The sequence below is a fragment of the Pagrus major genome, chromosome 16 (assembly GCF_040436345.1).
Source record: "Pagrus major chromosome 16, Pma_NU_1.0".
Lineage (NCBI taxonomy): Eukaryota > Metazoa > Chordata > Actinopteri > Spariformes > Sparidae > Pagrus > Pagrus major.
In genome coordinates this window covers 16,533,245-16,818,350 of record NC_133230.1, presented here as the reverse complement: position 1 = coordinate 16,818,350, position 285,106 = coordinate 16,533,245, and the positions used below count along the sequence as shown (strand labels likewise).

At 39.9% G+C, this 285,106-nt stretch overlaps 19 protein-coding genes across 27 annotated transcripts; 8 read left to right on the top strand and 11 right to left on the bottom strand.

Moving 5' to 3' along the window:
- Positions 1–1,683: 1,683 nt before the first annotated feature.
- LOC141011109 (transcriptional repressor scratch 1-like) lies at positions 1,684–8,834 on the bottom strand. Its single transcript, XM_073484339.1, has 2 exons — positions 8,711–8,834; positions 1,684–2,471 (listed from the first exon to the last, which is right to left on the bottom strand). The coding sequence occupies exons 1-2, from the start codon at positions 8,832–8,834 to the stop codon at positions 1,684–1,686; spliced, it is 912 nt and encodes a 303-aa protein (XP_073340440.1).
- A 37,961-nt stretch (positions 8,835–46,795) lies between these two features.
- Positions 46,796–48,703, bottom strand: LOC141010375 (CD59 glycoprotein-like). Of its 2 annotated transcripts, none has more exons than XM_073483304.1 (4): positions 48,685–48,703; positions 48,331–48,407; positions 47,456–47,563; positions 46,796–47,051 (listed from the first exon to the last, which is right to left on the bottom strand). In XM_073483304.1, the coding sequence occupies exons 2-4, from the start codon at positions 48,386–48,388 to the stop codon at positions 46,891–46,893; spliced, it is 327 nt and encodes a 108-aa protein (XP_073339405.1). In that variant the 5' UTR covers positions 48,389–48,407; positions 48,685–48,703; the 3' UTR covers positions 46,796–46,890. The 2 variants fall into 2 exon arrangements, with proteins under 2 accessions (XP_073339405.1, XP_073339406.1); XM_073483305.1 differs by having other exon boundaries at positions 48,621–48,692.
- An 11,157-nt stretch (positions 48,704–59,860) lies between these two features.
- slc39a4 (solute carrier family 39 member 4) lies at positions 59,861–69,682 on the top strand. The gene is made up of 12 exons (XM_073483938.1): positions 59,861–60,127; positions 63,397–63,753; positions 64,794–65,007; positions 65,258–65,469; positions 65,663–65,840; positions 66,075–66,247; positions 66,424–66,612; positions 66,924–67,022; positions 67,376–67,427; positions 67,526–67,678; positions 67,781–67,968; positions 68,635–69,682. Exons 1-12 carry the CDS (start codon positions 59,927–59,929, stop codon positions 68,761–68,763), a joined length of 2,145 nt encoding a protein of 714 aa, XP_073340039.1. The 5' UTR covers positions 59,861–59,926; the 3' UTR covers positions 68,764–69,682.
- Positions 69,683–73,250: 3,568 nt separating this feature from the next.
- On the bottom strand, positions 73,251–85,442 carry recql4 (RecQ helicase-like 4). 2 transcript variants are annotated; one of them, XM_073482743.1, is made up of 28 exons: positions 85,024–85,442; positions 84,801–84,834; positions 84,612–84,709; positions 84,361–84,507; positions 84,056–84,207; positions 82,704–83,835; positions 82,540–82,622; positions 82,343–82,442; positions 81,903–82,083; positions 81,444–81,554; positions 80,868–81,035; positions 80,681–80,773; positions 80,449–80,585; positions 80,047–80,130; positions 79,630–79,818; positions 79,348–79,530; positions 79,026–79,221; positions 78,676–78,869; positions 78,407–78,490; positions 77,763–77,900; positions 77,565–77,669; positions 77,117–77,366; positions 76,595–76,724; positions 76,250–76,410; positions 75,751–75,928; positions 75,419–75,572; positions 75,215–75,323; positions 73,251–73,506 (listed from the first exon to the last, which is right to left on the bottom strand). In XM_073482743.1, exons 1-28 carry the CDS (start codon positions 85,105–85,107, stop codon positions 73,385–73,387), a joined length of 4,797 nt encoding a protein of 1,598 aa, XP_073338844.1. In that variant the 5' UTR covers positions 85,108–85,442; the 3' UTR covers positions 73,251–73,384. The 2 variants fall into 2 exon arrangements, with proteins under 2 accessions (XP_073338844.1, XP_073338845.1); XM_073482744.1 differs by having other exon boundaries at positions 77,117–77,363.
- A 1,619-nt stretch (positions 85,443–87,061) lies between these two features.
- cndp2 (carnosine dipeptidase 2) lies at positions 87,062–95,820 on the bottom strand. Its single transcript, XM_073483994.1, has 12 exons — positions 95,603–95,820; positions 94,181–94,258; positions 93,452–93,595; positions 93,162–93,324; positions 91,601–91,689; positions 90,051–90,251; positions 89,846–89,930; positions 89,544–89,704; positions 89,272–89,436; positions 88,455–88,596; positions 87,631–87,778; positions 87,062–87,275 (listed from the first exon to the last, which is right to left on the bottom strand). The coding sequence occupies exons 2-12, from the start codon at positions 94,238–94,240 to the stop codon at positions 87,209–87,211; spliced, it is 1,425 nt and encodes a 474-aa protein (XP_073340095.1). The 5' UTR covers positions 94,241–94,258; positions 95,603–95,820; the 3' UTR covers positions 87,062–87,208.
- Positions 95,821–96,836: 1,016 nt separating this feature from the next.
- LOC141010899 (zona pellucida sperm-binding protein 4-like) lies at positions 96,837–101,268 on the bottom strand. Its single transcript, XM_073484053.1, has 12 exons — positions 101,106–101,268; positions 99,642–99,953; positions 99,442–99,566; positions 99,171–99,327; positions 98,950–99,072; positions 98,684–98,856; positions 98,094–98,191; positions 97,796–97,944; positions 97,519–97,696; positions 97,301–97,436; positions 97,000–97,074; positions 96,837–96,912 (listed from the first exon to the last, which is right to left on the bottom strand). The coding sequence occupies exons 1-12, from the start codon at positions 101,242–101,244 to the stop codon at positions 96,904–96,906; spliced, it is 1,674 nt and encodes a 557-aa protein (XP_073340154.1). The 5' UTR covers positions 101,245–101,268; the 3' UTR covers positions 96,837–96,903.
- A 1,544-nt stretch (positions 101,269–102,812) lies between these two features.
- Positions 102,813–108,645, bottom strand: dus3l (dihydrouridine synthase 3-like (S. cerevisiae)). Of its 3 annotated transcripts, none has more exons than XM_073484465.1 (16): positions 108,580–108,645; positions 108,017–108,125; positions 106,616–106,886; positions 106,177–106,528; positions 105,834–105,913; positions 105,627–105,722; positions 105,365–105,406; positions 105,075–105,227; positions 104,817–104,933; positions 104,410–104,475; positions 104,112–104,222; positions 103,810–103,906; positions 103,586–103,661; positions 103,253–103,441; positions 103,018–103,146; positions 102,813–102,907 (listed from the first exon to the last, which is right to left on the bottom strand). In XM_073484465.1, exons 1-16 carry the CDS (start codon positions 108,584–108,586, stop codon positions 102,835–102,837), a joined length of 1,968 nt encoding a protein of 655 aa, XP_073340566.1. In that variant the 5' UTR covers positions 108,587–108,645; the 3' UTR covers positions 102,813–102,834. The 3 variants fall into 3 exon arrangements, with proteins under 3 accessions (XP_073340566.1, XP_073340568.1, XP_073340567.1); XM_073484467.1 differs by having other exon boundaries at positions 108,525–108,597; XM_073484466.1 differs by lacking the exon at positions 108,580–108,645 and adding an exon at positions 108,355–108,573.
- Positions 108,646–110,137: 1,492 nt separating this feature from the next.
- LOC141010689 (transcription termination factor 1, mitochondrial) lies at positions 110,138–112,020 on the bottom strand. The gene is made up of 2 exons (XM_073483754.1): positions 111,940–112,020; positions 110,138–111,568 (listed from the first exon to the last, which is right to left on the bottom strand). The coding sequence occupies exons 1-2, from the start codon at positions 111,972–111,974 to the stop codon at positions 110,356–110,358; spliced, it is 1,248 nt and encodes a 415-aa protein (XP_073339855.1). The 5' UTR covers positions 111,975–112,020; the 3' UTR covers positions 110,138–110,355.
- A 4,554-nt stretch (positions 112,021–116,574) lies between these two features.
- akap9 (A kinase (PRKA) anchor protein 9) lies at positions 116,575–185,920 on the top strand. 3 transcript variants are annotated; one of them, XM_073482916.1, is made up of 55 exons: positions 116,575–116,772; positions 126,544–126,816; positions 130,531–130,575; positions 131,508–131,579; positions 133,383–133,532; positions 134,011–134,166; positions 134,262–134,459; positions 134,557–137,463; positions 138,722–138,802; positions 141,558–141,705; positions 141,921–141,991; positions 142,078–142,198; positions 142,350–142,447; positions 142,647–142,752; positions 143,450–143,684; positions 145,482–145,536; positions 146,469–146,798; positions 147,318–147,587; positions 150,685–150,821; positions 151,034–151,236; positions 153,244–153,464; positions 159,658–159,820; positions 162,858–162,952; positions 163,351–163,468; positions 164,402–164,440; positions 165,316–165,548; positions 166,682–166,801; positions 170,863–171,039; positions 171,547–171,651; positions 172,929–173,081; positions 173,616–173,702; positions 174,113–175,111; positions 175,505–175,642; positions 175,753–175,797; positions 175,885–176,025; positions 176,342–176,386; positions 176,774–177,610; positions 178,544–178,601; positions 179,027–179,148; positions 179,369–179,557; positions 179,659–179,814; positions 180,447–180,552; positions 180,675–180,870; positions 181,465–181,615; positions 181,736–182,074; positions 182,170–182,469; positions 182,558–182,769; positions 182,887–182,992; positions 183,180–183,374; positions 183,499–183,699; positions 183,795–184,027; positions 184,118–184,212; positions 184,294–184,453; positions 184,581–184,711; positions 185,385–185,920. In XM_073482916.1, the coding sequence occupies exons 1-55, from the start codon at positions 116,725–116,727 to the stop codon at positions 185,426–185,428; spliced, it is 12,414 nt and encodes a 4,137-aa protein (XP_073339017.1). In that variant the 5' UTR covers positions 116,575–116,724; the 3' UTR covers positions 185,429–185,920. The 3 variants fall into 3 exon arrangements, with proteins under 3 accessions (XP_073339017.1, XP_073339018.1, XP_073339019.1); XM_073482917.1 differs by lacking the exon at positions 131,508–131,579; XM_073482918.1 differs by lacking the exon at positions 173,616–173,702.
- A 273-nt stretch (positions 185,921–186,193) lies between these two features.
- Positions 186,194–191,003, bottom strand: cyp51 (cytochrome P450, family 51). The gene is made up of 10 exons (XM_073483688.1): positions 190,682–191,003; positions 190,490–190,588; positions 189,812–189,988; positions 189,591–189,717; positions 189,302–189,476; positions 189,087–189,206; positions 188,386–188,581; positions 188,137–188,232; positions 187,856–188,024; positions 186,194–187,644 (listed from the first exon to the last, which is right to left on the bottom strand). The coding sequence occupies exons 1-10, from the start codon at positions 190,841–190,843 to the stop codon at positions 187,466–187,468; spliced, it is 1,500 nt and encodes a 499-aa protein (XP_073339789.1). The 5' UTR covers positions 190,844–191,003; the 3' UTR covers positions 186,194–187,465.
- Positions 191,004–195,267: 4,264 nt separating this feature from the next.
- On the bottom strand, positions 195,268–202,874 carry krit1 (KRIT1 ankyrin repeat containing). The gene is made up of 17 exons (XM_073484416.1): positions 202,677–202,874; positions 201,092–201,261; positions 200,836–200,992; positions 200,631–200,723; positions 200,427–200,556; positions 200,107–200,350; positions 199,875–199,990; positions 198,899–199,042; positions 198,650–198,806; positions 198,007–198,114; positions 197,089–197,245; positions 196,806–196,957; positions 196,527–196,693; positions 196,301–196,388; positions 195,997–196,203; positions 195,771–195,887; positions 195,268–195,605 (listed from the first exon to the last, which is right to left on the bottom strand). The coding sequence occupies exons 2-17, from the start codon at positions 201,191–201,193 to the stop codon at positions 195,516–195,518; spliced, it is 2,229 nt and encodes a 742-aa protein (XP_073340517.1). The 5' UTR covers positions 201,194–201,261; positions 202,677–202,874; the 3' UTR covers positions 195,268–195,515.
- Positions 202,875–204,341: 1,467 nt separating this feature from the next.
- rpz2 (rapunzel 2) lies at positions 204,342–207,516 on the bottom strand. Its single transcript, XM_073483131.1, has 2 exons — positions 207,433–207,516; positions 204,342–205,732 (listed from the first exon to the last, which is right to left on the bottom strand). Exon 2 carries the CDS (start codon positions 205,677–205,679, stop codon positions 204,993–204,995), a length of 687 nt encoding a protein of 228 aa, XP_073339232.1. The 5' UTR covers positions 205,680–205,732; positions 207,433–207,516; the 3' UTR covers positions 204,342–204,992.
- A 4,967-nt stretch (positions 207,517–212,483) lies between these two features.
- On the top strand, positions 212,484–215,542 carry LOC141010255 (1-phosphatidylinositol phosphodiesterase). 2 transcript variants are annotated; one of them, XM_073483129.1, is made up of 4 exons: positions 212,484–212,629; positions 213,536–213,607; positions 214,291–214,861; positions 214,997–215,542. In XM_073483129.1, the coding sequence occupies exons 2-4, from the start codon at positions 213,561–213,563 to the stop codon at positions 215,363–215,365; spliced, it is 987 nt and encodes a 328-aa protein (XP_073339230.1). In that variant the 5' UTR covers positions 212,484–212,629; positions 213,536–213,560; the 3' UTR covers positions 215,366–215,542. The 2 variants fall into 2 exon arrangements, with proteins under 2 accessions (XP_073339230.1, XP_073339231.1); XM_073483130.1 differs by having other exon boundaries at positions 212,606–212,674.
- A 1,163-nt stretch (positions 215,543–216,705) lies between these two features.
- On the top strand, positions 216,706–219,583 carry LOC141010257 (transmembrane protein 272-like). 2 transcript variants are annotated; one of them, XM_073483133.1, is made up of 5 exons: positions 216,706–216,815; positions 216,902–216,964; positions 217,047–217,097; positions 217,212–217,403; positions 218,595–219,583. In XM_073483133.1, the coding sequence occupies exons 2-5, from the start codon at positions 216,904–216,906 to the stop codon at positions 218,846–218,848; spliced, it is 558 nt and encodes a 185-aa protein (XP_073339234.1). In that variant the 5' UTR covers positions 216,706–216,815; positions 216,902–216,903; the 3' UTR covers positions 218,849–219,583. The 2 variants fall into 2 exon arrangements, with proteins under 2 accessions (XP_073339234.1, XP_073339233.1); XM_073483132.1 differs by lacking the exon at positions 216,706–216,815 and having other exon boundaries at positions 216,840–216,964; positions 218,595–219,085.
- Positions 219,584–219,787: 204 nt separating this feature from the next.
- mrpl9 (mitochondrial ribosomal protein L9) lies at positions 219,788–222,799 on the top strand. Its single transcript, XM_073483018.1, has 7 exons — positions 219,788–220,047; positions 220,974–221,133; positions 221,271–221,395; positions 221,491–221,544; positions 221,689–221,790; positions 221,908–221,991; positions 222,297–222,799. The coding sequence occupies exons 1-7, from the start codon at positions 219,967–219,969 to the stop codon at positions 222,687–222,689; spliced, it is 999 nt and encodes a 332-aa protein (XP_073339119.1). The 5' UTR covers positions 219,788–219,966; the 3' UTR covers positions 222,690–222,799.
- Positions 222,800–223,080: 281 nt separating this feature from the next.
- prcc (proline rich mitotic checkpoint control factor) lies at positions 223,081–228,412 on the bottom strand. The gene is made up of 7 exons (XM_073483017.1): positions 227,622–228,412; positions 227,479–227,523; positions 226,607–227,095; positions 226,132–226,224; positions 225,833–225,979; positions 225,669–225,734; positions 223,081–224,752 (listed from the first exon to the last, which is right to left on the bottom strand). Exons 1-7 carry the CDS (start codon positions 227,931–227,933, stop codon positions 224,666–224,668), a joined length of 1,239 nt encoding a protein of 412 aa, XP_073339118.1. The 5' UTR covers positions 227,934–228,412; the 3' UTR covers positions 223,081–224,665.
- A 2,038-nt stretch (positions 228,413–230,450) lies between these two features.
- On the top strand, positions 230,451–236,214 carry LOC141010151 (hepatoma-derived growth factor-like). The gene is made up of 6 exons (XM_073483016.1): positions 230,451–230,893; positions 233,092–233,168; positions 233,582–233,720; positions 233,964–234,122; positions 234,210–234,398; positions 234,527–236,214. Exons 1-6 carry the CDS (start codon positions 230,807–230,809, stop codon positions 234,545–234,547), a joined length of 672 nt encoding a protein of 223 aa, XP_073339117.1. The 5' UTR covers positions 230,451–230,806; the 3' UTR covers positions 234,548–236,214.
- A 1,278-nt stretch (positions 236,215–237,492) lies between these two features.
- Positions 237,493–241,907, top strand: mrpl24 (mitochondrial ribosomal protein L24). Its single transcript, XM_073484511.1, has 6 exons — positions 237,493–237,580; positions 237,842–238,028; positions 239,488–239,583; positions 239,984–240,087; positions 240,271–240,401; positions 241,450–241,907. Exons 2-6 carry the CDS (start codon positions 237,846–237,848, stop codon positions 241,584–241,586), a joined length of 651 nt encoding a protein of 216 aa, XP_073340612.1. The 5' UTR covers positions 237,493–237,580; positions 237,842–237,845; the 3' UTR covers positions 241,587–241,907.
- A 4,738-nt stretch (positions 241,908–246,645) lies between these two features.
- On the top strand, positions 246,646–284,878 carry LOC141010278 (brevican core protein-like). The gene is made up of 16 exons (XM_073483155.1): positions 246,646–246,685; positions 257,389–257,766; positions 258,180–258,354; positions 258,543–258,670; positions 258,808–259,101; positions 259,368–260,219; positions 262,280–262,636; positions 266,689–266,862; positions 266,997–267,155; positions 267,241–267,323; positions 268,156–268,300; positions 268,435–268,617; positions 268,695–268,809; positions 279,951–280,055; positions 280,614–280,716; positions 284,585–284,878. Exons 1-16 carry the CDS (start codon positions 246,646–246,648, stop codon positions 284,876–284,878), a joined length of 3,585 nt encoding a protein of 1,194 aa, XP_073339256.1.
- The last annotated feature ends 228 nt before the right edge of the window (positions 284,879–285,106 follow it).

Below are 285,106 nucleotides of genomic sequence, written 5' to 3'. Positions count from 1 at the left end.
TTGGAAAACTGATTCCCTGCTCTTGCTAATTTGATCTGTTCAAACACTTAACAGTCACTAGAGAAAGCCTCAAAACCTCCCAACAGTGTCACAGCTCCTCTAAATACAGAGCTCTAAACCCAACCCTCCGTATTTAACACTAACTTGGTTTGCTAACTCCCTGAAATTTCATTTCTCATAACTACATAGAATAGTGGTACTTGAAAAAAATCAAGATGTTACAAGCAGTTATGACTCACGTCTCTTCAAAAAATATCATGCATTATTGCTCTATTGGATATGAATGAAATATTGCCCCAAGACAGAAATTTGCTTAATTTGCCAGTTATCTAAGAGGTTTGGCAAAGTATCCCAAAGATTCATAAAATTGGCATAGATTCCATTATTATTAGGCTATTGTTATTTTTTGCATGCAGTACGTTTTCATAATTAAAGTGGCGGACAAAAGTAAAAAGGTATTCGGTAATTAGAAAGTGTCAAATGCTTTGGCATATTTGTAACAAAGGCAAAATATAACAAATTAAAGTGCAAAATCAATACATCTACAAAAATAAATAAATAGATAAATAAATAAATAAATAAATAAATTAGGCAATAAATAGACACATAAAAAAAGACCTCAAAGCTGAACACTGTGTGGCCCACTGGCAACAAAAACACTAGCTTACAACACTTGAGAAAGGTTTGACCTTTTGAGGAAAATGGGGACATTTTCAATGTCTGCATCCTCAACAAGTAAAAATAAATAACATCAGATTTAGGTTGTAGGAAAACACTGTTTGTTAAGGAATACCCTGGTGGTGGCTCAGTGGGAGTTTTCAGCCATGGAAGTCCAGTTTGTCTCCCTAATTTCCTCTCACTTTCCACTGTTTACTGCCAAGAAAAGCACAAATGCTTGAAATAACTTGAAAAAGAAAACAGCTTGAAGACATTGGTTAAAAAAATTGATTATATCCCAACTAAAATGGTACACTTTGCCACGGCTACCATGTTATGGCAGGTTTCTACATCATATCTACTTCACAGTTCAGTGTGGGTGTGTCAGCCGGCAAAGAATGTCTGCCTTCTTTGTTTGATGCTTTATCTCCTATTTTCAATCCAATGTCAGTTTCACTAAAAGCAGGGAGCCAGCTGTATCCTCAGATTAATGAATGTTTGTTTTTCAGAAAAATATGAAAGTTCGTTGAATCTCTTTGCAAGAAAACTGAAGATGTGATTCATGCGTTAAACTCCTGAAAGACGGGAGAGGAATTGTGCTTCAGTGTTGTTTCGCCATGTGTTGGAACCAAAAAAAGAGGAATGAGGATAGATATGGACATAAATAGATCTAGGTATCTTCAAAAATGATGAGCTAGATGTGCTGTGCTTTATTTATCTTCACAGATACGCAAAACAGTCTCAGTAGGGGACTTATCGAAGCAGGTGGCAATCTAAATCAAGCATCAAGAACTTCTCACACCACTTCCAGATGAGGGAAGAGGAGACAAAGGAGGGATTGATAAATATCACCTCAATCTATTTTTGTCATTTGCCTCATGACCCTTGCAGAGGAAACACTCCTCCCTTGCAGTGCTCAGGCATACTGGGCTTCTTCTTGGGGAAAGCAGGATTTGCAGGGAGTGAGGCTGTTAAAATGTGATTAAAATAAACTAAAGAAAACTCCAGTCAACCTTTCCGAATCCATCATTCATCCAGTGAGCTCATCGGGGAGAAAGCCCCCTTGAAGCACGCCGACTCGTAGTGCTTGTTCAGGTAACTCTTGAGTGCAAACGTCTTGTCACAGCGTTTACACTTGTAGTGCTTGAAGGCTGAGTGTGTCTGCATGTGAGCACGCAGGTTTGACCGATCAGCGAACGCTTTGCCGCAGTGCGCACACCCGAACGGCTTCTCACCCGTGTGCGACCTCATGTGGCCCTGCAGCAGCCATGGCCGGCTGAAAGCTTTGCCGCACACGTCGCACTTATGCTTGAGGTCGTGGGTCAGCAGGTGCATGGCCATCGCAGGCATGGAAACGTAGACTTTCCCACATGTGGGACACTTCTTGGCCATCTTGCTGTCTATGCTCCTGTGCGTCTGCTTGTGCCGGCTTAGGTTGGAGGACGTGGCGTAGGTTTTGCCGCACTCACTGCAGGTGTGCCTCTGGGCGGTTCCTCTGGGGTTGGCTGCAGCTTTCCTACGTGACCGTCCGTCCATGATGAAAAATGCATCCACTGTGTACCCCTCGCTCACAGCCGCGTCCCCGTTGATGTATCCACCTGCCGATGACGATACCTCAGACCGCGGGCTGTCCGGCTGGTCCGAATCGCCATGGATATCGGCATGGATATCACCATGGATATCAGAATAGGTGTCATTGATGTGGCCATAGATGATTGACGAAGGGCTATGGGAGGGTACTTTAGAGATGACAGATGAGTCACTTCCCACCACATCATCATAGGGAGATGGACTCAGATAATCGCTGACGTAGCCTGAAAAGAGAGACAGGAAGAGGTTAATCATTTGACCAAGACAAGGGGGATTGATTGGAAATTGAAAACTGATTGGTTCAAAAATCTTTACAGGGTAGCTGCATTACTGTTACAAAAATGATACAGAAACAAAGCTGCTGTTTTCAAAGCGTGACTATTTCAGTATCCTCTGAAGTCGAAAAAAGTCCTGAAAAAATACACTTTCCATCTCTCACACTGCACAAGATAGTACTTTTTTCTGCTGCCTCTGTATATCCAGGTCCAAGTTTAGGTGCCTTTTGGTTTTTTGCATGTGTTTTGTTTTTTGTTTTTTGTTTTTAACAATTTTTGTTTCCTGTTTTGGGGGGTTATCAAGTATAAACCTATGTGCACCTTCCAGGCCACAAGAGCACTGGGTAATAGATACTGATAATGTATCACAACAGTAAAAGAAATAAAAAACATTTCTTTTACATAATTACTAAAACTGAATTGCACAACAAGTAATATTAATATAACTATCAACTAAACTGCTGCAGTGAGTCATAGGGACTCAACCTTTTTGAAAATCTTTACAAAGCAGCTATATGAGTGCTACAAACTTATTCTACTATCGTTCTCATCAGGAACCCCGGGGGCTCTGAGTATCCACTGCTACAATTAAAAGATTTCATATAATTGTAAAAATACAGGCCACAAATCAAACTCATTCAAGTTCATTCATTATTCAGAGCACTGCTTCACATGTTGTCTCCAGATAATATTACTGATTACAGCCTGGCGTCTCTGCTTTTCTAAATATCAAATGGACCTCCCAGGATCACATTAACAACATGAGCATTACGCTTAAAGATCAACTTTCGTCTGCGAGAGGAGACACAAGTCCACTCTTAAGATACACTAACACACTGAGAGGTTTGTCTAGGACATAACCATTTTTGGAGATGGTGTAAAGCAGCAGCAGAAGAAGGAGAAGGAGTAGAGAGTTGTGGTATTTATAGTGGCAGTAAAGTGCTTTTATGTCTTTGCCAGCAAGGAGGAGACACTTTCCCCTCAGTGGGAAATCTTTATTTTTCATAAGAGGGTTCAGTGAGCACACTCTCTCCTCAACAACTGCACCTGACAGGTTGCTGCAGCTGCACACAGTCGCACCTCTGAGCTGTCAAAACGTCAACTGTTGTACACAGAGCATCTCTATTACCGCAGCTGGGAGTCTGGTGCTTTGCTCAAGGGCACACTGAAACTGATTGCTTTTACAGTAACTGAGTATTGGCTGTAAACTTCCAGCTTTTCCTGAGACTCACACATTCCTATTTTTGCAGAGCTCCTGACAAATCTGATGAATTATTTGTTGCCATGTTATGATGTCTGGTACTTCATTATTTCTATTATTGGCTTCTACACTCAACAGGCTGAACTCCAGCAGACACAAGGAGAGACTGGTAGCTAATACCCCACAGCCATGACTCCTGTGGATCTATGCCGATCAATAGCTCTCCATTTCAATTAGCACTCTGCGAGCATTTAGACACAGGCAGCAGAGGAGATACTATTGCTGGTAATATAATTTCATGATGCAGTTCTGAGAAAAGCTCAGAAGTTGATCGATAATACGATGAGAACAAGAGACAGAGATCGACGGGAGGGGGGGGGGAGAAGCACAGTGAGATGAGAGACGGCAAGAAAGAACCGGTGAAGGAAGAAAAAAGTTGTGGCAGAGTGAAAGAGGTGGCGTTTGTGGTTAGGTGGTTTGGCGATGGTGTTTAATGCTCTCATGCTGATTTAACGTTCTGAATTGAATTGAGATGGAGCAAAAGTGGAAAACAGAAAATAGAGGGGGGAGGCCAGAGAGTCTGAAAGAGGTGGAGAGAGAAAAAAATCATGAATCATGAATATTCAATCATTGCACTCTGGAACAAAGTACTGTGTGTGTGTGTGTGTGTGTGTGTGTGTGTGTGTGTGTGTGTGTGTGTGTGTGTGTGTGTGCCCTGTGCCCACATATATGTGTGTGTCTTGTTTTATAGAGCATGAGTAAACGCTTTGAAACATGACCAAGTGTTCATTTTTAACCCTTATTAAGTCGACTAAGGACAGCTCCAGTCTTAGTTGTTGCAGAGCTTTATTATCACTCAGACTAGCAGCTTCCCAGTAGAACTGCACACTTGTACTGGTGGACACTGAACAGCTGGAGGAGTCACTGCCTTGCTCAAGGGACATTGCTTACTTTCCCTTCAAGGAACCTTCCAATGGAAAAAAAAGTGTCTTTTTATTTCTCTGTGCTAAAGCCATGCAGTGCTGAGAGATCATTTACTTAATGGCGTACATACTTTACTTGGGGCAACAGTAGCTCAGTCCATGGGGACTGGAAGGTGGCCAATTCAAGACCTGCATGGACAAGTCAGTATGTGTGGACTGGCAGCTGGAGAGGTGCCAGGTCACCTCCCTGGCGATGCCAAGGTGCTGAGGGATTAATAAAGTATGTCCTCTTCTTCTAAAATAGTCCTACATTCAAAATGTAACTCAAGAAAATGTACTTAAAGTATCAAAAGTATTCATGCAGAAAGACTCCTTTCAGAGTGTGTTATTAATAATACCTGCATGAATGTAATTTGTCAGTGTGAAGCCAAATTTAGATCCTTTATACATGACTGTTGGTTTAATATTGACGTTGACAATGCCTCTAATATTTTCCCAGATCATAAACTTGTTAAGAAACTGTTTGCTGAGGTAATAAATGAATACACATACAAGCAGTATCCTTTTTGCAACCAGTGGAGTCGCAACCTGCTGGCCATTAAAAGAATGTAGATTTAAGGCAACATCCACTATTTACTCTTGATTGTCACAGCGTAATGCTCACACCAGTGCGTTTGACAGGCTCACTCAGGACTGACTTAGTGACCTGAGTTCAGCTCCTGATGAGAACGTCTTGTGCAGCCAGATAAAAAACTCATCCACTTTTATTCCCTTCGAGTATTCATTGCTCATCAAGTCACCTCTTCTGTCGCTGTTTTTGTATATTCTGCTGTAAAGCTACTAAGGATCAGAATGAGTTATGCATATGTGACTGACAGGCAGTAACACAGAAATAAAACTAGCCCTGGTTTTAGGATGCAAGATTTTAAGGTATAAACACAGTTTTTCTCTCACAGAAGCTTACTCCATGATCCCTGCCAATTAAACATGACCGTTCCTCTGTATCCTCTCTTTAAAAAACTGTTTTGTGACTCGTAATTGCTGTACGTCTCAACATCTGCGTACTGTCTCTGTTTGTTTGTCTTTGTCTCTCCTCCAACCGTCTCCGTCTGTGTCTCGCTGTGTCAACTCTGTATTCATTTCAAAGCACTTTAGCGGCATTAGAGCTGATAGCTGTTCTAAATGCTTATTAAAGATTAAAATACTCTGCCAAACCAAAGCCATCCCTCTTTTCTGTATCTTTGAAATACAGCAAATTAGAAAGAGAAAGAGCGACAGGGAGAGGCAGTGAGAGACAGACAGAGGAAGAGAGAAAAGCTGCAAGCTACAATTTAATTTTTGATCCAAACCAGCAGTAACTGACACACACTTGTGTGCTTTGGACACTTGTAGGTCACTGACTGCTTCATCTCCCTCTGTGTGTGTGTGTGTGTGTGTGTGTGTGTGCGTGTGTGTGTGTGTGTGTGTGTGTGTGTGTGTGTGTGTGTGTGTGTGTGTGTGTGTGTGTGTGTGTGTGTCTAATGCTGTGCACTCAGCTGTGCAGGCTGCCTGGGAAATGTGCCGAGTTGACAGAAACACAGCGGTGCGTGTACACTCATGTGCGTGTGTGCATTTGTGTGCGTGTGCAACAAGCTGCAGTTGCTTCAGTCAAACTCTTGTTATATTTATAACAAGGGAAAGCATTCTCAGTCTCAACATGTTTGCCGCACTGCTGCTGCTGCATGTTCCTCAGTTCTCACCGTCATCAGAACACCTGGGATCTCTTCATCTCACATTTGACCTTGGTACAATGTGAAAACCACCCTGCTGTACTAACAGTGTTACACTCTTCCCCCTCTGCTGTGACAGACACAATTTTCCCTCTAGTTCTTCAAGCTGCGTTAAACATATTTCCACCACTAGGGGGCAGAAACAAGCTGACAGACACACAACCTTGGCAAATTATTGCCTTGTAAAAGTAATTAAGTAATGTAATGTAATTAAGTGAATACATCTCATTCATCTGAAATGCATGTTTGATGCGTTATATCTAATTAAAAGGGCTCCATGTAATAATTAATAGCAGTTTACATGCATTTATTAATCACTTTTTTATTGGCCATATGTGGGCGGATTGTAACATGACGTGAAAAAAGAGAGCTTCTTCGTCTCTCTGGGCTGCCTATAAAAGCCTGTCCAAAGGATGCGAGAGCAACAGTATCTAACTTTTATTTTAGAAATGGAGTCAGCGAACATCAACTAACGACTGGCTTCAGGCACAACACAGAATTTCTACGGCGACTCTGTAAAAATGACACTTTTACTAATGTTATATTGGAGACCGTCGGGCCACCAACTAAAGAAAATGACAGCTTGAGTTTACCCCAACATAGCAGTAAGTCCGAGATGAAGACACTAGAAAAGCCAAAGTCATTGTGATTCAGTGTAAACACATTTAGCAGACACATGGGAACACAATCATCTTAGAGGAGTCATGTTTTTGTCTAACAAAGTGCAATATTTTCTCTCCTTTTTGCTCTGCTTTGGAAGATAGTTCAAGTCACTTAACCAGACTGTCTGTCTCAGCGCTAACATGCTGCTTAAAACAGGGGTGATGAGAGCAGTGACACTGCCATAAATCAAAACAATGAGATAAAAAAGGCTAAAAAGCTTTATGAATTTAATTGTTAGGTGGGTTTGTGACTGCAAGCAACCCATTTACACTGGTAATTTGACCTGAGATGTTAATTTTAAATTATTAATGCAGCTTAAACCTAAACAAAGGCTTTGTTAAAGTACTAAGCCCTAAGTGCACAAGGCTCCTGTTTCTGCGGTTTTCAAACAACCAATAAGAGCAATTACAAGACGGTCAGCTTCTGTTTAGAAATGCTAGGCAAAGTATTTTATCAATACTTGAAAATTTCCACTGAACGTCTGACCCATTCTCACTGACTCTGTATTGTATTTTGCCTGTGTATCCAGGATTATACAGTGCGTGGGAACCATTTAGCATCAATGTAGCTGTGCAATATTGTCAGGATCTTGGAGAGAGACTCACAGCTGCTGGAAACAACCTGATTTGAATAATTTACTGGGCAACAGAACAACAGAGAACCCCACTGCCTGTGTGCTGGTGACATAATGCATCAGCATAATCATTTCTCATGGTTCTCAGCAAAAATCTCAGCTCTCCGGCACCCTGTTGCTTATCGGCTGTCTTCTATCTTTTCCGACTTGGCTTGTTAACGTAAGCAAGTCGATTATGAGTTTGCTATATTGTGTATCTAAGTAGCAGGGTAAGATATAAAAGCTACAAAGATGACAAACAGGAGTTCTTGCTCTAAAAATTCATGTGAGAAAGCCAAAATACTAAATTTACAGTCAAATTGGAAAGACTAATGAAGTCGCTGGCACAACATGAAACATGGAATTTGATCGGGGAGCCTGCCCTTGCCAAAAATTCACATTTCACGCAGTTTCATTCAGAAATTCACACGTTTTGATACATTTCATACATGTTTTATATCTTAAATGTATTTTCTAATTCTAAAAAACCTATTCAAGGAGGTGTATATATCACATATAGATTGAGTTTGTTTAACCACTGAGTCATCAAGAATCCACCCTGATGAGGAACCTTGGAGAAAGACCTGACGTCTGACCTGCCTCTGAAAAGCGTCAGTGTGTCACTTCAACAATATTTGTCTTTTACAGCCCTGAGCATGTGGGGTTCAGAGAAGGTTACTCAAACCGTAGATTTTCTCATTTCCTGCCATCTCTCTGATCTCTTTCTCCACATAATACTGTTTCATGGAAATAATCTTTGCAAGAAAAGGGGAATTTCAATGCCTGTGATTGGTATATTTTTAGGTTGTGACCGGAGTTTGACCCTGTAATTCCTGTTTCCTCATCCTCCTGAAACAGTCATGACTAATGCTTTGAATCAGGGGATAAAGAAATAGCCTCGACGCTGGATGTATGGTAGATATTGTGTGTGTGTGGTTGTGTGTGTCTGTGTGTGTGTGTGTGTGTGTGTGTGTGTGTGTGTGTGTGTGTGTGTGTGTGTGTGTAGGAGGGTGTCTAACCTTTGTCATGGTGGTGGAATCGCAGACTGAGTTCCTCTCTTCTGCTGTGGCCATATGAGCTCTCCAGCTCTGCAGCCGAGAAATCGTCCAGTTTCACTTTCTTCACCAAGAAAGAGCGAGGCATGATGGGACAGTAGTTGGTCCTGCACTTAAACAATAAACACACACTCTCTCTTCAGTCTTCGCTGCAAAGTTGACCAAAACCTGTAGGTGAAACTCTGATGTTTTAACTAGGACGTTCTCCCTGACTGGTTTCAGCTACTAAAGGTGCTTCCTCCGAACAAACAGCCTCGAAAGTGGAAAGGAGACATGTCTTTTTAAAGATCGGTCCTAATACGTCCCATACCTAATATTAATCTTTGTTCAGATTTGTCAAATAGAGTGAGATTTTTTTTTTTTAGGGTCCTTGCGGAGAAAAAATAGTCCGACAACTCGGCAGTGGAAGACCTGTGGAGCTCTGAAAGGTCCAAAATAAAAAAATAAAATAAATCAATTCCTGTTTTGGATGTTGCGCCTTTGACACGGAAGGTGGGGAAAGTATACGCCACCTTCTTCTTGTTTATTTGTTTGTTTGTTTGTTTCCTTCCGTCGCTTCAAAAAACAAAAGACGACCGCTGGAGCGAGCGTTCCAAACCTCTGGTCTTCAGCACGCGGACAGCTCCCGGGACAGTTCGTCGCGTGCCCCCTTTTTTTGCCGGTTTCGCGGTTTCAGCACGCGGACAGCTCCCCGCTTCTCCGCGTGCCACAGTCAACCACACACAGGGAAAGGAGAAAGGAAGAAGAAGAAGAAGAAGAAGAAGAAGAAGAAGAAGAAGAAGAAGAAGAAGAAGAAGAAGTTTGAAAATGCCTCAGCTCGAAGCGAAACACACTCCGGTGGAAATTCCCAAGCAGGTGAGTCAACTCAATCTGGGTATTTTGGTCGAAAACAAACCGTTAAGTGTACCGGAAAGAAGTGCAGAGTTAACGAGATGAAACGGTGACGAGAAAACGATGGTTGACGGGGTGCTAAAAGACAAAAAAAGACCCAAAAAAAGACGACCGTTCACTCCAGAAAACGCCTTCAGCTTCTCTAGAAACAGCCAAAATGTCCTCACAGTTCCTTTAAAAATATTGCTCAGAAAAACGGCGTTGGAAGACCAGAACAGCTCCTCTCTCTCTCACTCTCTCTCTCCTCCTCTCCTCTCTCGTCTCCTCTCCTCGGCGCGTGCGGAGCTGCGGCTCGTTCTGATGCACGAGATCAGCTGTTGCGGCTTTATAGGGCGCGAGAGAGAGAGAGGGAGGGAGATGGGGGGTGGGGGGCTGGAAGTGCTTCATTTTATTCATCAGAAGAAGAAGAAGAAGAAAAAAAAGAGCATCTTGTCTTGTGGGACCAGCAGCGGCGCGCGGTGATGGCCGGGCAGGGATTTAATGAGGTAGTTTTAAGTGCGCGCTCACGCTGATTTTTTTTTTATGGCAATGAAATTTAAAAGCAAGCTGGAGTTTTTTGGGGGGGGTTCCCAAACAGATCCCTGTAGGAATGATGCACACAGCGAATGATAAATTAGATGTAAACAAGTACATCAAGAATAATGTAATCAGTATTCAATTTCCAGTATCAGGCTTTAATACTCCAAACAAATAGAGTGGTGTAGTTTGTAGTCCTAAAACCCGGAGATCAGTTGGCATTTTTGCACATCCGGTTCCCTCGTCTCAAAATCAATGGGTTTTTTAAATTGCCTGAAATAAGGTCTGTGGTTACCACAGGCTTAAGATATTTACAGGTTTTGTTCTACGACATAAAATACATCATTAAATGTCCCACGATTTATTTGTGAAGTGCTTATGTGTCTTAAGAACGGCGGTTGCTAACAAGGAGCTAAATGAGACTACAGAGGTTGTCATGGACATTAAACATGAACACACCGAAACACCGAGATATCATTTACTCACTAGTCCGTCTTTACAGGTGGACTTTGGTTACAAACTTCTCTAACTAACTTTACAACTTGTCGATTGATCAGTTTATAGAAAACCTGTATAGTAATTGTGTAGTAAGACGTCTAGTGGTGGTGATGTTTAAGTCACGCAACCGCAATGTATAGTTTCTAGCCTAACACTAGCTTTTTACTTCTAGCAATTTAATTTACCCTTTAAAAGTCACAAAAATGGTGTCCATCTGTTTAGATTATCTCGCTGAACAAAACGTGTAAGTATCATAAACTTGCATTTGCCACAGAGCTCATTTTCGGCAATATTCCAAAATTCAGTTACAATTTTTGCATATTTGTTTGTCACCTAAGACACGTACTAGTGACACACATGCCGGCATGCACACACAAAGATACATTAAGTACATTTTTTATCGTTATTTTGTCAACTTCAACAGCTGTTTCAAAGAATAAAAGGATGTTTTGCTGGCTTTTTGTTATTAGTGGTTAATGTATCTAGCTTTAAACTGGGGAGGGAAAAATAGTTCTTTTACGGCATCTTTTAAGGTGAAACATTGTCTCGCATGTAACCCAAAGTGTGAGGTGACATGAATCAATCAGCACACCTTAAATGTCAATATGATATCTTTGACCGTCGTTTTTGGGGTGGTAAACATTTTATTTCCTCACTTGGAGAAAGAAAGTGGCAGTTGGCGGCACTCCCATGCACTCCAGCACCGCTACACCTATGCACCGTAGTAGCCACTAACTGCTGCTAACTGTAGCTGCCTTTAGCTCAGTTAGCAATGCAGTATTAGCTGACTCTGCCCGCACTTGGAGCTCAGAACACGGGGGGATTGTAGGTGTTGTTTACTGTCGGACTATCACCTCTTGTGGTCCAACATGGGTAGGGGCTAGCTTGTTAGCATGCTAACTTCATTAGCTATCCCTTGCAACACATAGTCTAGACGCCTTTGACATGATATTAATATTCTGTTCATAATTGTAGATGAACAATAATTAAACATGTTAGTAAAGCCACCGACCAAGAGATACAAAGTAGATGAAAAGATTCAATTATTTTTTGAAAGCACAACTTTGCATCGGACCAGAACCAAAAACTGCTCCTGTAAATGAAAAGGTGTATTACCCTGGCCGACGAACTATTGGTTAACAGGGAAAAAAAATCACCCTCCCACCTGCATGATTTTAGCCTTTCCGAGAACCATCAGATCAACCACTGAAAACCAACTTCTTGTGGCACTGAACACAGGTCAATGATTTTACACTGCAGTCGACCAATTGAGTTCCCTTTATGCAAATCTGCTCTCCCCCTGGGCCAATCAGATCTTCTGTGCGTAAATCCAGACTCAGCATTAGCCAGTGAGTTAAGTTAATGTAACTGAGGTGTTTTTACTGAATGGTCTCTCACAGAGACAATGTCGGAGCTTCACAGGACGTCACACAAAGCTCATTTGTGTATGTTTGTGTGACGGAGGACGGAGACATGGAGCAGAGTGATGATGCACTGTTTTGGTGTTTACACACTCAAGCAAACAGGCGTCTCCCTCCAGCCAGTAGACAGCAACTCTCTCTCTCTCACACACACACACACATACACACACACACTCATACAAAGCCCTACCCCCATTCATACACATACAGGCAGGCAGGATGATGTGATGTAATTCAGTGACGTGTGCGTTTATGTAAGTTCTATTCACTGAGGTCCTTGGCGTTAACCTATTTTTATAGTTCATTGATAAATGTTTGAGAGAGTCTGTCTATGAGTGTGAGTGCGTCTTTTTTTAAAACTTATGTGTGTGTGTGTGTGTGTGTGTGTCTGTGTCTGTGTGTGTGTGTGTGTGTGTGTAGTGAAGTGCTTTCTCTCTGGTCATCACTTACCATCTCAGCTGTATTTATGCGTTGATGCACTCTCAGATGGACTGTAATATTATAAGCTAAGGGGGCTAACAGCATGAACGCTGTTTGAACATGTAGTTGGAGGCTTTAAAAAGGCTCCAAAAGCAAAGGGAGTTTCTTAAATGGGATCAATAGATCACATTTTCATTTGAAGTTGATTTTGAGTTGCACATGCCCTATTTTAAATGCTGTTTTTTCCTGTGTAAGGTCAAAGGGATTGCATGTACTACAGAGCCCACTGAGATTCAATGATCAACCCTGCATCCATCCATGCAGCTTTAAGTTGTTTTTAGCTAATTTTTTGAGTGTCTAGCTGCAGAATCTGAAGTCTTAAACAGTTAACAGGCAACAACACTTAATACACACATAACCGTAGTAAAACTGGAAATTTTCCATGTTAGTTTATCATTGTGATTACATTTGCGAATTATTATTTTGGATGGCAGAGCATGGTTGCCTCTTATAGCATAGAATCTTTTTTTTATTAAATCCAATTCAAAGGGGCTTTATTGGCAAGGAAACTATAAGACAATTCCTCCAAATATGCGGTTTGTCCAAGTGGTGTTGCCAAATCTCGCTATCAAAGATGGTGGATGCACTTGTGCATGCACTTCTCAGATCGGGCATTTGATCGGCAGAGTCAGGCAAGCAGTGCTTGTTTTGGACCCTTTCTACCCCCTAGTGGTCAAAAATCACCTAATTCTGCTTTAAAGCAGATATTTTTTGACTTGAACTACAGGCATGACATCTATATTTTATAGCCTATAATTGTTGATGAACAGATTAAATTAACAGAGTCCCATGAAAACCTTTTCAGCTTTTAAATAACAGTTTCTTGACTGCAGAGAGACAAATGCAGAAAAGCACAACAAGGCAGAAATTGAAAGGTATATGTCAGTGGTGGTTGAGCGTGATTCTCTCACCGCTTGTTGTTCTCTACCGATCGATGACACACCAGGAAATACCAATTCTATCTGGTCCATTTCTATGATGGTGAAATTGTCCACTCCTCATTATTTTTCCTGCGAGCCTGCGAGTATGGCTATACTGCTGAGCTCAGCGAAATATATCTGTGTGGGTGTGTGTGTGGGTGTGTGTGTGTGTGTGTTAGATTGTGTGCAGAGGCTGTGGGGACATGTGGAGACTGGAGAACCATTAGCATAATAATAGACTCAGATGCATGTAGACAGGCAGGCGGTGTGCGAGCATGTGTGTGTGTGTGTGTGTGTGCGTGCGTGTGCGTGTGCGTGTGCGTGTGTGTGTCCTGTCAGGAGACACAATCGAAGGGTCCTTGTTGACTTTTCATTCCTCTGTCTTTTAAGGAGCTATTTAAATGACAGGGTTTTAAATAAAACTCCATTCAAATAGAAGGGTTTTACATATAAAGCAATATCCAGATGAAAGGGTTTGTAAACAAAAACTGACAGAGAGGGATACAGAGCAGGAGGGAGGAGAAAAAACAGAAGGTGGGGGAAAGACAGACAGAAAAACAAAGAGAGAGAGCGAAACGGAGGAAAATAAAGAGACAAACCACTTATAGAGGACAAATGGAAGGTCAAACAGGGTATTGAATGTAAGGAGAGAGAGAGAGAGAGAAGCAGCTCACAGTAACATAACTGTCACACTGGATAGATAAAGGTAGTGATGGATGACCCTGACTTTGATTTCACCAATTTACTATGTTAGTTTTGTTGTCTTTAAATGAGACCCATTGGGAAAAAACCTTAAGACACACCTTTTCATTCTAATTATGCACCTGCTTGTCTAGCACTTGCAGTACTTGATAGTGAGGCAGTTCATGTTGATATGATGTAACACAGAGGTGACAACCATGTCTTTTGTCATTGCTTTCCAAATGATTCCAATTGAATTGGTTTTCAGTGCAGCCCAGTCTCCTGCATGAATTGTTGGCAGTTAACGTTTCTGCAAACCACTGATATGTTCGCATTTGTACATGTCATATGTACCATATTGACATTTCCACAATACGTGCCATATCACGTCCGCATTATATGTTTATGACCTGATCTGGTAGTGGAGTTACAGGCAAGAAGGCTGCTAAGACAGTGACTGCTGTTCTTTACTGTGTTTCAACATTTGTGAAATCACTGGATATTTTTAGATACCTGTGGTATTTCCAGCTGTGTTTTTGGTGATAGAAAAACGTATTTTGTGCCTAAACCTGAACAGACTATAAGCACAGCATTGTCACTAGATATAATATTGAAAATTGACCCTAAAAAAAGCATAAATTTCAAAACATCTGTGGTTTGCAGAAACATACATTGCCATCCTTGGGGCTGCAGCCTTCAGTGGCTTTTAAAACCATAAAACATTAAATGACAGAATAGAGTAGACTCAAATGACTATTTTCTGAAGTGCAGGTGCTATAGTTAGGTTAAGGTTTTGTTAGGTTTAAGGACGAAAATTACTTGTGCGACATAATGAAGGATCATTAGAAAACTATATTTCTGAGGAAGCATAAGGCAACAGAGCTCATGTGTAAGTCACCACTTGTGTTAACCGGCCACCCCGACCTTCTCCCTACAACAAAGCGGTCCTCGAAGCTGAACAGGTGCTGCAGTTTTACTTGGGAGGACAGTCTCCTTCTGCTGATTCTAAGTGTACTGGAGGGGTGAATGCATTTTTCACAAAAGATATTCCCTCATTTTTGTTGTTTTAATGATGTTGGTGGTGAGAGCTGTCTGAAGGCTGTAACACGTAGACACACAAGGATAAACAAGCACAAAGTTCTTCAGAGATGTTCGTAGGGCTGTTTTCCATCTATACCTGTACAGTCTTTAAATATAACCATTGGGTGCAGTGTTTCCCATAAATACACTTTATTATACCAGGTATATTAACAGCCGCCCACGTATATTTTATAGGCTACTTTTATTTTTTTTTATCCGTTCCAAACGACGCCATCCGTGATCAAGTACACAGGTGAAAATCTCTGCTATTTCTCTTCCGTCTACTGTCGATCACACATGCTCTGCAGACATAAAGAGACACGCTCTCTGTTTATCAAATAGCTCCTGTAAACACACTGATTGTGATGCGAACTCTCCTTTTTAATAGGAGAATAACATTGGTTTTGATTGGCTACATAATTAACAACAAGCTTCCTCCACATGCGGCTCACGCTGTCATGTAAACAGAATCACAGGTGACAAGATTCTAAACATGAGGCATGTTTTTTGGTCAACTTTATAAAACTTGCTGCTGATGAAGAAAGCAGATAATGTTGCTTGTAGAGAGAAATCAGAAACGAGAGAAATACAGCGAGGAGAGAGAAACAGAAAGGTGAGGCAGGCCAGTGTGCACGCTTTAAGGTGGACAATTAAAGCAACTCTATGTAGGACTAATGTAGGCAAACTCTTAAAGCTATTCTGAGTTTATTATTAATTTTTGTTATTATTAATTAGCTAAATACTGGATCTATTTTATAATTCCAGGCCTCTAAATAAACCTCAAATACAGGAATATGAAGGTGGAAAAATATTAACTTTTTTGATATTACATCCTCACAAGTACACTACTTTATTTCAAGAAGGCATGTAATGTAATTCAGCGTAACCCCATGCATTACCATGTGAACAGTGCGGGGCATGATGACATAAAATACAATAAAAGCAAAAAGGGCAGTGCACAGCTGGCCACAATCAAACAAAACAAAGAAGAAAAGAAGCAAATATCACCAGTAAACCAGCTATGTCCATGTCATTAAGATACATATATGACCCTGCATGTGTGCTATGAATATGTATGTTGTATGTATAAGATGTGACTCTGGACATTAATATGTATTGGGTGGTAATGAGGCGAATGGGCAGATCAGATGGGTCCTTTTTAACTGGTCACATGTGGCTCATTAGGATAGGGCCACACAAAGCACCTGATACCCTCAAGATGATCTTCTGCACCCCAAGAATTATTTTATGTAATTTCTCTTTTATCAGGCGAGGCAGACAAACAGACGAGATGAAAGACAAGTCTACATTTAGATCTGAACTCATTTGGCAGGTAAGTGCTAACTCTCAAAACCGACAGGAACTACAGTTCAGTTCACTGTGAGTGATAGTGTCCTGGAGCAAGACTTTGATGTGTGACCCTGACCTCTGACCTATTTGCGGACCTTGGGAAATCAAAAAAAAGGACTGGTCCAACGGGAATCATCATCACACATCATTGCCATAACCCTGAGCTCGTGGTGATGAAACACAGGCAACACTTTGGGCTCTAAAAATGGGACATCATACCTTTATCAAAATTTTGTAAATACACTGGTCATATTTGCAATAATTGGCTGAAATCTTAGGTAGACAAACAAAATCTACACCAGGAGAGAGGTGGATAGGGAGCAGCAGGACAGATAGATGGGTCCATATTAACTAGGCACATGTGTGTCATTATAGTAGGTTGAGATAAGACAGCTGGTACCCATGTGGGGAATATGGGGTTGTGGAGTTATATCATTGAAACCTAGTGCCTCTCTGTGCACTTTACAATGTGTTTTTCTTTTCTTACGAGGCCATATGACACAAAGATTTTAGAGACAGTAAACCTCCACATAGCTTGAATCCATTTAGCTTAATTTTAGGGCTTTAAGATGGTCAGACATGTAGACGAGCAGAGACAGTATAATGCTATAAAAGTCAGACAGATAATTAGGTCCATATAAATGGAGCCACCTGATACCCCATCACCTCAAACAGGCGATGATACATGAACCATTTGCAGTAAATTTTAAGCATGTTGACACATCTAGCTTGTACAATTACACCCCCTGAATTTACTTAAAGTTGGAATGATCATCCTGCAATACCTAGTTCAATTATATTGCTTAAAAAATGTGATGAAATTGCAGTTTTAACAGAACCAATAATATTGCAATTTTGCTATCTATGACAATAAAATTCCAATCCAGTCGAAATCCAGAAAATACGTCTCTGCCTTGATTGTGCAAGGACTGATATTAAACTGGGAACAGATTAGTCATAATGAATCCCAAGCTCAGCTTGAAAACTTTCTAATACTTGAGAATGATTGGTGGATCTCTCTTTAGTCTACAAAGACAGAAAGCTGTGCTCTTCGGTGATGCTTTTAAACACTGACAGTGCAATCTCCTCTCTTAACATTGTTCAGACTCTTCAGTGACGGCTCACAGGATGGACCGCAGTACATTTCAGTTGGTTCAATCACTCCAAAGCCATTCTTGCAAAGTTGTTTGCAGACGCATTCACTTTCTGTTGTCCAACATTTTTGCAAGAAATTCAGCAAATACCCAACCGCATCACCAGATTAAAAGTTGGCATTGTACGTTTCTGGAAACCACGGAAATGTTGAAACTTTACATTTCTTTAGGCTCAGTTTTCTATTTAATGTTGTGAAGAGGCTGTGCTTATGGTCTGGTTAGATTAAGGCACAACAAATCACTCATCTAGTGTTAGGAAAGGATCGTGTTTTGACTTAAAGTAGCTATTTAGGTCACAACAAACATGATTGGAGCTAATCTGAGGTCTTGTCTAAAATTTCAGTTTTTCAGTCGCCACAAACAAGGCTGGAAATTGTCCCGAGGACTCCTTATAAGTATCCACTGTGTCGTGCTTACAAATGTTATAACCCAGTCTTGAACTGCCGTCACTGGCTCAGTGGCCTTCTCGCTTGCAGCTCCACCACTATCCCCTCCACCGTCCAATGTAAAAATCAGATCATAAACATGTAATGTAAACGTGATATGACACGTATTGTAGTAATGTCAATATTGCACGTATGACACGTACAAATGTGAATGTGTCAATTATTTTGCAATTAAATTCCTGACTAACGATGGTGGGTGTTTTTATGACCACACAGTTAAATAATCCACAATAATATCTGAGGCTCGTATGAGTAAGACAACTGTCTGTGGCAGTATTATACCACCTCCATGTCCTTCACTTAAGACTTCAACACTTGGCATTATAAGAAGTTAAAGCACAGCATTCTGTCGGAGTAAAGAGTGAGCAGCAGCAAATCAGATTATACTAAACTGTATGAAAGTTTTCTAACCGCAGTAAGGATTCATTTTGAACAATGTCTTCATATTTTAATGCTTCAAGTCTTTGTACTATCCAGGATAACGTGGATTCTGTGTTTCTCAGCTCTCTGCAGTTTCATATCATCTCTTTACTCTAAATTGAATTTGCCATTACAAAATGATCTGAACACTACCCGACATCACTGATGTATTTCTCTCCCAGTACAATATACTGAAGGTGCCAGACAATTCTTTTATGGACAGTATAAAAGTAAAGAGAGGCCGTGTGCTGGTAATGACACTTTTTTTAATGTCTTGCAGTTATAAAAATGATTACAATATCAAGCTTAAACGCTTAATTCAAAGTAACTACAGATGTTCTTTGTGCTGGGTGACATATGAACAAACATTTTAACATGTACTGATGCTTATTATTCTTTTCTTGGTGTGAAAACTGCCTTAATGAACCCAAAGTCTGGGCTAACACATGTTCACTGACACATAGACAGATAGATAGATAGACAGGTTTATGAGCCATTAATTGAAACAAAGACAGCTTATTAACCAGTCTGTGTTCACAGCTGGTTTACACCTGATACCTTCAGTATCCCCTAGACTCCTTTTACTGTGTGTGTGTGTGTGTGTGTGTGTGTGTGTGTGTGTGTGTGTGTGTGTGTGTGTGTGTGTGTGTGTGTGTGTGTGTGTGTGCGTGCGTGTGTGTGCGCGCGCGCGTATTTTTGTGTTTGTGTGTGCCTGGTCCCGTGGTGCTATAAAATAATAAGATATGCTTTTACTGTTTCCTCTCCAGTGCCTTGCCCTCCACCTTACTCCTCTGGAGGGCCGCTTACAGTATCAAAGTACTCAAACATATAAAATTTTACATTAATGACTCAGTTACATTGGACACTGTAACTAAGTGACTGAAATTCACCTGTACACCACCGTCATAAATACGGAGGCTGTACACATGCATGTGCACGACTAAACATCAAGCAAGTGCAACAGCACATGACATATAAAGATAGCTATTAATACTCACTAGTCCAATTGCAAAATGGCCAGCTCGCTATCTTGAAGCACTCACCATCAACTAAAAGCCAGTCTGAGATTCAGCATTGCCAGATGTACAATAACTGCTGTATTTGTATGATGATTTTTTCCTCTTTAATGATGTATGAGCAATAATACCAAAAATGCCATAATGTACAACAATCCGAGCATTTTTGTGTTGCTTGCATTAATAGTTGGATTTAGTCCCTGCTGTCTCATTATCATTAATTTCCTGACATGATCAGGGTAGCAAAATATGAGATCCTACATCTCACATGACCTCTTTTTAGTCGTTCACGCTTGGTGTGGGCTATGATGATGAACTTGATTTATGATCACGGCTGTTGTTTCTCCTCCCACCGCTCAACACTCATTTGAAGGGACTTGGAGTTGGAGTTTGAATCTTCTTGCCAAGATGTGCTGTGTGCAAGTCGAGTTGTTTTGAATGCACCAGTGTTATGTAAAGTATACATTTACACCTACTTGTTCTCGTGGTTACGACTCACAGACGACAATTTCCCCGTTTAACATTTCCTTTCTGGTGATGCTGCTGAGATTTAGCCTACTCTTGCCTATCTTTTTTCTCTTTATGGGTTCCTCCGTGAACATCTTCTTCAGTCTCTTCACCTCTGTCATGCTTGTCTGTAGAGGATGCTGAGCCCAGTTGCATGCCCCCCCTCCCTCCAAGTGGTCCAAAGCGAGCTAAGTAGCAAACAGCAGCTACAGTTAGCAGCTGTAAATGGCTAATTTAGCAACACGTAAATCTGTCCTTAAGGAAACTGGGTACATTTCTGTGACTGGAGGCAGAGCAGCCAGTGGATATCAGAGGGAGAACCAGGAAACATTTTATGAATATGATCCAGTTTCACTGACATAGTAGTGTTTTGTGAGGTAATGCTGTCAAGCCCTAAGCGCTTCTCCCAGGAGATTGTACCCACTAAGTGGGACTGACAGAGGCACCATTCTCCCGATTACAGGTTAGTGTACCATCAAAATGATTTTGAAGCTGTTATTTTAGGGTAAAAAAAAAAATCACAAAATGTTGCTTAAAGTAAACAAAAGGTGATTTTTTTATTTATTTCCAAAGCAGGGAGTGTTTTCTTTCATGCTACCTCAAATCACTGATTATCGACTGAAAACATGTAGGTACGGCACAGCAAGTGACAATGCAGAACGTGTGCTGTACACAGACATGATTTAATAGTCCTGCAAGGAAAATTCGTTGTCGTACAGACACTCAGAGCTTTCCATTATTTCTCTCCATTATAGAGAATTAAATGTTGAAGAAAATAATAATAGCATAATAGCATTAGAAATGACAGATTGCATTTCCTATGAAACCAATATTCCTGTACCGACACAAATTTCTTCTTCTGCTAAGATTTAATGCACATTTCCTTCATTTTCAATAGGAGTTGTTTCCACATCTTATTGATGTTGTGTTTGTATATTTTCTATTTTAATTGGAATGAAAGCAACCAGCAAGAGCACCAGCGATGCATTTACCCTTCCTACTGTTGTGTAAATTAAGACGTCTTCAAAGGCTGCTTTTCACAAAGTTAGTCGAGTGTGGTCGATGTCACCTCCCCAAAAATTCAAAGGCAATAAGATGAGTAACTGAAAATCTAAAATTAGATAGGTAACAAGCATAGCAAAGCCTGTTTTGATTGGCAGTGATGTTCTTGTGATGAAAAGATATCAAACTGTGATATTTGTAAACCAATCCACCTCTGATTTGAAGCCAAATTCAGATCTATTTTAGCTCAGGTCTCAGCTGTGTCAACACATGTTGATCTTCTTGTGAGGGAAAGACAGTTCACGTGATGCTCCGCCTGTGATCTTGGACAATTAAGCCACCATTTGCAAACATGAAAACGTCACACCTAAGAGCCAGTTATTTAAATTGTCTCTCATTTTGTGCAACAACTCAGCAGAGAGAGGAGATTCAGGGGGTTAATTGGGTCTAGGGACACAGCACACACACACACTAATACACACATACACACACCACCAAATCCTCTTAGCTTTATAATGAAGGAAGTAGAGATGGGTAGAGGAGAGGAGAAGCAGAGAGAAAAACATGGTGAAGCAGGGAAGAAGAGAAAGAGGGCGAGGATGGAGAGATGCGAGAAATAAAAAAAAGAGGAGACAGAGATGCAGGTCAGGATAAAAGGATAAACACTGAGGGATAAAAAAGGAGGGGAAGCTGTGATGGAAGGAACAGAGAAACAGGAGACAGAAAAAGTTGAAGGGGTGACAGTTAAGAGTGGATTGTAAAATAACAATGCTTTGTTGCCATGGAAACAAACATTTTTATCAGCCCTAGAGGCAAGGAAGTAACCTGCTTGTTAAACCTCCTGTGCTATCTTGTTAAGCTGTTGTTGTGTTTGTGTGCGAGCAACAGTATGTTTGCAGTCGTGCCGTTCCCTAATGAAAACACTGTGGGTACACGCTCTGTTTTGGGTTTTGTATCCCTTGGTTTTTTAGATTAATTACAATCTTCTCGCTGAAATGAATGTACGAGGTTTTGATATGTTTATTACGTCAGCAAAGAGTGAGTGTAGTTTGTGTGTTTGTATATAGGCCACCGTGAGTTGGGGAAGTTGAAAACTTTTCGTTAAAAGTCAGACGCTTCAGCCTCATTTTAAGCTTCATTACTGTGGATATTTTAACGAATGAAAGGTTGTTTTAATCCAACTGCGTTTGGAGAATTCTGTTAATTCCCAAAGGGGCATATAGTCTTTCTACAGAATTCATATGAAAACATAAACATCACCAAAATTGCTCATGTAGTGACGAGAGGCTTCACCTATGATCTCTGTCGTTTGGGACCTAAACAAGATTATCAGTTTTCCATAGCTTGGACACAATAGAGATAATTTATATTCAAGCAAAGTGAAGAAACACAGAGCATAAAAAGATAATGCTGCTACAGAGTTGACACAAATACCAGCCGTTTTTACAAAAGAAAATATGTCTTTCGTAACCCTCTGGGGAGCTCTGTGATCACAGACAAAATGCTCAAATCAGGTCAGTTCATATCAGCAGCTCGCATACCTCCTCGCATGCTAATGCGGCACATCCCTTTTCAGCACAAAGCACTGTCAACAAAAAGATCAGATCTAAGTCCTGCACCTGATGATTTGAAAGCAGACTGACAGCCTATTTGATGGCCTCCAAACAGCCACAGGAGATTCGGCCATTTTCTGGTCATGTGTGAAGCTAGATAGAGGTAAATACTAAATCTACTGAAGACCAAATCTCATTTCCTTACACTCTGTTTTCAGTCTCTGTGCTGCTGAGTGTTAACATGTTTTACCTTTATATGTTCGATTAAAATTAGCATCCTTTCGATTTATGGTTGGCATGTTTTCTGCATTTCCCATTCAATGTATTTACATGCAATAATTATCTCTCTGTGTTGAAGAAGAGTCCACATTTCCTGCATTGAAATTAAAGGGATTCACAGCAAACGATGCATCTGACACCATTTCATTTTGTAACTGTATCATCCGATGTCAGATTTGTGTGTTCTGCCATCTCGCGGTGCCGCCATCACTACAGTGGTCGTAGTGACTCAGTGTTTGTTGCTGCATGCTAACTGCAGCACAGGTAGTTGAACTGACAATGTGAGACAGTGGCCCCCAGATACTAAAGAAGGTACATTAAATGGATGCAGATCTTAACATTATTCAGATTTAACATATTAGACATTGTTACGCCAGAATTGATAATTTAGGAAAAAGTGAAAAAACTTCCTCCACAAATCAAGTGACTAGTGCTGTGCCTGCTCAAAACATGCTGCTCAGCACAGATTATCTGGTAATGTGAGGGGTTTATAGATCCAGTCTTAAGTTTCCTGAACTGCTCACAGACCCTGATAATAATAAATATGTTTGATATTTATAATTTAAAATCTGTATGATTGGTCTGTACTTTCTGAGCTGGACCACAACAACCAATGAGAGAGGCATCCTGGAGCAGCTGCTAGTGCTGATTTTAGCTAACATTAGCCCTTGAGGCTAATGTTAGCTAAAATCTCACCTCCAGTTCTCACTGAAGAATAGAAAAGCCATGTTGACTTCGTCTCCAGACTCATCCAGACTCATTTGATCTTCTGCCTTAGTTTATTCTCACTGCAACGCATTACTACAGCAAGTTGTTGCACCATGCTAATCTCCATTTTGTTTACGTCTGCTTCCCCATGAGATCATGTGAGCGGGATCATGTGTGAGTCCAGCTTGAGTCTGCAGGTCCATAAAGTAAGAGCACTGAAGTCACGCCTTCACTGCTGTACAGAGCAGTGTTCGTTTATTGAACGTGCCGTGCGTGAAGTAGATCAGATTGAACAGTCCTAGAGACATGTAAATAACACGCAGACGGACAGTGATTTGTTGCTTTACAGTTTGATAATAATGAATGCCACAGCTACAATAAGCAGCAGAAATGTCAACAGTTAATGGCTGAACTGATGCATTCATCTTGCAGCTTTCACAGCCAAAAACTCGAAAACAGTATGTCATGGACAGGGAGGACAGGCGACCATAAAATCATTCTGGGTCCTGCGGTGCGCTTGAATAGAAGTGACTCATCCACACACAGTGATATGACGCAGATGATGGAGCTGTATTATATTCTGTCTTTGTCAATGTCAATTTATTTTTTGTAGAATTTTAATCTTATACGCTATATAGTGGGCGGATTATTGCACAGGAATTTCTTGGTCAGCTAAGACAGTAAACGGATCAGAGGAGAATATCATATAGAAGTTTGGCACAAATACACGAACACATGCACCAGCCAGTCCCTCTCCATCACTTTTTCCTCATTTCCAGTGAACCTCTCTGTCGCTCTCTGTGATAGTGCTTATTTCAGTGTCACAGAGTTGCAGAGCCATGCAGTTATTCCATTGAGTTATACCATATCTACTCCAGTGGAGGAGAACAGGATCATATCTTTCATCTGAGACAATGATGAAAGGCAGAAGTTATGTGTGTAATCGCCAGGAACCACATAGACCACACTGAAGGTTTTTCAAAAAAAAGAACAAATTAATGATAAGGGATAAAAAGCTTTGATGTCATTATTAAATCAAAAAATCTTTTATCTTTATTTTATCATCATGCTTTTTTCACCAGGGTGTTAAATTTAATTTCTTTGCCCATGAAAAGAAGAAGGAATTCTCCTCTTTCCACAAAGACAGTAAGACATTTCTGACCATTATTCATTAACTTACTTTCTCCAAATCATAATGATATTTTACTCAGATATGTCCCTGCTCACTTTCCTAATTTGCCAGACTACTCTTCAACAAAATACTATCATTGTCAGATAAATGTTGTGACTGCTGCAATAGAGTGACTCACTCCATCTGTGTTCATGTGTGTGTGCATGTGTTATAGGACGTGGGGGGAACAAAGGATTTCCATGACACAAGGGGCCCAGGACAGGACTAAAGGGGGTAGGGGGGGTGGTGGTTGGAGGAGCAGAGGATAAATTAGGAAAACGTAGCCCAGCAGAGCCGCGGACAGACTCTGGAGGAGTCGAGACAACAGAAGAGGGGATCAGAGGATAAATGAGGAGTAAATGACAAGGAAGTTTTAGAAAGACATGCTTTAATGGTTTTAGGGTCGAGCACTTTAGAGGGCTTTTTTTCTTTGCAGTTTCTGAGCCTTAGAGCCATTTAACTTTGTTACAAAAAGCTCAGTGGAAGTCTGGTATAAGTCTGCTCAGGTCTGCTCAGTTAATGGGAGGCCGTGTGGACCAGTTAACTGAATTTTGGGGGCTTTAAAAGTCAACTTAAACAGCCAAAGTCATTCTGACCTTGCATGTTTTTAATGCGTCTGTGACACTGTCTGAAAGTCTATACCACAAAATATGAATTTAACATTTCAAATGTCAATAAACCAAGGCTCAATTTATTTTGAAAACCCTAGCATAAGTACTAGCCTGTTTCTAGACATCTGAGTCTCTGCTTACATAAAAACAACCCTGTCTTTTAGAAATTATGTTTATTCTGAAGGATTATAAACATCAGTGGCAACTTTACAATAAACAGTTGCTTAAAAAATATAATTTATAAAGCATTTCATTGTTTTTTAACAGTCAAATAACTATTAACTGCAGTTTAATGAACAATAAATTTACCATTTATTATAAAGTGTTACTTTATTTTGTTTTTATCAGTACAAGGAAAGATTAGTAATTAACTTATTTTGCAAAATCATATAGGAAGTGTGTTCACTGACGATGTACTTCATATGTTTTCACTCCAATATGTCCTCATAACAACTGATTAAAGTTGTTTAATTATGTTTAGATACCCACAGCTAGGGCTGTCACTATATCCGATTTTAAAAACACGATTATCGTGGCCAAACAATATCATATTATTGCGATATCTATAGAGAAATTTGAAACAAAACTGCCAGCAATCAAATTAATCTTTAACTGTTTTGTCCCTTTTTGGCAAATAAATTACCCCAAGAATACGACTGTAGGGAGGTGGAGAGAGAGTCTGTAAGCATAACTATTTTAAAAAAAGTGTACAAAAAGAACAATTATATCCTGGTTATCTTGAATAACGCAGTACTGCTACACCCCTACTCACATTGCTTGGCAAAGTTCATTGAAAGATTGTGGTCTTGGTTAAAGAAGAACTTGAGGCAAGACATGCTTACATATTACATTTGACCAAAACCTGCAATCTTTCTCTAATCGTAACGAAAATACCTTTCTTACCTAAACATAACTACAATGTCCTGTTCCTGTATGTCCACCATCTACCCTGGTCAGCTCCCTGCAGTTTCCATATGTTGCATGCTAACATTTTGTTTCCTGAAAGAAAATCTTACCACCAAACATTAATCCTGGCAGAAATAATGTTTTCCTTTCCTAGCTTTCGAAACAAATTAGTAGAATTAGAAGGTCGTAACTTTAAGGAGACAGGGTTGAATAAATAAAGTTGGCTTATTCGGCTACATCGAGCTAAGCCAACATTTTCTATTAACTGGATGAATTTTTATGTGAAACATGTAGGGTTAGAGGTTAGGGTCTGGACAAAACAGAAAGAGGTTGTCGTCCTTTTTCGTAAAACAAAGCAAAAGTTTTCTCTCATTTATAAATGGTAAAACGTAAAGGGGCACAAGTCTTTATGGACAATTTCAGGCTTAAATCTGAGAAACATCACATTCATAGTGAGTCTCACACACTACTCCCAAATGTTGTGTATTTATTAAGAGAAGTTTAACCTAATACAATTCATTTGACCAAAAATAAGTGATGGTTGGAGTCTTATACTTTTCATACCTTTTTTTATTTAGTTTAAGCTTTTTACTGTGTTGTACTGTGTGATTTGATGTTTTTATTCAGTTGTTAGTTGTGTCAAGCTGAAGTAGAGCATGTGAACGTTCGTCCATGTTGTCACGCTTTTCTAGAAAACGCTTTATAAAATCTGGTTTGATGGTTGATTATCAGCGCTCACCCAGACGTCTGTTGTTCCCCCAACAATAGACTACCACCACCAGCCCCTCTCTGCTTGTGTGTGTGTGTGTGTGTGTGTGTGTGTGTGTGTGTGTGTGTGTGTGTGTGTGTGTGTGTGTGTGTGTGTTAATCATGCAGCTCTTATCAGCGACCGTCAGACCTGCAGAGTCTCCGATGTGCTCCCTGCTGATAGCTGCAAACACAGAGGTCTCCTCCCCCATTGGGGTTTTAAATAGAGAACTAATAGACCTCGGCTCGGAAAATAAAAGCCGAAGATCATTACCAGGCAAGAATGACAACTCGGTAGAACAGTAACTAGAGTAACAAACAGCTGATGATACACTGGCCTCTTGATGTGCAGTCGCAGAGTGGGAAGGAGCTGGGAAAGACACCGCCGTACGAAACGCCTCCATCAGATTTACATCGTTCTTCTGCAAAATCTAATGAAAACATGCTTCATCAAGCAGAAGATCTCAGCTTTTTATTCAAATCCATGCTGTCTTTTGCATACATTAGATAAAAATACAGAAAAGACGTCTCGGAACTGAGGGTTTCAGGATGACAATCACAAAAAAAATTAAATCTAGATGCACCTCTTTCATTTAAAATTACATATTTACATTATTTTCTTATAAAATTAGCATAAAAAAATGTTGCATATTCTTTCTCAACATCTTCTGGATTACGTCTATTTTTACAACCTGAAGCACTAGAGGTCAGACAGAGTCGACTGTGTGTGTTCATGTCCTGCAAATCGTGACTCTGACTCTGGTTCCAGCTTTGATGTTGAGAGAAAGACGCACAGAGAGGAGGGGGTGAAAGGATAAAATCAGTCATTAGAGTCTATTCACTCCGTCCCTGTGGTGCCAATGGAAAGGCTCTTAACCTGCTGACACACACACACATACACACACACTCACACACATAGAGAAAGAGAGCGCTGTAATGAACAGTCGAGGGAGTCCATTGCTTCCTTCTGTTCACATTTAGACTTCTGATTGGCCGAGACCTCTGACCATAAAGGTCAAAAGGTCGAAATTGTGACCCCAAGGACAGCTGCATGTGTGTGTGGGGGGGTGTGTGTGAGACAGTGAACTGACTTGAAAGGGCCAGAAGCAATAGTACAAAAGCCCTCCTAAATATTTTGATGGAGAACTTTAATGAAACCTTAATGAGAGTTCACAGATTTTTTTTTTTCATGAATAAACACATTATAATGGGTCAGTGTGAATAGCAGGTCAGCGGCTCATGAACTGGATGTGTGGGAACTCCAGTCTGCAGTTGACAGCTCGTTAACATGAGGAGATTTGACCGCCAACCCCAATCATTCTCTCTCTCTCCCTCCCCGACCCCCCCTCAGGCTCTGCAGCAACAAGGTCAAAAACAGAGGTGGAGGAGGGAGGTGTGATTCAGGCAGGAAGGTGTTTGTGCTGATATTTCACTTAACCACACACACGGCTGACATATCAGTGGATGAAGAGTCAGCCTCCAACATTTGAGAAGCTCGGTCCACAAAAAGTACATTTGAAGCCATAAAGATGGGAGGTGAGACTACTTGTGTGCCCCACTCTTCGTCTTTGTGTCCAGTTGTGATCAGCAGTTTATGAAATCCTCCTCTTGTTGCATACATTATGTACAACAAACAATAAGAAAGACAGAAAATCCAAAAAGAAAACAAAAGCAATCGAGGAAAAAACTTTTTGTATCACGTTCTGAGCTTGGTATTGCCCCATAATGTTGTCATCTGGTAGCATGGAACCAATAAGATTTCACAATGTTTTTTTTTTTAAGAAACTAAATCCAAAACTAAATCTCTGAGCTCTCCTCCCGTCTGTAAACAGCTCCAGATCAGAGCAGAATCCAGTGTAAAATCCTCCAGACATGCAAATTTTTCACTTTTCAACTCGCGCAAATACGTGAACGATGCAAATTTTGTGTATTGGTTAGGTTAGCAAAATATCATGCTTTGGTCTAAAATAACTACATTCAGTCATGTCACTTACATAACTTAGGTTATGTAATTTACATACATTAATTTACTTACGTAACAGAACTTATAAACAAAACAATCCTGACTCTTGGTCACACGCGGGATGAAAACCCCAATCTCCGGGGGCAAAGTCCAGTGTATGACCTACGATTTATACTACTGCACCAGAGGGGCATTTCCAGAAATGACACTTAACTACAGAGTAAAACTGTCATGAATGACAGGGGGACTATTTTCACCATTTTTTTTCCAAGACTGACTGGATGACCTGGTTATACATTTATAGTATACATGTAACTTGTAAAATTGTATTTCTTTCCATTGATAAATTGTCAATAATTTCATCTGGAATTGCAGTGGTACAAGAGTTTGACAGCCTCTCTTTAATTGGTTTCAATCTTCATCCATCATTGCAGTCTCTAATGTGCAAGTTCAAATGTAGCTTCCAGCCAGTAGTACCACTTTAGACTCGTCACTGAAATGGGGGCAAATTACCAATTTTAAAACTCAAATCACAGTTGTTTGCCTCGCTTGTACAGGATATGAGTGTGGCTATTGTAATTGAGGCAACTGGTTGTTGTTTATGTTTTTGTGCTCCTCCACAGTTTGCTCGTTTGCAGCACTGTGCTGTATTTTTATAATAGGCGGTAAGTGGAGCCACACAGCAGCCAAAAGTTTGGCAACAGGCTCCCTAGGGTCAAACTGTTGAAAGGAAACTCTGCACTGCTCAAAAACAAAATAAAATCATCAAGTGAAGAAGACATTGTTAACAGAATTACATCACCGTGTAATTGCTTATCATTTCAACCTTCTCTCTTTAACCTTTGCCAGACGTGACAGTAATTGTGGGGTGCAGAGGCACATGTCAGCGGAGCGATCACTGCCTGCAGAGAGGATGAAAAAGATGACGATGTAAAGAGATAAAGGTGGAGAAAATCCTGTAAAGAAAAGAGGAGGGACTGAGGGTCATAACCTAAATTTAATTTAAAAAACAAAATGTTTAAGTCTTAATTGGCAGTTAAAAAAATGTATCAGCCTTTAGCAGGATGTATGACAGCATCAAAAAATCAACAAATGGAGGCGAAAGGGACGAAAAGGTGTAGAGATACAGGAAGGTAAAGAATTGGGCCAAGCAGGGATCAGCTTCACGCAGAGATCACAGACACGGAGTGCTGTCTGTCTGTCTGTTTACCTCCCTCGCTCCATCTTTACCTCCATCACTGTCTGATTTTCTTCTCTCTGTCTAAGCCTGTCGCTGAGAGAGAGAGACAGGGAGAGTCAAAGAGAGACAGATAAAAGATAAGCAGAGGCAGAGAGATGGGGCTGCAGTAAAAATACAGGCAGGTAGAGGAGAAAGGAAGAAGACGAGAAGATAATGCAAATAGTTTGAGCTTTATGACCGGGTCAATGAAAGCAACAATGGTCCACTCTCTCAATTTCTCCTTTTCACAATAGGCAGTGGACAGGGCAGTAAGGTCAGAGAACAACAGAAAGAAAGATCACTCTCTGATCGATAGACATGTCCACAAAACAACAGCATCTCCTGCTTTTAAAAAAAAAAGCTCTTGACTCAATCTGGCATGGTCTCTGGGTATAATTGGGAAAAAATGTAAAAATATACAATTTCTGTAAAAAAATTGACAATAAAAACAGATTACTTCTGCAAAAACAACAATGTGAACACTAATCATGTACATCAGTGCATCAACAAGTCACCAGAACAATCAGATATCCCTGCGCTCCCTCTATAAGACAATCAAATTAAATGCCGTACCTTTGCGGATGACTGAAGAATCAGCATGGTCTCCTCTGCAGTCTGCACACAATCTTCTAATTAGCCATGGGAACACTGTCCACAATGACTCATGTGTAAGAATAGGAAAACCTGAATTAGACATCTCTTTGAACACTATTAAACACTATTAAAATTGAGGGAGAATGTCTGTTTCAGGCATTTGGTAAACATAAATGTCCTTTAAACCAGCTGACAAAAGATATTATATAGTTCAACAAACTTGTGAGGCAAGAAAGATGATGAGGGGACTTCATACTAGAAAGAGTGACAGTTTCCAGCCGTGTTTGTGGCAACAAAACCGGGTGTTTTTTAATGAGACCTCAGGAAATCTCCAGACTTCTTTATGTAAACCAAAACAGGTATTTTAAGCCAAAAGATGTTTTCCTAACCCTAACCAGAGCATAAGCACAGCATTGTGACAAGAGAAAAATACAAAAATGTAACCTAAAGAAACATAAAGTTCCAACATAAACTTATCTGTGCTTTTGCAGGAATGTATTTAGCCAACATTTATTCTGGCATGGGTTGCTTCAATCACTGATCTGGAGAAGACCAAGATCATTCTTTCCCAGATAAAGTCTGAATTTAATGGGAAAGCCAGACAGGTTTAAACTGGGCTGCAAGGGAATTGAACAACCCCATGACTACAAATCTTTAAAACTGAATCAAAGGGCAATTTCAATTTGGCAGTGAACATACACGCAGAGCTGCTCGACAGTCGGTCTCAGTCAGTCAATGTGATGAGTTACTTGGATTGTTGTAGGGGAGGCTCATATAGATATTGTGACAGGAAAGAATAGCAGGAACGTAGTTTGAATTACAACTCAGCTCATTTTCTATTGTTATTTTGTGTGTGTGTGTGTGTGTGTGTGTGTGTGTGTGTGTGTGTGTGTGTGTGTGTGTGTGTGTGTGTGTGTGTGTGTGTGTGTGATTGGACAGATTGTAAGGAGAAGGAGAGAGTCAAGAGGAGATCATGATGACAAAAAATAACATGCACACATTTAGACATATACACAGGAAGAGAGGGGATGAGGAGAGTAATCATCTCCAATCAAGATGTTATTGATTTGCTGCTTGATTTCCCTCTCTGTCTCTCTCTCCTGCCAGCACCTGGCTCTTGTCACAGTAGGGCACTGAGGCTCAGTAGCAGCAGTGAGCCCGACAGTTATACATCATTATCTTTCCGTCTCACACACATGCATGAAATCTCTCCGTGTGTCTGTTCCCTAGTCACTGGCTCAGAGACGAAACTCTCACAGATGTTTTTTGCTCTCTTCTGCTCTCCAATCACGATTGGCTGCTTGTCTGCGACCACGGCGTCTACACACAAACAGAAGATCCTTCAGTTTTCAGGACACTTAAAGGAGGATAAAATGCCTCCAGTGATGTCATTGGTTGTTGCATTGTGGGTAATGTAGGCGCCAGGTTTGGAAAGCAGTCCGCTGGTCAAGCATTTCACTCCTATAACACTGTTGGACTCATTATAGACCGTTTGAAAACAAAATGGATACAGCAGAACCAGAGATACGGCCTTTTATTTCACACGTTCTTGTTTCTTTTTATAGTTTGGCGCATACACTACCAGCAATGCAACAGCCATTGAGTGACATCACTGGAGGCCATTTATCAGATTACATGCTACTTTCTCTGGAGCCACAAAAGGCTTTATACTACTTTTTTCACATATGCAGTACTCCTGAAGATCTGTAAACACACTGTAATGTGTAGAATTGGTGGGTTTACCCTTTAAATGTCTCCATTTAGGACTGAGAAATATACAAAGTAACTAATACCTAAAGTTATCAAATAAGTGTAGTGGAGTAAAACTTGTAATATTTCCATCCAGAATGTGGTGAAGTTGAAGTTAAAGTCCAAAAAAACAGGAAAGTACAAACACCTCAAAATTAAACACAGTACAGTACTTGAGTAAATGTACTTAGTTACATTCCACTATATTAACACTCTAAAATATACATATACATTTTGTACAGTAATGTGCATTTTTCTAAAAAAAAAAGAAAATTAGAATACTTCACAGTTTTGTATGGACAGAAACAATGGGAGCTGTCAGGGCAGGTGCAACATAACAAACATCCCCAGATTCCTTTAACAAATGTTGTTTACTTTGGGGAAGCTTAATAAAGTTTGTGAAATGCTATCGCCAACAAATTATTAATTATTCATGCCCCGTTACAAATTCGTCTTTCTTTCCTTTTGTAAAAAAAACATTGTGTCAGTTTATCTCAGCATGTTGTTATACCAGTGATGAGGCTATACTCTCCATCTGTCACAGCCCAGTTGACAGTTTCAGATGGCTACTGTTTTATGAATAAAAACAAAATGTAAAATAATCAGAATGTTAATTTTCTAACTTATATTGAATATTCTTATTATTATTATTATTATTAATAAATATTTTTCAGTTTGTTAGATTTTCTACTCTGACTATCTGAAGGAATCAGAAGATAGAGAGACATAACTCCTGGAAATCAGGGATGCATAAAAATAAACCACCATTATCCTCCACTGTAAAACTGAAGCGGCCATAGCTTCCTTTTCTCTTATAGCCAGAATTTAGTGGAAGTTTGGCTGCATGACCCGCACTGTATCACGATACTACCAAAAGTCTATGATAAACGTGCGTGTGTCTGTGTGTGTGTGTGTTAATGTGCAGGCCATCTCTTTTGTGTTTAAGAGACCAACCCACAAAACCTGGTTGCATGCTGTCAGAAAAAAAGCTGAAGGAATCACAAGGGGTTCCCCAGATGTGTGTGTGTGTGTGTGTGTGTGTGTGTGTGTCTGTGTGTGTGTCTGTGTCTGTGTGTGTGTGTGTCTGTGTGTGTGTGTGTGTGTGTGTGTGTGTATAGCCGTATGTTAATCAATGGCGTTAATGTAGCAATGAATTAGTAGTTTAGATGTCACGGGACGCTTAACACAGCTGATCCTTACCAGACATGCACACACACACACACACACACACACACACAACACACACACACACTATGAGCCCACAGGACCCCTGGAGACCACAGGCGGACATTGTATAGTAGGCTAATTATCCCAAATTGCTAAAGTAGTAGAGAGGGTGTGTGTGAGTCTGTGTGTGTGTGTGTTCGCTCTCACAGCTGCTCCTGGTGTCAAGCCTTTGATAGATGAGAGATAGAGAGAGTGTTCATTTACTGCTCGGAGACACACACACACACACCTGACTGCTCATTTATTGGTCTAACAGATTGGTCTTTTGTTGCTCGGTCGCTGGTTCACGCTGGAAGAACTGCCGAAGTTCAGACTACGACGCTCGGGGGGAAAACAGCACCCTGTCGTCAAGCGTAAATGCCTTAAATGCTGCAACCAGACCTCCTATGAAATTTGCAGTTATAATTAGGAAATTAGAGGCGTCATAAACAGACAGGAGTTTGACAATGAACAGACGCAGGGGAGAGTGAGTGTGTGATGGATGAGTGAATATGATTGCCTTCAGTGCCGACAAAAAGAACTTCTCTCACAGGGGGTTTTCTATTGTCGGGGAAGTTTTTTCACTTAACCACGGCCAAACTTTTAATTTCTGTGTAGCTTATAAAGGATAAGCCTGGGGAAATTCTACATTCAATCGATCATTTTTTAGAGATTACTGTCATACGTAGGAGTGTATGGATGTCAAGGGTTGAGAGATGGTCTGACACATTGTTGGTTTTAGTCTTTCAGAGCAAAAATTGACAAATAAATGAGTGATGTGACTGTGAATTAATGTATCGTGATGATTCTGTTTATTAGAGACTTAGTTGGATAACTGGTGTTTTCAGTCAAAGAAAAAAAGAATATTCCACTTATCGTATCGTATCATATCATATCAGACAAATATCCAGTATCATGCATCCATATTAATAATAAAAGATAAAGTATAGTAACAAACACATCCTGCCTCATGGATCTATTTTGTTTAGTGTACAGACCATAAAAGCAACAACAAACCACCAAGAATGGATCAAAGGATGTACAAAGCCAATATATGTTTGATGACTTCTTCCTCTTTTTTCATTTGTATTTATACGTTGTTGCCCTGGAGTAAAAACAAGATCTTTACTGTCTGAGATTTCTCCAGAACATTTTGTCTGCAGGGTCAGAGCTTAATTGTCAGAGCAACAAGGACATTTTTGTGAAATTGAACTTTATTTTTAGATAGATAGATAGATAGATAGATAGATAGATAGATAGATAGATAGATAGATAGATAGATAGATAGATAGATAGATAGATAGATAGATAGATAGATAGATAGATTCTCTAATCCTTTGTCTTGTTTTTTGTGGGACAATGCTCTCCCCCTTTCTTCTCCACCCACTCATCCATCTCCTCATTCCTCCATCCCTCCATCTCTTCGATATTGATGAAGTGACGGGGCCACAGGCTGAAAGACACCACCTCATCTGGTTTAAATTACCTCCAAACTGCACACACACCTGCACCAGCACCAGCACGGCTGTGTGTGGGTGTAGAGGGGTGGGAGGGTAGAGCCTCTGGGATATGTGGCGAGGGAACGCCCATGACCCCCCGACCATACAGATAAACACACACACATACACATACACACACACACACAACAGGGAGAGAGCAACAGAGCGGGTGGGGTGTGAAATAAGCTGTAAGGCAGAGGGGATATTAAGCTGCCACATGTGTTCTGTTTACTATTCTCTAATTAACCCCCAGGCTGTCTTATAGACTACACACACACACACACACACACACACATACACACACACACACCATATCTTGTCTGTGATAAATTGGCTCTGGTGTCATACAGCCTGAACATTATCAACAGTGATATTCTGTAAAATGACGCCAGCAAAGATGCCAAAAAAAAACCCAGTATCTGTGTATATAAAACACACTGTTAAATGTACATAAAGGACAAATATGTGTGAAGACGCTGACCTCCAAGTTTGACTTCTTTACCCGTCCCATGGTGCACAGGGGGCAGCCATCTTACTTATGTCCATGATGGATGGCTCACCAGGAAACACAGACTGGAGATGTATGAGTTTTCTCCACCTGCTTCATTTTGTTCGTCCAAAAGAACGATTATTGTTGGGCTGCAGAGTGACTAAAACTGACAAAATGCTTCAGATCATATAGTCTGGAGAGAAATGTAACTACTGCACAGTAGTTATTGATTATTGATGTTTTTTGTGCTCTGATTTAAGTGCATACATGTGTTATAGCGGTGCACATGTGCCATACGGAGCTTTTTGTGTAAAGTACCTTGTTGTTCCACGTCCTGGTAGTTTTGGAGATGCCAAGCTGCCTTCACTCCAAACAGCCTCATTTAAAAGGGTTATTCAGGAAATTCAGCGCCAAATGTTATTTCTCTCTGCCCATTCTGCTGGCAGCTTTTTCTTGTTTTGACAACAGCAAAGACCCACATAGAATTTCTGAAGTCTGAAATTACACGTGCTGTGTGTTACCCAGCTGCTTACATTCTTGCCAAAACCCATTGTGATTTTCTTGAGGCCTAACAAACAGTGCATTATCTTCCTCATATTAAAAACTGAAAAGCCAATACTTTGAATACTGCATTGTTCAAATTAATGTTTATATTGGCTAGTCTTGTGTTTCCCCCAACATTTGCTGGTGCATTGCTATGTCTCTTGATGTGTTACCAGCACAAACTGTTGTTCAGCACAATAACATGAAACTGAGGTAGGATCTGGACCCATTTGGACAATGTTTTAGATAAATACCAGTAAATTTACAACCACGTTAAACAAGTTCTCCAAATTAAATGATAAAATACATTGTTTAGTAAGTAAAGTAAGTAAATCCACATCATCCAATAGTTTGTAGTCAACCGTTGAAGCCTCAAGATTGCTATTGTGGCACTCGCCATCTTGGTGTTAGAATGTGGAGCTGGGGAAGATATCCTGATTGGATCTGACTGAGAACACAAGGTAGTCATAAAGAATACTCTGCTTTATTGTCTATTAAACTCTAACTGGGACCATTATCTACAAAATAAACTACATGCTGTTTTGAAGAAGATTTTAAACTAGTGATTGAGACCATAAACTCATTAGTAAAATATTTACTGAGGTAATAAATCAAGTGGGAACCAGGGTTATTTTCCTCGTACGCTTACACACAGTCGTACTTCTTTTTTAACTAGTGGAGGCACCATCTGCTGGCCATTAGAAGTAATGCAGGTTTAAGGCACATCTGCACTGGCTTCACTTTTCAAAACAAGAAACTCCATCCACTATCAATACTCATATACTACAGTACTTATATTATCCCAAATGTTTCCAACAATGTTTAAACACAGAGAAATCCACAAGTTTAAGTCTGCGAATCTGACTAAATGTACGTGCATACAACAAAAAACTACTTAATCCGTGATTCCAATTTGTGCCTAAGTTACATCAGATTTTTTTTTATCAGCAAAGGTGGATTTTAACGGTGTTCACCACCAGTGAAGCAAGTTTGACGTAGATAATTTGTGTTTATTCCCGTTACTTATGCAAATGTTTATTGACCCCTAAGAGCCAGAAAAGCCAATACTGTACATTGGCGGTGAAATTAGCGAGCCATGGCAAACACCAAGGGTGTGTGTGTTGAATTCAGGTCAAGCACTGTACTCAGCACTCACCAGAGACTCCGGTTCTCTCTCTTCTTTTTCCACTTTCCTCTCTGTAACGCTTTGATCACAAACACCCTACAATGGAGATCCCCCTCTGCAGATCGCTGCTGCAGTCAGGTTGATAAACAGGAGTGAAAATACTGTAAATCCACTTTTTAATTCCAAAAGTTTGAAAGTGATCTTTGAGCTCTCCTCCCGTCAGTAAACGGCTCCAGAATCAGAGCAGAATCTGATTTGACTCCAGCTGTTTATTCCTCCAGAAGTTCTGGCTCTGCACCTGACTTTCTCCTCCAGAACTGGTCCAAGCCTCACCGGTCAGCCCTGCCTTCACTACACAGCACTGAGTAAACGTCTTTTGTTTTGTTTTGATAGAGGGCCTTCTAGTTACATATTGTGCATTTAACATACAGACACCTCGCCAGATGTTCTCAACTTCTGTCATTTCCAATCTGTTTATTGGTTGTGTACTATATCACAGAAGCTATCAACACTTGTAGACAAAAAAACACACAAATTAGTTCTTCTTAGTCTAAATAATTTCTGTAAACATGGGCGGTTATAAGGTTAAGAAAATGTCCTTATGTGCACATACGATGATCTCACCAATAATGCGATCAGCTGTCATCAGTAATGCTCTCATTTTTCGTAATAGAGTGAGTCAGAGACAAGAAGAGAAGAAGAGTGGGCGGACACTGGCTGCGTTTTGAGTGTTGGAAAATGAGCGGCTTCTTAATAGAATTCACCATGGTGTCTTTTCCTAAGGTGTCACACACAGCTACATACACACTGAACACAGAAATTCACACACACACACATACTTTCATATACACAGAACACACACACACAGAGGGCTGTGGGAAGTGAGCAAGTCTAATTGAAAAGAACCAAGCAGAGAGAAATCTGATAGCTGCAGTTTGGCCTGAGGGGGGAGGAAAAACGGGAGGTGAGCAATAGAAAAGGGTGAGACGAGGAGACAGCGAGGGACAAAGAGATAGAGACAAAATGAGTGAGATACAAATGTCATGATGTGATGGCTAGACTGCTCCCTTTTACTTTTTTTTGACAATTTTACATCTATCATTGAGACATTGGCGCCATCCTGCAGAAATGTGACATATCCAACCACTTGATAGCGACAAATTAGTGTTTGTTGCTTGTTCTGTTTATTATCATGACACTATTTATGGAAAAGATGCCCTAGTTGATTTTTTTAATGTAATTTTTCAAAGCTGTGAGCACCACAAATTAAACTAAACAAACCTCCTTTGTATTGAGGTGAAGGCATAAATCTCAGGGGCAGATACCTCAAAACCTCTCCAAAGTTACCATTTCTTTTGGTTCACTTTTCTATTCCATGTTGTGACAACGCAGTGGTAATGCTCTGGTTAAGTTTAGGCACAAAAAACACTTGGTAAGGATCATGTTTTGGCTTAAAATACCTGTTTTGTTAGCCACAAACGTGGCTGGAGATGTCCAAACTTCTTGATGAAAACATCTGGTGTTACTTGGATTAAGAGACCACTAGCAGCAGAAGTTACATACTGTGTGTTTAAATGTGTTTTTATGACATCATGAAAGAGCTGAATATTGACAAATGTAAAGGATGATGCAAAAAAGTCAGAAATTAAATTGGCAATAGACAAGTTTTCTGCTTCAACGTATCATTATGAAGTAAATGTTGGTTACACAATTTAATGAATATAGAATAATGAAACCATCAGAGTTTACATTGGTTCCCTATAAACCTCACGATCACTATACAATTTTGACATGTGGTCACCCCGGGAAAAAGAAAAGAGCCTATAATAGACTCACATTTTGTCCTATATTGTTGTTATTTGTGACTCTGAGGAAAACGGAAACAATTTTGAATATCCAGGTTATTATTATTAACACACTGTACCACTTCTGACATATTCTTCATTGAGATTTCTTCAACCGCTAAAAATTGACACTTGTCCAGAAAATATGTCTCAAAGGAAAATATAAAGCAAAGTTTCACACATATTAACTGAAGCTTCTCATGTGTATGTTACAATGGCTGACCCTTAGAACAAGCCAAGTACAATACAATACACTGTGTGTACACCGTGCCTCATACTGTGTCTGATATTATTGCTATTTAACACCCAGCAGCAACAGTGTGCATTATCTTGTATTTCTCAGGTTCTGCAGTGTTTTAAGCTACATCCATCTGCTGGTTGAAAACTAGGTGAAAAATTGTTTTCATGCCGCAAACAAAAATTCTGGTCATCATAGTCGTCGTGTTAGTGCTGACTCAGTCAGAGCTGTCACTGTTTCTTCAACTGTCTCACTTTCCTCTGGCTTTGCACATTTGTCTCATATTATTGACTGTTTTTGTGTCTGGCTCATGTGGTGTGTAATCATTTTTTAGTTGTGACTGACAGCTTGTACACAGTGTACTGTATACTGGGTTGATCTGTCACACAGAAATAATGGGTTCAGACGTACACTACAAGGTACCACAAAGAACCTTGTAGAATAAGGTAGTTAAAAAACTTTATCTGTAAATTGTTCTTTAAAACTGTAAAATTTCTGTCCCCGTAGATTTGGTTACTGATTGTAACAGCCAAGCATCGGATCCAACCATCTTATTTTTTCTGAATTTGTTGCAGGTTTCACAGCAAGAACCGCGGGGTCTTTTAGCCAACAGCACCATGACAAAACAGAGAGAAAAGGAGTGAGAGTCCTGCATAATGTCTCTTTGTCCTGCCCACACTCACTCACTCACTCACACACACACACACACACACACACACACACACACACACACACGAGTGAGATGGACACACAAAGTTTGGACACCAACATAGACTAATGAGGGGTAAGAGTAATTTGTGTTACTGAGATATAGTAACAGCAAAGGACACAAAGTGAATTATATTATGACCCAAACAAAGGCCATGCACACACTCACACTCACACACACACACACACACACACACACACACACACACACACACAGTAGCAGCAGCAGCACGGTCTTTGTCTTGTTTCCACCGTCTTAACTCTCACATGTAATTAGCCTCACTCTCTCTGTCCGTCGCAGATACCGATAGCACACAGGAGGGGGTCAGTGTGTATGTGTGTGTGGGTGGGTGGGTACGGGGACAGGGGGGGTCCGAGCGTCTCAAGGGACAGGTTATGACAAATAAGATTAATGTGTCCCCTATTTCCAGACTGGTGCACTGGCCTCTGTTCTGCTCACACACACACTCGCGTCATAAAAAACACACATACACGCCTCCCTGATAGCTTTTTCTCTCAGGAGAGGGTCCATATGGGGACCAGAGTCGGATGGGAGCATGGTGTGTGTGTGTGTGTGTGTGTGTGTGTGTGTGTGTGTGTGTGTGTGTGCGCGTCACCCTCTAGGACGTCACCTCTCTGTCTTTTCCTTTGTTGTCACGCACGACTTAAAAACAATTATATTTAAAGATGGAATCTAGACTCTGTGCAGACTCACTGCTGCCTTATTTCATTGTATCAAAGTTTCAATACATTTTTATCTTTGATCCAATAAATGCTTTTACGTGAACAAACTCAGTAAAGGGTAAGAAAAGACGCAGAAATAGCAACTCTCACTAAACCTGCATCCTACTTGCATGACCATGTTTGGTTCAAACAATAAACTTTTTGTTTTTGAGCAGCTAGCATCTCTGTGTCAAAATTCAATTATTGTTTCCTTATCAACAGAAATATTGGAGTCATGTAATAAAACAGGAAAAAAACTGTGAAAGAAAACTATAAATCAAATTAAACTGTCAATCTGCTTCTAACAACTTTTATATTATTATGTGATCAGCTTTCTCTGTTTCCTCTCATACAATGCATTTCACAATACATTGGCACTAAATTTCGCTGCTTTCAAAGAAATAATTATGGATGTTGGGTTACATTTCTTGTAGTAATACTCTATGTTAGTTTTATGTAAGCCTTAATTTGCACAGATTGAAAAGTTTGATCCATTCTTCTAAGTTTTACTCCAAAGTTGTTCTGCTCTCTGGCAGGACAGGACGTAAACATTAACGGTGTCCTCCTCGGCTGAGCTGTAATGTTATCTAGATCGTTGGTCTTCAAGAGAAGGTCTGTGACCCCTAGAGGGTCCTCAGAGTTACTGCAGGGGGGGCACTGAAACATTGAAAGATAATATTTTGGAAGTTTTTATTTTTTCAAAAATTAAAACATGTAAACGAGTCCAACGTATTTTCAAAGATACATTTGTAACCGAACCACACACTAAATCACTGAGAGCTAACTTGGTATCATTGAAACATATTGGCCAGTTATCTGTATCTGAAAAACATTAACCTCTGATCTAAACGGATAAATAGGTGAGAGGAAAAATATGTTTTTGTAGGTGTATGTTCTACTTTCTTTCTTTCCTTTGATACATGGTGATCCACTATAAAGATCTGTATAGATTATCTTACTCACTTTTGATGATTTTTTTGTCAAAGACCAGGGTTGAAATTTAACGACAGTGTGATCATGTGCTGACAGTTTCACCAACAAACCTGACATGTCGTCTCGTGGTTCAGTAGGTTTGACTCTTGAAATAGTTTGACATGAGAGCTGATCTGAGTTCAGTGCTGGTATAATTGCTGTCAGATATGTCGGCGACCACGCTGATGTCCTCTGTCCCTGAAGTATGCTTGTGTGCATTCTGAAGAGTTGCTTTCAGCGACACACACACACACACACACACACACACACACAGAAACACGGACGCACACAGACACTGTTGAACCGGCTCCCCCCTGCCCTTTTCACCCTTGACCTCAGCTCTATTGGCCCTCCATGCTTGAGTGGTCATTACATATAACCAAGACAAAGAGGAAATCTGTGTGTGAGAGGCGGAAGGAAGGGAGAGAGAGGGAGACAAAATGTGAATTTATACGTGTGTTTACTTTTTCCACTTCCACTGTCCCCTCTTTAAAATCAGAAGATGTTTTGAAGAAGTACTGAAAAGCATCATTGACTCGATTGTCAGCAATTTGAATGACTGTTGCTTGAACCTTGAGTCACTTTCAACTTAATGCAAATACGAAACTTTTCAGTTACTTGTAGAGTGTGACACAGAGCACGAATTTCACCTCGCCATTCAAAGTTCAAAGTTTGTTGTGTTTGTGTGCATTTGTCTGCGCGCTCAGTGTGTGTGTGTATACGTGTGTCTCTGTATGTGTGTGTCAGCCCCTAAGGTATAATCTTTTCCCCTTGTACTCCCGCTGTGCTGCTCTCTCCCCTAGATCTGAGCCTGTACCCCCGACTGGGACAATGAGTGTGTGTGTGTGTCAGTGTGTGTGTGTGTGTGTGTGTGTGTGTGTGTGTGTGTGTGTGTGTGTGTGTGTGTGTGTGTGTGTGTTGCGCACTCCCAGTGAGCGCATGTCACAGATACCCAGGAGACACTCACCCCATGGGATCTCTGAGACACACACATGCCTGAAGGCCCCCAAGAGAGCGAGAAAGCAAGAGAGCAGAGAGACGAATGAATGGATAGAAAGAATTTGTTTTTAAAAAATTCCCACAACTCGATCTGTTGGTGAGGGTAAAAACTATGTACACACTTTAATTGCTGTAGTTTTTCCCAGTATTACAAAAATATTAGTGGTAGAAGAAGAAGAAGATGTCGTAGTGGGCTTTTCCAGAGAGGGACTAAAAAGAGGACATGAGGAGAGAAGGGATGAAGGGAAATCAACAATTTTTTCGAACTAATTGGATTAATAGGAAACAAAATTAATGTTGGATGATCTGGTGTACGAGTTTCTATATGTGCAGCCGCTGATGCACAAAATCAAGCCGGAGAAACAGATTTAGACGGACAGACAGAGAGAGAGGGAGAGAGAGAGATTTGGAGAGACGACGAAGGAAGACAAAAAGAAAATCATCAAGGGAAGAAGAGAGGGAGAGGGAGAGGGAGAGGGAGAGGGAGAGGGAGACGTTCCTCTTGTCTGTCCTGGTCTGAAACTAATTGGTCCAGGATTAGAGGAGATTATATATATATATAAAAAATACAGAAAATTATACAAAAATCCTCCACAGGTCTGGTTTCCACGCAACAGCAACAGGGAGAGAAAATAAAACCAGTTGCTGCCTCGATTACCAGGATGACACAGTTACAAACCAGTTGTACGAGACTTTTTAGAGGAACAGTAAAGCTCATTATCTGTACAGGTAGTGAACCTGTAGCTTTGCTGCTCGTCTTTTATTACCAGTCACAGTTTTACAGCCTGTTAACACCAGGCAGCAACACTGTGTAGTCGCAGTAGTAGCAGATTTAAGAAAGGAGTGGGTAGGAGACTGAAACTGAGAATAAAACACAACAATCCCTTTTTATCACGATACATGCGACAACAAACAACAATAAAAGTAACAATATAGATCTGACATGAGATGTTAAAGATATAAAAAGTATATAGACCTTTGTTGCATATTTTTGTTGTTATGTTAAAACCCAGAGAAATTGGCAAGTGTACTCAAGGTAACGGTGCGTTTAATGAGTCGCCTGTCGCTACTTCTGTGATCGGGAAGTACAGAATACATTTCTTCAGTGTGTTCACCACCAGCGAGCTGTTACAAGCGTTTTGAGTCATTGTGATTTTATTGCCACCATATAGCAAGATTACTTTACATAACCCGTAAACTTGTGTGTTTGAATTCAGGTCAACCTCTTACTAAACTCAGCACTCACCAGAGAATCCGGTTCTCTCACTTCTTTTCCCATCTCCTCTCTGTAATGCAGTGAAGAAACATTTCCCTTCCAGCTCCAGTCGGCAGTCAACATTACAGATCATAAACACCCAACAGTGGAGGTCACATTCATGGATTGCAAGTAATCTCTGAGGTCTACTTCTGTTGGTTAACGGCTCCGGATCAGAGTAGACATTTGATGCAGGTGGAAACAGCGACTACAACTGTACAGCTCAATATTCAACATGGCGTACCTTGATAAGGAACACACACAAAACACTAGATAGTGTATGAAATAATTAAGCACATACATAACAAAATTCTTAACAGTTTTTAGAGGAAGTGCTGCCATAAAATCAACTTTAATTGGTTGCATTAATCACAGAAACAGTCAGCAGTGGGAGCACTGACATTTCTTTTTCTCGAGCCAGTGCACATGGCAACAGACAAAACACTAAATCTCATGATACTGAAAACTGGTAGTCTTTGATTTGTAATAAAAACAGCCTTATGTCTAACTAACTATGTTCAAATCCAAAAGCAGTCAGAGAATAGGAGGAGGAAGGCAGAGTTGTGGGGAGAAACAGAAAGCTCCTGAGGCCTCACACGGTCTGACGTGAACGCTTCTCAAAAATGTTAAACTTCAATTATTCGCTGAGGCATCTTCTTGTTTTTAAACCACCCAAAAAACATCTGCTGTTAATTAAAAACAGGCTTCTACCTTTCAAAAAGCAGCTGATACTCTGTCTGATTATGGTTGTTGTTTATGGCTCTCAGTTAAAACACTCACATGTGCTGCTTCAGGCTTCACATCCAGCTTTGTACTGTGTATATATTTCAGTACTTGAACAAAGGCTTTACAAGGTGTCGGCTGTTGTTTTTTTCCTTTCTGTGTCACGCTTCTCGTTTGTCTGTGAAATGCACTCGACTTTAAAGCAAGAAGCTTCCCTCCCCTTAAGTCTTACAGGCTGATCAGACAGGCTGAGACATCAGTTTCCTGTTTTTTCCCCTCATTGCTTCTGAAATATATTCTTCCATCTTGAGAGGGATTTAAACACAGACACCTGTGCAGCCCAATCACCAGGATATAATGTTAGCAGTTAATGTTTCTGCAAACCACAGATACGACCAAGGTTGACATTTGTACCAAACGTGGCATATCATGTTCACATTATATCCTACAATTATTTATTATTTCAAGGTAACGAGACAACTGGTGACATTTCCAGCTGTTTTTGTCAAGACCAGGTGTTTTTTAAGGAGACCTTTGGACATATCCAGCCATTTTTATAGTGACAAAACAGGGTCTTTTTAAAGGAGGCCTGGGGATATTTCCAGCCGTTTTTGTGGCGATCAAAAACGACTATTCCTCATGGAAAGTCGGACTATCTCCATCTCTGATCGTGCCGACCAAAACAGATATTTTAAGCCAAACCATGATGTTTAGTAACCCTAACCAAGTGTTTTTTGTGCCCAAACCTAACCAGAGCATAAGCGCAGCGAAATAGAGAATTTAACCTAAACGGACGTAAAGTTGCAACATAAAGAAACGCTCAGTTTTAACCAATTGATGGTTTTGCAGAAACTTACTTAGCTAACATTTATTCAGGCTATGGAGTTGAAATAACCATCAAATTGTTAACTGTTTATTGCTGAAGTATGACGTATGTCCTATTTTATTGTATTCTATTCCTACGTACTTTTTAAATCTTGTTTAGTTATATTTGTTACATAACCAAAAGATACCACCCAAAACAGCCTATTATAGTCTCTCTTTCTCAGTCATTCACACACACACACACACACACACACACACACACCTGGTCTTTTCTTCCCTTGCTCGGCCAGATGTTTGTGTTGAGATTTCAATGTAAAATCAAGTGTGAGAAATGTTTTTAATTATCTCGCCACCTGGACAGGGTTGTAACGTGCAGGTGCACACACATAGACTCCCACAAACACATACACACACTCTTTCACACACATATATATATATTGCATAGAATAGCATCATTTGACGCACTTTGATGTATAATGATTCCCCAGAAATGTTTACTTTCTAACTTAAAAATATTTCTTTTTAACTCAGAATAAATGTCCGCGTTCAATCTTGTCTTGAGATTTTGAGACTTGTGAGAACAGCAAATAACACACACACACACACACACACACACACACATTGTTTCAGGTAACAGATGTTGTCCTTCTTTTAATTAAAGTCAACAAATTAAGAAATTGCACCTACTCACTGCTGCAGAAACAGGCCGAACAGCGCACACACGCACAAACAAACACACACATACTGCACCTTGTTTAGAAACTGGATGCAATATTAATTATTATTCAAGGGCAGCAGCAGACATTCTTAAACTTTGATGTATTTCCTCAGACTGTTTTTAGGCTGTTGTCTCAGGTTTCTTGGCTCTTACTGAGAGCTTTAAATCATAGGTATGGATCCAGCCATCATACATGGCAGAGTGGACATGGTGTGTGTTACACCTCGCTGAGCTACAAACAGCATTATGACACATCTGTACAGGATCTGTTTCATGGACACAGCAGGTTGAGTGCACATATTTTTACCAAGACTTTATTGTTTCGTTAACAATGTTCAGCAGTGGTTACATGGAATAATCAGCATTTCTGAACATAAGACTGTTTTTTTTCTCTCATCCAAAAAAATCCAAAAATTTCTGAAACCCACTTTTCTCAGGTCCATTACAGAGTTTTGACTGACAGCAGGAAAAAGTGAACTCAGGGACGGTAAATCTGGAGGCCAGAGTCATAAAGTTGCAGTCTGCGTACCTCATACAGGTGGTGTAGGTTGTGTCTAAGGGGGGACATGGTGAGAGACACAGCTTAAGTCTAGTGAGCATTACTATTACATTTATTATAAGTCCCTGTATTCCCGTTCTGTACATTTCAGTGACAAGAACAGGAAAGGCATGTCAGCCAGTTTAAAGAAAGACCAAAAAAAATACTTTTTCAGAAGCTTTTTCCTCCGAATATAATGTGTCTAGGACAGGACCATAAGAAAAAATGTAAACTGTCCATTAAATCACTGATGGAGGCTCATTTTTTATTACCCAAAAACATAATGGTTTAGCAACATTACTCAACGTGATATCATGAGATGACTTGAGCCTCTTGTTCCCACTCAACCAGACAGAAAAAGTCCTTTTATGATGAAACACTTTTTTTACTTCTTATAATTGTATCCTTCACAATGCTTACCACCACTTTTGAGTTTGAGGCAGCTGTCGTCACCCTGGTTACACTCAAGCTGGACTCCACACTTTTCTGAGGAGCCATCAGGGCAGGAGTAACACTGCAGAGAGAAGCCTAAAGGAACAAGACGGAGTTCATTGATTCAGGTTTTCACTTCTGTCTGAAGGGCTACAATCAGTCATCATTAGTTTCCTCATTTCACTGCTACTCTCAGAGATCTTTGAGAGAAAGCTTTAATTAGAAAGGAGTCAAATCTTTCTACATTTAAAGGAATAGTTAGACATTTTGAGAAATATGTATCTATGCGCTTTCTTGGTGAAAGTTAGATGAGAATGAAAATAAACTAATGAAAAATATCTTCTTTTTTTTCCGCTTTTGCTAATTAAATTGTGGTTTTAATGTTGTGAAGTGAAAGATTAGATGGATTCAACCCTGAAGCTATAGCACACCAAAGAAGGCATAGCCAAAAAACATTTGTTTCGCTGTGCTGAAATTTTAAATAAAGTTGTTAAGTAGCAAACTTTTTTTATGTATTTTTTGGTTAACATCAATCACCATTGACATAAATATCCCAAATATGTTTTATTTTATAAAAATATTTGTATTGTCAATAAACTGTACCAAAACAATTTGTCAACAGTGTGCACGGAACAAGCTGCCAGTCCCAAAACATTAAAAAAGATAATGAATGATTCTGTGTGAACAGAAACAAGTGACACAACAGCAGAAGATGCAAACTGCACACACTGATCTGCCAAAATGTTCCTCTTTGTGAGACACATCATCTCTCTGACTTGGCTGCACTTTTCAGGAGCATTAAAAAAAAGGTGCGAGAATTAATGAAAGTGATACTTATTTTTCCTTCAACCCTTTTTTCTTACCAAATCCAAACATGGCAAAGCTGACAGCCAGGCAAAACACCACGGAGCCCCTCATCATGACTGAAGACAGTGTCAATCTGAAAACAAGAAAACAGAAATAATCACAATATTGTCACAGCTAGATAAAAAAGCAGGGAATTTATTCTGTGGAAGTAAGTGTCAAGAGTTAGAAATTACTCTTGCTTCGTCAAACTAAAATAAAAAGAATTACTGAGATGGTTCATTTGAAGGAATTTCCTTCCAATAATGAACAAAATATTACTTAAAAATTAGATAAATGGCAACATAACTGATATCAAGATATCTATGAAATGAACATGTTCACTCCAGATTGTTCGGTCATCCAACACTCACCTGTGAATGTGAAGAAAATGACTTTCAGCTCAGGAAGAAGAGACTTTTTGTAACAGCAGCAACAGCAATATCAACAAAACCACCAAAAAGTAAACAACCCGTTTGTTTGGGTTCAGAGTCTATGTCTGGATGTCTATGGATGATTCGATTATCTTTTTAACACAGGCACAGAATTCATAGATTTATCTAGGATTGTTTTCATCTTTTTTTCTGAAAAGAAATGTACATTTGTTGTATTCAGTATTGTGTAATTTGTCCTTTATTTGATTCATACATGAATAGATGACACAGCGGTTATCAGAGGGAAAGTGAGGTCAGAGAGGGGAGTTACTGATTACATATTACCCAATTACGGTAATTCAGCTTGTAGATAAACACAGTGTTGTGTTAGACAGCTGTTTAACCCGAGATTTGGTAATGACGGGGGGACACAAGGAATCAAGACAAACTGAAAGAAAAGACAATAAAAGTTCAAAACTGTTAAAAATGGATCACATATCAGTTGTAAATATATGTCTCATGTTTGGGAGGTTGGAAACATATTGATGCAGATGTTTCATCGTGCTCCAGCTCATAACTTATTCACTCTGCCTGAACTGTAAAGCCATGCTGTAAGCAAATAAACTGTTATTGCTGCAGGATTCACCCTAAAAGTCAGACATGTGTGATATCCAAGGATTTGGGAGTCATCACATTTCTACTGAGAGAGGTACCTCCAGTAGAAAGAAACAAAAATAGACAGTAAATTAAGTCTATAAAAAAAGACTTCTGCTTCTGTAAATACTCATTAGAGCATCAAATGTGTATTAATCAGCGGTTGAAAAAGTGCCATTTCCTTCTGATTGGTTAATGATTGCTATGAGCTACAGTGACCAGCTGTTTTATAACGTTTTCTGTGTCTTCAATAGAAACAAATGGTCAAATTTTAACATGGGGGTCTTCTGGGATTGTTAGGGAAAGAGATCAAAACCGTTCATACTACCACACTGTGAACATTTATAATTTGGCCATTTTAACATGGGGGTCTATGGCCGTTTTCCCATTACATCTGCCGGCCTGGCTCTACTCAGTTTGACTCAGTGCGGCAGCCAGGCGTGGGGTTTTGCGTTTTCACCACAACTGGGCTACCAGCTTGAAGGTGTGTCTTAAACCAATGACGCGCTTGTCCCGCTCCCCGCAGTACTATCGAAGAATCACTTTTAACAAAGTCGCTCTGCTAATTCAGTTACAAACAAGTATCGATTTTAGGGGGAGACGGGTGCTTGTTCCTGGTCGGCTGCTGTCGTGAGACGTCACTGCAGCCCGGCGCAGTAAAACTGGTGATGGAAAAGCAAATCAGCGCGGCTCAGTTTGACTAGGCGCGGGCAAAAATGCTAGTGGAAAAATGGCATATGGGGATTGACTGGATTTTGGAGCCAGCCTCAAGTGGCAAATCAAGGAACTACAGTTCATGGTACTTCCATACTGGCTTTATTTTTCAGCCCCAGAGGTTGCCGCTAATAAAGGCCAAAAAAGCCTGTGCCGATGAAATCAGACTAAACCTCGATCAATGGCAGGTTACTGTGGACCTGAAATGTCTTTCAAGACAAGTCAGATCCCTGAATTCACAGAACCTTGAGTGTCAAAATTTTAAATCCCTTTAAAACAAATATTCTCATGCTGTGTCAACAATGAAAACTGCCCGGAGAGCAGTTTTTTATTATAACATTTTCACTCTGTAAAGTGTCTCAACCTCCCAACGCTGTCAGCAGTGACACAGGTTTTATGTCAATAAACATTCAATCAGGACTGAAACTCTCCTCAGGGTATTATGAGTTTTATAATCCTAAATTCATATTAAGTCTTCTTTCTTCCTGCTCTCTCTCTCTCTCTCTGCAGATCATTGTAAGCTTCAGAGCGGGCTGGAAGCGTGAAATCAGAGTTCAAAGACGCACACACACATCCATATATACACACACACCAGAAGCATGAAATCAAAGTTCATGTTACAGAGTCTTCCAAATATTTTCTTTATGGACCTTGAATCAGTTTTAGCCTCAGTGCTGAGATGAAAAGGGATCATTTCAGTGTGAATAATAGATATGATTAAATTATGACCTGTAACAAAGTTTAGCACAATAAAACCGTAAAATTTGTGTCTTTACCGATCTACAGGGCAATAACAATCAATTGAAGAGAATCATTTTATTTGGGAATGTGCCCGGTGTCATGTTTAATTCAGAGGAGTTTGAAGTATAATTGTGAATCATTTCTCCCAGAGGGAGCTCAACATTTTCTCACAGAGGTTTAAGCATCGCCATTGGAAAGCAACGTGACTTTCCTTTGCCATTGAGGCTATTTAGGCTAATGACTGGCTGTCCTGCTGCTCATTACTTCTTGTCTGAGGCCGAGCTAAAGGCTGGCGTAATGAGGCAAACCACAGCTTTTATTTCTTTCTGGTGTCGGCTCAGACGGTGGGTTTGTCTTTGTGCCTCTGCAGTGCTCACACCTCAGCCTGCATAGATGTTTACTACAAGCTGAACAGGAGTTTTACTAATTTAGTTACATGTTAAAGCAACATTATGTAAAAGTTGACATTTTGTACGATTTGGCGCCCATTCACGGTTTCTGAGTGCAACACCACTGTCGTAAATACAAATCCCAGGTCTGTAACTGTTTGTCAGACGTAATGTAGGTGCTAACTACAAACAAAACTCATTACATCATAACAATGTTATGTGTTGAAAACTTGTATGTTGAAGTAAACATGTACGTAACGCTGTGATCTTACCCTCTCACTGAAGTTACATAGTGCAGAAACAAGTGATAGGAGGACGAAGTGGCTGAGACAGACATCATTCACCCTATTACAAGACACTGTAAGGTAAAATAGTAACATAATGTTGCTTTCTGCTGTCTGGTTAACACTGTGAACTGCATCTCGTTTGATTAATCCAGACATGAACAGGAGTCTAAAAGCAAAAATGTGTAATTTTATGTAATGTTGAACTATCCACATTCCCTTTCTCTTCCTTTCTATCTGATTTTTCTCCCCATCCCCCCTTCACTTCATTTTCTGTCCCTCTCTTTCACTCAATTCATTCACTGTCTTTTGTTTCATTTTTTTCTTTCAGTCTGCCACCATTCCTCTTCCTCTCATTTCCCAGTCCACTGAGTTAAATATGGGAAAACCAAACCAATCAGGCCATGACATGGTTATTATTTTTAAGTACTGATTTTTTTAATTCCCTCTCTCTCTCTCTCTCTCTCTCTCTCCCTCTCTCCATCATTATGTCGTTCTCCTCCCTCCCTTCCTCCACCTCTTTTTATTCTCTCTCAATCAGTATTCTGTCCATCTGCAAGGTTGAAAGATTACAATAAATCATTAACATACGACCAACATGTGTGGCTCTTGGAGGCTTCTCGGAAAAAAAAACAATATTTACAAAATCATCTCTGCGCACACAACTAATAACATGAACTGGAGCATTCACTCAGAGGATCTATAAAAAACCCAGAATGAGAAGAGCTTCCATAAAATAAAACCCTCAACACATGTACATAGATTTGCACAAACTACATGTATTATGCTAATCAGGCTCCAACTGTACAAAGTTACTCACCTTATCCCCTTATCCAGGGATTGAAACACACATGTTAGAGCTTATTTAATGTGAGCGATTACTGTATGATTAATAATATCTTCAACAGGAAGGGGGACTGCAAGACAAATAATGCAGCAGCACAAATGGGACGGAGATGATACAAAAGTCAGTCATTAGCTACTCACCCCCACGCAGGTGGGACGTTTTGTTGTCCGCAAAACATTTCTGGAGCTTCACAGCAAAAACAGCGTTGCAGCATTCTCCCCTTAACAACTGTAGATGGACACAACCAAAAAGTCAAATTGATTTGCCGTTATTTACACTCATGACCACTAAACTTCACCCGACTTTCCATCAGCATGAGGGTGAATAGATAATGACTGAATTTTCATATTTGTGTGAACTGTTCCTTTAAGCTGGTAAGGACAACATCCAGCAGTTTTGGAGCAACATTGTCATTCTTTTGTGTGAATGTAAATCCAATATTCACTCTCTTTTCACTTTGTTTTTGGTCTCCACCAACTCCTGAAACACAGGAAATATCTGGCTGTTTAGCTGCTAAATGCTCCACTATGTTCACCAGCTAGTTGCTAACTATGTCTTTCTGATGTTTGGTGCTGAGCGGGTACACTACAGTGGGTTTTTATCACTTTTTCGAAAAGGCGACACTATGAGAGTGGTGAGAGTGAACTAAATCAGTAAAATCGTGGCTGGGACAGATAAACAATGAGCAGAAACAGTACATTTTCACATGGATATCATATAGTTTGCTAAAGAAGACTCAAAAGAAGAATCAGACAAGAGATGGTAAAGGCTATTGAGGTGTTTCTTATCCAGTGAAGATGAAGGGAGCTGGAGAGATGGTGAAACAGTGAGACCCAGAGAGAGAGAGATGGTGAAAGAGAGTTAGAGAGCAGGGATGTCCTACATGCATGGACACTCAGGTCACTCCAGATAATTATACTACCTATGGCGCTCTCTCTCTCTCTCCTCCATACATTTATTAATTTACTGTATTAACCCTCACATGCCCAACCACAAGATAATAAAAACAAAGCTCTCTCTCACACTCTCTGTCTCACACACACACACACACACACACACACACACACACACACACACACACACACACAAACACACATGATGCGTTCAGGTACTGTACATATATTTGAAGCCTAATTGGTATTTCGGTGCTCTTTAGCGTTCATTGATTGAGTTAATTACGTCCTTAATGAGGACACTATTTCTTCCTATATCTAATTAAAGGGTAGTTACACCACTTAATTGTCAGTGTCCTGAAAATGACCGGGCAAGTTGAAAACTGCTGTCCTGTGGGATCTAAATGTTTGAGTGCATGTCCTTAAACATGGCTGCTGTAGGGCATCACAGGTAACACAACCTTGGGAATATATAGACGGGAAGATGTTGCTATACAACAGCAAATCACACATAATTCATGAAACGGATGGTATTTGGTTGCAGGAAGAATTGGTACGAATAACTTCTGAAGAGATTGTAATCACATAATTAACATCAATACCTCGCCAAGGAAGCTATATTTTTGGCAGTGTCGGTTTGTTGGTTGGTTGGTTGGTTGGTTGGTTGGTTTGTTGGTTTGTCAGCAGGATTACACAAAAAAACACTGAATGGATTTTCACGAAACTTGGATGGAGGAAGGGTCACAGCCCAGAATAGACCCCTTTAACTTTTGGTGTGGATCCAGATAAAAGGCCAGACCCAGGAATTTTTCTCTCACTTTCTTTAACATTGCTAGATATGGCGTTTTTTTCGGGGGGGGGGGGGGGGGGGTTCTACCTTTTTGTTAATTTCTCATGGGAATAATACATGGATCTTGATGAAAAAAGTCAAGCATAAACAGTATGGGTGATATGGTATTTTTGGATTACTATTACTGCAGCATTAATGTTGATAATTAGTTACCTCTGCCTTCATCAGTGGATGTATGGCTGCAGTTGTCTGGTTAAATTTTCACACCTCGGAGCATTTTAAGGACCTCTTGTCCATGCATGTTGGCATAAAAGCTGAGACTGAAAGATTATTATTGATCTTGGAAGCAGTGGCTGGCAAAAACAAACTCACCAGAAGGTTGATAAAATGCAGAGCCAGCATATTGCATAACAAGAGGTTAAGTAACTTATTAATTGAAGAAAACTTTCTCAGTTTAAAGAAGTAATTTTTTACTTTAAACCCATTTTTGTAATATTTTCTAATATTTAGGTTTTTATATATCTAAGGAACAGTAATTTAAGTGTCAAAGTCAATTTATTCATCAAGAGGAGCTCTTTTTATGTCAGTATAATGTCTTCTCCGGCTCTGAAGGAGATTTGTCAAGTCTGAGAGAAACACTCAAGTGACATCGCATATATAATCTCAGCTTTGACTTTGAGGCTACAAATCTTAGAAAGCCTGTGCTGCAAGCTGATATGTGGAGTTTATAAAGACAGGCAGTCCAGAGTCATGTGGGTTGCATTATGGGAATTGTAGGATTTAATGTTTTTGGAGCTTTACACATATCTGGTACTAAAAGTCATAATTTCAAAAGTCAAAAGTTAATACTGAGAAAAAAAAAAACTAAACTCTGCTGCTCAGTGTGTCAGGATGGGGATTGAATCCATCCCCACGGTGACCTCTATTCCACCTCCTTCCTTTAAATCCTGCATCTAAATGACTAAACAAACTGAAAATAATGTCCTTTATGAATTAAAAAGAGAGAGAAGTGAGGTGGAGGAGAAGATCTTATATCCTTCTTTCTTCTCCCTCATTCCTCCCTATCTGTACACTCCATAGGAAGCATGTGCAGCTCTGTGGCAAATTGTCTCAGGAGATTATCAGTGTGTGTGTGTGTGTGTGTGTGTGTGTGTGTGTGTGTGTGTGTGTGTGTGTGTGTGTGTGCGTGGATTACCAATGTTTGGTATTTATTTTCAGAGCTCCAGAAAGCTCTGTTTGACTTTTTCACAACAGGGGGTCTTGCTTCAATCACATGCCCCCTGTGTGCGTATGTGTGTGTGTGTGTGTGTGTGTGTGTGTGTGTGTGTGTGTGTGTGTGTGTGTGTGTGTGTGTGTGTGTGTGTGCGTGCGTGCGTGTGTGTGTGTGTGTGTTTATCAATGCCTTTGTGTGTCTGTATGTGCATCTGTGTTTGTCCACTTGCAACATGTGTGTTTCTTTGTACATGCTTTCTTGTGTTTCAGCAGGTTTGTGTGTGTGTATGTCTGTGTGTGTGTGTGTGTGTGTGTGTGTGTGTGTGTGTGTGTGTGTGTGTGTGTGTGTATGTGTGTGTGCAACCAGGATGTGAATTGAGTGTGTGTGTGTGTGTGTGTGTGTGTGTGTGTGTGCATATGTGTAAATGTGTACATGTGGGTGTGTGTGTCGTCCAGGGAACATATAACTGGATTAGCCGTCATGCTTTTATTTCTGTAATGGAAACATCAGCCTCATGAAAGAAAGTAGGGCTGAGGCCAGGCAGCAAGTGTGTATGAGACAAGGGGGGAGAGACACAGACACACAGACAGACAGACAGACAGACAGACAGAGAGAGACAGAGAGAGAGAGAGAGAGAGAGAGAGAGAGAGAGACAGACAGACAGACAGACTGACTGACTGACAGTCAAGAAGGCCAAGATGCTCTCGAGCTTCATGTTTGTTTCATCACCACAAAGGAAAGCTGAACTTGTTGAAACACTGAAAGAAGAAGAATCTTCTCTTCCAATCCTGAACCACACACGTACACAACGCTATTTCTGAAAAGCAATTAGGAAAAGAAAACAAAAAGAGTCAACAGTTCATCTTTCCTGGTGCTTTCATGTTGCTCCTGTCTTTTGGAGTGTGTTGCAAAAAAGATGTGTTTTGCAGTGAAGCAGTGACACTGGCTGATGTTATAAAAACAAACATTTATATTATCGTCCCTGTATTTCAGTTTATTTCAAAGCTACTGGGCTGGATTTCTTCCATATCAAACAATTCAGAACGTCTTTTCAATATTTCTGGAGCCTTCATTCGAGAATTGATAGTAGAGATATGACAGGAAATGAGGGGCCCACATCTATAGACTGGATTTTTTTTTTCTTAAATGATACTTTACTTTACTTTGCAAACCTCTTGAGCTTGTCTTAACCACATTCATTCCATGAAACATTTCAAGATTAATTGGTAAAAAATCCTCAAATTCAGCAAACAAAATGTAAGTGAACCAGACTATAGTACAGTGCACAAAACATTATGATGTAAAAACAAGTCAACCATAAAGAATGTCATGAAATTTAACCTATGAGAGTCTTTTTGTTTGATATCAGCGGAGTCACACTGAAATCATGCTTTTTTTTTTTTACCATTCCTTCTCTATTTTTCTACATCACCAATGTAAAAACAACACAACAACAGCATGAGTAAACAGTGAAAGTCACTTTTCATAGATTGCTTGGATGAGGTCAAAGATAATAAATCACATGGCACATACGTCACATATATACTGTAATTATTTATTCATATAACATATATGTATATGAAAATTAATCACATATATGTTTATATATGTAGGCTACATATACACATTATATGTTTCACACGTTATAAATTTATATCTTTACACATACAAATAACAAGTATATATCATTTTTACATGTTAAAAACCCTTTATCTCAATAAATCCAAGGATGTACTATATGTATGAAATAATCATAATATTGCCTTACAGGTAAACATATTGTCTTAATAATGTGTTTGCATGAGTACACTAAGATACAGTGACCTCACAGAAATTGTGTGTGTGTTGGGGGGGTGCGGGGGAAGTTCTTTCGGGGACATTTCATTTTCATTTAGTTTATTTATGTGACTCAAGAACATGATCACATGTTGTGAAGCACAAACAGACTCGAGACCAGTTATTAGGATGATGCAGGACTTGATGAATGTGTGTGTTGAGAACATCCACAGGTTTGCGTGACAGATGACGTGACAGAGAGTGACGTGACGATGGGGGGTGTAAAAACAGGTCACTGGACAGTGTGTGTTTTGTCTTAAAGATTAACAGTGTGCGGGTCAACATGCGTCTGTGTGTGTGTGGTGTGTGTGTGTGTGTGTGTGTGTGTGTGTGTGTGTGTGTGTGTGTGTGTGTGTGTGTGTGTGTGTGTGTGTGTGTGTGTGTGTGCAGGGGCAGATGTCCAAGGTCCCATGCCATAAGCGAGCATGTGTGTGTGTGCATTGCTGTCTGTTCATGTGTGTGAAGTGATGTGCAGCCAATCAACCCAATATCCTTCCCGTCAGTGATTCCTGAGACCGACATCAAGTGACTGTTGACACGCTTTCAACTCAAGACTTGAAGCAACAGCAGGAAAAGTCTAAATCTTTGTATCTCACCACAGCAGAGGAGCAGATCTAATATCAGCACGTTGCTATACGCTAACACACTATATACAGAACAGTAGTAGGATAATATGGCAAAAAAGAAGCTAAATGTAATTTCCGATTAGAAATTAATGATATCTAACACCTGACATTTTGAACAAAAGCAATTAAATAAAAAAAATCTGAGATCTGAAATCTTAATATCACAGCCTAAAATCAAACTGATCATGAAGTATACAAACAAGTCCATTGCACTAAACAAAAGTTTACTTATTAAAGTTAACAGCTGGCCCCTGTTATCAACCTAAATTATATAAAGACACGTTTAAATACAAGTTGAGATTCAAACAAAACAAAAAAAGATAAAAGTACAAAAATACTTAATCATGTTTTTTTTGTTTTATTTGGTGGCCAACAGAGGTAAGCAGCTCAGATGTATTTACATGTGGTATTACACAGAGCAGCTGCGCCATCTGGTGGTTAGCACAGTAACATGCAACACACTCACACAGACACACGCACCAAACACAGGTGTCAGTGTGATACTCCTGTACAGTGAGAGTGTGTGAAACTGATTATAAATATTCCTGTAAGTTTTTCAGTCAAGTTTTACTGTTTGTTTTTAATGTGCTGACCTTTTAACTCCCTATACTCGACCAAGGTAGCTCAGGTCCTCTGACCAGTCACTTCTGGTCGTCCCTCTGGGAGCTCAAGGTGGACTACGCTTTCTCTGTTGTGGTCCCAGTCCGTGGATCGGACTGCCCCACCACATCAGATCTGCCCCCTCTACTGTCAGCTCAAGACTCACCTCTTTTCTTTGGCTTTTGATCAAACTTAAATTGCGATTGAAAGCTGTGATTGGTGTGAACGTGAGAAGAGTTGGGGGTCAAGTAGCTCCTGAATTTGTTTTGTTGAGCCTTTAAAGCTTGTTAGGTTTCTTAGCCAACAGCTTTTTTATTTATCAGATTTTCTTCTGGGTCAAAACTCAAAATTTAAATGGTCAATGGTAATTTTCTGTTCTGCCCTCTTGTTTTAACTCACCTTAGTTAGTACTTCCCTGTGTTTGGCTTGACTGTTGAGTGTTAATGCTGTAATATTGTCTTCCTGAGTTTCCTGCTTTTGCTTGATTGTTGAAACACTTTGTAAACTCTGTTTTTAAAGGTGTTATATAAATAAAGCTTATTATATTATTATTATATAATGTGTTTACTATTCCTGTTTTCATTTGTGCCTTATTTAACTGTGATTTTGTTGTTCTGTTCTGTACACGCAACGTTTGTTGCAAGTTTTTCCTCACTTGAATCGAGGGTCTAAGGACAGAGGATGTCTTTCACTATGCAGATTGTAAAGCCCACTGAGGCAATGTGATTGATTTGATCTGAAGCTGATTTGAGCTGCTGCTTGAGTACCAACCAAAGAAGCAGATCACATCACTTCAGTTCTTAGATCTTTACACTGGCCTCCTGTCTGTCAAAGAACAGATTTCACAATCCTGCTGTTGGTTTATAAAGCACTGACTGCTGCTACGTTATGAACCATCCAGACCTCTGAGGTCATCAGGTACAGGTCTGCTTTCAGTCCCTAGAGTCAAAACTTAACGTTCAGTTATTATGCGCCACATATCTGGAACAAACTCCCGGAAAACTGCAGGCCTGCTCCAACTCTCACCTCTTTTAAATCAAGGCTGACGTCGTTTCTGTTTGCCACAGCCTTTAATTGAAGCAATTTCGAGGCTTTGAACTGCACTCTGACTTTTATTTTCTAGTCTTGTCTCTTTTAAACCTTTTCTATTTTAACTTCCTATTTCTTAACTTGTTTTAATGTTCTGTTTCTTGATGTCTTCGTTCTTGTTTTGTTGTCCTGTCTTGTTTTTAATTTTTATGCCCCTGTAAAGGACTTTGAGTTACCTTGTGTCTGAATTGTGCTATAAACTTGCCTTGTTTTGCCTTGAGCTGAGCTGTTTCCTTGTTTTTATGGATTCTTGCAGAACTGCCGAAAACTATGCAAAACAAGTGGATTTTAAAGTCTGGTCTTATTGCCAACATGAAGGTGTGTTTTACAGGCCTTCTCTGCTCTGCACAGGTGTGAACGAGTCATGTCTCAGCCAATCATAATCCAGAGTCCATATCCAGTGAAACTGCAGTGGGTTAAATGGTGAGCTGAGCCCTGAACACCTCAATGTGTCTGTAGAAATACCTTCAGACTGCATCTGCCTCTATCTGCTGCTTTACGCTGTTTATGTCAGTTTAAATTAATCCATCCTGAGTGTTAAAACACTTTTTAAATAAAGTTTGAAGATGTTTTGCTCCGCGATGCTGGTTCTCGCCAGTTTGGGTTCGCTCGGTCTTGTTTCGGGGTCTCCCGCCGTGGAGGAAGCGTACAGGGCGGTGATCAGCGTCGTGTCTCCGGGCCAGCAGCATCTGACCGGGGAGTCGCTTCACTCCCTCTTTAATATACTGGAGAACCGTGTGCAGTGCGGCGAAGTGCCGTGTGAAAAGGTGAGTTTTATTGGGCTTTAGCAGCCAGGTAGAGAGCCGGGTGGCTGCCTGCAGGTGCGGTGGAGAGGTCGAGGTCCAAAAGTTATCAGCCGGCTGCAGCCACACTGATTAACTGGGATTTTTTTTTTACTGTTAACTAAAAAAAAAAATTAAGGTTTAAATGTTTTCTCTGACTGGTTTACAATCCAAATCTGGATTTATTTAATTACACATTTTTGTTATAAGTTGTTTCTGATTTTCTCGGCGCACCTCTCTGAGGTCACTGTCTCTGAAGTGTTACAGGCTACAGTGGATTATAATCTTGTTACAGCCTGTTGAATTTAACCAAAAAGTCTAACCACTGAAGACAACAAACTAAGTCAAAGCTTTGGGATCACGTGATATACAGATTTTTTTTTTCTTCATTTCCTTCAATAGATTAAAACACTAAGATACAGACCCCAAATTTTGTGTTATTTACATGTGAAATAGTTTTGGCACCAAAAGAAGAATTATTAAATGATTGAGACTTTAATTTATTCGATGTCCCCATAGTCTTACATTAAAGGAGGAGAACACTGTTGTAACCATTTTCCACCAAATAATCTTTAAAGGTGCAAAAGATAATTCTGGAGAAAGATGTTTGATCGTTGAGTCTCATTCCCAGTTCGCTTTGGGTCGATAGTTCGGGCCAGACACCATTCAAAGCACCAGTATTTGACGACTGGAAGTGAGACTCAATAGTTAACTATTTTGCAAATTGCTCCTTTAAGTTTTAAAGGATTATTTATTATTTATTTATTATATTATAAATTATTGTAGATCGGTAACGGTGCAGTCAGGCTCTAAATATTTTTGAATGTGTTTTTCTTTGTAGCCCTGCAGTCCACACAGTGATTACATTGAACAGGTTTAACTGTGATCTGTCAGCTGATATTCCCGAACAAGGGTTCAATCTATATGTTTCTTATTAGAGGCGAGCACTGAAACAGGAATCTGTACCTGTTCAAATCTGCAGCTTCCTTTTTTCCCCCTCAATGACTCCCAATTTCTTTCAGCCTATTTTTATTTAACTTTTATTTTTCAAAAACTACATACTAAATGACACTATTTGGTAAAGAGGACTTTCCACAACCTGTAAGCATGAAAGATCATTCATAAATAGAGTAGAGTAGTCCTCAGCTTAGTCCTCCAGATCGAGCTCTCCAGAACACGGACGCAATAATGGTAACTTATTCTGCAAAGATTTTTTGATAAAAGTCTCCATAGTTAAGTAAGTCTATGAAGGCATGAGGGACCTGCATACACTGTAAAATATATTGTCAGGCTGTCAGTAACTTTTTCAGGGAAGATGTTTAACAAAAGGAAACTTTGCAGCTTAAAGACATCAAGTGCGACTGTGCACAAATGAATTGATCTGAATAGGAGAATTAGTCCTATTTAGTGTTTCTTATTATAATTGGAGGTGTTTGGTGTTTCCCTTAATGACTGACCAAAGTGACTTCCAGGTAGAACCTCTTTATCAGTCTGAATGAGAGTGAAGTCCCTGAACCTCCCACATGTCAGCAGTAATCTGCACGAAAGGACGGTGTGGGATGATAAGCATCAACAAGGGCAGTGAATATAACAGACAAAAAGTAAAAAAGATGGAAAACAACAGCTTTCCTGCAGATAACACTTTTAATCTAACTAATAAAAGACTGATATCAAATGAAGCAGTGAAAGTGTAGAGACAGATACTCACTTAACGTGACTCACCTGTAGTTAGGGGTGTTATAAACAGGTGAATCAAGGAAGAGGTTCAATAAAATAATAAACATTTGACCCACAGTGAAAGTCTATGTCATGCCAAATGTCAGTGAGTTCGTGCACTCTGTCCTTGACAGTTTCCTGAGCTGGCAGTTTAAAGGGTCAGTTCACCATAAATGTATTACATTTCTCATTTCTGCAGACTGGCGTTTAGCCGTGCAGTGGTTTGGTTTTATGTGCTCTTAATGTGAGATATCGGGCCACATCAGCATTATGGTTGCCCTCAAAACGCTGGTTATGATTGTACCTGCTTGTTATCATATTGGCCTACATTACAGCCTTGACTATCATTGGCTGTAGTAAAAACTTAGTAATCAATAACTAGCTCTTCAAGCAGATGTCTAGGAAAAATATTGGCAAGCGGACATTCAAGTGTGCATCGACTAGATAATTTATTGAACAAATGACATTTAGAATATTATCGAGCTATTGTTAAAAGCCTGTTCTGGTCAGGGCACACCTCACATACCTTCAGTGTGTTCAAAAATGCACCTTCTGTTGGCGATTTCTAACCATTGCTATACAACAATAAAACTGACTTTTAACGCTGCATCTTTTTTATACTTTTACGCAGACTGCCTTTTAAGTTCTGGATTTTTTGTTGCTTTTGGTGGCTGCTGCTGCCACGTGACATACTGGCTCGTCTCCATTGAGCACAAACGTGTTTGCTTTCCCATCTCATTCAATTCTGCGTCAACTTTTTCTGTCTTTGACATTTTGCTAGGCTGCTGCTAATAACAGTATTAGCTACAACCACTCAGCTGTGGAGCTCTTCTGCTGTAAAAAGCTATGCTGTTTCGACCAACATAGATTTGAAATAAAACTATATAGTGAACGCAAAGATGGCGCCCATTCAGTCCGATCAAAAAATATGAATCAAAAGAGTCCGAATTGACAGTTCGCTGCAATACTGTCAGTGGCCACTGGGCAAAATTGTGCGCAAGGCTGAGCAGGTATATTATGTAGTCTCTGGACACTGTACTTTTGTAACGCAAACCAGATTTATATTTCGTAAATTATGCAACTTTGCAAGCCACATAAATGAGGCGCTGACACATGTCCTCTAAGGAAACCCAGCTGTTTACTGTAATTCTCCTCCTTCCTCCTGTCAGAGTTTCTGGGTCAGGATCGATTGTTGACAACATTTTATGGTGCTCTCCTACGTCCCATTTACATTGTATCTTGGTGTGCCTCCTTTTCGTTATCTGAATAAGGTGTATACAGTAAGAGGCAATAAAAGCAGCTGATAGCCTTGATTAATATTCTACAGGTTGCTTTGAATGCATGTGCATATTTCTTTTTCTAAATTAATGCAACCTTGTGTTGGGGTGAATTGAAGTTAGAACCAAAACAAACACATGATTTTTTAATTTAATTTATCTCAAACCTCTGTAGCAGCTGCTGTTTGACAGAAGTAAATCCTGCTTATGTGACTTTTACTCACATTGATCTGTATGTATGTTTGCCCTCTGTATTTGTAGTGTGACCTAACACACGCCGTCCATCAGCTGTTCAGCCACCACTCCATCCACGGAGAGGATGAAACTGGAAGAGGGGAGATAAACGTAACCATCAGCGTGTCTCAGTTCCCTGCTCTCGCCGCTGGATCTGTCCTGTACCTCACATCTCCTGAACTGGTCTGCAACGCGTCAAAGCACGGGAGATGGGGAGAGGAGACCGAGCATTTCCTACATGACATCACACACGGGGAACATCATGAACACCGTCGTGAAAAGAGCGAGCCGCACCAGGACCACAGTCATGAGCACATAGATGTTCATGGATTAAAGGTGGTGCTTCAGGAGCTCCATGATCACTATGAGCCTTTAAACAGTGAGGTAAGCCTAGACTAAAGTGGAGGCTCACAAGATGATCAACAAGAGAAAAACTTTTCACAAATCTTTGCTTTTCTCCTGTTTTATCTAAACTATCTGAGAAGGAAACACTTCTCTTTGGTTAAACTCCTTGTCATAGGTCTGTGATGAGGAGTCGCCTGAAGCCATTGTTTAAATTCTGATAAATGTATCCATTCTCAGACAATGAAAATGTAAAATTAGGACTTTAACTTAAGGTTCTCCTCAATCAAATGATGTATGGCATTTGATGCTGAATGCTAGAATAGGACAGGAAAAACAAAATAAATACAGGAGAGTCAGGGGCCAAAAGGTTGAAAACAACTGCAGTAGATTATGAAACAGCGCTAAAAATCGACTTTTTAGTAAGCAGGGCGCCAGTTTATGATCGTATTTGCTTCCTGACATAGATAACTCATTAATTGGGTTAATGGTGGTGTTTTTATCACTCAACATTTTCTTATCACACTTGGGCGATGCCAGCAGTAGACCTACTAGGCTTTGCCCTGAACTCAGCCACGCAACTGTAGCAACCGTCATCGTGATGAAAGGTGTCCTCTTGAAATGTTTGGTACCGCTGTATTGTGAGACACACAAAGGGACGGCAGAAAAACAGCAAAAAAGAAAAAAAGATGCTATTGAATTGAAAAAGTGGTCAGGAAGAGATCAAGATGACAGCTCAGTTGTTTGGTTTACAACTGAGGATGAAACTTACAACTCTGTTGTAATTGAGTTGTGGCTGTCACAAGCTATTATTTTCATTATCAAACTTGCAAATAATGTCAGAAAATAGTGATAAAATGTCCATGATGGTTTGTACAAAGCCCCCAACAATCAAATAATTTTAATATATTTAATTTAAAATCATATGAAGACTTTAAAGTCCTCAAAATTAAGAAACTGGAACCGTGGACTGTTTGATGAATGGTCTTCTGTCGATACATTAATCAATTAATGGACTGATCATATCAGCTCCAAGTTGAATAAAACTCACCCGTACCCTCTCTCTGTCCTTCCTCTATCAGCATGGTAACCAGAGCTGTCTAACAGCAATTGACATCATGACAGAGGTCAACGCATCATCACCAGACCAGAGACTGGAAGTGGGTGCCGTTTTGGGTCGCGTCTTGTATCACGCCTTACTAGGTCGCTGCCTCATCAGCCGGTCTCTACCTGAGGAGAGCTTCTTCCTGGACTACATCATGGACCGTCTGGGGTCGGAGAACTTCACTGTCACGGGTAAATATCCTGCAGAAAAACATGGACACAGATAACACGCATAGATAGAGCTGCAGAGAGAGTAAGCACTCAAAAGAGTGTGTAAGCTTAGGTTTAACCACTCCAAAGCTAAAACCTTTTTTTGTATGCTGTTATGTCGATTAACAAAGCTCATTTTCTCAAACCAGGTGATTTTTTCTCATTATATAATAAAGAACGTATAAAAACAAGTAAGTAAGCTCAAGCGTAGGTTGATTTTCATGTTCTGTAGATCTGGAGGTTTTCATGAGGAGTCTGAACCTCGGACCTAACCCAGAGGAGGATCACGATCACGATCACGATCACGATCACGGACACGATCACGGACACAATCACGGACACGATCACCATGAAGATGAACAAGATCACAGTGGTTTAAGACAGAGGAAGAGGAGCAGCCATGAACATCACGAGGTGCATGAAGGAAACACCACCTGGGATCAGGTATGATACACATATTTAACTGTTTAAATTACAGTATAATACAGTATAATTAAAGTAGTTGTTAAGATTAAAAAAAACAGAATAGGTGACAGGTGTTTTTCTAATGGGAACTGCCTGTTAATAAGCACATTTCCTTGAATGTTGGGTCGAATCCATATCCATGTTAAAATGTTTCACTTTCTTCTTCTCCCAGTCCTGTTTCTCAGCTGAGGATCTGGTCCTGATCTACAACCTGGCAGACAACAGGTCCTCTGGTCTGGGTCGGTCCGACATGGCTCGGCTCAGCCCTGCGCTCGTCCAGCAGATCTTGAGCGGAGCCTGTGCTGACGTCACTAAACCACCAACAACAGATCACCTCAGCATGGCGGAGAGTAAGTGTGTGTTCTGAAAGACTGACAGAGACCTCTCCTCCATCTGTTACTGACAAAATTAAGAACAAACTTTACATCACTTAAGGCAGAATAATTGTATATTCCTTGTGTATATTTTGTCTCAACGATAGAGCCCAAGTTTCTCTTCATACCTGGATGCAGTGGTTGTTTTTGAGTCTAATATTCAACATGTCGATAACTGATCACCACCAAACCTTTCCTGTTATCTCGTAGGATACATCTATGCAACCATTGCCAATGTGGTGATAACTCTGACGTCCATGTTTGGCATCGTGCTGCTGCTGTGCACTTCCTGTACCGGCGTGTTCCAGTCCTGTATCCAGTTCTGCATCAGCATGGCTGTCGGTTCACTGACTGGAGATGCATTACTGCACCTGCTGCCCATGGTGAGGGATTATGTTCAGCATAAGTCTGTTATTCACTTAAATTGTAGCTCTGGTTTGAGAAGATTGTGGCTATTCGGTGTTATTCATGACCACTCGGCCACCAGGACTGTGACAATCATCTTCATTTTCCTGCCGCATGTACTCATTTTGTCTTTCTTCGTGCGGTCTGTGTCCAGTTTCTAGGTTTACATGTGCACGGGGCCGAAACCAGCGACCACACACATTCACACGGGGAAGAAGTTCCAGACTACATCTACAAGATGTTGGTGTTGATTGCCGGGATCTACTACTTCTATCTGATGGAAACAATCTTCTCTCTGATCACGTATAAAGATAATCATCACCATCATCAACATCATCACGGGGTAAGGGAAACAATACAGTACCAATACAGATACAACTGAACACACCATTATTGATTTTTCATTAAAGAAATGAAAGACTAAGTAATTCAGAAGTTTCCTTACATCTGATTTTTTTTCTTACACTTCATCTTGTATTTATCTTCTTCTTGTTTTCCAAATTGTGCTGCAGTATTCAACATGTTGTCTAATACCTCCAATATCTCGCCCTGTTCTTTACTTCCTCAGATCCTCCTTTGTTTTTTCTGAAGGTCTTTCCTTTTGCCACAACCTTCAGGCTAAAAAGTAATTATTTTCTTTCTCTCTCTTTTCAGGAGGATTCAGAGCCTCACCACTGTGACCACGGGAGGGTTTTGGAGTTGTATGAACAAGAAAGGAGACGAAAAGACAAGTCAGCATCAAAAGCAGACCTGGTGAGTGACATACTCACTATACTTCATACGGAGCAAATGCTGCGGCTTTACCTAAAGGGGATCTAATCCACATGCACAGACCAGACATTTTGACTGTCGCTTGAGCACAAATAATCAAAATATTTTAGACCTGTCCAACCAAACGTGTTCACTTAGAAAAGTTGGAGTCAGGTTTCTACCTCCTGGAATCCATTTAATCTCTGTAAACAAAGTGTCTACTGTTAAAACCACTTCCTCTAATGGTTTCTAAGCTGACTCAGTGTGTGTGAGAGATTGTAAGATTAATGTCAATAAGAGAAGTTGTTCATGAATGTTTTGATCACAGTTCTGTTTTATGAACATGTACATTTCAGGTCGGTGGTGACAATGAGAAATCTCTCTCAGAGCCAAAAGAGCGCACCAGAGGTGAGTGTGTCCGACAGAAAAACAACCATCCTACCATCAAATTGTGCTAATTATCGTAGCTCCTCCACCACTAACCACCACTGTGTCTGCCTCTACAGAACAGCGTCTGCTGCCTTACATGATAACTATCGGGGACGGGATCCACAACTTTGCAGATGGCTTAGCGATGGGCGCTGCGTTCTCCCTGTCGTGGAAGTCTGGTCTGGCCACATCGGTCGCTGTACTCTGCCATGAACTACCTCATGAACTGGGTAAAGAACACGCACACACACAAACACACACAATGGCAGGCGGCGTCTGTTTGGATCATGTTTGAGTCTTAATATCATCCTGTCTCTCTTGTTTCTATCCAGGCGATTTTGCCATTTTGCTCCACAGCGGTATGTCAATCCGCAAGGCGTTGCTTTTAAACGTCGGCAGCGCCATGACCTCGTTCATCGGCATGTACATCGCTCTGTCTGTAGCCACGGACCTCGCTACCAGACAGTGGATAGCTGCCATTACTGCAGGACTCTTCCTGTATGTGGGACTGGCTGATATGGTGAGTACTTACTGCTGTGTATTAGGAGAATATCGGATAAGTAGTTTTCTTGAGGAGTAATTTTTTCATACATTAACGACTCTACATTAACAATTAGCCCACTCTGTTAACTAAAATGGCCCTAAAATGCCGTCAACACAAGCTGCCATCAAAACAGGATCAAATATTAACAGATCAGATGTGCATGTTTAACCTTTAAAGTGAAAATAGACAACTTTTCAACTTTATCCCCTCCTAGTGTTTCCCTGTGGTATTACTGTTGGCGCCACATGGCTACAGCTAGCAGCCGGATGACTATCCAAAGCAAAAAACAACCCTAAGAATCCCAATTTGACCAAGAAACCCCGATCTCAGTGCTATGAAAAGGCAGAGTAGAAAAGCCGGTTTTGAACCGTCTCAACTCACGGTGGTAAGAGGAAACATATATCAGCTGGGGATCGGACTGTGACACAACACTGGCGCTCTCCATCATCCGTTCACTCTTGTTTTACCTCGGTTTCTATCACTCTGCCTCTCCACCTTCTGTACCTCCTCCATCAGCAGCTTTGGTCAGGTCAACCCTCATTTTTACGTAGACCGAATAGTTATTTTTCATGAGGCCATTTCACGGTGCAGTCAGTTGTCTATTGCCAGTTTAACCTCCATCTCTCCTCTTCCTCCCTCTAGCTCCCCACCATGATCCACATCAGCAACAAGAAACCCTGGCTGATGTTTCTGCTGCAGAATATCGGCCTTCTGACCGGCTGGAGTATCCTGCTGCTGCTGTCACTTTATGAAGAAAAAATCAGCTTTTAAATGTGAAGACACCAGTCCAGTCATACATGATAATTTTTTCTCTGCCACTTAAATGTCCTAAACTCCAGAAGATGTGATTATTTGACCTTGTTTCAAATGTTTATGAGTGTCCCCCCTGTGAACACAGTAGTATGTAAAATATTAACACTAACAATATTAATATTATGCCACAAACTACAAGCTGGTGAGCAGAAAATGACACTTCTCTAAGTCTAAACAACAACTGAGTATTGAGTAGTAGTTTATAAAAAGATAGGATTTTTTAAAGGTTGGATTGTGTGTAGATGGGAGAACCTAATAAAATGAAATCTCAGTCTGCGTATCAGCGTTTTTAAGACAAAAAAATTGATCAATGATGTTCAGGTTAAAAAATATCGACTAATTTAACTTTTTACACATGCTGAGATTTGTCTCCACCCTTTTACGACCCATAATTATGTAGCCATTCACACACACACACACACACACGCATCTGCACACATCATCCTCGCTCAGCACTTTGTACTGACGCACTATCAGTGACGGACGGTTCAAGTGCACCGTGACCGCGTCTACTGGCAGTAAAAGTGTCAAAGTGTAGAAGTGATTTTCTTCCTCTTGTTGTTTTTCAGCACTGTGTGTGTCTTTGTGTGTGAAAAGTGTGATTTTGTTCCCCTTGCGATCCGCTGTGATTTACATGTATTACATGTAACACAGCTTTGCACAGTTGTTTTTTGTGCTTTTTATTCAAAGTGTCTGTCGATGAGTAGCACACACACATATATTTGTTAAAGAAAAGGCGATACAGTTTGAGTTTACAGTATTTGCTGCACCAATTATGATAAAGCTAAATGTATAAAAATGTCTGAATATATACACTATTGCATATTTGTTTTGTATTTTGCCTTGTTTTGAAAATTAAAACTCTTTCAAAACTCTACTCATTTCTGTTTTATTTCTTTCATAGCGACTACAAGGAACTTTCATTTTTGTTGATTCTGGCGATTCTGGCCTTATTGAGACCGTTTCACAACCAGTTTAAAGTTCCATGTAGCAGCGAGGGTTGCTAAGTTATTCTAGAAAAACCTGTTATATTTGTGGAAAATCTCTTCAGCAATCAATAAATAAAATGCTCTGACAAATAAAAGAAAAAAATCCAGTAACTGGCTGCTGCAGGCCTCTAATAAGCCCATCTAATCAACTTATTCAGCCCATATGAAAAGATCGGACAGGCTTGCTGTCTGTGTAGCTACATACCTGCCTGCACACACACCACCCGTGTAAGGCTAGGTAGATATATTGCTAAAGCTATTGGTGAGCTAGCGGCACAAGAACGACAGAGGAAGTGAGGCCAAAATTTCCCAGTACACACTAACAACCTAGCTTGACAGCAGTGAGTACTAACAAAACGTAGTCTTTTCGGACTGAGGTATGTTTGAAAAGGCTATTTTGCTTGTGTTTATGCGTTTAAGGCATTTAACAGAGTTGCTTTTTTTTAATATATTTATTAGAATAATAAAGCTAAGAGAGCTTGTTGAACATCCTCCCAGCTGGCCAGCGAGAGCAATGGGGAAGTCTGTAGTCACACACTGCAAGTTGTTTTGGAGCAGTGGCTCTGAAGGGAGGAGGCGGGACACAGGGCCATCAGAAGTCTCGCCCAGGTCAAGATGACCTCCAGAGGGTTTACCATTTTGTTTGCACAGATTGCATTTAAAGGGGCACTGTGTAGTTTTTGGAGAAGAAATTCAAACTCAGCGTATTAATATTTACAGTATTAATGAGGTAATAATACCATTTTTCCGTAAATGAATAAACAAGCTGTTCTCAGAGGAAAATAAGGTCCCCATAACGCTGTTTGAAGAAAGGTGGCAGGGTCCGCCAAATATAAACAAAGTAAAACAGCTTGAAATTGTGTTGACCTTTAAGGTCAGTTTGTTTATTCAGTTTATTCAATTATGAAAACAAAAAGAGTTTGTTTATTTAGTTTGTTTAGGTCTTTCTCTCTGATTAAAATGTCTTCCCCAAAACTACGTAGTGCACCTTTAATACAAACCAGAGAGCGATCACATCTGTTGTATACTTTGTGACCTCTGCATGAACAAAGCCAGAGGTGCAGTGGAAACTTGACTTCCTCTTTATCTCTCTCGTCTAATCTCCTCATTTTACAGGTTATGTGAATGTCTTCATTAGGGACAGAGTCCGCTGACAACTCATCGCACTTAGGGGAAGACATGACATGTACATACTGTATACAGTATGCTGTCTGCGTGGCCACAAGCATGACCAGTGTCTCACTTTCCCTCAGACAAAATGACCCATTTAATGACAGCGTTTAGGTTGTGTACTGATCCTTTAAGCATATGTTGTTAAAAGAAAAATGCAGATTACAGCATGTAGATGCTGACGGAGGAAAAGTGGATTTCCCTGAAGTCAGCTTTCCAACAAAAGAAATCCATAATTCTGAAGTTTTGCAGCCTGAAAAGGTTTTATGAGCCCCTGGAGTCATTCAACTCAATCCCCTAATAAAACACACATGATAATTAACTCTAAAACTGAACCTTGGAGCTTCTCGTACATTTTATAGCAAAATACTGTACATTTTTTACAGTAGCATCGGTACGGGGCGGCAGACTTCACAGACAGAAAGGGAAGACAGATAGAGACACTAAAAGTAAAATGAATGAATGAGCAAAAAACGAGACCTTTAAAGAATTCTCATTACTTCTGAAAAAAATCTGCAAAAAAGACCTTTTGACATTTCAGTCAGAAAAGCACAGAAGTACATAATAAAATTAACAATGGCAGGATTTCATTGAGCTGCTTCAGTTTCAGGGTCTTGATACCGTACATGTTGACTCACTGTTACACTTACACTAAGATTAAACATCCCTCAGGAGTGGTTGTTGTTGACTTTTACCCAACCTCTTCCAGAAAAGGCTCTGCTTTTCTTTTTCCGGTTTCTCTTGCAGAGATACAGTGTGAATATTGTCACCTGGAAGCTTCTGCTAGACTATTCTAATGTTGACCACTGAGAGGAGCAGTTTGAAGTTAAATCTTGTTTGAGGTCAACTTGTCTGTGATATCACATCCACTGAGATTAATGGCTGATGGAAAGATGACGACAGTTTGTTTTAAGAGAAAGACTGCTCAGGTTCATTAGGCGTTGGTCATTCTTCACTTTTTATGACATGTTGTCAGAGCCACAGCAGATATGTAAAAGCCAGAGTCCACTGTTAAAGGACACCTATTATGCTTTTTAGTTTTTTCCCCCCTTTACTTCAGTGTTAAATGTCCTTTTTTGCATGTTAAAGGTCTTGAAAGTTAAAAAGGTTCAAATCTGTACCGACAGAAGCTACTCTCTCCCACAGAAAACACTGCTCCTCAAACGCCTCGTCAGTAGCCCCGCTTTTAATTCCGTGACTTTGTGACATCACACTACGTCACAGAGTCACACATTTGCATAATTTAATGGCGAGCACTGAATTTGGCAATTAAGAATTCATTTAGCACAACTGCTCTGTTGTTGTTATTGGTGCTGGCTCAGACGTGTGTGAGCCGACCAATCAGAGCAGACTGGGAGGGTCTTAAAGAGACGGGAGCTAAAACAGAGTGTTTCAGACAGAGGACGAATACAGAGCTGCAGCACTGGGCAGTCTGAGAAAACCGATTTTGAGCATTTAAGCATGTAAACCTATTCCAGTAGTAACCCAAAATAAAATATATAAATATTAAACAAACAAACAAATAAATATGAACCTGAAAATTAGCATAATGTGTCTCCTTTAAAACACATAGTTCAGGCTGCTGCTCTGGTCGTGCATCATCAGTGCTGGTTCTTAAGAACTCAAATAAGCAAATTCCTTAAAAAGTCAAAACTTTTTCTTAAACTCAGAACATTTACCTGAGCCTCATCTTCCCAGGATGCAAACCTGGAAAAACACGGTGACTGTTCTGAAACTACATGCCACAGTCACATTAACAATAAGATATAGGTGTGCAGTCGCAGAACTGAGCTTGAATTACCTGTAGTAAAAAGGATTAGCTTACTTATTTCACCGTAACTTTGTACAGCACTGCAATACAAATAAAGCCTGTTTTATAAATGTTAATAATCCACACAGGTCACGTGTCACCCTGCTGAGGTTGAGTAAACACTGACCAAAGGTGAGAAATTGAGGAAAATCCCACACATGACTTCAGTGACTAATCATTACACAGATTTTCTTGTCACAAGAACTTCCCGTCAATATTTGCATTTTTCCCTTTTCTATTTCTACTTCCTCATACCAGCTCATTTCTGGGTCACGACCATTATATGCTTTTGAGTCCATGATCTAACAAAAACCACTGAAAACAAGATAAGATACTTGGGACAGAACAGAGATCAAAACTAAAAACAAGATAAGATACCTTCTGAGGGGATACTCTTGAGATGTTGGAAATAAATGTCACGGGACAACAAAGCTAGAAAAATAGATTTTATTAATTACAACTTCACTACGCACACGTATAAATCTTTACATTGTAGAAAACATACAACAGACTAAATAATTCAACATGATGGAATAAAAATTATACAAAAGCAAAAAAATCCATCAAAACTGTTCCACAGGAGTATAAGAGCATGTGTACATTCGGACGGTCACTTGAAGCGAATGATTTCCTGGGTGGCCAGTCTGATGAGCTGGTTGAAGTCAAACTGGATGTACTTCCTCCAGTAGCGTCTGTCCCTGCCGTAGGTTTGAGCCGGATAACAAGGACTCCCTGAAACAGAGATTTGATTTCAACTTTGGAAGATGGAAGTCCTCAAATGAAGCACATATGTTGATCCACAGCTGATAATTGAACTTTACACCAGGCTTAGATTATTAAAAACTTGACTGGGTAAAGTCCTGGACTTCTTGATATTGTTGTCCCTCTTGTTTGGACTGTCAATTCTTTATCAAGACAGAGACGTCTGATGAAATGAGTCCTGATCTACCTCTTCAGTTGGTAGAAGTTTTTCTAGTTTTAAATAAGCTCCTGGGGCTCACAGGGGTCACTTCACACCTGGTTTTATTTGCAAAATTTGAACAGTTAAGGAAATGTTTTCTAGTCTGAGACATGTTAAGAGCAAGAATACAGAAGACTTACGAAATAACAACAAAGCTGGTGTAAGCTTTAGATTTACTGGACAGCTGTGCTTGGGTCAAGGGCTTGTGAAGATGTGACCACACCTTAAGATAACATTGTCATGAAAACAATGTCATAACCAAATGAAAAGAGGAGAGTTGGGACAGCTTGAACCAAGTCTAAGAGAGAAGCTGATTTTTTGTGTTTGACAGAAAAAAAAATAGCCTCTATGGGACAGACTCTAAATGTTTTATGTATGTAAACTGAGAATATGATGATAAAAATGGTTAGTCTTTCCACATTCTATTCTCTGAGTCCAGCTTCAGTATGTATTCATTGATCCTCTAACACCCTCTAGAGGTTCAAGAGTCCTGTTGGTCTTTTCACTGGATAACCTGCTGTCTGGTTTTGTAGCTGAGGCACTGAATTGTTAAATCTGCATGTTTTCGTCACCTGTAAGGTCAAGTTAAACCTTCATGTTAAATGCAAAGTAAAAACTCATTTTGTGAGAGAAAAAAAATATTTACTAAGTTCATAAAATGATTGGCGAGTGCAATAGATTCAAAACTGATCATGACAATGACACTTCACATACTCAGTGGTGGAATGTAACATGCATTTACTCAAGTACTGTACTTCGAAATGTTAAGGTACTTCAACTTTACTTGAATATTTTCTTCTCATGCCACTTCTACAATTCAGAGGGAAATACTGTACTTTTTTACTCATTTACAATTGTTCGACAGCTTAAGTTAATTGTTAATTAACTAATTAAGTACAGCTGATGTGATTGGTCAATTAATCCATTGACAAAAATTGAATTTCATACTTTTGTAATCACCAATCACCAATTTATCAAGCAAAAACATTTTGTGGTCCAGCTTCTCCTTTTCCTTTTAATTATTTTAAGAATTTTAATTCATTTCTAATAATCTGAAATAATCTTATCTACTATTGGTTGGACAACACAAGCATTGTGAAGGTGTCACTTGAATTGCGTTACCTTTTTCAGAACCAAATAATCACATAGTTAATGAAGAAAATAGTCGGCAAAGTAAAATCCTACGTTTAGGTTAATGCATGGGTAAAAATATTCAAATGATGTAACAGATAATTGTTTGACAGTTCGAGGGGCTGTTTTTCTGCACTGAAATACTTTGTTTTTTAATACTTTAGGTAAATTTTCCTTATTTTACTTATGTACTTTTACTGACATTTTTGACGCAGGACTTTTACTTATAGTGAAGTTTTCTAACAGCATGATATTAGTATTTTTACTCAAGTAAAGAACCTGAATACTTCCTTCAACACTGTTATTTTGTAGGAAATTCATCAGATTTATGTGTGTGCGCGCTCTCACCTATGCCGTGTAAGATCCGAGCGACGGCTCTTCCAGAGAATTTCTCATCACTCCGGTTGGAGAGAAAACTCCTGATATCCGCTCTGATCTGATTCTCCCAGTCCAACAACTACAAACATGAAAAAACAACAAATTAACAACAAAATTCAGACCATTTAAAACACAAATCCAGCTGAAACTCCTGGTAACAATCGTGTGTTTTACATTATATTTTTCGAGCTCCTCAACGTCCACTGGTGCGAGTGTGTGGCTTCGGTCCCGCCTCTTGTCGAAGTACTCAGAAAGAAGGCTTTTCAGGTGGAGGCTGCGACTCTCATCCAAATCGTCAACGCAGGATGACACATGGAGAAATGCAACACTGCAACACAGGACACAAGGTGATGCAGACGTGCATTCAGAAGATACGAACACGAAAGGAGAACAATTTACTTTTAAACATTATAAAAATCATTATTAAGGCTGTGAAAAACACGTTTCCAGGGTTTTATGATACATTTAACTGGAGGGTAAAAAATTCAGCTTTACTGTATCTGTACCTTTTGAAGGCCTTGAAGCAGGCAGTCAGCTGGTAGAGCTGCGTTCTCTCTTGGTTCTGCACCCGATTATGAAGGAACTGACACACTCTGTCCATCTCCACATCGCTGAGGTCGCCATAGGAACGGAAGTAAAAGGATATGGAGGAGAATTCAACGTGGATGCCGCTACGTCCGCCAGCTGAAACACAAATATTTATGGTTGTCTTCATTCTTAAATTTTTACTTTGTTCACTTTCTTGTCTGTTATCCTAAAGTTTACAGAAAACGGAGGAAAAAAGTACAAGGCAGAAAGAGATGTCTTTTTCCTGCTGTGTGTTTTGCTTCTGTGTCTGTGTGGATTCTTGTTAATGGGATTTTAATTCTGCAAAAAAAATCTAACCCAGAAGACGACAAATATTAAAGACTACTGAAGCAACATCAAGTAAAAAAAGAGAAATGGAAAAGGCCATAAAGAGTCAGGGCTGCTCCATGCTTTGTGTATTTGTTAAACTTGTATTACCAGAGCTCCACTGCAGCTGTCTGAGTCCTCTCTTCACCATAGGGAGCTGCCATCCCATTGTGTCCGCAACCTCAACAACATCAAACTCCACTTGATCACATGACTCCACTCGCTCGCCTGCCATCCGCCGTCTGGCCAACACCACCGCAACCGGAGGGCAACTGTGCAAAGTAAAGTAAGATAAATCTGATGGGATTTAAACAGTTTATCTTTGTCATTTCAAATATGTAACGAAAACATTGTTGTTCTAAATCTTTATATGAACAAAGACATATTCGTGCACACATAGTGCAGTCTGGCACATTTATAAAGATCTATTCTAAAAGAATAAGAGACATTTCATACATTTTAGTGATTTTCTGGAGCTGTCTTGGTCCATCATAGCAGCTGATTTTACACACAGACAGCGTGGGGTGGATGAGTTCAACAAAGCGTTGAGGATGCAGCTCCAGATAGCAGAGCAGTGTTTCTACTCCTGAAACACACACAAAAACAAAGCACATTTTCAACAGGTTTTGTTCTTCTTTCTCTGTCGTTTCTTCTACTACTGTATTTTTTTAACAGGATTTTGTGCATTTGAAGCGTCAAAGGCACAGAATTCTACTTTATTCTGAATGAACGGTAAGCAGGGTGTGTACAGCTTTTAAAGAGAAAGAAATCTAGAACTTTTCAAGTACATTACATGATATTTGATATGACATGTATGAATGCAGTTTAATAATAAAACTAAACATGTTGCGTTCCTAATTCCTGAGAAAGATGCCTGGTATGTATCCCTGTTCTCCCACTTACATCATCTGTCAGTACCTCTATTTTTAGTTTTACTGATTTATTCATGTACATGCCCTGGTGTGCGTATCCACTTACCTTCCTCTGTGATGTCCAGAGCCTCCACAGTTTCTTGGATGGGAATCGCTCTCTCATGCGTGTGACACACTCGCTCCCTGGGCCAATAACTATCCTCCTCTTCCTGATCCTTCAGCCAATCCATCTGCTTCTTGGAACCATCAGCTTCCTCGTCTTGAATTGTCTGCTCGCCTTTCACCCCCCTCTCCTTTTCTCCTTCATCTCTGTGTTCTTGGGGCAGTAGGTCGGCTGCATCGGGATGTGACGCCTCCTTGCAGTGAAAACAATATCAAATGACGCATTAATTCTGTCAAAAACCCTTCTTTCGTTTACAGATAACTTCATAAAAATGTATCTTTGCTAAAATAAACTAAAACTTAGCAACCACATTTTATTGTATAAACTTCAATTTACTTAGTTCTTTCAGAAGATATTAAAAGATATTAAGACTATTTTCCCTTTCAAGTACCTGTACAGTCGATGGCACCACTGTGTCCTGCTGACTGGGAGGGTTCAGGCTGCTCTCCTCATCACACACATCCATAATTTCCAGCAGCTCAGAGTCTTCAATTTCCTGTACACACAGACAGACAGTCTTTATTTAGTGGAAAGTTTTATGAGTGTCTTTAGTACCAGTTGACACATACAAACACACAGGCAGAGTTACCTCTACAAGTTCCTGTTGTTTCTGGTGTATCTGTTTACATTTACACGGAGGGAAAACTTTTTGCACCAGTTTCTTCACTGTGTAGTAGTCCACTGTGTCCGCATAGATATGACGACGTAGCTCATGGAGGTCTCCACCCTACACACAGACACAGATGTGTTTATACTTTTATTTTATTTTATTTATTATAGAATTTATATATAATTATTATTATATGTTGGTGAAGGTGAGAGCACAAAGAAAAGACCACCAGAGAGCCTCACAGGAAGAAAGAAAAAATGATATAATGCACTGTAAAGAACATTTTAAATTAAAAAAAAAGACAGCTTACATAATAATAATATAATATAATGATTCAAAAAAAAAGCAATGGGTACATTTAAATAGAGCCGTGCAAAAGCACGACTTCTAGAATAATGAAAAGTCTAAGTAAAAGGAAAAAATAAACCTACAAATTTAAACACCCTTATGGGTGGGCCTTTCAATAAAAATAAGTCTTTAAAAGTGATTTAAAAGAAGGTCCTCAGGCAGGTCATTCCACAGCCGAGGAGCCCTGACAACAAACGCTCGGTCTACAATCCATCACTGAAACTGCAAAATAACTAAATCTAGGCTTTAGTCTAGCCAGATAGTTAAAGTCTTACCTCGGGGTCCAGAAAGAGGTGACAGTGTGCAGGATCTCCATCTCTTCCCGCTCTCCCAATCTCCTGAACGTAGCTCTCAAAGCTCTGCAAGAACATTTACCAATAAAGGAATACATAAAAGAAGAGACTTGGACCCTAATTCTACACAGTAGTTTGGTTTTAGTTTTAATATCTGAGTTTAAGATCAAATGCAATCTATCTGACCAAGTAGCCGTTGCGTTTTGAGTAGAAAACAATACCATATTCAGATTAACGACATCACTACCCACCTTGGGCATGTTGTAGTGGATGATACCACGGACATCAGATTTATCGAGGCCCATGCCAAAGGCCACAGTGGCCACCACGATTCTGAGCTCGCCGCACATGAAGTTGTTCTGAACCCGACGGCGCTCTGATGCAGACAAGCCTGCGTGGTACGACTCCGCCTGCCATTTCAGTGGTTTACGGATCTTCTTCCTCGCTAAATGGTAGAAGAGCAGACAGAGACATTGAGTCAGAGACATTGAGTCAGAGAGAGAGATGGTCGTAACACATAGTTTTTAGTTTTATTTCTTCACTTGAATGAAAAATAAACAAGCTTTTAAACAATCAAAAATATGAATAATTTAACCCTTACCCAGATCTTTCTTTTTCTGTCCTACAGGGTTGATTTCTGTCCTGTTGCTGATTTGTTTGTTTTCTTTGACCAGCACCCCCTGTAGGCAGGTCCTGAGCAGCGCCGCCACGCGAACCGTCTCCTCTCTTCTGGTGCAGTAGACGATGACGGAGTCCAGACAACCGAAACGGTCACCTTTTAACAGCGATACTAAAGCCTGGTAAGAAATCGAAAAGTAGAAAAATTGCAATTACTTCAAGACAGACACATACATACAACTTTTCTCCAGCAATTAGAAACATTTAGACTGAGCATAATTTAAAAAACGTCTCATATGGATCACCTGATCCTTTTCTCTATCCATGGACACAGACAGATACAGGTTAGGAGGCACTGCTGCAGATCGGACCGCGATGCCATCTTGATCAGTGATGTCTAGATGTCGTGCGATGTCCAGAGCAGTGGACAGTGTTGCTGTAGCCGTGAGTCCCAGCAAGCACTGCACTCCCAAACGCTCCCTTAGTACCTACAAACACATCACATATTTATTTACACTAATCGAGAACAGGCAGGTCAACTAGCAGTAAATGAACCCCCCCCATACACACACATGTAATTAACCCACCTTACAGAGTCTCAGGTAGCAGGGTCTAAAGTTGTGTGACCACTCTGAGACACAGTGAGCTTCGTCTATACAGGCAAAGGCCACAGGAGGGAGCTCCTGAGCAGATGGTAGACACCCAGTGCCTGAACCACCTCCACCAACCAGAGCCTCTGGAGAGAGGAGCAACACACACACCTCGCCTGATTTCACCTGGAGAAACAGAGGACCACAGTACTCAAAATATTGTCAAACATATAATAGATTCAGGTCAAGTTTCAAGATTTCTCCCCTGCATTACGTTACTATCAGAATACCTATATACAGTTTACAGTAAAAAGGGAATAATGCATGATTTTTTACATTAAATCTATAGACGAATGAGATGTCAAAAGGTTTGGTTTCTGAAGTCTTTCTGAAGACTCCTATTGCATCTGTTACCTTTTCTATCGCAGCTTCTCTCTGTTTCTTCGTCATGTTGGAGTGAATACAGGCTGCCTTCAGATTGGCTGGCAGGCCAGACAGCTACACAAACAAGGGGAATTCACAACAAAATGTGTTACCTGGATCACTGGTCAAAATGAAAGGGGTCATTTGCTCTTGACTTTTAATTATGCTAAGCAAAATGTTGGCTGGTTTCTTTATGTGCAGTTTTTGTGTGTGTGTTCAGTTTACAGTGTAACATATTACTCATATGTGGGTTAACACAATGAAATGTGTTGAATGAGAAAAACAGGTCAGCTCAGCACTAGTTGCAATAACAGCTCTCATCTTATAAAAATTACTAAATAAAAGTGGAATGAGATCAAACACTATATAAATATACTAAAATGAGGTGATTACCTGGTCATCCATTAGCGAGACTAAAGGTGAAATGACCAAAGTGATGCATTTTGATCTTTGCGCGTACAGGTAGGCCGGGAGCTGGTAGCACAAAGATTTACCCATTCCTGTGGACAACACTACGAGGGTAGAGAGACCTAGAGAAAAAGTAAGGGACAAACATGAATACAGAGATTTTAGGTGTACAGATGTGTGTATGTTTGGTGTGTGTACTGTACTGTACAGTACATACCTGACAGGATCCTCATGATGGCCTCCTCCTGTCCTGGTCTAAATGACTGATAGCCGAGGTCTCTCAGAGCTGCATACACCCCGGCAGGTGTTTCTAAACAGACACACAAATAGAAGGCTTGAACAAATGCATGGCACTTACTTTTTTTTTGTTTTGCCCCATTGTATTTAAATATACAAGTGTTTACCCTGGACTTTCCCATCATCTGTGAGTTCATAAAGTGGTTCCACCGGAGGTGGAGCAGCAGGACGCTCATAGTCAGGACGAATCACATTCAGCAACACCTCATCTGTAGGGTTCACGTCCGACCCCTTTTCTTGGCACTGCTGCTCCTCATTGATACTGGGAGATGCCACTGGAACACACAAACATCAGGATTTACACACGACAAACACAGAAACACGTAATACTGCAATTAATATTTACTGATTCTGAAGGAAGTTCTCTCAAACAATGCATTACTGCAGCAAAATCACAAGACTTGATAAAAATGGCGAAATTTATTACGGAAGTATTTGAATCTTTTCAGTTGCTCCGTTTCTAAACCTCCACTGTCCTTGTTAGCGCTAACATGAACAGATAAATGTTAGATAACACTAAATCCGACATACTGGACTAAGTGGCGTTAAATTTTGTAACACAAACAGACAAATCTAAAAATCTACTGAGGGAACACATTCAGAACTGCCCAGTCACAAAAAAAACTTGTTTGTTGAGGTGGAAAGCAGCATCCTCTAAACAGACATTAAGTTCAAAAGTTTACCCAGAGGCTGAGGTCGCAGTGTCCCGGTTGCCCTGGCAACCTCCTCCAGTGTGGGCAGCTCAAACGGCTCCTCTTCAGCAGGCCGGTCGTCGGCAACGGGAGGGGGAGGGGCTGCAAAAACACAGAGTTCAGAGGTATTTGTTGTTCATCAATACAAACAATTCTGAGTTCATGTTTAGTATATATGTTAAACACCCTCCCCTCAGCAGAATATAAGATAAAGTGTGATCCTAGTGTGTTCGGGCAAATAGGCTTTCACTTCAAAACAATCACAGGAATTTAGCATATGACACCATAAAAAGGATGACACACTGAGAGGAAGAATAACTGGTTGGGAAACTTAAAAGAGAACAAGTTGTTTGATGTCTTACTGACACAGATTTAAGTTTGCCTCGTTAGTTTTTTATTAAAACAAATTAAACAGGTGTTAATTTGTGAATATGCATCACTGTATATTACCTCGTCCCTTGCAGTCCATGGCCCAGTGTCCGGTCCCTCCGCACTTGTAGCAGGTGTCACCCTGACGACTGAGCCCTCCTCTGAATCCACCCCCTCTGAATCCACCCCTCCCTCCTCGACCAAAAAATCCGGCACCTCCACCAAAACGTTCGCCTTTCAGCTGGAACTTCTGCATGTACAACTTAAAACACACACACACACCGGAGATTTGTGACAACAGGGATACATTTTGTATTATGATGGTCTAACAGTCATGTGAAATTGGGACAAAAGCAAACAAATACATACATTCATCGCAAGGATGTTGTCAACAGGTTTTTCATGTTTAGTCTTATTTAATTTAGCAATAAACAAAGCTGATTTATGAGATATTTCACACAACAAAGAAGTCTAAGACTTGTGATTCTTAATGCTCAGATGCAAACGCACACAAAACTCACCTGTTTGCGTAGACCAGCACCTCTGAGTGCGTATCCTTTTACATGAGATTTCTTCTTCAGATTTATCTTCACAAAGTTACCCTCTGCGCCTTTCAGGTTTCTGTATGAAAAAAATAAGTTATTTTTGGACAGAGGCTACAGACAGAGATGGTTCAACATCATTTTACAGTCCAGGGACGTGTATGTTGTTACTTTACTTTGCTTTGACGGGCTGAGAGTAATGCATTCTCTTTGCTGCAAATTCCTCCTCTAAATCTCCAAACAAGTTCTCCCGAGGAGCCTGAATGGGAAAAATACTGTATTTAACTCATTTGCACAAAAATAAAACACACTATGAAGAGATAAAAACAAATTCACTCACTTTGTTTGGTGCCTTGGTTTCTTTCTCCTCTCCTGCCTCTCCATCTTCATCTCCCTTTTTCTTGGCTCTCCTTTTCTTCCCACCTTCTTGAGCTTGGCTGGAGTTTACATCCGAGCTCTCCTCTTTCTTTTTGGCGTTCCTACGCCTTTTCTTCGCTCCTCCCTCCTCTACTGTCTCTCCCTCCATGTTCTCTCCCTCTCTCTCCCTTTTCCTCCCTCTCTTCTTTGTACCTTTCAATTTGTGACTAGTTTCATTGTTGTCTTCTGGCGTTAGAGGTGGTGTCAGTCCTCTTTCCATCTCCTCACCACCCTTCTTGTTCACTTTTTCTTGCCCTCCTCCTCTGCTCTTTCCAGTGTGTTGCAGAGCAGGTTTTGGTGCACCATCGCTGACTATTTTGTGAGTAGAAATGCTCTTAAAGCCTTCATCACTTCCCAAGTCTAGTGGATTTCTTCTTTCTGCTTCTGCATCCATTTCTTCTTTTCCTACTTTTTCATCTCCTTGTATTCTTCCTTCTGTTTCTCTTCCACTTTCTCTCTCCCCGCTTTTCTTCAGATCTATCTCCTGGTTGCCTGCTCCAGGCACCACCTCAGCCTCCATCTCTCCAAACACCTGACATCTCTCAAGCCACTTCTTGTCAATAGAACTCAGTCTGCCGGCAAGAGAGGGCCTTCCTCCGATGCCTCTACCTCCCATCCCTCCTCTGAAACCTCCAGACACATGTGGGCTTCCTTTTAAGCAAATTGAAGTTCCAACATCTTCAGAACCAAAACCCTTATGTGGAGTTCCTAAAGTGTCAGTAGTTTCTTTTTTGTCTCTTGAAGCTCCTATACTTTCATTTAATTTTTCTGTGGTTTCTATTTGTCCTCTTGAAGTTTGGACTCTATGTGGAGAAGATAATGACGACAACAGAAAAGAAGATCTGGCTGGAGAGGGAGCTAGATAAGAGGAATTTGGATTTTGTGAACTAATAACTTTACTACTCTTACTACTAATGTGATGAATACTATTACTGGCAGCATTTGCCAGTTCTTCACAAGACTCCCTGACAGGTTCAAATGGTTCAAACTGATCTTCAGGCTCCACTGGCTGGACTGTCGGTGAAGCCAGGGACCCCAGGCAAGGCCTTACTCTTCTGTGAACAGGAACACAGAAAACATTAAAAGGCCATTACTGAACAATCTGTGTTCAAATGGCTTCTTGGGCAAAGACAATGCAATATTTATATAAGCTTCTTCATTTCCTAGTTTGTTTTATCACAGTGGAGGTTGCTCAAAATATTATATGTATATGTAAATATATTATCATATGTAAATATGCAGCCAATCCAAAAATAACTCTTTTTATCTACTTACCTTGGTGTAAAAGGGCTGGATTCAGGGTCAGCAGAAGTGGTTTTGGCAGCAGCAGCAAAGGGGCTGTTTGTCTGACCGGTTTGTCCATCTTTCAGGGAGTTCAGAGGCATCCGACCAGGAAGGACTGATTTCTTCAGTGAGACAGGTCTCTCCTGTAATGACAAAAGGAAATCACAGCAACGGAACGAACACAAAACAAATCATCTTTAGTGAGAGCAGTCTGTCACTTTATCCACGCTCAACAGGAAAGCATAAGTTTTTCTCTCTTACTTTAATGTGGTGTGGTCGGTCCAGGTGTGCCTCACCTTAGAGAGTGTAGCCAGGTTGTTTTTAAGCTTTAGGCCATAGTACTGAGCAGACGCTTTAAGACTGTCTCTGTCCTGAGGTGTCAGTTTGGGAGAGGATACAGGCAGCGCACTGCGGTTCAGATGGGCACCCCAACAGTCTGTCTCCTGAGTAGATCAAGGACAGGCAGAGAAAGACATACAGTAAACAAGGTACTGGATTATACAGTCATAAACACAATTATTTTGAGTAACTTCTGGGCTGTGTTGACCTCAGTTGTAGATCTGGACTGCTCAACATGTCTGCTGGCTGCATCACTGCTGCTATTCTCTTTGGCTTGTTTCAAACCTCTGTATTCCTTATACAGCTCTGGAATAAAGACACACAATGCAATATGTTTATGTCACTAAAACAGAAACACTTCTACTTATCTCGTTTGCGAGTTATCTATTGTACTCACTCCTGGTGTCTTCTGGAGCTTCATCAATGTCCTCCTAGGAATTAAAGAGCATCGTACTAATCAACTATTATGAATGAAGGGAAACAAACTGGCAACAACAATGTTTCTAACAGAACCACAACAAAAACCCACCCAACATGCATACAACATGTCTTGTTATTGTAAATGAAAGCAGTGAGTTGTTCTGTAGCTGCTGGCTAACTCTCGCTAGCCTTTAAATTACCTTGTTTGGTTTCCTCTGGTGCTCTTTGACGAAACCCTGCTCCCAGTTTTTCAGCAGCAGTTTCACTTCGTTGTAGCGATCCATGGTAATGTTAACTGCAGGGTCGACACTCCTTATCTCACCGTTAATTAACTTTAATTTAACTTTACTGCATTCATATTGTAGCTAGAGCTTCACGTCTGACAGGCCACAGCTAGCTAACATTACAGCAACATGATAGATAGATAGCTAGCTAGCTAGCTAACGTTGTAAACACACCGTTATTGCGAGCATTTTATCAGAGTTTGACAGCGGAAGTTGTATGATTTAAAGTCACCGTGAATCACCCGTTTCTTGCTTCGTCTTCTCTATTAAAAGATATCAACTCAAGCAGACGAAAAAGCAAGAGAAGACTGCTTTAAAGGGCTTTCTTCCGCCGTGCGTTTGTGTTGTTTATGATTTTCCCGCGCCGGAAAATGACAGCTTGTGTTGCCAGGTTTCTTCCTGTATCCTCCAGGCAGTCTCCCACAACATACCTTTCTGTTTATACACGGACTTAATTCACGAGGTGAGAAACTTTAAGAACGATGAGAACATAAAGGCGATAGAGATTAAAACAATAGTTGTGAAACTATCGAATTTATATCGATCCGTTGAGGTTTAAAGGAGGATTGATCCGTGAGAATATCAGGCACCCCGTCCTCTCGGCTACGTACAGACTCTTCTTAAAGGGACAGTACCACTTACGTCCCACTCAGAGCTCCCACTGCCTGAGTGTTATGAAACTGCTTGAGGGCTGAATGAAAACATTGACAACATCAGGTCCTAGTTTGACACCACATCAATGTCATGTGATATAAAAGACTTTTCACTACTAATCTAATGTATACTGTAAATCTTATACGTTCATATTTAAACATAGTACATATTTACACTGTGCAACATCCTTGTGCAATCAGGCAATTTTTATTTATTTTATTTTAAGTTCACTGCCACAAACTGTGTGTGTATTACAAATATGGGTGCAATAATCATGTGTAAGTGCTGTCCTTGGTCATATCTGTAAGTAAAAGGCAAATAGTGTATATAGTCTTATTAGTATTACTTATTTTATCTCTTTGTCATTTTTGTCTTGCTTGTTCTGGTTACATTTTTATCTATCTTATATCATTTTATCTTATATACTGATATACAGAGAAGTGCAGTGGTGGAAAGTAACTTAGTACATTTACTAAAGTACTTTTTAGGTAGCTGTACTTTGAATGTGCACTTTTGATGCCACTTCAGTGTCTACTCCACTACATTTTAGAGGGAAATATTTTACTTTTTACAGCACATTTTTCTGACAGCTTGCAGTAACTCTACAGATCAAATTTTGACATAAAAACACATTTAATAAGCTTCTAAATTGTCTTGTTAATCATTAAACTAATGTTCAGTTGAAAAAATACAATATAAATGTATGTAGCATAAGTTTATTACTATATTCTTTCTTCGTTCCCATTTATTATATCTTAACCCCTCAGACTGATCTTGTGACCCATTGGAGGGTCACAAGACCTCCTGTCCTTCTGGTTGGAAACCACTGGACTAAACTGCAGACTAGCAGTTAAAATTATCTCCACCTCAAACAACTACCACAAGAAAATGCTGTTTTCACATTGGTACATCACTGTAAACAATCTTATTATGTCATTTATAATAATAAATGAGTGAAAGGGGACATTTTACTGCAGAACCGGACTTTACTTTCGGTACTTTAAGGACATTTTGCTAATGATAATTTTGTAATTTTGAGTTAGATTATGAATTTAATACTTTTCCTATAAAAAGGATCTGAGTATTCCTGAGGTTATTGTTCTGCTACTTACGTGTCAAAATAATAAAAATCAACCATTAAATCTCAATCACCATATTCAGTTTTCACACCCTGCAGTTCAAATTCATTTTTCAGCCAACAATATTTTTATAAATCCAGTGACATTATTGTAAATAGATAACTAATGCAGTTTCCCGTAAACAACTTCAAAACATATTAATAAAACAGGAAAACACATGGTAACAAAGAAAAACACTTTTATTATTATGAGGCAGTGTGTATAAAACTATTAACCGTGGAAAGTAAATCATACAGCTGTGGCTCAGAGAGTGAGAAGACATATCATGTTATTACATATTTTCCATTTTTTCATGAGGAGGAATCACTTCATTCCAGCTGGGAAACCTCGTGGAAGTATGCACCGAGCATCTTGATCCCCTGAATGTAGTTGGACCTGCAAATAGAAAGATGAAACAGTGATGAGCTTCTTCAAATCGTAGAATAGTCAATGGTTCAATGTGTAGATTATTGATAAAGAACTCCAGTGGTTGCATCTCATTTTCAAAATGACAGTTGGGAAGAAAAACTTAATCTGTTCAACGTAATTTAAAACAAAATGTGGAGTTGACAGACAGCATTTAAAAGCCCTGAAACAATCTTTCCTTTGGCTTTAATAATATAATTTCTCTCTCTTGGTATCACATCTGAACTTGTTTGTATTGATGCTTATTTAACTCCTATGAGAAACTTCCCAAGTCCCCTCTTCTTTCAATCCCAGTGATTCAGATAGAAAAGTTAAAAAAGAGTACCTGTTGAGCTTCTCATTCTGGGAGTGGGCTCCATCATCAGAGGATCCTACGGGGAGCAACATGACGTTACGTCCTGTGGCCTCCTGGAATGTCAGGGTGACGGGGATGCTTCCACCCTCACGAGTCAGGTCAGGCTCCACGCCGAAGACTGAGGCACAGCAAGGAGGAGGAGAAAATGTGAAGAACAGTCGCAATGAAAGAATAAAACTCTGCATTATTAACAACTGCAACAACAAAAATAGTTTCATCCTTATCCATTAGATCGCTCTTAAACCAACAACCCTTTGTGGTATTTAGATCTAAGTTTTATTTGTGTGTTAAAGGTTGGAGACAGGCTTTTGTTATAACTGTTCTTTCACTGCAAAAAAAACAAATGGAAACTATTTTCTACCTTTGACGTCAGTAGCTTGTCTTTCCAGAAACACTGGTTAGATACTTTTTTTCTTTCAAACACATTATTATTTATGCTCTCAGCACCTCCTCAAAATTACTTCAGCCTCCATTGTAGAATTGTAGAAGCCTCAGCAGCAACTACTTAAAAACTTTATGCATGTTAATAAAACTGAAATCTACAGGCTTGATCGCAATTGTTTTTTTGTGCATTTAGTAGCTCAAATTTCCTTTATTGCATGAAGAGTGCATTAACACAGAACAGCGGTAATGACATCAGTGTGAAAACATGACAAAAACTAGATATTACCCAATAATACCCTAAAAATAAAAAATAAAAACAAATGGTAAAAGTAGTGGGAAAAAAAAATAAAGATAATGTTTACTAATCATATACATTATACTATAAGTCTTGCATCACTCGGCCTCTGTACCTGTCTTCATGGCCTTCCGACCAGCCATGTAGTGCGGGTGGTTGAAGTCAGACACCCAGGCCTTGGCTCCGTGGCCCATGCTCACATTCAGTTTGTTGGGGCTTCCCAGTTCAGCAAACTTCTTCTGCAGGTAATCCAAAACCTTGACAAATGACAGAAAAATATGAGTAAAATCAAAGCACATTTGTAACAAGTTTGTGAGAATATTTTGACGTCTAAAAGGAGACAATTTATCTGTTATTTAACAGGCTGAAACTATTTTTGAATGTCATTCAAAACAAAACATTTCTTTTTCACTCTAATTCAGTGTCAGTTATGAAACATTCTTTTGAAAACACCTTCACAAACTTGCACTTAAGCAATGCTTTTACCGGCCTTTTAATATTTCTATAACATACCTGCATTTAAATCTGTTAATGCATATTATATAATGTGCTTCCCAACTTTTTATACATTACCATTCATTGTTTTGTGCTGTGGTAAGCATTTGGCAAACTCACAAGGGCCAAGGGTTGTATAAACAATTGTTCTGATTATTGACAGGATTACGACATCATTCAGTGATTTATCGTCAAGACGAATTGATCAAACATTGAACAAATTCAGAATCTGTAACTTTGTCATACTTGGTAAATTTTTGTTGTAGAGGCAATATTCCTTCCAAAAAAGTGTGACTGAGTGAGTCATCTTTGTGACACACAACCACTCATGCAAAGTCATCAAGTTTCAAATTTCACTGGCATAGAATTCATTTTACACTGCAGATGACAGAAGTCGGTGTTAGATAAAATCAGTGTGAAGATATTTCACGGTCTACCTGCTTCTCCACAACTTTGGGGTCCATGTCAGGGACGAGGCGGATGGAGAACTTGCCAATGACCTTGCGGGGAATCACAGTCTTGGCTCCAGTTTCTGCAAAAGCTCCCTCAATCCCATGAAGAGAAAGAGATGGGTATCTCCAGCGGTGCATTAGGATTTGTTCCTACAGGAAGACAAGAACAGTACAGTTTAAATAATGATGGATTACTATGCAGTAATCCAGAGATTTCCATTTTAGAGTGACGGAAACAACAGAAATCAGTTCCCTGCCTTGGTGTCATGCAGCAGCTTCCCAACGCCGACATCTTGGCAGTATTCATCCAGGTCAAATTCAATATTCTCATACAGCTTGCTCTCCTCATCCGTCAGAGGGGCCACATCATCGTACATGCCAGGAACCAAAATCTTCCCCCTTTTGTCTACCAGGGAGCCTGTTTAGGAGGAGACAGTCCAGATAAAAACTTTCCTAAAATGTAAGTGCAGGTCAAAGAAATTAAACTTTTACCACCAGGGATTTCCTCTAAAACAAAGTAGTTTTATGAGATTATAGTTTAGTTTTCAGCTTCACTTGCCCATAAGTGCAATCAGGTCGGTCATGGCTTCATGGACAGAGCCGCCAAACACTCCTGAGTGTAGGTCTTTGCAGCCACACTCCACCTTTAAATTAAAAAATAAACCATGTTAATCAGACATCTATCTAGACATGCCGAGTACATCCACGTTATACTGAAACATTCAAAGTCTATAAATATAATCAGTACTACAACCAGTCCTCACCTCCATGAAGAAGTAGCAGATTCCTCTCAGTCCGTAGGTGATGCAGGGTTTGGTCTTGCCCAGCCAATAGTTGTCAGAGATGCAGACATAATCCACGTCTTTTAAGAAAGTGTCTTTACGAGAAAACACCAGTTCATCCAGGCCCTCCGATCCAGACTCCTCCATGCCCTCGAAGCAGAATTTGATGTTGATGGGAAGCTCCTGCACCGTGGAGAGATAAGGAAAAAATACAACTTTGTTGAAACTTCCAAATTCATTATCAAAAGGCCTCACTGTGCACAAGTATAAATATCAGTGAGATGAAAGGCCTACTTAGCATATTTCAACAGTTTGTCCGCTACTGTTTGAGGGAATATAGGTTATTCAAAACAAGAAGCAGATGACGTGTCTTGGTTTAATCATTAAGTGCTGGATAAGACATGCAACATGATTACAGATTTCATCCACAGACCTTTGACCACTGATCCTGCTGACTGCTCCAAAGCCAGTACTAAATCAGCTCTGTACTGATTAACACAGAGATAATTCATCTTTCAGAATGATGCAGAATCATCTTGGAAAATCACTCCTCGAAATCCACTGAACGATATCTAAATATTCTATATTAGTTTTTGTTTATTATCTGTTTATTTATTATTGTGTGTTATGAATTCACACCACATATTCCAGGTATAAAAATATCCACATACTTTAAAGACATTTTTACCCAACATTTCTACATTGTCAAATATAATCAGCCTGTGAGGTTCAAAGACCACTTAATCTAGAAAGTGGTTAAACATTTTATCTTAACTTTTCGTTACACGTAGGTAATCAGCAATATTGTATACTCACAAGTTGTATTTTATTTGTTTATTTTGTTAGTCTGTTAGTCAGTGAAACGGTAAGAAATCTCCTAAAACAGAGTGGAGCTACAGCAACAGTAGTCATTGCCTCCAACACGTCACAATTAAGGCTACAGTCTTTGAAGAATGCCGCTGGACACCAATTCAAGTTTTTCTTCATTCAATGCGAGACTGTAAATGAATCTGACTTCACGTGTTTTTACACAGGGACTGAACTGCTGGTTCCCGACGCACAATACCAAATGCAATCCAAAGCAAAGAGTAATTTACTTTAATCACTACTGTTCTGACAGAGGAACAAAGTCCCTGCTTTGAACATAATATAGCTCAGTCATTGCACTTGCATGCTGTATAAAATAACCAGCATCTCTAACTCCACAACCTGAACTCTGGTGCAGGTTTGAACATGAAAGTATGTGAGTAACTACTAATGTTATCATTCCATTCACCTCCTGATATAAATCACCAAACCTCTGCAGATTTCCACTTTGCCATTCAAATAACATTCCAGCTAGTAAATTATAAATCGGTGTTGATGTTTCCCATCACTGTTAACCCACACCCAATTTGCCAAGTCTATAAATGAGCAGCCTGGGCTCATTTTTTTTTTTTTTTTTTATGGTCTTCACACCTAAACCACACCATGTAGCTTCTAGTACTTTACTCTACTCTAAGTTAGAGACAAAACTTTGGTGGGAGCTCTACCTGCTGGATCTTCTGGTAGGCCTCAATGCAGTTGAACCAGGCCAACACGGGACCCTTGTCATCAGTGGAGCCTCTTCCAAAGAGTTTACCTGCAAAAAGGAAACAGTGTTTTAGTTTAAAGCCCTCAGGTTTGATTTCATTGTAGCATCTTAAAGTTATTCCCAAAAAAATGAGACATGTGTTTTTGTCAGTTGGAGACAATGATGGCTTGAGGATTGGATTGTGAAAGATGCTTTATTTTGGACTTTTCTCTGTTGCTATGAAATATAGACAAAGCACTTTGGTCTTGGTGTTTATGAATTCATGGTGCCTTTTAAGTCCATGTGGGCTTGGCAGAGTTATATCCATAATAATAAAACTCTTAATTTCATTCACTGACTTTGAGTGACTAGCTAGTTTTACATGTAAAATTAAGGAACCCTTCCAGTTAGACAGATCTGTGGTGTCTGTCAGCACATCAAGTCAAACTCTGGATAATAAAACATGAAGTAAGCAAGAACAGAGCTGAGCAGACAGGAATGAGACAGGAGGAAGTGATTGTGGTACTTTTCTGTCAGCTGACCATCACCAGAAACTACACGAGACCATGTGGGTATCAGTATTAGTCACACAAATCAATTCAATAAGCACAAAAGTAAAAGGGGAGAGGGAAAAATCTTATATATGACAGTGTATCGAAAAACAGAAGTAATTAAGAATAAACCCCAGATAAATGTGCCTTACTAACACAGGATATTAGATCCCAAATCTTATCTTCAATGCTTTATCTTTCAAGTACAACAGCAGATGGGGAAGTTGACCAGGGTAATTAGTGCTGGCACACAGCAGCACATTTAGGAAAGCTGTCAAAATAAGTCTATCCAAAAACACATTTATCATCATCTAATACAATTACTAAAAAAAAAAGCACTTCACTGGAGCCCTCAGTAAAGCAGAACATATTACTGATTCTTGTTAAATACAACAGTGCATGTCCAAGTTGACCTGTGAGGTTTGCAGATAACACATGATTAAGAGCACAACTCGACCCTAAAACATGAGGTGACTGGGTTGGACTTTGAAAATATGTAGCAAACTGTGATATGATCACAAGCTGATAAAAGCTCAAAGAGCATTTAAACAAGACGTTACACTTAAGTAATGATGATGAAAGCAACTTCTCTGCTCACCAAAGGAGGAGTTTAAGACCTTTAAATAAATGATTCTGATACTAAATTTCCAGTTTCATTATAATAATTAGCTACATGTTTCCTGAACTGTCCTCTTTGTTTCTGCATCAGGATTTATTTGCAGGATGTTTTGGTCATTTATTCCTGTAAGGTTTGATACTATTATTTTGCCAAGCCAAAAAGGGATTTTTTGTAATTATTACATCAGAGTCTGGGAACAGAAACCTTAAAGTAAATCCCATCAAATTTAATTTTACGTGCCAAAGCAGTATTCCCGTCTACTTCAATAACAGCCAGTAAAGCTGTTTTGTTTTGAGCTGGCAAATTTCCCACATCAAATCACCTCAGGGTGACTTTGTACCAAACAGAAACCGAAGCAGTTCTGCTCTCACCATCTTTCTCCACCAGAGTGAAAGGCTCTGTGTCCCAGCCGTCATCTATGCTGGCTGGCTGGACATCAAGATGGCCGTAGATGCACACGGTCTTCTTGCCTGGGTCTGACCCCAAACGACCCAGGATGATAGGTGGCAGGGGGATCTCTTCTCCAGAGGGAAGCTGCATGCACAAACAAACAAACAAACGACCAAACAGGGCAAATATTGTTGAATAAGAAAAACAGAATCAATTAACCAAAATAGTGGTTGAGTAGGGAAGGCAATGAAAAACCAATGACCATTCTGACCTTCTGTTTGCCGATGTCCACCATCTCCACAGTTCCCCCCAGCCTCTCAATGTCCTTGGCTGCCATCTCCATCATCTTCTTGATCTCGCCACGCTTCTCTGGCCAAGCAGACACACTCTGGACCTCCACCCAGTCTGCGAGGCGCTAAGAAACAAGAAAAATTCAGACACATTTTAATTTCACTTAAGAAAACATGATAGGTGTTTCATCAACATATGTAATTTTTTGAAAAGTGGACAACGTTGTTAAAGCATTTAAAGCAACATTATGTAGATGTCGGCGTCCCCCCCAGTTTCTGAGTACAACACCACTGTCATAAATACAAATCCCAGGTCTGTAACAATTTGTCAGACGTAATGTAGGTGTTAACTACAAACAAAACTTGTTACATCATAACAATATTATGTGTTAAATGACTTTGAAGCTGATATTTAAAAGGCAGAAAGGTTACATAATGTTGCTTCAAATCTTAACGTGGAGTCTGAGTGACTGTGTCTTAGCTCATTATGTCTCTATAAAGTTTCACAACAACTACAGTTAATATGTCACTGAAACTTGGTCAACATTCATCACATTTGGCACACACTATAACTCAGAGTGAATGAGTTGCAAGACTAACACTGATGATTTGATCAAGTGAAGACAGACATTTCGACAATGATTAGCTGACCACAATAGCAGGACACTTACAATGAATGTATGTCAAAACTTCACCCAGAATGAGCTCACCTTCACGTACAGATCCTGGTGTTCCTCCACATACTTGAAAAGCGATGTGAGATGAGCCATCTTTGCCAGCGACAGAAGCTGAGGGTTGAACAGGCAGAATGGAGTGAGAGCCTACCTCATGTCCTTTGCTATCTTATGGGAGGACAAAAACCACGCCCTCCTGCATTCCTGCTGACTGCTGCTGTATTTGCAGCTCCCCTCTGTCATGCATGCAGTGCCAGAAGAGCATATTTAAAACCAGGAAGATGAGTCTGTGATAGTTTTGCAACAGTATAATCACAGCTGACTATGACACCAGGGAAGTAAAAACAGAAAAAAAGGAAAAGGTTACATCACAAAATGCTGACGGAAAAAATATTGATGTCTCTAATTTAGTTACAAAAAGCTTTCAAACTCATCAGTACAAATATCTTATTGCATGACATGTATGTTATCTATGAAACACTGAGTACCTGGTGCTCTTTTGCATGTAGCTCTTATCTTGTTCCTTTGTAATCGGCTTAACGTGCCATGTTTTGAATATGATTGCGATTATTTCCTATTTGTCAAATCTCAGTCAGACATGAGCAACACTTAGATAATATAAGCTCCGGACTGAACTGTCCATACCATCAGAAAATACTATATTTACATGAATATATACAACTGAGACAAAAAAAATGCAATTGTGCGGCAGTAAATTGTCAACAGCGTTTTGTGAACACAACATTATATATGCACGATCCTCCAAAGATTGCAGCATCTATACAGTTCTCTTTAACTGAACATCTGTATTTTTCTACTTCATCTTAAGCCATTTTTGTAATCATCTGTATACATACACACATTTCCCAAAGAACAAAAAAAAACATTTCTCAATGTATATTTTTTATTTTTATTTCACACTTATTTTGGCCATGCACATTTATTATTGTCTCTTTGTTGTTTCTTTCACTTGCTTTGGCAATGAAAACATTTGTTTCCCATGCCAATATATCTCTGTGAAATTGAACATTTGATTAATCTACTATCCTATATTGTACTGGAAACTGCACTAGAGCCTCGCAAATGACAAAGAGGACAAATCCTCAAATCGTGGACATAGCCTAAAGTTTCACTTTCATTTTACCACATTACAGGTTAACCACAAATATGAACTTTCATTGTAATGCTAAACTGAAACCAGTTTTTCCTGTACATCAACAAATAGTAGCTTTAAACAGGCCTGGAGTCAAACAGATATCTAGCTAGTTAGCTGTGATGGTAAAACAGTGCCATTAGCTTGCCTGCGAACTAACTAGCTTAAATATCTCCAAAAGTAGCTTATATCAACTTAATGCTATGCTAAAGGAGAGCTAGTCGTCTCTTGACATTGCTTTGCTCATGTCTGAAACGCATGAAGAGACATTAAAACTAGCTACGTTTTCAGTTATAAGTACTCACTTCGTGTTTATTGCCGCACAGCTGACGTCCACATGTGACTCCTCTCACCTGACAAACACTTCCTGTGTTTCCTAATGTCGCTGACAAGTGTTTTAAAGAGTTGCAGCGGTTCGTGTTTGTGATCTACGCAGAAAGCAACGCCAGCAGAGAGACTTCAGCACCGCCGGTGAGCACAAAGTAGCAGTTTGACTGTGGTCACGGCGCAATGGATTGTGGGTAAGCGGCAGATGCTTCGTCATGTTCATCCATATGGTCCAGAGACAGTGTGCAGAGGAGAGCGACCCTCTCTGACAGAGACACCTATATTTACAAATAAGGAGTGCTCTGTTGTAAGCTAACAGATAATGTTACTGGACTATTTTTTGTTGTTGTTGATACTGCTTCTGGAAACAGCTTTATCATTTTATTTATGGTGTTGTTTTTATCCGTTTGTTTTTTTTTGCTTTTATATTGGCTGTGAACTGTATAACTTTGACCTTTAAAACACTTTGCAACCAAAAAATTATCTTAAATATTCTTAAAGGCTACAGTTACTTAGAGTATCCTTGTTTCTCTATCCTTTCAGTTCAGTCTGGTTGAACCATTTTACAGAGTTTTGTTCTCCATCTGTAAAATGACATGTATTGCAAACCCTTCACATAAAATGCCATTTGTAAAGGAAGTGCTTCTACAAACTAAAAGCATGAAAGAACCAGACACAAATATGACGTACTCCTCTTCGCTGTCCAACTATACCAAATCAAGTGTTCCTGGCAGACAATGTCAAACATTTAAACACAGTTTAGAAAGCTGTAGCATTTCATTTTAAACCATAAGGCAACAGATTGAGGTAAAACACATGAGGTAGACATTTCAGGGAGATTTGATACCATTAGTTTGCCGAGCCAAAAAAAATATAAAGTGGCACAATCCTACCATGGAAGATTGGGAGAAGAAACCATTTTAATCACATTACATCTCATCTTCCAAGCCCAAACAGCATCACCGTCGACTTCCTTGAATTGCAAACTTTCCAGATCATATTGCACCATTTCCTCATGAATGCCTTCTTGGTTGCCCAAAATAGAACCGTCCTTATGTTGTACATTTGTGTCATGTTACATGAATATAACACAACATGTCATGGTGCAACACATTTTCACTTTATGAATGCCTCAGACTGGTTAATATCCCCTGCTGAATTTCCCCCAGTCGTTATGCCTTGCATCTACATTTTCAGAAACCACAAGTATACTGTATTATAAAATGTTATTTATTCATTTTTCCGTAAATCATTTTCTGAAGTCTTCAGCTGCAAGTCCTTATGGTGCCTAGAAGCAAAGAAAAATGTGATTAGACTTTAATAAAAAAAATAATTAAAAAAAGTAGGGAGACATTTGCAAGGTTTAGAGACTCACCTTTCCATCAAAGCAACGTTCTGCACATGTTTTTTCTTCTGGCTTACAAACTTCTGCAGAGCACATGAAATAAATCTACAAGGGAAAGAAAGTTACCATGTGAGGAAAAAAATAAAAAATAAAAGTGAAGGCGTTATATGAGCAAAGGCTTCATACTAGGCAAGCCGTAGTACAGAGTGCCTTATTTGTGTAAAAGGATCTCTTAACAAGTCACATCGTCACTGGTCAATGTTCATTTTCATCTGCACCCATTTTATGCAGTCTAGCTTTGACCATTTAGTCCCATAATGCCAATACTCACTTCTTCATTAAGGTACTGGTTTGTCTTTTGATCCATAAACTGGAAGGCCTTGACCACAAAGCGCCTCTGGTGGCGATTTTTGGGTGAGCCAGTCACTTGAAGGATGGACACATTTGGATCATAAGGGTTGGCACACCTGCACAGACAAACATAAGTTGAGTGGACACAGACAACGGTGTTTGAATGCACATGAATGAAGTCAAGATAGTCATGCTTACCCTTCATAAACAAGCACCAGAGCATTCTTTGCTGAACGAGGGTAAGCAATACAGTAGTTGACAAGAATTACAGCATCTGGTTTTGGAGACTTCAGGCGCAGCTCAAGATACACTGGGTTGCCAAGGAGCAGTCTCAAGGGGAGAGAGGTAGTGGCGAAGTAGCTTGAATACGTCTTATCTGTTGGGATAAGACAGAAAAGAAGCAAACTCTGTAAAACTGATGAAATTTTACAATTTGAGATCAACTGTTCATTGTACTTTTTGCATAAAAGCCAACCTTTAGCCATTCTCAGTTGAACACTATATAAGCCATTAGATATGACTGATGATGGCAAGGTGGAAGCTGGTGTCTTAACCATGTATCCAACACTGGCCATCGACTGCTGAGCACTGCCCGATTTGCTGTAGCGGCATTCAACCATGAACCTACAAAAGACATGGGTTAATGACAGTTTTGCTCTTTTAGAGTTATCTGTATATAGCAGAAGCAGATTATCAATCCTCTAGACACATTAGGATAAATAACTGTATTATTGTACCTACAGAGTTAAAGGTGTGCTGTATTACCCACTAACCTCAGTGGATTACTTCTTGTAATTATGCCAAACTTTAGGTTCAGAGCTTTGACAACAGACTGCACTTCAGCCAGGTAGAGTTTTGTGTCGTCAACATCCTGCCAAGAAAAGCCAAACTTCTCAGCCTTTTGCTTCATGTTTCCAAGTTACACAGCATGTAGGATGTACTCTCAGGTGCAGTTGGGACATGTTTAAAGTGTATTCTTAAAATCTTGTTTTCCAAGAGCACTCTACAGAATTTAACATTGTATCAGAACAAGTAATTTTTCCTTTCTTTGTGATTTCTGATCAATAATACTCCGTAATGTGGATATGAGTAGATAAAGCAAGTATTAGCACAGGTAGTTCAGAAAATTACACCACTTTACTGTAATGCAGCCTTCAAAACCAGGGAACACTTGTAATACAAGTCTGTCTTTTTAGAGAGATAGATAGATAGACCAGCCCTAAGCAGTAGCAATCAATAGCAAGTCGATCAAGTCCAAAAGTGTCATGTTTAAACCTGACATCACTTAAGTCCAAGTATCAGTTTTACTTCATGTACTGGCGTAAACAGGTAAAGTGCATTGTTAAAGTCAAGGACAACTTACATAAGAACGAGCTCCACATTCTGAAACTTTGAACTTGAAGATGGCAACCTTGTCATTAACAATGACTGGTTTACAGTTTGGACTTCCAGGAATAACGAGCTTGGTGGGGTCCACATTGAGGTTTGCGGTGTCGGAGCGAATGGCGAAAACAAAGTGTTGATCCCCAGTGCACTCTAAAGTGAGGAGGGTTACCAGAGATACGTTTTCCATTAGAGAAGTTCAAATGGAAGATTTAAATACCACATCTCACTTGACAGAAACCTTACCATCCAGTGGATAGTAGCAGACATATGTTGAAGGATCCACACAGCATCCCATCTTCTCACAGTCTGAGGAAGATATTCCTGACTGACCACAGGCCACCCGCTCCCCCGTGACTACAGCACAATCTGAAATTACAATTTTAGATTAGAAAAAAAACAAAAAAACAACAACCCTGAAAGATGTTAACGTTATTGTTAATTTGCTGCAGACAGTTTGCACTCACTTTGTGCCTTTGATGACATTGGTGTTGGGGAACATTTTGCTTTGTGTTGGCCACTGGAGCGAAGGGAGGGTCCAGTTCTGGTCTCACAAGATGTGGTAGCAACTTTTGTCTGACCCAACTCATCGACATACAACAACTGCAGGCTGTAGCTGTTAGCCTGTCATGATTTACAAAGAAAGCTTTTAAGACATGAATTGAACCAAAGTAAAACAAAAATGTTGACAGAATTTGACAATTTCATCCTTAGGATTTTAAGTTGCATTACACTTACTTTACAGTTTGCTTCATGTTTCACATTGCAGCCAGTGAAGGGTACAGTCAGTGTGTTCTCGTAAGAGTTCACGTCATATTCACAGAAGCCTGGAGCATCCATGACGGACACAACCTCTTTTGAGCCTGGAGAGGGAAAAATGGTAAAATTGACTATATGCATTCATAACAAAAAACATTTTAAATGAGAACAATACATACCCAAAACTTTAACTTCATTTAAAGGACCTTTCGGCAGGGTAATCTGGAAGCTATCGTCACTGCAAACCACATCCAGCTCAGTAGAACCTTTACTGGTGCTGCTGGTCCAGCTCCTTGGAGGGGCATCCACAAATTCCACCTGGTAGCCACCGTCATTACTACTGGGCCAGTCTTCTGGACCAGAGTCTTCCATCTCCACTTGGAATCCATTGTCAGAAGAGGGGGCTCCATCAGTGGTAGCAGCACCTTCAACGTCAGGAAATGCATAAGCAGGAATTATGTCTTCACTGGCGTCGAACTCACTGCGGTCATCTGAGGGCAGAGTGGTCATTGTCACAACAGCAGTCAGAAAGCTTCAGCACTTTTCTTAGGCAAAATTATGTGAACAGCACAGCCAATTATTCGCAATAATATAAAATCAGGTCATATATTAGAAAAAGCCTGACAACCTTCTACATTACAACTAAAGATAGCTCAACCATGCATATGTCTGGTTATGAAGAAATCATTTTAAAACCAAGCTACAAATGTAGTAAACATCATTGATCAAGTGTAAACTCGTCTTTGTTAGTTAGCATTCTCCAGTTATTCTGGGCAATAAGCAGGCTACAATAAGCCTTCATTCACTTTTTCAATCTTTTAAGTGACACCAACACTGCAAGACAACACCCAGCTTCACAACACTACTTTCTCGTTGCACATTACTCTCCTAACTGCCCTTGTTTAAAAAGGACACCAATATTAACACTTGGGCAAGGAGACATTTATTAAAAAAAAACAAAACAAACAAAAAAAAAAAACCGCTTCATTCATCATCATTGCTTCTGCAATTTACCCTGGTATACAGCTCAGCTTCATATGTATAGAAGGCTAAAAGGTAAAAATGTAATGAGTACAAGTAATCTCATCAATTTAAGAATTTCTAAAAATTTAAAAGCCATTTTGAGTCAGTTTATTGCAACTGTTCAACTGCATGCAGTCATTTAAAAAAAAAAATAAATAAATAAAAAAAAAAAAAGTGCAGAAGAAAGATGCTTAAACTGACTTAAATTCATACCGTTTCACTTTTTATAATGACCTTATTTTCCTTTAACAGCTTCGTTATTCAGTTATGGAAAAATACATTATCAGTTTGTATTACTACCTCATGATTAAAGACAAAAATTCTGGAGTTTGAATTTCTTCGCCAAAACTATAGTGCGTCTGCTAAAGACTGCATCTAGTCTGACCACTGACGCAGTAAAAACTACATTGCAGAATAATAGTGAACATCAATTGTAAAAAGTAAATTACACATAAAGTCAGCAAACCCATTAAATAAGTAAAACATTAGCCACCACTAGCTAGCTATACTGGTCATACCAGACCATGTAGCTAACATTCAAGGCTGTAGGCTAGCAGCTAAACCTCTTGTTACAACACACACTCAGCATGTGACTGCTATGTCATTGCTACTAGAATTACCTGTAGCTGTAAGTGTTTGTGGTTCATGCCACTGCCCGTAGAAAAGTTCAGGGTTGTCGATTGATTCCCATCCCTGGCCTGAAACCAGCAGCAGGGTCACAGTCAGAACCAGCAGCACCTCAACCCTGACCCCAGCCATGGATGCAAGAAAATCCCTCCTGTCACTGCTGAGGACTCAGACTAAGTATAAGTGGTGGTTTGAGTTAATTGATTGCACCTGGTAGAAGCTAACTGGCTAATTGGCTACTCAATTAAAGTCGCAGGTGTGTGCATGAAAAAACGCCTGTCTGCTGTAAAGGAAAGGCCTCGAAAAGATAAGAAACCTTATTGATCATTTAATTTACAAACATTTCATTATGTAAGGGTATGAGATTTACTGTTTTGGATACATTTTGTGGGATAAAATGCAACCACATAAAATCAGTGATTGTCCAATTTTGAGGTACTTTTACTTTACCTGAGTATTTCCATTTTCTCTACTTTATACTTCCACTCCATTACATTTTGGAGGAAATCATTGTACTTTATACTCCACTACATTCATTTGATAACTATAGTTACTTGCATTGCAGTCAAACACTGCATCAGAGCCAAAGTAGCACTTTCTAAAAGCATGTTTTCATCAGCAATCAGATAAAAGACACACATTTAGTCCAATAATTAGGGGGAAAAAATGCAGAATATCAGGTCAAATAATCAGTTGTCTCATAATATACAGTATACATACATGTAAATATTTGCATAATTTACTTATACTTGTATTTTTGATACTTTAAGTACATTTAATATCAAACTTTTACTCAAGTGATGTTCTTATGGTTGACTTTCACTTTTACCAAAGTAATATTTTAACTGAAGTATGAGTTTAGGGTACTTTTTACAACACTGCATACATTTTTTGAGACATGAAACATGTCTATTCTTAAATAAAACTGGATTATATTCTCCATCCTTTATTTTTTAATGAAAAATAAATATGTAACTTTCTAAAAGTCCAACTTTGCACCAACTTGAACCAACTAAAATAAAACCATGGATGTTGCTTTCAATACTTATTCAACACCTGGTTTTCCTAAAGGTGTTGTACTGTATCTGTAGGTGTCTCTTAATAATCGGTCACCGTTATGTACCGTATGTAAATGTCCTTAAAACAAAACATTAAATAGATTTAATGCAATACCATCTACTCTCCATCTCCAAAAGTAGTATCAACAGCTCTCAGTGTAAAAACATTACAACCTTCATACAGTCTGTACCACACAGATGTTGTATTACATTACATTTTATACTTGTGCCTAATAAAGGGATGTCCCAGTGTGTATGGGTGGGGTGTTAATATTTTAATCATTTACACTAACTCAATTTCCACACAAACAAATTTAACTCAGTTTTCTTTTCCCACCCAATTCCTCAAAACATCTTTGTAATGTCAGTTTTTAAATTTATTCCATAATGATAAATCACAAGTCAAACATTTCTCTTTAATCAGTAAAATGATGCAAAAGAAACAGACATTTATTAGTGTGGCAAAAGAATTTATTGCATATATTTCAAGTACATAAACACCCATATTATACTGCTGCACCAACGGTCAAATAATCAGACTATTTAATAGTCTTTGTCACTTATAACGCAATAGATTTTCTTTTACATCTTATTCTCTAGAGTCGAGAAAAAACACAAACAAAAAAAAAAAAAGCCTGGATGTTTTTATTTATCAAAGAGACTGTCACTTGTAGGCATTGGCTTTATGTTTGGGCAAAAAGTTGAAATTCTTCGGTACAGGTCCAAGCAGCATTTCACTGGAGAGGGGACAAAGTAAAAGTGTATAAGAACTAAATAAATCAATTTTAACAGTTCATTTTAGTGTTGCTTGATTTTGAATGAAAAGAAAAGGCAGTTGTCTCCTCACCTTATCCTGACCCAGTCCCCAACATTTTGACTGGCCATCAGTGACTCCAGGTAGTTTCTGCCCATGTAGTACGGAGGTCGCTCGTTGATCTTCTGAGGCACTCGCTCCAACAGGCCCACTGGAATATACCTTAGAGACAGAGATGGACGGAAAGTGAAATATTACCTCATTTTGGGCCTGATTCACTCATATGTACGTGTACTTTCCGACCACAAGAGCGCATGTAATTGCCTACCTGCACATGAAGGACAGCCACTCCAGCATGAAGGTGCGGGTCTTCTCCACACCTCGAGTGTCGGAGCCCCAGTGCTCCAGACCAAAGTTGGAGAAGTCCCTGAGAATGTCCAGTCGCTCACTGGACGAGATGTCCCAGTGTCTGCTCTCCTTTATTTCAGTGAACATCCAGGGCTTAATGAGAGCTCCTCTGAGGAGAGCCAACCACAACAGGCGTCAAACATGCAACACTGATTTAACTTTAATTTAAATTAAGTTCACTCCATACATTATTGGACTAGTTGGGGAATAATTCCTGTGGTTGGATTTCTATGTGGAATTCAGTGGCACTAACCTTGCAATCATAATACCAGAAACTCCAGTCTCTCTGGCTTTCATGGCATCTTCATAGGACAGGATGTCTCCATTACCTGGAATAATAAACACAGGTCACCTTAGTTCATCCAATCGCAAGCTATACATTTTTTTTCTACAATGTGCACATGATTTAACAGTATATTTAGTATTTGTGGAACAATCTGCACTATATGCAGCTGCAATCTTTAATAATCCATGTACCAAAAAGGGGGACAGGACTGGCCAGTTTGGAGCAGGTGGAGATGTAGTCCCAGTCAGCTGACTTAGTGTAGCGCTGCTCTCTGGAACGGCCATGCAGCTGCAAGAAAACAACAGCATCAGTGGTGTGTCATCACACTTTAATGCTGACATTCCACATCTCATTTATTTATCAGTGACAGAAAAAAACCCAGATCATCTGCCACAAATAAAATAAGGGCAGAAGCCTTTTCAGACTGCTAAACCGCATCTCTCTTTTTATCTCCTTCCACGAGTATTAATGTTTCTTCTACGATGGGACTCACTGTGATCATTGAGACACCCCAATTCTTCATCTCCGGGATGAGTTTGTGCGCTATGTTGCTCTTCTCCTGAACACCTGTGCGGATCTTGACTGTCAGCGGGACGTCAAGGACCTACAGGCAGAAAAAGTCATGTTGTCATTCAGCCTTTAATCGTCACTGTACATGTAATCCAAGCCAAGAAAAATACTGTTCTCACAGTGCAGTTATATTTTCAATTTGTTTTAAATCAACACTTGTCATATTTCCAGGTGAAAACAGGCAATAATATAAGAGTTCCTTCATTGTAAATACAACTTACATAGTTCATTCCTTTGATTATCTGTTCAAACTTTCTGGTGCGTGTCATCAAGCCGCAGCCTCCACCCTGATGAGGGAAAGTCAACAAACACCATCTGTCAGAGAGTGTCATACTGTTTAATATTTCCTGCCAAATACCAGTGTCTGACCTTTACACACTCGAATATAAAACAAAAAGTCTGTCTGATTGTAAAGCTCTCCATGGTACCATTTTATTTTATCAACACTGGCTTCCAGTTATTTACCTGCTTGCTCATCCCTTTTGCTTTAAGAGCATAGAAAGGTTGGGAAACACTTATTCTGAGGAAATATTGCAGGTGTTTAAAGGTGCTACAAAATTACACTGCAGGAAGAGAGGGATGTAAAGGAGTGAAAACCACAGTGGAACTTTCCTTGGTGTCTGTTTACCTTCTGGTAGACGAGGTCAATGGGGCATCCAGAGTTGATGTCCACAAAGTCGACATCAGTGTTGTTGTTGATGAGCTCTGCAACCCTCGTCATGGTGTCGGGGAAGCAGCCCTCCACCTGGAGACACAATTTGGACTTTAGAACTGAGGCCTTCATCAAAAACTGGTCTTCACAGAAGAATAAGCATTGTCCAAATCCACAACAACGGTAGCCATTCAAGGAGTTTGGAAGAGTCTCAATAATCTATGATGACATCACCTGGACGCCAAAGACATCTTCACTTTCGTGCCGCTTCAGGAGGGCCCACTCTGACTGCTGCCCCTGCAGCAGGTTTGTGCACATGGCCATCTCCCCACAGGTGATGTCTGCTCCAAAGCGCTTGCACACACGGCGGAAAGGCAGATTTCCACACTGAGGAGAGGGAATTATTTAGTCAAGTCATGACCTTATTTATGGGCCAACATTTGATATGACTAGGTATACTGGTACTGACTCTTTGAAATAAACTCCTGTCTAAAATGTAAACAAATGTGATTTGTATCACTCACAGTTGTTAGAGGAGCAAGGTAGAGCTTGTCTTGAAAGTCCACCTTGAAACAGAGACAAAGAAAATCAACAATTAGATATTAACCCACAATACTAGTGCAGAGATTGAATTTGTGCATCTTAAATATTCATCAGTATCAGTTGATGATAATTAATCTCACTTATTTAGCAAGAAAATGGAACACAAGATATTCATTGTGTTTGGACACCAAACTACCTTAAGAAAATATCATTTTGGAGTAAAGCTGGTTGGCAGAGACGTACCTGTTTCTTTTCACATGGCCGCAACTTGATGACATCTTCATCAGTCAGAGGACCAACAGTCTTCACTGGAGGCTGTTTCTCTGGGCTGGCCTGTGGCTGGTCACAAAGCAAACACATAAAAATATTTTTAAACCACCGAGAAATTCACTACACAGTTTATACCTATGTATACATATAGGAAGTTGTGCACTAAGTAGAAGTTTGTACCTGTTTTTTTGCTTCAGTTGATGCATTCTGCTGCTCCACTCCTGTTGGATCTGCACAGACTCCAGCTGCACAAGCATCACCTGATGAGTCAAAATACTGAATCATAACACTGAATTCTAATGTACTCAAAAGTAGCATTTTGTTCAAAGATACTTTTACTAAATACATCTAAAAATACAAAATATAATTGGAAACTAAACATTAAGCTAACTGACTAAGTAGCTCTTAATTCAAGGATGAAGGATTCACACAGGTTGTCATATCAACTCCACTGATAAAGAATAGCATGCAACTAAAATTATTCGGTGAGCTGATTAAATTAAAGCTCCAGTAAGTGCCTTACCATTCCTTTGCGGTTCTTTTTTGTCCTTGTTGTTTGAAAGTGTTTTGAGGTACTCTGCTGACTTCTTGAAGGGCACTGAACGCTTCCTCAGACTGTTCTGGAGGTCTTTACTCAGGCTGTTCTTCACCGTGCTCCTGCCCTCGTATGTCTTGATTAGTTCTGCGTTCTCCATGGTTTTCAAGTCAGGTGTAGTGTGCGCCTTGGCGTAGCGGCAGGTGACACCGAAAGCACATTTTCCAAAAGTGTCATAGAGGTAGCAGCTTTCCCCGATGTCAGCGGGCTTAGTGGCCAAGTACTCAGCGATATCATGGTGAAAGTGGCATTTATCTCCAAAGGTGCACTCTCTGTTTTCCTGCAAGAGGGGGGAAAAGCTATGACATAGCAAATATAAAGCCCTGTATGTAGCATTTGTTAAAGGTCAGTAAGTAGATATTCATACCTTAACGACTGATAGACAAAGTCGTTTCTCATCATAGGTGGTAGGCTTGACGTGCGGCCTCGACTTATTCTGTCCCCGTAGTCGTTTACCGTCTTGTTTTCCAGCTTTATTTCTCTCCTCAGGCTCCAATTTGAGCTTTTTAGCATCAGGTTCCTCAACAGACGCCTCCTTTGTCTCCTCAACTTTGTCATTTTTATTGCCGTTTTCTCCCTTTAGGCTCTGCCACTCAGAGTCTACAAAGCCATGAAATTTTTCTTTGGTTGTTAGGAATCTGCAAATACAAGAAGAACAAGTATTGTACTCATCCTGTTAGTCTGGTGGAGTAACAAACTGACTTACAGAATAATACTTGTAGACAGTGTGTGATGGCCTTTGCATTGCGTTGATTTTTGACTGAATTTATGTGGTATTCTTTATATGTATTTTTACAGCATCATAGTCTGGGGAAAATTATTTGTCACAACAGGGAAGAGGAAGAATTAATCCACATAACATATTTGTCACATTTGCTCACTCAGAGCATATTGGAGCCGATACTCAGCATTTCTCCGATTATCAGTGTCAGTGTTTTTAGGGTCTGATTTCCGATAAAACAAATTAATTTTAAAATGCTCTGCTTGGCGCAGCATCCTTTTTCTTTCTTAATGTCCCACCCTCAACACTATCTGCTTGGTTACACATCACAAGTAATAACCTATCAACACTGAATAATCTGAATATGCAAAGTAACTAGTAACTAAAGTTATCAAATAAATGTAGTCGAGTGGAAGTATAAAATAGCAGAAAATGGAAATACTTAAGTAAAATACCTCAAAATTGTACTTTTATTATACATTTTGATGCTAAGATTTTTATTTTTTTACTGCAGACGTGTATCGGTTCCAAATGTCATTCATTGCTCTCCTTGATTACTAATAAAATGTATTTAAAAAAAACAACAAGAGGCCATAGGCAATTAGGCAGTCCTTGCAAATCTGGAACAAAAGCTAAGTCCATAAGCCAAGTGCATTCAAAGCCTTTTTGCTGACCATGTAGTTCTGTTGGAGGCATCAGACAACACAGCATGCAGTGTGAAATGGTTATGGGGGAGGGCAGGCAGCACCTTGTAAGTTTAAGTCTGTGCTACTCTACTGAAAAAAGGCATTACTCAGTGAAAGATGCATGTTGAGAACAAGAGGTAGTGATATGGAGAAGGTAAAAGGAAAATAGTCTGAAGATCCTGATCAGGATGAGCCTGATGAACAATAAACTATAAAGTTGCTCTATATACTACAAGTGTTGGTGGAGTTTTGACCTCTTCAGACAAGACAGCACATACAAGCACTTTGGACAACACTTGTCTATATTTGCACTGATTTTTTCCTCCGCTCTCATGTCTTACACGGGAAGTTGAATACTTACTCTGGTTTGAGAGCAGCTTGACCCTTTACAGCAACATCTGTCCTCTTTTCCACAGTTTCGCCTGCTGCTTTCTCCATCACACCTTCACAGGCTCCCTCCACTCCTTTTTCTGAAACACGTCGATATATTAGCCATTGACTTTAAAGCTAGCTAGCAGTAGAGACTGATTATTTCCTGATCCTGAGCTAAGATTAAGAAATACTTTGTACGTTACTGCAAATTAAACTGTCGTGACCTCATTAGTTAACGTCAGCTGTGACCAAGTTAGCTACCAAATACAACTTTTGAATAGGTTGTCTGTCTGATTAAACTGTAATCAAATTAACCGACTCACTTACCTGATATTATTGATAATATATCAAGGTTGTATATAGGTTTGCAAAGTAAACAACTAGCTTACTGTAGCATGCTCTGCTAACAGTGCAATTAAGTTTAACGTCCTGACTAGCAAACAGCTAAAGGCTAGCTAACGCATTTAACGCTAAATTAAAGCAATTATAAATCTCACCAAAAGTTAAAACAAAACAGAATGAGTTGACTTTAATTATACTTCTGTCTCAGACCTGACATGCACAGCAACAGATCCTACAGCGTGAGGAAGTGGTTGTGCAGCAGTTTGATGAGGTCCGTGTTGTGTACGGGTCAACGAACAATGGTTCCGGTGTAGTGCCGAGAAGAGACTGCTTGCCGAAAAACGACTGCACCCTGTAACTCTGGATTGGGAGGAGATACATTTCTTTGTCTTTTCAGCATTAATAGTAGAGGAAACCAGGTGCATGTACAGTGAATTTGGTCAATATCACTCCTTGCAATCCAGAGTTACAGGGTGCAGTCACTTTTCGGCAGGCCCTGCGGAAAAGTGACTGCACCCTGTAACTCTGGATTGGGAGGGGTTACATTCTCTGTCTTTTCAGCATTAATAGTAGAGGAAACCAGGTGCATGTACAGTGAATTTGGTCAATATCACTCCTTGCAATCCAGAGTTACGGGGTGCAGTCACTTTTTGGCAGGCCCTGCCGAAAAGTGACTGCACCCTGTAACTCTGGATTGGGAGGGGTTACATTCTCTGTCTTTTCAGCATTAATAGTAGTGGAAACCAGGTGCATGTACAGTGAATTTGGTCAATATCACTCCTTGCAATAAGGACTTACAGGGTGCAGTCACTTTTCGGCAGGCCCTGCCGAAAAGTGACTGCACCCTGTAACTCTGGATTGGGAGGGGTTACATTCTCTGTCTTTTCAGCATTAATAGTAGAGGAAACCAGGTGCATGTACAGTGAATTTGGTCAATATCACTCCTTGCAATAAGGACTTACAGGGTGCAGTCACTTTTCGGCAGGGCCTGCCGAAAAGTGACTGCACCCTGTAACTCTGGATTGGGAGAGGTTACATTCTCTGTCTTTTCAGCATTAATAGTAGAGGAAACCAGGTGCATGTACAGTGAATTTGGTCAATATCACTCCTTGCAATAAGGACTTACAGGGTGCAGTCACTTTTCGGCAGGGCCTGCCGAAAAGTGACTTCACCCTGTAACTCTGGATTGGGAGGGGTTACATTCTCTGTCTTTTCAGCATTAATAGTAGAGGAAACCAGGTGCATGTACAGTGAATTTGGTCAATATCACTCCTTGCAATCCAGAGTTACGGGGTGCAGTCACTTTTTGGCAGGCCCTGCCGAAAAGTGACTGCACCCTGTAACTCTGGATTGGGAGGGGTTACATTCTCTGTCTTTTCAGCATTAATAGTAGAGGAAACCAGGTGCATGTACAGTGAATTTGGTCAATATCACTCCTTGCAATCCAGAGTTACAGGGTGCAGTCACTTTTCGGCAGGGCAACTTATATCATTTATTCAGGGTCAGAAGTGATACTGGTTATTTGTAATCATACATAAATATCAATAACAGGTATTTGGAACAGATATACATTTACAGTAAAAAATAAAAATCTTGTAAAAATGTAAAATAACCAGTGATGGAATGTAACCAACTACAATTTATTGAAGTACTGTAGTATGTACAATTTTGAGCTACTTTACTTATTTAAAGACATTGTTGTGGGCGGGACATTGAGTGAGACTACAGACTGGCGACTACAGACATAAAAATGATGTTGCAACAGAACCACAGCGTAAATTCCTTTATTTTATCAGCAATTGGACAAAACTTGTCAGTTGAAGCGCAACCAGATACTGTATATTGAAATGTTACAAAAGAGACATCAGATGTCAGACATCATAAGCCAGTTACTACACGAACAACATAAACATGATTATCCTGAAGCCAGGTTCAAGTGCAAGAAGCATCTAACATTATGTTACATCATACTACAGACAGATACGTTCATTCATCTGTTGAGGCAGCAAGTCTTTCCAGCTTCGCATCGAACCGCTTCCGGCTCGTGTCCAGCACATTGATGCCATTCTTCTTAAAGTCGTATCCCACTTTCTTCAGCTCCTCTAGTCGACCTGTAATGTTCTGCGTGCTGTAGTCTAAAACCTTTGGCTTTTCCACTATCTGCTTCATTGTTATTCCTCCTTTCAAGAGACAGTCCAGTTTTACGCTCAGGGTGTCCAGCCCAATGTACAAAACCATTGGATAGCACAGGATCAGTTTTTTTATGTCAGCTTGCCGACAGCCAAGTGAAACCATCTTCTGCTTGAGGCTGTTGAAATTTTTCTTCAGATATTCACTGGAAAGGTCCAGAATTTCTGCGCCAGGGCCTTGAAGAAGAGCAAGCAGCTCTGAATCGCTTAATTTAAGAGAATCTCTCAGGATATCAATGTTTGTCTTGACTCTCTTCATGCTTCGGATAAGAATGTAAAGGTTTCTGCATATGACCATTTTAGCAAACTCCTCTGGATTCTTTCCGCCGAGTTCAGCACAGGTGTCCTCCAGAAACTCCACCATCTGCCTGTTGAGCTCCACGCTGTTGGAGAATGTTCGCGGTGCTGTCGTCAGCAGCCGATGGAGCTCTTTCGTGTTCATTCCCAGTGAGGTCAGAAAGGCTATGTTCTTCTCCAAGTTCCCATTATCACTGGAGCGGAAGAAAGACTCAGGTGAGCGGTCCAGGATGGTCACAATTTCTGCATCAGTCTTGAAGATGTTTCTCCACAGCTCCCAGCGCTGCTCCAAGTGTCCAACAGAGCGGGTGATAGCGCGGGGATAACGGGATATGATGCTGGCGATTACCTTGCGGTTGGCACCTTTGCCTTTCAAAAACTGAGCAACAGCTTGCTCATTAGTGCAGGCTTTACGAAACACTCCTGGCTGACGCTGGCGTGCCTTCGTCACGTCAACTCCCATGAGATTCAGGTTCTCCAGCAGAGATTCATTCACTGGGTTCACTGGTGTTAGGGGCTCACTGCTTTTAGTATCAGAACTCAAAAGCCTCCTGGAAAGGCAGGTTGATGTTAACTGAACTGGAATGGACCCAAAGCTGCGCTGCAACATCACAGAGCGATGGAGGCTGAGGAGAGCCCTCAGTCCACGTACTGCTGCCATTTTTAATGAGGGGAAGGGCTGCACTGTAACATCACGGCTGGTGTCAGTGGACCTAAAGGAGGAAAAATAAACATGGCATGTTAAGCTAAAGGACAACAACAAAACCTAGTCAAACAAAAATAATTATAATATCCAATTGATGATTGGATTGGACGAGCTTGTTCATTCAGATAAGGAAAAGAAGTTTGTATTATGAACTTATTAATGCTATTAATAGTTCTGAGTTTTAATTTCTTCTCCAAAAATACATAGTGCTCCTTTAATTACACACAGCACGGCTGATGACGTGAACTCTCACGGTTGGTTGCAGAGAAGTTCTCCTGTCCTCACTAATTCACCTCACAATATTAATTTGACCCAAATGAAACTGTTGTTTTCAGCTTGTACTACATCCATCTCGTAAAGATTAATAACAACACATACCATATACGTCGGGTTTCTCTCAGTCGACAACTCATATGTCGGTGAGGTTCGCATTTTTGACAACAGTGCGCCTGAATCAGAACGGAAACGTCAGACTTGGTAAACTCTCGCGAGATTTGTCATACGAGAAAACGCCGATAATAACAATACTGCTAACTAGCGCCATCTAGCGCTTTGGAGTTAAAATGCAGTATCTGACTACTTTCAACCACTAGATGGAAGCAAAGGGCTTTCATTTAGGGGGTTCAGCTTTCAACTCATCATAGAATACACTTTTAATAATGTTTGAAAGCCATACATTAATTACATGATCAGAAACAATTACAAAAACGGGGTGTCATTAGCTTTTTATCAACATTTCTTGTGGTTATTTTCTTCTCATTTTGATCACTTCAATTATATTTTCTGTAGGTTTTATTTTATCCCCTCAATTAACGATACAAATGGTCAAGGCCTTTTCACACTGCCAGGATCTGATGGAGATATACTAAATTATTTTTATTATATTCCAATTCAATTTTATAATATTTGGCAAAAAAAAAAACAGTCCTAAAGATCCACCACCATGATAATCAACATTAATCGTTTATGTCTCTATATAGAGTTTGAACTTAGGCCATTAATTCACAGAAACATAGGCTATAGATGTCCCTTACATAACCCTCAGAGTGCAATGGGATTTATCAGTCCATTTATGGTTGTATTATGATACCCGAAAAGCCTATAATCATAAAAATACTAAACTATAGAGTGTATTGGGCTGTCGGTTACAGGCATTAATACTTAATTCATGTCCGACATACAGCTGACAGCACTTATGCCCATGCTGCACAAGAGAGCATTTGCCATGTGGTATGACTCACAGCTTAGCACTGAAAAACCTACTGACCCATTGTGCCTCTTTTCTGATGAGTCCCACCACTCATGAATATTTTAGTACAGGACAGTGATATCTTCATTATGCAAATGAGCTTTCACCCACGCTGCTCTAAGTGAGTGTGATGTTTTGGTAGAAACAGCTTCTTCCATGATACAGTCTCAGTTTTTTTTGTCTCAGTCATCAACAGGACAGTTTATTTTTCATCAGCATACACAGTTCCTCTCTTATCACACTTGTCCAGGGCACTTTTGCCTGATTTTGCATAATTACGTGATGGGGAGCGACTCTTATGTTCTTATGTTTCTGCCTTCTTCAATCATTTTTGGAGTCAACAAATGATGAGAGAAGAAAAGAAGGAGACACAAGACAGATGCTGAAACTGCTCTTTGCCTAAAAAGGAATACAGAAATAAATAGATTTTAAAATTAACAAATTAATAAATAAAATGGAAAATGAAATGGGAAAGTGAATAAATAGTTGAATTGATAAAATGGTTAATAAATACGGATGTCACATTTTGTAAATTAATGAATGCTATACTAATTTTGATGCATTTCTTGGCATATTAATTTAATTATTGAGACATTTATTGATTAATTCATTCATTCATTTATGATTTTGGCAGATTCAGTCCTCAATGAGCTATATTTTATGATGGCTAGTTCATTATGTATACTTAGCAAAAACTATAGTGGAGTTCGTTAGGTCATTAGTTAGGAATGATAGTATTGTATGGTTCCCAGAAATGTTTCATGAATTTATGCATTAGTTCATGAATATGTCTACTGTTGTGTTTTAATATTAAAGGGAATTCTGTCCTGGCCCATTTGTTGTGGTCCACTTGGTAAAGTTGCTTGGGTAACTGCTGACACAGTACTCCTTCAGTGAATCAATAATTTAGAAACTAGCGAAACTTTCAGACGCTCAGTGGTTCCTGTAGACGCTGTTGCACAGACAGCCAGTGCCCACAGGTGGGATCAAATTGGTAAGAATGTCCAAAAGAAGATGGGTGGAATTCAAAATCTGCCAGACGATAAGCTGCTCAGCTCCCGTCAGTCGAAGGCAAAGAGCATCCTCTCCTGCTGCTGCTGCTGCTGGTATGTTTGACATGTGAATGTGAATGTAGTCCAGTTCATTTTTTTATAAATAGTAATGAAATTATAGGCGATGGTATGTGGCCTACAAGAGTACTTTAATTTAAAGATGTTTTTAGATTATCCAATGTTTAGTTCCATCAAGGTTTATATCTTAAGTTTAGGGACAAGAATTGTGCTGTTTCTGTGAATTTGGAGGGGGTTTTTTTCCCTTGAGGCTGAGTTTACATTCAAGAAATTTCACTCTGAGATCAGAGTATTTCATCTCTCCACCAGAACAATAATCCTGGCAATATAGGAAATGTATCGAAAGTATTCTTCTTTTTTGGTCTACATTAGAAAATGACAAAAGTTAAAGGTGCCCTGTGGAGGGGATTTTGTTGTTGTTGTTGTTGTTGTTGTTGTTGTTGCCATGCCTGAGTGTAGGCATTTTTTAATGCATGACACAAATAAAACAAGGACCCAATAAGATCATCGATCAGCAGCACTACTAATGGTAAACTAACCTCCACAGCATGTAATCTAGAAATGTTTCTTTGGTGGTAAAACATGGCCTTCTTCTGCAGGGTGTTTTTACGCTGGGAGAATTCAGAATTAATAACTCATTAATGACTTAACCTGTATTTGTATAGTTATTAATGCATTTGTGTGATTTTGTGCTTTACACAAAACAAACACTGTAAACAAAAACACAGGAATCAAACAAAGGAGGCATAATATAGTGAAAAGCAGCTGCATTTCTAAAATCATGACTGTGGCCCAGATAGTTCCAGACCAATCTTCTATTTGTTCAGCGATTTATCTGGGAGAATGTATGAATGAATGAATGAAGTGAGCCAAAAGGACAATTTAGTCTGATTATCAGGATAGGCTGCTGTATTCTGTAAGCTATATCCTTAAAATGTCTGCAGGACAGATACAGATTTCAAGAAGTTACGAGCTGTTAGTGCTAGTGATACAAAAAACTATTTTTTTTTTGACTAAAGATCAACTCCACATGGAGTCTGTAAGTTAAATATTGGCCACCCTGTCCTTTATTGTCTCCATCTGTCCTAGAAACTGATGCCAGTCTCTCATGTTACCTGCTGCCCCATTCAGACAAGAAAGCTCAAATGTTTGTCTGAAATGTGCCCAGAATAGCCTCATCAAGTCCCATGCTGTAAAATGTTTGGTGATGGCTGAGGCCTTTATTAGAAAAGAAAAACACAGCTTTGAAATGAAAATATTTGGTGTTTAAAAAAGAAACCTCTCAACTGGGATGGCTCTGGCAACCTCTCCTCCTGTTACCATAGAAACTGAGCAGACGTTCTAAGCAGGATTCAGACTGCATAATGCAGCACAGTTTATGACATTATGAGGACCCACAGATATGTTGGTTTTATTATTAATGATTGCAGTGCATTAAGACGTCAAAGGGTTTTGCCATGTCTGTACTGCTGCTTTAAATGTATTCAAAAGATGAAGCAAATACAGCAAAATAAGAGAGCTATGTGGTTTATTTTGACAGGTTTTAGCAGTAAACAACTTTTCATTTATTGGGCTGCTGTGGTGGAGTGCTTAGCTTAAGTAATTTACTTTAAAAAAAACATTTTTCAGTTACATGTATGCTACTTCCATTTGATGCTGCTATATTTCTCCAGTGAGGAGTACTGTATTCCTTGCTATATTTATTTGCAGTTATGGAATGTAACCAATTTACTCAAAGACCATTCTTAAGTGCAAATCTTGAGGTACTTGTACTTTACTTGAGTATTTCCATTTTCTGCTGCTTTATACTTCCACTCTACTTAATTTTGGAGGCAAATATTGTGCTTTTTACTCACTACATTTATGTGATTTACTTTAGTTACTAGTATATTACAGATTACATTCTGCATCAGAGCCAAAATAGCGCATTTTGGATTAATTTATCTTATAAATAAGCCACACCTTATCCAGTGATCAGAAAAAATGCTGAATATGGGATCTGATAATTAGCCAGGCGGGTAATTAATTTACTTCTACTTAAGTACATTTATTATCAGACTATAAGACTTTTACTCAAGTACTGTTTGTATAGGTGACTTTCCCTTTTACCAAACTAATATTTTAACATGAAATATTTACTTTTATTCAAATATGACCTGAAAATGAATTTTACAAAACAGTTTATTTATGCTACATTCACAAGTCACTTTACAAAATTAGATTTCTCATACAAAACATGATGATCTTAATTGAATATGCGGGATTGTTATAGATTAATCCACTTTATAGTATATAAAGTGATAAAATTAGCTGCACCATAACTGTATTAAAATACAGCTTACACTTTTACTGATGCCTTAATAGTATTCCAGTTATTTTGTAAATTTGAAAATATGGCATAATGCGTACTTTTACTTTTTACTTCAATGACATTTTGTTTCCAATACGCATATATTTCTGCTTCCGTAAGAATTTTAATGTATGATTTTTACATGTAATGAGGTAAAAATAACATATTACCCCTTTTAGCAGTCATCAAATAATTTGGAAATAGTGTAATAGCGACATTTCTGACCCTACGCGAAGGCAACACTAGTGGAATGCGAGTGGGCGTGGCTATGAAGGCACCTACACAACGTCATCACAGTTGGGTCTCATGTTTACGTGGAAAACATGGCGGCGGACTACCAACAAGGAGACAGCACCTAGTTACGCGAGTGGAAGTGTTTGGCAGCGAGCTGGAAGCCAGACGAGAAATATTCAACCGCTAGTTTTTTGGATTTTTCTAGCTGATATTTCGCATGAAGCAGTTTCCATCTTGTTTCAGCCACAGGGACCGCGGTGATGGAAGACGAGGAGAGGCAAAAGAAGCTGGAGGCCGGCAAAGCAAAGGTAGGATTCTCAGTTTTTGGTGTTAGCGTGACTCACTAACACTCCTGCCAATGCTGTAAAGTAGTAACTTAATGTTGTCGACAACTTGTTTTCTCACGGCTGGGTCTGTCAGCTGTTTTAAGGTCCCCCCCTCCCCTTTGTATCCCCCTCTCAGCTGTCAATCCCAGCAAACATGCGCCCCGCTCTGACAGCCGGGGGTTGGCTCGCCGGGGTGTTAGCATAGCTCCTGCTAGCTGACAGACTCCTTTGTCATGCCGCATTACATCTCACGTTACTCCAGTGTTTCATTTTATTTCCAAGAAACTGGTGTGTAGGAGTGTGCACGCAATGCTAATTTAATCGCCCCATAAGTCAAGCAGTCCTATAACGTTATCAAAGGCTTATAAACGCCACCTGAAGTAAGGCTGACAGGCTGGTGTAACAGGATTTACAGGACATATCCCCACTAGCTAGAGCAAACACTGCCCCACATGCCATACTTTTGCTACATTAGGTTCATCAACAAACAGCATCAACATTTAGGTCAGGACAACCCCTCACCCACCCAGTTATTGATGTAAATGTTGCTACAAAGAGGGTAAATGCTGGACTTAATTTAAACGTGTAAGCCTGAATGATCCAAGTCGTTTTTATTAATTTTGTCTCAGATTCATGTGATAAATTAGAATGAAATGAATGGTGAACTTCTCTGTCTGAGCTATGCTTTCCTGTTTCTTTAAGCTTTGAGGGGTGAGGTATTCTATAAATTTGCAGCAGATCTGCTACTGATATGTGTTTACTCAAAACAGGAGAGGTGGGAATCTCAGAGTAACTCACGATACATTGCCCACGATAATGATGATTTCCTAAAAAGGCAAAGTGGAGGAATTGTGTATTTATTCGCTGCATTGTGGCATCAGTTTCAGAGTTTGACATGAACCAAGATTAAACCATGTCCATGTTTGCCATCATTCCAATGAAAAATAGCCATAAACTGGCAAAAGGCAAAACTGCCAGAAAGCAAAACAGTTCATGTTTAAAGGAAGGATACAACTGTGGCTGGCTAGATTCTTAGATTACAGAAGTTAACATCACAAGGAACTATGAAGTAGTGACTCTGGTGAGGTATATTGTCAAGGGAATCTGACTGGAGCACCTGGATGTTTTAGTAAAATATTATTTGGTGCCATATCCATCTGCCCATCTTCTTCCACTTATTAGGGGTTGGGTTGTGGTGGCAGTAGGCTAAGCAGGGTATTCTAGACGTCCCTCTCCCCAGCAACACTTTCCAGTTCCTCCTGGAGGATCCCAATGCGTTCCCAGGCCCGATGAGATATTTAAACCATCCAGCGAGTTCTGGGTCTGCCCTGGGCTCTTCTCCCAGTTGCTTGTGCTCGGAAAACCACTAAAGGGAGGTACTCAGGAGGCATCCTAATCAGACACCCAAACAACCTCAGCTGGCTTTTTTCCATGCGAAGGAGCAGCTTCTCTACTCCCAGCTCCCTCCGGATGCCAGAGCTCCTCACCTTATCTCTAAGGCTGAGCCCAGCCAACCTGTAGAGGAAAATAATTTTGGCAGCCTGCATCGGCGATGTCATTCTTTCAGTCACTACCTACAGCTCATGAACATAGGTGAGGGATGGAATGTGGATTGACTGGTTTATTGCCCTATCGATTTTTTTGTCCTACCTCTGACAAACATCTTGGGTATGAATTTTGTCAATAACATGCCTGCAAAGAGATCCGACCATCATATTATCAGTTGAAACTGGTAAGACCATGGTGCAGTATGCTGATATCCACTTTATGGATTAAATAGATAATGTACAGCATGATAATAATGCTCCTAAAAGACAGCAACAGAGAGAGGTATAGATACAATGAAATGTTGGCCTTCAGTGCAACAATTCATTGGCTGTAGAGTTAATCTTGATAGCTCGTTCTCAGAAAAAGGTCTCTCACTATATAACTGTTAATCACTCTCAAAATTGCAGTTTTTGTCCAGCTGTGATTCTTTCTAAACCTCTACAAAGAGTTGGTATTGAAAATATGAATGAATGAACACTTTCCATCCTGACTCTGCAGAGAAACGTCTATCACAGTGTTTTGGTGTGTCCTTTGGTCGCTCCAGGTTTCCTACCTGAGCTGGTGCTCTGGCTTTTAGGTCAGCCTAGCGGGAGAGACCATGAGAAAGACCATCTCCGGGGTTTTGGCCTTGGCATTTTGGTTTATAAAAGGCCCCTCTGTACTGCAGGAAGATCTGACTCCTGTTTTTTACGCAGTACCATGTCACCATGCCCTCACATGCAGGGGAGAAACTTCACAAGATTTCACTGAATAGCACATTGATAATGGTTAGCAGGGATATCTAGGAGGACATTGTTATTTGTTCTAATAGCCTCACAGACTCAGACTGAATCATGTAAGCTCAGATTGAGTTCAAGCTGATATATGTTGGAGCCAATCAGGAAGCTATGGGAAGTGTTTAGATTAAGTCATTAACCTGCTGCCTCTTAAAATTTCAAAACCGTTGGACATTTTTCTTATAAACTAGTTGATTCATATATAAAATGAATAATATGTCTGTGGGTCTAACTTTCACCTCAAAATTTAACCAGAAATCTTTTTAGTTTTGAAGAAATTGTCAGGAGAGCTGATGTGATTTTTTAAAAAGCAGGGTCCATGTTGATGTCTGAGTTAAGCGAGACCTGTCAGTCATCTATTGTGCAGCCTGTTTGAAATGATGTCTGTCCTGTGCAAGAGCCCATTGAGTCACACCAGACAATGAGCAAAGCGTAAATTGTGTGCTGGTGTTGCCGGCTATTGTTCCCAAGGCCATTTGCTGCACATGTATTGTTGCTGTCTGTGGCAAAATGGACCATATCGACAAGTGCATTACAATTATTATGGAGTTACTCGTGCAAGAGTTTGGCTCAGTTCTCCTGTTACATGGTAGAAGAAGAGGAGTTCATGTTTTGAGGCTGTTGTTGAAAAGAAAAAATCACTGCTGGGATGAGATCAAGGTGGTGAAAAGAAACTCACAGACACAAAGATGGAGCCTTTTACATTCACCGGGGGAGAGTCTGTGACTACCAGTCTCTTTTACCTCTGTCACATCCATATGGTCTAAACTCAGACTCTGCAGATGCGTTAATGACGCCTCTGTAAGGTCACCTCATAGTGCCACAAACTGGATGAAACTGTAAATTGTCGGTGTAGTCCAGTGCAGTTACATTTTATCAACTGAATCATCGAGCTGAGATGTTTTATCTGAATCGTTGTCACCAATGAAGTTTGAGACGTTGGCTTCTTTTACTTTGTTTCTCCTGTCAAAGTGGTTTCCCCTTATTTTCTGCATGTTTATCTTTTTGTCTGAAGATCAGTCTTGCTCTGTCCGTCTATTACAGTGTGTTGAACAGCTCTGGTCTTCATGAAACTTTGAGGGAATGATATGTGCCAGCCCATTTCCTGTGTCAGCATACTGAGAATCATTCTGCGCAGGGGGAGGACACTGCAGTGTTTTTTAATATGACCCAAGGGGATGTACACATCTGTCATGGAGGATGGCATGCTTATCTGTCTCTCTGATGTGCCTACCGGTCACCAATTCAGTGTAACTTAGTAACTTTCCCAGCTTCTCCCACTGTCACGGGTTGATTAACAAGTAATGTGATTTCTCATACTCGTGCAAATCCTGGTCTCATTCTGCAAAGTGAAGCTTCACGGCAATAAATATCTGATGCACAATGTCATAGATTTGTAATTCTGTACCTGCATTTCTGGTTTTAGCTGTATTTTGCTTTTGCCAACTAATTGTGATGCTACAAAGATGAAAATGAAGGCACTATTTTGGGTTATTTAGTTCATTATTCAAGTGACTTGGTGTTTACTCTATCTGTTCTTCCAGCCAGTAGTCTAGTCTGATTTTACGTGAATCCCTAGTAGAGATATAGTCAGCCCAAATTGTAGAGATCATTTAGTCAAACTCTGTATAACGCAGTGAATCTTAAACAAGCATCCACAGAAAATTGAAAGTAGATTTTCAGGTTCAGATAGCCTAAAGGTCAGTGTCACTGTCAGGCAGCATTGGGGGTTTTGAGGGCAGCAAAGGTACAGGTTGATCTACTTAGCTTGAGCCTGAATGGTTAATCCTTTAGCTGACTAATCATGGATGGGTCCTGCACAGCTCTGTGTGATGAATAGAGGTTGACCACCATGGCTCATTCACTTTATTAATTGGCTTAGTTAACACAGGTGAGTTTTACTTTAATGCTGCAGTCTTTTTCATCTCTACATGTTTGAAAACATAACATTGAATACATTTGAAGCTCTTGAAATGTCTGTAGTGCTTGTGAAGGGATTGCTAGGTGATTAATTGAATGTGATGGTCTAACAGCTGTCCAGTTTAAATTAGCTACAACCTGGATGATGACTGAACAGAAGGCAGCCCTTCCCTCTACTCTTTATTACAAAATATTTACATACTATATATGTTGTTTTTTCCCTTGAGGTGACTGCCTAACAGGCTGTGTCTTGCAGAAAAGTGCCAGAGGCAGGAAGATATAAACTTAATGCAGAGCTTCTGTTGCACACTACTACTGTTAAGTCATATTTAGATACAGTTCCATGCAAATGGCTGTTGTTTACTGGCTGGGTTTACTGTCAATATGAGACACAAGGTTTTCAGACAGGATTCAGAATCCATACGCCCAAAATAGCTTATTCATCATAGCTCTCTCACCTGGGATTGTTTGTGTACTCTTTAACTTAAGCTGTTTTTGTCATCCTCTTTCATTTTTATGTTAATCTTGTTGTACCAAATGACATCTTAAAATTGTTGCGTCACAATTGTCTCCCTTAAGATGCTGCTTTTGGTGTGTAAGGAATTTAGAGATGCCGACACATTAAAAATCAGAGAGGAATGGGGTGAGGATGCCATGCTCTTCAGATGACCAAATTCCAGCAAATAGTTAATGTTACCGAGTCTGAGATTGGATGAGTTACTATAAAAAAATGTAATGCCCTTGCCATGTTGTTGTATTTAAAAAGACAAGTTTTAATCAGTCCAACAAATCGTCTAAAGACGCAGACAATACGAGTGTTTTCCTTTGTCCTGTAGCTCTGGTGTAATGCATTGGTTTTGTGTATTTAGCTTTTAAAGGTCAGGTGGGTTTTTTTCTCATTCGATGAGCAGCCATTTCCAAAAACATTTCTCTGCTGTTTGCTGTCCACTGTGGGGAGGAAGGCTGTGGCAGCTGTCATTAGGAGGAAGATGCTGCATGAGCACCTAATTCTTCTTTGTTGAGCTTTTAATGACACTTCACTTGATCATGGCTTTGACGTGTGGAGGCAAATGCACTGAAGGTTTTTTTGTCCGCAGTTTAAAACCGAACAAAATGTAATTGTCATCGCTGGCGTTATGCACATACTGAGAATCAGAATAAATCACTCGGTGTTGTCAAAAATATCAAAATATAGATACATATCGATTCGGAATATTTGAAACTGATTAAATACACATTTTTCGTGGTATTGAATTGCTTTGTTTTTGCTCTCTTCTCTGACAGCGAGACATAGATAGGCAGAGGAAGCTTCAGTTGCTGTTGCTTTGTTTTCAGGTCTATTAGCTATTGTTGATTGTGAACTTGAATGTGTGTGTAAAGCAAAGGATTGCTGCCCTCTAGTAGCTGAGTGTTGACAAAAACAATGTTGCTGGCAGTCTCATTGACACATGACATCTGAGGCTGTGAGCTTCCCCCTCTGCACTGCTATATTTCAGTACTGCTTCAGTATTTTTAGCAGCGTGTCTCACAGCATTACACAAACTGCAGAAAACTTTGCTACGTGTTCAATGACACATTTTGCATATAAATCGTGTATATTGGGCATCACAACAAATGCACTTTTTCAGTATTTTTATAAAGCACTTTAAACAGACTCGTGCACTCAGCGTGCTTTTTCCTGAGGCACAAAAGTGATCATCTGAGAAGATAAGTGACTTTGCAGACGTCATCAGTTCACAAATGCTACAGATGAACTGGTCAGATATGTTCCACAAGGCTGTCATATGTTTCCTGTTGTTTCCTGATGTATTGATTTCTGAACTTATATGTGCAAACTTTGCTGTGATGAGAATTTACAGTGGTGACTTCTAGTTAAAGCCTAGTGTAAGAGTGGATACTATTGGATAAAATATTATTCATGGTAATTTTGAGTTATGAATGAGATACTGATATATTTCTATTTGATATATTTTCTGGAAAATCAATTGATAAGACTGGTCATGGATGAAATAACCAGAGGGTGAAGTATGTTTTTGGCTAAATCATGAAATTAAATGCCTGTCTGACAAAACAAATGATTTCAACACTTGAAGTAAATTGTGCTAATTGATTCCAGCTTTGCACACAATGTTAAATTCTTTGAAAAGGAAGACTGACACTGCCAAAATCAAAACTGAATAAACAAATGGCTCAATAAATAAATTAATATACCATTAAATGCGCCAAGAATTACATTAAAAATAAATTTAGGCATGAATTAATTTGTAAAATGTGTATAAGAATAGTATTTGTTTTAATTTGCTTCAGTATTTATTTACCTTTGTCTTAAATTTCTCATTTATTCACTTCCACATTTAAGTTCCATTTAATTTATTAATCATTTTTTTAATTTTTGTATTTATTTCTGTATTCTTTTCCCATTGCATTTAACAAAAAATACATAAATAAATACTAAAAAAAAAACAAATGAATGCATAAAATGGTAAAAAAAAGTATAAATTAAAGAAATAGGGGAGATAATACAAAATCCAAAATCCAGAAGCAAATTCAAACAGAAATAGCAGTTTGCATCACAGCTTATTAATTAATTACTACATTTATTTTTAGTATTATTTTGGCAGTTTCACTCCTTCATGTGATATCCAGACCTATTGAAGGGTTAGCCACATCAGTTTAAACATTATAGCAAAATCTTTTATTGAAGACAAATTTACATCATCTCATGAAATATATGGTGTTATCATCCAACCATACTACAATGTGTTTCCACAAGTTAACATTAGTAAAAGACTTAAAACAAACACAAATATATCCATCATCTGGACTATCAGAACTAAGTCTTTTTTTGTTGCTCTGTCTTTTCCAGTAACACTAGTTTATAATCTCACCAGCGGTAAAAAGAATCAGCACAGTTTCCTCGATGTTGCTTGTGTTGATGCTGTTAGACATCCACTATGAGATATGGATTAAAAAAAAAAAAGCCTGTGTTTAAATGTGCCTGTGTAAATGTTTTCAGACAGCAGATGGTGATACACCTACGTAGTTGCTGTTTTCCCAGATGGTGATACAGCTACACAGGCTCCAGTGCTCCATATGTTCAGCCAATGCTCTGCGCTGCCCAGCCAAGTAGGGCAGCCTGTATGATAAGCAGCTCATCGAAAAGCGCGGGATTCCCGAGACTTGTCCAAAAGTCAGGGTGATTCCTGCTGGCAGGTTTGCTGCGTATCGCACACAACACGACTGATTGAGTCTGAATTAAAGGATAGCCTTGCTGTTGTGTTTTCAGAGCCTCACTGTCATTGTATCACCCGGTTCTCTGTCCTGTAAGACTGGCATTCATTCATATCTCAGTCTATGTACTCTGGTATTCAGTGGATAAAGCTCTTCTTGAAACACAGATAGAGTGGTATATATTTGGATGAGGGGTGTGTGTGGAGATGCAGAGGCACAGATCAGAAGCCCTTTGAGCTTTCAAGCTGGGTGTTGTAGGTGGAGAACGTGAGCATGACGCCCACTCTCAGCTCGGTCGTGTCGGCCTCTAACCTTTTGTGCAGCATCACAAAACCAGACCTGTCAAAGTGCTTACTTTTATGTGGATGCTGCTGCTACAGGCGTGGATCATTTTTTGAGCAACGATGCCACATATTTGCTGGTTCTAGCTCCAGGATTTCATGCATTTCTTTGTGATGTATGAAAGTAAACTGAATGTCTTTTGGACTGTTGGTCAGATAAAATGATTGAAAGATGTCACCGTGGACTGTCTGAAATTTTATGAGGCACTTGAAACTGTTTGCTGACATCTTCTAGACAAACAAATATCTAATTAATGGTGAAAAATAATTGGTGCATTAAGCAAAATTGAAAATAATAATTTTCCATCTGTACAGCAAAGTATAAAACAGACATTTTTATATTTTATTCATAAAGAGCTCCTCAGTTGAAGCTCAAAAGTTCATTTTTTGACCCTGGAAATAATAGTTTGGCACAACTTTATATATCATGATGTAGATCAATATGTCAATATAAAAACAAAGGACATGTGTGCGATACACTGGAAATGATAAATAACCAGATAACCTCATAATTTCTTAGCAAACATGAACTGTTTGACTCCAAAGAAGCACAAAACAAAACCCATTACTAAACCAGTATCAGCTGCTCCAAACCTGTATGTTAATCTGCATTTAGACTCATGATCTCTGTCATCGGGTACATGGGCATTTCCAGGACAGGTAAGCAGGCATTGGCACGGTATCCTTGGCAACAGTCTGTCTGTGTCTATGACGATCCATGTAACAGCTGTGTTGGGACACCTGTAGCCCTGCTGTCCGCCCTGGTCAGCTGCCTCTGTCATCCTTTTGCTGTCACCTGTCTCTCATGCATAATGAATACCAGTAGTGCCGACTGTCCAGGGTTTGTCATTACTATCATCGCTTCCCTGATGATGATTAATGTGCTTTTGTTTATGGTATAAAATTGGTTTGTATGTTTTAAAAAGAGAGACGTGAAATGATTACTCAGGAATTAGATCTGTTTAGCGTACATACGAGTGTGACTTCATCTCAGAATTAGAAATATGTGTGTCAGTTGGTATAATCTATTTCTATTTTCATTATTGATTAATAAGCTGGTATTTTCACAGTTCATCTATAAAATGTAAAAAAATGCTCAATCACAATTTCAGATTGCTTATTTTGTCATTACCAACCGTCTAAAAACCAAAGAATCTTCATTTACGATCATAAAAGATAAAAGAGGAGCAGCAGATTCTCACAACAACGAAGCCAGATCCAGCAAACGTTGACATTTTTTTGCTTGAAAAATGAAAAATGAATAGTTGCCAACTAATTGTCTTTCTTCATTACTAATTGTTTAATCAACTAATCATTTCACCTTTTATCCCAAATATACAACAGAAATGAACACAAACACACTTCATATCATAATCGGATATGATGTGGATGTCGTTTTTTGTACGAACAAAAAGTTATTTCTGTCATGAATCCGAAGATACGGAAGATGACACAAATGTTATTGGGTGTTCAGACAGATCGTTGACATAGTTTAAAAATGTAATCCCTTTAGTTGGGATTAGCACCTGGCACAGCAAGAAGCATGTGCCAGGTCATATGGACACAGGGAGGGAGGACTCACTCGGAGCGAGGAAGACATCTTTTTGGGGGCACACAATGTTCCGCTTGAGTTTCACCAAACTGTGGGGACTCAGAGTAGGTTCAATTTTTCTTTTCTTTGTTGGAAATCTAGACTTTGTGATAGGCAGACTAATACATTTGTGAATTAGGCCACAGAAGGTGGTTCCTGCCCTTAAGTCTGAGCATTAGGGTCAGATAAACAAAGATCTGAATGGACGCTACGAGCAGAAATATGGACTAACACTTTAAAAGATGTTTGTCAAAGTGTTTCTTAATGCTTTTTTTTAACTTCCAGAAAAAGCAGAAAGTGTAAATTGTTATTTTTAACACTTCCTGTTTTCCTCTTTCCCCTCCAGTTGGCTGAGTACCGCCAGAGAAAAGCTCACGCGGACTCCCAGAAGAAACAGAAGAAGAAGAAGAAAAAGAAGTCACCGGAAGACTCGGAGGGGGATTCACAGGGAAGGGTGGAGGTCGAGCCGGATCAGTCTGTGGAAGGAGAGGAGGGCTCAGGTGGAGGACAAGATGGATCACAAGAAGGAAATAAAAACCCACCCACCACAGAGTTTACCTTTGCCAGGACTATGCGGAGCGGAGAGACTGTCAAGCATGACCAGACCTACACCATAGAGGTAGACACTTAAACTTACTCATAACTGTAACTGTATTTCCTCATGCAGCTCAGTTACTTAAAATGAATAATCACTCATTGAAATATCAATTTATTTTCAGATGATCAACTAATTTGTTAATTGACTGATGGTTTCAACTCTAAAATAATTACTTGTACATTTATAATAGAAATCTAATTTATTTTAATAATGAGGACCACTTTGCAGAAGTTTATCTTCTTCATTTTAGAGCAGATTATAGTTGATTTTATTTAGTTGATATGGACAAATTGTTTGAAATTGAACAAAACCATTAGCTTACTCCAACATATCAGAGAAATGATGATTTGCCTGAGATTTGTCGGTTTATGTGAAGACATCTGCTGCATCCTGTGGAATTTTAAAATAAATAGGTGTCATTCAGGAAGGATTTCTGGGCGTTGCCTTGTTTAAACTGAGATTAGATTCAGTCTCCAATAAGGTGGTTTGAACATGCCCATTGGCTTTATTACATGTACTACAAGGAGATTTAACTGGTTATGAAACATTCTCAATTCAGTCCTGATGCCTCTACATAAGCAAACAAGGCCATCACTGAGAAGATTTGCTATTTCTAGATAATTATTCATAAAGTCTGTCACCAGGTGGGATTCCCCGTGAAATAATAACTCTCAGAAATATTTTTTGTGTTTGATTGCTGAGGATGAATTGAGGAATTGGACTGCCTGAAAGGAAAGAAGCTGCTCTGTAGTTTGGCAGTACAGCAGTGGATACTTCTGTATTTCTAGACGGCAGCAGAACAACTGGCCTATAATGTAACAGGCCTTTATGCTAGCCTTGCTCACAAGTTATAGCTTCCTGTCTTTTAATAATTATGAAGGCATAACGTTACTAGACAATGTTGACAACTTAAGCGTCAGCTAAACAAAATTACTGTTACCGAGCAACAGCATCCGTTAGCTGTAAGCTACATGTAGGTTAACCTTGCTATATGAATGGAACTAAAACAAAGTTAGCTTGTTTCATCATTGTCATATTACAGTTATTAATCTCATATAACCACAGATAGATACATTATCTAATCACCATGTATCCTGTAAACAGCTGTGCTGAAAAAGAAAAATAGTACATTGTAAATACGCTGCGTCTTCCCATCACTCATCAAGATCTTTGATATTATAGGAAGCGGTGGTGCTGATACCACTTTTGTCCACAGAGGCTGCTAGGAAATTTAGTTTTCGTAGCTGCTTTAAGTTTAAGTGAAGGTCAAGCAAAAACAAGTAAGTGACATTAACTAGAATAAAAACCACAAATAATCACTGGTTTGAAAGACATTTTGTAACAATAAGAAAATGTCACATAGTACGTCACTTTATTTTATGGAATTAATTATTCACTTCTGACTTCACAAACTTCTAATGCAAATGTTTGACATTTTCATTTTGTTCAGGTTCACTGTCTTTAATGCTTTGAAAGGGCTTTCAGCACAAACATTTTTTCAGTGATTCAGAAACCACACTTTTGCACTATGCATATAATGTCTCTTCATGAATCTCTCAGTAATTATAGGCATTCAGGATTATTATTAACTGATGCCTTTTAAGACATCATCAATACTCAGAAAATCCTTTCATCCAACTTTGATGCTGTTAGTGCTGCTGCATCTTTTGGCTTTTATGATGTTTCTTTTTTATTTAGTTTTTGTATCATTGACATGTATGTATAAGAGCCTACAGTATAGGAGTTGTATTCTTAGTTTCTGAACTACAGAGCTTTTATCAGGAATCTTTCAGAAATTTACCAGGAAATGATCGACTATGACTATTAGACCAAAAAGGACATTACCAAAAATCAAATTACTCAGCCTCTTCCTTCTTGTAGAAAATAATGTGACTTTGACTTTGTATTCTATGAGTAAAGTTTTGATTTTTCAAAATGCATTTAATACCTGAATCTTAAGACAGTTTGCTTCAGACTTTATACTGTGAAATTGGGAGATATCACTGGAAAACATGCAGGACTCCAGCAGGGCTTACATAGGGTTTTATGTGCTGGTGCAGTGTGGCTTTGATAGTCATTTTAATGTAGCAGAGAATACACTCAGTTGTTTTAGCTGGGAATAAATTCGAAAAATGCAAATACTTCTGAAAGGTTTTGTTTTAGCTGGGGACTCTGTTGAACTTCCACCGCCTAGTCTTCCTTTGCATAATACATCACTGGCAAATACCTTCATCTAGAATGCCATTTGAAACGGCAACAGCACAGGGATGATAAAATTCAATGTTGATGCATTCTGCAAATTCATTTCATATTCACAAATACTACTGCAGCACTTGCAAGTGCTGCCTCTTGTCATTTAAAAATGGCTGGTTAACATTGTTTTCTCTCATAAAAACCTTTGAAAGGATAACTGATGTTTGATCACTTTGAAAAGTTAGAGCCTCAACATTCATTTGTCTCAGTAATGATTCTGATAAATAAATATTCAGCCAGTTGCACGATTCTGCAGAAAATCACCCAATCTAATCAGTTTGAAAAACATGCAGAAACCTGAGGGCTCTTCGTTCTTCATTCAAGCCCTGACGTTCGCTTTTTTTTTCGCCGCTGTGCAGCCAATCTCTCCCTGAACCCACTGTACATGCCCACAAAAACTACCAGTTGCCACGGAAACAGACAATTGCCTTTTAAACAGGTTGAGATGCGTCAGTCTGCGTGACCAATTCCTGCGGCCTTGCACTAGTTCTTTGAGCAGACCTTAAGGTTGATTGAATGTGCGAGTGTTTGGTTGCAAGGCGAGTATTTTTTATTTTTTTTATTTTACCTTGGGAGCGACCCACAGCCTCTCTGATACAAAAGGCTGTGGGACAAGCTGTAATTTTCTGCTGCATGGATGAGAGCTGTTCTGTATCACTAATAAATTAAACTTGTGAATGTTGAGGGACTAAGCCATACAGCAGGGTATGTTTGAATTATCTATGTAGATAAATTATGTAACAGTTTAAAGATAAATAGTTTATTCCCTCCTATGGTTTTCACAACATTTTCTCTTCTTGGTCTTCTGGTCACAGGGTTTGTTTCTCTTCAGACGTGCTGCTTTAGTGATGCTGCTTTCTGCGCTATGGAAACACAAGAGCGTCAACATTTTCCACTCTTCAGTCTTTCACAGGCTTCTGATAGAGATTGTAATTGCGAATACAAGTCTGATGTCTCATTGATGCCTCCTATAGAGTCAGCAGTCACAAGTAAACTTTTCATGAAGCGCTCTTATCAATGAGGTTGCAATAAAATGCTCACATATCACACATCACATGGTCAATTATTCGTCTTTTTACCTGTTGCTTTGAACAGTTTGAGGTGATGTTTGAGTTCTGCGGTCAATCAAAGCAGTAGGTTAGACCAATATTTGAATGCTGGGTCCCTGCTGAAATGGGACATAAGGCAGGCATTGTTTCAAATTGCTGTCATTGAACATTTTAGTATATTTTAAATTGGAGAGAAGATTGAAATACACTTCTGGGACTATAATGACGATAGTCTTTGCAATGTTGGGACACATTTACTGCAACTACACTCATTTAACTATTTACATGACTTAGATTATGTTAAATTGTGATCTCATGTTTACTTGTGATTAATGCGATGACGTGGCTCTCTTATCACACACTTAACTTACTTAATTCGTCCCGTTTTATGATCGCAGTATTGATGAATTTCTTTTAATCTTCTTTATTGCAGCCGGAGAGTGAAGTGTCCACTACTGCTGAAGATTGTTCCTCTGAGGTGAGATGAGCTTTCTCAAAATATGTGACATGAACTTCCTTTTCCTTTTAATTGTATTGTAACTCTTTTTATTCTCCCACAAAGCCAAGATGCAACTTGCACATTGAAGCCTCTCTGAGGCTGCTGGTGTGGTTATTTCATTAGGGATTCATGGTCACACCTGTTTGTGATAATTGTTTTAGAAAGATTTTGTTTGTGGCTAATTAAGTTACCTATGCAAGTCTAATTTATGTGAAAGTTTTTCTTAATTTCCAGTAGCTTGTTAGCCAGGTTGAGTGCATACTGTTATCGTTTTAATTGGAAATAGTACTGGAGACCGAAAAGAAGAGCAGAAGAAAGCACATCAATTTAGTCAGCCAGTAATAGCAATATCCCCTGCTGGTAAAATCTGTCTTTAGTGGATGAATCACAAAAAGTGAAAAATAAACCTCGCCAAAATGATTCAGGAAAAAGGTGAAAGTCTTTGTTTCAGTTAAGTTGCCTTTTCTTGAAATGTGTTTTTTTGGGCTGGATTTGTGTGCATGAAAGATGCTATATTATTATTATTATTATTATTATTATTAGTAGTAGTAGTAGTAGTAGTAGTAGTAGTAGCAGTAGTAGTAGCAGTAGTTGTAGTAGTAGTCGTAGTAGTAGGCGTATTTGTAGTAATCGTAGTAGTAGGAATGTTTTGCCTGTTACAAAGACAGTATTCAAATCCAGTATCTTAATTCTTACAGCTATTCTTGCTGATTTTCTGCTGTTATGTTGCCTAATATTAAAATGAATTAATTATATCTTAATTTAATGGACAGAAATCAGTAAGGATCATTTTAAATGTGATTTTTGTCCAACTACAAATCTACCCGATGATGACTTAATGAAATTAACACAGGCTTTTCCATCACGATTCACAAATCTTAATGTTCACTGACAGTACTGTGAATTGACAGGTAAATGGGTGCCATGATGATGATGATGAGATGACAGAAAACCAAATGATGTCTTCGAAGGATTTTATTTGGGTACAGTAATCCGATCAAGCAGCCCCTTTAGCTCTGCTTCTGGCTGCTGGACGTAACTCTGTACTTGCTTATACTTTAGTCCTCTGCAAGATTTCTTGTAACCCACTAACCAAGCCTGTTTCATGCTGTACTTACTTGACTATATACCTACATACTTGTTAGTGATGTGGGGGAAAGACAAAAACTTTTAACATTATAAATGACAATTTTGAAAGCACAAATGGCTGTGGAGTTTAGAAATGAACAGGGCTTTTTGACATTTTAGAGGTGTGAAGTTTCTTTGAAAGCTGCTGAGGGAGGATGAGGATGGGAGAGGACAGTGAAGAGCTTGGGGGAGAGAGGGGACAGGATGTGTTGCACAAAGAGCTGCTCTCTTCAGACTCACTGAGATGAGATTCGAACAAAGGAGACCGAAACCAGGGAGGTGCTGATCAGTAAAGTTGTGATGAAGATGAAGAACACAACCAGAAATGTTTAAAGGGACATGTCGACCGCAGTACGAATTAGAGTGAGAGGTTATGAAACATATTGTCATAATCTATCAGTGCTACCATAACTTAACATCTTTCAAAGTTTAACTTGAAAAGCTCATGAAACAATTTTTATCCTTTTATTATTAAAGGATTTTTTATTATTATTTTATTTCCCAAATGATCAGCTTTCAACAGCATCGAAAATGTCAGCCTCTTTTTGAAAGAGAAGGTTTAATAACAGATATGATATGAAGGCGTTTCTGTCCCCTCTCTTATTTTCTTGATTTTTGCAGATTGAGTTAGGTCAGACTTTTTTTTAGGGTTCTAATAGTAGTTAAAGTGAATCAGAGTATATTTGAACAAAGTTTGACCTGTACTGAGGTTACGGCAATTATTCTGTTTTTACAACGAAGATTATATTCTTAATTATCTTGCAAGACAGAAATATCAAATGTTGGTATTATTTTTAGAACCGATATTATTTGCCGATATTGGCCTGTCCCAAAAATCGGTATCCATCGACCTGTATCTTAGCCAATGTGCGCCGGTATGAAAACTTTTTTTTAAAGATAATGCAATAAAGGATCCTCGGTGTAATTTATGCTTGTTAAATTACCAGTGAAGTTTACAGATTGAGTGCGCTGATGTCATTTTGGACAATAAAGTTTATTGTTGAACTGTAAGATATCCTGCCTCCATGACATATATTTGTCACAAGTATTGGAAAACAACATTTTATGGATTATTGCAAAAAAAAAAAAAAATGTGTATATTGGAATTTTTTCAACTTCAGCCCCAAAACCTCACTGCTGATCAGATTCTAATCATTTTGTGCCTCTGATTTCCTCTTGATTATTTAGGACTCACCAAAAAAGAATCAGATCTAATTTATCCTCAGCAATCTGCAAAATTCAGGAAAACTGAGAAATGAGAAATGCATTTCAAAAGTACTACAGCAGTTTTTTCGCCAAGAGCGGACCTAAGATTGCTAAACCCACAACTTCTCTTGATTTCTTTGACAGGGTTAAGTATTTTCAGGTATTTAACTGAATTTCATCACCTTGCAGGACTCATTAACTCCCACTAGAACTAACACAGACAGACTTTGTCTTAAACTGCTTTGATCGGCTGCAGCGATCCAGCAAAGGAACAATGGAGTATCCATTTGATAACATCAATGTATTTACTTTGCATTCCTACTTGTGGCTCTTGGCTCTTGTAACTAACCGCTGTCGCTCTTGAGTGGTGACTGAGTGCTAAACTCAACCTGGAAACTTCATCTTGATGGAAACCCTGTTAATGCTAAATAAGTGCTTATTTTCCTGCTCAGGAGGAGGTGGAGCCCCTGCAACAGATGACAAAGGGAGGTACGATACAGGACATGGAGGATGCACTAGCTGCTAAGACCCAGGCTGTGGAGGAGCTGAGTCGAGAGCTCGAAGACATCAGGGCTGCTTTTGGCACAGAGGGAGTACAGCAGGTAAATGTTTTATTACTTTATTATAGGTCATACTGTTGAATTGAGAAAATACACAGGGTGGATTACCACAATATTTCACCACTTTACAATATTTTAAAACTGATATGATTAATTTTAGGTTTTATTTCCTTCTTCCTTGTTGTTAATGTGAATGAGCAAAAGCGATCAGATTTTCACTCGTAATTTTTGACATATTCACACATGATTGCATCTTCTATTTTACTTTAAATGACTCATGGGTACAATACCACCTGTGTTCAAGCATTGCCATCCATTTCAAATTATTTTTTATCCTGTAAATGATTAGTAAAAATGACTGCTAACACTCATCTAACTACTTTGAGAAGAAGATTTCAGATTGGTGAGGCTGGGAACTTATTTATTCCTCCTCTTTCTTCATAACAAGCTCAGTTCTTACACTTATGTTACTTTCATTGCTTTTTTAAAGCTCTTTCATCCTCACTTTTTTTCTCTATAGCTGCAGGATTTTGAGGCTGCTCTGAAGCAGCGAGATGGCATCATCACCCAGCTCACAGCTAACCTTCAGCAGGCTCGCAAAGAAAAAGATGAGATCATGAAAGAATTCCTGGCACTGACAGAGCAAAGCCAAAAACTGCAAATTCAGTTCCAGCAGGTAGGAACTGAAAGTTTCTAAGTCTAAACTACTGTCATATTAGCTGTCCTATTCTGCTCATTAGAAATTAATTTGTGTTGTGGAAAAATGTGCAGCTTCAGGCTGGCGAGACGCTGAGGAACACAAGCCACAGCAGCACTGCAGCTGATCTTCTGCAGGCCAGGCAGCAGCTCATGCAGTACCAACAGCAGCTGGAGGAGATAAACATTGAGGTGAAAAAGCACCAGGAGAGGAGCAGCGAGCAGCTTGAGCAAATCAGCCATCTCCAGCACAAGCTCAGTGAGACAGAGATGGTAAGAAGTTGCCTTGTGTGATCCTGCAGATATCTATTCTGTTGAATATATGTTGTCAGTGTTGCCTCTGCATCTCTAATAATTTGTGTCTTTGTAGTCAGGGAGAAGGTCAGAAGAATCACTCACTCAAAGGATAAACGAAAAGGAACGGCTAATTGCTGAAAAAGAAAAAGTTATTTCTAGTCAGGAGCAATCGCTGACAAAGTTAAGAACGTCGGAGGAGTCTTTTGCACAAACACTGACAGAGAAAAATCTGTTCATTTCAGAGCAAACTGCAATAATCACAGAACATGAGCTGTCACTGAGCATGCTCAGAGAGGAACTTGTCCATGTGGGACGGACTAGAGATGAGAATATTATTCACCAGTCAGATGAGAAAGACCTGATCATAGCAGAGCAAGAGAGAGTCATTTCAGAAAAGGACGGCTCTCTTACGCAGCTCGAGGATGAGCTGGAGTCTGCTGAAAAACACCAGCGCGACCTCCAGCAGCAAATGGCTGACAAAGAATCAGAGCTTGAAAAATGCGTGGATGAGTTGAAAAGCACCAAGTCTGACTTAGAAAGCTGTAAAAGCGAAATAGAGAGTTGTAAATTAGAACTTGAGAAAGGACGCATGGAGTTAGAAAACTGTAAGGGAGAACTTGAAGCCTCCAGACAGAAGGAGCGAATGTCATCCAATGAAATCATGCAGCTCATGGGCACAGTAGAGGACCTGCAGAAGCGTTATCACCAGGGCAGCCTGTCTGAGAGTGACACCGTCCAAAAAATGCAGGATGAGTCTGTGAGAAAACTTGAACTTCTCAGGGCAGAGCTGGATGAGATGTATGGCCAACAAATAGTTCAGATGAAGCAGGAACTTAATTTGCAGCATGCAGCGAGAGTGGAACAAATGACCGAGCAACATCGCATTGAGCTCGAGCTTCTAAAAGCACAACAACTGTCTCAAAGCTCTGCTGTTAGTACTGAGGTGGACACTCTTAATGCAAAGATTAGGGAGCTTCAAGGGACATTACAGCAATCCCAAACAATGCACGATAAAACCAGGCATGAGCTTAGCCAAGTCGCCCAAGAGAAGTTTAACCTGCAGGCCAAGGTTGATGATCTTCTCCAAGATCTCCGTTCTGCTAAAGAAAAGGTGGAGCAGGTCTCCCACAGCCTCATCTCTCAGGAAAGCCATAAAGGTGAACTGCAGCGCCTCCAGGAGACCATTGACAATCTGAAAAGCGAGCTGGCTGCTGCTCAGGAAGCGGCAGAAGAGGCAGAAGTGAAACACGATTCAGAAATCACCAACTACAAGATCAAGTTGGAGATGCTGGAGAGGGAGAAAGACGCTGTGCTTGACCGCATGGCGGAGTCGCAGGAAGCAGAGCTGGAACGACTGAGGACTCAGCTTCTGTTCAGCCACGAAGAAGAGCTCACCAATCTTCGGGAAGAGTTGCAAAGGGAGAGCTACCTGAACACAGAAAACCTTCTCAATGAAGCCGCCGTCAAGCACGAGAGAGCGTTGGATGAGCTGCGCATTGGTTATGAGGAAAAAATGCATTTGTTACAAAGAGAGAAGGCAAGTTTTGCTGCAGAGCGAGACGAGCTTTTGCACCAAATTCTTGGACTAAAAGAGGACCTAAAGCTTGCCTTGCACAGCTCCAAAGCAGACAAGCTCGTCCAGCAGCTTCAAGAGCTTCAGGTAGAGATCGAGGAACTAAGAAAGGGAGGAGAAGAACGAGTCCGAATGGAAAACAAAATTCAGACATTAGTAAAAAAGACAGAGGTGCTTGAAAACCAGTCAAAAGAGAAGGATACATGTTGGGAGAACAAATGGAAAGAGCAGGAATTGGAAAAGGAGAATTTGATAGGGTCTAATAACACTTTGAAAGAAGAGTTGGACTCAAAAACTATACAAATTGAGACACTCACAGCAGAGAGCAATCAAAAAGAGCAGCAAGTAGTTGAGCTCAGAGAGGAAATTGAAAAGCAGAGAAATATTTTTTCCTTTGCTGAAAAGAATTTTGAGGTAAATTATCAGGAGCTGAAGGCGGAGTATACGTGTCTGATTGAGGCAAAGACGCAGTTAGAAGAGAGGACACTGAAGGATACACTTGAGTTTGAGGCAAAAATTGCCAGCCTTCAGTCACAGATTCGGGAGCTGGAGGATGGCAGCAGAGATATCAATATGGAGAACACGAATACAGACGGGGCGAAAAAAGCTGTGATAGAAAAAGATACTACTGAGCTAATGGAGAAACTAAATGTTACATTGAGTGAGAAAGAAAGCTTGGCTGGGAGGCTTTCTGAAGTTACAGAGCAACTGATGTTCACAGAGAGCAAAGTGGGACAGCTGGAAGAAGAGCTGGTGAAAGTGAGACAAGAAAACGCGAAGGTCATCGCCCGAAATGAAAGCCTTGGGAAAGAACTGGAAAAGAAGCAAGAGATTAGGAGAGAGCAGGCGAGGGGGCAGGATGCCCAGAGAAAGCTCCAGCAAGAGGAGCAAGCTGTTGAGCCAGTTTATTCTTCTGAGGATCATCACCTTCAGATTCAATCTTTGCAAGAAGAGATAAAGGCTCTTCAGTCCCTCTTACAGGCAGCTGAATCCGAGAGAGATAGCATCCGGGCGAGCCTGGAGCTCCAGAGGCTTTCACAGACTCCGTCTCCAGCAGCAGCAGCAACAGCAGCAGCAGCAACAGCGGCAGCACAGTCCTCAGGGGAGGGACCTGTTGAAGGACGATCCTCCCCGCAGAAGTCCACAGCCTCAGGGTCAAGCAGACGCAAGAGACGGCAGAGGTCGAAGCAGGAGCGCAAACTTGGCACCACTCTTTCAGACTGCAGAGAGGAACGACACAGGGAGGAGGAAGAGGTGGAGGAAGGTAGAGCTACAAGTGCTGCAGAGCCGGAGATGCAGCCTCAGACAGAGAGCCGGGTTATGTCATGTTCACAAGAGAGGGCCGGTAAGGAGGACTCCACAGACGGCTACCAGGGAGACGGAGGCAGAGACTACATCAACAAACCGGTAAGCATTCACATGCATCTGCTGCACCACTGCCCAGTAAAACGAACCCTGCTGCCTTTTTCTCTGCTGGCATCTTAAGTGTGTTTAAATGACATGTTTGATTGTGAGAATAAAGGGCTTATAAGAGAAGAGAAATGAGTGCAGTCGAAATTAAATGCTTCAAACATTTGTAATTAATGCTGTGATTATTGATGTTGTTACTAGCTTCATTAAATACCAGTGGATTCATTCACAGCCAGATGAAGCTCTAGCCATTAACAGAATATTTTTTCATCATTATCATTTCAGCCCTGGCATGTTTTCTTTTTTGTGAGTGACAGTCTTGAGTTAGTGTCTGCAAGGTTGCTCCCAAAGGTAGCATTGAGCAGCACAGTCTGTGCTTTCACAGTCTGTGAAAAGATATGTTTGTGCAGACCGTTCAGTGACATTACAGTAATTGGAGTTATTGTGGGAAGAATAATGCAAGATTGGAAATGCACACGCAGCAGTGAAAATTGTCAAGGCTCCATTAATATTCTGTTCTTTTCTACTTTTAAGGGAGCATTGTGCAGTATTAATAACCTGCTTTCACTTGATGCTGCTTGTCCTCAGACTGAATTTCACGTTAAACAACAGTCACCCACAGCCTTCTGACAGCTTTGAATCATTGCCGTTGTGTAGAAACGTGTACATTCTAGTTTCTTTCCATCCTGCAGGGAGTGAAGGGTTTGAGGTGAGAAGCCATTTTACCCCAGTCACTTCTGTGTCTGTGTCACTTCAAGCTGTGTCTCAATTACACCAGGCAAAAGACAATATACAGTGTCTGTCTGCCATTTCATATCTGTGTTTCATTTGGTTTTTGTCACCTCCTGGGCTGGAACACTACATATGGTCCGGAATGACATCACCAAAATCCTCAAATGTCTGAAAAGTAGCTGTTGCTCCTTTTAGTATTTGTGCAATCAACAACAGAACTTAAAACAGGTGTTTTTCTAATGAGGTTCTGTGTGTAGTCAAACTAACTTCTGATAAAGCTGCTACAAGAGCTTAATAAACTCTACACTGGGGAAAGAAAATCAAAAGAAGATGATGTTCAGAGTTGTTTTCTTGTAAATTATGCTGGATCATTTGAACGATAAGATGATTCTGTTCCCTCTCAGGAAGTGATGGTGCATCTTGTCTGTCTGTCCATCACTGTCATATGTGTCTGCATTTGTACTGGGGTAATATGTTAGACTTTTTTTTTTTAAAAGTATTTTTCTTCTGCTTGCTTATTCAGGTGAGCAGACATGGGACGGGCCAGAACACGATGCCTGTCGTGTGTGAGGGAGCAGAGGAAGAAGAAGAGACTACTGAGCATGTAAATGTCACTTAAGCTCACATCCTGCCTTATGCTTTTCAGTGTTGAGATGCTTCATACATCATACAGAGTGGTGTAGAGGTCAATCAGCAGGTGCTCATACAGCTGAAATAATATTAAATATCTCTTAATTGTCTGTGAGGTTTGCTCACAAACAAACACACGAACATGCTGTAAAATGCTCATTTCAGCTTAATGAGCACCACCTGCTCATTATTAGATGCGTGTTCATCAGATGTGATCATTTGAATTTTAAAAGCCCTCAAATTGCCACATAGGGCTGCCTGTTCCGCTCTGTTTCACTGACAGAAGTGTTACTCGAGGATAGGTGGAGCTGAAAGTCCTGCAGCAACAAATCAATAGACAAGAGCAAAACAAATTTAGCAGAGTCATTGCTGGTATTACAGGACTCAGAACAATTAGATAATATCACAGCTGCCAACTGAGAGCTATCAGAGCAGAGCCGCACTGTGACAGAAGAGGGAATAGGAAAACAAAGTGGTCGATGATGTTAGACTGTCTGGTGCAGCGGGGGATGATCCTTGACAGTACCCTGAGGCAGCTGTCGGAGGGAGAGAAAAAAAACTAGTGAACTGTTTAAGTTGCCATACCAAAATGTGCTAATTAATGAAAACTCAATAATTTTGTATTAAAGGTACACTGTGCAACTTTTTTAGAAACAATTTTGGTTATTAGTTCAATATTATTGAACTATAGGACTTCTGGACTGACAATTTGTGTTTTTTGTTCTCACCCCGCCATAACTTGAAATACAGTCCTATTTGGTCTGTTGCTTTCAAATGTAGACATACGGCTTTGAAGTACATCTGAAATCCATAACCTCTTGCAAACTACCATTCCTTGTATCAAGCTCCATCTGTGTTTATTTATAGGTCCATGAAAATATGCATTGTACATTGCACCTATAAGTTTATTTTATACATTGTAAAAGTTCTTTCAGATTAGGGCATTATCATTCATTACAAATCAAACAAGCTTGCCCTCTGTAGAGAAAGGCAGACTATCTATAGTTTACATTACCCCTTCATCAACACCACCAGTTATGTTCCAAATATGTTGATTTGATTTAATTTCAAACTGCGTCTTATTTTGCTGTTAATCATGGATATAAACTTGGATATAAACAAAATCTACATTTCAACCATTTATCCATTACTTTTAGTGATCTGTTTCATCTCCCCTGCTTGCTTGCTAATTATTTGTTTCACAATCTTTTAAGTGCAATAACACCTTCATTAATTGTCATAGATGACTCAATATGCAGATGTACTTTTTCTATCAAATCAATTTTATTTTTCCAAATTAGTTGAGTAATCTTTCCACATACCCTCTCGGCAACTAGAAAAATGGCACCATCTGGGGTACAAGTACCTCTGGTTTGGAGTCACTGGTTTGTGTGACTTGTATTGCAGGTTTATGGGAAGTTTATTTATATAGCACCGTGCAGACACAAGGCAATTCAAAGAGCTTTATAGAGACTAAGAAATGCATGAAATCTAAAACACTAAGAAAATGTTGAAATTGCGGTCAAAAGATACTAGAAAAAAACAAAACAAAAATAAATATAGATAAAAAAAGCATTTAAAAGACAATCAAAACAAAAGCAAGCAAATAAAAAAATTCAGATTAAAAGAAGTTATGTATCTAGCCAGAGTAAACAATTGTAGTAAATTAAAGCAGGTAGTCTGGAAGCTTGTTCCCAAAGTGGGGAACATAAAAACTAAAAGTTGCTTCACCTCTCTTGGATATGATCCTGTGAACACTGAGCAAACCTGTCCCAAATGACCTGAAGGGTCTGGATGCCTCGTAACGTACAAGTAGCTCAGAGATGTATTTATGCCGGAGAACATTCAGTTTGAAGAGGAAAGAAAGAAGTTCAGGTATATTAACATTTCTGAACGCCACAGATTCTCTTTAATCACGCGATGCCACTTAAAAACAATTCTGTTCATTCAATTGGTTCTTGGAAGAAGTCCAATAAATGTAGCCCTGAGTTTTATAGTAATTTCCTCTGTAGAAGAGCTTCTGTTACTGTAAACTTGTTTAATTGTCATAAAACAAGTAATTCTGTTTTTGTTGTTGATGCGTGAGTCAGTGGCACATCATTACACAGCTGCCATCTGTTTGTTCAGCGCTGGCCGTCTCTCCTCTGCATGTTTAAGCAGGAACATCTGAGTGGTCTAAGGTTTGAAAGGACTCTGCTCAGCACGTGGAGATTGTATCATAACAAAGCGTTTTAAATACAGCCTAATTAAAATGTAGAGTGCACTTTAAAAACATTTGACATCAAAGGTAACAGAATTGCAATTTCATAATTGTATAGCCTTAACAAATTTGTGCTAATGCATAATGCATTGTAAGAGAAAGGGGTCTCACTGTTTGCCTTTTGTTCTCCGTTACAGAAGTGATAATAGCAGACCTCTCATCCTGAACACAGATGGCTTGTGCTGCTGCTCTGTCGTTAAAATAGGATTGGTGGATTTATGTTATTTAATCATTTGTCTCCTCTGATTAGCAGATGTGTGTAGCCTGCTGCATAATTTAATTTATGATAAATTACAAGTGATATGAATCCATGTCGTGTTTTATTTATCCAGTGCCATTTAGTGTCATCTTCTTGAAGACTTTTAGGGATATTAAGACAAACACTTGCTACATGAAATCTAATTATGCATGTGAAAAATGTGCTTTATTTCAGTCATGTTAATAAAGAAGATATTTCTTCTTTTTCCAGGGTGAGTGCAGGCTACAGATAGAGGCCCAGCGCATCAGCCTGTCTCAGATTCACGCTGCCCAGCTTGAGGTACTGCAGGAGGAGACGGACGCCCGCACACACTCTCTGGAGCTGAAGCTGAAGAACCTGAAAGATCACGGTGACCAGGGTGAGCAGACCTTCAGTCAGTTGCACTTGTGTACCCCCAGAGAGGCTTTTGATTTATCATTCATGATGGATCCACACTGAACAGGATACGGCCTTGTTGTGTCTAGCCTTGTTTTTGTACTTTTTGGTTGCTGTGTGTTTGTCAGAGGCTGTTTGGAACCTATTTAACATTTTAATCAGTCATTAATTGAACATTTCTTGCTTAATTTTTTTCAGACGAGCCAAAAATCTTCAATTACCACAACATGTTACAGGCTGTGTCAAAAGAATGCAGTGAGATCATTCAGGTAATTCATGAAAACAAACAGTTTTCTGTATGAATTTTCCAAGTGTATAAAGGATTTAACCTTGTCTTTGTCTGTTCTGTGTTCAGTGTTTTCAAAAGATGTTTGGTGAAGAGTTTTTGGAAAGTGTTGACGCGGACAGCCGGCCACCTTCTTTGGCAGACAGACATGAAACTAGGGAATCTACTACCATTGTACTGGAAGCCAGAGGTAATTTGTCTGTTTAAGTAATGTAATTACAGTTTAAAACAAGCCTGTAGTAAATGTATTTTATACTGACAAAGTGCTTTAAAATATCCCATTATTCACACCTACAGTAGCACACATATACACATATTCAAATATGCTCTCTCTTATGTAGAGCTCTACAGAAATCTTCAGCAGGTGAGGGTGACGATTGAGCAGGAACATCATCGACTGTCACAGCTTCAGGCTCTGCTGAGAGCCGATGGGAACAAGGTAAAAACTTGGGACATGTGTCGACATGAGCTGTCTTCCAGATTCACACTAAAGGCAAATCATCAGGTTTTGAGTGCATGTTGTTGTATAGAATGAAACACAAAATATACACGAACCATGACGTCCGTACCGTGAAAGTTTGGGACGAGTGCACTGTTAGACTCCTAGAAACACACTAACAAATCTGTTGGTCTTCTAGGTGATGGAACTGCAGAGGTCATATGATGAACTTAAGAGCAGCAGTGAGAAGGAGATCTCTGACCTGCGTGTGCAAGTTACCAGCTTGAGTACCTCTTCAAGCGAAGGTAAGTGTGGATTCTCCTCTTGAATGAAAAAAGAAAAACAAACAGGTCAGGCACTGATGCCAGGGCACTGAGCCAAAACACAGAGGTGTGTAATAAGATGAGTTTTCTGTAGTATTCTTTTTCATCTGTGTATTCTGCAGTTGCCACCCCACAGTGTTTTAGAGGTTTTGCTCACTATTGAGCTTGAATGATAACTGTCATGTCACATATGTGCCACTCACTTTGTACTTTAGCACGCGTGTGTTTTGCATAACACATCTTTACATCTGTTGTCTGCAACAAACAGAAATCCAACAGTAACACTCTCTGCTTTGATTTTTTTGGATCAACTGAGCTAACAAGCTAATCATCATGGCTAAATGTAATATTGTGAACAGATGGTTGAAATTTTGCACATCCTGCATATGAATGTAGTGTCAAATGTATATCTGTTCACTGCAAACACATACTTAACTGTTGCACAAATTTAAAAAAAGGTGCACAAATTATTTTTTTTGTTGTATCCTCTGTTGTTTTGTGTTATTTGTTTCTTTCACCGCTCTCTGTTCACTTAGTTCTTACTTGATCCTGTTATTTGTTACTGCAGCGAATCATTTTTCCCAGAAGGAGCATTAAACTTTCATGTCATTGATTGTAATCTTAAATGCTATCCAGTCGAGCATATTCAATTTCACATTTCACCTCTCTCATCGGTTAGATGTGAAGGAGCGGGCTGGTGCACCATCTACCTGCCATACAGAGGAATTACAGAGGCTGAAGGCAGAAGAGCAGGAGAAGCAGCTCCGGCTAGAGGAGAGTCACAGACAGGAGGTGGAGCATCTCCGAGCTCACTACCAGCAGCAGGCAGCAGAGACTGAGGAGCGATACCTCACTGAGCTCCTCATGCTGCAGCAGCGACTGGAGGAGGTCACAGGAACTCAGACACACTTCAGGTGATGACCACAAATTCTTTAAGGATCATCTACTCAACCCCATGCAGATAGAAATTTTGATGAAGTTTTGGAGTACATCACAGCAAAACAGTGTTGCAGTATTCTCCTAAAATAACTGAGGTGGATGGGGACCAAATGGAAGCATACAATGGCTTCATTGAGGTTCTCCTGCGTAATCCAAGTCTGGGGAAGCCCCGAGATCACAAATTGATCTGAAAAGATGTTATTAACACCCTCAATGTACAAGTGAATACATGCATTGACTTGAGATGCTTTGAGCTAAGCAGCTACAGTAAAAATTGTAGCTTAAAAAACGCCTCCACTGTTCAGCTGACATATCTCCCTCAAATACAATACTATTGATTGGTTGATACAGTGCATACTGTGTAAGAAGAACCTACATGATCTTCCATCAAATAACTTTTCCATAGAAGCTGGTCTGCACATCCTGTGTAGCACGTGAAGCTGCCTGACCCAGTTCAGTTGACTAATGAAATATTCACTAGGTTGTGTGAAGCGTTATTCATGCCTTTTGTTAGCCCACTAACCTATAAAAGTACATTTCCAGCCATCCAGATGGCTTCCTGAGGGAAGTGATCATCTGAGCAGTGAAGTGCAACATAGAAAACAAGATGAATGTGAACTTTTTAAGCATGTTCCATTCATAAAGCTGTATTATATGATGTTTATGAACAACTACAAGTTTGTACTGAAATGGAAAAAAGTTAAAAAGAGTGTTCCTGTGTCATGTGTTTCACCCTTGGCTCAGCACACAAGTATATAGTGTCATAACAGAATTACACTGAATAAATGTAAGCCTGTATGGGAGTCTATCTATTCTGATCTATTTGGAGACCTCTAATATCTATGACCTACTGCTGTTTGTATGATAATAATAAACGTACGCTCTTCCAAAAACAAACCTTATTTCTCTGGGGGAAATCTTCCTCATGGCTAAAAAGAAGCTCAGTGGCTCTATTTTAAGAAAGCTGAGCAGCTGCTGCTGCCCTCCACAGTTTGATATAGTAAATCTTTTTTAAAAGTATATTTTTTGGCCCTTATGGCTTTATTGATAGGACAGCAGAGGTGACAGGAAATGGGATGGGGGGGGGGAACGACATGCAGCAAAGAGTCACAGCTTGGACTCGAACCCTGGGCCGCTGCAGCAAGGACAAAGCCTCTCTACATGGGACGCCTACTTTACCAACTGAGCTAACAGATTTTCAGCTTCTCTAATGGAGGCTTTTCTCTGTCATATATGATAGTAAACTCAATATCTTTGGGTTTTGGAGTGCTGGTTGAAAAAAAAAAAAAAGGATTTTGAAGATGATATATTAGAAACAAAATCTACTTTTGAACATATTATAACCAAACATTAGTCCATTAATTGAGAAAATAATCTATAAATATTGCAGCCTTAGTAATGTAATCATTTCAGTTTGTGTTTCCTTTGACGCTTTTGGATTTAATATTCCATTTTATTGTTGTCTTATTGATATTTTTGTTGTTGTTTTGATGCTGAATCTATTAACCTCATCACTCTGTAATCATTTTATTATCCTCAGGGATGACAGGAATGTTTAGAGGTATAGGCTCACAGCCAAAAAGCATATAAGCTCAGCAAGATTTGAGTTTTTTTAATTTGTCGGTGGCAGTCTGAAATAATAGTAATAAATCACTTCAGGCTACCAGGTAGATAATTTTAGATATATATATAAACTGCATCAAACTCTTAACCTGTTCGAGGTTGACGATCTATTCATTCTGACCTCACATTTTCTCTTTCTGCCCGTCCAGTGTTACACAGTCCAGCTCTGAGATGACGGAGGAGCACAGAGAGGAACTACTAAAGGTTTGGCTGCTACGTTTTGCCCTCATCTAAATCTTCCATGTCACATGCATCACATCTTTCTACGAGCTGAAACGTGTACATGCATTAAGATGCTATGACAGTGCGGGTGGGTGGGAGGGGGCAGTTGCAGCCTTTAGGCTAAAACGTGCCCTAAATCTTCATCCCCAGCTTTGCTCCAGAAGCAGCATCATGAACGGTCCTGTATCTGAACGATTAAAAGGCTTGGACGTTACATAAGCTGCAGTTTTGCTCATAAACCGAGCGGACGTACTCTAGTCATGGCGGCTGCATGAAAGGAGGATTCTGTCTTGCGTGAATGAGCTGCCCTCTATTTAAACCATCTCTCGCTCACATCACTCCAACTTCCATCGTGTCTTAGTTCGTCTCTCCCTTCCAACCTCAAAGTTGCCACAGCTCGTGTGTTTACCCTCCTCATTCAGAGATCTGAGAGGAAGATAGGAGAGTTGAAGATTGACAGGAGCACAGGAGGAGCGAGAACAGGAGAGAAACTGAAACGAATTTGGGCATGATACACTTCAAGACATTGTAGGTTTGGCTTGGAAATGTTAAGCTTGAGGCGAGTGGTGCTGAAGAAGCTGAACGACTGTGAAACAGACAGGGATTCATTACAAGACAAGAGTGGTAGTGTGTGAGGGGAAACTGTAGCTGTAATGTAATGTACCCCTGTATCGTGTTATCATCCCGGGAGGGTGAATTGGACAAAACAGTGTATTTAATCGGGTTTAAAGGGCGGGTGGTGTGAAGCAAAGAGGACTTGTTCATTTCAGGAACAGTCTTGAGGAACTTTCAATTTCCATAACTTCATATTTTATTATGCTCTTCATTTTAACAACCTACAACTGCTGTTATCTTATAGTTTTATATTTGTAACTTCCTTTCTTCCTCTATTTTGCTTTCTTCACTCTTCTCAGGACCTAGGTGAAGAGAACCTTGAGGGAAGTGTGGAGTTGAGCTTGCCTGCCAGGTCTGCAGGCTTGACGGCGCAGCTGCAGGCGCTGAGGAAAGCTCTCTACCACAAGTATGTCCAAGAAGTAGCAGCTCTCCAAGAGCAGCATAACAGGGAGCTGAGGAGACTAAGAGAAGAAAGGGAACCGGAGCGTAAGGAAGATAGAAGAGAGGAGGAGCAGGATCTGAACGGTATTAACGGGGCTGGAAGCTCAATCAGGAGCCTCAGGGGAGCTGGGCAGGTCGTGCCGGAAGAGAGACAAGACTGGGAGAGAGTGGAGGAGGAAGTTGCCAAGGTAGGTGATCATGTATTTTCTGTTCTCATACAACCCGTCTGTCCAGTCAGAATCAAATAAATTTGCAACAGAAGACAATTGCATTCAGTCTGATATTGGATGAATTAATAATCGGATGAATTAGTGATCAAATATGCTGGTTCAAGCTTAAAAATTATGAATATTTGCTTGTTATTTAGTCTTGTGTGGTAGTAAACTAAAAATGTTTACATTAAAATGAGTTGCAGTCTGCATGTCGGACAAAACAAGACAATTAAAGATGTCATTTGGGCTCCGGGGAAGTGCAGTTTCACTTTAGTCTAAAGTTTTATGGCCTAAACGATTAGTTGTAAGGAGAAAGTAATCAGCAGAATCATTTATAATTAAAATGGATACAGTACATTGAAACCTGTTTGAATAGGAGAACACAAATAGAAGAGAAGAACCATAGTGTTATTCTGTAAAATTGCTAAAAATATTGTAACAGCACTCTATCAAACACAGTATTAAGACGCATCATCTTTGGATATTTTCCGACAGGCCATAGTTCAGATGTCCGTGGAGTTTGCACAGCAGACTGAGCTGGCTAGAATCAACAAGCGAGCCTGCCAGAGGTGCACCTCCATGCAGACCCAGTCAGACGAAGAGGAGCTGGAGGAGAGGGAGAACAATGAGCAGACTAGAGCTTCACCCAGCTCGGGCGCCTGGCTGGAGGAGGTTGAGAAGGAGAGACTGGAGAGGGAGCTGGAGGAGAGGAACGCTGAGATCAGAAAGTTAAAAAAAGAGCTGCAGAAATCAGGACCTAAACAGGTTGGTATCATTATCTGTGTTGATTCACTCTCCACACTTCATTTCATCTGAGGGAGTTCATAACTGCTGCATCATTAATTTTCAGATGCACTGTGTCGCAATGCAGGTGTTGCATCGATTACTCCAGCCTTGATTATTCATCCTTAAGCTAATATTAATACTATTTTTACCTGCTAACAGTGATTTCGTTTCAATACTACAATTAATATTGTGGGTAAAGCAGATTTATCTTGTTGTGTTTGAGGAGGATCCAAATGTTAAACTTTGCAGCAACATGTTTGTGAAATTGGCAGCAACATTTATACACTATGTGTAGAGTGGGATGTTGTAATATCTTTTCTGTTGTGTTGAATGTTTGGTAATCAGCACATTTCCCACTGAGATTTTGTGGATAAGCTTACAGCTCTTCTAGCCTCCTATCATATAATGTTAATTAACCAATGTTTAACCAAAAAGCCAAACCATTAATTTGGTTTTTCAAGTACAGTACCTGCATGTCTTTTTATGCCCAAAGTAGCACAGAAACATGTGGAACGAGATGTGCAGACAGACATCCTTACTCTCCTCTAAACTGAGTGATTGAGTGATTGATTGAAGTTAAGAACAACAAAATGAAAGGCAGAAAACTTAAACAGCTAATTCAACAGCAAATAAAACAAAACAATTCTCAAATAACAGTTTACATGTTCGTGAAGAAGTAGGAAGAAGTATACACTTGTGAAATCCTACTTGCCTAGGTTACAGCATCCTAATTATTTTTTCTTTTACTCTTATACACAGTAAACTTGTGATTTTAGTCTAATATTACTCACGTAAGGGACTAACATTCATTGAAAAAGCTCTTTTGATAATCACACACAACTGCTACAAATCTCAGAGGAAACATCATTTGTCAGTATCTCTCACAACAGTTTCAAAGATTTCACAAGAAGCGTATTTGTTTATCCACCACTGACAAAATGTACTTTCTTGATTGTGCATACTGTCTTGTCTATCTACTTTGCATACACTGACTGATGTTGATTTGAGATTATTTCTTTAAATCACTCCTCCTCGCCTTGAAGAGCTAGTCCCAGTGCCTGCTAGGCTTTCACTTACCATTTATTGCATGATTAGGCTTTAACTGTGTGATCGCAGTGGCTGTCAGGTTCAGTTTTCTTTGTGAGATGAGTTGCGCCGACACGGTGATTCAAAGGATAAGCTAGTTTGAAAAAGTCATTTAGCTTTTGTAATTGGCTCTGATGAGGTTTAATGTTGAGAGCTCAGTTTTGATAATGAGAAAAATGTCTCTGTACCTTTTCTTACAATGCTTAATTCAGATGTTTAGATGCATTATGTTATTTTCTCTTACATTCTCCTGAATTATCTACAGTAATGTCTGCAAAAACTATTGTTGCTCCAACAGAAATCACCATGGTGAACATACTTTAGTCATGCACATCACACGCACTCAGTGTTCATCATGTGCACTCGAAGTCCATGTGTCATGTGATGTTTGGTTGTATTTTATTGATCATGTGAGGCAGGAAAGGGTGAAAGTAAGTTGTAGGAGCGATGGTATAAAATAATGGGACTGTGTGTTGATCAACAGAAAAACACTCAGCAGCGCTAATTGTTATTTAATTTGAAAAACACAGAAATCTTTTGTGTTTTCATCACACATTAACACTAGGTGTTCAAATAAAAAAACATTTACTACACAAAGCAGCACAATATTTTTGTGTATAGAAAACTGGCTTCAATCCTAAATGCTTCATGCTTAATGCACTTAATGATTGACATTTCATTCAAGGAAATAAATGGGTTTAAACAACATCAAATATATAGTTAAATTAATAAATTAAAGTTAAGTTGACTATTAGACTTCAATGTGCACTAGGTGAGTGTACAAATATAATTTAGTTTAGTCACGACAATACGACTTATAATTTGACGTAATTAGACTAAATGATTTATCATTTGGTTGAAAATATTTTGACAAATGGTAAGAAATATGCAGTCAGGCAAAGTTCATGTGACACCTTTATTTTATGTCAGATGTGCTCATAATTTTTAGTTTTGTACTGTGTACCCTGTCATAGTGAGCTTTTATTACTAATACTCCCAAACCCCCAAGGCCCAAAATAAGGATAAAGCTCTGGATTTTAAAGTCTGACATTGAAGGTTTCAGTTCTTAAGTTTAAAAAACAAGCTAAGCGATGGGATAACAAATTATTATTAAAAGAAAATTAATGTTTGTAATCGATATTTTAAGACAAGTTAGCTGTCTCTGTTTGTGTGCACTTTAATGCTATGTTTTAAATGTTTTAACATTTTAACCAATATTATAGAGCTATAAAGAGTTGTTGTTTTTAAACATGTCACAGACTCAGACTTAATTTAAACTTTAATACCACATTCATTCATCTCACCCTAACCCTAACCCTAACCCTATCTGTTGAAATATGTAGAAAAATATATTATTATAGATGAGATTTTATATACTCTGTGTATGTATTTATTACATGTATAATATGTTAATGGAAAAAAGATATTTCAGTGAAATGTAATTATCACAAAATAAAGTAAAACACAGTTACCAGAAGTGTGAACATTTCTGTCTCAAAACAGACATTTGATTAGTCTGATCTCTGTGTGTGAAGCACTTTATGTTGTCTGTTACTCAGGAAACTGTCTGAAGAAGTGATTGTTTGACTGAGATCAGTGTTAATCTCGCTCATCTGTATTCTCTGCACAGCGCAGTCTGTCTGAGAGTGAAGTGAAATGCTTGTATTTCTGCTGGTCACCCAGTAGGTGGGGCTATCACCCCAGTCAGTGTTGTGCCTCAGGTGCACCTGTTGCCATAGCAGCACAAAGATACTAGTGTTTCTCTCGGCTCCAAGAGAGTTAGAAGTGCGTCTTTGTGTTTGTGTGTGTGCTCGTACAAGGGCAGTGTGTGTATGTGCGCCTCGCTGCACTTATTTGAATACACTTTTACTGATGGTCACAAACACAGCCACGCTGTCGTTTGCTGTCCAGAGTTTTAGGAGTCTGTTTATCCGGCTGCAACTTTGCAATGACGGGGCTGCTGTCCGTGTTTTCTCTCCTGCCTGTACAGGCCTTAAAGAAGAGAGGAGACACTCAAGAAGAAGCTGAGGAAGAGGAAGATCCCGGGGGGACGAGAATAAAGCTCGCTGGTGGAGGCAAATCGTCATCGCAGGATGATGGAGAGTCCTCCGATAAGGACGCTGAAAGGTAGTGAGAGAAACTGTATTCATGGTCCCCAATAATAATTAAGTTTGTGCAAAGATGCTCCACAAAGTAGAACTTTCTTAAATTCTTTAGCTTTGTATTCAGTTGATTCTTCATGATTAACTGTTGTGTTTGTTTGTGTTAGAGCTGAATCCAAAGTAGACTCAATTTTAGTAATCAACTTGTTAATAACATAATCATTTTGCTGCTTTCAGAAACATTCTTCGTCAGGCCAACGAGAAACTCAGTCAGGTTCTGGTGGAGGTCCTGAAGACTACAGCAGCAGCAGAGGAAACGATGGGCCTCCACATGCAGAGTCTGTCTGCTTCCAGTGGAGAGCAGCAGGCTACAAAACCCCACTCCACTACACAGAGAGCTACCTGGCAGAGTGTTAACACACAGCCCGTCAGACCTGAAGGCAAGTAACATCAGGTCTAAATAATAAGTAATGCTCACCCAAATATGTTGGTTCAGATGTTGATAGTTACCTGGAGGTGAGATTTATGGTTTAGCAAGCAAAAAGAGACATCGGAAATAAATCTCTGTTTCAGTTTTACACCATTGTAGCTGCACTTCCAAAATACAGTTTGTTGCATTTATAGAGCTTAGAATCAGTTTGTGTTTATTACGTCTTGATAACAAAAACATTTGGCGTAAATGTCTGTTTTAAACCACATGGGTTGGAGTTTTGAAATCTGTTTTTAATTGACAACTTAAGCCACAACACAACAGAAAGCATTGATGCCACATCCAGAGTGCTGCTGGCAGCCATGACTGCAAGTTAAGCTAACCCCCTCTGCTGCTAATACAGTGCACCATGACTACATGATGCTGTTGCATAAACAAAGAGTTCATCCTCCTCTTTTTCTTCATCCAGCATTGAGTTTTGTCTCTATGATTTGAAAAATGTGAACAGTTGTTGTAGACAAATTCAGCTTGATCACATGCAAATAGCAGCATTGTCAGTAAGTCCTGCTCTGTAATTCAGATGTCAGAAAACTGGATCAAAGTTACCTGCCCCTTGAATGGTTCATTATAACTTAAGGTGGTGACTCCATGGGAGCTAAAAACAACAAAGTCTCATCTTAACATGCTAATCCTAATACTTAGTACCTAATTCCAAAACTGTAGCTACTCATATCAACCACTAAACAACAACATCAGTAGCCCAATCTGTCTTTAGGCTGTTTATATCTTTTTTCTATTTCTTTTAAAAAGATAAATCCAAAAGTGTGTGACCACAATGATATTCAGTATTGTGCTGGTTTCATTAGGGGTCTTAATGATGTCTGTTCTTAGTTTCAGCACCTTCCTCTACATACTTTAAAGTATTATCACAGTGATACATCTAGAAATAGAAAATTGACTGTCACCCTGTGGGGCAAATTACATAAATCGTACAGTAACTCAACAACGCATTTCATATTACACGTCTTTTTGTAAGTCTGTTCTCGTGCCAAGCTGCAGGTAGATCGTCATCGCTGGTATAATCATATTCTTGCATGCAAATGATGGTTTCTGTTCGTGAAATTGTGTGCGAAACAGTTTGTTTGTGCAGCCGTGGCAACTCTTCTCTAATCTAATCATGTGTCTTAATGTAAATAACTTTCAAATGACATTCAGCAGCGACATGTCATGAAAACACACACAAGTGCCTAATACAAAGGTGCAAATGTAGCCCACTTTTAGTATCAACACTTTTTTTGCCTGTATAATATAATCTGATATGCCATTTTTGTTTTGATCAGTTTTTTCTGTCCTGACAAAATAGCACATCAGATTATGAATAAATAACGCCCTGTTGTTTATCACGGGTCCATATGATTTATTGCGTCTGACCATAAACGATGATGCTATAGTGAATTCAAATCCCTTAATATTCTGCTGAAAAGATTAATATCTTGACCTGGCTTTAACATTGTTCCAACATTAAAACATTTTCATAATAAGAAATCTACACAGTGTAAAGTTTGATCCATACTGCCACCTGCTGCCATCATAAAATATTTCATATGATGATGCAGATTTCGTGATGTCATAAAACTAGCTTAAAGGTAGAGTTGAGTCAGCGTTGTTTACTCATTTGACCTGGAAGATGTATGCGCCTACCCCCTTATTATGGTTATATATTTAGCACTGCTTTGCATCCTGTCATGAATATAAACAACACGACTAGCATTATTTAACGGTTGTTCTTGTCCTACATTAACCCTTACAGCAATTTATTTTGTTGTGTAGGCTTCAAATGGTTTGTGAAGCTGATTATTTACTGTTCTTGCAAGATTTTACATGATTATGCTGATTACTCTCTCACAGTATCTTGGTTTTGAGTGAACTTTAAATCTTTTGACAGTGTAATGTGCATCAGGTTTATGTGTGATGTTTCTGCTCTCTGTTCTTCGTATCACACCGGGTCACTCTGCAGAAAGTTTCCAGGGCAGCGAGACCAGCGCAGATGATGTGAGTTTGTGGTCTGGAGAGGCGGAGGCTGAAGAGGGTCTGGAAGTGTCCCAGGAGATGATGGAAAGCCTGCTGCTGGGAGCGGGGACACAGCTGGAGAACGAGGAATATCTGATGGGCATCAGCAAACGACTCCAAACAGCTCTGGAGAAGATGTTGATGGCCATCAGCGACACCACCAACCAGGTACAGACCAGTGGTACCAATGCGCCACTGTCCATATTTATTCAGAGCATTACTTGGCTAGCTCACTTTGTTTTCTTGTCTTAGTGAATGTGGCACTTCTGCTCACAAAGAAACTCTTCTTGTTTAATTGTAGGAGGAAAACTATATTTTGTTTTGTTAGAACTAGTTGCAGTTCTTTCTTTCTCTTTCTCTTAAGTACTCTGCCATATAAATGTAAACCGATAGTCATGCTATACAATTTTATTTAAACCTGACATGAGTTAGCCTTGTACCAGACCTCTTAATCGACACCCACATCTGAGATGTGTACAGTGATTCAGACTGACAGCACAAATAAAGTTATGTTTAATACGATTGAAATAGAAAATGAAAATATGAAGTTAAAAAATGAGGCGAGCAATTATCAGGCTTCACATAAGGTACAAAAGTAGTTACTTTTCTGTAACCAAAACAATATACTTTTTACATTACCTTGGTTTGTGGAACGTATATATATGTATTCTTTAACTTTTGCTTAATGCTTAAAGGTACACTATGCAAGTTTTTTACAGGACCATAAACAAAAATGAGACAGAGCTCTTGGTACATGAAAAAGAAGTTTGCAAGAGCTAACATGAGCTTTAGATGTTCTTTAAAGCCATATCGTTACGTTTGTATTTGTTAGCTCTAGAGCAAAACAGGCTTGTATTTTGAGCCATGGTGGGGTGAGAAGAAAAACACCATTGCCCACCTAGAAGTCCAACAGTAAGAGACTAAAAAACTATAAAGCAAAATTGTGCCACACTACCTCTTGGCTGGGACCAGTTGTCAGGTACCCAGCGGTATTAATCCCCTCATTAAACTCTCTGCAACAAAGCAAACATGCATATTTCCCAATATGTTAAGCTCATTTTATTAAAGTCATCTTAAGTCAGAAAAGTTTCCTGATTTACGTAGATTAGGATAATATAATCAAAGACTAAATGACTGAACCAGCCAGAATCTGACCAAACATTTGTTGCCAACTTTCTATGCTTTTTTTTAATGTCCATCTCTAGTTTGTAGTCCTTGTCAAGTGGAACGTGCTCTTTCAGGTTGAAATATCAGAAGAATTCTTCATGAACAGTCCTGCATGTGTTTGTGCCTAAAAATCAACAGATGAACAGAAAGCTCTAGTGACACATTTAGGCTTTGTCAAAACATTTAAATACCCACACTCGACACTGTTAACCCCCTCTGTGGGTTTCTACGCCTGTTCATGGAAGCATAATGGGGATGAGACTGCAGAATGTGGCCAGCAACAAAGTTGGCCTGTCTAGAATTCACACACAAAAGAGCTGCCTCATTCCCAGTGGTTGCCCACAGATACGAGCTGTATTTACACTGAGCTTTTGTCTGGTCGATCAGCCAATCGTAGTCTCAGTTGGACACAACAACTCCACCCCTCCCTCGGGCTGTCCGTGTAGCTGTGTCCAGTGTCAGCCCACAGAGACGGGGCCAGTTTAACTAGGCCAGTGAATGTGTTACTGTAACTGACTGCACGGCACATCTTCCCATTGGCTGAAATTCATGCGTTACTCACGCTGAGATGAGTTTTATCTTGGAGATCTAAAAATAGCTTGAAAGAAATTTCAGGCCGAGCATCACTGTTGTTTAGCATCCATCCACACCACAGAGTGCACGATGGCTGAATGTAAAGTGTTGAATCATTTATGTGTTTGTGGGTTTTAAAGCTTACATTCATCAAATTTAATTGCAGTATACTCACTACCTTTCTTTATTAATGTAATTGATTTTGTACCATAGAATATAGAATCATCTGACTTATTTATTTTCTCTTGTCACTTTTAGAATTATTATTAGCACATTTTTCGGTGTCAAAAACTCAAGAAATTCTTATTTGCTCCACTTACAGAGTGTCATTATGATGGTAAAGAAAAGAACTGAAATGATAATCAATCAGTGGTCTAAAAGGGGTGAAAATGCCAGAAAATTCACCAGTTTCATCTTGATAAACGAATTAAACATCTGTTGATTTTCTTCGTCTTCTGTTATAGTAGCTTTTGGACTATTTGTTGGACAAAACAAGCAACTACATCCTTCATTAAAACATTTTACACTTTTTTCTGGCATTTTATAGACCAAATAAATAATGAATTAGTCAATGAAATACTTTTATATTTTTAGCTTTTCCAAAAAATGAAAGGATGTTCTGCTGCCTTTTCATGTTTACCAGAAGTCTACCAACATCTTTAAGGCAAAACATTTTCATGCATGTTACTCAAAGCTTGAGTTGATGTTGATGATCAATCAAAATACAAGAAATAAACACTGAAATTGAGAAGAAAATGACTTAATGCTACTTAAGTTATCTTGCTGCATGGACAGATAATTTAACTCATGTCCATGCAGCAAGATAATTAAACCCAACATGAAATCTTGAAATAAGTCTATTCAGTCTCGTAATAAGAAGGCTCCGATTATTGTCCAAAGGTTCAAAATAAGTGGAAAATGCTGTTTTGGATTAAATTAAATGAGACCCACTCTATTTGTTTTACAAGCAGATTACTTGTTACACAGTTTACATCTCATCCAAGTACACACATTTAACAGCACAATAAACGTGTAATCAACAAACCCTCTAATGGTTCGTTCAATGATTTTCCTGCTCCTATTGATCTGATCTACATTAATCTTGTCTGTGCTCGGTGCTGGATCATCATGTCTTGCCTGTGAATCGGTCGTCGTGAACGGAGATTGATGTAACGAGCCGGTCAGGAATGTTAAGTGTCTTTGTTGTGCTGCTGCTGTAAATAATTTGCCTGTGGAAGGTGTTTGCTCACTCATTGCTCACTCCCATTATGAGCCGGTGAGACGTGGAAATTGTTCGTGTGCAGTCAGTATGACAGTAGGTGGGACCAAGAGGCAGCACGTCAGGACGCCTTAATTGTTTTTTTCTGCTGTTACATAGGGAGGGAAGCCAGTTTGACAACTTTTTGCTGGAAGGGCGGGTGTTGTCTGTGGGTTATTTGTGCGTGTGGTGATCTATTTGCAAGCCTACCTGTCCCAGTGGCTCTAAAGATCGGAGCCACACCTGCTCTCCTCCCACTTTTGCTGAACAGTATCCTGCTGTGAGCGATCAGTGTAGGAAGTGGAAGAAGATCCATGCCTCTGCCCTGGAAGTCTGGGATTTAATCTTATTTTTGCGTAGACAGAGTTAAAGTGAGCGTATCAGTGACAGTAGCCTGCGTAGGGTGAGTAGACCTCATCTGACAGGAGAGAGCACCGGCTACAGTGAGTAACATTGTGGTGCGATCATGCGAGCATGCGTGGAGAGGGAATGACAGCAGTCCAAGAAGGAAGTAAAAAGGAAAGAGCGAAACATCTAAGCGCTGTCATTTAACCCTCGCCTGTCTGCCGCTTGGACTAAACAATTAAAAGGGGCCCCTGGGAGGCTTCCCTGCGGGTCGGGGTTGCTACGGCCGCGTAGTATTGTTAATGAATCTCCAGAGAGAGAGAGAGCAGAGAGAGAGAGAGAGAGAGGAGAGCAAGCCCGAAGCTGACGTGGGGGTGTGAGCTTCACTGAGCGGCATGATATGGTTTTCCTGTGAGCAAAGCAGGTCAGAGAAAACAGAGAGAGACTGGGTTGATCTTCAAAGAGGACAAGAAGAGAAGAAATGCTTGCCATTGTGTTTACATACCTCCTGTGGACATGTTCAGGAATGCTGGACCAAGCTGTGACTTCAACCTGCTGCCGAGGATGACACTTTTTGGCGTGACTTTGACAGATGATTTTCTCTCATAATACTTACCTGGACTTGTTCTACCTCACTGGACAGAATGTGATTGAGATGACGTGAATGTCACCCTCCTCAGATCTTGTTTACTCTTCTTCTGTGTGCGGCAAACGCATAGAAACTGTTGCTTGGAGCCATCCACAACACTGCTTCATCCCCCACTGGACTTGACTCTCATTTCCTCAGCTCAGCCTGACGGATCATGGCAAATGGAAACCTGGTTTGATGCGTCAAGAAAAGCACCTCCAACATAACAAGTTCTCCCTTCATCATGGATTCCTACCGTTCGTACTGGAACTCCAGCATGCAGAGCACGGCCTGGGTGGAGGGGGCAGACCAGGATGTGTACGAGGTTGAATCTCGGGTACCCCTTCCCCGACCTTTCCCAATTTGCGGCACCTTGACCGAGAAAAACGCTGTGGTGGTGCAGACACAAATATCGCATATCAATCACAGGACTAATGGTCACCTTCTTAAGGTTATCTCCAAAATCTCCCTGCCCACTCCTCCATATACAGTAAGTTTACACCTGGTTGACTCACTGTGTCTGACAGTCTTTAAATTATACAGAATGATTGGGTCTGTACATTGCCTGGAGAGAACTGTGCTGATTAATATTGTATAAGTACATTTTCACAGCCTGTTTTAAGTAGTTCAGGTCTGTACATGCAGATGTACTCCAAGTCAAACTTCATTCCATGTTCAACCACAGGCGCTCTAGAGTATCTGCGCTTTTTTTTTTTGAAACAGTAGGTGAAAGATTATATGATTGGCAGAGTCACGTTACCACTTCCTGACTCCCATCATTTTACAATAAGACCTTTGCTCAGGGAGATATGGAAATACGTGGGAAGTAACTGTGAGATGATTGTGAGCGTGCTGAACAGTTATTGCATAATGATTAATTCATACTTGTGCCACAAAGATATAATGCCTTCTGTCACCTGACCAGGAATGCAGATGTGATATTATTAAAATTATCCGTCTGCACGTAACCTCATTTTATTATTGATTTGTGTACAAGTTTCCCTTTTAATGTAATTCCAATGCACTTAGGTTGAAGTCTGTCTTTTGCATATTATGCACAGAGATTATGAACTGTGCTGTCAAACTGTCTTCAATAGGAGTACAGTCATAAAAGTGACAACTGAAGCCTTTTCTAAGTATGTAGAAAATAACTTAAAAGATTTGCAGCTAGAAAGCCAATCGATAAATCAATTACTGTTATTACATATTTTAAGTAAATCGTGCAGGTATTAAACAAATAAACCTCCTATATTCACCTGACAAAATGGGCTGTAAGACTTGTTTGCAATCAATATTTAGTCATTAAAAAGGATATAATCAGATGGACATTGAAAGTAGTGAACTGTGGTCCACTGTAATGAATAACACAAGACTAAACTTTGTATATGCAGAAAACAAGATCTTTGATAACTAATTTTGTGAAATTGTATTTAGAACTCGCTCTTTATCATTAATTTGAACAACAGGAATGTATTGTGCAATAATATGATCACTTGTCAATATACGATTTAGCTTAAGTGATACTTTTTCCTGTATAAAATGGTATATTTAATGGTATACAATATTGTACAAATATGTTATTTTTTAGTGTTTTATTTTGGTGTGTAAAAAAAAAGAAAAGAAACAAAACACCATCACACCATACTAAATAAAACAAGAACATAAAACAGGGAGGGAAATAAAGTAAGAGGGATGTTCAAGGTGCTTTCTTAAATGCACTAAGAATCAGATGTGATCCAGAAAGGTAAGCGTAATTACATAGGAGATGACAGGTTGGCATCTTTTTTGTAGAAAGAAGCAATTGAACCTCTCAGGGAACTTTTCTATGAAGCGATTAATTAAATGATGGCTCAGCTCCATTTCCAAACATGCAAAAACAAAAGAAACGTTCCTTTCACCTGCTTCCATTTCATGTGATGGTTCACAGTGGATAGTGCAGCTGTATACCTCAATACCACTCCTGACATTTGGCATCATAACTGGCTCCTTTTACATGATAAACTAAGATAATTCCCCCCCCCAACATTTAAAGAGGTGATCCACTGATTTAGAAATATTCTAAAAGATTGGCCAATAAATGAATGCAGCCAAGGCTGAGATATCTTAACTTTCATTTCTTAATGTTTGAAACAAAAATACTGGATCTGGGAACTTCCTATTATGCAGCTTCATAGCATCTTTTTTCAAACCCCACATTTCCATCAGCTTTCTGTTAAAAATCTCAAGTCTCAAGCCCAAGCCAAGATAACCCTGACGACATGAGTAGTTCTCCTCATAAAAAGTAAACTGATCTTCATTGATCGAGTGCCTCTTTTTACTGTCTTTACTGTCTCTTCCTTCTGAACTCTTCTGCCTGTGTGTTACGACCTCTTTCCTTTTTCCCCCCTCAGCTTGAACATGCCCGGATGACCCAGACTGAGCTGATGCGGGAGTCCTTCCGCCACAACCAGGAGATGAACGAGCTGCTGCAGAAGCAGGAGGAGCTGCAGGAGAGGTTGTCGGAGGAGGCCCGGGCACGCGAGCAGCTGGCTCTGGAGCTCCACCGGGCTGAGGGTGAGTTCTTCTGGATAGCCTGTTATTTAACACGAAAAAACTGTTTGTATTGATTGAATTTGAGGAATCAGGACACATGCCTTAGTATGATTCAAATGTAGGTTAGTTTGTACTTTAATTATGGTGTGACAATGTGTGTCTGTATGTCAGAGTGATTACAGAAAACACAGGGCATACGGCACTGAAGTGAAAATACATGTGTGCATGTGTCTGGGGGGAGGGGGGTGTTACAGGGAGTGATGGGATCAGCTGTTAGAAAGGGAGAGTTAAGGAGAGTGAGGACATCTGTGGTGAGAAATCGACAAATGGTAATTCCTGTTTGTCAGCCTGTCTCTGCTTTGTGTTGACAGCTAAATTATGTTGACAGCTAAAATTATGAGTATTTGAGTATCTGGAGTTAAAGGTATTTGTAAGAGAACTAATTAAGATCTATTAAACTCAATTCATCAGTGAGTCAGTGAGCAGTTTTTGACAACAGTTTCAGTGCTGTGTCAGATCTTGTTGTGGGTGCAGTTTACTCTTTGTCCCAGCCATGTCAGAGACAGCTGGTCCTCGAGGGTCAACTGTTGCAACCACATCCTCTCTCACACACCAAACTCAGTCGACTGAGCTGATTCTAGTTCACAAATTGGCAAATGTACAGTACAGTCTTGTCTTTGTGTCTGGCTTTGTGTACGCACTGAGCAATGGTGAGTTTATAGCTTTTTCTAATCTTTTATTATCTTTCACTTCGATAGTATCCTGTTATAATGTTTGTTTTTCGTATTCATTCCTGTGCTGAGGAATAGCAAATATTTGCTGTCATAAAATGCTTTATAGTTTTAAAGGACAAATATAAAAGAGGGAGATCATGTGGCAAGCTGTAGAAAATAAAAAGAGCAATATTGTAGAGGACAGGGCTGCAATTAACAATTAATTTCATTATTGATTAATCTGCTAATTTGTTTTCTTGATTAATCATTCACTTTGTAAAAACATTGTCACAAAAAGGGCATGCACAGCTTCTCAGAGCCCACAATGAAGTTTTTTATTAGCTTGTTTTTGCCAAAACAGTCTGAATGAAAAAGATTTTTTTTTTCCAAATAAAGGCAATTAAAATTTCAGTTTTCAGAGATTAGTACATGAATTCCATCAACACAGTGTTTTTATGAAGACTACACAACTACTCCCTAGCGCATAACACATCTGAACTCTCAAAATTAGTTTTTGGACCCAGCCTTTTATTCTGTCTGCACCGCAGGAGCTGTGAACAAGCGTAGATGTTAGAACTAATTTGGTTCTAACTTCAAAGAACAGTCAACACAAAACACAAACAACAGCTTTTCATGAAAAGGATGGCAGAAAACACAGATTTAACGGTGGTTGGCAAGTAGATTCATGGTGCATTATCACCACATCCTAGACAGAAGAGTGGAGCAGTACAGCAGTGACCTTAGTTTGTTGTTGTATGTCGCCCAAAAGTTACGTTGTCATAACTTCAGGGAGTTCCTATTGCAATGCAAATGCCATCAGGGAAAAAAAAGCCCTTAAAAGTGTTTAGTTCCTCTCAGGGAGTCCCTAGATCCGTTTAGTCCGAAAACGCCTTCACTACTGCCAGACCTTGTTTTTAATGTTCAATACCTATTTACTACTTTATCTTAGTTTTTGTTCATTTCTAACCTATTTATTGTATTTTAAAGCATTGAGTGCAGAAGCTGCATGCTTAAATTCATTGCACTTAAACAATGACAATAAAGATATTTTGTAATTCTAATCAAATCCTCACATTTTAGAAGGTAAAACTAGAGGTTTTTCTTTAGATTTTTGTTTGAAAAGTGACCGAAACAATTAGTCACTTATTATAATACTGCCAAAATTAGTTTTCTTTCAAACGACTTACTGGTTAATAGACTGATTGTTGCAGTTCTAAAAGCAAATACTCCAAACTGTCAGCCTGTCATTTGATGTAAATGAGTCACAGAACAGCTGTGTCTTTGTGGCATGCTTTCTTCATTAACTTTTAAGGAGTGTTTAATTCCTGCTAATACAATGTCTCGTGTGCATTTTCTTGTTCAAAAGCCACAGAAGTGACAGACAGATAATTCTCTTCCCATTGTGTAAATGATGCATGCAGGTAAAAGCTCAGGGTGCGGCCTTTTCAAACTGGTTTTGAATTAACACAGTAGACTGGCTGAACCTGGAGGACAGATCTTTTTCACTGATTGATGTATTACGTGTCAATGAAAACATTAAACAGGATGAAAAGTCTGCCTTTGTTCCTTTCCAAGAGAGCTCTGTGTAGTTAGTGGGCAGTGTTTTTCTAGCCAATGATCATGTGCATCTGATAACTGTGTGTCGTGTTGGATCCCTCCTTAGGCAAAGTGTACACACAGCTTAGGTTACTGCTTAGGCGTCTATAATAATAGTTATCTCCTGACAGGACAGGTGACATTTACCTTCTGCCTCTCTTATGTAACAAACATGAGCTACAAACAAGAACCAGGTCACAAGATGTATTAATTTGACCTCAGAACTGGTCTTATTCCAGCTACAATCAATGAATTAATGGTTTCTCACCAGTCTGTTGGTGTTTGCATTCCTCCTCTCCTGTAACTACGAACTTAATACCCTCCGTGTGCTTCATGCTTGCTGACCTGTGATGGAGCTGTACAGTAATGATGGAGCATTTCATTGTGTTTACAGCTCAGTTCTTGTACTTCACGTCAAGCAAAATGGGTCAGACATGCTCAATTGTGTCCGCTTCTGCATTTGTATGCGTCTTTGTGTGCCCCTGCGTGTATCTATATATGTTGTGTTCGCTTTCGTGTTGTCGGTAACCTTGGATATTGTATCCCGCCGTTAAATGCTCGCTCATCTGTAAGGCTGCCGCGTGTTTGCATGTGACTGAAGCTCGAATCAAGGCTCAAATTAATTCAATTTTAATTCTTCTGTTGACTGATTGCAAGAACAGGAGGGTAAGAAAAACACAAACACTAAGAGAAAATGTGTATTTCGGTGCTCTTGATAATTGTCCTTCTTTTGCTTTGTCCACATTCAGGTTTGATTGACGGCTACACGGGTGAACGGGCTGCACTGGAGGAGCAGTTGCGTCAGAAGGATGAGCTCCAGCTGAGCCTCGAGCAAGAGCTGCAGGTGAGGCATTCCAGCTGCAGAGAGGAGGGAAAATAATGACCTGCGACTTAATGACTTAATGTTTTAAGGCAGATTCCTGACTTTTGCCTCTGTTGCAGTTCAGTAGGGACTCATGTGTAAGTTACCTGAGGTAAAAACCTAAAAAATATGAGAAATTAGGTAGTTTTGATTCTCAAAAGTGTCATATTCATATATATATACATCCAGCCTATAGCGCTTAACAGATAAGTCTGGTAATATTCTGTGTTTTTCTCATTGTCAACAAATCACGTTTAAAAACCAAAACCAACAATAAGTATTGTCTATCAAAAGTCAAAATAAGGAACATTTAGAAAATCACCTTTTCTTTTAAGTGACAATATACTATATTTGTTACTGAGTGTCGTGTCTTCATGCAGGTGACAGGTAGCCGGCTGCACGAGTTGGAGCAGGAGAGGCTTCAGATGCAGGAGGAGCGGGAGCTGCTGTCACGGCAACAAGACGCCATGAAGGAAAACGCCGGGCCACGCGAACTTCGTACGTATCCCAGAATTCCCTCACCAGAGAAGGAAATGAATATACATAGGTTTTTAAAAGCCTCCTTACAGGAAGTTATCGTCCTTACTGTTAAAAGGAACATTTTAGGAAATTGATTTACTCTGCATTTACTGAGTATTAAGTAATCTTTTATCAAGTTTGTTTGGCATGGTTGTGTTTGAAGAAGGTCACTCACCTAAATTGAAACATAAATTGCTCCTTGAATTACACAGCACAGGTAGATTTGGTGTGAATTATTAACCCAGAGTCTGTCATACAGCAGTTGTTACATCGATATTATACAACATCTAGATCTGCCTTATACTGGTTTCCGCGAAAGGGTTACAGCTCTGATTCAAAGGTGCAGAGGCCTCATATTGATTTCTTTTGTAGTTCTTGTGTTCCTGTGTTTGTGTCTGTGTTTTGAAAATGACATAAAAAAATGTATGAGCCATCATTCGGCTGCAGGAATTGAGACCAAGGGCTAAAAAAGTCAATAAAATGTTTATTTTTAGAATGTTTTTCAGTGTAACAACAATGGGGCAACTCTTTATCTATATTTCTTAAATATTTGCTACCAGTACTTGTGCCACGAGTGTTAGACTTAAAGGTATTTGCCAAGAAGTGCTCCAGAAACATGATTACTATATCTGCTAATGCTGCATTATAACCCCTGTATTATCAAAAAGGTATCCCATGAGTACATTCTCTGGTAAAATGGTGAGTATTTTCTATCGAAGGGTACAAACCAAACGGAAACCTTTTCCTTTCACAGCATCCTTTCTGCAGCCTTAACTTACTTCTGTGAAACCGTCAGAAAAGCACTGCAGTTCTATCTCTTCACCCTTTTCTCTTCTTTTTCCAAGAGTTTTCCTGTTCACAACAAAAAAACAAGAGCATGTTACATTCCTGTGCTTTCTTATTCTCCTGTAGGCCTAGTTGAAGCTGCAATGGTTGCAGCACCTGAAGCAGGTGTGTCCACTTTGAGCATGGCTCATATCTACTGTATGTTCTAATAATTGTTTACTGTAGCTGAGTGACAGTGTATCTCTCTAACCCCAGTCCAGCAACTCACCAACTAAGCTTGGAGCTTGCTTGCACAAACTCACTCAGTTCAATCACTAACCTTTTGCTTCAGCTTTTCATTTTTGACTGATTTTTCTGTCCTGGTTCGTCATTTTTTAATGTCTTGGAGTCAGTGTTTAGCATGGTGAAATGAAAGTTATCTTCAGACACTTATATGTTATCATTATTTCCTAATTGTCAATCATCTACACTCTGAATCGAAGCATCTTTTTTTGAATTATTCTTGCTACGTTGCTTACAGCTTTTCTTTGAGTGAGCGAGATGATTGGCTGTTCAGGAACTCCCTCTCTCCCTTGCCTGTAAATGCTTATTGGGCATGGATATTGCACTGTCTGGGCTGTCCACATGTTTGTTCTGTCATTTTGCACTCTCTCACCTTGTTACTTTTGCACTAATCCTGCGGGGTTTGATCCTGGGTGAACCGGAGTGGGTTGTTCACTGGTGGCAGTGGAAGGGCAAAGAGGCATCATGATGGGGAATTGTGTTCGGTAACGGGGCTCTGTGTTGGGGATTCGACTGAGATGTCGGAAGAGTCTGAAGTTAGTCAGTTGAAGCTGTGAAAGTGTCCACAACATATAAAATTTCAACGCAAAATTCGCATTCAATCTGATCACACGGCTCACAGACTTCAGACTCTTCAGCTTCATCTCAGCATCCTGTTTGTCCCTGAAATCAAACCTGAACCAATAATTAACTTAACCACTTTTAGTTGACAGGAAGTGATTCCTAACCTCTCCTCGTCCCTCCGCTGTGTTCTTTAGACCTGCTGGAGGAGACGGAGAAGCTGATGAAAGAGAAGGTGGAGGTGCAGCGTCAGGCGGAGAAGGAGAACGCTGACCTCCTGAAGCAGGTGAAGCTGCTGGAGGCCGAGCTGGAGGAGCAGGTCAACAGGGTGATCGAGCTGGAGCACGCTCAGAGGACGGAGAGCGGAGACCTTCAACAGCAGGTCCAAGCTCTGGAGAAACAGCTGGAGAAGAACAGGAGGTTCCTCGATGTAAGTGACAAAGAAAATGACTTCTAACGTTGTCTAGCATGTTGTATAGATTGTATAATTCGAACAGATATACCAAAATATTGGGCAGCCTTAAATCCTTAATGAAATTGCTGATACCAGTTCCATTCAGATGAAATGATGAGTTGATCTTTTCATCAAGTGTTCGAGTCATTTTTAGGCCAAAATGCCAAAAATGATGTGATAACAGCTCTTAAATACGAATACTCAAGTTAAGATTATCCTTTATCGATATACTAATGATTACAGATAGAGAAAGTAAAAAATAAGTAATTAGAGACTTATAAATATAAGTAAAAATAGAAAGTATAAAAGAGCGTATATGTAAGTGTGAACAGAACAATATGATATGATTAAGTGAGAAACTTGCTGCTTTTTATTTGAATATCTTTGGGTTTCAGAATGTTCATCAAACATAGGAAACTTTATTTACATTTTCAGTATTTTACAGACCAAACTATTGATGCAGATAATGGATAATGAGTTAATTGCAGGCCTGGTGTTCAATATTTTTTTCCTGTATAAAAGCTAATGTAATGATTTCATAATTTGTTGGCGCCGGTGGTTCTACGCGGTATTTGGCTCGTGTTCTAATGAGTTGTGTTCCCATCGTCATAATTGGGCCACTTGGCCGGGAGGTGGCATGCAACCAGATCTACTAGATGTGGTTTGAGGGCAGATTCACTCCACTCTGCTCTGTTGATGTGCTCATGTCATATTTATGCCTGATTAACATTTGTCAGCATGTAATTAAATTATTTTGCAGATGGTTTCCATTTTGACAGTCAATCATGCAACATGTCTGTTTAGTTTATGATTATTTACCAAGGCATTAAAAACTCCATAACTGAATTAATGTGATCCTGTAAATATTTTTTGAGATCATTTAAGTCTGACATTTTAATGGAAGAAAATAATTGTTCTTACATAAGTGGAGACTGTCAGCCTGTGTTGTAAACAAATGGACTCATTGTGCAGCATTCAAGGACAATTGAATTTAAGATGTCTTTTCCCTTAAGACAAGCCTGTCAAAAAATGAAATCTCATTTGATATTTTTATATTGCTTTATTCATGTGTCTGTCTCTCTTCGTCCTGTCTTTATCTTGGCCTCCAGGAACAAGCTGTGGACCGAGAACACGAGAGAGATTTCTTCCAGCAGGAGATCCAGAAACTGGAGCAACAGCTGAAGTACCCACAGAAGCCGCAGACTGGCTCTGAGCAAAGAAACCAAGAGGTAACAGGAGAAAACTCAGCGCTCTGCCAGAAGACCTGGCGTTCATTGAGATGTTTATTTTCTGAACATAACACTGCTGTGGTTACAAACACTGAGCTGAGAGTCGCACAGCAGAACAATAGAGCTTGGTAGAGTTACTTGTGTTGCCTGGAAAATGATACCAAATAGTGGGAGTGTTACGCAGAAAGAGAGTGGGATTAATGTTTGTCCTTTTGACCCTCTGGAAGTTTTATTTGCATGATCACCAAATACACAATACAGTGGGAGTGAGGTCTCCACAAGATTGACTAATATTAATCGCAGCTCTTGTGCAGCATCATGATTGGTTTGAGTTGCTCAGAGAAAGGTGTCGATTGTAGTGACGAACCCGCTGAGAATTATTGCCCCCTGAGCTCTACAGCGTGTTTTAGTAATTCAGCTGATTGTTTTACTTTGACAGCCCACAACTTTACAGTTCTGATTCACTCTAACTGCTCTTATCTGCTTTGCTTCTAGCCTCTGTTCCAAACAGCAAACTGAGAAAGTTAGCAACTAGCTGATGGATGTAGTGGAGCATTTTAACAACTAATGAGCTAAATATTATTATTATATTATAAATAACCTTGTCCTACTGCCCCCAACTGCTGCTTTGATATTTGTGTTACAGACACATGACACGTCTGAGAGAACATAATCTTTATTGTTTATTGTTGTTTAAAGCTTATCGGATCCTGATACGGTTGTTTGTCTTCCCTGTAGTTTTTGATTTCAGCAGCTGAAAGCAGCTTCTCCTGAATTAATGACTGAATTTTGATGGTCACATTTGCCCAGTTTAATCTCATTATATGCAGAAAATATTCATCTTTCACGGTTATAGTGAAAAGTCTTAACCTGCCTTTTAAAGTGTCACCAAATAGCAGTATCAGTCTGTTCATTATTTCACCGTAAATGTTGTGGGAACACTTCATATTACACGTACACACATATTAACCATTAACTAACCGATTTACTAGTAGTTTGATACTTATTAATCCACACAGGTTCTACTAGTGAATATGTAATGAACAAGACTGAACGCTTGTAGTTTTGTGTTCTGTTACAAAAACGTACTTCCTATCAATGAGCAGTAATCAGGAGGTTATTGAGGGAAACTCTTAGTTATTGGTGTAGTAGTTTTAGAATATGGTCATGCAGAATAAGACATTAGAAAGTGCTTGATAATGACTAATAAATGCTGCTAATATGCATGCTATTAAGCAGCTAGTTAATGGTTCATATGTGTGCCCTCATATGATTGTCTGTGGTGTTTTTACCATTTGCATTCTCAAGGATTTCATCAACAACTGTCATTTTTCATCTAATCACCATCCAGCCTCCAGTTCACTCCCGGCAAGGAGAAATGTAATTGTGATCAACACTGTTTTCTTCCTATGCAGCACATTTGAAACGCTAATTGTGTCCTCAAACCAATCGATTGAATCTTTGCAAAACAGAAAGAAATTTGCTTTATAATAAAGTTTTTGTTTATAATAAAGACACTGAATAGTTAAAATAACTGGTTTATGGGCCCTCAGTGCATTTCACTTGCCCAAGCTGAAACCTCATTTGACAAGATAAGTCACTTATTCCGTCTGGGGAGATGAATTTAATGCTCAGTGGTATCATAATGTCCTTTTACTGTCTTTGTAACTGAAGTATCCTCAGTTGGCCTATGCTGACCAGAGTAGCATAGAGATCAGATTAACCAGTTTGTTGAATAACATCAATTTTGATCGATTTGATTCATGCTACATCCTTCCTGTTACATCATTAATTCCCCAGCCATATTACTTTCACTTTGATGCAGTACTGTTGAAAAACAAAAAGCTGAAGCATAATATTGATTACCTCATGATATGGTAGCATAATAATCATTAAATATGCTCTGTGTGCTTCTGCCTCCATCATCACTGCTCTGCCTGGTGGATAGATAAACCTTCGCAACTGGTTTCCACACATGGTGCTTAGGGGTGTTATGATTCGGCCCTGTGTTCACTACGTCATTGCGGGGGATCTCATTCCAGTCATGGACTCTTCCAGGTCTGAGCATGGACCCAACACGGACTGATTAGGGCCACGTCATGGAGGAACAGGAAGTTTTAAGAGGCTGTATACTGTAGTTTGCTTCAAGTTTATATCATGTAGTTTACACATCATTCTCCCTGAGCCTTACCCCCAAAGATAACCTACTATTTTCATGATTTCCAGAGACTCCTGACACATTTCTATCACTAAGTGCTTTTTCTTCCCCCCTCTTGCCCTTCAACTCTCCATCCTCTGATCCTTTATGCCTCCGCCTTCTCTCTCCTGTGGCTATTACAGGTGGATGGAGTAACCTTTAAGGTATTGCTTCTAGCTACATGTAGAATCAAGTCTTCCCCAGAGAGCGTTTTAGTGCATTTTAGTAATCCCGCCCAACCCTGTAGCAATAAATGGCCTGTCAGTCTCTCTCATCCTATATCCTGTTTGATCCCTCTTTGCTGTATGTCTTCGTATGGAAGCGACTCGACTTCAAAACTTTGTCCTTTTTCACTCTGCTCCTTCCTCTTGTCTCCTCCTTTAATGTCCCAGTGGAAAATCAACAGCAAAATCTGTGAGAGGAAAACTTTATGACATTTTCCTCCCACACGAGGATCATCTTTCAATCCAATTACACCAAACGTACTTTTTGCATACTTTGAAAGGCTTTTTTTATTTTTCTGTGAGGCAGTGCAGAGTACAGTCCTACGTCAGGATGAATCTGTGTAAGTAAAAAGTATGTTAACACAGTGTAGTTTGTAAAACTAACCTTATAGCGTTGTGTATTTGCCACATTAGCAACATTTTTGAGTCAAACAAAGCATGTGTCTAGAACTAAGAGATTTGATTAAAAAGAAAACTACAGTTGAGTATCTTAATTCCCATAGAGATGTTCCTAACCACTAATTTCTCTGTCATTTAAACAGAAGTTTTAACTTAACGCAACAGTTGACCAACAGATGGTTGTTTTTTTTATAAAGCAACATTTTGACACTTCAGTGCAAATTATGTCAATATGTAATTTAAGTGTGTGCATTAACATAATAATAATAACTAGCATGGCACTCAGTAGAGTGCATACCTCCGCCAAGGTCAAACAGTCCCCTTATATTCAATCAAGCCTAATCCAATATCAAATAAAACCAATTTAAATCTGCTAGATTTTGATTTTGATTTTGCATCAAATTGTACTCAGTTGCAGACATCAGCCACCTAAATGTGCCAGATTTTTTTCAGCAAGATCCATGTAGTATTCTCTGAGAAATTAATGAAAATGTTGAATATCTTGCAATGTTAAAGAAAGTGAGAAAAAAATGGGGTCCTGGGATGAGACCCATCCCCTATACAAGTTTTGAGGAAATCCGTTCGGTAGCAATAAGCAATAAGTTAAACCAACTTCCTGACAACAAATATAAATAGACCGTTCAGTGTTGAAGCACTCATGGAGTAAGTCCATCCTAGTCTCTAGTCACATAAATATTTAATGAAGGGCTGCTTGTGAGGGGGTGTATTTCATCTGCCTTACATTTTGTTATGAATATAAACTCAGTTTTCTGTGACATTAAAAGTCAGCCAGTCTTTCATGAATCAACATCATGTTCTTGTTTAATCAAGCAGAAGGAGCATTTGACCATCAAGATATAAAATGTATTGCCCGTTCTGAGATAATCCCAAACAAACCTCCCTCCTGTGACCTCCTCTTCCTCCACTTCATTGATCTGCTGATGTTTTCCCGTCTCACAGATGGATCAGTCACCTGCCAGCGGTCCTCCTGGTTAATGTACTGCTCTGTGGTTTGTGTCGCCCTGAATGAAATATCTCTCTCCCCTCTGTCCCTGCACCTCTTCTCACTCTCAGCCCCCTCCTTTCTCAGGTGGATCAGCTGACCTCCCAGCTAGCTGTACATGTACCAGCTATGCTGTAGCGAGTGGTGACTGGTAGCGAATCTCATTAAACGATCCCCCCTCTCTCTCTCTCTCTCTCGCTCTCTCTCTCCCGCTCTTCTCTCTCTCACTCACTACCAGGTGGAGCAGCTGACCTCCCAGCTGAAGGAGAAGGCGGATTGGTGCAGTGAGCTGCTGCTCAGCTCAGAGCAGCTGCGTCGTGAGTTGGGAGAGCGCGACGAAGAGATTGACAAGCTGGAGAGCCGCATCCGCGAGCTGGAGCAGGCCCTGCTGGCCAGCGCTGAGTCCCTGGAGAAGGTTAGGAAGGGGAGGGGGAGGAGGGGGGTGAAGGATGTCAGAGACGGCGAGGGAGAAAAAGCAGTTTAGAACAATAGCTGTGGAGCATGGCTGAGGGTGTGTGTGAGGGGATGTAGATGAGGTGACAGATAGAGGAGGAACTGGAGGAGGGTTGGGATGCACGGAGAGGGAGAACAATGTGTGGGTAGGTCTCCTTCAGCAGCCTCAGCAATCTGCTGTTAGTGATGATACTGAGCTATGGTTAGCAACTGTCAAGATTGCCCCCCAGTGTTCGTGGAGGGCTGTGGTGAGTGAACAAAAAGAGCAGTGGAGGAAATGCTTACATCAGAGTTCCAGTTGCAGGCGATTCATCATGATTAATCCGGACAATGTTCTTTTGTAGCTTGCATGAAAAATCTGTTTGAGCACAAGAGTTTACTCCGTCACGCCTTTCATGCGCATGTTGTAAATAATTGCTGTGCGAAATAGTTTCTTTCATGTGTGTGTGTGTTGTTGTGTTTGTCGCAGGTTGAACAAAAGAAGCAGCATGCATCCATCACAGAGGCACGACACTCCACACTGGAGTCTCAGTTACAGACAGAGAGAGAAGCTCTGGAGAGGAAAGAGAAGGAGGTACCGTGCTGCTCGCTCTAAGTTGTTTTTTTTAATGTGACAAAGATCAACTGGGAATGAAATGTTGTCCGATGTGGTTTGGAGTCAGTGTGCAGGCGCTGTGTCAGTGTTTGTCACTGTGCCTCAGTCCTGCTAGGGAAAACAATGACGACCCTGATTCCAAAAAAGTCGGGGTGCTGTGTAAAACACAAATAAATACAGAATGCAATCATTTACTACCAAAGGTTTATGAAGTGTGCCTAAGCCTGTGTACTAATATCCTTTAAACAATCATGTGTTTCACAAAGTGGTGAACCTCACTCCATCCTTGCCTGTGAACGACTACCAATAAGTCTGTTAGGCCCACACTTGGACACATGGATAATTCTCAAAACAAAACTTTTCCTCTGTGTTTTGACCTTTCGTTTCAGTGTTTACATCTGGACGGACAGAAACAGAGATTTTTGAAAACGATGACGCAGACACACACATTTATCGTTATTTGTGGCGTCATTGTCGAATGTGAACCTGGAGTATATGTTGTGATATTGTAGTATTTGAGTTTATGCTGTGACGGAGTATATGTTTTATCGTTTAACGTTATATTTAGAAAGATACAAATGGACGTTGATAATTCAGTGATGGAATAGAGACACAACAGCTGCTTACAATGTTTTGAGATGATCCTGTGGAGACCAGTCATGTTTCCCTGCCTCGTTCATAGTATTTTCAGTTACTAAGCAACAGACCAGAGTTTACAATCAGCTTCCTGTTTACAACAGCATGCGCGTGCCCAGTGTGCGTGAATGGCCATGAGATATGTGTTTTCAGGAGAAAATGGAGCTAAAACGCTCGTCTGGATGGAGATTTGTTTTTTGTAAACCCAGTTTACAAAAGTACCCCGTGTGCCTTAGAGCTAGGCCTAGGCCTTAGTCTAGTCTTGTTTGAAATTTTGCTGGCATCAAATGCAGAATAAGCATATATTTACAAAAATCCATGAAGAGGGTGATACAAATTGATAAATAAATTGTCTTCGTACTGTTTTTAATTGAGTATATGTCAAAAAGAATTGGACATCTGTTTTGTTTATGTTTTGCATCCAAACTTATTTGGAATCAGGGTTGTAGTACTGTAGTATCATTTGATTTCACAAAAATTGCAGTGACAGAATTTTTTTTTTTGCCTAAAGTAACAGTGTCAGAGGTGTTAGATTTCCAGTCGTATCAGTGAGGTGCATATTCTACACAGTCTTGTGGTGTTTCCTCTGAAGTTTCTGTCGTGTTTACTCGTCACGTCAGATCTGTAACCTGGAAGAGCAGCTGGAGCAGTTCAGAGAGGAGCTGGAGAACAAGAGCGAGGAGGTGCAGCAGCTCCAAATGCAGCTGGAGATCCAGAAGAAGGAGATCAGCAGCCAGCAGGAATACCTAGACACAAGGGACAGCATGCTCCAGGTAAACTGCCATGCCATCTTTGGAGACAGAAGCTGGTATTTTTACACTTATATTCTCAGTAATTGTACGATAAATCTTTGTTTTCTACTTACAAACTGTTGTACTAAAGAGAAAAACAGAAATCGCTGGTTGCTGATGACTTTAAAACTGGTAATTGATGTGATATGTGTGTCTTTGCTAGACAAGTTTGTACTTTAACTGCTAAAATACAACAAAAGGAGTAGTCACAAAACCAAGAACTGCTCCCATCAGTTACAAAAAGTGTTCATATACTCATATCATTATTTCCATATGACATTTATATTTCTGCTAAAACGCTGCTGCTGCTCTTTTTTTGAAGATATTTTCTCTTTGTTGCTAATTTTAGTTTGCACATTTTTAGGTTTTTTTACCATCATTCTGCCACTGCCGGCACATTTCCTCTTTGACTCAATCAGTGTACTTTCAGCGGTCCGCCACATGGCTGACTCTGAGTGGACTTCCGCGTTACCTGTTTATTAATAGCCATCACATTATAATCTCTGACTCTTGAAGGTGATGGAGAAGAAGGACAGGGAAATAGCACTTCTTAATGAACAGATCACTAAGCTCCAACACATGGAAACAGCCTCTGATAACAAGGTAACGCAATATGCGTATACGAAATAGAACAAAAGTCTATTTCGAATACGCATAGCTACGTGGTAGTGTATCACTGTGTGTGTTTTCTGGTTTCAATCACACTTGTATTTTCATTGGCTCCATATTTTTGTTTTTGTTGGGTTGTTTTTGCTTGTTTTGTCTCGGTAAGTAATTTCACAGCAACATCGTCTTTTGTGAGGTGATCATTTGCTCATTTGAGGTGGCTCGTTAAACCTCTGAGTCTCTAAAGAGTTTTTACAATCATCAAACATTTTAAACAGAAGAACTTGTCTTGAGTCCAAAGAATCTTTCTAAGCACAACAGGGACTCAGATGTTTATACGAATAGTAGGATAGCTTCTCAAATGTGATAGGTTTATGGTTTAATAATGTCTTTATGTTTCTTTATAGGAAATTGACAACAGGGATGAGCTGATTAAAGACCTGGAGTCCCAGGTGGAGTGTCTACGGAGCGAGCAAGATCGCCTGAAGAGGAATAACGAGGAGGAGCTTGACCAACTGAATGCAGTCATAGACAAGCTTCAGCAGGAACTGAGCAATATCGAGCAGAAGCAGCTGACAGAGGAAGACGAGGACACCAAGGCTGAGCAAAGTCAAGAAGAATATGACGAAATGAAGCAGAGAATGGACCAGGCTACCAAAGAGATCGACATGCTCAAAACAGAGCACAGTAAGCTGCTGGAGACGTATCTCCGCTTGAAAGAGAGCGCAGAAGCTTTAGCTGAGACAGAAAACGTGGAGGGCTCGGAGGCAGAACTTGAAGAAGCTCTCAGAGAGAAAACTGCAGGCCTTGTGGTCATGCAAGCCCAGGTACAAGCTTTAGAGCAGAGTGCAACATCCAGAGTGGAAGAACTGGACCTCCGCATCCGGGAGCTCGAGGATGTGGTCGATGAAAAGGACTCTGAGTTAAGACGCTGTCGCCTTCTTCTTGAACAAACACAAAGCAATGCAGAGGGTCTCCAACAGAAGGTCTCTGATCTAGAGAAAAACCTGACGGAGAAAGTAGCTGCGGTGCTCGTCAGCCAGGCCACACTGGAGGCCTTCCAGCAACAGCAGTCACAAGGATCCAAAGAAAACCAGCAGGAGCAGCAAAGGCCTGCTGAGCAACACGTGTATGACTTTGGCGACTTTGGTATTCCCAAAATGGACTTCAGGGGGATTGGTCAAGCGAGACAAGCTCCCACAGGGAAGGTAGTCCATCTGACCCAGAGGCTTCGGGAGCTGGAGGTGGGACTCAGCGGGATGCAGAAAGACCAGGAGCTTCAGAAGCAGCTGCTGTCCAGTTCTGAGGAGGAGGTGATGGAGTACGAGAGGAGGCTGTCTGTGCTCATGGATCTGCTCAGTCAGATGAAGGCCAGGACACATCAGAAGACATTGCCAGCTGTGGGGGTAAGAGATTGGCCAATAAGTGAAGGAGTAGTCGAGAACAAAATTTGTCGTTTTTGATGTTGTTTGAATTTGATTATGGATAACACAAACAATAACACATTTTAATTAGTGAGCTTTAAAGATGCTGGTAGGTGGATTTTGTTACCTTCAGACATAACCTCTGTTCCTTCATGTTCACTGTACAGACATGAGAATGGTATTGATCTTCTCATTTTACAAAAACATCAAACTATTCCTGTTAAGAGTGCAAAGAGACCTCCTAATTCAGTTACATTAGTGTATTATTTAGCAGAATATATAATAATGACTCGATGCCTCGATAAAAGGTGGTGAACAATTGCTTAATACAAATGGTTGATAAAGCATTGCATCGTTTGACTTTTTTTTAATCAGGTATCCTCTGCTGACAACCAGCCGGCTGTGTCAGATGTTCTTCAGGAGTTGCAGGAGGTCAGAGAGGAGGCCTCGGCCACCAAAGAGCAGCTGGACAGCTACGAGGAGAGCTGCAGCAGACTCCAGGACGAGCTCCAAGTATGTGGCTGCCTCTGTGTTACTTACTTTCTTACCTAGAAGTATGTTACACACTGATAATAAAAGTATTTCTAATGTTTGGTGAGACTGACACGTGGTCTTCTTTCTAGGAAAAAACGGTTTCAATACAGAAACTACAGGACCAACTTCAAAACGTAGGAACCAGAGTTTGATCATACAAAGTTTAAGTTTTCTCTACAATACGTTTTTTCTTGTCTAAAATTTAAACTTTGTCGCTTTAGATGTCATCTGGAGGCAGTGAGCAGACGAAGGTGTCCGAGCTTCAAGATGAATTAATGGAGGTTCGAAATGAAGCAGCTGCCACCAAAGAGGAGCTGAACAGCTGCAGGGAGAGCTTGGAGAAGCTACAAGAGCTACTGCAGGTACAGACATTAAAAAGCTTTACAAGCATATTCTGTCTTGTGTGCTGAGTCCAGTGAAATTCATCTGTAGAAACCTCAGTCCTCACTTCTTCATGTTTTCTACCTTTTTCTGTCATAAAGTTGTCATTTAACAGTTCAGTTCGATTTGAGCTCATGTAATTGATATTTTAAGGAATAGTTGGACATTTTGGGAAACACACTTATTAGATATTTGCCACAATTTGACGTTTTTACAATTCTTTCATCTAACTCTTTGCCAGAAAGTAAAAATAAAGTATATTTACAACATTTTTACACATGCAATTGTGTTTTGAAGGAGCGGGAGATGACAATTGCTCACCTTAAAGCTGAACTTTTCGAGGTAAGTCATTTTTGCTTGAATTTAAATCTCATATACCGTGTTATCAGTGTATTTATATTCTGATTTGGCTTGGGCCGATTTTAGATATTATTGTATATCACAATATTTGCTGTCATATGCAATATTTGATATATCCAATCTTCCAATATTGTTACAATTCATGCGAGATGTAGCAGGGTCCCATTTCAAATACATAAATTACATGATACTGGATCGGTGCAAAGATTTGTGTACTCACTGATACCTGATCCATTTTAGGTAGAGTTTGAAGCATTTTGGGTACTGGTACTGGTCACGGAAAAACCCTAGTTTTTATGAAATGTCATATTCTTTTATGATACCCATCTGTACATACAGTATTTGACCACCTGCTCATTTATCCTCAAGGTGAAAACAGAAGAAGAGAGAGCCAACATGGCGGAGCTTCTCCAGGAGGTCAGGAGCGAAGCGGCTTCCACCAAAGAAGAACTCGACAGCTTCAGGCAGCATAATGAGAAACTTCAGGAGGACCTCCAAGTCCGTGAAGTCTCCATTTCTAAACTCAAAGGGGAGCTCCAGGAGGTGAGACAGTATGTGGACACCACCAAAGAAGAACTCAACAGCTACAGGCAGCACAATGAGAAGCTGGGGGAGGAACTCCGTGTCCGTGAGCTCTCCATTTCTAAGCTCAAAGAGGAGCTCCAGGAGGTTAGAACAGCCTTGATGAAGCCAGCTGATTCTAGTCCTCCCTCCCCGTCTCCCTCCCCGTCTCCCTCTCCATCTCCTCAGCTTCTCTCCTCCGCTTCCTCCTCCTCCACCCAGCCTAAAAGGAAAGGAGGGAAACAGCCGCCTGGCAAGGGAAGCAGTGCCAAAGATAAAACATCTCTCTCTAGGAAAAACTCGGCTCCTTCTAGCCAGTCCTCCAACAAATCTCACAGTGCTCGACTGAACAGCAGCTCCGAGCAGCAACACACGACTGTGACGCACTCGTTCACGCAGACCGAACCCCTCCAAATGTCTGACCTTGCCCCAGAGAGCAAGTCTCCTACGAAAGACGAGGTGGAGGAGGTGATCGGGGAGTTCCAGGATAAGATTGTACAGATGCAGGAGCTCCATGCAGCAGAGATCCTGGACATGGAGGCTCGGCATATTTCGGAGAGCGAGAGCCTTCGCAGGGACACGCAGGCTCTGGAGGACGAGTGTAAGGCTCTCAAGGCTGTCATTGACAAGCTGCGCTCTACAGAGGTGAGGCCAGGAAACAATAACTGTATCCCAAATCCATCCGACATACTAACTGTCTTAGTGTTCTGTTTTAGCGGTTAGTATCCAAAAATGTCAGCATATGATTTTATACTAACAGGAACTGATAAAGTAAACGTGATGCTCAATCAAACTGCGACCATGTAAAGCTTCTGCTAGTTAAACTCAGGAAAAGATACACCAAACAAATGTTCGCCAAAGATTTAATAGTTACTCATTTGTTTCTTCCAAGATTTTCTAGAGCTGTTTGACTAGCAACCTTAATTTATTAAAAAAAATTTCAGCTGTAAGCAGCTCTTCCTTTTCCTTTCCTTTGTGCGTTGCATTGTGAGAGAATAGCGTGCATCAGCAGCACACTCGAACAACCCTTAGTCGACATGCTTTCTGCTTTGAAAATACTTTATTTTGTCTCTACATACAAAATATGTGAATCAGTATGTTGTACGGATTTGGAACATGCTGAATGTTTGTTCTGCATTACTTTAAGCTTGAGAGTAGAAGGAAGATGTTTTATTGTAAATGCCATGACTGTAGTTACATCCCACGTTTGTGATTCATCCAGTGAGTCAGTTTTGTTTTGAGAGACGTTACAAAACATTACTCTCAATCTTCTGCTGTGATCTATATTTAATCTTAAAAATGTCATATTTAAAAAAACAAGATGACAAAAATACAAAGATATTCAATAAGCAACGGCAGACAATTGAGGAAAGTATAAAATTCACACATTTGAGAAGATAAAACCAGGAGATACCAATTTATTGTAATTAATTCTGTCAAACGACTAATCCTTTAGTTGTTTTAGCTCTCAGCATATTAATGAAATGTACAGTAGCTCAGTGTTTTAAAGAGTTTCATACTGATTGATACAGTAAATCTCTGATCTGACCGATCTGAATCATGTTTAATCTTTCCTAGGCCCCTTCATCACGACAAGACCGTCCAACATCGCAGTTCAAAGATGGCTACACAAGTGGTAAGATACAGCACAATCACACAATACAGTGTGTTGTTTTCTCCAGCAGTATTCATGTGTTTTAAGGTTTTGCTTGAATAAACAATTTATAGAAATAACCCGGGTGCTATAAACAACACAGTCCTGAGAGAGGAGTCTGCTCAGCTATTCTTATTTCTCCCTGAGTGTGTTTATGCCATTACTTCATACAACAGAGCTCAGGTTTTTGTTTTATTGCTCTACACATAATAACTCTTTACAAAGCTTGAAATAGTTTTTGATGCCAGCTAGTGTTATTTAACACATCTATTCCGAATGGTAATAATTGTTACAGCAACCGAGACCCACATGCATACGGGCACTTCAGTTTTGTATCAAGACAAAGTTAAAAAATCAAACCTATCCTTGAGGTACATCTCAATACATTTGTATTTGTCCTCTTGCAGACAGCAGCTCAGACTACAGCCAGCGGACTGGATTTGACCTCCCTAGCCTGCAGCAGGAGTTCAGGACGACTCCAGAGGGCGCCAGGAGAGAGACTGATGATCCACTGCCTGACCGCATCAAGGTACAACCTCTACTTATTATAAACATTGTCCTACAGCTCAACAGTATCGGATAACAGAATTATTTGTAGTGAAGAAAAAGTTGAAATGCACAATAATTCAGTATTTTTCTGGTCTTAAAGGCTGCATTAAAACATGTTAAGACACAATATTTTTAAGTTATTGACTGTTCGAGCTGAGTGAGGTGACCATAATCTTTCTTTGTGGTGTTTGTGTGTTCAGACGTTGCTGCGTGAGGTGCACCAGGAGGGCATGCAGGTGCTCTCTCTGTCCGAGCTCCCTATCTCTGAAGGCGAGCCAAGCAGCCACTTCAACATCCCAGGGTGGGTCAAGGAAAGAGACGCCCTACTGGCAACTGTGGAGTCTCTCAAAGGCCTGATCACCCAGATGCAGACACACAGAGAAACACAGGTAGAGGGAGGAGAAGTCTCCACAAAACACTTTTGTCTGATGGAGAAGTCTTTACCTGTAAGTGTGCTTGTGTCCTAATCTGTGTCTATGATTTGCTACAGACGGACTGGCGTGCCGAGCTGCTGGATGCGGTGCGGCAGGTGTTCATGAGGGAGCGTAGTGTGCTGAAGAGCGCCCTCTACAGCCAGTTGGATCTGCTGGACACCAGTGATGCCGTCATCCACCTCAATCAGCTGGAGCACAGACTGTCTGAACAGGTCAGAAATAACAACTGATATTTTACATGTATAGTAGCCAATATATATGGTTTATTCTGAAAATATGATCATTATTTATTATTACTGTTACAATCCAGCACAGGCACAAACAGACGCTACAGCATTTATTAGGAAGTATGTCAAACCAGTCAGTTTCCTCTTCTATTAATCTTGAAAGTAGGAGAGTAAAGATTTATTTATCCAGCACTTGCAAAAACAAGTTGCTGTTTCAAAATAAAAGCATTAAATGCCAAACAATCAGTATAGTTACAAACACAAAAACAACTAAAAAGTAAAAGTAAGCTTTAGGTAAAATATTACAAAGTCTCCCTTCACTTGAAGCTTTTTGTTCTTCTATAGCATATATATTTTCACTGCAGCAGTTTGCACCACACATAGACATGAGCAGGTGAAAAGTGTGATCTACGTGATCTTTATTATTTCATGTTTTTAAGTCCTGTTACTAACCCTATTCAGTAATTGATGATGACATAATTTCAATGTCTGGCTTTTGCAAAAAAAAAAATGACAAAAAACTGTACATTACTGGACAGAAACAACCTTCTCTTGTCTTTCCTCTCCTTTGATTATCATGTCAGTAACCAGATGTTGTGTTTGTGATCCTGATGCAGGACGCTCAGCACAGACAGGCGATGGGTTCGCTCTGCACTGCAGACAGGACCAGTCTCATCTCTGAGATTCATCAGCTCCGAGGTCAACTGGAGCAAATTCATCAAGGTGAACCAGTTAAAAAAAAAATCCCTTGAAACTTGCTTTCTCTCTGCTGGTGATGTTCTCCAACATTTCATATTTTCCTGTTAGTGTAATGTGTTCATTATTATTATTATGCTGTCTCTTAGGTTGCCAGCCTGCTGTTTTATTGGGCGCTGAATGTAGCATGAAGGAGCAAAGGGAAGGAGGAGGAACTGACGGAGCAGCAGAGGCTGACAGACTGCTGGTGGAGGAGCTGAAGGTTGAACTGTCTCAGACTAAACTGGAGCTGGAGACGACGCTCAAGGCTCAACACAAACACCTCAAAGAGCTGGACACACTCAGGTTAGACATGTCTCCAGCACACCTAGATACATTTAAGTGATGACTAGAGCAAAATAAAATGCTAAATTAAGACGTTTGTTCTATAACAGGTATTTCAGAGTACAAAGAAAGTTTTAAATGCTTAAACTAATGTTAGGAATACTGTGTGCTTTTTAGGTTGCACAGAAACCTTTTTTCCACTTACGTTTACGGTTATAACTATACAGTAGATACAAAATAGGAGGAGATGAAAAGAAGATCTGAATTGAATCATATATCATAACATACACTACATCATTAAGCCCACAGATTGCCCCCTGCATTGACATCTGTTGGGAAACAATAGTATAATAGAAGCTTGGAGCCCTGAATGTAGTGTAGTTTAGTTTATGTAAGAAGGCCAAGCAGAACAAAACAGGACACAAAGCAAAATCACACAGGCAGGGTTCGTACAGGTGCTGGAAATCCTTCAAAACCTTGATTTTTAACGTTTTTAACGTCATGCTTGAAACTGTAACTTCATAAAAAAAAAATGTTATATTGGCTCAGCCATGTTAAATACAATGCAAAGGTGACACATGAAACTGTTCTGTGTTTTCCTTTAAAAATCAACAGGGTGGAGGTATCGCAGAAAGCTGCTGCGGTGGACACACTGAACGACCAGCTGACAGAGGAGAGAAAGAGAAGCAGAGATCTTCAGTGGGCCGTGGAGAAGGAGAGGTGTCGAACGGGGAGAAACGAGGAGAGTAAACGAGAAGAACTGGAGGTAAGAGCCTTTAGACGGCTGACTCTTCCTGGACTCACTTTTACCATCTCAACTTTCCCCTTCTTACATTATACTGTTTAAGTCATTCTGAAAACAAGCGTATTTCCATCTTCCTCCAAGGACCTGCACCTCAGTCTGGAGGAACATAAGAGCCGTGTGGCCCAGCTGACCCTGACCCTGGACCAGGAGCGCCAGGCCTCCTCTAAGCTCTCCCAGCAGGCCGAACAGGAGCACCTGAGCCTCCAGAGAAGCCTCCAGGAACTCCAGGTCCAGCTGGAGACAGAGCGAGCAAAGGCCCTGGAGATGAGCACCGCACTGGGGAGGGAGAGGGAGCTGCGGACCGCTGTCTCCTCAGACAGCGGTCCCTCCAATGTGATCGAGGAGGATGGTAGGAGGCCAGAGGAGGAAGGGAGTCTGCTGGAGAGACTGCAGAGGGAGCTGGATGAAAAACATGCACAGGTAGGGGCTTTTGTGCTAGGCTGCAACAGAGTGACCTTCAGGAAAACACTTGTCAATCAGTAAAAGTCTGTATTTGTCTTAATTTTCCTTTTTAGGTGGTACATCTCCTCAGCCAGGTGGAGGCCCAGAAGCTCGAGGTGGTACGAAAAGAGGAGGAGCTGACTTTGGGGAGTCAGAGGTCAAGACGGGACCAGGAGGCGCTGCTGGAAGCTCGGGCCCAGCTGGAGAGGCTGGAAGCGCAAATGTCTGAGGCCCAGGAGGAGCTGGAGAGAGAAACTGAGAGGAGGAAGAGTTTAGAGGAAGAGAAGGAGAGACTAGAGGAGAGGTTGAACCAGTTTAGAGAGCAGAGAGGAGGGAGGGAGGGGAGCGGACCTCTGCAGGCTGATGGGGACACTGTGAGTATCAACTACCGTCACGCATGCTTAAGAAATCATGCTTTTATTTTGACAGTATATTATTAAAGCTGTGTTGTTATATAAACAGCAGGCTGTCTGGCAGAACGAGTCCACTGACCGCACCAAAGACTGGGTGTTCCAGCAGAAGAGCTCCAGCATGTCTCCCCACCTGGAGGTCTCTCCAACGGGCCGCACAGGTGGACCACACCACGGTCCTTGGCGCACAGTCGACAAGATCCTGGGCAAACTCCATCTTGTTTCCTCGAAGGTTCGCAGTATGGCAAGCAAGACTACTGGCAGGTAATTACAACTCTTATAATCAATCTTTTATATTAACACATGCATAAATTAATGCATAAATGTATCCTGATATGCAGGATTTAACTGACTGTTGTCATTTATACGTGTTGTGTACAGGCTGACAGCAGAGGTCGACAGCGAAGAGTTATCCTGGGTACAGTCCAATGTTGATGAGGTCATCACTATGCTGCAGCAGTCGCCAGGTCTACCCTCTGTCCCTGAGGTCAGAAATTGTCAGGTTTAACTTCTCTAAATATTACTAGATTTTGGATAACAGAAGCAAAATATGGAGGACCAAATGAATTGAAAATTTTGCTGATGAGCTCAAATAATCTGTGATCTGTAATCTGTGAGCTCCTAATATGAACCACACATGGTCGTGACTGCTGTTGACTGTGTGTTTCCCGCAGAGTGTTTCCCTGCTGGCAGGAGGCTCCTCCAGCTCCTCCAACACCCTGACTGAGCGGCTGTTGAGGCAGAACGCTGAGCTGACTGGTTTTGTCAGCCGTCTGACCGAGGAGAAGAATGATCTGAGGAACCACACGCTCCGCTTGGAGGACGAGTTGCGACGCTACCGGCAGGCTGGACTGGGGTCGGGCGACAGTGTGAGTACATGACAGGAAATCAGTCAGAGTCTTATTGTGTTACAGAGGTGTGGCTGCAAAACCTATATGATAAGATACTAAAAATGCTGTTGACTAAATTCTGTTGTTTTATATCCTCCTGCAGTTGAGCAGGAGAGGAGTGTCGAAGACGGATTCGTCAGGTATGCTGCTTTCCCAGGAGAGGGAGGCCTGGACAAGAGAGAAGGTCCGCCTGGAGAAAGCTTTACATCTGGCCCAGGCTCAGGTGGCCCGACTCAGGGGAGAGATCAGGACCGACACCCTGCGGGAGATAACTGGACCTGAGGCTGACAATGCTGCACTGAAGGTCAGCTAAAAAAAACAGCAAATAAGTCACCTTTAATTCACTTCAACAACAACTACTGTTAAGAAAAGCTCATCATTTTATTCTTCTGCCTCCAGAGGATATACGGGAAGTACTTGAGGTCAGAAAGCTTCCGCAAAGCGCTGATCTACCAGAAGAAGTATCTGCTGTTACTGCTGGGCGGCTTCCAGGAGTGTGAGGAGGCCACACTGATGCTCCTCTCCAGGATGGGCGGCCGACCATCGCCATCCAGCCTGGAGTCCCTCAGCCAGCGCCGACGGGGGCTTATGCGCTTCCGCTCTGCCGTCCGTGTCTCTATCGCCCTCTCCAGGTAAACAATACTTACTTCCTGCAAATGTCTTGTCAACACAGAATATAACTTTTATTTGACAAAACTAAAACCTATACATCCTCTGTTCAGAATGCGTTTCCTAGTCAAAAGATGGCACAAGGCGACGGGGATGAGCTCCACAACCTCCTCCAGCGTCCACAAGAACGGAGCAGGACAGACGTTAGGTAACCAAAACAATATATTGTGGTTTTTTGGCCTCTACATTTAGAAGTTATGCTCAATAAATCTTTATTCATCTTTCACAGGCACAGAAGCAAGAGACTCACCTTATCTTCACCCAGGCAGCGTGGAGATGTACAGAGAAAGAGGAGGTGGAGGAGGAGGAGGAGGAGGAGGAGTCTCCAGCAGCAGGGGGCGGAGTGGACGTGAATCGCCCAGATCGGCTGTCTCCTCCACACACCACAGGTGCAACATAAAATAGGGCTGCGACTTACAATTATTATAGTTATTATGAAAAAATAAAATGAAAGGAAATTGATTGTGTCAGTTGTGTGACTGAAAGCTGGATGTCTGTTGTGTCTGTGTTGCGCAGGTTTCACATGGCTGGAGACCACGGAGCTCTCACCTGTTCCCACCTGCAGAACTACGACCCAGACCGAGCGCTCACTGACTACATCTCCAGACTGGAGGCGCTGCAGAGGAGGCTTGGGAGTGTGACATCAGGTAATGTGTTGTGTACCTGATGTAGAGTACTATATACAAGCCTTTACAGTAGATTTTTTTGGCAGTCAGTAGACAATAAATCAGCATGTGAATGTTTTATACTAACAGGGAGTTGATGCAATACTGCCATCTTACATCAGCTGTGACTTTTGAAAGTCTCTGACAAATAACATTTTTCTAAATAGTTGACTTTTATTTTTGTGATTAGTTGACTAATCGTTGCGGCTCTAATCAGCTAATTAGTTTTAATTAGTATACATGAATATCACTTTCAACTATCAACTGTGCAACAGACCATTTTGAATATACATCACTTAGTTACTTTTCCACTTCGAACACACGACATACGAACATTCAAGTGGTTCATGTCATCAAAACTGTGTTTGAAGACACCAAACGTATTCTATAAATATTGACTGTTCTTCAATAGCGTGCCATGGAAAGAAATAAAACTGCATTGTAGAATTTAAATGTATACATCACAAATAACCTTGAATATCAACACAAATTACGTAAATTACCCTGAAATTTAAAAACTGATACATGTAAAATTTCAAAAACTTTAATCAGGATGTGGTTTGCTTCCTTATCAGTATCCATTTTTTATGTTTATTGAACACATATTTATGAAAACATTTTTAAATTGACCTATTCATTTTATTTTTCTCCACAGGTGCTTCTTCATATGCTCAATTGCACTTTGGCTTGAGAAGGTAGATGCCGTCGAGTAAACTTTGGCTTGAAGAAACTGAGTTGCCTTTTCTCGTGCTGAGCGCTCTGCTGTTTTCTATCAGTCTGGTGTGGACTGTATCTTTCCATGTGGACCAAAACACATTTTTTTATTCGTGTACGACATGTTGTATTCAGGCTTTTTGTCGCCGGCACTTGAAAAACAGCTATGTTTGTAATTTGATCTGCCTCTTTGTTGTGGATGATCTACAATCATGTATATTTGTCTAATGCTAATTTAAGACCTTGTGATTAATTTATATGTTTGTGTTGTATGGGTGGAACGTTATGTAAAGAATGTTTGGGTTTATTGTTAAGGAGGCTGCTACTGGATATTCTACACTACACTGTGTTTTGTTTAGGCCAGACAGACTACAGAGGACATTTGTAGAGAACGTATTTTTGTAAAGGTAGGAGCTTTGAATTTTCTGGGTATTTTGTCAAAAACTGAAATAAAGAGGACTACATTATTTGAAAGAACTGTGTGTGTTTGTTGTGCTTGTTTTCCACTGACTGCAAGAGAAAAATTAGGTGACGTTCCAACTAGCCTTCAGCTAGCCACAGATTGGCGGCTGAGGAAGGAGAGAATAACTAATATCGACATATCGATATTCGTTTTATTTGTCGCACTGGTCATACTGGCATCACAACATTGAACAAGCTTATCGCACATTGCAGATTTTTCCTCATATCGTGCAGGCCTGCCAAAAATATCTTTTTCTACAAAGTAACACAAAAAGTTTAAGGGCAAAACATTTTTGAAAGTTTATTTTTTCAAAAAATGTCATCTTCACACTGTTTTTACAGGCAAGTGTGCAAATATTGGTTTACAGTGTGTGGAGGCTGATTATTGAAAGCTTTAATGACAAAAGGAATTACAAATTAAAATGTTCAATAACAGTTTTGTCTGGAACACAAAAACCAAAGGCCGCAAAGCACACACCAAAATATGCTGTGATGCAAAGTTCCTTATCAGTACAGATCATCTTTTAAAAGCACCTTTACTCAAATTACTCCTGTGTTCATCTCCTCAAATGTGAAAGGATACCATGACCTTATTTTATGGGTTTTAAGTTTATTTATTTTTCGGTATCCCATCTGATTCAGTGTGAATGACTGTGACAGTGTGGAAACATCCCACAAGAGATGATTCAGACTCTTTGTGTACCAAAGGCTTACAGTTATTTACAGTGGGAGTTTTACTGTAATGTTTTTTAATGCGATAAAGGCTGAAATTTCACTGAGAAAGTGAAAGGAGACCTGGCCAATAATGACAGCAACACAAAGTGACAATGAAACACACCAAAATAATCACATAAAACATTTCCACAGACAACCTGGACTCACCAAAGCTTTAAACTGTCCCGTGGTCCAATATTATCAAGTTTAAGTTTGGTCTGTAGATTGTTCCATACAGTGGGGCTGGAAACCTAAAAGCCTCCTTTACCAGTTCATCTGGGACTTTGGGAACAACAAAATATCATGAGAACAAAGAGTGATTTCAATTTTCAGGTTGAAAATGTTTAATGTACAAAAGGCCTGCCTCATGATGCCAGAATACTAAAGTTTAGTGGGTTTTTTTTCTTCTTCTGATTATCACAACACCACAGTAATGCACTCTCAGGCCCTCTGCTTTGTTTTCCACTAAAAAATAATGTTCTAGCGTCCCAAGGAATGATTTAATCAAGGAAGGAAGCACTAAATAATGTTTCGCGGTCATCAAGGCACTGTATTAGTGACCATTCCTATCTTGAAGAATTCACACTGTGAATATTAGCATCTATGTTTCATCCAGAGTCATACAGTCTATGTAATTATCTCTGCAAACACAAGGTTCAAAAAATGAATGTAGTAGTGTGGACATTCAGAAAGAAAGGGCTGAAGAAAGCACAAACAGTCACAGGTTGGACATGTAGGCGGAGCAAAGTGCTTTCTGCTAAATTTTCCTCAATTCAAGTCCCAGGAAGCTTCACGTCAGAAACTCAGGATGTCTGACCGCTCCCTCCAGTGTTTTCATTCAGTCTATCACTGTTTCCTCCTCTTGTATCTGATGACGGGGTTGTTGGGCGTGTGAATCATTGTGGTGTAGTTGATCGTGGGGAAATATCCGTCCACCAGGTCAAAGTCGTACATGCGCAGTAAAGTGGACCAGATGGTTTTGATCTGGACGTAGGCGAAGTTCTCCCCGATGCAGCGATGGCGGCCTGAGGAGCAGATGGTAAAGGAACATTTTTAATGTATTTTTATTTGTTATAAAAGCTACGGCTGATATTAAAAAGATTCTTGTTGAGTTTAATACATAATTGTCATTGCAGGGACAGACTCTATTGCACAGAAATGACTGAAGATTCAAGAATTTGTTGACAGCAATAGCATTGAACTGACTTAAAAGTATACATTTTTTATGTCTCTTACCGGCTCCAAAAGGCACATAGGCAAACTTCTCCCCTGCAGCGGGGTTGTCGTTGAGGTAGCGCTCAGGATTGAACTCCATCCTCTCGTTCCAGGTGTCGTACAGACGGTGGTTGACAGTCGGGGAGACGCAGACCTGGTGGCCCACAGGGATGGTGTAACCTGCTGCAGTCTGAGAGAATACAGGAGAAAGAAAACTGCTATTAAACATGTCAGATACTATAAATAAACATCAAAACTCGTAGGATGTGACTGAATATGATCAGCTGACCAGGTGTTCTTACCTGTGGAGAGCGAGCCATCCTCATCATGGTCATGATGGGCGGGCGGAGACGCAGGGTCTCCTTCAAACAGCGCTCCAACAAGCTGAGATCTTTCAGCTGAGTACAAACACAGGACAATATGAGAACTAACAGACAGATTGTGTTTCTATGTGTGGTATTTATTCAGTTTGGGATCTAGGAAAGGATTAACAGCAGCTCAAGGCTGACTCACCACATACTAAAAAAAACCTACATCGCACCCAGCCTTACCTGATCGAAGTCGAGTGGAGGCAGGGCTTCTCCACACACTGCCTTCTGCTCGGCGTAGCAGCGATCCTGCAGAGATTTGTCTCTGGCCATGAAGAAACCCATCCAGGCGCTGGTGGTGGAGGACGTGTGCTGACCCGCCAGGAGAAGGCCAATCAGCATCCCTGCGATCTCGTCATCGTTCAGGGGTCGTCCGTTTCTGAAGGGGAAACAAAGTAATTGTAGAACTGTTAAGATCATGTTTTCAGCAGCTGTCTGGACTTCTAGGTAATTTTCTCTGATGGTAATTTCAGTTAACAGGAGCTGCGATGAGCACCACCACTTCTGAAAATATAAACTGTGTCTTTAAATGTCTAATTATATTTCTGTGTACTACATTCACAGTGGTCCTCAGCTCAGTTCCCACTTACTTATAGATTTAAATAATGTATTAAATGAAGTCTGATTTGCTGTTATGATGTGAGGTTAACAGCCTTTTATTATTTTTTTATGAGAATCTTTTGATTTAGTGAGTTTACAGTTCTTTTAAGGATCACAAGCTCCCTTAAAACATGACAAAATATATCCCGTATCTTACAAAAGATCTATCTAATGATCCATTTAAACATAACAAGGCAGAATTGTGAACCAGCAGCATGAGGTTAGATATCGAAACCACACTGTCATTTCCTGGATAATGTTCTTGATCATAGAAGCCATCTTACTTGTAGGTGGCATCGACGAGGGTCTGCAGGATGTCGTCCACTTTCTCTCCGGACTGTCTGCGCTTCTGAATCACTTTGAAGAAGATGTTCTTGATCTCTCTGTGAGCTCTGTCCCTTTTCCTAACAAAATAGGTTACATATGTGTTATTGTTTTTATTTATATACTACTACTACAACAGTACATTGTGGGTCCTGAGGTCCCCCAGCAGTCCTACCTGAAGCTGGGCAGCGGCAGCCAGCCGGGCAGAAGCCAGGCAGCATGACTGAATCCTCCGTCCAGGTCGGCGTAGAGCTGGGCTACTCGCTCATTCAGCATGCTGCGGATCTCCTTCCCATGGAGGCAGCTGCTGGCTGTCAGGATGATCAGCTCAGACAAGGCCTCAAACAGGTCTAAAACAGGCAAAAAAATGAAGTTGTGGCATGTTGGAGCTTTGGGTGTGGGTTAAAGTGATCAAAACAAACTGGAAAAACAGTTTTAATCAAGCGATTTGTAAAGGATCTTACTTTTCTCCCCACTGTCGCCCCATCTCTGAAAATACTCTATAGTCTCTGCCTCTATGACCCTCACATGTTCCCTAAAACGAGCGATGTTCAATCCGGTCTTCAACATCTTCTTTTGCTCCAGAAAGATCTGCAATATATCAAAAGAAGCCTGTATCACAACTGGTTTCATATAACTGCAATGAGCCTTTTTCCCTCTAATTTAAATGTTACGGTGGACTCACAGGGTTCGGGACATCATAGGCGACTCCTTTGCCAAACACTGGAGTGGTCAGTCTGGAGTAGACATCCTCTGCGTTCAGGTCCTCATTCTTGCTGTTGAACATCAGCGTGGCTGCTTCGCTGCCCAGCAGGTAGGTGAATGTACTCCCGACCATGGTGAAGCTGAACACAGGGCCGTACTGTGGGAGGAAGGGCAGAGGTGCAGGGGTTAACACAGCACATAGGGGTCAGGGCGTAAGAAATTTGATCTATCTTCTCTCCTATCTTGTGAATTACTGGGTTACGTCAGCTTTTCAGGTCTTTTCAAATCAGGAATGTTTGGAACTAGTGGTTTTAAAAATCCTGAACATGGAAGAGAGGTTATATCGAGTGTGTGAGAGGTTAAATAACAGAGAAATCATTTTTATAGCAGAAATTAATCGAAGTGATCCTTGTGTTTGCATGACAAAACGATTATTTAATTACCAATTAACCTGTCTAGTGTTTTCTTGAGAAGCTAATTAATCCATTTGGTCTATATGGTGTTTAAAAATATAGAATTTCTAAAATCCCATTTGTTCATTTTTAAATTGCATGTTTTTCTCAAACAAAACTTCCAAAACTTAAACATATTTGAGAACTTTTTTGATAAAAGATAACTCAAAAATCGACTTTTAGTGTCCTTGCACTTCAATACTCACTTTTTCATAAGCATTTTCAAGAAATTCAATGGGACTTTTTCCAAATGCAATAGCATGACCCAGGAAAGGGATGCTGGAGGGAATGTAAGGTGGATGTTTCTGCAGAAAGAAGCATGATAACAGTGAATGACGTATACAAACTGATCATGTATTTCGACAATTGTTTTTTTTTATCAAGCTAAGCTAACTTACCTGGTCACTGTCAGAGGACTGTTTGAGCAGCGTTTTTGAAATATATCCAATAATGAGAGTGACGAGAGAGGCAGCCAGAACCACGGAGGTCAGGTTCTCGTGCACTTTCCCGACCGTGTCCCCGAGCAGTTTACTGCTCATTTCATAAAGATGAAGCGACATTTTTTTTACCTTCCTCCGCTGATTCTGTCGTTCAAAAACAATTCAATGATGATTTCAATGAATAAGGGACGATTATTCAGAGTTGGACCGGCTGCAGTCCATCTGAAGCTCGGCTCACAGGACCGTCGGTAATATCACCCCAACATCTCTACCTGTCAATACCGCTGATGTGTTGGGCCTGCCCCCGCCTGACCAACAGAGCGTTCCTATTGGCTGCTGACCTCGTGTCTGTCAAGCAACTGCCGCTGTGATTGGCTGCCGGTCCCTGAACCGATGTCTGGCTATATGATGTCATCCGGCAGGACGACTGCGGCCTGCGCCATCGATTGAAAGGATGTTTGATGGACGTTTGTTATCAGCATCGTTTTATTTGGCTTTGAACCTTTTACTTTTACTTTAAACACGTTAGTTTAAAAGTTACACGTATCGTCAGTGTCATAAAGAGGTCCCGAAATAAACCAAAACATTGATAACTTACTGGAGTTACTTTAGCAGTGTGCTGTTAACAGTGTATTTCAGGCTAATCGATAAAGATGGAGCTGCTTTCAACTCTGTTTGCACTGTGGCAAATTTGACATCTTCATCTCAACAGAAGCACAAGTAATGCTTCAAATATGAGTATGTTGTAAGTCTATAAAATAATATTTTCAAGTAAAAATTGATATATTGTAATATATGTTATGCTAACGACCCTGAAAAAGCTGATGTATTGACTATGTGGAGAAAATATATCAATTTTATTTTCTAAAACTAAAACATAATCATTATGTTCCATATAAAATACTGTACGAAACCTCAATGCTCAATGTTGTTTTATGGCATTTCTACAAGGTCATTCATGTATTTCTATATTACCTTGTTTAATGTTACCGCCTTACCTGACTTAAAAATTATTTTCTACTATCCTGAAATGTTTTTTTCTTTCAGCCATGCTGAGGATTTCAAGTGACTTCTTCATAATCTCAACTCAAATTATTCTTTATTTTATTTCTCTCAGTTTAAAGGTGCAATATTTAAGAATTGGCCACCTGTTGAATTCATACTCCAAACCATTAGGGGGCAGCATATCAACAAAGTGTAGCTGTTGGCTGTTGCTAACTGTAGCTGCCATCAAGAATGTTACGTTTAAAATCTGGATACAGCTTTGGAGGCAGAGTCCCATTTATTCCTATGAAAGCCGCTCAGTGGCACATGAAGCCAAAAAAGCTCGACATCCTGGGCATGAAAATACCCAGATCTTCCATGTCAACCGAATCGTCTCACTTCTTGTTTAGCAGACGGCCAACTTAAATAGAGATACAATGATTTAATCTTGTGGCTCTCCTGCAGTTTTCAAATTTTATTGGACAGAATGGCAAAAAAAATGTATCCACCGTTTTTCAGCTACTTCTTAGAAAAGGAAAATGTCTGTTTCGGCCCCCGTGCTTCCTTATTTTAGTTTTCAGGCCTGGTACCAAGGAGGGCCAGTAGGGAAGGCTAGCAAGGAGCAACGCTATAACACAATCTTGTTTTTTTTTTTGTTGTTTGATTGTTTTAAACTAAAATTCTAACACATTGCACATTACACACACGTTACCTTTAGCCATCCTAAAAAAACAATCTTATTTTTTACCACATTTACATAGTCATTGGGTCCTATTGTTCAGTCTCACAATGCTATTGGATAGTACATTGTTTATAAGTCCCGCCTACTGGCCATGAACTCACACAACCTCTCAAGGTTTCCTTGACAACAACATCTCTTTGTTTCATTGGACTGGATTCATCAGATTCAAGTAAGTAAAATGTCTACATTTTTTTTTTTTTGTTGTTATTACAATGTCTAGAACATGTACATGTGTAGTTATTGTGGAATAGATTCATCAAATTTCATTTAGAGCTTGTTATATATTTGTTGCAATTCTACAACACTGGGTGAGTGTGGTAGTCAAAATAGCAGGCTTGTTGCCTTCCCTCCAATACACCACTGCCTGAAACAGAGTATTTTCTTTATACATGGACAGTATACATACTACCCTTGTGTTGTGTTCTGGTCAAATTCGACTGATTTAAAAGTTTTATCTCTAAAAAATGTAGTTAATTTGATCAGACTGACCTAAAATTGACCATGACTTTGTCCACAAAGAGGATATCAACAGACAATTCAATTCTGGGAAAGGTGAAATGTTCCTGAATGTGGGATGTGGATGTAAGTGGGGGTATGCATGTTTTCCTTTTAGTATGATAATTAGAGAGCATAAGCACTATTGTCATGTCAAGGCAGTATTGTGTGACTATATGGCTGGTGATTGGAATGCTTATGACTTTTAACATGATAAGTAGAGAGCATAGGCTAAGCCATTTACATTTACATTTAGGGCAATTAGCAGATGCTTTTGTCCAAAGCGACTTTCAATAAGCAGACAGTCTTGTCTGCCTGGAAAACATTTCTAAACTGAGCACTTGGTCCACCACCCTATCTATTCCTTCAGGTTATGTACTACAATATAAAAAGCATATTTATACATATTAATTAATTTATATTTTATTTTCAGAATGCCACCAGCAAGGAGAGAGCCGCGACACCGTGTGCAGGATGTGATTGATATCATCCAAATTGGAGAGAGTGAAGTTGACATGGAACTCGATGACACTGATGAGAGTGATGAAGACTCAGATGAAGATGTCTGTCAACAAGTGGACAAAGAAAACCAACCACCCGTGGACTGTCCAGCTGATAATTACATGGACATCGAGCCACAAACAAACAAACACACCATGACCCGTGACAGGTATCCCTGGCTGAAAAAAGATTTCATCAGACGCAACACTGATTTTTCTGGTCTGGATATCACAAGAGATGACATTTCCCTCCGCACACCATTGGAATACTTCCAGAAGTTTGTGTCCAAAGACATGATTGAGGCTCTGACACAAAACACAAATGAGTACAGCTTACAGAAACATGGAACATCTGTAAACACCACTGCAAAGGAAATTGAAAAAATGTTTGGCATGTACCTGAAGATGGGCCTAGTACAAATGGCTGGAACCCGTATGTATTGGGAGACAGAGACACGGCACTCCCCTGTTGCTGATGTGATGACACGCAACAGATTCCAATCCCTGTTGACGTCATTACATTTTGTAAACAACATGACAGTATCTGAGACGGAAAAGAAAGACAAACTATGGAAACTCAGACCATGGCTTGATTCATTCAGAGAGAAATGCCTGCAGGTGGTACCAGAAGAGCACAACTCTGTGGATGAGATGATGATTCCTTTCAAGGGGAAATTCAGCAGCATCAAGCAATATATGCAAGGCAAGCCAAACCCATGGGGATTCAAAGTGTGGGTGAGAACTGGAATCTCTGGCATGATGTCTGACTTCGATGTCTACCAAGGCAGTGTCAACGGAATACGAGCCAAATCTCAACTTGGATTGTCAGGTGATGTTGGGATGAAGCTTGCTTCCACACTTCCAGAAGGTCAGAACTACAAAATTTATGCAGACAAATATAAGTTCCCCATCAAATCCAATCGCTGGTACATGTACATCTTCTGGCACACCATCATCCTCGCTGTGGTCAATGCCTGGCTCCTCTACAAGCGGGACTGCAAAGCTCTCAAGATGTCTAGCAAAGAGACAATGAACAGGAGACAGTTTCAGGCACAGCTAGCATCCTCTCTCATCCTGGTGAACACAACACTCCAAACACCAAAGAGAAAACGACCATCTTCAGGCAAAGGGAGCCCGGCAACACAGACAGTGACATCAGGAAGCCCTCTGAATCCTCAGAAGAGACCATCCAAGAGATGTGCACACCTCCCATCGGATGTACGCAAGGACCTAGTTGCGCATTTCCCAGTGAAGACAGGGAGAGGACGCTGCAGACACTGCAGTAAAGGATACACCAACACGCAATGCAGCAAGTGTGATGTTCGCCTTTGCTTTTCAGAGGACAAGAACTGTTTTTGGGACTTTCACCACCAATGAAAGTCAGTCATGAAAAGAAAAAAAGGAATGAAGAAGTTGCTAGAAAAAGTTTTATCCTGTTTGTTTTTTTAATAAATGACTTCATAAAAATATGACTAATGTGTGATTATTATTAATGTTATATACCTTTATGGGGCTAAGTAAGCAATCGACCCTTAGTTGTTCTGAATTGTTGTTCAGACAACGTGAGTACAAATACAGAAATTCTGCTCCCAACTAAGGCCAATGTTGCTATATTACAACATTTCTCTAAAAATGTACATAAAAATATATTTTTTTAAACTCTTTAATATCTGCATCAGAGGCCTCCTACAACAACATCTGAAAGGTAAAACAATTTTATTTTTAATTTTCCAAAAATTACTCCAAAATAAAACATTTTTCACTTTGTTAATAAAAGATCATGTCCTTCAAAGTTTTGAAGACAAACTACCAACACATCCTCATTCATACATCATTCATTTTATTAAAACAAAACATTAAATAAACATATTATTTACATGCAATCAAAATATATGACTCATCAAAATACACAAGGTGAAGATGTAAAAGGTAACGGTAAGCCTAATATACAAAATGAGGCGTTTGTGGAGAGGCCGACTTTGCTCTTCATCCAGAGTTATTGCAGTCAAATGAGCCAGTAAGAAGAATCTGCACTGGGATCTTTGGCAGCTGTGGTTTCTGCGACAGTTTTTCAGCCATAGGCGTATTTGTCTGTTGGGCCTTTATCGTTTGGAGTCATCTGTCCACTCAGCTTCATCAAAAGCTTCACAATAAGGCCAGCCTGCATGGAAATAATGAATATAAGAGAACATTTCAAGCTGTCATCCTTCAGAAGGGATTGTCTTTAAATGTTCAGCTTTGAGACTGGACTCTGGGCTGGTTGCGGTCATTATTTGTGATTGGATTTTTCTACTTTAGACGTCATTCCCAAAAACAAAGCAGTTACCTGTTTTGTGTGCACAATGAAGTTCATTTTGTTGTCGCCACTGTGTATCTGGAAGTACTGGTCTGCGTGTCCAAGCTGCCACATGAATGTGCCATACTCTAAACTGATGAGAAGGCCCTGGCAGTGCAGAGATTTAACAAATTATCATACTGAGCGCGCACAAGAAGAGACATCACATTAAATATTGCAGCTTAGGTTTAAAACATAGAGTAACTGATGCCGATACCTTGGTCTCCATATTCATGAGGTGCAGCCCCTTCGTGTTGACCCCGACGTAGACGCGGATGACTTTGTGGTTGCTGGCGCTGGCCTTGGTGTAGACCTGGCCCGTGAAGAAGGCAGCTCCGTAGGTCGGGATGTCCCAGCAGTTCTGCAGGAAGAGCCGCTGCAGGTGGTGCATCTCTTTACTCACCCCCTCGCTGGTGCTAAGGGCCTGTCGGAGAGGGAGAGAAAAGCCTGTTAATTGAGCCGGCAGTGAGATTTCATTTAAAAACTGAGAGGAATGTTTATAGTGAAAGCTTGGAGTGTACTTTGTATTCATGCAGAATCCTGTTGGTCCAGTGGTACGCTTTGCTTTTCACCTTGGATATCGGTACAATTGATTTCAGGTTTTCCTCACTGTTGGAAATAAAAAAGAGAAATGATGCATTTTACTTAATACAACAGAATTAACGTTTTTATGCACTGCAGAAACAAAACTGAACAGAATTTAATGTTCATATTTTAATTTAATTATGATTAGAAACTGTGTTTTACTTGAGGAACCCTTGCTTGTGCTTCTTGCTCTCATAGTTGCCGTAGATGATCTGCAGGAGGAGGCTGGCCAGTGTGATCAGCTTGGTGTCTGGAGCGGGAAAGAAGCCTTTCAGGAGGCAGTGACGGGCCTCGTCGAACAAAATGAGGATAGCCAGAGGATCTTCCACCTGGAACAAAACAGTAACCAGCAGAGTGAGAAATGACACCCGACATGTGATATGTCTAACAACTGTAAAGACTTTAAAGAAGTAGCTTCTTGCACGTGACAAACTGAGCCACCTTTTTCTCAATTTCGAGAGGCAGCCGGACGTCCCTGCGGAGGAAGAGCTGAGGTGTTTCCCTTTGAGGATCCAACACAGTTAAGTCTGTCACAATCTCCGTCCAGATCCGCAGATGCTGCAGGGGCTTGTGGTATGGCTTCAGTTGCAGGTCTGACACAAAGAAACGAAAACCAATGTTACTGCAGTCTCTTTTTTTTTTGAATGAGTTGACTGACCAGGTCATGTGTTTGGTTCTTCAGCTACAGGATGTTTTTGACCATGTGTCTTATGGGTGAACTCACGGAGGTTCTCGGAGCAGATCCAGATCGTGAAGTACTGCTGGGTGTCCTGCGAAAGACGCATGCCTTCCATGATCTGCTGCACCGTCGTGTTGTTGCCGTGCTTCAGCTCCACAGAGCGATACGAGCCATCCATGCGGTAGATGCGCACCTTCTCATACTGTGGAACACATATACATACCGTGTACAAAACCAAGTGAAGCAGCTTAGTCCATTTGTTTTTAAATAATAAGGCTGCACTTTAATTTAATCAAAATATTATCTAAATCACAAATGATGCAATTTTATGATAACGGTAAAATGTGTAACAAAATGGCATTAAGATGAAGTACTGTAGTGCTGCAGATGCCCTGGCCTATAAATTAAACATAAATGTTTGGTACAGAACCCAACGAATGTCACATCACAATGATACTAATAGTTTTTTCAGTGAAAACGGAAATTGTGATGAAAAAATGATTCCCACTAATCGTATTATCTGTCAAAACAATCACAATACAATTTTTTTCACCATATTGCGAAGACCCATTTAAAAATGAAGATAATTTTCAAAAAAATCTGCAGACTCTATTTGGTGAGATAGCACCATCTAGTGACCGGCAGACTTAACTGCCACAGAATTATAATATATATATATATATTATTTTAAATAGCGTTTTTTACTCCTCCCGCACTTGTATTTTATTCATATACAAAAAAAACACATTTTGTTTGTCATCATTTCCCAACCACTCAAAAATGGAGGTTTTAAAAATCTGCATTTGAGAAAATATTTCTGTTTTAGTGAGAGCCCAAAATGCAGAGGAAAATGTACGTGTTGCAAAACGTTTGCATACGTGTGAACAAGCCCTTCGTAACTATCTGTTGTCATGTTTGTATTTTAAGCGCAGTAATTACATGCGTGTCTGCTGTGTGACTCACAGGTTTGCTTGTGGCTTGCTGCAAAAGCTTCACTGTTTCCTCCCATTCGTTCTGTTTGTTCTCCTCACACACTTGCAGAGGGGATCTCTTCTGCTGGTCTTCTATGTGCTGTTGGTGGAAAAGTCAGTATCAATATTTAATAATGGCTATTGTCTAGCTCGGGCATTGTGAAATGTGATACGTCATACATACATAAATGCTTTGTCTAAAAATAAAGCACTAAGTCACTATGTAAGTCAAATTTACAATGTTACTTTTTTCAGTCCAGAGTAATTTACATTAAATATTTAATTTTTCAAGCTGTAAACAGGTCATAAATGTACACTGTATGAATAGAAGAAGGCCTCCTGTTTATCATTTAAATGTTTTTTGGATGTGATATACTCAAAAAAGGACACGTTTAGATTAAATTAAAGCAAATCAAATAAAAAAAGTAATTAATGAAATCAGTCACAATGTTTCTCCTATACCTTTTTCCATAACTCTTTTTGACTGCTTTGTTGATGTTTTACTAAAATAACAAATAAAAGTTTCTACATGTTCCTAAAGAACAGCAGTGCATGTATCTGCAGTAATGACACCAATATCATGATCAAACTGCCGTAATGTAACACGGTATCTTGTAAAAATTCACATTTCGTACCCGGTCGATCTCAGGGTGCTGCAGCAGGAGTTGCACTATCTCTGCGTGGCCTCCTCTGGCTGCAAAGTGCAGAGGGGAGCTGAGCTGGCCGTTGAGCAAGTTTGGATTACAGTTACCTTTCTCCAGTAACAGCTTGGTCGCCTCGACTTTACCATGCCTGTATGGGCCCAAACAAAACTTAACTTAAGAAAATGAGAACTTTTGGATTCTTCAGACTCTCTCGGGCTGTGAGATGAGCGTCTGACTCACCAGCATGCGTAGTGAATGGGAGCCCAGTGGTCGCTGTCCAGCTGCTTAACTGAGAAGCCGCTGTCCAGAAGTTTAGAGAGCAGCTCTGTGTCTCCTTCACAGGCGCTGCGGTGGAGAGGGAAGTCGTCCACCCACTGGCGCTCCCTGCAGAGAGTTTTGTTTATATAGTTTCTTATGATGTAGGGTGGAAAGTAATGAAGTACACAATTAGCCAACTAGTCACTTCAACTTTGCCAACATTGCTCCTAAATGTGACATGTTCCTAAATGTTGCTTTATAAAAAACTGGCATACATCATATTGCGTTCACCTAATGTAAATGCTCTCAAGCACATTTTTTTGTGACATCAATATTGCTTTCAAATCATATTCTGATTATTTTAACAAATAATCACTTCTGCAGCTGATGTGACATTTGTTGGGGTTTGTACCAAACATGCTTTCTTACATTTGGAGGACAAGATTTGTAGGTCAGGACATCTCTGCAGCTCTACAGTACATTTTAAAGCTGTCTGTCACACATTTTACCTTTATCAAAAAGTTGCAGCTTCTGCAATTTGATCATATTGTAATTTTGGTAATAGTTTGATTAATGGTGCAGCCCTATTTTCAGTAAATGTTCGTAATGCATAGCTTAAATTGTCACACATTTCAGTGGCCTTTATTTGTGTATTAAAGAATTTGACACGGTTTCCAATGCCTCTTATAATACAAATACATTTTTTCAGACATCTTATAAATTAAATTGTGGACAATTCTGTTTTATAACTGAGTGTTTTCTAAATTTTAGGCTAGTCAACTAGTCTAAGTTTAAACTTCTGCTTAAATGTCAGAGAAATCAGTTGTTAGGAACATCTCTCGTGTAAATAAAAAGAAGAAAACAGGAGGGAAGTCCTGTGTTGTAATGTTCCAACCAAAACTGAGAACTGAGAAATAAAGATTAAGAACAATGTGGTTTGTTAAGAAGAACCACTCACTTATCTTCTGTCACACAGTTAGGACCGTGTTGCCACTTCTCCCTCTTGGGGATCTGGATCTTAGAGTAGTCGGGCGCTCCGAGTCCAAAGTACGGGTTGATGATAACTTTGTCCACCTGCAAACAAAAGGACGGGCAGGAATGGCAGAGTGAGAGCGAGAAAACCAACCCAAGGTAAATTACATCAAATATGTTCATTTCCAATTTGACCAATTTTCTAAAAACGGCCTCACCCGGTTGGTGTACTGCAGATCAGAGCCGTAAAGCGGGTTGAGAATGCACATGTCTGCCTTCTCCAGGGACATCATCTTGCTCTTGATCTCCAGAGCAGTGTAGCCCATGTGCAGCCCCTCGTCACTCAGTTTGCCCTCGCTGCCGTAGGCCGGGTTGCTCACGTTGGTCTTCACCCGCTCTACGGGTGCTGGTCTGAACAGGGCAGGGATGGCGTGAGGCACAGTGTGCTGCTCTGCTAACCATCTGTGGAGGTCAAAGAGGCAAAGTTACAGCTCGGCATCCTCATCGAAAAAGACCATGTTCTTAAGTGTATCCTCACTTGTCTAAGGCCAGAAGCATCTTGGAGGTGGTGGAGCAGAAGTGAGCGCTGGTCTCACTGCACACTCGCATGATGTCCTGGAAGCAGTAGAAGCTTGGGCTGCCGGCGCTGTAGACAGGCTTGCTGTTGTCTGTTCAGAAAGATTTATTAATATACAGCTTGAACAATATTTGAAGCATCAGTTTCAGGGTTTTTTTTGCTCACCTTTAACGCTGACTGGCACAACAAAAAGCGAGGCCTCTTTTCCTTCATTGTCTCCATCTAGGGGGAATTTCTTCATATGCACCACACGCTTTCCTGCAAGACAAAACAGTGTTTAGATCAGTAGTTTCCTGTCTAAATCTGAGGGGAAAACAAAGAAGATTCACAGGATTAGAAATAATCATGAATGTGAATGTCTCAAGCTCACCTATGAAGCCTTGGTTATTGGATATGGGTCTGATTGTATCGTCAACATAATCCAATATGGATTTGGATTTGTCTCCTCCTGCTTGGATCTTCGTTGCAAGGAGGACTTTCTTTCTTTTCTTCTCCTTCCCTTCCAAAGGCACTTCAATCAGCAGGATCTTTATAGGAACGTGAAAACTGAGTTAAAACTGGGCCTGAAAGGTGGTTAACTGTTAACTGGCAGCAGACCCTGCTACTGCCTGATTGAGCACAGTTACCTCATAGGCTTTGGCTCTGTACTCCTTTGAGCTCAGGCTGACTTGACTCTTTGGGCGAATGACAGCAACAAACACATCCTCGAGGCTGTCCTCGTTGCCCATGCTGCTGACTCTTTCTCAGTCCCGACAAATCATTCTACACGACGGCCAAATGCTGTGGAGAGGCATCCCTGAAACACAAAACCACAGGGGGACAAGATGTTATCATCTATTTCAACACATTTCAAATAGAGATCTCACCCTAGATTTGAAATTGCAGCATGTATTTGAAACTGTCCAGTAATACCTATTCCTGGCTGAATGTAGACAAGCACACCCCAGACACTGAACTGTATCATAAAAACATGTTTGGCGAGAAAATATAAATACTGTAAGACCACATTCTCCCACTGGCCCCTGATCTCTCTCACTGTGGGACCAATTTCAACAATTTTGTAAATATTTGGCCAGTAGTATTTTTTTGTCTTTCAATCTAAAGATGTTTATTGATAGAAAACTTCTATATTAATATATTTTTTAAAGTATAATACACATGATTAGGATGGATTTGTTTCAGTGTTGCAAAAAAGCAACAGCGGGCTTCAATATTCACAGAAAAGGCCCATTTAAAGAGTCATGAGTAAATTCATCACTTGTGCCACCTATGGCAATATGCACTGGATACACATGTATGTATGAGTTAGTGTAAGTGTTATAAGTGTTATACTGCTTATATATATCAACAAAATGCATCAATATGCATAACCCTAACACCTTTCAGTTTTCACACATACAGAGGCTCAGACGAGGATGTCTTGTTCTCAAGACACCCAAAAACATTAGTAAAGTTCAGTATGTTACTCCAACTAACAAGTCATTTTCTACAGTTTTTTATGGTGCAGAAACACATTGTATACATACATATTATTTCCATATTCATGATCCATATTGTATATTATTGTATCATCAATGCCCAATAATAATAATTTTGATAAAAATTAAAGTGGTGAAATTTGTACAAAACAGTATAACAAAGAAGAAAAAGAAATGTACAGCAATACAATCTATCTTATTCAACCAACTGTGACACTTAATATTGTGTGTCTTGTGTTTGATCACACCTGTGAAGCCTTATGTCTGTGGCTGTAAAGACATATTATAGAGGCTTACAGCAGCTTTAAAATGCCTTGTGAACATATAATTATGCATTTCGCAGGAATCTACAATACTGTACAGGCTTCAGGTTTTACACACTCTTCACAGACATGACTTGACTGCATGTGCTGTACAGAAAACACACAAACTAGAGTGGAATAAAACACTGTCAAACACCAACAACCCTCAGCTCAGAAATCAACTTGTTGAGTTCAGAGGGGGTCCCGCCCCGGAAACCAAACGCTCTCCTGTATTTAAACAGTTATTACACGAACTATAATATATATCATATTGTAGCGTACACCCCGTACTGCTGGATCCAAACAGTGCTGATAGATGTTACTGTCCACAACAAACACGACCAACTTTTTTGACCTGAATCAGCAGCTGTAGCCGGGATGCTACACTCAACATCACCGCTTTTCCGCTCGTTCACAAGCTAAAAACTTACCGAAAGCGACGTGACGGCTTCCTCAAACGCACCATACGCTGCCTCTCTCAGCTCTCATTGAGGTTCACTTTTGTGAAGTGTAAAGGCCCGCAGCCGGGAGACAGCTCCAGGTGAACTTGCAGGCAGATTATTTGTGCTGGAGTAGTAGCAGGCCTGTGAGCTTGGGCAGGTCCGCGGAGACAAACAGAGGAGTCGCGTTACGTTTCAGTGCAGCAGCTCCGGTTGGACAACAGAGAACTCTGGCGGTGAGGGGGACTCAGTGCGACACCGTTCACAAGGATTCAGCATTTATAAACTGCATTTACTTAGTGAATTCCCTTGAAATATGTATACATGTCGTATATAATTACAGGGACATTACGGGCCTATTTTATCATCTACTGATTACTCTTTATTGTTACCACACTGTTAACAGTAAGCATTAGCAGAAAGTCTGAAAAAAATAGCATCTTAGCTAGTCTGTTCACTGGTTACAAAATCGATGTACGAGCACATTTTAAGCTCAACGATAATAATAACTGATAATTAACACGTTATGTCTTCTTTTTTAAGTGTAATCATACATTTTAAGTGTAAAGTCATCAATTATCTGTTTTACCGGAAGTTGTGTCCTGGGCCATTTTTTTGGCTCTGAGCAGTTGCCAGGCAACCAGGGGAACTCCAGGAAGTTATCGGCCCATAAAACCACACATTTTCACTTTTAAACCCCCATTTCCGCCAGTGTGATGAAAAAAAAAATCCTGTAAGTCATTATAATGAGAAAGTATCTCAAAATATTGACTTAGTATCTCAAAATAATGAGAAAGTATCTCAAGATATTGACTTAGTATCTCAAAATAATGAGATAGTATCTCAATATATTGACTATATTTATTATTTATATTTATTTATTGACTGATTTTGACATACTAAATCATTATTTTGAGATAGTAAGTCATTATTTTGAGATACTATCTCATTATTTTGACATACTAAGTCAATATATTGAGATACTATCTCATTATTTTGAGATACTAAGTCAATATTTTTGAGATATTATCTCATTATAATGACTTAAAGGATCTCTTTTTTTCCATCACACTGGCGGAAATGGGCTTCCATACTTATTTAACCTTCAAGATATAACTTTTGAATTAGTTAGCCTTAGTTAGCCTCAAAGGTGCTGTTAGAGCCGTCTCCCTCTGTTTGCAGGCTTTATGCTAAGCTAAGTTTCTGCTACCCACAAAAATACTTCTCCATAAGGGTGGATGAGTGCTATATAAATGCAGTCCTTTTAAGATCGGTTATTTAATGCCTTTGTTTAATGCAATTTGAGTTGCAACAATCATCTGCTATCCACAGGCATGCTTTTACATTACAGTAGATGAGTGCTATATAAATGCAGTCCTTTTAACATTGATCAATTGCAAGTTGATGTCTTGAAATTAGCCTATTTGTTTAATCCAAAGCTTAAATTAGTTTACGATGTACAGCAAAGAAAACAAGCAAATCCTCACATTTGAGAAGATGGAACCCAAGAATATTTGGGATTTTTACTGAAAAAGTACTTAAAAGATTAATCATAGTACAAAATGTTTCCAATTATTATTTATTTATTTATTTATTGATTAAGTGATTGAGTCTGGAGTGTGTCTGAGAGACCCATAGATGACGCAGGAGTCCGAGTTCAAATTGCAAAGAATTTTGGTTTTATTTTAATTTCTTTGTAGATTTTTTTATGTCTGTGTGGTTTAAGCTAGAACACATACAACATAGCAGCTGGAGTCAAAGATACAACAAAGGGAGGAAGGCAGCATTTATAGCCTGTTATTACAGTGAAGTGACTGCACCTGAGGGGGGCAGTTCCTTTATAATTCCTTGCTTGTATTGTTCTCCCTGCGCCGACTGTGACCCTGTGACTATTTGAATGGATTCATATAGTTTGCAATTTTTTCTAAGGGGGGTGTTTGCTCAATGTGATTGATGGTTTTAGCGTAGATCAAACAGATTTCACAAACATACAACTTCATCAAATAATAATGTGTACATTTTAATTGAACAGATTGTATAAAACTTCAGCATATATTGACATGCACTGTAACACAAAGCAGCGGAAACAGATAGTGGTCTCTTTGAAACAAAAAATACAATGTTGATACAATTACTAAAATGCTGCCATAAAAAATATTAGTTTCAGCTCAAGTGCACAAAACATGGCTTTGGTTTTATTTCTATATATTATAACATAGTTTGTATTTTTTATTGGTCCACAGCTGAGAGTCCCCGGTGTTGCCACCAAACCCAGACCCAGACAACGTCTCCTCTGCTGGTCCCAGTTCAGGACGACTTGTCTTTGCACTGACTGAGCACCTCCTGCATTTTCTTCTGGATGTCCTCCACCCTCTTGGCCCACTTATCCCGCACCTCATCTTCGTCATCCTCTGTAACAGCTGTGTAGCCCATGAGGGCGATGAGGCCCATGTGGAACAGGTGGGTGATGTGTGAACAGTGGCGCTCCATGATCTCACGGTCGCCATCGCAGTTGTCCAGGTACACCTTCAGAAGGGTTCTTCCAAACAGCAAATTGGTACCCATCACACCGCGGTAGTACACATCAAGGCTCAAGTCGCTCTTGTCTCTCTCATAGATCCTCTCAAATTTCTCCATGTAGCACTGGGTGTTGTCTGGATCTTTCTTCATCTGCGCCACCATGCTGTTGAAGGCAGCATACTGGTGCTTGATATACTCCTCATACTTGCCGTAGGTTTCGTTCACCTCGTCGATGCGGATCTTCCTCAGGCATTGGTGGTTCTTTTCTGAAATGCTCTCCAGTTTAGTGTTGATCGCCTGGAAGTCCTTGTCTAGAGGCTGGCCCTCCTCATCAATCAGGCCCTTGCGAGCCACTCCAACCAGGGAGGAGACTATACCAAAGATGGGGTCGATGGAGGAGGCGAAGGAGGACACCTTCTCCACACAGCACAGCACCTTAGCTGCGGTTTTCTTGATCTTTGCTGCGTCAGCCATCACGACTGCTTCTCTTCTGCCGTTTTAAGGTTCAGGCAAAGTTAGTCTGGAGGCTGGAGAGAGAGAGAAAAGCACCATGTGTTTTTTAGCTTCAGCTGTCTTGGTCCCAGAAGGTCTCAAATGTTGCTTCTACTTGCATTAACCTAAGAATTCAGCTCATGGCCTACTCTCAGGCTGCTGGAACAACCCACATGTGACCAGCAGCTGCACACACGCCATATTGTAGAAGGTGTCATCTTACACTCTAATATTACTGGCAACAGGTCACAATGAGGGCTCCTGTTTTCTACAGTGACACACAGAACTTCAACATGTGAGCAGAGGAAGAAACTTGGGCTTCAAGTAATGAATATTATCATTACTGATCAATCTTACCATTGTTTTCTCGATTAATCAGAAAAATTTGAAAAATGAGCATAACAACTTCCCATAGCCCAAGTTTAAACAGTAAAATGTATTCATTTGTCCAACCGACTGTCCAAAATCTCCAAAACTTCAGTTAAAAGCTGCTATAAGCTGTATTTTCTTATTAAAATAAGTGTCAAATAGCTCTATATTCTAATAGTAATCACTGTTATAGAGCGTAGAATCGTTTGGTCAGTAACCCATGTCTCTTCCCCCTGCTCATGCAGTAAAAAAGAGAAGAAATTTTCTGGCATCCCTGCCCACTTTATCCAATCAGGACAGCGAACTTCATAAAGAGGCGACCCCATCTGCTCATGAACACACAGAGAGCAGGAACCTCCTGACATAGAAAAGAGGGAGGGGATTGCTGACTTCAAAAGGGACAGGAAGTTAGCTTAAACGAAGACAACATTTACAGCAGCTTTAATATCATAGAGGACTAAGAAAAGCAGCAAATATTCCCAAACGATATGCTGGACCCAGATCATTCATTGAATTTTTGTTTTAAAAACTGACGATCATTAATTTTTTTTGTCGTCATAAACAAATTGATTATTAATCGCCCAGTCATTGCAGCTGAAGAGGAAACTTGTTTTTGTTCCTCCACAATGTTTTAAAGAACTAAGCATTTAAAGTTATTAACAGTTAAAAATTAAGCATATAATCTTATTTGCATTATTATCTTGAATATTATCTTTTTTTAATTTACCTGCCTTTTAATGCCGTGACATGCCTTTATAATATGTTATTGACAGAGGTTACCTGTCAATGTTAGCTGCAAATCATGTAAAAAATTAAATAAAATATTAATCACAAATGTAAAAATAAAAAATGAAGCTAGTTTTGTGTTTTGGGAAATGATTTTATAATGTTTTTATATAGCACTGCAGTATTAAAGTAATAGTTTCAGAGACCACAGACCCTCATCCAACTGTAGTGCATCTTTGTCATAGTTGCGGCATTAATCATCTTTGTCAATGTTGTCCTTCTGGAAAAATAACTCTGGGACAACAGTGGGTGTGTCCTCCTAGTAACACAAGAAAGACTGGAAATAAACAAATGGTTACGGGTCGTGACCTTTTATATGTCACATTTAATAGTTAAGATAACTTCCAGCTGCTATTTGGCACCATTAACTTTAACTCAGAACCTGCTACTCTAGTCTACTCTACTCTATTTCACCCTGTTTCTCTCATTTCCTGATTCCAAGCCATACACACAGTACGCACATGAATCAACCATCTTATATGTTCCTTTCATCAGTCCTAGCTGGCTCAGCCATCACACAGAGTTTAAACTTCCTTCAAATGTAGATTATGAAGCAGTGAGACGACAGCTGTTTACTCACCAGAGATAAAACTGTTGGTATCCTTCTGTTTACAGCAGCCGTCTGACTCTCCTTTCCACCATTTTCCTCCCTAGTCAAATAAAGACCGCCCCTTCCTGCCAAATATGGAAATAAACATGAGGAAGTGACTCATGCATGCCCCGTGCTGATTGGATGAGGGGAGTTCTTCAGATGCACTGCGGCTGCAAGCCCGACCCCAGGCTGCAACACAGGCAGTGAATGACAGAGTATCCTTTTCATTGTGTTGTTTTAATTGTAGGTCCCCACACCTGCTAAACCTGGGTGACCAAATACCACAGAAGTAAAGACAATGTCATACATTATAATAACCAAAAGCAGAATCCCTTTGAGTGTTTAATCACTGCAGTATCACCGATACTAAACTGGAAACACAACAAAGCTGGCACTATTCCATCATTTGTGTCCACGTTTGAACATGTCTTGTAGCAGTGACACTCGTATTTTCTTATTAAAATAAGTGTTAAATAGCTCTATATTCTAATAGTAATCACTGTAATAGAGCGTAGAATCCTTTGGTCAGTAACCCATGTCTCTTCACCCTGCTCATGCAGTAAAAAAGAGAAGAAATTTTCTGGCATCCCTGCCCACTTTATCCAATCAGGACAGCGGACTTCATAAAGAGGCGACCCCATCTGCTCATGAACACACAGAGAGCAGGATCCTCCTGATGTAGAAAAGAGGGAGGGGATTGCTGACTTCAAAAGGGACAGGAAGTTAGCTTAAACGAAGACATTTACAGCAGCTTTAATATCATAGAGGACTAAGAAAAGCAGCAAATATTCCCAAACGATATGCTGGACCCAGATCATTCATTGAATTTTTGTTTTAAAAACTGACGATCATTATTTTTTTTGTTGTCATCAACAAATTGATTATTAATCGCCTAAAATCACATAAACATGAGGAAGTGACTCATGCATGCCCCGTGCTGATTGGATGAGGGGAGTTCTTCCAGATGCACTGCGGCTGCAAGCCTGACCCCAGGCTGCAACACAGGCAGTGAATGACAGAGTATCCTTTTCATTGTGTTGTTTTAATTGTAGGTCCCCACACCTGCTAAACCTGGGTGACCAAATACCACAGAAGTAAAGACAATGTCATACATTATAATAACCAAAAGCAGAATCCCTTGTTTAATCACTGCAGTATCACCGATACTAAACTGGAAACACAACAAAGCTGGCACTATTCCATCATTTGTGTCCACGTTTGAACATGTCTTGTAGCAGTGACACTCAGGATGTAAAGGGTCAGTGTACTCAAATTACAAAAGATGTGTTTTCTCATGTACAGTATGTTAGTTGGCATCAAGACAAGCACATAGATTTGGTTTTATTTGCCAAGGTTTTGAAATACAATGGAGATAAATTGAATTTTAAACACACACATGGCTTTTGTATGGTGCAAGGAGTCAAATCCCTCAAATAGACATGTATCGAGCAAGGTCTTTGTGACCGAAACATCAGCCTTTTTATTTAAATCAATCCAGAGGTTAAAAAAAAGTGAGCGGGAATTACTATTTTTCATTGGATGTAACATGAAGTAGCCTAAAATCACATAAATGGTAAATGAAGTGAAGGGCACTTTTCTGCCTAAACGGACAAAGTGCATCACATCCATTCATCCATTCATCCATTCATTCATTCACACATTGTTTAAAACTATGTCATTTAAACCAAAAAGCTCTAATTTGCACTCATCCTTCCACAGAACACTCTTCCAATAGCCTTCTGGTTCATCTACCGGGCCTTTAGCAGGCTTCAGATGAGCAGTGATGTTCTTCTTGGAGAGAAGTGGCTTTCTCCTGTGTGTATCCTGCTTTACATTACATTGTTAACCAATGTTTGTCTCATGATGGACTCAAGAGAGGTCTGTAGATCCTTTGTGACATTCTGGCCACACCTGATTGCAATCTCTTTGATCGAAACACCTAATTCCAGTTACCTTTAAATGACATGATGATCCTAGAGGTTCACTTACATTGTCCAACAAATACATTTAATGTTGGTTGTTGTTGATAATTTTACTGGATAAATACATGAATAATTATAAATGATTTGTTTAAGCAGGTCATCTTAATGTAGTTGTAGTACTTGAATGAAGATCTAATCACATTTTAGTTCAGAAATTATATTTTTATTCAGTTATATAAACCATTCTAAAGGGTTTGCAAACTTCCTAGTGGCTCTGTAAATGCTATCATTTGAAGATTGATTGATTTATTGGTTAATTTGGAAATCTTTTTTATTTTCTGTTTGTCATTGTTCTTCTGTGACTTCCTGTGTGGACTCTGTGTGGCCCATTGCTTCTGAATTTCGTCCATCATGATCATCCTTGGGAACAGCTCTGTAAACTATGACTGTGGCAAGTAAGATAAGTTAATTTATTTCATACATTTCATGCACAAAGACACTTTTGGGGTTAGCAGAGTTTAAAACCAGTATTTGAAAATGCTGGACTTTGGTGTCATCTGGTGGTAGTATAATTAATTACACTGTCACAAATAGCAGTACATGCTCCTGCTCCTCAACTCTGCCTCATTCACAGTTTCCTGCACACTAAGCCCCTCACATCAAAATACCAGATTATGTCAGCTTCAGGAGAACAAAAGCTAATCAAATTAATCTATTTTACATCAATAAACAGTATTGTTGATACAGGCACTGACAAGAGGGAGTTTTATAATATAGCATTTTCTTTACGTACATGTAGACACACATCTTTGTTTTACTGTTTACTTAATATTTGCATTGTTTTGGTAAATGCAAGGAAAGGTCTATAAGTTTCCAGTGTTCACCTGGATTCACCTGGCCTGGTTACGTGTTAAAAACTGCAGGAATTTCTATTCTTTGCACTCTGGGTGTATGATCTGTATTAACAGCTAAACAAATATTATTTTGAGGGACAAGGACAAGTCTGTTATGTAATATTTGACTTGCTTCCCGCGTAGTGATAGGAGACAAATCTTGAAAACATCTGCAGACTTTTCCATGTACTACACACACATACACACACTGCCCAGATACACTCTCCCTGACCCCTCGGAGAGCAGGACCTCACTCGCCCTTAGCCCGTCTCCTCTGAGTTGAATATCTGTGGGAGGCTTATCCAAAACTATTTATTTCAAGCATATTTGTCATAATGATGTCACTCATACAGTACAGTAGAGTAGATGTTAACCTGAGAATGAAGAGAAACTAGAGCACACTGATCATCTTGCAGAGTCTAGTTTGTAAGAAGACGTGTGTGTGTGTGTGTGTCTTCTTCAGGGTCCAACTGAAGTGCAAGTTGATCACAGTGGTCTAGTTTCACACCTTTCTCAGTTTATTGTTCTTTTTCTGAAAAGGCAGCAGAGTCAGAATGCCCTGGGTGAAAATAAAAAGCCTCCATACAAACTACCAGATAACTATGTGATTGTGGCTTAAGTCAAATACCTTTATAGATACAGATATTAACATTAAACATAATTGTATGCACCACTGCTTTTTTGTGAATATTTGGACTGGTTCTTTACGACCAAACCAACTGAATCTGGACATTATCCAGAGCTTTATATAATAAACCCATTCTCCTTACTGGGTGTTTGAATTTTTTTCAGTGTTGACCATTCCTGTTGTTTTTGTATACCTCACATAATGTAGTTAAACTGTTGGATAACATTAGGGGCCTAGCAAGAACTCAAATAATGTGAAATTTATTCTTAAAATAGTCTGACGTATGCAAAAATTATTTCTGTAGACCGTACTTAATTTATCTTTTATATCTTAAATACACAAAGTCTATCTCCTTCTGTATTATCAATATCGGGCCTATTTTGGGCCTTTCACTTACTGATAAGAAACCCTGTGGGAAAACATTCACCTGTAGCTGATGCACATAGACTGTTGGGACTGAAACAAATGATTTCTGAGTGATTATAAAGTCATTCTACTGACCAGATACATTTTTTAAAAATTCTGAATCATTTTAGCTTGTTACACCTAACTGTCTGAATTGGATTTTTAATATAACATTAGGTGTAATAGCCATACCATATCAAAGCAAACATCCATAATTTGGGTTTAAAGGGACTCCCCCACCCCCAATCAAAAGTACATATTTATCCTCTTACTTTTGGCTAAGATAAGCAGCCTAAAGTTACAGCTCAGCTGAGGATTAATGTTTACATCCCACGCTGTCATGAGAACGAGCCTCTCGGCTATGTACACATGATGCACTGGGGCCCAAAAAGAATGTTCCCCATAAGCTTACATTGTAAAGGAGGGGCTGTAAAACCGTGGAAACATTTTTGTAAAAGTCACAATCCCCAGCAAAATGACTTATTTCTTTATCATTATTTGAGCCATTCTGTGTGATAACATTTGGGAAGTCGAGAAAAGCCGTGCAGTTAAATCATTTTATCCCTATTCAAGCTAGCCAGGCACGAAACTGCTTTCCTAGGAATGAACGTGGCTCCACCTCTGATGCTGTATCCAGAGTTTAATTGATTTTTAGACCCATGGCCATGTGTATTTGCACTCCTTCTACTGCACAGTGATTTTATTGGCTGGTGTAGTTCGGTAGATAGAAAATAGTTCCACCTTGAAACTGCTCACAAGCCGCTCTGTCTGTGGATCTTCTTGAGTTACTGGGTCATGATTTCTGGAAAGAGACATTGCTGTTGAGTTTTTCAAGTGCCATCTACTTTCATTATATTCTAGAGACGGCAGACATCTCTACTGTGGAGATCTCCAAAACTCTGCAACTCAAACCAAAACAATCTAGATGGATAAACAGCACCACAGTTAAGAAGAAAAATACGTATGTTTTGATTTTGGGGTGAGCTGCCCCTTTAAAGAAACCTTTAACACAGAAGCCCAACACTTAATCCACTCATTTTCCAATCCACTTCCATGACAAGATTTTTTCATTTTTAGGGTTTCTGAACCACCAGTGAGAGTCATGATGAGATGAATACCCCTCACACACAAACACACCCCTCTGCTCCCACCCCTGCTCTGTAACGTAGAGCTCAGCTGCTCCTCTATGGTATTTCCCACAATAACATCCCAGGTCGGCACTCTGACTCTGTCATTTTGCCTCTGACCCCCCACTCTTCTCTCTCTCCCTCTCTCTCTCCCTCTTTCTATCCCCAGTCACCCGGACCCGACTGAGGACGAACACCTTCTGGTTTCAGGTATGAACTGGAGCGGACGAGAGCAGCACATCAACACATCAGCAGGTTTGACACAGCAGCAGTGGACGGTTTGGTTCAGTTTTGGGATTAGAAAGGTTTAAGCCTGCCATTGAAATGGCCTGGTGGGGTGAGCTGAGGTCAACCTTAGCCTGGTCCAGGATCTAATTGTTTCCACTGTTTGTTTAGATTCTACATGTTTTCACGAAGGGAAAGTGCTTTTTCTTTTCTTTTTTTTTTTAAGGAATATGCAGGTACATGCCAGCCTGGGAGAGAAGAGTGAGGTCATTTAGTTTTCTAATCTCAACGAATACTGATGTAGCTGAAGTCATCTACCTAAAAGACATTGTTCTTGCCTCTCCGTGAGAAATATATATTTCAGGCTTGAACTTAGCATCCAGTTATCAGGAGTGCAACCCTGACAGCATTAACTGAGGCTGAATAATAGTTATATATCAACAGAGGAAAGGGTTCAAGAGTTACATTTTTATTAGCTCTGCACCACCAGCAGGCAAAGTGAGGTTTTTAACAGTAATTTCTGAGGTCATCCTCAACATTTTATTTTGGATATTTAATTTAAATATTATCAGAATGTTCAAAACTACCTGTAATATTTATACAATAAACCTGGACAGGTGTATTGTTAATGAAATAAAACTTAAAAAAGAGTTTCTTAACGACCAACGTCATTGACAGGTGGTGATGTATGTTTTCATCAAGGCTCTCATTATCCTGTTGACCAGTTTATTGATAGTTCAACAGATAAATACAGTAGTTCTCGGTAATTAAATGATCATCTTATTGGCCAGTTTGTTATTCACTTTACATTAAAGGTACATTTAGTTACATGCTGATCTCTGTTGTGTCTTTTTTCTTTTCTTTTTTTGCCTTTACCTCTGCTGATCGTAGACCTGGTCACCACAACTGATCAGACATGATGAAAAAGCAGAGGATGTTCATTGAGCTGATGGTGCTTGTGGGGTGAGTAGATTGAAAACACATAATCTTCACACAAAACACTTTGAAGAGACAACTTTATTTATCCCAAAATTTTGGGAATTTGTGTCTGGGTGAATGTAAACAGCAGCAACCAGGTAGTAATGATAATACAGTTTGGATCTTTACATTAAAATTTCAACATCAGATGAACACTGTACATCAACTTTAAGTGCCTTTGAGCTAGTCCACCTCTCCTCGTCCCGCTGTGGTCCTGTGCTCTGTCAGCTGGGAACACAGTGCGCCTTCTTAATCCAAAACCCACACTTTCATCCCCAATGCTGATGAATTTACATTTTACATTACATTTACGTAATGAAGTAACAAAATCCGAAAATATAACAGTTCAAAAAGCTAATATGTAGCAAAATTGGAAGGAGACACCAGCCGTACAGCTGCATTATTATTTTTAATAATTAATAATTATTTTATTTATTATTATTATTTTGTAATGATCAAGAAATCCAACAGCTAATTCAAACTATGCGACTGCTTGAAGTTAAACACTCGGCCTTTACTTAAATGAACATATCAAAAAATATAAAAATACAGTGTAATAAAAATAAAGTATTTTTATCAACATTATTGACAGTCTAAAAGGCCTTTAAAACAAGACATTCTTTTAGTACTAGAAAAATATCTCTGCTGACAAATCTGTTATGTTTTAGACTCGTTGGTTTGAGTCAGGGTGCCATTCAGAGACCTGACTATGACGACACACCCGACCCAGAGTTCCTAAACCCAGCCTGGATGGCCAGCATCCCTGATGATCAGCCGCTGTCTGAAGTCACCATGCCTGGGACCCACAACACCATGGCCGTGTACGGTGGTGTGTATGCTGAGTGCCAGACCTGGAGCCTGGCCTCCCAGCTCCGAGCCGGCATCCGCTTCCTAGACATCCGTCTCCGTCACGTCAAGGGAAACCTCACCCTTCATCACGGGGTGTCTTATCAACGAGGGCACTTCGGCCATGTGCTGGAGGGAGTGGTTGACTTCCTCCGAGAATATCCCAGTGAGACAGTGCTGATGCGCATAAAGGAGGAGTTCAGTGAGACGAATGACATCTACGGCGCCGTGGTTGACTACATCCATCGTTATGCTGACTGGGACCTGCTGTGGCACAGCCGGCTTGTGCCAACCATGGCAGAGGCCCGGGGGAAACTCATTGTCCTGCAACAGTTTTCTGGGCCAGACTTGGGGATGCGCTATGATTCAATGGACATAGCTGATGACTGGAAGGTATGTAAGATGTCAACAAACACACACACAACCCACAACCAAGGGGAAAAATCAGTAAAGGTTGATAGATTTTATGAATTGTTCCAGTCGAGCCAAGCGTGATGAATGATTTTGAGTTATTCGCTGTCCCTATAGGTACCATCACTTATGTACGTGCAGGAGAAATGGTTGAGCGTCTATGAACATCTGGAGGTCGCACCGACAGGAAACATGGGTCAGATCTTTCTCACCTTCACCAGTGGCGCCGGTGTGTTTGCGTTCCCCAGAGCCGTCGCGCAGCGCATCAATCCACAACTGTACGACTACCTGAGGGCCAAGACCGACCTGGACCAGCGCCTTGGAATCATTTGCATGGACTTCCCAGCTGCTCCTATTATTCAAATGATCATTGACTTCCAGCTAAAAGAGGTCAGAAAGAGAAATCAGGCCTTTAACCCAGAAGCTCGCAGGGCAAGTTTGAAATATGCAATTTCTTCAATGAGAAAGAAGATGATCAGACATTAGAGAGGGAATGGTAGACTGGTCAATGACTATACAATCAATGAGATCAACCCTGGAATTCAATAGTAAAGTGTAACTTACTGTAATGAACCTTGGATGAAACCTCTCATTGTGTCATTCACTGGGAACAATACTGGGAACAAAAAAAATAAATCAGAAATGGCAAGATGTGAAAATAAACTGCAGTGGAAACTGCTGAGACGTGTTTTGATTGCTATTTGTGAATATATACTGTGTATATATAACCAGTCAGGTCATTTGGAGACAAGAGACAAATAAATAATCATAATCTCCTGCGTAAAAAAAAAGAAGTCTGATGAAAGATATTTCTTGAATTTGCAGAAATAACTGCCAGGTTGGTGGTCCTGTTTCTCTTTGGAGTTACATTTGAGGCAGCACAGATATAAGCACTCATGTTTCATTGTCACAGGGTGGCAGTGCTGCTGTAGAGGCTCTTGGCATCAGGTTGTCTTGGCACTGCCATCCTGTTCTGGCTCACTGGTGTGTGAGGTGGTGCCTAGTAGGGAAAAAAATGTGTCAACATTTGCATCACAAGCCCACTTCAACTATCCAACTGCTGATTCGAGACATGCAGGGTTCAGATCAGATCCTAAATTCTGCTCCCAACAGTAGATAAAAACAAGCAAATTTGGCCATCACAGCCAACATACCTGTTTAAAACTCTTTAAAGAGATTTCTTTCTGATGATTTGATCAGTAATTCTTAATCTGTGGAACTGGCTTCACACTAAATTGCTTTTACTTCTTATATCTACACTCTTAACAGTGTCATACTGTCGCTAAAGACTCCAATACGGTCAGTGATGTAACCATTGTAAAACACCAGCACTCAGTCGAGTCAAAGTAAAAGACACTTCTTAGAAATCATATGAATATAGACAAGTGTTTTATGGCTGCTTCTTTAGTCCTGGTGCTAAAATGACGAAGGAAACCAATAATGAGTGTGCACCGTGTAACATGTGAGAAAATATGTGATAAACTATGTTGTCACGACCACACTGATGAGAGCTGATAATTCAGTTTATACTGTCTGTGTAACTGTCTGTGTAACTCCAATCTTTCTGCGTTGGTTTACATGCATTGAGCCCTCAAACTGCACCATGCAATCCCATGAATATCTATTGATTATGTCCCATGAAATGCATCTTTTTAAATTTCATAAAAGAGTGATTTGGATTGGCGGGCACCACGTGACTAGTTTGTGGCTTAAAACACACTTGCTGATTGATTGTATCAGATTGCATGTTTCCTCCTGGGGAAACACAAAGTGTTGCGAAACAGTTGTTGAAATGCTTATATGTCTTAACATCCTGCCAAAACAGTGACGGCTGCTAACAAAAAAAAAAGGAAATAACACCGACTCATGCACGGTTCGACAACCATTTATATAAGAAGAAAAGGGCTTTAAAGTGTCTCCATTCAGAGCTGGACAGGTAGAGTATAACACAGCTGCTGCTCCTCCTCTTCCTCTTGATGTCTGTATATAATTGTGATGAGACTGTTTCTTTCTGTACTGCAGATATGGACCCGTCTCCACAGCTGGGATCCACGCCTCAAAAGGCTGCGATGATTTCATCAGCTGGTTAGAAGTCTTTCCTCCATCACGTTTATGTCTGCCTTCTGTTAAACCAATGCTTGACCCTCTTCTTCTTCCTTTCTTGTAGTTGTGCTGAATTTTATCTGGTGGATGGTTATGATTGCAGCTATTTTTTTGGGTAGGTTTACTTCTGTTAATATTTTGTGTATTACTTTGGGAAGTTTTAGTGTCTTTTTCATAATCCCTTGTTAATATTGACATTGTTTTGGGGTTTTGGACATCTGCATCATAGGGGCTACACATCTGGACAGTTGTCCAGTTGAGCCCAAGATCCCCATTTACCTGATAGTGTTGGGAGGGGCCAGCATCCTCTCTCTGTCTGTGACCTACAGCACGAGAATCTGGGACGACGGATGTGCCGGCGTCATGAGCTATTGCTGCACGGCCTTCCTGCACTTTTTCACTTTCTGCTGGATCATTGCAGGTAAGAAAATGCCAGAGAGGTATTTATACCATGATAATTAAAAAGAAAAGAGAAAGAAAATGAAGTATATCTATCTACCCAAGTGCTGTACATAAGTAGGCTACAAAATTTAGGAACTTTTCCTAAACAAGTATTTCCATTTAATGCTACTTAATGTTGATTACCGACTGGAGCTGGAGGGGGATGTTATTTAATTTTATAACATTGTAACATTGTAGAGATGCGGGTAAAAAAAGAGAGAGAACTAGAGTTGCTGTTGAGTGCTGAGTTCAGTGAGAGTTGACCTGAATGCAAACACACAGATACTCACACCCTCTGTGTGTGCTGTTGCTTGCTAGTTTACAGCTAATGTAAAGTAAAGTAATCTGGCTGTTTGAAGTTAAAAGACTTGCGCGATTAATGTGAATAAACACAAATGATCTCGCTTTGCTAGTGGTGAACACCAATAAACAACCACAATTGCTGATGAAAATCTATTTGGAGTGACTCAGGCACAAATGTTCATGGGTGATGTCAGGTTTTGGTTCTCTTTAAGGTTACTTTTAGTCACATTTGCAGACTTCCTTCTTTACTTTAACCAAAGAACCTATAAAAAGGTTATTGGTTCCTTGACTCTCTTCCAGAAGTCATAGCAACAGGCTACGAAATGAAACATTACGTTACCTTGAGTGAACTTATGGATTTCACTTGGTTTGAATATTATTAGAAACATTTGGAATAATGCGCTTAATGCAACATAATATGTAACAAAGGTCATTTTTTAAGACATTTTAATCCAGAATTCTTGCATATTATATCTTTAAGTTCAACAACACCAACAAAGCACATCCTTCATGGCTAAGCACTCAAAAACTCAGGATTGTGTGGGTGTAGTTTCATCAGATTTGGTTGACAGTGGCCAAACAAACCACCAACTGTCATCAGATTCTGGTTCAAATGTTGCTGAATCCTGATTGGTTCACTGAAGTACGTGACATCATATTTTCCAACCCACTTCAAACAAGTGAAAACAGCACATGACACAGTCAGAAACCTCTCATGTGATAAATGTTCTGCCTTTGACAGAATAATATGTGTTGATGTTGAACCCTATCAATCAGTAAAAATATGATTGAGAAAATATGTTATCAAGGCTTTTAAGTTCTGCTTTTGTGCGTAGTTTTTACTCTAAATTGAATTGTTCCCCTGTAGGCACCACCTGGGTTTATCCTGTATATCCTCCCAAATACACACCTGGAGATCAGTACTGCCACAAGCCAACCTACCTTTTTGCCTTTGTCATCACCACACTGGTGTGGGCCTCGATGACTCTCATCTTTGTCTGTGGGTGTTGCATCTCTTGTCTGGGCCTTTGTAAGGCTGTGAGAGCAGGACGCAGATTGATACCCAACCGCCATTCGTTCTATGGTGCATTAAGTGAAGAACCCCCAGCTGGTGATGTGTGATCAAAATCTTTGTTCATGTCTCCAAATATATTAGGATTTTACATTCACAGTGAGTTTGACAGGAGGGAAGCTTTCCCCCATTTTTGACAGCATTATGCTCCTGCTACTGTGGGCTGTTTTTATATATTTTTTGGCAGTTTTTATAATATATAAAAGTTATAAGCAGCTGCAAGTAAACTTAAGACTTCTTTCGGCAACCTTCCTGTAAATGCTCAAATAAAAGTTGCATTTACTTCAGTTGAGACTTTTTGCAATGTTTTTGATATCTTCTCTGTTACAACACACAAGGTGCTTTACTTTGGCGTTTCTGTCCGGCTTAATTCAACATCAGCTATTCTCAAGACTTGCTGAAACATCACACCACTTTCACACAACTGCACTGTCACATCACATGCTTCCTGTTGACACCAAACAAGTTCATGTTTGAGCTGATAGCCGATGATTGTAAGATAATCTAGCGGCAGCTAAAATTGAGTCATTATTGAGATGGAGGATACATTTTTATTGATATTTGTTTTGTTTTTTTTGCAGTGGAACAGCTTTTCTTGATTGAGATGGTGTAAAGACAAAGTTTAATGTTGTTTGCATGATTAGAATATGTGAAATGTTACATAACTGATGTATTTTTATGAATTCTGAGTGTCTTGTCACAACCACCAGTTGTTAAATGGTCTGAGATGAAGATCACGATGGTCAGGATGATTATGGTGTAGAATAAAGAAATGTTGGCTGCAATTCTCGTCTCTATCTTGTGCTTTGACAGTGACTGCCTCTAATCTAAATGTAAAATGACACAAATATAATATATTTAGTGCAGAAAGGGAAAAAAAATTAAGAAACATAATTTTAAAAAGATTAAAGGCTGATTTAGTTAACTTAGAGTTTTAATTCAGGCTTTTTCCGGGACTACTATGGCAACCGGTGGGGTCCTTTGACGGCACACAACACGAAAACGCTAGTTAGCTTTTAGCTTTTGGCTAGCAGGCATGCTGCAGTTGTCTGAGCGGTGACAGAGGAATAATTAGATGGTGGAGGGGTCTAAGCTAAGACTGGAGTGAACTTTTTAAGTGTTTTGTCTGAATAAAATAGTTGAAGGTGTTTTCCGGTGTTGAGTGAAGATGTGGAGCTCCGGCCGCCGTGTCCTTCAGGATCTGCTCAGCCAGCCTGCTGTCAGGAGCTTCTCTCTGACTCCAGCTCAGGTCAGTGTCTCCACACTGTTTAACAGAATAACACAACTATCTGCTCACGTATGAAACTGCTGCAACTCAGGAGTGACAAGTAATAAACATCGCTCAGTACTTTTTAGATAATTGTTTGTGATTTAAAAAACTTGAGTACATTTTGTGTATTAACGTCATTCACTAAAACACCTTACTGGCTACAGACTGTAGACCTCTGAATTTATGGCGATTTATATTCCTGTTTACACAAATATTTTCGATAAAATAATAAATAACATGTGTATTGCAGTTATTCATGTAGTCTATCACATGTCATACAGTAGTAAACACAATCCACCATTTCCACACATATTCCCAGAACTTAAGATTGTGTCTTTGAATTACGTTTGTGTTATAGTGTTATATTAAAATATCTGTTTTTCATTTTTCATTTTCTGCTTATAAACTCATCCATTCATCCTTTGAGATACTTGTTTTTCTCTTCCTTTTTGCAGTATTGGTATTTAATTCCTTTGTGTTTAGAAAATCCTGGGGAACTTGTTTAACACCTGGTATTAGATATAAAGACTCACTGATATGCCTTATTATCAGCATATTGTAAGTGTAAAGATATAAGTTTTAAATGGGCATGATTTTCAAACTCAGAATATAATAAACGAATAAAAATGCAATCTAAAGGTTGAAAGGTCAACTCGATTTTTCACCCTTCTTTGCGGTACATCTTTTGAAAAAAGACATTTTTACTAACAAGGGGTGGTCAGTTCAATATGTATATATGTGAAAAAATCCACCCTTCAGAAATGCCCCAATACCATTTTTTCTGTTTGTTTTCTTTTTTACTGAATATTCATAATAACAAAGAGACACGTATCCACATAAATAACTAAGCTTTGTGAAGACTACTGTTCACTGACAGCAGACGTAAACATTTGATGTTTCCACAGAGCACAGTCGTGGTGGAGCGTTGGTATCAGGTGCCCTTATCTAAAATAGGCAGTCCACTGAGGCTTCACCCTCGTAGACACAGAATCTACAAGTTGGTTGAAGACACCAAACATGCTCCCAAGGAGAGGATGGAGCTCATCCTGACGCAGACCGTAGCCAGTGAGTCACTACAACACGGCTCTCTTAACAGATCACATAAACCTCAGACTTGTGTGTTGTCACAGGAAGTAAAATAAAACGCATTTAAGTCTTCTTTTTTTTTTCATTAAAAAAGTCACTTTCTTTTGTTCTGACAGGGCTCGGTGGAAGAGGAGACACTGTGTTTGTGAAAAAGTCTGTTGGCAGAAACAAGCTGCTGCCTCAAGGCCTCGCTGTGTATCCATCACTGGAGAACAAACAGATGTTTGCTGAGGAGTTAAGAGTGTGTATCGTAATTTAATATAGTCATTTATATCCCCCCCACATGTCAGATAAAAATGTAGAGCTATTGATCATTGTCATCTTGTTTACTAACAGCTTTTACGTGAAGGTAAACCAGAGGAAAGAGTCCAAACGCGTACTGGAAAATTGGTAAGTTCATCAGCTGAAGATATTAAGAACCATTTAATTATTCTACTTGTGTAGGTCTTCTGTATAACTCAGTTATCAAGAGATAAAAGAAACAACAGACTATTCTCTGTGTTCAAACAAATGTTTCCTCATGTTTTTTTACAGACAGTGGAGTTCCTTAAAAACTCCAAATTGATGATAAACAAAATGCCCTCGGAAGAATTCCAGGTCACTAAAGAGGTCGTCCAGAGACAGTTTCTCAAGAGGGTATGTCTGTCCTTCTCCTCTCACATTATCAGTCAAAACACTGAAAAGTGTCCTGTTTGTGCCTCTGATGAACATAAGCGTAGTAAAGTTATTGACTTGAATAAAATTTGTCCTCAGCTTGGAGTTGTTGTGCCGCCTCATGCATTGAGTCTCCCATTTGAGTCCGTCAATGAGTTGGGTGACTACTGGTGTGACGTTATGGTAAGAAATGTTCATTATCAGTGCATCACATTCATAATTATATCAAGTTTATTTGCATCCTTTTTTAGGAGTTTGTACAAATTGATTCAGAAACCACAAGCGTTTAAAATGTTTTTTATATATAGTAAACACGTTTTTGCAAAATGCACCTGCCACATATAAGAAGTAGAGCACTTCTTCATGTCAGTCTCACACACCCAACAACAATTTGAAAAACAATAACTAAACAAAAAAAGATATTTAAGGCCGTTATTCTACCAAACCTCAGCTTATTCTTACTTATACTTCTTATTTTCATCTCCCAGGTTAATGGAATAGACACTGTTCGCATCCCTGTGTCAGTGGTGCCATTCGAAGACCCGTCAGCAAGCTATCAGCAGCAGTTGAAAGCACAAAAGCAGCAGCAGGCAGCCGCAGGTGTTTCAGAACCAGCTGATGTGGAGGAAGCTGCAGTTGAGGCAGTTTCTGACGCCGCAGTGGAGGCAATTTCTGACGCCGCAGTGGAGGCAGTTTCTGACCCCGCAGTGAAGGGAATTTCTGACGTTGCAGTGGAAGCTGAAGCTGGTAAAGACTCTGTGAGTCAAGTTAGTGAAGCTTCAGCCTCAGAAGGAGCCTCTGCTGCTAAAGAAACCGCAGCGAGTCCACATACAAGTGAAGACACAACAGCACCACCAAGTGACAACCCCAAGAAAGATTAAAGAATTAAGAAGTCCATAGAGCTGAAATAGATATTGTTTACCAGTAATACACATTATACATGCAAAAAAAAACAGAGCGTGATTATTAAAATGTTTCCGTTCAGTTCCTCCTCGTGTGTGGACGTGTCTTTAAAAAAAGAATCAAGTTATGTGCATGAATATTACAACTGAGTTTTAATTCAGCTGGACGCTGTGAACTGTGTTGTTGAATGAAGTATTGTGGGAATTCATACACTTTAAAAGATTTTTGTAGGAGACTGCCCAAGGTTTTCATCAATAGACAATTCAGTGTTATACTGGGAAATGCTACACAGATAAACAGATCTTTTGTTATATTATTTGCATATTTGCATCACTTTGATACCAAAAACTAAGCAGTTGCACTGAACAGTATGGAGCCAGGATAGGAAAAGATTTATTCATTAATTTTAACTGTACAACACGCATAACAAAAGTATAGGGTAAACAAAATGTTTTTTCCCCAGCAATGCCATCAAACAAGTTCTTTAGTGAATCTGGAGTGTCAGTGCCTGATACAGCTGTATGTTTGTTTATCTAAGGAGTTATATGAATATCTGAATTATTTTAAAGAAACTTTCATTTTCATTCACCCAGACATACTTTGCACTCTCCACATGAAGAGGATAAAGAAAAAGAAACACTCAGTTTAAGCTCTATAATTTATATTCCTGTCATTAAGACGTGAGTGAGGATATGCATTCATACTGTCGACTGCTTGTTTCAGTCTTTGGTATGTACCCTAACAATGAAGTGTGGAAGCAATCAATATCCCTGGACTGCTAGTGTGTTTCTGCCAAACATCAGATGAAGTTCTGAGGCAGATCAGGTTGTGCATGTGTTGGTGCAGTAATGATGGACGACTACAGAGTCGCCACCACACCTTCAAATAGTTTATAAATGAAGTTCAATGCAAAATCCCATGTTAATGAAATGTAGAAGCAACCTGGCTCATGAGTTCACATTTATGCTTCCTTCTTTGAAAACTTAAAAGATTTCAGAGTGTGGACCACCCATTGCTTTGTTGCAGGATGGGAAAGACTGATGCAAGATCGACCTTGACAGCTGTTATAAAAGAGCACTAATCTGCAATATTCTCCAAAACTGGAGAGACTGGCAGTATTGCTTACTGGCAAGGATAGTCCTGGTTTAGTTTGATGGCAGAATTTCCTAAAGAATTATAGTTACACCCTCCTCTTAACCAACTAAAATAAAACAAACTTCACATGAATGCATTCACCAGTTATGGTATATTTAAGATACTAAATGTCTTTCCTTGTTGTCAATCAAGATATTAAAAAACAAACATCAATGGGACTTGGGAGAGAAGTGAATCTATAGCATGCATGCTTGACGTGGCCAGGTAAAACCGAGGTAAAATTCTTGTTTCATGTTGACTTCAGAAGGCTCTCTGGCCTGATAGCAGCTAAAGATCCAGTTGAAACTGAATATACGTTTTGGTTCTCCGATTCAATGTCACAGCTTTCTAATGACTCCATTCAACGTATGATTGCCAGAGAACCCATTCTGTAGAATCTAAGAATGGGTCATTTATGAATGTTCACTGGAACTGAACAGGAGGCAAACACGTTGAAAAGGAAAACATTTATGCTTATATTGCCACTTTAGGGTCACATTAGATTACATCATCTCTCCGACTGACTGGCTGCAGTCAAAAAAACACTGTTACACTGCAATGTATGTATAGCGCCTCTATTTACTGTGACTGGGTTTTCGGTACAGTGACACCTTATAAAACAGTCGACCAAAGGAACTACTGAAGAATAACAATTCAACACAAATACAGGAAGGAGGGCAGGAGGGAAAAATCTGTATAACGGTGCGTATAGTTTCTTTCCAAACACAGGTTTTCCGTTTGTGTAGGGAAATCTGGAGAGCTCTACTCTACTTGCTGCTGCAGGGTCTCCACATGCCTCCAAGAGTCCACAGTATGACATTTAGAAACCATATTTGGCCTGGGTCTGCCGGCGGGTTAGCTTGTTTTCTGCCCAGTTGTTCTTCAGTTCCAACTCGCGTTCCTTTGCCTGTGAAAGAAGAAAGTCGAGTAAGACTAAATCTCACACAAAAGATGCCTTTTGAAAAATTATACACTGATTTGAAAAACAATTATTTATTATTATTTATATTTTATTATTTGAGAAATTTAAACCAATTTCAAATTAAGATAAGGAAACCTCTTACATTAAATTTTAAGTGCTACAATTTTCAAATTAAAGCAGTGTGGAATCTGTATCCAGTATGCATGTCTTATTATGGGGAACAAGTTCAACAAGACACTGGTACCAAAGTAAAGAGAGATTTTGCTACTATTTAACCCTGTTTGAACCCATTGTGTAGGCTTGTCATTAACTTTTCTTGCAGCTTACTGTAAGGCTTGGGGTTTGCTCTCTACAAACAAACATGTCGGCTAACAACCTGGAGCTGAATGTGTGCAGACATGTCACACTGGGAGCGCAGATTCTTGATGTGTTGGTAAGGAAAACCCTCCTGACTCCCATCCTGCTCTGTATCACCTTCAAATCCAACTGAACAATACACTTAGTTGAAATCTGGATCCCTCCCCCTTAAATTCTGTTTTGTTGTCAAAATAATTGAAGTGTTTAAAGTAGTGCACTGACTTTTAGGGAGATATTCTCCCCATGATCAAGAGAAATAGCAGAAGAAAACACAAACTGGGTTTTTAAATGATCAATTCAATCATCATTCAATTTAAATAAAGTTACATGAAAACTGGTACTGGGTGACTTTGTGATGACACATTAACGTGTGCACAGTACGGACAAATAAAAGATTTTAGTTGTAAAATATGTATAACGCATGCTAAACGTCAGAAGAAAACATTAGGTATAGTCCTGTAAAGTGCCTCATATAAATCTACGCAAACATCCCCGCAAACACGTTGCAGTATGATTGTATAATTTGTGATTTAGCGGCACTCACCTGGTGAATGAGATATGTTATCTGATGCTTGCGTCGCTGCTGTCCTGTAGGCTGCTCTCCTTTTTTCTGCAGAAATGAAAAAGTAGACAGTACATTAAGTAAACCCCAACCCTGTCAATTGTGGGCCTCCAATGCAAGACAACACAGTGACGTAATCGGGTCACCTTGCTGAAGGACTGACGCGTCTGCTTCTCTTCTGTCATGCTTTTGGTCATCCACTGCTGGTTGCCGCTCAGCTGGTCGTCCCCTTTAATCTCCAGAAACTTCACCTCCTCTTTGCCCCTGTTCCGTTTCCCTTGCAGTCGCATGAACTGAAGTACAAAAAGAAAATGACTATATCAGTTAAAGGAAGGAAACTATAACTGAACTTACATTGTGGTCATAGGATAGTAAAAAGAAATGCAGAAATATCAAAAATTATACAGCACAACAATACAGATAGAAAAAGCAGTATTCATCTTACCGCTTCATCATCAAACATGGTTGATTGGCCAGGCTCTTCAGCTTCTGCCAGGCTGGAGTTAGGATCTTGGTAGTATGGCTCATTATAATATCCCTGTCCGAGGAGAAAAAGTGCAGGATGTTACTAAAATTCGTCCTAATTTTCTTGCTGGTTTTTATCTCTTCAATGTCGACTGTATATAGACGGTTTATAGAGGGATCTGGTTTTCTCTCAACTACCTTAACTCAATCATGTGGCTTACTTGAGCCTTTTGTGCGCTAGAGACTAATGGATATTGCGGATGGTTAATGTTTATGTTGGGAAAAACAAAATGTCACTGCTATCATAGGCTATAAAGACTAGTATGTGGCTCTGTAGCTTCTAGCTATGTTTTTGGTTGTATTATCACTCATGGGAAGTCAGTTATAGTCTGTGATATGTGAATCTAAAGCCATTTGAATGACATGTATATTTAGTTTACATTAGTCTTGATTACCGGAGGGAAAGCTTCTGGTCCTGCCATCGGCTGTTCATACTGAGGACATTGACCTCCCCATGCACCAGCTCCCTCGTGGTTCCCCCCAAAGTCGAGGGGGGCGTCGGACTGCCCGGGCTCATCTGCAGGTGAAAAAGGAAGAAGCTCTGCAGGGGCTCCTGGCTCAGGGTCTAAGCTAGGGATGACTTCGGGGAGAGGCTGGGAGCTCTCGCCCAGAGAAAAGTAGTTCTGGGGGGTTATGTCTTCCTCGTTATCCTGGTCGTCGGTGGCTATTTGTCGAGCCAGCTGCAGGGCAGCTGACTTTGCTGCAGCTTTGATGGCAGAGGGTGATGCACTTGATCCAAGCAGACCCTGAGCAGGCGTCCCAGGCTTGGGTCCTTTGGGTTCTTGACGCTTGGTGAGTGTGTGAGGAATCAGGGGTCTGTCGAGCTCCTTCACTGTCAGGTTTTTGGGCTTTGGGAGAAGGGAGGAGAGGCCCGAACCTGCACCCTGGAAGAGGACAAAATATGGATAGAAGGGGAGTGTGAGGTTAGGGAATGGATGACATAATATATTCTGTGCCAGTGATTCCCTCCATTTTAAAGCATTTTTAGTCTTAATGAGGGAGCAGAAATGTTTAGAAAAACATCAGAGCGGAGATGGCAGGAGTTAAAATCTCAGCTGGCATGGGTACCATAGGTGTTTACATGCAAAACAATCTTGATGCCAGTGTTTATTGTCACAAATAAGCTGTATATCACTTGTACACAGCTCCATAATGTGATTACAAAAAGTGAGTCCTGTTTCAGTGTAATTTGAGTGTAATTAAACCATCTTGAATAAAACATACTCGGGTACTTCAGAGAATGTAGATGCACAATGAGACATTTTACCTGAGACTGTTTCTTCTGTGCTGGTTCATCATCATCAGAGTCTGACTATGGACAGAAATACATAATTATGAGTTACAGCCTGATTAAATACCACATGAGCTACAATATGTCTAAGCAAACAGCTGATCAAACTCAGTACTCACATCCCGTCTCTGGATCTGTGGTACAGAGATCCTGACAGGTTCTGATCGCTTCCTCGGCTTAGGCAGACTAGAAAATAAGCCTCCTTTAGATGGCTGAGGATCTAGGTCATCGTTTGACGTGCTGTCCCCTGCTGAAGGCTTCGCTTTTGTCTCCTTGCTTGGTCCATAGTTTACTCCTGCCGATGCTGGCTTTTTGGGAGCAGGCAGGAGTGAGAAGAGCCCTCCTGCGCTGACTCTTCTCTGTGCTGCGGCAGATGTCGAGGTTTCCTCTGAGTCACTATCATCACTGCTGCCATAGGCGACTAAAGACATGTTTGCTGATGTTTTGAAATATTATTAATCGACTGTAACTCGTGGACATGGATAACCACTTCCCCTTGACTAGGTCTCAAGAACCCGCGCTTTCCGAGGAGCTGACTTCAATTAAAGGTAGGGTAATCTTGGATCAATACACCCACACAGATAATGAAATAACTCCCTGTTAGCTGTAGTGTCATGAAAAACCCCGCAGGTTAAAAGAGGGCCTCACAGTGAGCTCATTAAATGAAGGACTATCACAACTTCAAGCTGCTAGCTAATGTTAGCTAGGCCGCCGCAGCAAACGGTGTTAGCTAACTGACCCTTACTGGCTTCGTCGGATGAAATTCGTCTCAGATCTGTTATCGCACATAATACAACATCGGCTGAAGCAGCAGCTGTGTTTCACGCCATAAATGCGGAGCTTTTTTTAGTCCCTGGACTCCATCAAAACATTCACCTCCATCATTCGATTGAAAAAAACGGCAACTGCGCATCTTTCTGCGCAGCGCTTTCTTCTTCTTCTGTTTGTTTTCAGTCGGTAAACAACTTCAGGGCATCATCGCCCCCAGCGGTCAGAGTGTGTACAGACACCTGATAGAAAATACCTACTTCTGACATGTTTGGTGATTAGAGCCGCTGCTACACTGACTTTGTGGGTTTTAGCAAACAAATTTACATTCTACAATTAAAAGTCTACTCATTAAAGGTATATTATAAACTGATACCATCATGTTTGGAGTCAATATATTTAGACGTGACTGCATTTACGCCAACAAAACCATAATAACATAACATATATAACATAAAATAAGATTAAACTTTATTAATCCCAAAGGAAATTCTTGTTCCAGAGAATGCTCAAAAATACAGTAGCATAAGAATAAAATACAAAAACACATTAGACTTATAATAAAAGAAGTGTAAGAGGAGTAGGCTACATGTTGACATCAGTGGCTAGTAGAATAACAATAAAAATAAAATTAGATACAACAGGAAAAACAAGTTGACTACAATAAAAACTGAATAAAAAAGTCTAGTAAATACAATGATATTTAGAAGTTAAAAAAAGCCTGTCTGGCACATGATATTGAAAATGTTGCACGTGATAGTGTAAAAAACAATAAAATGATTAATGATACTCTTATTGTACCCCACACCCATTGCTACTGGTTTGCCAATGTGGGAAAGTAACAAACAGATTCCAGATTTAAAAACTTGGTATACTGCAAGATACGGACAGATACCTGGTGGCGATGGGCTTAATAAGCATTGTGTGAACAGGGTTGGCAAGGGTTCCAATGTCACGGATGTTCAATTAAATGTAAATTGGGGGGGAATACAATTTTGGTGAGGAGTGCTTTTCGGGGAACCCCTGAGCTATATATTCTTATAATTCTGGCTACAGCCCTGTGAGTGATCCACCCCAATCTCTGCAACTGGAATAGCAATTCAAAAGTATTAAGGATTAAACATTAAGGTTCAAAGCTTGATTATACCGTAATTTCTTCAGAAAACAAACAGAAAAATAATAAATACTAAATACTGTCTTACTCAGTGCCTTGGTTAAGAAAATTACAGCCTCTTTTCACCCTATTCTCTTCATTGTCCATCCATGTTTGGCATAAAAATCCAGGTACATCAACAAAAGCATATTGTTGTCATGCTTCTGTGTACTTTTTGTTCTTGGGCTGTCGTTTTATGGTTTGGGCCTCAGATTAAGGAAAAATCTTCCTGCTACAGCATTCTCTAATATTTTTAGACCAGGTGCAATTAGTTTGGGCAAGGCCTTTTCCTGTTTCAACATGACAATGCTCTTGTGCACAAATAATCCCTTGACAGGCCTGCACAGAGCCCTGATCTCAGCATCAAACACCTTTGGAATGAACTGGACCACAGACTGCGAGCCATGCACCACATAAATCTTGTCTCAAAGTCAGAGGAGAGGAGGCTGTTCACTGTATGCAGCATATTAATGCCCACGGTTTTGGATTTAAATATCCAAAAATCACATATACTTTTGGACAATTTTGAGTGAATGAAAATAGGGATAGTGATTAATATGAATGGTAATGATAACATTACCTGTTAATGGAATGATCTGTAAGTGGCAGTAATAGATAACCTGTCAGATATAGGCTGTTTGTATTTAAATGAAACATATGTGCCAAGCGCTACACTATAATTACAGTGTAGATAATATTGACTAATTTTGCAGTATGCAGTAGTTGACAGTCGTTAATCGTATAACCAAATGCCACAAACAACATTAGTATAATGCACGGAAATTGAAAGACTACTGGTGATTGGTGCATTGAAAAACTAAGCAGTTAACAGTCTAAACAGTATAAGTAAATGCTATTTAATTTCTACAAACAACAGTTATATCCTGAATTTCTGTCAGTCAAATTGTCCTGCAAATGTCCAAGTCATTGATTAATGTAGTGCTGTACACCTGCAGTGCGGCGTGTTGGCCACCAGAGGCGCCACCGAGCGGCTTCATCAGGTACTGGGGGCGCGTCTGCAGAGTGGGAAGCGGGTTTCAATTTCAAACCCAAACCGTCCGAGGGACGAGCCAGCGGCTTGTCGGATAACGTCAAAACCTACTACTTACCGCGTTTTTGGAAATTTGTAACACAATTCAAAGACAACCCGGAACAGTGTCGTTATCTTCGGCCGCGCTTACAGTTCACAGAATCCGCGGAAACAAAGTCGCCCGCCGCGTCTTCGCTCCAGTTTTCCGCGCCTGGTTCATGTGGATGACAAACCGACGCTTGGCTTGTTTGCTGCAGGTGTTGACCAATCCGACTACTGCATCACATTAAAACTACTTCTCTGTTGGAATTACACGTATATCTGACATAGCAAAGCCATTTTCTGCAAGAAGCATGCCGAGGTCCAACAGGCAAAAGGAATACAAACCTGGAGATCTTGTGTTTGCCAAAATGAAGGGGTATCCACACTGGCCTGCGAGGGTAAGCACCCGACGTAAAACCTCTCGTAGGTTAGGTGTTCATTGCATTTCGTCTGACTGAGTGTTACTTGTTTACCAGCGAGGCCTAACAGTAGTTAGCGCTAGCTACCATGAGTTAGCGTAGCTCGGTCAGCCTTTAGCTAGCGGTGCCGAGCATCCGCACACAGCTAACTAGCCGACTGGTTGCAAATGTCTTTCTGGTGATTCATCGAGCAGACGGACACCTCAGTGCCCAGCTCGGCTAGCTAAATATTGAATGTTGTTGCTAGCTGCTCTTTGCCACCAACGCTGCTTTTCATCGTCTCCCAAGGGGCCCGTTAGCCTAATGTTAACTTGGTAAAAAAAAAAAAGCTGTTAAAAATAGCATTTGGCTAACAGCACGGCGGCTAATTAAACAAGATAACGGATCTGTCACACACAACGCTGACGTTTGTTCAGTAGCAAAAACATTAGCTGAACGTTAAGTTAGGTTATCTAAGGGTATAAACACGAAGCCACGTTGTAACTTAGTCAAGTTACGTGTTGAATAAGTTTTTAAGTTGTCTTTACTCGCATTAACTGTTGCATTACAGACTACACATGCCTGCTGTCGTAGCCACATGCGTCGGTGCTTTGTAAACATCCCTATCTACCCACACTTGTTGCGACAAGCAGCTAACAGTGTTTCTTCTTGCAGCGTTTAATTACTTCCATTACGTTAAAATCTGGCTTTTAAGACCATAACGTAATGTCTGCCCGGTCCATAAACACACAGTGGCCTCACATTGCCGTCAGTGTTTCCTAATCTTTCAGCAGGAGGGAGGATGTGAACTTATAGGTCAACACTGGGTTACGTTTCCCTCGTTAACCGAGCCTCCCTTGCAGCTTTATGAAGAGTATACAACATGAGAGAAATATGGGTGTAAAAATAACTAAAACAGTTTGGCACTTTACTCTGCACTAAAGCAAACTAAAACGGAGAAATGTGGAAACTAAACAACATGTAGCCACTGACCAACACTGGCCTGTACAGTTGAAAACGAAACTTGGTTTCTGTTTTTAATTTGGCAACCATTCATACAATTACATGATCAAACATATGGCCTTCACCCATAAAAGCACTCTCTTATTATTTTATTATTATGCGTGCCTCTAAATACAACCTAGTGAATCTGACAAAACAGTTATGTCAGTATTGAACTCTTCCCTCCTTTTCTCAGTCTTATCAGCCATGTCCCATGTCAGCAGGCCACAGGCCCTGCCCCACCTATCCTGACACAGTGGCCCTATCTGGGAATGCCAAAAGGCCTGTCTGCCAGAGGCAAACGGACACGGTGCTCGGCCATCATAATAGCGCTTTCCTGTGCCTTGGTGTCTTGCTGTGCTCTTTTTTTTTTTTTTTTCTTTTTCAAAACATAAATAAATATTGGCAGGGTGTTGGAGGCTGTCAGGATGAAAGATGAGAAGTGAAGCAAAAAGTGGAGTGACCGCTGTTCTCAATGGGTTCATTAGGAGTTCAAATTGGAGTGAATTTTATAGTAGCTTGCATCAGGCTGAGCAATACATTCAGAATAGCTCTCATTTAGCGATGATGTTTACTCGATTATGTCGTATGACTGCCCGGTCCCATAAGCTTAATTTAGTATTAAACCGCTACTGTTGAAACAGTTGATTCATTAGGTAGTAGACAGAAAACTGATAAATTGATAATAAAGTCATTGTTCTAAGTCATTTATCAAGGAAGGAAACCAATATTTTCTGATTCAAGCCTCAGACTTGAGAAGATGCTGCTCTCCTGTCTTTTATCATTGTAAATTAAATGTTTTTGTCTCTGACAGTGGTAACATGAGAAATTGTTAGGGGGATTTTAAGTTTTATTTATAGACTAAACAATTGATTGATCATTTTCAAATTAATCAATAATAATTATTACAGCTTTTTTTTAAAAAAAATGCATAGTTGCCTGCTGATATTTGATGTGTTGAAAGTGCAACAAAAACATTGCTATAAATACATGTTCCTGCTCTGAATGTTTAGTTTTTTAAACTTCATTACAAATGACCTCAGTTAAATTGATCTTGTGCTCCTGTGTTTGTCACTTGATATCAGAATTGCTCTCCTACTTTAAAACTTTGGGTTTAGTTTAAATATTGAAAGAATAAAAATGAGCTTTCAGATTCATCAGCATTCTTCTTGAGACACTGTGGTCTTAATTCACAGATTGATGAATTACCCGAAGGAGCCGTGAAGTCCCCCTCAAACAAGTACCAGGTGTTCTTCTTTGGAACACATGAGACGTGAGTAATGCGTGTTGTCATTGTCAATATTTTACTAAATAATGGCAGCAATTGGAGCAACAAATCCTAAGTGAACTGATTCCTGCCAATTTTGAAATACAGGTTACTGATGTGCACAGTACATTTGTGCTTTTATTGCAACTAGAGCCCAACCGATTCTTGTCCCATGTTTGGGACTGATGCCAATACCGAAATACATCAAATGCCCCAAATGTGATTATCAGACACTTGTGACAAAGATATGTAACAGAGGCAGGTTATCGTAGAGATTAAACATGAAAGATGTTAAAACAGACACTGCTACCTGTGTGTCACAACACTATTTGAGCCCGTGACAAACTAAGGCAATGATATTTTACAACTTGGAAAACTCACTGAATTATGTTAATGTCTCTTATGTTTGACCACCACAGGGCGTTCCTGGGGCCCAAGGATTTGTTCCCGTACGATGAACATAAGGAAAAATTTGGAAAACCAAATAAGAGGAAAGGCTTTGCTGAAGGACTCTGGGAGATCGAGAACAACCCCACTGTCACGCATGAAGGCTATGAGGTGTGTTAATTTAGTAGTGGCCAGGTGTGTGCTGTTTTGTGTTGTCAGTTTGTTTTATTGTACTATTTCTGTGCCCCCCCGTGGAAGGCAACAACAGATTTTGTAGGTATATGACATGTCTTGTTAAAAAATTGGATGACATTCCAATAAAGCTACCCTGTTTTATTAATTCAAGACAACATTTAGACCTCGAGGAGTGCTCTGTGTGAGTCTAAGTCAAAATATTTGCATTTCTGCCTTCAGTCATCGAAGAAGGACAATGCGTCAGAAGGAGCAGGGGATACTGGTGGCTCGGAAAAGGCAGATGCCGAGGGCAGCAGTGACGAGGATGAAGGGGCCCTGGTCATCGACGAGAAGAACGAGAGGGGAGGGACTAAACGAAAAGCAGAGGAGTCCACAGAGGTGAGATTTACTTGTCAAGTCTGTGAGAAAAGAAAAAAGTAGAGAGCTTCAGTCACACTCTCTCACACATGTCAAACCTTTTATAAGGCGTCTCCCAAGCGGCCGAAGGATACAGAGGCGGAAGGTGACTCTAAAGTAGACGGTGACAAGTCGAACGCAGAAGCAAAGCTCAATGATGTGGCTGGACCCAAGCCAACTGCTCCCTCCTCACAGAGCGAGTCGAAAGCAGAGGCCCAGGAAAACGCTCCAGCAGGAGGCCAGCTAACAGCAGATAAGGTGAGACATGCGAGGACTGCAAAACCTGCGAAAACACCATAACATGATGTGTAAAAATATAGATGCTTATGGATGTGTATTTGTTCTCTAATGATTTGTTTGATTGTTCTCTACTGTTCTCCCTGCAGCCTGTGACAGACAGCGCTTAACAGCAACTCACCGAAGAAAACCAAGAATTGTTGACGCTTTTCTCTGGAATTTAAGCATCAACACGATTACCTGCAGGATGCCAGATTTCAGCTGTTTAATTAAAAGGAGAATTTTAAAAAACATGTTCGTATTGAGAGACAAACAAATCCTCATTTGCCATTTTTGGGATATCATATATCCCAGAAACAAAAACAAAAAAAAGTTTGCTAATCTGATTTCAAAACAATTGAAATGAGAACTTTAAGGCTCATTTATAAATGGGATTTTGGTGTGTATATATTTTTTATTTCTAAGTGCAATTACATAATTACAAAGACTGAATGCTAGGTGTCAAAAACATTTTTTCAGTTTGGAGGGAATAAACACTGAATATATAGTAAATAAAAAAAAAAAACATTTAAACCACAAAAAAGATAAATGCTCTCATTTGATGGTTTTAAATCTTAGATATTGTACAGGAATAAGAACAAATTTTTCACCCATGCTCTCAGCTTTAGTTCACAAGTTAAACGTTTTACTTACATTTGTTTCACCTAGCTTCTCAGCTTCATCTTAAATCATATATTCGCTCATTGGATACATGATAAGTTGCACTTTCAGATTTCTTTTCCTGCCCCATTAATCATGTCTAGTTCACTGTATGACGTTTTTATGCAACACAGGTTTTGTTGCTTAGGTGTAGTGTTATGCTTCATAGCAAGTGACCAAATTATGTGATTAATGTCTCCAGGTTGAATATGTAATGCCCATTTAAGAAGAGCTATTTTAGGATGAAAACAACTCACTTTGTAAACCCCTCTGTAACTTTTTATGATGATTGTGCATTGTTGAAAGCAGAAAGACATTCCTGAATGTTGTTCAGTCACAACTCGGTCAGTTCAAGGTGGAGCTGTGGCGTTTGTTGAGGGAAATTATCTGGCAAACTCTTGATTGATTTCATCGACTCAACTCTCAATTTCATGTTATTAGTTCTTATTTAGCTCACATTAATGCTGCCATTGCTTGATACTGGAGATGTCATTGTGAATTGCACTCAGTGATTGGTTGTACCAAATATGTTTCTTTTTTCAGCTCTGATTTTGTTGAACGCCAACATAAGATCAACACAAAAATTAAATTAGAGGAGTGACTCATCTGTAACACTTTTCCTACCCTCTTAACTGGAATACGAGCCTGTTTCACTTCAGTTGTCTTATTATTTTGGCCGTGAAACGATATTTTGATGTTTTAAAGATGTGTTTAATTTCAATATTTGTTTAGACATGTTCAAAATGTGGTGTTGTTATTTTTCCACTATTCAAGTTTTTACAAATGTTAGACCTGCTCACCATGTTACTTCGATGTTATAGCTTCAGTGTTCTTCCTGTATTTGGCAACATCAAGTTCACAGTTAATCAAACGATGAACCGAAGGGAAATCTCAGCTTTTAACAATGACTGCTGTGTCTAAGAAGGTTTGCACCGACCTTCACCACTGATTTCAAACTTTAATATGCTCAGTTGCCCACTCAAATCTGGAGTTAGTTCCAAGGGTATAATTTGGCGTTGAAGTGTAATTCTTGGTTTAGCTTTCTCTGTTACTTTTCAGAAGCTGTCATTCATCTTAATCTGCTGCTTAGTTTACTGTTGTAGTTGCCATTTAATAAACATGTCGATTGCAAAGAAAACCTTGTTTTTGTCATGTTCACATTCAGTAAAACCTTTTTGTTTATTGGTCATCCACTTTTTCGAGTCATAAAGTACCTCCAAAACCAGATATTGTGCAGAATACCATGCTCACAACTGAAGTTTCAAGCAGGGGGAAGTCTACTTTTATTTTTCAGCCCAACCAGACCTAATTAATCATTTCACATCTCATTTTTCACTCTGTTGCAAATGTATGAAACTAACGGTGGCACCTTTTTGTGTGTGTGTGTGTGCACTTGTCACAAATAATTTGCTCCCCAGAGAGCCTGGCGGCACAGTTGGGGGCTTTAGGACACTATAGCTGAACTAGTTTTGCCGTTATGTAACAAGTCCTGACAGCTTTGAATTTGTCATGGGGTTTGGTTGAGTAGGATTTTTTTGAATATGATGCTGGAGACTGAAGTGCTGGACCAAATGTTTTTTAAAGCATTGATTTGTAAATGTACTCTGTAGCAGCTGGTTCACAAGATTAATGACTGCTTACATGTACAATTGTAGGTTTTCTCCTGTCTTGTTGTGTATAGATGCTATAAATATCTCTCAGCCTTGTCACAGTAACACTACAGTATTGCCTGTAATAACTCACTGTATCTGCCTCTATGGTTGCACCCAACATCAAATCAGGGCCTATTGCAACAACCAACCAAACCGGACTTTACAGATGGATGAACTGTAGTGGGAAATACATTTGAGTTTTGTAAATAGTTTCACTCAACATGTAGACAAAACATCCTAAATCCAAACAGGATATGGCAGTTAAATTGCACATGAGCATGAAAATCTGTCTTTGTGAGAAAATACATTTCTATTTTATTTCAAATGAAAAACATTTGAATGAAAAAATATTAACATTTATCACTGTCAACACAATTTGCACTTCTGAAACAGACACTCAATATAATTGCAACATATTGACAGGATTAAAACAAAGAAAATGCATTTGCAAAGTCGGTTTAGAGTTTCACATACTAAAGCTTTTGTAAAAACTGAGCCGAAACAATTGAAAATACTGATATATGCTAAAGGATGTTCCTTCCATTTTCCTTTTCAATTTTGTAGCACCTGTTTTTTAAAATTTGTATCTTCAAATATCCCTCTTTATCCCTAAATATTTCTGGCTTTAAACACACTGAAGTGCACAGGGGGAAAACAGTGAAGGTCATCTTTGTGTTAGCTTGAATCCTGCCTACAAATCAACCCCTCATCTCTGCTGTCCAACTGATGCATCATTCGGCCACTGCGCATGCGTGCAGTCAGGTCTCACCCTCCTGTCCTGTAGGGGGCGCTGTCGGCTGGTGCTAGCGTCGGTATCAGAGCTGCTGCATGTGACTTTGACATCAACAGAGGGTAAGATATTCCTGCATGTTACGTTAATATATCGTTTATTGTTGAAAGAGCGCTTTTTATGTGACACAACATGTAGGAGTCCTAGTGTGTTTGGAAATATAGCTAACGGCGCAAGTTTAGCCGATGTAACACAACGTTAATGATAGCTTCCCCGAATGCTAACGCTAGCATAGCTTGTGTTGAGACAGCAGTGTTGTCGAGAGACGGAGCACCTTTTGAGCTAATTTACAAGCCTTGATTTGTTTTGTTTTGTCCCTGCAGCACAATGAGGCTGACCACTCTCCTGTCGATGGCAGCCAGGGTTGTTGTGCCCAAAGATTACCGCTTCGGCACCAACAGACCGTGGACGCCGGCTGCCAAGAGGCTGAACCCTCCGGGGAGGAAGAGGAGAAAGGTTTTCGTGGAGCCTTTAGCAGCAGAGGACTGGTCTGTTTTCAGAGGGGACACGGTGAGTAAGTCATAAAACTCCAAGGTCCTGTAGATCTTTGAATACTTACCATTAAAGTGATGTAGACAGACCAGACCAAGTTAAATCACTGCATGGCTTGGCCTTATTATATGTTCAAGGTGTGTGAAAATGCCAGTCTTGTTTTCTTCTTTAAGACTTCATCCTTCTAATTTAACCTAGCACTGTGTAGTTTTGGAGATGAAATTCAAACTCTAATGTTCACAATATTAATGTGGTAATAATACAAACTCAGAAATATTTATTTTTTTCCATAACTGAAAAAACAAGCTCTTCTCAGTTGAAAATAAAGTGGCAGGGTCCACCACATATAAACAAAGTAAAACTTCGAATGAAATTGTGTTGTGCTTTCAAGGTTAGTTTGTTTTTGAGTTTATTCAGTCATGAAAGCAAAGAGAGTTTGTTTATTTAGTTTGTTTAGGTGTAGAAAAAGTCAGTCAATGAAGATCTTTCTCTTCTGATTAAAATTTCTTCCCGAAAACTACATCGTGCACCTTTAAAGTCAGATCTTGAAATGGTTAAATCACATCTAACTTAGGTTCAAGTCAAAGTCTCAAATCCTGACTTTTTTCACTTATTTTTGTGAAGACAGGACAGCAGCAGAGATCAGAATTAATAGATTATAAAGGTCTAAGTGTAAATTATCTAATTTTGTCAGACTTCTTTCACTTGGACCAACTAAAACATTGAAGTACAGTTTACTTGAATATATGAGGCATTTATTTAGAAGGATGACCACATTCAGTACATTTTTTTTAGCTCAGAAATAAAAATATAATAAATCAGAAATTACAATTTTTGCTTCATGTTTGACAGTTTCACTGCCATGGGTACTATAGTGATTTTGGTGTAGACACAGCTGTGCTAATCAGGATTCAATAGATTAATTTTTCTTCCTGATACCAATTATTAATCATCAAGGAGACTGTACAAAATTACAATTTTGAGGTACTTAACTTGAGTATTTCCATGTTCTGCTGCTTTGTAGTTCCACTCCACTAAATGTATTTGATAACTTGAGTTACTAGTTACTTTGCAGTTTCAGATTATTTTGTGCTCTGCGGCTATTACTTGTGATGTGTAACTAATCAGGTAGTGTTGTGGGCGGACACTGAGTGAGACCATAGAGTAGTGACTACAGACAAAGAAAATATGCTGCATCAGAGCCAAATTAATTCATTTTATCGGCAACCAGACACTTAGAAAATTACAGATAATGATTATTTGAAAATGCTGAATATCGGTGCCAATAATAAATCTCTCCCTAATGCTAATGTCATAAAAGGTGATGCATGTTTGCAATAAAGGCATGAAGATGACTTCATGAGTATCTGGTGGATAGGGCTGTAAAATGTCTTTGGCCAAATCTGGGTAAACAAAAGTGGTTTATGAAAAAAAGTGAACGGTTTTGTACATATGTCTGCTTTTTTGTGTTTCTCAGGTTGAAATCCTTGCAGGGAAGGACAAAGGAAAGCAAGGGAAAATCGTCCAAGTCTTCAGACACCGAAACTGGGTCATGCTAGAGGGACTGAACGTAGTAAGGAAGCGATATTTTCCTCAGAGAAAACTGGATAGAAGTGTTAGATTTTGCTTATATGCTATTTAGTTCTTCTTCTAAGAACATTAGAGGCAGCTTCACCTGTCATCAGTATATAACGTCTGTTTTCTTATATTACTTCAACATACACCTTAACAGACTCCTGACATGAAGAGATGACATGGCCAATATTCTCATTTGAACAAACAGTAACGTTAACAGTTACATTTTAATGGTCCTGATTTTGTAAAACACCATGCATTTATTTTGTAGCTCCACCAGATGGAGCCAGTGTCTGGGGCCAGGTTGCTACTGCTGACAAAGCACACTATATAAAGCCATTTGGCCACCACCTGTTGCTTAAAGTTGGATGACTGTGAACAACTGTCTTTTGTCTTAGCATCACAGGTACATTGGAAAAACTTTGGATTACCGTGGGACCTACATCGCCAGTGAGGCTCCCATCCTGCTCCGCGACGTCACCCTGGTTGACCCCTCAGACAGGTACAGTAAACCTGGCTACACTGCAAGGTTACATTACATTATTGTTTCTGGAGCCCGAAGAAGCTTGTGCTGCTACTTCAGAATAGTTTAAAAAACGATCCTGTGTTATTTACAGTAGATAAATGAAAGTGATCTCTGGATTCACAGCAGATTGAATATGATGTGTGTATATTGATCATCCAGGAAGCCCACTGAAGTTGAGTGGAAATTCACAGAGGAGGGCGAGAGAGTCAGAGTGTCTCTCAGAACAGGTCGAATCATCCCAAAACCTGTCTTGGAGCGACGCGATGGCATTGTACCACAGCAGTGGAAAGGTGAGAGTGTCTGTGAGTGTTTTGATTGGAGGGAGATTCTTTTCAGTAACCAGTTTATTCCACATGTAGCTCAGAGTCAGCACATAAAACTGGCTGAAATTCATTTTTCCAGCCTGTGCAGACTTGAGTACTAAAAATATGTCTCTGTGTGATTCAGTTTGATTGTTTTAAACACATTTCTTTTTTAACTAGAGGACACAAGGGAAGTCCAATGTTTAACAACCCTCTGACGTAATTGTACTCCTGCTGTATGCTTGAAACAAACTTGTTTGTACGACGTGTCGTCTGACCACATCTGAAGGCACAGGTGTTTATGGGGTTCTCAAACATCACACTCACAGAGAGGGGCAAGATTAGACTGTTTCTCAAAGATATTCGGTGTGTCAATTGTACATACAAAAAGTGAAGAATGAAGAGTAAATGCTTGAAGGAGAAATTAAAATCCTGCCTAATTGCTCATCTCCACACATTGTCTAATCATTGCATGAAGTAGGCATTAATGTGGAGTTGCTAACTTTGGAAAGGTAAAAAATGTGTCTGGGGCTGGGGAAGTTTCAGACCAGCCACCTTTCGTTTTTTATTTTTCCGCCCTCTGCAGACTTGAAATTCAAAAATAGATTTCAGAGTTATTCGGTCTGATTGTTTTACAGTGGAAGAAACGTCTCTTTGTGAAGTAGAAGCCACATGGAGAACAGCCTTCCAATTTGCTTGTGCTCCCTGTTAATTCTTGTTTTTTGTTAAATATTTTTCTTTATTTTGACACTTTGATAATGTTTTTCCAAAAACTTTGTCCAACAAAGCCTGTGGATCAATAATATTTCAATTAAAGGTGCGAAAAGCAATTCTTCAGAAAGATTTGATTGTTGAGCCTCATTCCAGGTCGACAAATACCCAAATACCATAGCAGTATTTGATGACCTAAAAATGAGATTCAACAATCAACTTTCATACAAATTGTACCTTTTAATTGTTCAACCCTTAAATTGTCTAATGAAAAAATAAAATAAAATGAACAAAAAACTAAAAGATTATATTTTTGCCCTCACAGATGGCCCCAAAGACACCAGTCCAGAGGACACTCTAGAAAAGACCTATGTACCGTCTCTGAAAACCCTAGAGGAGGAAGTCATGGAGAAAATGGGCATTCAGGAGAACAGGAGGAACCGAAGGTCCTACTGGTACTGACCAGAGATAACAGAGACACTCAGGCCACGTTGTGTTACAAGCTTTCACATGGCCTTTGGAGACACCATGGAGGCGACATGTTAAAAAGAGAGCGTGTGAGGATGACATGAGTAAGGCTTATGTATGAAAATACTGGCGCAACATACTTGTTATCAAGGAAACGATGACTTTGTGAAGGTGAAGCAGATGTTCTGATAACAGACCTACAATTGTTTCCTGAATGTGTACAGTTTCAATCATTCTCTATTTGAAATGCTATCAGTTTGTTTTATGTTCTTTTCTTTGTAAGTGTGAATAAATGTCACACATGAACTGATATAATGACTTGTATTTTGCTTTTTACCTGAGTTAACTTCACGTTTCAGTAGAGGAACTTGATATTCTTATACGACAATGCCATTTAACCACATAACTATGATATGAAAGTGCAAGAGTTTTTAGTCTTTAAGTGTCTCTTGGCCTCCAATAGTTTACAAAAAAGCAACAGAGGCAGTTTAATTTACTAAACTTATACTTTAACACTGCTCTTATCAATATTTTTATATTAACAATGGGTCAGATGACATGGGTTCCTTCTAGTGACAGACCCCCTGAGAATTATAACACGACTCTGAAGTTCACTTCAGCCCTTAACTGGGTGTTTTACCCTTTTTCAGCTCATTGTTTTGTTGTTATTGCTAACAATAACAGTAACTTCTTACTGCACTTTAAAACATCAGTTGGCCAAACACGACTCCATATGAATGATAATGTTTCCCCTTGAGAATGCCAAGTGTATTTTTTCTGTATGTTAATGCATTGTTTACAGCTTGTTGTGCCATAATGATAGTAAAAAAAAAAACATTGCCGGTTTAGATTTACAAAACTTAAAGTTTTGGCTTTAGTTTAAACACATAAACATACAGTCATGATTTCCCACACCAGGCAAATAGTTGAAAAATGTTCACCGAGCCGATATAAAACATTAGTAAGTAAAGTTAGATAAGAAACAAACAAACAGACAGAAGGAGTAAGCTTGTATTATGAGAACAGCAGTGGCTGCTAGTTCACAGAAAACAGAAGCTTCTGCCCCAGTGAGAATAAATCACTAACATTAAATGTTAGTATAATACTATACAGTCTGCATGATTGGAAAATTATTCTTGGTATTGGCAGAGTTAACAATGGTAATGGTTGCAGCCTGTTTGGATTATTCATAAGGCTGAAAATAGTCATATTATTTTACAGAAGCCCAGACATCAGACAAATGAGTCCCTCTTTCCAAAGAGTGGGAAACAGTGAGGAGAAGGAAATGGCTCGGGAGGAGACTACACAGACTGGATAGTTTCAACAAAGTTTGCACTCACCTCATTTGACTTTATATAAACTGGCTCTGCATGTTGTTCCTGTGGTGTGTGACGGTTTTGGCATCAGGTTTCAAATATGACCTCACCCTTGAATTGATGACCAAGTAGGTATGTCTGCACGATATAAATGAGTTCACAGCAAAATGAAGTTAAAAGTTGTTAGTTATTAGTTGTTACACTTTTTTTAAATCTGAAACGTACATGAACTTCTTTTTTCAATGTTTTAATACTTCCTTTATCAAAGAGTTATATCTACAGGTTCATCTTGCTTAGTTTGGTTCCTACATCTCTAGTGTTTGATCTATATAGCCAGTTAATTCTCCCAAAGTCAATCCCAGTAGTAACAAAAGCAAAGAGTGTTGTATTCAAATCATTTAAAAAGAAAACGTATGCCTTTCATACACATCCCACAAAGTAAATAGTTTAGGTGAATTTAAGCTTAAAGGACAAGTTCACCAAAAATGTTGTTGTTATCTACTCATCCTCATGCTGACAGAACGGTCAAGTTTCGTAGTCAACAAAACATTTCTTGAGCTTCATGGCAAAACAGTGCTGCAGCATTCTCCTAAACAAGTGAATAGAAACATAAAATGGCCTCATACAGCTCGACTGGTGTAATTCAATTCAGTCTCCAGAAGCCCCGAGAGCCAAGACTGAATAAAAAGACGTCATTTTCACCTTTTTTAAAGCCAAAATCTGAATGACCTAATTTTGGGGTGGATTCATCCTTTAAATATAAGAATGTTCAAGGAGGCTTAAAGGACCTATTTGTAAGAAAAAAATATATTTGGGTCTCACTCCCAACTCGTCAAAAACTGACGTTTTGGGATGGTGGCCGACCCGTCCGTCCCAAAGTGCCAGTTTTTTCTCACTGATACTTTATCTGACTGAAGTTTGTGCGAGGTAGAAGTCATGGCCCCATCTATGGAATATCTGAAGTATCCGTAGCCTAACATTGCCGTGTATTGATAAACCAGCGGCGCTGTCCGTGGTGCTGGAGTAGCATTTTTTGCACTTTTTTTTGCAGTTTTGTCTTGATTCTATAATATTCTCTATACTATATACTTTATATATATATATTCACTATATACCACAAATACTAATTTCTGTCCTAAATTCTGTAAATACAGAATATATCTGATAAATAATTACTTAAAGCTGCTCTGTGGAACATCTGGGCATAAAGTTGCATCCTTTGGACTGTCCCGCAAAATCCGACCTGAGATCTTCACAAACAGCCTTATAAAAGCAGCTGAGAGAGACGGGGCAGGTCTAATTTTTCAATCCGTTCACCTATGGCCAATAAAAAAGTGATTAATACATGTAAATTGCTACAAATTGTTACATAGAGCCCCTTTAAAATAAAATAGAACAAATTGATGAATATCTTCCTACTGGAATTATATCCTTGAGTGAGGAGAAGACATTAAAACATTTAGACCATCAAGAAGGGAAATACAATGTACTGAAAATATAAGTGAACAGTTCAGTACATGCAGAAAAAAGTCAAAAGCAGCAACTAAAAGATTGATGATTAGTCATAAATTTGATTGTTGCACTGGGAGGATCTGGCTTCATGACTCAGTATTTCTGAGATCGTGGTTACAGCCTAATTTTAATTGTATTTCTCACTTTTAAGAGCTGCCACACATCCAGCAACACTTGCCCTTAAAATAGCCCTTCGTAGCTATAAATACCCAGTTTTATCTGTATCAAAGGGAAGCCCAGTCTCCTGTACAGCACATTTATCTGTGATATATGAGCGCGGCTCTCTATGAAGTCTCTTTTTCCTCGCTGGTTAGCCACCAGTATTGATTTACTGTAAGACTAACTTTACTTGTTGCCAGATCTCCAGCTGGAGAAGCAACTAACTTTGTTGCCAGGCAGTGACACAAAAAAAAACGATGTGTCACAGATAATATAACTGAGTCAAAATCTCACAGAGGCTCTCTAAACCCTAATTTCTGGTCAGTAGCATCATGCAGAAAGCATGGCAAGTCGTCGGTTTGGCCAGTTAGTGGATGAGTGCAGCAGTTTTCCCAGACTCGTCCCTCCTGAACCAGTTTGCCTCTGCCACTCTGCATCCAAGAGGGAATAAAAGCAGCCAGTCAGCGGAAACAGGGTTTTGAGGTTTTGCTTTTTATGGGAGGAAAAATGATTCAAAGGCTGGTCGCCTTCTTTCCTGTCATTGCGTGAGTGTTGTATGGATTTCAGTCTGGGGATTACAGCAAGGTGAAGCGTAATATTGGTGAAGTGGAACCTTTGTATTACTTCATTTGTCTTTAGTTTTTCCATACGCACACACAAAGATTTATGGCCTTCTTAGCTTGTGCAGAGCAGAATGAGTTTTAAGAATGGCCGTCTTGTAATTTCCATTTTGCGGTGAGTTGACAGCATTTCTGGTAACCCAGTTAAATGAAACCACTGAACATGACTCAAGCAGAATTAAGAAGACATAAAAATAAACTGCAGGCTCTGTATTTTAGCTGAGTCACAGCTTGCTTCTCAGCCACGTAAACTAATGAATACCACCTGGAGGTGTAGGTTGCACGTGTCAGAGTCAAATTCACTCACAATGGTGCTATTCTTTCATATAAAAAAATCAGATGACAGTATGTACTGTTTAGAATAAGTGCTTGTTTTCACCTGGTGCTGTCTCTGTCTTCACATGATGGACTGGTTTCAAGTTTTTTTTTGCGCATATTTTGTTTATAAAGATTTCAGAAACTCACTCCTGCTACATCAACGACATTATAACCTCCTTTATAGAAACAGGAAGGTTTGTGATTGCTCAAACATCTCCAGAACATCTGAAGACACTTTAAAACTAAATTTGAGTGTTGCTCCTGACTCACTTGATGATCTAAGCTCAGCTACAATATAATGATAGTGTCTAATTATAGGCTGGTTGTTTGAAGGCTGCTGGAAAATGTAACGCTAGCCTGTATGCAGGTTTGAGGCATGGCTTGCATGCATGTTGAACTATGTTTGGACTAATTTAGTCGCTCTTGGTGGATTCTTATATCTGACCTCAATTTGTTACGGTAAGGAGCTGAAGACGAACATAGATCACTGCTCTTACTTCTCCTTTTGGATCTTAATTCCCTCATCAAGACTTGATTTATGGGCTTTGTTATGAATGAATTAACTCACTTTATTTGCAGACCTGTACTTCACAGAACAAAGGCTAAAATACTAGTATAAGGTAGCATTAGACATTTCAGAAATGTCTTTTAAAGGACTACTAACTTTTTGAAAAGGAAGGAAAGAGTAAATATATCATGTAACCATACAATAATGTAACTAAGTATATTACCAAGTATATTAGCAATAAAATGTAAAGTAGCAGTAGTATTATATTATTGGATTATTACATTTATCAGTATTGATGCTTAGAAGCATTTTATTCTTGTAGCTGGACTTGGCAGAGCTGATTTTAAAGTAATCATACGTTTTGTGTGTAAAATAAATGACTAATAAACATCATCTGCAATGTAACCAGTAACTAAAGCTGTCAAATAAATTCAGTGGAGTAGAAAATTACAATATTTCTCCCATAAATCAGGTTGAGTGTAAACAAAAAAGTAACATAAAAAGGAAATACTGAAATCATCTCACATGATCTTTATCATCAGTTTCACTGGTTATTGCAGATGTTCAAATTTATAATCTTTGTCTGAGACTTCTCGTCCATGTTGGCCTAAAGTGAAACTATGTATGTGGCTAAAGCAGCGGCCAGTGTGGCCACAAGAGGTAATTACAGGATAACTACACACTGAGTTTCCTTTCCTCAAAGCTGGGGTTGGTAAGATTGTAGAAACCAGCAAGAGCCAGTTAAATTTTGAAAGTATCCAGCTGAAAAAAACAACTCCCTCCCTGACTACACAGACGCCTGTGGCCCTGTAGCTCTTGCTGGCCAGCGGTGAGATATGTTAGCAGCTAATTCGCTACGTTCAACGAGCTCTTGTAGCTTTTTTAGTCTAATAAAAACAGAAATCAATAAATCAATTAAATGCCACAGTCATATAAACACAAGCGAAAAAAGCCGTCATGAGTGTGCCTCAGTCCAAAAAGGCAACCCAGCAGGACAGCTCCTCCTTACTGCTGTGTGTGTGCATTGTGCTAGTAGCGTTAGCCGCTGAATGAGTCTGTTGCTGCGACAATGGCTCTGTTCTCTGAGTCAGGGGCAGTGTGCTTTGTGCTACTGAGTTAGTTAGCTGCTGGACAACAGGCTAGGGGGATGTGTATTGTGAGTGCAATGCATTGGTGCACAGAACACTAAAATGATCATGATGAGTGTAAAAAACAAACCTGTTAGTACTTACCAGCAAATATAGAATAAAAATAATAAAAATAAATAATGTTCAGTTTTGCCATTGTTCGCAATACCACCTGATACAAACACATACAAACGCCAAAGCAACATGTCCAGAGATAGAAGTTGGACAGTACTGTGTGAATTTTTAGTTGTCAATGGGATCTTGAATGAGGTTTTCTTATCCAGAAGTTCGGGTTTTCACTTCAGCTCTCTATCATCTGATGAACTCAATTTGTGAAAGGGAGATCGGGTTATATGTTATTTAGTCTTCATTTGAAAGCTAAAATTGCACTTGAACACAGCAGTTGAGAAAACAATCCCACCACAAGGTCCATTTAGTAGCTGTTCTTGAGCTTTGCACTTTATCACAAGATCTCCATCAGCAACATATCGACTTATTTGCCCCACCTGAGGAATCCCTCCCCTGGATCGACCCTTTCTATCACTGAGGTGTCTGTGTTAAGGACGACCTTTCATTTCCTTTTCATTTTGCCACCCTGCTGCTGAAGACTGATGACAGCAGTGAGGATGACGTTTTACAGTGAGCATTACTGCTGACTAGACTCGGTCAATCTGGGTCACTGTGACAAACCGAATCACACCTCTGATCTCGGTCTGGTCTATGAGCTTTGACGTTTCCTTCCCAGACAGTCCTGCTGGTACCTGGGTGTCAGATTCCTCAGGTGTGAAGCACCGACCACTCCTGTGGCACCGCAGGTCGTCCACAAAGCACCATTCACTCTGTCTGAGTGGGTAAAGCGGGCACCTGCTCTACAGCACCAAGTGAAGAGGTGAAGCTGTCAATATGCTTTGAACAAACTGCATGACAGATTGTTCCCTGCTCATTCTCTGCTGCAGTTTTTCCAGGTGTGTGGAGAGAGTGAGACGGTAGGCTGATTTAAATTTTTATCGTTCTCTTTAATCATTCATTAAACCACTTCCATCACCCTATGTTGTACAAACAGGTGCATCATCATGAACGGCCTCCGGGAGAGAGTGACCTAAAGTTTACATCGTCTCCACCATATGAAAATATGAAATAAATAAATATGAAAACGTGTTCAGTTTGTTTAATTGAAGATGACAGGATGCATTAACATTACTAATTGTGGAAACTTGAGGTTGCCGGTAGGCATGGGGAATGTTACATCACAGCACGCCAGTCAAATGCCAGCGTGGACAACTTAGTGTAAGTGTCAAAGAAAAATGGAGATAATGGGTTTTACCCAGATGTCAAAGGTGAGCCTGAGGATATTACACAGCTTATCTACAAGCTATGTAAAGGATTTGTGCCAGTGAAGGACACGCAAACCACAAGATTATTTTAAGTCTGTGCTTTGTGCCACAAAATCACAGCATCTGTTCTTTTTAACCTTATTATCTTCTCTTTAAACTCACAATCCAAATTGTATCCATAACATTTAGCGCTATGGAGCACAGAGCAGAGTTTTGGTGAGCAGGTATGAGCAGAACTGAGATGCAGGGTGTCAGATCCAGGAAGAGAGAGAGGCCACAAACTGGTTTGTTATTAAGGGATCAGTGGGCGGACATGTTCTCCCACCAGAAACATCTATAAATGCACACTGAAGTGTAGATTCTATAGCCTATAATGCAAAAAAGGCTGTTAGATTGGGGAGGGGAGGTTTTCAGCCACCTTTAAATTGTGGCACACTGGATTGACTTCACTGGTCTCGAATCAAATCAAACACACCCTTGTAGATTGAGGTTGCAAATGGTGAAGCAGCTTCTCTGCAGGATGCTGCTCATTACTCCAGTGACGAAGGTGATTTAAAGGGGCACTATGTAGTTTTGGAGAGGAAATCCAAACACATAATTTGAATGTTTACAACATCAATGAGGAAATAATACAAACTCAGAAATATTTATTTTCTCCATAACTGAATAAACAAGCTGTTCTCAGAGGAAAATAAGGTCCCCAGGACACTGTTTGAAGCTAGAAAGGTGGCAGGGTCCGCCAAATATAAACAAAGTAAAACAGTAAGAAATGATGTTGTCTTTTAGTTTGTTTAGGCTTGAAAAAAAATCAGTCGATGAAGATCTTTCTCTTCTGATTAAAATGTCTTCCCCTAAACTACATAGTGCACCTTTAAGAAAACCAATAGTCCACTTAACTGATGCAGATGAGGAGTTGCTGTCATCTCCCTCTTCCTCTTGTATAGGTGACTGTGCTGCAATATCAGTACCTGCAGCAGCATCAGCAGCCTCTCTGTATCACTGCTGACTCAACTCACCCTGTTTTACCCAAATGACGCTCAACGCATTTGTCGTTTCCCTGCAGGGGGAAAAGAAAAAAAACAACATATAGGTCATCTCATCTTCTGGTGCGAGTGCGGGCTTCACTTCGCAGCCTATAACATCGGTTATTCTAGATGTCATCCCTCCCTATCCCACTTGACAGGCGTGCGCCATCCCCATCCCGACTGTTGGGTGAAAAAGTGGGCAGTTCAGGATTTCATATCTGGCTTCACTTTCTCTCAACTCCCTCCTTTCTCTGCGAGCCTCGGAGTCGGTCGGACAAGCAGTGATACCTGCGCAGAGCAGAGCAGAGCATCCAGCACAGGCGCTTCAGCCCTCACACAGGACAGTCGCACTGCAGCAAGCTGAGAGCAGCTGACGGAAAATACTTTTTACAGCCAAGAAGTCAATCCAACCTGCATCAGCTGAAATGCTGCTGAGGAGAATCCGGTAGGTTTTTTCTTTTTGTATTTATTTATTGTTGTTTGGGCTTTAATGTGTTAATTTGGACTGTGATGCTGCGGTTAAGTTCTTGTAAATTGATAATGTCATGTTAAATTATGGAGTCATTCAAGAAAATTACCCGCTTTACAAGTTAATTGCATCACAGGAGTTGCTGTCCTCAGAGGAGGTCCTGAAATTGTGGCCAGTGGTTCATTTTCTCCCCATAAAATGTAATTTTGAGGAATTGACGCACTTATCTAGCCTGAGTTTAACTTTTTTTGTTGTTTTATTTATGGGTTTCCTCAACCCACCCACTGTGTTTTCAGCAGAGCTGATTCATATGTTTCCTTTGTGGAGCAATGTGATGATTTTTTCCACACAGGTGAGCAGCTACTTAAAGCTGACTTACTGCACTGCATTTATAGAAAACAACCCTTATGTGATCCAGACAACTCTTTTTAAAAAAAAAAAAATTAGATGCAATTGTTTCGGGGATTCAAACATGCATGCTCTGAGATGTTGTTTGTTTGCCCTGCAGGGAACACAAAAAGCTGCTTTCTGTCTTAAGTGCATTCATTTTTTTCACCTCAGGGCTCAGGTGGGCTTCATTAATGGACAGGTAGAGTGAGACAGATGGAGAGAGGGCCAGCTGAATGACTTTTAAGCATCCCTCTCTTTTATTTGATGGTCCGCTGGGTCTTTGGCCGGTGGAGCAAGTACAACTCATAGCACTGATATGGTTGTCTGGTGATTTCTGACCAAACATTTACAAAATCTGTTGCAAAATTTGAAACAACCAATCTTGAAGTGTATTTTGGTGATGTGTCTCTTGATGATTTGCCACATTTTTACAGATCAGACCCACATCTTCGTCATTAACTCCACCCTTATATTGACACTGGATGTCTCGGCTAAGAGCCTCTTAACACTTTGATGTTCAGTCAACAGTTTATTAATAGGCTGGGATGGTGAACTTGATGTTGCACAAGGAAGGCTGTTTAAATAGAGGTGCAGGTGGCAGGTGGACGATCAAAAGCTAATGATCAAGAGGCAGCAGGTAGAGTGACTGAAGCTGAAGTCCTTAGATGCAGTTGCACTGTTTCCTAAAAATAGGTCGACTGCTTCTAGACTTCTGCATCACTCCCCACTTCATAATTTCAGCCAATATCCTCTAAGTACTCTCTTAAGTAGTGTCAGCTTTGTAATCAAAGTCAAAAGCAGTATTGTGTAGTTGAGTAAAAGTGAGAGGATCATCAGATATTCCTGTAATATATCGTTGTTGATTATTTTCTTTCTGTTATCTCGCCTTTGGAGCAGAACAGAAAGTCATAATCCAAAGTTTTTTAGACATCTTTTCAATGTTCATTATTGATGTCCATATTTCATCCTTACAGGCTTCAAAATGAAAGTTTTTATAATGTAATTTCAGACTTCTTTCCAACTTCAGTCACAGACATCTAGACAACTTCTTATGGTTCAAAATTAAAGTTTTTACTCCATGCAGCAAATGCTACAGGCGGGACTGGAACCCTGAGTCTAAACCTCAGTAGTTTGCATGAGGCATACACTTTACCAGGAGAGCTATTCATCAGCTTTAATGAGTACCATGTTTTTGTTTTAGGTCATCTAACCTTCATCATGTACAGAGGCTAATGTTCCAAGGTTGAATCACCAAAACATGGTCTTCATTAAAGCTGAGAAATAGCTCTCCTGGTAAAGTGCATGCCTCATTCAGGCTACTGAGGTTTAGACTCAGGGTCCAAGTCCCACCTGTAGCTTTTGCTGCATGGAGTAAAATTGGGCAGTCATAAAACCTTTAATTTTTAACCATAAGTAGTTATCTAGATGTCTGTGACTGAAGTTAAAAAGATGTATAAAATTATACAGTAAATACTGTAATTTTGAACGCTGTAAGGATTTCACTTGGGCATTACCAGTGAGCGTAAAAAAAGACATAAAAAAACATTCATTCTGGCTCTCCAGTGGATTTCTTTTCAATGTCAGCAAAGATGTTTAATTGACGTCTTTTGGATATGTTTATGTGGATTTGAAAAGGTCCTTGGACTGGTGAATCTTCTTGTGGGTGGCTTTTCCAAAATAGCCATTTAGCTTGGAGACAGACAGGGGGCTCATTGGAGATGTCCGCATACTTTAGCTTCAGGGGTGGTGGGGTTGGGGAGTAAGTGCAACTAATGAGATGTGTGAAGGTGTTATGTTTGATAGTGTGGGGACTGAGGAATGAAGAAAGCACAGCTAGTGGCCAGATAACAACGCAGTGTTGTTCTTTATTTGATGACGTGATCGATAGCGTGAAGTTGTGAACGATAGCGAGCGTCCACACTCTTCTGTCTCCATGAGATAAATGGCAAATTGCATTGTGGTAATACTAAGATTGCCAGAGAGATAAATGCCTGTACGCTTCTGCTTACGTAAACAGCATCGACAACAACTGATGATGGTCATCAAGCCTGATGTTATACATTTTGTAATTTGATGTTATTATCATTATTAAACAGCATTTGTGCTGTCAGATGTTTGTAGTCCTAAAACCCAGAAAGCAGCATTTTTGCACATCCGGTTCCCTTGTCTCAAAGTCAATGATTTTTTTTCATTGTTTTTTGGTTAAATGCCTGAAATAAGGTCTGTGGTTACTACAGGCTTAAGTCATTTACACATTTTGTTCTACAACATAAAATACAGCATTAAATGCCTCACAATTTCATTATTAAGCTCTTATGTGTCTTAAAAAACAGCAGTTGCTAACAAGTGGCTAAATGAGACGTTGCTGGGGAGATTAAAACGTCATCACACCGAACACGGAGGCTCAGCTACTCACTAGTCCGTCTTTATAGGCTTAGGTGTAGCCTACAAAAATACGATATCACTACACCACTCTTGTACTCTGCATTCTAACAAAGCCAACGTTATTTTAGTGAGCTGCAAAACCGCCACCCCAGTTTGAACTTAAGAACGGCGGTCACAACCAGCTTCCTTCCCCTGAGAGACAGCTTTTATATCCGTCAATTTAAACGTCTAAACTGCCACTTCCTCCTCTGATGAAGATGTAACGTTAGCTCTGCTTTATGTTCAAACATTACCAGCTGATAGGATCTTCCTGCAATTGTGTGCTATAGAGCAACACCCATGATCCTAAATGGACGCTTAATGGACGACCCACTCTACCTCTCTATCTCCTTTTTTTTAAGGATTGCGCTTTAAGTTGGCTGATACACAGAGGTACCTTTAAACATTAGAAAATCTTTGTTTCAGGTTAGAAAACATCAACTAAGTATTAGATGAATGTTTAACTGGCAGAATAGAAACTAGAGATGAAAGGAGTGGAACAAGCGGTCGTATGGTGGAAAGGAAGTTGGGATAATGTGAATTTCTTCCTTGTAAAAACAGTCAAACCTGTGTCTCTGCATGTCTGACCTGACTAAACTGGGATCAGCAGTCATTTTCCGGCTTGTTGGTGGTGACAGAGTTTGCCTGAATTGACCTTGATGCAGCACACTGCAGAGGGCCACCCACGACATGTAGTGAACGAGCTTTGGTTGTCAGTGCAGCATTGACAGCGGTCTCAGCATCTTACTTTATCTTCCTGGCTCACTCTTGTTTATTGCATTCACATTTAGAGTTATTTTCAAGCTGGTTGTCTGATTCAGCAGCAGCAGCAGCAGGAGGAGGAGACTGGATTAGTTCTGCTTGTTGATAATGCACCGACTGCAGTTTGTAGACCTGTAAATGCAGTGTGTGGCATTGATTTTAGCTTGACTTGTCTTCGTTGTTACTCTCATTGAAAAGAGCAGAGCTGCAGAGCGCCTGGTGACAGCGAGGCCAAAGTAAAAATGTGACCTAAAAAAGTCACAAAATAATCAGCAGCAACCGACATTTTCTCCTCTGTCATCAATCTGAATGCACAAAGTCATATATAAGCACACTCTCACATCAGTTCTACCCTTGCAAACAGTGTGCTGTGTCTCAATGCGGCCGGTCCTTCTATACAAAGCCTGCTCCAGAGCGATTCTTAGTGGTTTAAAACTTCCCTTTCCATCCCTGAAAAGAGCGAGAGAAATGAAAGAGGAAAAGCAAGCAAGTGTGCCAGTGGCCCGTCCTTTAATTTTCCCCCGAGGCCTTTTGTAAGGGAGTTGGTATGAAGTGAAAGCACAGTGTGCAGCTGTCCTCCTGGCCCACTGCTCGCTTTTTGTGAGACGTTTTCTTGTCAAGAATACTAATAGTGATACCAGTGCCGTGGAGTCCGCCCAGCTGGCGAGGAAACAGACAACAATTATTCAGCCATCAAAGAAGGCCATTTAATTTGACACAAGTTAGAGAGCTGTGTTTGGATGTGTGTCATATACTGACGCAGAAAAGTCGACTTAATCAATCCTTGTTATACTTACTGTGGCTCTGACCTCAGTGATATTTATTCATTTTACTTTATTCAGTAGATTCTGAACCATCTTGAGCACATGTCTTCTATATGAATGTCTGTTTAGACCACTGAATTGAGGCTGAGTGACGCATACTGCCATCTTATTTCATTAAAACTTAATCTTAGCAGAAATTAATGAGGCTGGCACATGCACGCACATACACACACACACACACACACACACACACACACAGAACAGTGTTGTTGCGTTGGTAGAACTGGCTGCAGTCAAATAATCTGGGACTTCTTTGTCAAGTTTCTCTTTTTGCCCTCGGCAGTGGCAGACAGTTGAGTGAGAAACAGTTGTACTTCAGTACAATTTTGAGGTACTTCAAATTTATCGCCTACTTCTTCTACATTACATTTCAGTGGGAATTATTGTACTTTTTACTCAGCTACATTTATTTCACATCCATATCTACAAGAGACTTTTCAACTTGAGCTTTTAATTACCAAAAATATGAGTAACTGAGTAGTTATAAGTGGTTATAATTGGCTCCACATTAACAAACTACAACACTGTAGTTGTACTTCTTACAGCTTAATGCATCAATAATAGTGATCGTATGATATAATGATTGAACAATGACATCACTCTGCATAGTGAGCCTTGTTCAGTACATTTTGTTGTACTTTTACTTAAGTAAAATTTTTAATGCAGTAACTTATAATTGGAAATTTATATTGCAACCCAATCAGCAGAATCAATGTAGGCAATGAAACTTTACATTTTATTATGTTGCAACTTTGCTTTTCTTTAGGGAAATTTTTTATCTTATGTTGGGGGAACATTCTGCTTATCATCTTTAGGTTAGGTTAGATTTTTGCACAAATAAAAACCCAAGCCAGGGTTAGAAAAAGATCATGTTCTTGCATTAAATACCTGTTCTTCCCTCGAAATTGTTCCAAGTTCTCCTTAACTCAGTCTCAAACTGCGGTCACTGGCTTTACAGCCTTGTCGCCTTGCCTCCATCGCCCAAAATGAAAGTCAGATCATGAATGTGTAACATGAACATCATATGACATGTTTTGTGGAAATGTCAGTATGGTGTGTAGCCTATAACACGTACAAATCTGAACGTATCACTGGCTGTTCCAACAGTCCAAATCCAGAGATATTCATTTCTTCAATCATAAACAACCAAGATCTACTAACTGATTAATAATCTAATCATTTCAGTGTTTTAAAATGTCTCCATGAAGAATTATTTTGGGATTTTATCTGAATGTATACAGTAAAGCTGCAACTCAAGTCAGTCAGTCATGGAGTCAGATTACGTGTGAAAGTTGTTAATCTTATTTTTTCAAGATTTCCTACTAGTGCAAAGTTAGGATGGATGAATAATGGCATCAAATATTTTATATTTTTAAAAATGCGTAATACTGTTGGTACTATAAATACTTGTGTGGTACTAAGCAAAATCCAAATGCTGACGTAAACACCTGAGAAGGCTACACATCAGCATAAAGATTGTACCACCTTTCTGAATTCAACAGGCACTTTTGACCCGATCAACCCTGAAAAGTAATTTGGAGCCGGAGCGCTGCTCTTTAATAATGAATGAACATTTGCAGCTTCATCATGGCTGTCTCAGGAGGTTGTGTGAGGTCACTGTGAGAGCTCTGCCATGCCTGCTGGGTTAATAACAGGGCCAGACTGGTGACGGAGGGCTGGCAGGATGCCGCTGGGCTGAGACGCCGTGTCATTAGCTCCCGGAGGTGATGAATGGCTTGTGGTCAGGAGCTTGTGCTCTCAGCTTCCTTTTGAAAACCAGAGAAGTCGCTCTTTATGCTTCAGAGTTGAGCTTTGAGATATGTTTCAGTGACTTTGTGTTAGTGTTTCGCTCAGAGATTCTGCTCCAGAGTTTTGAAGTCTATAAAACAATGGACCTTCTGCCAAATTTAGCAGGTTACACAGATTCTCTCCCAATGCATAGCTCAGCCGCCAGTTTTTGTAAGTACACTTAGCTAAACCTAATGCAGTCAACTGCAATAGTCCTGGAATAAATTCTATTTTAATGAAGGTTATAATGTTCAGTTTGATTTACACTGACATTTTTATTGTAACTGTCATGTTGGGGGCTTTTTTTCTCTGGTGCTGTTGCATTTTATTGCATTATGCTGAGTGGACTTCGGCTCATTTACATAACTTTTTTTCTGTTGATCAATGAGCACTGTCCCTTTCAAATGTATATCAGTAACAGTGGGCTAAATTTAAAACACCTCTCAGTGTAATTTTAATGTGATTGTCTATCTTTACCCATTATGTATATTATGATCTTTATTTTTAGTTTCTACTGCTTTCCAAAGCTACTCTCCCAACCGTGATTAAACATACATAAAAGCAGCAAATTACATCAAGTACAAATCATAAATTAATAAAAATCAGAGTGCACATTACAGTGCAATCTTCACCCAGCTGCATATTAATACATGTGCAAATCTAAAACCACAGTGGATGCTGTAGTAAAGGTTAAACAAAGGTGTGAATGTTGTGACCTTTCACAGTACAGTAAATCAGTTTGGACAGATCAGTGGAGCAGATCTCCTGACAGGCTGAACCAACGCGACACATCGCTCCGCCTCAGTTTAAGGTTTAAAGGTTAAAACTGTGTGGAAATTTGAAATAATCTGTATCATTTGTGTGTCCCTTTCTTTCCCTGATTTTACTTCAGGACTGCTTCATTAATCTTTATCTGTGTCATGTTTGATCAAATATTGATTTTTACCGTGTTTTCCTCTTTATCTCCACAGACATGTCCAAATACTTCCACTTCTCGTTGCAGTCTGCCGTCTCACTCTGGCCTTCCCCACACAAACTCCATCTGCATTTGGTACGTCTACATTTTACCATTATCTCTCACTTTTTAGCGCTCATCCACCTACAGTTATAAGAAAATAATACAAAGGTACATTTTAAAGTAACGACATGATTCACTGTTGTCAGCAAATTTACAGAGCCGCTCTACTCTTCACGCTCTGTATCCTTTTATTTTCCTGCAGATGATGTTTGGCAGCTCCAGGTGAACATCCCCCACTCAGGTCCAGTTTCTGCCCCACTGGGCAGCTCCATCTCCATCCCCTGCTTGGTATCGCTGTCCTCCATACCCACCTCCTCCTCTTCCTCCCCTGTTGCACCTCGGGTCAAGTGGACTGTGGTGTCCGGCGGGGTGGAAACGCAGATCTTGGTGGCGCGGGGTCAAAGGGTGAAGGTAAATGAGGCGTACCGAGACCGCGCTGCCTGGCTCAACTACACCTCCTCCCCCGATGATCTCTCGCTTTGGCTGGGAGATCTACGCTCCAGTGACTCGGGTCACTATCGCTGCGAGGTGCAGCAGGGCCTGGAGGACGCTAGCGACCTCGTAGAGCTCAAGGTCAAAGGTAACGAAATCACAACACATCCTCATATCAAAAGTACTAAATAGGTCGATTGCCAGTGACTCCCAAAACGTCATATATCACCAAATCAGCATGACCCTTGCAGCTTACTAACGTCAGACTTGTCTGACCTTTGTCATACAGTCGCTGTTCCAAATAACGCCACACTGTGGGCTGCTGCCACCTTCAACAACTGATCCAGACCTCTTTGTGTGATAAATCTTTTTAACAGGAATTACTGTAGTCTTCAGAATAGATGAGCTTAGATTCACCTCAATGTCAGATTCATCTGGAATTAAACATAAAGGGCTGTTTCACATGCCAAAACAAAACATAACTTTTTAAAATACCGTTGTTCCTGGAGTGTTTTTGTGTATAATCTAATGTTTAACATGTGCTTATGTGTGTGTGTTTAGGAGTTGTATTCCACTATAGAGATGCTCTGGGCCGCTATGCGTTTACCTTCCCTCAGGCCCAGAGGGCTTGCGAGGCCATCGGGGCACAGATCGCCACTCCTGACCAGCTGCTGGCGGCTTATTATGACGGCTACGAGCAGTGTGATGCAGGCTGGCTGGCAGACCAGTCTGTCAGGTATCTCATCACTCAACATAACACTGAAGCTGCGTGGAGTCCACGTTCAGATGTGTTTTTCAACCTCTTATTCACATTCAGTCTAAAGTGTGTTTGGTATCTGTTGAAAGTACAGGATCTCCTCTGGGATTTAAAATCAAGTTTACAAAGTTCACCTTGAGAAATGCTGACTGTTTCCATTCTTGCAGGTACCCAATCCAAGTGCCTCGTGAAGGTTGCTATGGAGACATGGATGGCCAACCAGGAGTGAGAAACTATGGGACAATGGATCCAGATGATCTCTTTGACGTTTACTGTTATGTGGAGGAAACTGAAGGTTACTGCCCTCTAGTGGACAATCTACAAATTACTACTAATAATATCAGTCATGCCAACATATCGCTCAGGCTATATCTACATATAATCATGTAAAATGAAGTGATGAATCCTTATGAACATGTTTTTTATTTTTAGGGGAGGTGATTTATGACTCCGTCCCACAGCTGCTGTCATTCGATGAAGCACAGTCATACTGCAGAGCTACCGGAGCAGAGCTGGCTACAACAGCTCAGCTGTACTTGGCATGGAGTGAAGGTCTGGACCGCTGCAGCCCCGGCTGGCTGTCTGACGGCAGTGTCCGCTACCCAATCATAACCCCTAGAGAGCGCTGCGGAGGGCCTCAGCCAGGCGTCAAAACCCTCTACCGCTTCAGCAACCAAACTGGCTTCCCAGAGCCTTCCAGCCTTCATGATGTTTATTGCTTCAAAGGTGAGAAGTTTGTGTTTCAAAAAGTTCTTGTTTATAAAATGGAATTAAAATCACATGTCAAAATGTGTTGGATATGCATGCAAACTTTTTAGTACCATTAATTGCATAAAATTTCAACCAGGATATATACAGCCATCTTTATTATCATGTTTAAAGCGTTTTTCAACAGATGTTACAAAAACTTGTGTATAAAGAAAAGAAAGCATAAGAAATTTGCATTTATATTTATTAAATCAAATTTTTAATCACTTTTCTGTCCTCTACAGATAATAGAGACACTCATACTGACTCTCCCATGGACTATATGGCCACAGAGCCTGAGCACATTAAACAAGATGTTGTTATTCTTATGGAAACAGATCAAGAGCTGCAACTGAACCAACATGCAGAACAGGTGGAGCTCAAGGCTCAAAGGGTGGTCGAATCTTTCCCCCTTTTCTCCAGCCCTTCCACTGAGGAGAACCCAACAGTTATATCAGACACAACTGAGTCTTCCCTAAACACCACACTTACGTTGGACTTTCTCCAAGCACATAATGAAACTTCATCTCCTACAGAAATGAGCTCCCAGAATCCTACAGCACTGATGAACAGCACTATTAGCACCACAGAGACGTACGATTCCCCACAAAACACGTCATCACTGCTCAGTGTTTACAATCAGACAGATTCCCTACACAATCTAAACTTCACCTTTCACGAGTCTGAGCCTGAAAGCACCACAGAGTTTCCCGAATCAACTTATGAGCCTCAAACACATAACCAGACAGTTACAGACACAAATTCTGAGGAGAATACATCCGAGCGACCAAAGGATTCTCAAGAAATACAAGAGATCAACTTGAATTTTAACAGATCACAAGCCAATTACACCGAGTCGGACAGCAATCGCACTCAAGAGGAGAGTTTCTGGGAGGTGACCCATGACCCCATGGTTCAGGTGAAGCTGGAGGAGGCAGTAGTAGAGGATCCTGTGCAGATGTCTCTCTCAACACAAGCTTCAAAAGAAGAAGAAGAAGAAGAACTAGTTACACAACCAGCACAAACTACAAAATCTTCCATCAAGGAGCTGACCTCAGTGTGGGCTCCTCTGGATGGGTCTGGAGATATTTCTCAAGGTATGTCAAGCATATATTTTAATGTCAAAATCTTAAAAAGAAACCCTAAATAGTAATATCTTGACTGAGTTAATAAATATTTTGGGAAAGAAGGTTCTTGCTAAGAGGTAGATGAGAAGATTGATACCACTTTCAGGTCTGGATGGTAAATATGACGCTACAATCAGCAGACGGCTCACACAGTAGCATGTTTTATCATATTTGGTTTTAGTTTTTATATGAATTAAAGTCTAGATGAAAAGGAAAATGCCTTTTTAATACTTTTAGATCACATCCCCTGTCATATTGTGTCACATGTTTTTGTTCTGTAAAACAAATAATGATGCTTACGCAGGCTTGGATCAACCAGTTTCAATCAATAATATCATGACATGCCAGAGGCACAACTGTGAGCCGAAGGAGTTGGTGTGTTTAAAGGGGAAAGTACAGTTGGCAATTCGCCGCTCGTGTAGGTTATGGCCAATAAATCCGCCTTTAGGCTACGAGAGAGGTATCAATCTTCTCATCTAACACTCAGCAAGGAATATAGCACTTTAATAGATGAAGTCACACCACCAAAAATGCTTTGTGCTCTTTCCTAGAGAGTGACCTTGATGTTGAAGCAGTGAGCTTCATCTCCAGATCAGAGTCTTCTACTTCCGGGTCCACCACTCATCCGTCACCTTCTGCTTCTGCTAGCGGTGCTCCTGCTGAGTCTCAGACTGCGGTCCCCGATCTGACGCTTTCGCCAGTGTCACGCCATTCAGAAAAAACTGGCTTGGATATCTTCTCAACAGCACCACAGCTGTGGGAATCACCCATTTCTAGACAGGAGGGAAGTACAAGCTTGGAGTTTGAAGACACAGTCACTATGGAAAATGAAGAAAAACAGCTGCACCCAACAAGATCTGGACCCAGCGTTGTTTCTGGAAGAAGTTCAACTACGATTGAGTCTCTCACTGAGTTGCCAACTGATCCCTCGACACCACGGTACCAAACATCAGGTTACAGAGTGTATTTGGAGTCTGCAACCGGTGGGTATGAAGAGGCAAGTGGACAAGAACCTGGGACAGTTACTGCAAGCCTCGGAGAAGACGTTAAAGTTACTCCAACCACTGAATATGGTGTTAATATTAGCCGAATCATTGAAGAGGAAAATAAAGTTAATCAAACTCTTGAAGAGGAAGTTACAGTAACCCCGACACTTGGAGACAAAATTAAAGTTTACCCAACTCTTGAAGAGGAAGTTTCCTTTTCACTGGAAGAAGAAGCTAATGCTGCCCCAACCCTTGAAGAAGAAGCTAGCGTTGCAGCATCCTATGAAGAAGAAGCTAACATTACTGCATCCCATGAAGAAGAAGCTACAACCCTATCCCTTGATCAAGAATCTAGCATCGCCCCAACCCTTGCCCATGAAGAAGAAGCTAACATTGCCCCAACTTTTGAAGAAGTTCATGTTGCTCCAACCCTTGCCGTTGAAGAAGAAGATAACATCAGCCCGAATCTTGACCTTGAAGAAGAGGCTAGTATTGCCCCAACCATTGAAGAGGAAGCTAGCGTTACCTCAACTGTTGAAGAAGAAGCTAGCGTTACCCCAACTGTTGAAGAAGAAGCTAGCGTTACTCTAACTGTTGAAGAAGAAGCTAGCGTTACTCTAACTGTTGAAGAAGAAGCTAGCGTTACTCTAACTGTTGAAGAAGAAGCTAGCATTGCCCCAACTGTTGAAGACGAAGCTAGCGTTACCTCAACTGTTGAAGAAGAAGCTAGCGTTACCTCAACTGTTGAAGAAGAAGCTAGCGTTACCTCAACTGTTGAAGAAGAAGCTAGCATTGCCCCAACTGTTGAAGACGAAGCTAGCGTTACCCCAACTGTTGAAGAAGAAGCTAGCGTTACCTCAACTGTTGAAGAAGAAGCTAGCGTTACCTCAACTGTTGAAGAAGAAGCTAGCGTTACCTCAACTGTTGAAGAAGAAGCTAGCGTTACCTCAACTGTTGAAGAAGAAGCTAGCGTTACCCCAACCGTTGAAGAGGAAGCAAGTGTTACCCTTGAGGAGGATTTTACTGTCTTTCCTCTCGATTTAGAAACATCTAACTGGGCTCTGCTGTCCACCACCACCGGACCCCAAGAGTCTCTGAATGATCTAGAGTACAACAGAAACACCTCCACAGCAGCTCCAGATTCCTCCTCGAGCACAAAACCCACTGCTGCCGCCACGAAGATGACAACCACCACGCACTGGTCCAGACGCACCTGGAGCCCACCAACCACCTCAGCACCAAAGGTCTTCCACAAGACAGCTGAGCCCCGGCAGGTGACAGCCTTCATCCCTCCAGTGGATCAAGGTCTGGTGGATGTTGAGTTTAGTCTCACCCAGCCTCCCACCCTGCTTATCTTGCCCAATGAGCGGGCAGCTGTAGGCGGTACAGGGAAAGCTTCAGGTAATGTTAAAGCCACTCTCATCAGCCTAACCGTCCTCCTCTTGCTACTCGACGCAATGATGCACTAAAATCCCTGGTCTGTCCTCTGCCCCAACCTGCCTTTGCTCCATTTTCTGTAAAACACCTCCCCTCCCACCTCCTTTTCAAATGACTTCCCACGTTTGTTTCACTTTTTGTCTCAGAAAGCCCCACTACTCACCCTTCTGACTCCTCGCGCTTCACCTTAAAACACTCCTCACTTCTCCCCTCGTGACCCCACCTCCCCTTCGAGATACTCACACTGGGACAGCTCCCATTTGACATTTGTCAACAGTCCACTCTTGTTGTGCATGATGTTTTCTTCCTCATCCAAAGATTGACTTCTGTGAAGTACTGTAATATAATGGTGTGTTTACGAATGAGTGAGTCAGTGCTTCTTCTACGATGAGTGATGGCAATAGCATCGGTTAAACTTTTCTCAGTATCTTGATCAGTGGATTTTATTTGCATCTCTGCACCAAACAAGTGCAAATTATTCTCTTCACCATCACTTTCTTCCGTCTTCGCTAACAGTATCTTTTGCAGTAATCTGGAAAGAGACTTGATCTTTACCTGGAATGTAAACGCGATTATGTTTAATGCAACAGCACTGATCAGAGCAGCAGCCCATAATGTTTTATATTTAATCCATAACTTTCAGGTCAGCAAACGTTAAAACTGTTCAATCACTTTTACTGCTATTGTAGACGGTCTTGTACCAGAAGCACAGAGTGTTACTATGTTTATAAGCACAAATGTTTGTTGTGAGTGGTAGTATTTAGCAATACATTTTTAAATATCCATTATTGGTCATCCTTTAATGTTTCATACTCAAGTCATGTTCAGTTGTTTAATCATGATCTTTTCCGAGATGTGTACAGTGTTGTGTTTTTAGGTGTAAGAATGATAAAATCACTAATATATGTTTGTTTCTTGTCTCACTGTCAGTTGATGAATCGGTTATTTGTTTTCCTATCATGTTCCCTCAGTAGTTACTCCCCAATACTAGAAATGGGAGCTGTAGTGAGAGGTGCATTATATGGAAGCCAATTTCTGCCCAAAAAAAGCTGGAAAAAAGAAAAGTTATGGCCTTTACACACCGTGGACGTGACGAATAAACGACACACATGTGAAATTCTTGTGTGCGAATATGTTACATCAAAACGAATCACACCAGCAGCGATCCATTAAGATGTTTGAATATGTTATAACATCAAAGTTACAAACAAACCAACCGATCGAGGCAGCATTAGACCAGCAACTCCCATGTTCTGTGAAGTAAAATTACTGTTTTTATCAATGGAGTCTGGTGGATTTGAAGGGAACACAGATGGATATAACAGCTGGGTCAATGGTAAATCAAACATTTACAGCCCGTCTGTGCAGGGAGCAATTGAGGTTTCTCATTCCAAGTCACCTTTGTCACATTGTCTTTAATTTTTTCAGGCCTTTGTCATATAACACAGTGTGATGACAGACATAAACAATCAACAGGTCCGCCATTGTCATGAGATGTGACGAAAAAACGGCGTCGTTACGAAATTACAAATTATGTTTTTTTTAATTTGCTTACTATGTGAAAGTACTGATGACATAAACAACAGTTTAAAAAAATATTGACATGCAAATGAATTACCCCAGGTGTTTAAAGGCCGTTAGGCTTGAGAAAAATCAAAACTTGCAGTTTTCCTTATGTAATAGTTTTGACTTATTATCTGATCTTTTTGCTTTAACAGTATTTTTAATTCTATTTTGTGAAAATGTTGTATTCCTTGCAGAAATTGGCTTCCATAGAATAGTCATAAATGTGAATATCATTAAAAGAAAAACAAATCGAAGGAATTGCCTTTCAACACAGCGGGCAGCTTCACGTTTTGATCAGAAAACTTAAACTTGAACATACAACAGACTAAAGTGGTGCACAACACAAAACACAACCCAGTGGCCAGAATAAATGTTGGCAATGTATGCTTTTGCTAACCACAGGATATGTTGAATTTAACATTTTGATATGTTGCAACTTAATGCTTCTTTAGGTTAAATTTTTAGTCTTATCTTTTGACAACACTGTGCTTATGAACAGGCTTGGTCAGAGTTCAGAAAAGGTTATTTGTTTGGCTTAAAATACCTCTTTTGGTTGCCACAAACACGGCTCAAGATATCCAGACTTCCCGTCCAAAATATCCGGTTTTAGTTGCCACAAACAGGACTGGAAATTGTCACGAAATTGACACCTTCAAAATGTGAACGTTTCTGTGGTTTGCTGAAACGTTAACTGGCATCATTTTATCCTGGTGACTGGGCTACAAAACAGACTCGTCTTTACTTACAACTCCAGTAGACAGTAGAGGCAATATTTTTAAACGAGGCAATCATTTTTAAACAGGTTTTTACCATCAGAACTATCAGAAAAGCACCCTCCCATCTCTGAAATATTCATTTATTGTGAGACAAGACCTTTTTTAGATGTCTGAAAGCTGTTGTGTGGTGTTTGAAGAAAACTACACAAACATAAGAAATCATGCAGACTTTTTGCAGAAAAATCTAAAAATTAATCCAACTTTCCTTGTTGCAAACTTGAAAAATTGCCAACATGGGTCACAGCATACATGTGTGGTTTAATCCTTTTATGCTTCACCACTGAATGATGTTTTTACTTTCAGCACATATGATTCTCATTTGACTCGTGTAAAAGCCATTATTACCTTCCATACACACACTCTGACAAAAGACAGAGGTATGTGAGTGTGCAGCATAATGACAGACACCGCAGACTTCTTGTTTATAGGGTGTCAAAGGAATCAAATAAACCGAATCCACTTGTAAAATGTTTAATTTCAGTTCGGCACACATGCCTCCATTTTGCCTTCTTTGACAAATTTAGAAAATTAGACTTGAACTACAACCACTCTTTTTCTTCAGGACTTTAAACAACGAGGCTACCTTTCCACAGGGACACTTGGCCTGAAGTAAAGACATGTTTCTCTTGTACAGTGTATTCATCCATACAAACGTTTCACAACATAAAGTCACAGTATCAAGAGCCAATTCTACAAAAATAAAACGTGATGGGAATATACACTAACAATTAACTGATTTCTCACAAATTTCTCCTAAAGTAACTCCTTTAAAAAGTATTAACATAATCAATAACAAATAATCTGCTATTTACAATTTAGGTTCTTTTGTTCAACAAAAAAAGAGAGATTTAAGTGTTATGTGTTTAAGTGTTAGTGTGAGGCAGTGATAAGAGGATTTTTGATGAGTGTTGTTGAGTTTCTCCAAGACTAATGTTTTGACACATTAAACCCAACAGACATGATATGATTTACTGTAATGTACTGGGGTTAATGTCAAAAGGAAACTCTCTGGTTATAAGGGAAATCATTACTGTGTTTGGTTGACCTGTCCCTTTAAAGGGTTAACCCAAAATTGAAAATTCAGTCATTATCTACTCACTCCCTTGTCCTTGATTGAAAGTCAGGTGAAGTTTCGTCCTCCACAAAACATTTCTGGAGCTTCACCACAAAACAGTGTTGTAGCATTCACCTGAACAACTGAAGTAGATGGGGACTTGTTTTATTAAATGTTTTGTGGACGACAAAACTTCACCTGACTTCACCTGTTCCTTTCAGTCTTTTGAAAATAGCATGACGAAGTCACTCAGTGTAATCGCAACTCACACAATTATCATTATTAATAATGATAGTGTCAAAAGAAGAAGATGGAAAGAAAGAAAGAAAGTCCAGAAACAACTCCAAAGAAGACAGAAGAAGACTCCAAGATTTTGACCTCATGTGACACTCTGAAGTTTGTCCTCTGCTGCCATCTGTAGGCTCACATGGATCCTGATGCTTCAACGTGTCCTTTTATCTAAAGATGTGTCCTGTAATATGTCACCATTATTAGTTTATTTGCACATATTTATCTACCTTTGTAAATGTGTAAAATTTACTGGTTGTAATTAGTTCATCATCAATCTTTAATCTATATCCACTTTTATCCTGGTATTTGTAGTTCATATATTTCACTAGCTGAGGCCTGTGCTCTCATGCAGTTTCAGCAGCAGAAAAATCGTAACTGGCACTGTTTTGTTTCAGATGCCTGTGTGGGCGAACCCTGTCTCAACGGAGGCACCTGCACCGACCGTGACGGGGAGATTAAATGTCTCTGTTTGCCAACATACGGAGGAGACTTCTGTCAGACCGGTGAGCACTTTTGCTTCTGTAATTATGTCAAACAAGTTGGAGAAGTTAATTAAAAAAGTTCACGCAGCATAAAACCTGTTGGGACATCTGAAAGACTCTTTGTTGTCCTGTCTCCTCCTCTGTGATGTTTCCAGATGTGGAGCGATGTGAACCAGGTTGGGATAAGTTCCAGGGTTTCTGCTACCGACACTTCGGCCAGCGTCTGAGCTGGGAGGTGGCAGAGCAGCACTGTCGCATGCTGGGAGCTCATCTGGTGTCCATCATGACCCCTGAGGAGCAGAGTTACATCAACAGTAGGTTCAAACCACTATGGTTTACCCTCCTTGAGTAATTTATGTGTCCAGAGGAGTAAATATAATGCCTTACTGTATCCACCAGACAACTACAAAGAATACCAGTGGACCGGTTTGAATGATAAGACCATCGAGGATGATTTCCGCTGGTCTGATGGAAACCCACTGGTGAGAATTATGAGAAATCAGGAGGTGTTTGAAGGTTTTCAGATGACAGAATGCTGGATGATGTCCAAAACATTGTTTGGACATTTTCCAGCAGTGTTTATGATATTATTTTCTCAATAATAATATTGTGTTATTAAATATTGAGAATTTACAAAAGGTATTCCCCTGAATGTGCACCTCCAGATCATCTCACCAAGTCATGAAGAGTACCATAGCCAGTCTGTGAAAAACAGTGTCTGATTTCTTCTGAGGCTGCGGAGGAGCTTTCATCAGCATTATCGAGTCTTTTGTAACTCCTGTTTAAGGAAAAGTCAAACATTTTGGGAAATACGCTTGCTGAGAGTTAGATTGGAAGATCAATACCACTCTAATATAATTTAAGTTAAATTAGGGCCACTGCCAGCAGCTGGTTAGCTCAGCAAAGAGACTGGAAACAAGGGAGAACAGCTAGCCTGGCTCTGTCTAAAGGTAGTTGTAGTTTTTTTTAATACTTTTCAAACTGTGTTAACCTGTCCAAAAGCAGTTGTAGTTTTTAAAGTTTGATTAAAAATATATTGTATGTTAATCTGTCAGCTTCAGAGGTGCAGGTACATGGATTTTGTTACCAGGCTAGCTGTTTCCCCCTGTGTCCAGTCTTTATGCTAAGCTAAGCTAACCATCTGCTTGCTCTTGTTAACCTGCCATCCACCCTCTCCATCCTCTATCAGAGGGGTTGCTATATTTGAATATGTTAGTCTAGTCTTCCCACAAAAGGGAAGTAAGTACTAATGTGGACACAGTTTACATCTACATATTATTATTTCCTTACATGCAAATTGTTGTGTTGTTTCAGCTGTATGAGAACTGGTACAGAGGGCAGCCAGACAGCTATTTTCTATCTGGTGAAGACTGTGTGGTGATGGTGTGGCATGATGACGGACGCTGGAGTGACGTACCCTGCAACTATCACCTCGCATACACCTGCAAGAAAGGCACCTGTGAGTAACGTCAGACATTTCGAGCTCCTCATTCATGTTTTCAGCTCCCTCATGTGGCTGTTTTCTGCTGTTGCATCATTGCACATGAGTTATTCTCCCATTGAGGATCTAACTCTTCTTAACTCTGTCATCAGCCTCATGTGGGCCACCACCAAAGGTCCGAAACGCCTCCATGTTTGGAAAGGCTCGACAGAGATATGAGACCAATGCGGTCGTGCGTTATCACTGCGCTCAGGGTTTCCAGCAGAGACTGAATCCTCTGATCAGGTGTCTGTCTGGAGGAAGGTGGGAGAGACCCCAGATCCTCTGTATCCCTGGTAAGAAAAGAGATAATCAAAACCATTTATTATCTTAAAAAATGTGAAATACTTCTAAATTTTGAATAACCTTTCAGAGGCGGGAGGTCCAACCCAACACCCTGAAGTGACATCACTGACAAACACCAACTTTGCCGCCATGGAAGACGAGTTTGAGGCCACTAAAGAGACGCCGCAGTACTGGGACATCAGGTTTTAAAAGTCAGCCATGCTTTCCTTGTCTTCCTCTCTTAGATTCTGCTGACAAGGCGACAAGAATCAAATGCTTTTACCAATGAACGCTCAAACAGGACACAACGAACCACAGATGCATTAAGACACAAAGTTTTCCTCTCAGCCAAGAAGCCTGAGTGCACAACTCTTCCTACTTTTTGATGTCCTTTAGAATATTTTCCACTGTAGACTTTAAGATTTTAATGCAATGAAAAGAAGAGCGATAAAGACGTCAAACTGATTAGCTGATGAGTCCTTTTCACTTGAAAGAAAGCTCCAAATCCCAGCCCTCGATCTACCTTGGTAGAAAATATGTAATAAGAACTGTTCTCTGTGGTTCTTTTTATAAAATGGTGCTAATATCAACAAGACCTTTGTAACCAACAGAGATTTTTGTTTTCAGTGTGATGTAGGAACAGAGAGCCTACTTTTCAAACTCCAAAGCACAAAGTTCAAACTTAACAGTCAATAAATACTGTACATACATGAGTTTCCACACCTGTGATTGCTGCCCGCATTTTTCTGAGAGAAACCTTTTATTTCCAGCCGACACAGTTTTGTTCGTCAGCTTTATGTTGTAATAAAGTTTTGTAGAACAGAACAAAGAATAAATTCTTCTCCCTTTTTACCCTTAGCGCTGTGCGTGCCCTTTATTTCATGTTTAACTAGACACAGACTGACATTTTTAACAGTTTGGTCAATGTGTTAACAGGAAAAGTCGTGATATTGCTTTTATGGATTATGTGAGATTCAACATGTACGACGGAAGGAGGGGTATTTTTTTATACTTTATTTTTCTGTTTAATAAAATATTGAACATGAGGTCACATAATTACATCTGAAATATACACAGGAGTTGTGTGTCACTTCTGTTTCACATAGTTTTCAGTTGTCAGACTCTTCTTTAGCCAGGTATGTAACACTTTCATCCCAATACTCTCCTTCCTTTTCTTTCTGTAATCTTAAATTGAATGTCACAAGTTCCATACTGAATATGTTGTTTACAGTATAAGTCAAAATGTTGCTTGAAGCATTAGTCAACATTTTGGGAAATACACTTATTCGCTTCTTTATTCACTTATGAGATCATCAATACCTCTTTCATATCGTGTTAGTTTAGCTCAGCAAAGAGACTGGAAACAAGGGGGACCGCTACAGTATGCTGGCTCTGTCTAAAGTTAGTCGTAGTTTTTAAAGTTTGGTTGTTGAACTGATTAAACAAAACTATATTACGTGTTAATCAGTCAGCTTCAGAGGTGCAGGTAGATGGATTTTGTTTCCAGGCTAGCTGTTTCCCCCTGTTTCCAGTCTTTATACTAAGCTAAGCTAACCATCTGCTTGCTCTTTCAATAATACTAGTATTAAATTTACACTTTTGGCAGATAATTGGCATGTTCTTCTTGTAAGGGTTATGGTGAAACAAAATACCAATTTCTACATAATGTTGCTTGAAGTCAGAAAAAGGAGGATTTTGATGAATCCCTTGAAGAGGAGAGTGTGATGACACTCTTAAATGTAGCAAAATCCATTGGATAGATAAACTAGGTGCTGGCCTGTCCTCATGCAGGAACCCCTGGGTGGCTTAATTTTCTCTCTTTTTTTTTAATGTTTTTTTTTTAGGCTTTTTTCTATCACATTAAAAAACAAAAAGAAAAGAAAAGAAAAGCGAATAAAAACCGACAATCTACCAGCAACTTTGTTCTTCCAAACAGTGGAGAAGAGATTACGAGACTAGTTTTAATGAGGTAATGAAACAAACTCAGAAATATTTATATTTTCCACAACTGAATAAACAAGCTGTTCTCAGGGGAAAATCAGGTCCCTGAACACTGTTGTGGCAGGGTCCGCCACATATGAACTAAGTAAAACAGCATGAAATCGTGTTGTCCTTTTTTAGGTCAGTTTGTTTATTCAGTCATGAAAACAAAGACAGTTTGTTTATTTAGTTTGTTTAGGTTTGTTTGTTCAAACTACGTAGTGCACCTTTAATTCTCACTATAATAAAGAACAAAGCAATAAAAGACAAAGCGGAGGTTTCATTTAATGAACATTCTCAACCTGCATGATCAGTTTTCAGGCTGCAATGACAACTAAAATGCAATTAAAGGTCAGGTGACCCACGTGATTGTGCACAGGTGCGTCTACACCTATTAGAAGCAGCAGAACTGTTGCGTCACGGTTCGTCACTCTGCCTGGAAAACTTGAGGAAAGCTTGATGGAAAACAAGACGAAAACAAGATGTAAGTAAGACGATTCGTGTTTTGTAAATGTGTGTTTGCAGCTGGTGAAGTTGTCAAAGGTATCTGTGAAATCTTCAGTGATAAGGAAGAGAAGCAGGTGTGCATAACATGAGCTACCTGCTGCAGGTGACTGAGCTAGCTTGTTGCTAGCCTTGCCACCCTCTCACATCGAATTATTCAGCCTATTTTATCCCACAAACAAGCTGTTCAGTCTTCAACAGAGGCCTGGTTGTCGCTGAACGTAATCAACATGTTTCTTTCTGCATGTTCTGTGTGATAACAGCAGCCACAGTCATTCTTCATCCTGCCACCAGGTGGCGTCATTGAGCCATGTTTGGTTGGCACTGTGGGAAATGGCAAAGTGTCAGGAACCAGTGAAGTGTTGACAGCTGAGCCCAGACTAAATATTTTGATCACAGTCACACTAACAGAAGAAAGGCTGAAACAAACAAAGCTGCCATAATCTAAATGTTTGTGCGTCTGCTGCAGCCTTAACTCTTCAATTCTCACTGCTGTCTGCGTGTAGAGTTCAGTCTTCTATTAATGTGCTGTTAAATTAAGTCACAATATAATAATAGAGTCAAACATCTTGCACATCCTTACTGAATTATCTCTTCTGTTAGAGGCAGCAGCCTTTACCTTTTATCTACAGACTACACTGTGTAATAATTCAGACTAAATTTTACCTGTTGTCTGCGCTGTCATCTCGTCATCAACCATTTTAAATTCCTTTAATTCCTCTTCCTCTCCTCCAGCTTTTAAACAGTTGTGGTAACACTATCATGAAAGTTCAACTCAGCAGGTGACAAAATGTGCATTTAACGCGTCTCTAACCGTGTGCAGCTTTTCTTCGAAGATGAGTTTTAATGCAACTTGTCCTTAAACTATTATAATTCATCTTATTTAATCAAAGAGTCAACCATAGTTTTTATGATCAATGTGATGTTTTAGCAAGAGGTTATGTAGTAACCAAAAAAGCCCAACATTCAGTGCTTTTAGCTGTTATGTGTAGTATAGTAAATTGAATATTTGGGGGGTTTTGGTTTCTAAATCAGACAAAACAAGTGATTAAAGACATGAAAACAAGAAAATTGTGATTAAACAGATTAACTCTCAAATGTACTATCAACCCTGCAATTTCAGTTTGTTTACTGCAGTAGAGGAAGAAGTACACTGGATCTTTTAGAAGTAGATATACCACATTATAGAAATACTCTGTTACAAGTAAAAGTAGTAAAAGTATTGGTATCAGAAAATATTTAGAAGTTCCAAAAGTAAAAATACTCAATCATTTCAGATTTATGTGTGACTGATACTTGATTATTGGGGCCGATGTTGACACCAATATTAAAACATTACGATATCTGATACTGATATATCAGTGATAGGCCAATAGCAACCAATAATTTGCCAACCTATGTATCGGTCGGGCTGTAACAATCATCGCTGCATTACTGTGTATGCCACTTGGCCAATGTTAATGACTTTTATATGTGAATATCCCCTCTGGACTCAATTAATCTTATCTTAACCTATAATAATAGATTATAATTTATTTTCAGATATTATACAGATAACACGTTATTAACCAGTAAAAGAAGTTATTAAGATAATGTGTTCTAAAGTCAAGTACCTCAAAATTGTGTTTAATTACTGTAGTTTTGTAAGAAAAATTGTAGTTATAAGTTACATCCCACCACTGGTTTAGTTTGATATTGTAATCGCTCTAAAGTAAGTTAAGGAGGCCAAAAAAACTTCATCATGAGTATTTTGTATGTGCCAGTGTCTTTATGCAGAACGTAAAACCATGTATGAGAGAAGTTTTATATGAAGGTAAAAGAGAACCGCTTTTCCTTCCCATCAACATGCTTTTGAGCAAGGCATTTACCCAGAAACAGACCCACATTAGTGCTGCTCAGTGGCCAAACATACAGGCTTGAAGCAGCTCCAGGCAGCTCCCCCGGTGTGCAGCACATGTGTGCCACCTTTCTTCCTTCTGCTCCAGCTCAATTAAAAAACACAGATCCACATTATCAGACCTGATCAGAGGGCAGAGCTGAATTCATAAAGCTGGACGGATCTTCAGAGAGGTGTCTCAGGCTTTCTCAGGCCTTCAATAGCGTCACGCAGCTCGACCTGAATGCAGAGGGGTTGCTGTCCGTCCCCTCCATCACAGAGCCGATAACACGGCTCCATATGGGAGTGTATTGTGGCCTGTGACCCCGGGGTCGTGGGGTCAGAGCAGAGTGAACAGAGGCCAGTCGTTAAGGACTCCTCACGGAGTTCCTCTTTCTTCCGGAGGACGCGTGGCTCGCTAATTGAGAGCCCACCTCCTGAAACCCCAAGTGCGAGGTCCTTGACACCAGAAAATGACCGCTGGTGAGAAGTGCAGGGGGAGGAGAGAGGTGTAGGGAATGAAAAGGAGTGAAAATATAATTATTTTTGGATGCATTTCTGGAGCTGCTAGATGGATTCTGTCATTTAGGATTATTTTAATGGCTACTCTTTTAGATGTGTTGATTATATTTTAGTTTATAAAATGTCAAATAATCATGCTGTTGAGTCTAGGAGAGGAACTATTGATCATTTTTATTATCAGCTACTTTTTTATTATTCTTTTAGGCTGGATTGCACCAACAAGGATTAACATTTGAACCTGATTAAATCATGGTTTAAGTTTAAATTCTGTTGCACCAAACTTTAAAACTAGCTTAAAATTAAGAAAGATTAACTTTAAACGGCTCTTTAAACCTCAGTTTAGTTTTTTTTCTCTTTACCTATATTAAATTTAATTGTGTTGCACGAAAACTTTACAAAAATGTCAGAAAATAGTCAAAATTCTTGGGTTTTTATGTCTAAAACTAAAATTAGAAACAATTGGAAATTACATTAACATCTTTTCTTATTTAAGAAACAGTAACCAAGACAATAATTGGCATTTTATCTTGATATGTGATTTAAATTCTACTTTATTAAAATTGTATTAATTCTCTTTAGATCGACCAATCAATTGACTGATTTTTGAGTTTTTCATTCATTTTTAAAAAACAAATGATTTATTCCACATTTACAGCCCACATGAGATTATCTTTTTGTTCCAAAGAGACTGTAAATGTATCAAAAATGATGCTTTCCCACCAGAAACAAGGCACTGAAATTATTTTTATTCATCTCTCTTGAGTCGACTCCATTGGATTTTCAGAGGAAACAGAAAAAGATTTTTCAACGAGCATATCAGTAATAATTAGAAAACAGTGCACAACTTCACAAAATCTGTTTTAGTCCGTGTGTTGAAAAGACAGAAGACTGAGGAGAAGTTGAAAAGGCGTGCCAAGTTGGCTGGGAACCTCAGCAGCGAGCTTTACCCACAACCCTTCACCCCTCCGTCACCGCTCACTGGGATACAGACAACCTTTGTGGCTTCTCTCGCTCTCCACTTCCAATTTGGACAAATGCAGTTTTTTTGTGTTTGTGGTCTGAGCGGTGGCATTTTCTTCCTCTGGTTTTACTCGGACAATATGCAGGCATTTACTCAAGGAAAGTGTGTGTGTGTGTGTGTAGCCCAGCTTTATGAATACAAACGGAAGTCATGCCTCTTATAAAAGCCAGCAGATACGAAAGGTTTCTTCCCCTCACAAAGATCTGTACTTAAAAATGACATTTTCACATTTTCAAAGATGTACCAGTCTATATATTGTGCAGTGATTATCTATTAACAATGTTTTTTGGTCTTTGGAATCAAGTTTTATTCTTTTATTAAAGTGAAAAATTTGAATTTTACCACAAAGATTTGGGAATAACAGGAGTTGTAGCAGCAGGTTTTACTTCAGTGCTGCTTATTATGATAATTTTTTAGTTTTTAGAAGTTTATGAAGAACTTCTCTGTCAAACCTTTGGTTGAAAAATGTCCAAATTTACATTTACACACAATATTTCCTTTCAAAATGTCTACTCTTTAACTGCCGGTGTTGACTAATTATGAGAGATGAAGCTGCACTAACAAGTCAAGACGACTAAACTTCATACTTTCTCATTTCGGATATCACACGTTGAGTTTTAATAAGACATATATTTCTCTATGTCTGTCTTGCCTTTTGTATTTTATTGTTTTAAAGCTTATGAATTCTTTTTTGTGTCTGTTTTTTTTTTTTAAACTTCTTTCTCCCCTTCTTATTTTTCTTTACTGTATCTTATCGGGCACATTCTTTAAAAACTTGACTGATTTATTTATTTATTATTTGTTTATTTGACGGGGACAGTACATGTAGTCATCTAATTAAAATGCGACCGATGGACCTCTATCCATGGCTAATTTGCAGTCCTTCTCCCTGGTTCGGCTCTTGAGGAATAAAAGACAAAAACTAAGAATAAAACCGACATCGACAAGCAGCATCTACAGACAGTGAATATAACATTGATTTAGACAAACAGTGAAGAACAATGACCGAAACTAACGACTAAGAACAGACAAAAAGAGGAAAAACCGGGTCAAATATGTATGCTGTATAAGACATTAACATACAAGATTGATATTGTTATTTTATACTCAGTAAAGTAGATTAATGATGTATATTTATTTTTCCACAAACATATAATGTAAACAAATAAATAAATAGATTGAAATTAAATAAAACTATATTGTTAAAGAACTGTGATGATGCTCTGAACTAAATGAGACAATCTGTCTTCGACACCAATACCATAAATCTGTGGTAGGCTAATAATAGCTGGTTGATTGGTTAGGCTTTATCTATATACTTTATTTTGTAAAAATGGGTCAACAGTAAGTCAATTTATGCTTCATTATTACTTTTTATCATGTGTCAGACATGTGGATCCGTCAACAGCTTTCTCCATATTTCTTTTCTTTTTATTATTATTTATTCGTTATAAACAAATCCAACAACACAACATAGACAAAAACATATACAGACAATAACATTGAACAATTAGACAATAACACCAAACATTTACAATGGTCAACAATGATTTTATTATGATAGAGTCCAGGGATTATCTAGATTAAGTAATGTATTTTGTGGTTTAAGTGTGTGTATGTTTGGATATTTGCATGAGAGGCAGTGACGTGTATCTGTGTTTAGTGATCCCTCGGTGTGGTAGGTGTGTGACGTGTCTATGAGATTATTCTTTATCGTCTTCACACACATTTATGAGTTAAAGTTAAAGGAATAGGTAGCATGTAACCTGTCATTCTCCCCTCTTATTGGACCATTCTGCTAAATTAAAGCATCTCACAGAACTAAATATGTCTTCTGTTGTTGTAATGAAGTACACTAAACACAGATGATTATATCAGTGTCACACACACACACACTGTTTGTACCATCAGGACTGCTGCTGCGTGTAAAGAGTGTGTGTGGAAGCTGCAGCAGCTGTATCAGTTTCCCAGCGTGATAAAAAGTGTGGGCCGCCTTCAGTCGGCAGCTCAGCTCTCAGATCAGCTCCACTGATATAATGGCTTCTTTAATCCGAGCCAATTAGACCCACAGGGCACAGGGAGTGGCTGTTTTCACACTGCACCAATTTACGCTGGGGGTGGGACGACTGATTGACAGGCAGCCGTGTGAAAACAGAGAGACAAAATAGGTTATAATTTGAACCCATGGAGAGGCAATATGGGGGACGCAGCCTGCATGGGAAACAAAGTGTGGGAGTATCACTCACTGAGGAGTTTTCTTACTTCAGAAATGATCATTCAGGAGCATTCGATCAAACTAATTAGGGTGGTGGGTAAAGGGTGTGATATGGTTGACAGATATTGCACCTGCGATGATTCTCGATAAGTAGGCTGATCATTTTTGCATCACGTTTTATTATATTCACTGAAAAAAACTGTTAAAATCCTGATAATGTGACATTTGTTTGAGATCTGTAGCAAACAAACATGTTTTCTTACACCTGAAGAACAAGATTTGTAGGCTGGGACATCTCTGCAGCACTACAGTACGTCCTTATAATGCTGGTTGTCACACATTTGACCTTTTTTATCAAAACAGCTGCAGCTTTTTATGATTTGGATATTGCCCTTAGCCATATTGCAATTTCGATCATATTTCGATTAATTGTGCAGCCCAAAAACCAAATGGAGGAATTGAACTGGTTGGCTCATGTTGAGATAAACATCGATAGCTTCTTGGTAGTTATTAAAATGTTGTCAACAAATAATGGCTCATATCAAGCAATGTCGATTTGCTCTAATACCTTAGCTCCCAATCTTTTTGTGTTGCAGTCCCTTGTGATGATTGTGATGTTTACAAGCTGTTAACTATGTGACAAAGAACATTTTTGGCTTTCTAGGTGATTTCATTTAAATATATATTTTACAGGCATTAAGATGGAACAATGTTTGATTCCACAAAAAAGGCAATAAGTAACAAAAAAAAATCTTTGTTATGATTTTATTATGCCTTTTTAGCTCTTAGTGACTTCTTCTACCCTCAGATTTAGCTCGACCACAGGTTGGAATCACTGTTTTAATATATAATGAAAATGGGCAACAAAGTAAAGCAGAATTTCTTGTCATATACTGTTGTAGTTACTATTAGAAATACTATTAAATGCATTTTAACAGGTGCTATTTGCTATTAAAGCAGAACCGGGTCAGCTGTTTTCATTTCAAGTGAAAAAAATAAATTACTAATAGTTTTAATTCTGTCAACTACAGCATTTCCTTTAATCTATATAGCAACGAATCATCATCAGAACCACTACCAATTCGAATTTGTAGTGACTCGTGTCGTTCTTTTGGTCGCTGTATTGATCTGATGCTGCTGTCAGACCTTCAGTCCCTGCAGGGCTGCACAGCTCCAGCGGGGGGCGCTCTGAGCTGAAGTTGTACCAACAGAATGACTGCATGGGAATCACCTCCTCTTCAGTATTCAGCCTCTGTTTCAGTCGGTGTGATCAGGGATCATGTTTCTTGTTCCCACAGCTGGTACCTCTACACTGGCCATTGATTACCCATCCAAGGTGTGTGTGTGTGGGTGTTTTAATGTCACTACACACACAAGGATACCTCATCCAAACCCCATTTTATTGTTAAGATCATCATAAGTTAGCCCTGATTTGATGATGATGGAAAAGAAATCAATCAGATTGGTCATTTGTGAGATATTTTATAGTTTATGGTGAGATGTTGTTTGATTTTGAGCATTACTATGAAGTGGACAGTAAAGATGTGACAGTGAATGAAAGGAGACGGAGACGGGGTCCTTTTCAGACTTGAACCTGCAATGCTGCTGTTACATGGTCACCACACCAGGACACACTGTGATGTGTTGGTAATATACTCTCAAGACAAAACATCTAAAGTCTGTAGACACTAGACAGAAATACAGCAAGTCTGGATGCTGTGTCACATCATTCCTCACATGTTCACATGTCTCTCTTTTTTACTGATGACTAATGTGTTTTGAACATTTTCAAATGGGAGTAGGAAATAAATGTCTGTCAAGGCGATAACAACTGCTGTAAAACAGTTATTGTGACACTTAGTGCGAGAGGGGTGGTGTAAAACTTTAATAATCCGTTCAATAGGAATAATTTAGAGACTTCTTGATCTGATTGTCTCTCTCAGGTTGGAATAAATATATTCTTTCTGCGCATGTTCGCCTCGTGTGGGAAACATTAGGTGACTCTGCTTCAGGAGGGACAGAAACATGGTGGTCTGTGTTCAATACAACTGTTTTGTTGGAGATCTTAAAAGATTTAAGGATTGTTGAACACCTTTATGGTCAAAAGGCTCGAAACAACGAGTTGGTCAAACAAGTGTTTAAAAAGATTAACAAAACTGGAATACATTAAACCAGAAACACAAATATTGTTCTCCAGACAGAGCAGATGGAACAATGTCGCTCATGTCAAAAAAGTTTTATTCTGATTGAACGCTTCAGGGCATGTAAACCCTAAAGTTTAATCCAAACATCTCAATGTGTCACTTTATTTTGGGTCCATGTGAACAATTAAGTCTCATCAGAATAATTTTAATCAAATTGAAGAAATATTGTCCATGTAACAGCTGCTGACAGTGAATATGAGAGGCAAAAGTTGTGCATAAAAGATATGAGAAAGAGAAAAATACCATCATGCAAAAATTCTAGACGTTCTTCTTACTTCACTTAAAGATAATAAAAGGTATTAAATGAAAAATGTACTGAACTGAATATTATTGCAGTGGATTATTGAAAAGTACCAACTGTTCAAGGCCAAGACCCAACAGTCCCCTTTAATTCAATAAGATCTAGTCTAATATCAGATAAAACATATTTAAATCCTCCAGATCTTTCCGCTAGAAAAAATTCCTGGATCTGCACCAAAAGTTAATGGGGTCTATTCTGGGCTGAGACCCAACCTCCATTCAAGTTTTGTGGAAATTAGTTCAGTAGTATTTGTGTAATCTTGCTAACAAACCAACCAACAAACGCACAAGGGTGAAAACATAACCTCCTTCTGTTGTTTAACAAGGAAACGACAAAGATTTATTGGATGAAAAACATTGTTACGAAGCCAAATATCACTCCTCTGGTGCTCTGGTGGCTTCTGGTGTCATGTCAAGTTCAGTAAGTTCATCATCATTTCTCCTCCATGTTAATCACGTGTGCTCACGTCAATATTTTCATGTCATTTTTGAAGGACATCCCCAATTTTGGACATGTGGCATCCCAAAGTCCTTCACGTCCGCCAGTTAAGTAGACATGTCCATCAAATGTGTGATTGTGGCACATTTAAACAAACAGCGTCCTGACAACGTTATAATCACCTCTCTGTGTTTTTCTCGTGCTGCTCCGGAGCATTAACATGTGAAAGCCCCGAGTTCCTGTGAACTTATTTGACCTCTGACCTCCCCTCTATGTGTCGCAGACAACAAATAGCTGCAGCTGCGATGGAGGGCTCCCAGTCGGTTCTCACCCACAGACCCCAGTTCAGATTGACTGGGACATGTCTGCTGGGAGGCACAATGAGTGAGTAAGAAGAAGTGATTATTATAAGTGGTTCTGACTTGTTTTGAACGTGAATGACTTATTGAGACACATTCTTCACCCTTTCTTACACACTGAACATAGTTTGAACATGGTGGAGGCTAGACCGGTGTGACCAGACACATGCATGCATACACGGAGCAGATTAATGTTCAGCCAGCAGATAAAAACCCATGTTAGACTATTTAGAAGCAGTCATATGATACCTGATGACCTGCAGAGGATGCTGTGTTGAAATAAGAGAAAAAATATGATGACAAATGAAACTGTGAGGACTCCTTTTGCACCAAGCATGTCATGTCAGCTTAATGGGAGAGACTCTAAATACTGAGAGAACTGCACTCATTAGAGACATTTCTATTTCTCAGCTGACATATTGTCAGGGGTTGTAGTCAGTTAATAATAATATGTTCTCCCTGGAACAACCTACAACCTACTTTCTGAAATCTTCACTGTAGCTGCTGAGCTAAAAGCATCAGCGTGCACCCCGTCCACATGTTGAGGGTGTTAATAACGTCTTTACACATCAATTTGTGATCTCAAGGCTTCTAAAGAAGCTGGATGAGCTGTACGGAGCCATTTTGTCGTATGACTTAACTTTGATGTCAGGAGGTGGAGGGGATGTTGGTGGAGTTGCAGACGACAAGGTTTGGGAAGCTAGAGACCACTGTTCAAGACTGCATTTAGACTTTTGTAAGTGTGAAACCACTCGATTTCTGTAAGCAGGCATCGGGGAAAAATTTGCAGCCTGTTTTGTAGCAACCAAAACTTGATATTTTTTACTTGAAGACAGGGCCTCTCCAGCCGTGTTTGTGGCAACCAAACCAGGTATTTTAAGCAAAAAGATGATCTTTTCCTGAATAGACCAAGCGTTTTTCTACTTAAATCTAACCGGAGCATAAATACAGCATTGTCACAAGGTATTATTAAAAATTTAACCTAAAGAAACGTAAAGACACAACGTAAATAAATGTTAAGTTTCAGTCAGTTATTTGCAGAAATGTACATTGCTAACATTTATTCTTGCACCTGGGTTGATAAAGTGATAAAATTACCACCTGACACATGCAGGAGTCATTATCGACGGCCCTCAACACCTTCACCATTTTCGCAGATTTCTACTGAGAGTTGAGCTTGTTACACTCGAACAGAGAATCACAAACCACTTCAAACATGTTCACACGATCACACAAACACACACACATGTTCCAGACAGACACATTCCTACACGCAGTCAGACTCAGACCTGCACAGCCGAGACTCAGACATGCAAACAACATGGCACACACTTTCTCACAGCTCTATCCAGACACACACACACCCACAGTGTGACGCAGACAGTTTGAAGGGCCTCATCTCGCCTGCCTTTCTTTGCCTGTCTGCTCCGTCTGACCCAGCCTTTTTATATGTCTAATTAAGAAGTCAGACCCTCCAGCGTGCCATGACATACTCATGGCTGATTTCTAGCCATGTTTTGTGCCTGTGTCTTCGTCTGGATGGATCGGTTTTGTATCGTAATCTATAAGATATTGTTTTCCCTTCGAGCGCGCTGTCCCCACTGTCAATGGTCTGAGGGATAATTCACAAAATGTTCAATAGCACCCACTCGGCTTTTTTTGTGGGAAAGCAGCGAGTGGATGACTTTCAAACACAGGAAGACATTTCAGACAATGTTCATGTGTGTAAAGAGCTTCAACTGAGCATTCCCATGCATGATCTTTGTCATGCATTTATGAGCTAAACAATGTGTGGTAATATGAGATTCAGTCAAGAGTTTATTTTAACCCTGTGTGGTCAGTCTGTGTTGTTTTTGCATATTTCTAAAAATGAGCCGTTACGTTTGGATGTGTGTCCGTCTGCGCACACGTGTGCAGAAATAAATTTCCTCCGGTGACGGACGACACGCTTCGTCCTCCTTTTTGGCTGTCCGTGGAAGACTTCCCCCTCGACCCCTCCTGACTGAGTCACGACCTCTGAGCCCCTCATCAAAAAGGAGGCCAAGAGGTTAAACTCTGCAAACCAGCAGGTCAACGACCTCTTTATCCGGCCTTGACCCCCTCCCACCACCGCTCTGCAGTTTGGGAATGAATCAAGGAGCCTGTTTCTGGATTTAGTATTTCCAAAAACTCAGATTTCTTTTGTTTTTACTGTCACTATGTGCTGTGCTATCATACAGGCTATATGAGCTCAGATGATTTTGAACCCACAAGCTGAGAAGTTAAAATTGTCAAGAATAATAAGTTTCAGCATCTTTTACCTCTGAGAAGTAAGTTTACAGTGTTTTGTGCTTTTTTCATCATGTGATCATTGTCATTCTTTCACAAACTGGTTTTTATTAACATATAACTGAAATAATGATTTTCCTCTATTATTTCATAACTGTTTCAAGAAATGAACATATCTTTATCCTAACTTCAACCAAATCACAGTCTGGATGCGATCCCTTGATTTCTGGTGTGACTCTCCTGGACTTTCTACACTTTATCTCTTGGGTCTATTCTGAGCTGAGACTCATTGTCCATCCAAGTTTCATGGAAATCCATCCAGTAGCTTTTGCTTTTAATTATCCAAACCTATGTTAACATTTCTGGCTATAAAAGGTGCCACAATGTTCAGATTTCTTTCCTTAAAAGTCGAACAAGGTTAGTTAATTTCTCTGTAAATACTTGATATTAAGAAATGAAGGAAATGGCTTCAATCTTCAACACTAAATTGATTCGAGTCACAGAAAACACGCTCCTGATTCGGGTCTTTATCTATATAATGTACAGTCCATGCCGTCTATATGAAGGTCACATAATGTGAAAACAAACATCTCAACACTGAATAAATTACGGTCCTCCTCGGTCTGTTAAAGGTCAGAAATGAAGTGTGACATGAAGAGATGTGACCTCGGGGCAGGCGGACAATGGTCACTTCCTCCCTAATTCACCACCTCGCTACACACAATCGACTGTTTGAGTGTGTGTGTGTGTGTGGAGGAGGCTGGTCTGTGTGACCCTCTTCGATGGCCTTTAAATCCACAAGCAGCTTGACCTCTGACCCCTTTGATTGCCGTTCTGTGTCCTCGCAGGCCTGTGGGATTTCTCATAAAGACACCTGTGACATCCCGCTGGTTCGTTTTCACAGAGTCACACCCTCCTCATCTAATACCATTAATTCTTACTGAGATGGAAAGTCAGAGGTGGAAGAAGTACTGAGATCTTTTACTTAAGTTAAGTACCAACGCCACAATGTAGAAAAACTCTATTACAAGTTAAAGTCCTGCATTTAAAGTCTAATTTAGGTAAATGTAGGTCGGCAAAAGAATCAAAAGTAAAAATTCTCATTCTGCAGGAAATGTCCCGAGACTGATATTGTTATTGTTATTATTACACATGGACAATGTTATTATGTTTTTGGACTTCCTTAATCTTTGACCTTTTGTTTAATATTATATCACTTAAACTCATTGGGCTAGTTATTTACATGATACCATCTGACGTTATGTTTTCACCTATGTCCATTTATTTGTTGGTTTGTCAGCAGGATTACACAAAAACTACTGAACAGATTTTCACAAAACTTGGATGGAGCATGAGTTTCTGCCCAGAATAGACCCAATTAACTTTCCGTGTTAAGCCAGATGAAGAGACGGTTCCAGGAATTATTTCTCACTTTCTTTAACATGCAGAGATCGGGCGTTTTTCAACATTTTCATGAATTTATCAGGGAATAATGTATGGACCTTGATGAAAAAAATCAGGTGTATCTATCTTTTTTAAAAGGGGACTGTTGGGTCTTGGCGGAGGTATGCACTCTACTGAGTCCCATCCTAGTTACTTAGAGTGAAAGAGTAAAAAAAGAGAGAAACATTTGATGCCAACTTTTAGTACTTGACAGAAATACAGTGCAAAAATCATTTGTATTTAGGATCACTGCGGCCCTAATGCCTTCACATTCAGTGACACTGACTGTAACAGGTTACATCTCCATATATGCCAGATACATGTAATAAAGTTTAAGATCAGATTTAGGAAAACATTCTTCATCTAGTGATGTCTTGCTCTTGTCAAAGTATTTTCTTTCAAGCTGAAATGATGAATTAATTAGTTGCTATAGTTGCTATAGTTTATCGACAGTAGATTAACTCTTTTATATTTAAGTTTTTAATATTTTCTTGTCAAAAATACCAAACATTGCCAGTAACCTAGACTTGAGGAAACATTTTACATTTTCTAATTAATAACTGAGAAATTAATCTTAATGAAAATAGTTGCAGCCCCGTTTTTGTGTCACTAGTGTGAATCTAAATCTCAGTACACTGTTGGCTAAATATAAACTTCACATTGAGAGATTAAGATGAGGGAGAAATCTACAGAAAACATTTGTTTTATCCAGTTTAATGTTGGGTTATTCGCCTGTGAGTTTCCATGTAACAGGTAGATTGAGACAGAGGCGGGGGGAGTTAGTCAGAACATAGACACAGTTGAAGTCAGACAGGATTCATTTTGTCTTCATCACCTCGTCATTCAGATGAGGGCTTTGCCGTTGAACTTGAACCCAGTTCCCTCACACCGCCTGATTTCACGGTGGCAGCCTCGAGCCCTCCAGTACCTCCCCCGTCCTCTCCCCCTCCTCCTCACCCTCAGCACCGTGCCCGTCTTTGTGAAGCTGTCTTCCTTGACTTTCCGCATCCCCCGTCTGGCCCTCTGCAACCTCTCTTCCATCTCTCCCCCCCCTCCCTCCCCTCCCGCGCAGCCATTCTTCACTTCTGGGTTGGGGGGCTCCAGGAGACGGCCCACGGGGACTCGCAATACAGAATGCTAATCAGGCCCTCCGCGGCACTTCCCACGATTTTCCTCCCAGACATGAGCTTTTGTTTTGTTATTGATTCCATTATAATCAGACGGTTCTCGTAACTTTCCTGCTGTCTGGAGGCCGGTCTGCAGCGCTGACTGCAGCACGGGGCCTACCTGTCATATGGCCCTTCTCTCATTCATTCAGGATTTATGTCTCACATTTAGTGAAACAATACAAATTATCATATTTACTAGA

Coding starts and splice junctions, on each gene's coding strand:
- akap9 (XM_073482916.1), top strand. CDS start 116,725: ATGGAAGACGAGGAGAGGCAAAAGAAGCTGGAGGCCGGCAAAGCAAAG. Junction 179,815..180,446: donor AGCACAGACTGTCTGAACAG/GTCAGAAATAAC, acceptor ATCCTGATGCAG/GACGCTCAGCACAGACAGGC. Junction 184,213..184,293: donor CGGAGCAGGACAGACGTTAG/GTAACCAAAACA, acceptor CATCTTTCACAG/GCACAGAAGCAAGAGACTCA.
- LOC141010257 (XM_073483132.1), top strand. CDS start 216,856: ATGTCTGTATATAATTGTGATGAGACTGTTTCTTTCTGTACTGCAGAT. Junction 217,098..217,211: donor GATTGCAGCTATTTTTTTGG/GTAGGTTTACTT, acceptor TCTGCATCATAG/GGGCTACACATCTGGACAGT. Junction 217,404..218,594: donor TTTCTGCTGGATCATTGCAG/GTAAGAAAATGC, acceptor GTTCCCCTGTAG/GCACCACCTGGGTTTATCCT.
- mrpl9 (XM_073483018.1), top strand. CDS start 219,967: ATGTGGAGCTCCGGCCGCCGTGTCCTTCAGGATCTGCTCAGCCAGCCT. Junction 220,048..220,973: donor TCTCTCTGACTCCAGCTCAG/GTCAGTGTCTCC, acceptor ATGTTTCCACAG/AGCACAGTCGTGGTGGAGCG. Junction 221,545..221,688: donor AAACGCGTACTGGAAAATTG/GTAAGTTCATCA, acceptor GTTTTTTTACAG/ACAGTGGAGTTCCTTAAAAA.
- krit1 (XM_073484416.1), bottom strand. CDS start 201,193: ATGGGCAACGAGGACAGCCTCGAGGATGTGTTTGTTGCTGTCATTCGC. Junction 199,043..199,874: donor AACTGTGTGACAGAAGATAA/GTGAGTGGTTCT, acceptor AACTCTCTGCAG/GGAGCGCCAGTGGGTGGACG. Junction 196,958..197,088: donor GATCTGCTCCGAGAACCTCC/GTGAGTTCACCC, acceptor TCTTTGTGTCAG/ACCTGCAACTGAAGCCATAC.
- cyp51 (XM_073483688.1), bottom strand. CDS start 190,843: ATGTCGCTTCATCTTTATGAAATGAGCAGTAAACTGCTCGGGGACACG. Junction 190,589..190,681: donor AGTCCTCTGACAGTGACCAG/GTAAGTTAGCTT, acceptor TTCTTTCTGCAG/AAACATCCACCTTACATTCC. Junction 188,233..188,385: donor CTCCACTCGACTTCGATCAG/GTAAGGCTGGGT, acceptor GTTTGTACTCAG/CTGAAAGATCTCAGCTTGTT.
- recql4 (XM_073482743.1), bottom strand. CDS start 85,107: ATGGATCGCTACAACGAAGTGAAACTGCTGCTGAAAAACTGGGAGCAG. Junction 80,774..80,867: donor AGATGATGGGAAAGTCCAGG/GTAAACACTTGT, acceptor GTGTCTGTTTAG/AAACACCTGCCGGGGTGTAT. Junction 75,573..75,750: donor TGCTTCAAGGCCTTCAAAAG/GTACAGATACAG, acceptor CCTGTGTTGCAG/TGTTGCATTTCTCCATGTGT.
- LOC141010375 (XM_073483304.1), bottom strand. CDS start 48,388: ATGATGAGGGGCTCCGTGGTGTTTTGCCTGGCTGTCAGCTTTGCCATG. Junction 47,564..48,330: donor CTTTGCCATGTTTGGATTTG/GTAAGAAAAAAG, acceptor TTGTTCCTTTAG/GCTTCTCTCTGCAGTGTTAC. Junction 47,052..47,455: donor CCTCAAACTCAAAAGTGGTG/GTAAGCATTGTG, acceptor GTCCCCCCTTAG/ACACAACCTACACCACCTGT.
- dus3l (XM_073484465.1), bottom strand. Junction 105,914..106,176: donor AAAAGAACCGCAAAGGAATG/GTAAGGCACTTA, acceptor TTGACTCATCAG/GTGATGCTTGTGCAGCTGGA. Junction 105,723..105,833: donor CAACTGAAGCAAAAAAACAG/GTACAAACTTCT, acceptor CTTTGTGACCAG/CCACAGGCCAGCCCAGAGAA.
- LOC141011109 (XM_073484339.1), bottom strand. CDS start 8,834: ATGCCTCGCTCTTTCTTGGTGAAGAAAGTGAAACTGGACGATTTCTCG. Junction 2,472..8,710: donor ATTCCACCACCATGACAAAG/GTTAGACACCCT, acceptor CTCTCTTTTCAG/GCTACGTCAGCGATTATCTG.
- prcc (XM_073483017.1), bottom strand. CDS start 227,933: ATGTCTTTAGTCGCCTATGGCAGCAGTGATGATAGTGACTCAGAGGAA. Junction 226,225..226,606: donor GACCAGAAGCTTTCCCTCCG/GTAATCAAGACT, acceptor CTCCTCGGACAG/GGATATTATAATGAGCCATA. Junction 225,980..226,131: donor CCATGTTTGATGATGAAGCG/GTAAGATGAATA, acceptor TTTGTACTTCAG/TTCATGCGACTGCAAGGGAA.
- LOC141010689 (XM_073483754.1), bottom strand. CDS start 111,974: ATGAGTTGTCGACTGAGAGAAACCCGACGTATATG. Junction 111,569..111,939: donor AGAGAAACCCGACGTATATG/GTATGTGTTGTT, acceptor TTCCTCCTTTAG/GTCCACTGACACCAGCCGTG.
- LOC141010899 (XM_073484053.1), bottom strand. CDS start 101,244: ATGGCTGGGGTCAGGGTTGAGGTGCTGCTGGTTCTGACTGTGACCCTG. Junction 99,328..99,441: donor AACATGAAGCAAACTGTAAA/GTAAGTGTAATG, acceptor AAATCATGACAG/GCTAACAGCTACAGCCTGCA. Junction 98,857..98,949: donor CTGCTACTATCCACTGGATG/GTAAGGTTTCTG, acceptor TCCTCACTTTAG/AGTGCACTGGGGATCAACAC.
- LOC141010151 (XM_073483016.1), top strand. CDS start 230,807: ATGCCGAGGTCCAACAGGCAAAAGGAATACAAACCTGGAGATCTTGTG. Junction 233,169..233,581: donor TTCTTTGGAACACATGAGAC/GTGAGTAATGCG, acceptor TGACCACCACAG/GGCGTTCCTGGGGCCCAAGG. Junction 233,721..233,963: donor TCACGCATGAAGGCTATGAG/GTGTGTTAATTT, acceptor TTCTGCCTTCAG/TCATCGAAGAAGGACAATGC.
- LOC141010255 (XM_073483129.1), top strand. CDS start 213,561: ATGATGAAAAAGCAGAGGATGTTCATTGAGCTGATGGTGCTTGTGGG. Junction 213,608..214,290: donor GAGCTGATGGTGCTTGTGGG/GTGAGTAGATTG, acceptor GTTATGTTTTAG/ACTCGTTGGTTTGAGTCAGG. Junction 214,862..214,996: donor ACATAGCTGATGACTGGAAG/GTATGTAAGATG, acceptor CTGTCCCTATAG/GTACCATCACTTATGTACGT.
- slc39a4 (XM_073483938.1), top strand. CDS start 59,927: ATGTTTTGCTCCGCGATGCTGGTTCTCGCCAGTTTGGGTTCGCTCGGT. Junction 66,248..66,423: donor TACTGCACCTGCTGCCCATG/GTGAGGGATTAT, acceptor GTCTGTGTCCAG/TTTCTAGGTTTACATGTGCA. Junction 67,023..67,375: donor CAGCATCAAAAGCAGACCTG/GTGAGTGACATA, acceptor TGTACATTTCAG/GTCGGTGGTGACAATGAGAA.
- mrpl24 (XM_073484511.1), top strand. CDS start 237,846: ATGAGGCTGACCACTCTCCTGTCGATGGCAGCCAGGGTTGTTGTGCCC. Junction 239,584..239,983: donor TGCTAGAGGGACTGAACGTA/GTAAGGAAGCGA, acceptor CTTTTGTCTTAG/CATCACAGGTACATTGGAAA. Junction 240,402..241,449: donor TGTACCACAGCAGTGGAAAG/GTGAGAGTGTCT, acceptor TTGCCCTCACAG/ATGGCCCCAAAGACACCAGT.
- rpz2 (XM_073483131.1), bottom strand. CDS start 205,679: ATGGCTGACGCAGCAAAGATCAAGAAAACCGCAGCTAAGGTGCTGTGC.
- cndp2 (XM_073483994.1), bottom strand. CDS start 94,240: ATGGCTCATCTCACATCGCTTTTCAAGTATGTGGAGGAACACCAGGAT. Junction 93,325..93,451: donor TGGACATCGGCAAACAGAAG/GTCAGAATGGTC, acceptor TTGTGCATGCAG/CTTCCCTCTGGAGAAGAGAT. Junction 89,705..89,845: donor CGACCTGATTGCACTTATGG/GCAAGTGAAGCT, acceptor CCTCCTAAACAG/GCTCCCTGGTAGACAAAAGG.
- LOC141010278 (XM_073483155.1), top strand. CDS start 246,646: ATGTATGTGGCTAAAGCAGCGGCCAGTGTGGCCACAAGAG. Junction 262,637..266,688: donor CGGTACAGGGAAAGCTTCAG/GTAATGTTAAAG, acceptor ATATTTCACTAG/CTGAGGCCTGTGCTCTCATG. Junction 267,324..268,155: donor GGTCTGATGGAAACCCACTG/GTGAGAATTATG, acceptor GTGTTGTTTCAG/CTGTATGAGAACTGGTACAG.